General features: G+C 37.5%; 2 protein-coding genes across 14 annotated transcripts in view; both read right to left on the bottom strand.

The window, feature by feature from the left end:
* The window catches only part of ODAD2 (outer dynein arm docking complex subunit 2), a 97,013-nt gene extending 973 nt beyond the window's left edge, over window positions 1–96,040 (bottom strand). Inside the window, exons 1-20 of one of the 6 annotated variants that reach the window (XM_068934494.1) lie at window positions 95,983–96,040; window positions 94,996–95,246; window positions 91,920–92,077; window positions 90,326–90,521; window positions 89,638–89,744; window positions 89,032–89,168; window positions 87,855–87,971; window positions 83,575–83,795; window positions 81,763–81,897; window positions 81,413–81,557; window positions 59,176–59,322; window positions 58,671–58,880; window positions 58,271–58,507; window positions 56,666–56,776; window positions 55,985–56,139; window positions 52,291–52,533; window positions 40,956–41,070; window positions 27,617–27,805; window positions 26,817–27,038; window positions 1–193 (exon numbers count right to left, since the gene is read on the bottom strand). The exon at window positions 1–193 is cut by the window's left edge and continues 973 nt beyond it. In XM_068934494.1, the coding sequence (XP_068790595.1) occupies window positions 80–193; window positions 26,817–27,038; window positions 27,617–27,805; window positions 40,956–41,070; window positions 52,291–52,533; window positions 55,985–56,139; window positions 56,666–56,776; window positions 58,271–58,507; window positions 58,671–58,880; window positions 59,176–59,322; window positions 81,413–81,557; window positions 81,763–81,897; window positions 83,575–83,795; window positions 87,855–87,971; window positions 89,032–89,168; window positions 89,638–89,744; window positions 90,326–90,521; window positions 91,920–92,077; window positions 94,996–95,219 (3,183 nt within the window). In that variant the 5' untranslated portion in view covers window positions 95,220–95,246; window positions 95,983–96,040 and the 3' untranslated portion in view covers window positions 1–79. The remainder of the gene's footprint in view (window positions 194–26,816; window positions 27,039–27,616; window positions 27,806–40,955; window positions 41,071–52,290; window positions 52,534–55,984; window positions 56,140–56,665; window positions 56,777–58,270; window positions 58,508–58,670; window positions 58,881–59,175; window positions 59,323–81,412; window positions 81,558–81,762; window positions 81,898–83,574; window positions 83,796–87,854; window positions 87,972–89,031; window positions 89,169–89,637; window positions 89,745–90,325; window positions 90,522–91,919; window positions 92,078–94,995; window positions 95,247–95,982) is intronic. The other 5 variants (XM_068934500.1, XM_068934495.1, XM_068934496.1 and 2 more) reach the window with 5 other exon arrangements.
* A 21,650-nt stretch (window positions 96,041–117,690) lies between these two features.
* MPP7 (MAGUK p55 scaffold protein 7) lies at window positions 117,691–284,642 on the bottom strand. 8 transcript variants are annotated; one of them, XM_068934487.1, is made up of 22 exons: window positions 284,516–284,628; window positions 279,431–279,506; window positions 240,269–240,374; window positions 238,495–238,661; window positions 224,419–224,537; window positions 191,229–191,306; window positions 186,629–186,709; window positions 168,683–168,814; window positions 161,070–161,151; window positions 159,308–159,393; window positions 157,428–157,502; window positions 156,593–156,789; window positions 156,009–156,073; window positions 146,787–146,807; window positions 146,674–146,685; window positions 145,537–145,578; window positions 135,773–135,943; window positions 128,681–128,761; window positions 126,714–126,807; window positions 125,508–125,616; window positions 123,813–123,956; window positions 119,223–122,437 (listed from the first exon to the last, which is right to left on the bottom strand). In XM_068934487.1, the coding sequence occupies exons 4-22, from the start codon at window positions 238,529–238,531 to the stop codon at window positions 122,258–122,260; spliced, it is 1,806 nt and encodes a 601-aa protein (XP_068790588.1). In that variant the 5' UTR covers window positions 238,532–238,661; window positions 240,269–240,374; window positions 279,431–279,506; window positions 284,516–284,628; the 3' UTR covers window positions 119,223–122,257. The 8 variants fall into 8 exon arrangements, with proteins under 8 accessions (XP_068790594.1, XP_068790588.1, XP_068790587.1 ...); XM_068934486.1 differs by lacking the exon at window positions 240,269–240,374 and having other exon boundaries at window positions 284,516–284,637; XM_068934488.1 differs by lacking the exons at window positions 240,269–240,374; window positions 279,431–279,506 and having other exon boundaries at window positions 284,516–284,642.
* Window positions 284,643–288,358: the final 3,716 nt, after the last annotated feature.

The raw sequence follows: 288,358 nt of genomic DNA, 5'->3' as shown, positions 1-288,358 counted from the left end.
CAGATACTAGAGCAAGTAGTCACCTATTTAAGTGTAGCTGTATTGTAAAAGAAGTGTGTTGATAAAAGCTGTTAAAGCATCAGCCATACTTTGCTTTTTCTGTTGCCAGAGCCAATCTGCGAATGTTTGCTATGCAACCAGCTGCTGCCTCCTGTAGAGTTTCGTCTGTAGAGCCTACCATAGCCAGTAGGAGCTAGTAAAAATACAAAAGAAAAACTGCGTAAGAAAAACAAATAGGTATGCTATTATGCATATAATATTCAAATCTTATATACAACAATTGTACAAATTTACTCACACATATATAGAAAAATAAAATGCTAAAAATTATTTTAACCAAAAATCTTGTAAATTAAGATATACAGACACAATGCTTTAAGTTTTATCATATTTATACCTGCCACTTCATATTTTCATACCTGATTTTCTGATTATCTTATTATATCTGTCCATCAGTTCTTACTTGGATTTTTTTTCTTGTGAGTAGAAATTGCACATGCTTTAATTGAAATCATGATTTCCCCCTCAAGGCATACCAGTATCTTTGTACACGCTCAAGATTTTTAACAAACAAAGCCATGCACTTTTTTTTTTTGGCCTTGACCTTGAAACTGGATCCACGTGAATGGGCCCTCATGTCCCATTGACTGCAATAGGTTTCTTTATTGTCACAGAAAACCACACATGTTAAACTGCTTGAGGGATAACGGTCTGGGCATATCATTCTTAAATATTTGCATGTAAGAGTAAAAAACAACAAAGTTCAGCAAAGGCCCCAAACTTCTGGAGCTGATTCAGCTCTTCAGTCACGTGGAGCAGATCCTCTACTCTGGAAGCCATTCAACTTTTTCAGCGGAAGTTCCCTTGGAGTAAGGCACTGTTCAACACAAGTATGACATAAGAGAGAGCCTGATGATGAGAAAACGTTTTTACGTATCCGAAAATCATTAAAAACGGTTTTGGGGCTTGCTTTTTTGGTGTGTTGCAAGCTAGTGATGCAACTGCAACTGCAATATATGCTGGAAAACAGAAGACTTGCTTCGCTTAGATCAGCTCCGTGAAATCCTCAGACTTCTGAAAATCTGCCAAACTTAATGTGAGTTCAGGTATTGTGAAGCTCAGACAGCTCTAATTAAAACCTATATTTTCAGTCTGCAATACTTAGGATTCTGTGTTCACCCAAACAATGTTGAATCAAACCACAAAAAAATCTGTTATCACTCAACTCCAGTGCATATTTTTCATACGGCTAAAATATTACATAAAATTATGAACTGCTAAATATAAAAGCATAAATTGAAGGCAGACATCAAATTCATATGCTACCTTTTTCTAACCTTCTAGCAATCATGAGGCACGGGCCACAGCTGCACACATATGGCATTTGCTTATAGAGATCAAAGCATTTTATACTTGAGGAAGTATTTGTGTTAGCCAAATGTACAAAATAAGCATCTTGCCAGTCACCTTTTACTCTTTGACCCCTATGTGTAACTCGTAAGATTGCCTGTAATATGCCTGAATTATGTCAAAAAGAGCCTTATGTAAATTAAGCATTGATGATAAATTCTTCTAGCCATTCTTCTTCCTATAATTTCCGTTAATGTAATCAAACGTCTATGCACAAATAGCTAGATGAGAACTCTTAAAGTGTGAACGCTTGTGAAAGGACATATCACAGTCAAAATAGAGCGGTAAATGATATGAGAAAGCTTTCTATTTTTGTATTTTATTTGTATGCAAAATCTAGGTCGAGTTAAGCAGACAGCAAAGTCAGTGGAAGTTTCACCTCTGATTTCAACAGGGGACAAAACCAAGTTGTACATCTCTGTGTAACGATAAAGCTGCTTTACAGCGCACAAGAGCAAGAACGCAAGTCTTATCAGACTGTTCACTTTTTTTTGAAATAAATATTGCTGGATGAATATCCTTCTTCCTTTTTAAAAATTTCCACAGTTGATTTCTCATCACCTTAAACTGTAAAGCGTCTCTTTGGGTACCTCACAACGTTCTTGTAGAACTTACAGAGGAAAACTGATATAGAGCCTTCGTATCCCTGACTCAAAACCAAAAACATGTATGTACATACCATACATCCGGTATTTTGGTAAAGCCATAAGTTTCAAATTTTGGAGCAAGGAGACCATATGCCTTATGTGATTACTCACTGTATCTTCACAGACCTAGTGCAAGGCTTCTTCAGTGTAGTGAGTGTGGAACCCAAATCTTCATAATAACTTCAACACGATACTTGTTATTAATTCATAAGAGCAGAAGTTCATCATGAAGTTAATGTTCTGGAGATACGTTATGTAGTAGAAATATAGTAAAAAGCAAAAATAAATCTGCCTCTGCTATGTCTACATACGATATGCAGACCTCAGTTCAAGGTTATTTTTTCCTTCTTTTAGTCACCATTTGTTTCTAGGCTCAGAAGACTTTGGAAAACAGATACTTTTTTGACACTTTCCACGGCAAGTTCAATATTAAGCAACCACAGTGGTAGGAGGGGAATCTATGCAGTTTACTTTGGACTGCAGTAGGCATTTCAGGTGCATTTCAGAGAATCAAAGTTAGATATCCAAGAACAGCAGCTCTTACAGGCCAGTGATTCAAAACACCTAATTACATGTCTAAGGAATAGGTGATATGAATGCCACTAATGCAAACAGCAATTTTTATGAAGATATTAAAAACTAGGCTTTTTTCCATTCTGGGTTTGGTGGGGCAAGGAGCAGTCACTCTCTAATTGGTTTTTCTTTTAAGTCACTTGCCAGTGGTAACATCCAGAAGAACTGCCACATTGTACAATATCCCATATTACGTTGTGTCTCAGGATTTTCACAATATGACTTCAAAGAAATATTCTTGGAAGCACAGTCCAACACAGTAGCTGCCTCTGGGGATGGAGGATATAGAGCAACATTTGTCAGTCAACTTACTCCATGTGCTAACAATGAGGCAACTGAAGAGATGAATAGCAAAAATACAAAATGTTTCAATGTAAGTAGATAATTCCATATTTAGGAATTCCATCTCTGAAGATTTCGATATAAATGCTGTTACTATCTTTGTCTTAAATGACATAAAATTTTATCCTTTTCTTATATATCAACAAAGTTGTAATTCCTTCAGTTCCTGACTGCTACTCCTTGATCCTTTTGTGGGTTTAGTCCAATTCACTGGCAATTTGGGTTATCCAATTCAGATATGGAAATGCATTCATAGATGGTATACATGGATCATCTACCCATATTACATATATTTGACAAGTCCAAGAAATCTTTTTTTTTTTTTGATTCTGATGCATCAATGTAATATAACATGTCCTTTCTCTTGATGCAATGCCCTTGAACTTCATTTATCCCTTCCCTTTACTGTTCAGGTATTATTTTCTGACACATGTAAACGTTAACAGATGTGAGAAGCAGTAGAAAAGCATGTGGTATAAATGCTTATTTCTGGCATATAAAAGGCACTTTCCATAGACAGAGAAAGCATTTGCAGTACTATGTAGACTTCATTTTCAGTTGGCAGGTATCTATATTCTAAGGCAAGAGTCCAAAATTTTTTGCACAGTTAGCACGTCATACCAGCAAATAAGCACAAATACAAGCTGTTTGGAGAACATACAGAGCGTATGTAGCATTTATGGGTTCCAAAAGCAAAAGTAATGCACAGCCAAATCATCTAAATATTCACAACAATTAAGGAGATGTTGATATTGTTAGCATAGCTTTAGAATAGCACAGAACAGAGTGACTGTATTAGGACTGTACAATCATAGAATATGCAGAATACGCAGATTGGAAGGGATCTTAGGAGGTCTCTAGTCCAACATCCTGTTCAAATCAGAGTCAGCTATGAGGTCATACCAAATTCATCAGGGCTTTATCCAGTCTGATCCTGAAAACTTCCAAGGATGGAGACTGCACAGCCTCTCTGCACAACCTGTTCCAGTGCTGGACTGTCCACACGGAGGAAAAGCTTTTCCTTGTATTCAGTCTCTTTTGTTTTGATTTGTGTCTGTTGTCTCCTATCCTCCTGCCTTGCATGACTATGAAACTCTCGGCTCCATCTTCTTCACTTCCTTGTAGGTATTAGAAGGCTGCTATTAGGTCCCCTTGAAGCTGATGCTTCTCCAGGCAGAATAAGCCCAGTTTTTTCAGCTTCTCCTCACAGGGCAGGTGATCCAGCCCCCCAGCCATCTTGGTGGCCCTCCACTGAACTTGCTCTAGTTTATTCATGCCTTTCCTGTTTTGGGGGGGGGGGGGAGGCTTAAAACTCATTGTGCTAGTCTAGGTTCAGTCCCATGAGTACTGAGTAAAGGGCAAGACTCACTTCCCTCAATCTACTGACTCTTGTTTCTGCTGTATTAGCGGTATCCCGTTAGTCGTCTTTGCTGTCAGGACATACTGGTGGTTCATGTTCAGCTTGCTGTCCACCAAAATCTTCTTGTCCTTTTCAGCAAAGCTGCTCCCCAGCCAGTCAGTCCCCAGCCTGTGTCACTGCAAGGGGCTCTTCCCCTGTAGGTGCAAGACTGCATTGGTTCTTTTTGAATTTCATAATGGTATTGTCAGCCCATTCCAGCCCTGTCTGGGTATCCCTGAAAGGCAGCCCTGCCATCGAGCGTATCGACAGCTGCCCCTCTCCCCGCCCTGCCTTGCAATCTGATATCACTGCAAAGACTATAAGCACTCCATTGCCTTCCCCAAGTCACTGGTAAACACGGTAAATGGGACAGACAGGTATCAGTAGAGAGCCCTGTGATACCTTACTCCACTTGTTACTGGCAACAGGTAGAGCACGATTCATTAACCATTACCCTCTGAGCTGGATCCTCCTATCAGTTTTTTATACTTCTGGTTGTCCACCCATCTAGACTGTAAAACATCCTAACTTGGACAGAAGTACATTGTGGGAAACTGTTTTGAAAACCTTGCTAAAGTCAGGGTAAATGACACCCACTGCTCTCCCCTCATTCACACACCTAGTCACTTTATGATTGAAGATAATCAGGTTGCTCAGGCATGATTTACCTTTGATAAATCTATGGTGACTGTTCCCAGTCATCTGCTTCTCTTTCGTGAGCCCAGAAATGTGCTCCAAGAAAACTAACTCCATAATTTCCCCAGGGACCAAAGTGAGGCTGACCAGCCCGCAGTTTCCCAGACTGTTGGCAGGAACTGCTGCTCTGAAGACATGCTTAGCAAATTCTCATTGTTGGGTCTTATGCTCTCTGACAAACCAAAAGGATAATAAAAATGGAAAGTTCTTTGTTCCTCCAGGCAGCAGGAAGAGGTAAGGGTATAAGCCATGGCATTTACTTTCATATTGGTGTATCATGAATGATGCCACCACCTTCCATGGTCTGAAAAGTACAGCTTCCTTAAAGTGAAAGCTCTACAAACACAAAATAATTAACTGAAAAACTATTTCTTCAAATAGGGCAACGCAAGGATCAAGCTAAGCACTTGTAAAAGTCTCCTTCCAAAATCTGGGAATGGATCCGTAGTAAAATCAAACCAAATAAAAATGATATTTTCAGAGAAGGCTAGTAATTCCTTTTGCTATGAAGGTATCTTTCTAGGATTTTTCACTTCTACAAAAGAAGCAGCACAGGGAATTTCAAAGCAGAGAAAATGCACATATTTGAAGATTTACACCAATAAACCCTGAATCTGAGAAAATCTCAGATGGTACTGGTGCTCTGTGTATTGTGTACAATAATTTTTAAGTACTCACTTTCCTTTGCCACAGTTATTGCAGCTTCCAGGCTCACTAGTGGGAAGCAGGAGACATAGAAAATGATGTTTTCAGGCAGAACATATTTTTGCATATATTTGTCTTAAAATAAGGGGCTAGTCATGTGATATATCTACAGTATGTTTTCGAAAACAGTGGAAAGTGTAGATCAATACTGCTGGACAGAGATTTCTTTGCTCATGCAAAGCAGATAAAGATCAGCCTACTCAATACTCTGGAATCCTGTGAACAGGAAAGCAAATAATGAATGCAGAATAACTCTGAAAAGAATATTGAATGCCTTTTTTCTGGCTTTTTTTAGGTTTTTTTGCCCTGCAAAACAAATTTTATTTGATTTTTCTAATTAGAAGGAAATATGGACAAACACCGTCAACAAGATTCATATCCAGGCACAGACTGGGAAGCTAATCAGAGCTCACATAGAGCCTAAAATTCCTGGAACTAAAGACATTCACTTCAATATGACTGCTGCTTCTGTCTCTGATGCTGGTAATGACATCTTGTAGATCGACACAGCATTTCCAGTTAGTGGTAGGACTTGCCTTTTTTAAAAATTTAGATTTAATATCTGACTTCTTTTATATGTAACATTTCCTAAAGGATGCTGAATTTCTAACCCTGATCTTCTAATTGCATAACACTTCTTTTCCAAAAAAGACATTTTTCACATGCTTTTTATAAATCTAACTTAAAAGAAAAAAAATACTTTAAATAAAAGCATATGGTAGAAGCTTATCCAAGAAAGTATCAGTCTAGATCCAGCCAGCATTTTGCTAACTTTCAACACCATATTGCACAGTGGAAAATATTAAAGCACCTAGTTTGAGCGTTATGTTACACGTACTCCTACGAAAATGTTTCTCATACAGTTAAATTATAAATAATAAAACATACTGCACAATCAAAGCATAATGAAAGGTAAGCTAAGTTACTGCTTCTAAACTGAAAGTCAGGCTGATTTCCTGATTTCCTCTTTCAGCTGAGTGAAAAGATAAGACAATATGTACCACATAGCCTCCTAAGAAGACAATAGTCCAAGTTCTGCAGTGCTTGTTTTTCTCAGGTGGCACAAAGAGAATAGATTTCAGGTGTAAATTCATCTGTGTCAGGGAACACTCTGAGCAGAGTAGCAGAGGTAGAAAGTCCAGTCCTGAGCAATCCCAGGGACAGCAGAAGATGGGCAAGGTAGACACCCACTATGTTGATTCCCTCTCATCTATGTGCTCTTCTCTCTGCGATCCAAGTCAAAGCAGCCCCTGACGTAGCCTAGCCCAGTCACTCTGAATGTGAAGAGGTGGGCACAGACAGTCTCCTGCTGGGGTGGGAGAAATCCTAGAAAGAGTTCACCTAGCTTCTTTCCCTTTCCTCTCTCATTGCTGTCTCTCCTAGTCTTATTTCTCCCTTGAAACACATCTCTGTTCTTGCAGCAAAGAAAGGATAAATCAGTCAAACAGGGCTGGTGGGATGAGGAGGCCTAAAGGCTGCTGCTTGGGCTAAGGTGCTCTGTCTGAACGCGGTGGCGGCCAGCAGGCTGGGCAGCAGCTGCCTCTTCTTTCCCATCGTCCCGCAGGAAAGCAGCATCGGGGTACAGGGGCAAACCTGCTCCCTCTCTGCAAACAGGCGCAGGACTTGGGGGAGAGCGTCAGGATGAAAACAGACTTGTCTGCAGCTTGTGGTGTACTTCCAGGGGAGGATTCATCTCCCCGGTTTTGGGACTTAGAACAGATGACTTGTCCTCTGCAGGTGTTTTACCTTTTCACATATGACCACACGTGATGAAACTGGTGAACTTAGACATGGCTGCAGTTAGGTGAGCTGAATCTCAGCAAACAAAGCATTGGCAGGAAACAAGGGAGAAAGAACAGTATGACTTGATACATTCCGTGAAGTATTCTGATCATTTACTGATTTCTACCCTACCATGAGATGTTTACTGTTTCTTTAGAATACACAGTTTCAGTGAATTTCAACTGATTTCATGTCATGATAGATTTGCAATTTAAAATTCTTCCGTGTACAGCTTCATTTTTTCCTTTTCCTTCCTGTTATCTATCCATTTTGGTCTGTTTCTTTCGTCGTCTAGCAGCCTCCTTTATTACAGTTAAATTGAAAGGTGTTTGGGACAAGGACCAGCTTTCTCCACCTCATCTAATTGTGCCTACTACAATGGGGATAACACTTTGACGAGAAGTCCTCTCAGGTACACGTTAATAAAATACTAAATAGTAATGTAGTTCTCACACTCTTCAATTAAGGTTAAATAAGGTTAAATTGCTTCAGCTGCTGGAAAACACATACAACCCTGAATGTCTAAACAGAATTATAATACAAAATACGCAATTTAAATATACATCATTTTTGTCTGTTTGTGTATATGTACAAAAGATGAAAAAAATAACCTACAGCTCTTTCTACAGTTCATCTGTATTAAATGTCTGTTACTTCTAATCTTACAATTATTCAGGGGAGGATACACCACTTCTTGCAAGGCCATAACAAATGGACAGAGAATTCGGGAATATCAGTGACAAAGGAGAAAGTGAACAAAATGCTAAATGGTAAGATGTAAAATAGTTTTAAAACTTTGTAAACTTTCATAATACTTGAAAATATACTAAGTTTTAAGGTTTCCCATCTCAAGTTGTAATTCATAGAGCTCCAAATATTTCTAACAATTTCAGATGTGAATTTAACATACCTGCAAAGGTAATGTACCTAAATAAAACTAACATCAACAAATATTTTCTAATCTTTGTCTAAAAAGTATGATTACATGTACCTGAATGAGTCCTTAAAGGCAGCTATTTTAAACCTATACTCAGCTGTAAGAAGTTTGGTGCAGTATTTAGAAAGAATTCAATCATCATGAACATTCCGATGCACAGGGAGTCTTATGGGATATGAAATTCATCCCACAAAAAGCAATACGCAGATCTGATAATCCAGAAGTGATGAAGCCAAAGGTCTTACAGCATATTTTTATTTGAACCACTTTCTCTATTTTATTTTTATTTCATTGTAGTTTTCAAGAGAAGATTAACATATAAAAGGCTCTTGGAGGGATAGAGAGAATAAAGAACTTTTTCATAATATCAAAAGAATGACATTAAAGAAAAGCTTTTTTCAATTCACTGGAAATTCATTTTATCAAGATTGAAACAGGAGCCTGCTTACTTGCTATATGGACATTCAAAATAGTAGACTTACACCACGGACGTTCTTTTCCTTTTCATAATTTAGTTTGCCTTAGTGACATGCTGGCGACCATCCTTCCCTTATGTTGCTGCCAATCCGATCAATCTTTCTTATTATAATTTCCTATTTCTTTTCCATACTCTTCTGTTTTTTCACACTATACTTTTACATTGTGTGAACATCACTTTTACGTTGCCCTCTCTTCCCAAATATTACTGAGGGGATAGTATAGGAAACTGGAGAAAGAATTGCTAGTTTAGTCTTGATTTTCCAAATTTTTTTAAAATTACTGCTTCTGTGAATACTGTAATTCTGCTTCTGTCTGCCTTTCTGTGTCTAGCAGTCGTAAAAAGATTATACGGGAGCTAACAGAGGGCATTTGGAAAAAAACTATCAATCAGGGGCGAGTCAGAGAAACAAAAGGAGCCCTAAGCTGTCCATTAACACTCACATTCTGAAGGGTTATACCCTGAAAACATGGTGCCTTTCACTCTCTAGTTTATCCTATTTTCTTGAAGTGCACTATAACTAGACTGTCTCTGAACACAACATTGAACTGCAGCAATCAGAAAACAGAGTTTCCAGATTAATGACAATTTTTGCAATGTTAATCTCAAGATGCACCTTATCCTGAGAAAAAGGTACAAAATCTGACCATATTCATAATTTTAAAGGTATGCAACATCTACTGCAATGTCAATGTCTGAACTAACTTCAAATTCTCTTCTGTATGCAATTCCAAGTACTGATTTTGATCTTTAAAGTCAGTATATAGTTTTAGGTCTAATGATCTAAGTGTCTGTCTCTCTGCCTATATACGATCATAATAATCAAAACCAGCGGGGTACTTTTCCTAGTGAACTTACATATCAAAGTCTGGGGACAAAAGCAGGATGTTGTTATGGGAGACCCATATGACAGCATTTATTTCAAATAACGAGCCAGGAAATTTTAAAGCTGTTGTTTTTCTGGCACACTAGAAGACTAAGCTATAATTTCAGATTTTGAGGTGTGTGGGTGGCAGCAAAGTGTATATCGACCTAAGCGGGAAGATGACTGGCATTGTTTAACTCCTTGTCTATTTTTAAGCTAAGTGAATGTACTAGAGAATGCTTGATTGGAACACTTTATGAAACTAAGACAAACATGAATATATATATATATATACAGTATATACATGTATATACACAGTCACAGAATCAAAAAGTGACTTCTAGAACCTGCTCTGGGCATGTTCCAAGACAAGAATACTTAATTTAATAACAATAATTTAATTGGAATTTAATTCTCCACATTTGGATCTCCTTCCTGAGATAACTGAAGGTAACTTCCCAAAACAAATAACAGCTAACATACATGAGAATAAATACATATATAATTTCACTATTCTTTTGGATACAATTGGTACCTCTTCCAATCAAGAAAGCTAATAATTTGTGTCTGGCCAAAACATGAGAGATCTATTTGAACGGGTTATTTATTTGCTCTTCTTTCTGTATTAATTTCCTTCCTTTGGGGGCACTACTAAAGCTACTTAGCAGAGAGAATATATTAAACACTGAAAGAAAGGAAAAATGATACAGTATAAATAAATCTATAGATGGTATAAACACAGCTCAACTTTATTCATAACAATATGAAACTCTGAAAGTGAGCAAGTAAGAAATGAGCTGGGGGCTTTCATGAGAGAGGGTCCAGGTATAGTCAATATGTTCATTCACATGTGTGGATTTCATAAATTCTCTGTCCTTCCTTTCAGTCCACCTTGTGAGTTTCTCTGTAGGATTACAGGATGAGATGAACTAAGGGAATGCATTTTTCTTTATATTTCCCTATTTTTAAATTGTTTGAGATTTGCAGAACTGTGTGTTTACTGATTATTTTAACTTTTGTATTGTTTTTCTTTTTTGTCATTACTTTTGTAATGCTCTGGAAGACAAAAGGCAGAGAATTAAATGTATGATGTCAGGGAAAAGAAAAATAGAAGCAAGAATGAACACAAAGTGGAAGTTATTTTTTCAGGTTCTCAGATAGCTTCTTTATTTGTTATACAAGAAAAAAGTAAGGAATAAATTCATTTTTACTGAGGATTCAACTTCCTGTAATCATCCCGAATTTCTGAGTCATTTGAGCATTAGTTTATGAACAGAGCGTGATATAGTGATCATAAAATACATTTACTTGTGCTGGAAAATTCTATGCTTTCATAAAGTCTGTGCTGTAGAAAATCATTACCATACAGACTTATTGTAAAAGATACATATTTTTTTGTTAAAATATACCAGAGGGCTTGAACTAGCACTCCATTCAGGTCACATTCAGCCTAATTATTTGTGAATTGCATATAGTTCTCTAGTGTGGAGTTATACAGATGTTTTGTAAAAAAGAAACAAAAAATCACCCTAAAAACCAAAAAATCACCCTAAAAACCAAAACTGCTTCAGAGACTCATTCTGGCCACAAATTATTTGAGTGGCTGCTGATTTTTGGAAGTTTTGTGAGATCAGAGATTCAGAAAGACACTGTGTAGCCGGCAAGCAAGACTTATTACCTGCCTGCCTGCCTTGTACATGTCACCCAGGAAATATTAGGGGCCTCAGCCTGCTTCCTTTCATCTCTAATGCCATGACTATCCAGCAGAGAATAAAAAATTCACTGACAGAAGTTAAGTCTAAAACTTTTCTCTGATCAGAGCAGAGCTCTGTTCTTCAATTTTTTTTACTGAATGATTACTCAATTTTAATTCCAAGCTTCAGGTTTCGGGGATGTTTTTGGTTTATTTGTTCACTTGGGCTTTTTTAGTTTTACAAAATAAAGTTTTAGTTATGCTTACGCAAGTGAGGTTTGTAGCATGTATAAAGCTCCGCTAGAGCTTTTATGCCGGTAAAGCATAGTTTACGCTCGAGTTTATGCTTTTATGCTAGTTAAAGCATGTGAGGGAAGATATGAAAAGTAATTTTGTAAAACCATGCAACTTCACGCTTTAGAAGAAGAAAAAAGAAAAAAAATCATGGGGATTGTTGCAGAGAGCTAAAAAGAATTGGAATTAGTACTCTGAACTCAGTACAATGGCTACTTTGTCTCTCAGGTAGCATGAAATGGCTGGAAAGGTTGTTTAACTAGCTATTATAATTATCATTTCATAACACTAATGCTGGTATAAGACGACTTCTAACAGCATGTTGGACGTTCTTGGGTGAGTGTACTCAGGGCACACTGCAACCTGCTTATAACATTATCAGGAAGCTGGTGTAAGACAAAGCAGCATTTCTTTGTGGGGAATATAGTCTCTTTTTCATCCTTCACATCCCAACTCAAAGAGGTACCTTTCCAGGAAAATACTCCATCACATGCTTAAATCATGATCATATCAAGGCTACTTAATATTCTCTCCTAAATGGGATCCTCTTTATGCAGAATATTGGCATTTGTCAAAGAGTGGCTGCTCATAAATACAATTCTATCCATCTTATGTGTTTGTGATGCTGAAGAATTAGTTAGAATATCAATTTCTTCCACCCCAGGAAGTCAAGACAAATGTAAAGATAAATAACTCTTACAGGTAACTGAAAATTTTATAAGAATTCTTGGACAATGAGATGAAAAGTATAGAGATTAACAGAAACAGCTTGACCAATCAGAAGCAAAACCAAGATCAAATGTCAGGGATGTATGGCTTCAAGGTGTCCCTAGCTGTATTTTACACAGAAAAAAAAAATGCTCAAATCATTTGTGAGGACTTCATAGCTTTGCTCAAATATCAGGACAGCTTGTCAGTTCTAACAGATAGTTAGTTATTGGCAGCCCTTTTGGATCTGCTGCACATTTGTACTGTACCATATGGTCCAGTGCAGTAAAACCAATGCTTTCACAAACAGTAAAAACTTTGCATTGAGCTTCACAACTGTGGTATACTTGCACAGGTGATTTGACACCTCCAGAAACCATAAGACAGACTGACTAGCTGAGTTGCTACAGGCTGGCATGCCCACAGAACACAAGAATGGCCACACTGGGCCAGACCAGATATCCCTCTCGCTCAGTAACCTGTCTCAGACTAACAGGCAAAAGCAGATGCCTCAAGGAAAGTATAACAGTGGAGAAGCATATGGTGTTATTTCCTCTCTTAATCCCTCTCGGCTTCCAGCAACCTATAACCTAGGTATTTTGTCGGCCAAAATCAATGTCTTTATATTTCGTAACTCTTAATAGACCTATCTTCCATTCATTGGTCTAATTGCTTTATGAACCACTGCAATTTTTTTTTTTTTTAATCTATCTCCAATATCCAGTGGCAACGAGTTCTGCTTTGGCCTACTGCTGAACATTAAGCTGACCTTTTCATAAAACTTCTTAACCAAAAGACCATTCCTGAGAAACAACAGTCAAGTTAAAGCCCATTAGTGAATAAATAAAAAAATTGTCCTATTCATGCTTTATGTTAATCCATGCTGAATTTCATCTGCCATTTTATAACCTACACGACCAAGTATTGTGAACTGCAGTTTGCATTTGGCCCTTGTCTCTACTGCCCCGAAGAACTTAGTGCTGTCAACAAACTTTGCGGCCTCTCCTTTCACCACTTTTTCACTTATGAAATATTCAATGGCAAGATCCCTCGGCTGCAAAACCTAACCCTAATTCCTACTCTTTGATTCCCCATTTTTAACCAAGTATTTACCATTTTAGAACTTTGTCTCTGATAGCATAGCAATTTAATTTCTTAAAGAGCTTTTGGTGAAGAGTTCTGTTGAACGCTGTCTTAAAATCTAAGTAGTGTAAATCCAGCATTTCCAAATAGCAACAGGTTTATTGCACATGAATAGAACATAGAGCAACTGCTGAAAAGGTGTAACACTTTGAGAAGCAAAAGACTAATAAAATGTTCACTGTACAGCGAATGCCCAGGGGAGCCAGGACAGACAGGCCTCCTTGAGATATGTACGCACTCCATTTGCCAGCAGTGCCTCTGGACTACAGAAACTACCAGTCTTTGGACTCCTGCAAAGGTACTAATCCGATCTAATGGCTTTTTGATCCTGCAGATTGCAGAGTTGATAGAGATAAAAAAAGCAAATAAACCTGGAATCATCCCATATAGCTTTAGTCATGGTAGGAGATAGGGAAGAAGTGACAAAAGACAGCACTTCCACAGAGGGGTTCAGACTTTAGGTGTTCTGAACACCTTCTGAAGTTTTTTAATCTCTCTATATTGGCCACAGAGACCTAATATATGTATCTTAGCCTGAGAGTCCAGTATATGGAGCTGTACTAGCTGTAAGGCAATATGGAAGCACATCTGTGAGTGTCTGTTTTCTCAGTTTTATGCCATTGAGAGTTTTTTTTATTTTTATCTTTATCTTCAACATGGATGCAATGGGTAGACTGGATAAAACCTAAAATTACTTTCTCTGCAGCCTTCTCTTTTCTCCAGATCCAAAGATAAGGTATAATTTGCAGTATACCCAGCTCCTCTGGCAATGAACTAGCAATATGGACCAATGTTCTCTTACTTTAGCATTATTTTTTTCTCCAGAACTACAACAAATTAGAAATTACCATGAGCTGTTGCAAGAATTCTTATAATGATTACCAGCTGATAAATATAGCCACTTACCATCCTTGGAGATTAAAGCAAAATTAAATAAAATGAAATTTCAAATAAATTAAAATTGTACAGACTTTTACTAATTGTGTATAAGAAGATACACTTTAGTTTTTACATAAAGTTGATTGTTATATAATCACTATTGCGATCAGTGATGAATGAGTCTGATCCAGCCCTTAGTGAATCAATGACAAAATTCTCACCAACCTCCCGCCCCCTGGCAGTTTATCAGGCCTTTAGACTTTATGCCAAAATACAGAACGCTGAAAAGGAACGTTGAGACTAGAACTCATCTTATAATCTTCACTCTGTAGAAGGACTTTTCCTTAGCATCTGTACCTTCAAAGTGACGGCAATAAGATGTGCTACACTGCTAAAAGATACTGCAGTGTGGTGTTTGAAAAGGCAATGTTGAAAAGATTGCAATGACTAGGGCTTGAAGCCAATTTTAACAGGAAGAAGGAAAAAAAATTCATAGATGGCAATAAATGAATGCATATTTTGGTACATTAAGGACTCCCGAGTGATAATTTGGCTTCTATTGACACATATGTATGCATGCAAATATATATATGTGAGTATACAAGAACTGCTGTTTTTAAGGGCAAATGGATCATACTTTCACTGAATGTCAAAATAGACTTATTCACACAGTCCAAAATACCATTATTATTATTTCTTATGTTCAGCTTCTGTGAATAGCTCTGTATATACAAGGAAACTATTTTTGATCAGCTGGATGCCAAAAATAATTACCTGGCATTCTGCCGCTGTGCATTAAGTCCAGCATCTCTCAATTAAGAAAGTTAATTTTAATAATTGACAATTTAGCTAAGATATTATTGCATAAAAATAAAAAAAATTCTAATATTCTTCTTATTTCTTATTATTGTCAAATTAGATGGAAACATTTCACACAGTCAGAAGGATCAGACTTGGTGCAGGGAGCTAAACAATTGCAAGAAGCTGCTCTGTGTATTTCTGTGGTTTAGAAATAGTGCCAAGTCGGAAGGAAAAGACATTCCCTGCATTTTCTAAAGCAAGATAAATACAGAAAAGAAATATAGATGAAAGATGGAACTGCTGTCTATGGACTCTGCCAGATTCCTAGGCTTTTTGGCACACCTATTGAAGCTGGCAGACTTAGCCAGTAGCAATCTTTTCCATTAAAAGGAGCAGCATATATTTTGGTTTAACATACTTTGTTTGTGCATTTTTAAGCTTCAAAAATGTCTATTTAAATTTTTTTTAATGATTCCTTCTGCACAGTTGGCTGCAATTGCACTTATTTGAAACGGCTCATTTATCACTAAAAGAGCTGCAGGGCACAGCTACTGTTAAACAGCTCCAACAAACCTACAGCTTAGTGGGACAAGCTTCTTTTTATAAGACTAAAGGTGTTTAAAATGTGCCAAGAGTAGCTTTATGCCAGCCCCTAGGTTTGTTATCCAAATGTTACTAAATTAGAGATCTCCTGAAGCACAGAGTTTGGGCAAAGATAAGCTCATCTCCCTTGGGCTGCTGCTTTTTCCCATCTGGGATCAGCCAGACTTTACCAGAACACTTGCTACATATTATAAGCTTTAGCAATGTGAAATTTTGAAAAAACATCTAAAAACTGAGGCTTAAGCTACACTGAAGTCAAACTTTTATCACCACTGCCAACGGTGTAAAAGTGAAATGTTTGATATGTAAGCTCCCCTGATTTATAAATGGTGAAATTCTGCTTATTAGGAAGGATGAGGCTTTCTGGTTTCTGCTTCCTGGAGTTGTAATGGTAAAGAAAATGTTCACACCTGCTACTTGCTACCACAATAAAAATTGCAGTGATGTAACATTGTCAATTTTCACTAATCCTTCTGAAACAAAACGAAATATGCTAGCATGGGACTCAGTTTATGGAACTTCTTGTTTTTGAAATTTTAAAGTGACGTGATCAATATCTTTGCAGGCGAAGGAACTGGGCACACTTTCTATAGCTGACAGACGTGCAGCAATTTTGCCATCTAGTGCCCTCTTTCTTGATGTCCAAGAACTGTAATTAATTTATAAAAAGCAACAGGCATCAACTTGGAATATATGCCAAACACACTATACCTCCAGCCTAAACTGTGGAGCCAGAATGGAGCTGATCATGACCATTAAAAAGTGGGTTCTTCCAAATTGGAAATAAAAATGTAAAGATATAAATAAGAAAATACATGTGTACTGCACATATATATTATTATTACATAGATATCATATGAAATATTTTGAACTTATTTAAAACTTGATTGATAACGTAAAACTGTGTATCCTATACTCAATGTTCTCACCGAAGAACCACTCCTCCCAAAACAAACTACCCCTAAACCAAATACACCTAAAGAAGTAGGTGCTGGTGCTTTTGCATTTCAGTTTCTGAACTTCAAATTTATATGCTTTATGGCAGAAACTGTTTTTGGAACATTTTCAGCAGAAATTACTAGTAATTGTCATCCATATTTTGCAATTCACATATATTTATTTCACAAAGATTGTCTTATGAAAGCCTTTTCTCATAAAAAAGTTAGCCAAAACTTCTCGTAAGGATTTATGACTTCAGCAAATAATGGCCAATATTCTGAAAGCACTGCACAATAAAATACACAGAATGTGTTTTATAATGCAGTCATTATAACAAAGTATATCAGAACACTTCAAATATTAAATCTACATGTCACAGTAAATTTATAAATCATGGTAAAACCAGTAATTTTTATATCTTAGATTATTACACTGGAATGCAAGAATCTATGTGTGATTAACCTTCCTACAATTAAGAATAGTAATAGAATTTAAAAAACTACAATTATTTCTTATGTATTAAAATCATAGCAGCATTCAGAAAATACACTGTAGCCATTATATGGTCTTTGCCTCCTCCCTCAAAAAATTATCAAACTGAAAAAAATACCATGCATCTCTTGAGGTCACAGGCTGATGAGAAGATAGGAACAATTTTGATGGATTAATTAAAACATATATATATATACACACACATATGTGCATGCACATATACACATCAAGTCCCACTCTTAACAGCACAAGTCCTTCTTTGCCTGCCTTATTATACTAGGCAGTTTAAATTAAGTTTTCAGCATCCCTGGTAAAGTTCCTATATGCTACAACAATTGATATTCTGTAAGGGATCTATTAATATTTCTTCATAATAAGAAAATAGAGCACTTCCACGTTATGCAAATAATTCAAAGCAGCAGACCACAGAGTAAGGTTAAAGATCACTTCTATACAGTGGTAGGCAGGGTATGCACCTTCAATATTAAAAAATGTTAATACACTAACTGAAAGTCTGTTATATGCTATAGATATACAATGGAATAGGAACAGGAGACAATGGATTTGTTTACAGTGCAGCATAGCAATAGCTGTCTTTAAATGAATTTGTCTGGGTAATAAAAGCACCTCAGAACAATGCAGAACTCAACAGAGGCTAATTTACTCCAATTTTCTGTAGCCATCAGAGGAGACACACACACATGGAAAAAACCTACCAACAGGACTAGTTATGGTTCCCATATAAGTGCCTTAATGTCTAGGTGACTGGCTGCTCTTTAGTGGCCCCGTTTCCTTGTTTTTCAGAAAAACTCCCATAGACTCAGTATTTGATACTTATATTTTACTTCAGATAATTGAATTGCCATTATGAACTAGCAGTAGTTGTATCTTGGTTTTACTTGTATTATCAAAAATGATCAGCACAAATATTTTTACAGATTTTTTCTACCATTCCATCCCTAGCTGTTCGTTCACCTTCATCTTGTTCTGTCACACATTCAGATTGAAAGTTTTCTGGGGTCGTCTTCTTAGGTAGGCCTACAACACTGCCCAGCAAAATGAACTACTTAATTGTGATCTATGGCTTTAAACACCATCACATTACAAATAAATATATACATAAATTACAAATTAATAATGTTATTAATTAAATATTGTTATTTAATCAGTTAAGAATTCAAGTACAAACCTTATCCCAAGTCAAAACATCAGGAAATCCTCATATGGGATACTGGAAATTACCTTAATGGGAAGATACCCCTAAATGTTTTGGAATATTTATGTACTATCTGACCACGTGCTTGCAAATGTAGAATGTACACTCAAAAAGAAGAATATACTCTTTTTTTAGTTTCATACTTTACTATTTAAAGCCACAGGTATTCCTTTCACAGAGCCTAATCCATCTGTGTCTACATAACTAACAAGCCACTGAACTTCAGTTTTCTAATGTATCATACCTCCACCAAAACTGGAATCTCCTACTATGGAAATGCAGTACGTTGTTTTAAAAGGCACTATATGAAAAGTCAGTGTGTTGATCCCTTAAACTTCTCTTCTCTAAAACAACAAAATACTTGAATAAATTCTGTGGCTGCCATTAAACTGTGAATGATTCTTATGAAAAGAGAGCTATTTCATTTGAGGTTTACAGAGTGTACTGACAAGTATTCAACACTGATTTAATATTCTGAAAAAAGATATCAACTTATTTCACAAGGTCTAACTTCACTGGTGTTTTACATTAAAAATATTACCTTCCTTTAGTCCTGTGTATGCAGGCTAATATTACAGCATGGGAAGTTCTAACCTAGCAAACAGTTCCCAAAAAGACATTGAAGTCAAAGTAGAAAATCCACCAAACATAAACTTTGAGGGCAACATTGTGGCCAAACAGGCTAATGAAAATCTCTGATGTTCAAACCCAGCTTACATAGAAACAGGAAAGTTATTTCACCTGATTAAGTATTCATAAAGCTATTACTGGAATACTGAATCATGTTCTGAAGTAAGTTGAAATTCGGTCCAAAAAGGAAGTTCAAAAATAAAGGATTCAGAGATGACCCACAAAAATAATTAAAGAATTGAAAAGACAGAGTAGAGATTCCATCAGAAATTCCACTTATTTAGTTAATTAAAGAGATAACTATGGAGTGACTTGATCTTACTTGATCTTACACATAAAAATGTGCAAGAGAACAGAAGTCAGACAGGGCCTTTTGGTCTACCAAGCAATAGCTTCGTACATGTAACGACATAAGATAAAGCTAGACAAGTTTAGGCTACAAATAAGGTGCAAATGTTTTTATGGGGAAGGTATTTAGCTACTGGAACAAGTTATCATGGCTCTAGCGGATTTTCCATCGCTGGAATTTTTTAAGTAAATAGTCAGTGTTTTTCTAAAAGATATACTCTATTCCAAACAGAAACAAATTGAAGCAATGTCTCTGCTCTGTATGAGCCGGGCTGGTCAGACTAGAACACCACAATGATCCCTTGTAGTATTACAATGTATGTATCTGTGATTATCTAAGATGAGAATAGTGCCTGATTTACAGGACTATGGTCTTATTTAGGCTTTTTAAATACTGGCACAACATTACCTTTCTTCCAATGCTGCAACTTCCCCTGTACTGTAAGACTTGTTGAAAATCAACATTCAGAAGGACATCAATTTAAATTTAGCTGCCTAAAAGCTAGCTGTTGAATCTGAGCTAGTCACCTAGCTCCTTTCCATATTCAGTGGGGAAAGACAGGCACCTTCACAAGTCTATTCTATCCATATATCTTGGGCACTTATTTTCAGCTAGTGTAAGTCTGCAGGTGTCTCTCTCTCTCCTTTGCATGCCAAAGGTGCCTTAGTCTAGACTACTTTGAACTACACACCTAAAAGTAGCTAAAGTTAGAAAGGAATCCATCCTTAACGTTCCAAAGATTTTTTTCAAAACCGCTGGATCCAAGTTAATTAGATTCGCTAATTTAAAACATCTGTCTTTATTAGATCATGTTTAAAGTGTGCCTCTCACTGCTGGGCAGACAGTATTTCATCACCATCCTATCATATAAATACATCTCATCTGTTTTTTTTTTCCCAAATAGAGAATATAATATTTTTAATAGTTCTTTCTAATTGCACTATTATTCAGAATTCTATCCTTCCTATCTAATAACAGACGGGACTAAATAGGTATTTAAAGTTCTCTGCTGCCTTGGGGTGGGATTTACCCCTCTAAACATAAGATATCTACAGTGTAGATGTGTAGATCAGAACTGTGAGCCTGCACTCCCGTTATAACGAAAACAGACCAGGCAATACTATCAGTAGAGCATGAGGTGCCTTATCTTAGTGTAAGTTTCTAAATTAGGACAGATGAAGCACAATAAAGAATCTATTCCTCACTCCTGACTGCTACGGGAATTTGGGTTACTACTTCAGAGGGAGATATCTACAGTGTAGACATTAGAAGTTAAGATGAATGCTTGCTTTTATGAATTTTTTCTTTGATATCCTGATTTTGGGTGCTTATTTTTCCTTCTTTTCCTCTTACTTTTTTCACGACTTCAATAATCTCCTCAGAGGTCTCATTAGCCTCCTCACGAAAGACTGGCTCAACTCTACAGACAAGGAGACCATCCAAAACTCCTAGGCCTTCTCTACAAAAAATGATGATATTCCATAAAAATAAACAACTTATACCACTTACCAAGTCAGAAGTTAAAAGATAGTCTACTCTGGAAGTTATCTTCCTTCATTTGCAAATTAAGAAAGCCCAGGCATAATCACTTACATGTTGTTCACTTGCATATAGTATCTGGAGTCTTTTAGAAGGCAGTGTCATAAGCCCCTATAAATACCATCATCCTCACCTACCCACTTCAAAAGCATATCACATTTTACAGCTTGCCAACGTAGCCAAGAAAAGGTGCAACTGTAAGACAGAGAAGCACTGCATTACTTTGAGACCATGGTAGCATGGTCTCTACAACAAGCCAATGATTTAACTGTTCTTTCAGGACCTTCAGATGATGTGAATTCTTCTTTTAAAACAGGTTCAGACTCATCTTTTCCCTGCTAAAATATCTGTAGTCACATCTTGTACATCCTTACCTGACTGTGCTTTGCAGAACAGTCTTTCTATAATTCATCTTAAAAAAGCATCCACACAAAAAAATCTGTATTTTTTAGTTCGAGATCTTCACTTCTTTTCAATGTTCCATGTGTCATTACCTGGTCTTCCAAAATACAAATCTCTTTTCCAGCACAATCATGAATTTTTACTTCAGAAAGAGAAAATATTGTCTGGTACTGGATAGAAAGAAAGCATTGATTCATCCATCACAGGTTACAACCATTGTTCTATTTCTGGTCATCAGAATATTGAGCATGGAACTGAACATACAGTGAAAACTTCATAAGCTGCCTTTCTAAATCTACTCCTGAAGTGTCCTGTTTGTCTACTCAGAATTTCACATGGCAGCTGTCATACACCAGTATTTCCCAACCCCTTCTGCAGCATAGCCTTGTTTGAGAAAACTGACTGTGTTTTGTTTGCAGTTAAAAATAGCTAAGAATTTGGAATACTCATTTTCTCTCACATTTGTGTAGATACACCTGCTGTTTTGACATGAATGATTAGCAAATACTGTTTATAACAGTAGTGGCAAAATTTGAAATCTGGGATTTCGCCTGAAATTAATTTCCCTGTATATTTTTATTCCTGGTTTCATGGACAGAAATGTAGACACATGCATTGCATAGTGAATGGTTAGTAAGTCTGGTGCTTTGAGAAAGTCTCTGGCCAACTGTTCAAGCACTGAGCAACTGTGTCATTCATGCAGAACACATTTCCTAGAAGCTCCAGGCTTCCTGTGCACGTGAACATAGCGCACAGAACATCTGGAATTCTGCACGTATGGCAACCTAGTCAGAACTCCATCAGCTGCACCATCACTCCAACCTGGTACAATTATTGAAACACCAGAAATCTGGTAAAAGAATTTAAAAAAAAAAAAAAAGAAAAAAGAAAAAAATCCAGGAAAAAATTTCCAGACACAAAAGCGTAATGGGTCCTGCAAAAACCTGTACATACACAACCCCTACATAAATATAAAGGTATGCATTCAGTCAACTCTTCACTAGAGAGGCTAAGAATAATGAAAGCAGCCAGGCGATCTGTGATCACTGAGAAGCATGGTACAGATATCCAATAGCACATGGCATGCTCAGCTCTGGCAACACGGAACAAAAATATTTGGGTTAGCACTTCTACAGAAACTAGGATAGGCCCAGCAGAACATATTATGTTAGACTCTCCAGCACGCTTCACCTATTGTGCGGCCATCCTCACTGGATAGGAACCACTATGTCTTACTGGTCTGATCTATCCCTTGTAGCTATATCCTTCAAAAAGTCCAGTTTGCCGTTTCACTTTGCTTTGCTGCTCTTTTGCCATTCTAGGTTTTTAACATAATGTATAAGCTTTAGGAAGTGGTTGGAAATCTCATGGCACGTAACTGCTGATCAAAACGGTATTTTCTTAGCATTAGAAACTCCAGAAGATCATGGGTATCTTCCTCTTTTCTTGTGGCTAGGAGAACTCGAAAAATGGTGGTAAAAACAAACTACCCACTTTTGTCACACGCATATATCTATATTGCAGTCATAGTACTAAAATAAGGTAAATCATCTGACACTGAGCTCCATGCTATCAAAGCTAAACAGGCAAGAAAGCTCAAGATAGCTGGAGAAAGCTAGCTCTGATGACCTCACTGCATTTTAGTCACTTTAGGGCCCAGAGAGAACAGAACAGGGTCTAGTTTTTTCTCAGCTCATTAACATGAATCTCGGAGCCATGCTAGCTTCAATATGCACTGGCAGTGGATTATCTATGACTGTATCCTAGCTGAAAGGCAAATGCATTTTGCGATATGCCCTGCTGCCCTAATTTCCAGTTGTTTATACATGGTGTCGTTCCATTTCTGCTTCTGCTCCTGAGTTTTTGGCCAACACAAACCACAATGTAGGGGTCATGCTATATATCCAGGTCTGATCCCAATATGCGGTTAGTATCTGGCCAGCATATGCACCAGGACACAAGAGCTGGGAAGTGCTCCAGGGTCCCGCTGTTTAGACTTACCCATTTTATCAGTTTTCCTTGTGCTAATGGTTCCTTAGACTTTAATACTTAAAGGAATAAAGCTTTAATAACAGCTCTGTTTATAATTATTATGTTAGAACAAAGTTTCCATAAAATGCTATTTTAAACTACCTGGATAATTAAAAATACATAAATATTATTTGTGAAGAATGTTTTCATTTGTTTAGGCATATACAATTACATTCATATTCTCCAGAATGAATATCTGTAATGTCTGCAAATAAGCCCTTCCATGAATGCTCCCTTGAATATAACTGAAAACAAACACATGGAGAAGTGAAATATATACAGGTGTTCAATAAGAGTAAGTGAGTTATTTGCATCTCTTCGCACCATGGGATGCGTTTGAAGAGCTTCTTCAGCTACATGGGTTTCTTACAACAATTCATCTTCTTTAATTTTAAAAGCATCAAACTTGTTTTCAAGGTTTATTTTATAATTGTAAATTCCCACTGTTACAAACTTTCTGGGTGACCCTTGGGACTCAGATCTTACACTATGCACACCGATTTTAGTAGGAATCTGAATGGAATACAGTTGACTTGAAGAGCTGGACAGATCTCTTCTTACAGGTTTACAGTTATTTAGTAAATTTGATTGTGCTTTGGCTGACACTCCTTGGTATGGATGGCATGAACTAGCTGACTAGTTTAATTCAGTTTGTCTGAAAATACACTCTGCCAAATTTCCATTATTTTTGCTTTTTGGGGGACTGGCAAAGGTTAATCCTTCACATAAATTAATGGCTTCCAAGGATATTTCCTTTTTACTGCCTCTAAGTAAAATGTGCAATAAGGAATCTCAATGGTTCCCCTCCCAGCTATGTATTCAGTTCACAGTCACCTCCTGGCTATGAAAAGATTACAGTCTACCAACCCAAACAGCTTATGGCAGGAATCAACAGTGGGCCCTTTTTATGTTAGAGACGATTTCATTGCTATTCTGAACCACTTCCAAAAATCTTTGCCAAAACTTTTGCATATTGTGATATTTAGCAGGTATGAAGACTTATTGCAGGTCCTTCATGGCAAATTGTGCTCACAGGTGTCTTTATCTTCTTGCTCTTTTAATTCTTGATCAGGTTTGGTTGCATTTTAAACGTTTATTATGGAATCAGTCTTGTTTGCAGAGTCCACTTGCTTTCCCCCCCAAAACTGAGAACTTGTGAACTACAGAGGAGGATAACTTAAATCAATCCTCATAGAGTTTTGAAGTACTTAAAGATAAGCAGGGTTACATAGCATCTCTTAGTCACATACGTTTGCAGACAGACCCAAGAATTCAATTGAACTTCTGTTCATAGAATGAATATTCCATTTCCGAATGACACAGAACAGAATGCAGACATTTCATTCTACACATCACCATAACTGTCTAAACAAAAGAGAGATGAAATCTGTCTCTCTGACCCTGTTTCTTCTGAGAAATCCACTTAACTGAATATAGTGAAGTTTCTTCCACATTAGATGGGGACATGAATGGGAAAATCTGTTATCATAACTATGACTATTTTCCTTGATTGGATCTGTCATGGGTATGGATCAATAAAGTCCACTGCAAAGCTGGAGAATATTCCTCAATTATCAAAAGAGAGTAAAGAAGGGTTTTGCAAAGATAGATCATTATTTTCTGCTTTTGCTGGAAATCAGATGATCTGAATCACAGAATCATTCAGGTTGGAAGGGACCTCAGGAGGTTTTCTAGTCCAACCTCCTGCTCAAAGCAGGGTCAGCACTGAATTCAGACCAGGCTACTGATGGCTTTGCCAAGTCAGGTCTGGAAAACCCCCAAGGCTGGAGATCCTACAGCCTCTCTGGGAAACTGCTCCAGTGCTTCATTACCCTCTGAGTGGAAATTATTTCCTTATATCCAGTCGGAACCCATCAGTTTCAATTTATATTATATTGCCTCTTGTCCTCCCACCATGCTCCTCACTCAGTAAAGAGCCTGGCTCTGTCTCCTAGAAAACTTAATCTTAGATACTGTCAGGCTGCTACTAGCATCCTCAACCCTCCTACCCCCCTGACCACCACCTCCAGCCTCCTTTCCGCGAGCTAGACAAGCCCAGTTCCCTCAGACTCTCTGTGCTTCAGCCCCCAACCATCTTGGTGGTCTTCTGCTGGATTTGCTCAAGTTCATCCACATCTTTCTTGAAGTGGGGGCCCAAACTGGACACAGTAGTCCTGATGTGACTTAACGAGCACTGAGTAAAGGGGTAGAATCACTTACCCTGACCTCCTGGCTATGTTTCAATTAACACAGCCCAAGACCCTGTTAACCTTCATGGCTCCAGGGCATCCTACCTGCTCATGTTCAGCTCGCTGTCTATCAAGACTCCCAGGTCCTTTTCAGCACAACTGCTACTCAGGCAGTCAGACCATGGACCAAAATGCAGCTCCTCCATGTCTGTTACTAATGCATATCGGACCATATGATATGAATGCATACATGTGCTGGTTCACGTGATGAGAACTGGACATATATCCCCTCCTAAGTTCAGACAACCCATCAGTTATAAGATGGGAAGGAATTGCACAATTTGCAAATCTACAAACAGCAAATCTTTAAAGCAGCTTATGAAAACTGACAATACCTACAGTCTCCATCTCTAAGGCTGTAATCCTCATCTCTCCTATGCCAATGAAATAACTCCACTGGCTTCAATTTCTGAGATAAAACTTTCCTGGAAAAACCTTTCTGAGAGAAAATTCTTACTAGAGAAAAGGCCCTCGGGAATGCGCTCATACTTAACGCTTAAAATAAGAATTTTTATAAGTGAGTACAGAACTCATTGAAACAAGCCCAGGTGAACTAAGCTGTTGTATTACTCTACCTTAATTTGGTCCCAAAAGATTATCTTATAAATGGATCCAGTTGCACTCAGCTCCTAGGTGGCCTTCTGCCATACTGGGCAACTATCCATTAAGATGACCCAACTTATTTCACAAAAGCCACTTGAGAATGATAAAATGCTGATGTGATGCCACTACCAACCTAGGTACGACTCAGGTAGAAGATTCTAGAGGTGAACGTCCATATCATACGTCTGTATCCTAACAATCACCTAGCTGTGATATCTTTAGAACTGAAATATTCTTCCCTAATTCACTGTTTAACCAAATGTTTCAAGGATGAAGTTCAGAAAATTTGAGGTAGGCAGCAGTATTTAAAAACTATTTCAAAACCTATCTCAAATGATAGAGCTCTTCTTTTGAACATGCCAAACCCCCTCAATGATTTGAACTCCAAATAAGAAAAATCTTTCACCTCACCTTCACCACTCCATTTTCGTGCATGGTGATACAGTTGTTGGGATCCTCTGAAAGTTGATATAAAGCCTGAGCGGTAGCTCTATGAACTGATGGATCATTTGATTTCAAGTAACGTACTAAGGGAGCCACAGCCTTCGTCTCTCCGAAGGTAACTCTATTGCTTCCCCACATGCAACAGTGGGAAACGGCCTCCGCTAAGTGACGTCTTAATTTGTCATTGTTCTGGATAAGGTAAAAACATAATACATAAAAACCAACGATGTAATGCATTAAAAATTTCATAGGAAAGCAGAACTATATTCTCAAACATCTTTAAGGAATCCCAGTTTAATTGTAATAGAATTTAAAACCGGAGAAAACTATGAGGCATGGAGCTAGTAGTCTCTTATTAGTCTCTTTTCAAGAAGTCCTGTGAATTTTTATTTTATTTCAAAGGGGCTTTTAGACTGGCTGGAGATTAGCATTACAATGGAACATATAGCCACATCATTGAGATTCTCTGTGTGGTTCAGATTTATTGCTTGCTCATCCCTTTGTGCTTTTTCCATAGGGCAGCTGCACCTCTGAAAAGCAATATTCAGCAGTAGGGATAACGAAAATGAAGCTCATCCTCCAAAGCAACTTTAGTACCAGCCACAGAATAATTTCATGTCCAATGTGCATCTCATAGAGGAAGATTCTACAGCTTTTCCCTTTTTCCGCTGCAAAACCTACTGCTCATGTCATGACCTTTTAACTGGGTATAACGCAATTTGACCTAAGAAATTCAGATACCTAGTACATGTTTAGATGTTACTTACTGTGTTTGCTAGTTTTGACAAGAGAGGGACGACTCCATGGTCTGTTATAACAGCTAAATTTTCTTCATCTTTTGCTATATTTGTAATGGCTGCACAAACACTTGCCAGGACTTCTTTATTCTTAGATTTTAGCAAATTGACTATCAGTTCCAAGCCACCAACAAAGGACCGAACCATTTCCCCAGCATCCTAAATGAGAATCAAAAGAATCCTTATTTTAAAAATACAATCTCAATTTGATAAGCAAATGTTAGAAAAAGGGATTGACATGGCAATTATTCAAAACACTGCAGCTACTGATGTATGACCTTCAGGAAGAAACATGGCTAATTCAGAACTCAAAGCTCTCTTGATTGCCATGTATGAGTTAGATTATTTACCAGACCAAAATCTAGGGAGAAATTCAAAGGCTAAATAAAGGTATCTAGTGCCATTTTAGATGCCACAGGGTATTGTTTCCAAACTCAAGCTGTCGCTCCAGAAAGGTGCAAGTCTCCCTTATCTTCTGCATCATATTTGCCAGGCCCAGGTGGGTGTTTCATATGCCCTAGAGTATCTAAAACTGCAATACAACCCCCTTTTTTGGCTCACATAATTTCTTCTGTTTCTCATTAGATCTGAGAGTGAACAGAAAGGAGTGGTAATATTATTTTCTTATATCAATGTAAATGAGTATTCGAGAATACTTACAAACTCATTCAAAAGAAGGTCACAGGAGTTGTGACAGCAAATGTGAAACAATCATGGCGCATTTCAGAGTGTACATCTTAGAGCAGGTTCTATGGGTTTTTAATAGCATCAGAGTATGAATAATCAAGATAAAATATAACTAAAGGGCACAAACACAACTCTGGTACAGGGTAAGTATGCTTTTAGAACAGAAATATATAACAGACAGCAGCATTATGCTTCTGTATAAATCTGTAGCGCCTCAGTCTTGAATATAGCATGCAATTCTGCTTCCTCTTCCCCATCTTAAAAAAGGTATAGCAAACTTACTTACTTAGAAAAAATTTAGAGAAAGATAGCAGGGACAATCAAAGGTAGGGAACTATTCTGTAGAAGGAACGACTAACCAACCAGGACACTTTAGGTTATAAAAAAGACAGATGAGGAGGGATATCATAAAAGTATATAGAAACCTGAGTGTGATGGAAAGGCAGCACAGGCAATCTCTCTTCTAAGAGAAGAACTGGGGGCATTAGATGAAATTAGTAGGTGGCATGTTCAGAACAAAAGGAAATTATTCTCAAACAAAGCATAGGTAAGATGTTGAAGGCCTTGGAGCAGGATTGTAGTGGCTGTTAAAAAGTTACCTGCTGAGAAACAGATCAGGAAAATTCACAGAAAAAAATCCATTAAGGATTATTCAATATAAAGATAACCCCTCTAATTTAGAAAGTTCCTGAGCCACAGATTTCTTGAAGGTGGAGAGCATTCAGGGGAAACACTGCTACGAATTTCCCCTGTTCTTATACCTTTCCTTAGGCATCCCCTGCTGGCCAGCATCAGGGGGAGAACACGGGGTTAGTGAACCAGCAGTATTGGCACTGTGAGACTGGACTAATGGGCATGAAATTCATTTGGTTGCCTCAGGCAAAGAGGAACTGGCAGTTATCTGATAAAGTGACATGCAGCATGCAGTACTTAATGTACCTTTAAAAGAACACAGGATGTAAATCTAAGTCTGGTTTAAGAACAAATTCATAACTGCTTGAGTTATATAGTCACTTACCAATGCTGCACATCCCAGATTCATTGCACTCTAATGTTAAACTGAGATGTCTGAAAAGAAATGTATCTCTGTTTCTTTGGTAAGATGTTCCCCCATGTAAGATCATATCACATTAGACAATCTTCTTTTAGCTTTCTGGTGGTCAAAAACAACGCCAGAATAGAAAAGCATCCACTTCTTTAAATGATTATTTACATGTTTATTCAACATGTGAATGTTGATAATTTCCTTCCTATGGCAGCAGCTGTCAAAAATAGTAGGCTGCAAGGAAAGGAAAAAAGGAAAAGCCTGTGTCCCTTGCTGGGATGAGACACATCTTATTCAATCCCCTGTATCTAACTCTGCATGATGTTGGATTTTGCCAGATCAGATGGGAAGAGTCCAGAAAAACAGGGCTGAATGACAATGACGTTTTTGCTGTATAAGGCAAAGGTAAGACAGTAAAGGTACACAGCTCCAAAGACTGATCCAGAAGAATATTCTGATAATCTCTTCATCAGTTCTAAGAAAGATCTGTAGTCACCGTATGATTGGGCTGGGGTGATGTGGAATCTACTAGCGCCAAGGAATTGTTCTTTCAAAAAGAAATGCTAGAAGTTTTCAGGAGAGAAAATAGATCAGAGTAGATTCTTTCTGTTCTTTCATCAGATGGCCTCGTGTCATCTGATTACTGTTACTGCACTTGGAAGAGGGTTAAAGTGACTAGCCAAATGGTCAGCAGTAACTCTCAGAAGACATTTTAGCCTGTGTACCTCAGTGATAAAAATGCAGAAGCAGAAAGGTAGGTCTGCAACTGGAATTTCATTTGCATGCTCACCTCAACAGGCCACTAGGAAAATTTTGAATTAGATACTCTCTTGAAACCCTTTTGGACTGAAAGGTCTTAGGACTTCATGAAAGTGCAAACATGGAAAGCATGAACTTTCCTAAGGCTAGGGAGTGACCTTGAGACCAAGAATGGTTTTGATTGTATTTATTTTTTGGGGGGGCTGATCTACAAGCAGAGGAGTGCTCCAGTTGTATTGTGTTAGCTTTGCTGAGCAAATCCGTTAAATCTCTCATGGACTTGGTAAATAAAAATTCCAGAAGATGCTGCACTTTGTCTTTTTAGTTATGGGACTAAATGTCAAACAGACCACTTAGCTATAATGTTTCCTTCTCCCAGAAAGCAAAAGCAGTGGGTATGCTCATCAGGAATATAACAGTTTCTACCACAGACAGTACAATTCCCGAGACCGGAAGGGAGAGGTTAGTGCCATACAGTTTGAGGGTCAAAACCAGAAGCCACAGCCTGTGGAAAAAGGGTAGTGTCCAAGACCAAGCTTTGGGCCAAAGTCCTAAAAATAACAGAATGAGCAAACAACAGAAGTCCTTACAGACATTAAAAGAGGATCTATGTGTTTATGTGAAAGAGAGACAATATAGGCTTGTGACTCAAAAAAACAGCTCAGAGAAATAGAGAAGGAAGGGCAGCACTCGGCCACTTCTATTACCATGTGAACTGCATGTAAAGGGAGGCAGCCTTACAACATATTTCCCCATGGATACGCTGTGAAAAAGGCTTCTTTGACTGTCATTGCTAGTGTACGTACCACAGTGTAAAAGTATCAATAAACTATCACTTGAATAAAAGTCATACTTCTTAATAGGACTTTTTACCTCTTACTTGAAATTTTAAAACTGGACCAAAGGCACTAGAGGATGGGTCACAGAAGAAAACTTCTACAAAGGAATTTCTATGAATATTAGAAGGCTATACAGCTAAGAGGTTGGATACAGGAGAAGGAAAGAATATCTGGTATTAAAAATGACTTGAATTCCTTGAAACTTACTACAGAAGTGTGACTGATGTTGTATCTAAATTTTAGCTCAACAAATGTGAAAGGTTCTGTTCAACAGGTAAGCTCTACAATAACGTGTCTAAGATTTGAAAGGCGCCCAGGCAAATATGCAAGTGACTCTGCTTTTTTGGATGGTTCAAATACCCATGCAACTTTTCTTCATGCTCTTGAAAGCTGTTCCATGAAGAGACAAGATAACCTGTCTTCCATTTTATGAACTAATATATAAATTTTGTATTTTCCTATCTGTGGCGATTTTATATCTTCCTATAATCCCAGGTGATTAGAGCCCTACTTGTTACATTTCTCTTCTGACAAGCTTAGACTTTCCACCTTTTGTAAATAAATAGTCAAATTAAACTGATGGAATACTATATAAACAATCCAGCAGTAAGTAAAAGAAAGGAGTTTCAATAATCATCTGTGAAACCAACTATATACAAGGACAGAACCTTCTACCAGTGATGAAAAGCAGAGGGAAACTGCAGAAACCACATGTCAGGAAAGTTTCCCAAATATGATTGTGGGTGTAGTCTGGGGCTCTGTGCAAGACAAAGAGAAAAGTAAAGAAGCAAGAAATTTGAAGAACAATGAGCAGAAAAAAGACTGAAATTAGAGTTTTAAAATTTGTTATGTTACTTATGAGATCTTTTCATGAGTTTTTCTTTCAGAGAAATTTAAACAACAAATGTAATCTTTTCTGGTATCATTTAGCAAAACCACAAACTTGCTTTGTATAGTAAATTTCTACTTTAATTTTTTCATTGCAATGTATGTGTATTTGTTATATGCAATTGCCATACGTTAAAGATATTTTCACAAGAAGAAATTATATGAAGTCGTGCCTGTGACTGCAAAGGCCTGGATTCAATTCTTTCCATTCCATGTTCTCCGAGCACACTTGTATTAATGATCAGACACTTATTCATACTATCAAGTCTAAAGTAATTTCTGTATTCTTCGTTTCCAAATACACTTTTCCAGAATACTCTTTTACCCTTTTCCATTTACATCTATACTTAATTTTGTAACATAACTGAAGAAAAATCATATATATTATTTCTTTGGAAATCTTTGTACTTTTTGTTTCAAAAAGAAAAAAAGTGAAAGCTTTTAAATTAATTGACACACAACTTTTTTGTGAGACTGAACCCAAGCATTTGGCATTTCCAAATATTAGTGTGTGAAGCTTTAATATTTACTTGTAGTCCTTAAATCTTGCTGCAGAATTGCAAATGACATCATTGCTTCATGGTCTTGGCCATGCAGTCAATTTGCTATTAGGGTATAACAGAATTTTGATGTTGAATGTGGAGCGGTTAGTGTTGCATTTCAAGCTTAACACTAAAGCACTAAATTCTTACTGTAGCACCTGTATACTACAAAACTCTAATCTATTAATCTATTAATGTAGGTACAAAATTACACTTACTTTCTTTTCAGTTATAAAAGATATGCAAGAAACATAAACTTCGAATGTTTTGAAATGCTTAGAGAATATCTTAGGATACCGCTATACAAATACAACTAGAAAAATAAGAGAAACACATTAAAGTGAATTCAGCAAATTCACTCCCCTCTTTACTTGTCCTGATAAAACCTTACTTCTTTGTTGTCCTGACAAGGCTACTCAGTTCAAGTTAGGCAGAAAAGGAATATGGCATTGTAAGACTGAACTGTAAGAAACAGCCTTTATAGATAAAAATATTGATAAAATCGTTCCCACCGATAAGCAATAAAATAAAAAAAAGTTTTATTTTACACATCTGAATGTATATGTTAATGATAGGCTGAATGCTTCTAGTTAAACAAATACTCTTTCCTGAGCTGAACAAAGAGGCCAAATGCTGTAACATTTATAGAAGAAATGCAAAAAGGATCAGAGCAAGAAGGTTTTACTCAAAATATCTTCATGTTAAATATCCACCACTATTATAACTTTTAATGTAATATTTAATCTTAGGTGACAGATATGAAAACATATGGATTGTTAAAATATTTTTTAAATGGCTGAAGACTAGAAGAGGGAACAGGGTATTTCATGACTTCACATGATCACATACTTCTTCTAACAAGTGGGCAGCAAAGTTTTTATCCTCAGAAAATATGATAAATATTATTTCAAAACTGCTTCAAAGGGAGGAGTCTGCAATTTCAAACAGTAAAAATAAGTATCTGGCATGGATGCTGAGGACTGCAAGGTTACCTACTATGCTAATAAAAGTTGCATCCTGCTACTCTTTAATCACTATATTATATATGTTGCTGAATCTTCTAAGTATTAACAAAATCTAGTTAACTTTCCCTTCCTTTTTAAACTTTTTTTGCTTTCAGCTAATTCTTGGCTTCCCACAAGAGCAGAAATACTGTGAGATAGACCAGCTTTACACATTTTTTTTTAATTAGGAGCAGAAAACGTTACAATATTTGTAGAAAGGCAGATTTGGAAAAATCATTTGATCTTTGCAGTATTTACACAAGGAGAACATTTGGGATGTTTGAGTTCTCTTGTCATCATATTATATGTATTTTTGTGGTTATTTTCATTAAGTAAATAAAGTTCATCAGCCTTAAGTTGAGACATACAGTTCTTGTACAGGGACTATGGAATTCTTTTGTAACTGGATTCCTTTCCTATTCCTTCCAAAGTGAATACTGGTTTCTTTATTTGAAAGATTTAAAACTAAATACCGTATTATAAAAACACATTGTGTTTATCTTTAAAAATACTCTGTTCAAAGATAAAAGTTTCTCCACTAAAAACAAGTAGTATTTTACTCCTAGAACATCTTAAAAAGCTTAAGATGTCACAGCTAATTTGTCAAATTCAATTGCTTTTGCCCAAAAAAGTGATGGTATGGCTGTGCAAATAAACTCTAATTATCGAGAATCATCTTTAAGCTACCTTTTCTTTAATGAAGGAAGCTGTCCATTTCCATCCTCTACTGCCAATAGCATGACTTAGTGAATCATAATCCCATTTAAAACACAAAATAAAGAAATGCAGCAGGTAAAGTTCTATATTACAGCTGCTCAGTGTAAAAAAGGAAAAACTATTTATATATGGAAGTTTCTATTCATTTTTCATATCAAACAATTCAGTGCTACTATTCATTCAAATTATTTTACATTTAAAGGTAAATTTCATTCCTGTCTGTACAGCTGTGGAGATTTCCACTGCAGCAGAACTGATGAAGAACCACCTTTCAGGATGAGATTAGTTTACTACACCTCACATTTCTGCCTCTGTAAAGTATGTTGGGAAAACGATGGGCTGGAGAGTGGCAGATGATCAACATGGATTTTCTTGTCCTTTTCACCTCAGAGAAGCAGCTAGAGCAGGCTTAGTGTTATATTACTAGCTATAAAATGGCTCCAGGGCTACTCTGCAGTCTGGAAGAGTAGAATTGCTTTCTTCTGGCTCTTCAGCGAGTCAATCATCACACAGCTAAATACTTGCCAAGTGAATTGCTATTGATAGTCTCAAGAAACAAAAGCAAAGTCCATCATCCAAGTGTACAGCCCAAGAAAGCATGTGATGCATGTTCTCTAAAACATGGTATGGAAAAAAAAGCCTTCATAGTTGCTAGTGCAACTTCAAGTCATCCTTTTGGCTATCGTTCTCCTTTTTTTCTGTCTGGGGGATTACACCTACTCTTCCTTTCCTGCCCCCTATTCCTACTCGTAGCTCTCATTGAGGTTCACTCCTAGGTGAATGCCAAAGTCCTGTTTTTTTCACAGAAGCAGTGAAAATACTATATCAAGGTCCTTTGAGGCCACAGTAGAGAAAAGGTCATGATTTGCTTTATAGTATTTTGAAAAGCATTATAATAATGGAAATATGAAAAACAGATAACATTGAACATAAATCCAAACAAGTGTTTAAGCAAACTTCATCATAAAATTATAAACGTATTTATGAGATAGTTAACACTACTATGTAGTTTAATATTCAGAGTTGTAAGACAATAATATCAAAATTTTCTGAGGATAGCCTAGATAATAATAAACGCAGTGACAACACAAAATTGGTATTATAATTATTGTTTTTGTCTTTGCAACCCTGGCAAGGTTCCATAAATTAGAGAGCTCTGTTTGGGAAGGCAATCATATCAGATTGTACCAGTTATAATTGCAGACCACCGAGAATTTGAACAACAAGCATGAAGTATGAAATAAGTTATAGTTCAATCAAAAGCTTCTGGGCCAGATAAAATGATTGCTTGAAATTTTCTGGTTTATATTATGCAGCAGATCAGACACAATGATCTCAGTGCTCTTTTCTTGCCTTAAAATCTATAGAAGCCCCATGTGGTAAATAACAATGAATGGAGATGGACGAGCCAGAAGAACAAAGAAGAGATGAGAAAGTAAAAATGGGAGGAAGATGAGGTTTAAACTTTTTATAGATTTTTATATCCAATTAGCAAGTCTAATTTAAAAGTACAGAGCAACATGACAAGCTGTTGACTAGTACGTGTAGCTATTATAAATTAAGTTACAAGAAAAGCTTGTCAAATATTTTCCAGTGGAACAATATTCCATCAGAAAATGCTAATGGAATGGAACCAAAACCTTCCATAAGAACACAACAACTCCTTGAAAAATTTTGACAGAAACCAGGCAGAAAGGCAGGCTAAACTACCAACGTGCCTCTTCATCTTTTCTCTTGTCAGCCAGATGGCTGGTGAGTAACTTGCCAGGCTGCTTGGCTTCTGGTTTTTTCTGACTTCTTGCCTGATGGGCTGCCAAACAGCTGGAAGGCCAGGTCTCCAGAAGCTCCTAAGCTTTTTGGCTTCTTATGTTCTCCAAGCTCCCAGGCAGCTGCTTTGCATGGAGCTTAGGATCTCAGACTCCCCAATGAGTGAGACATGGGTTATGCTCTTAGTCTCTCTTTCCTTCCCTGCTTTCAGGCTATGTGTTTTTACGTGAACTGGGCGTCACTGATGGGCCTAAGGGACCTCTGGTAATTTATGGCAGTGCCCTCAGGATCTCTAGGGTAACAAGTCTGTAGGTTCCCAGACTCCCCAGGACAGCTGGTTCACTAAGCTTCTAGGAAGCCTATGTCAAGAATCATCAAACAGGCTGGTTCTTTCTGCCTGCTGGCAAGCATGGCAGGTAGCTATGGATTCACTGAGCCAGCTCTGACCGCCTGGGCTTCCTAACTCTCCAGAGAGTGTGATGCCCTGGAAGCCCTAAGGGGCAAGCCAAAAACTCCGTTTGGATCTCTTTTAGTAGATTTTGCAAAGATAAGTTTGTCAGAAAAACTTTAAAATTTGGAAAGTCTACATCCAGATATGAAGGATTCAGAACTGCATAAAAATGAGGTCAAATATAGAAAAGTGGGTATGAATGAAGTTAAAGAAAAAGGATTACGTTTAGAGAAAACAAGTAGGAAAATGGGAAGAGAGCAGTAAGAGCATTAAGTTTAAACTGCCAAGGTTTCTGTATATAAATGCAAGAAGCATAGCAAGGATAACAAAGAAATTGGAAAGTGCTGTACATACTCAAGCAGGGAATTTTGACATCATGGGCTTAACCAAAGAAGGGTACATAAACAAAAATGTATTGGTACTATTTAAGTATAATTTTTAAAATATAAAAACAAAATAAACAACAGTGTGCATTATGGGGAACCACTAATCTTTATATACCACATTTTTTATTAGTAAAATGTATAAACAAAGCATTTTAATTCATTTAAAACAGTAACTGGTTATAATTTTACTAGTTGTTAAATATCAGAAGATTTTCCAGGTTCAACAACCTTTATTTGTTAGTTTTAAATAGAAAGGTTCTCTGTGATTTTATGCATATGGTTATATTCAAATTTCCATAACAAGTAGAATCTATATAAAAAGTCTAAATAGTATGGGTCATCAGCAGCATATTTCCTCCCCACACAGGTTTACTCCAAACTGCTGGCTCCAGTAGGAATCACATCCTCATTATATAACGCTTTTGCAAGAGTGGAGGCTACCAGACCTTCACACATACTTATCTCATGGCCCTTGCCACTTAAACCTGGTTCAGTTTTGGTTTTGATTTTTTGGGGCCAACATTGACATTCTCTTTCCCCACACATAGGAAATACACAGGCATCTTTACATGGCTGACCATTCATCATGCCTATAAAATTCCACTCCAGGGCTGAAAGGGATGCAACAAACTTGGAAAAAAAAACACTTTATCACAAAAGTGTGAGATGTCATTTTACAAGCACATTTTAAGAGACCAGAATAAACACCTTTCTCTCTCTCTTCCCTCAAATCCCCAATCTCAGACTGTTAATACTTAAGTTAGTTTGACAGACTTCATACCTAATGAGCTCTCTCAAGATTTTTTAAGAAAGCTTTTATAGTTGTAGCAAAAATAAAAGTTAAAACTGAAACATCAAAAGCTGAAAGCTGATATGTAAGCACAGACAAAAGAAGCAGGCCTAATATTACCATTCCTATTCAAATGTTTGTCCCAAAACTCTACTAAACACAAGGAAGGAGAATAACCTCTACAATATTTATTTTAATTTCAAGACATGCTATTTAAAGGTTACTCTCTGAGGAAATAGGTATTTTAATACAAACTCAAGTTGGCAGCACCCCTCTTACTGGCATGATGCCTTCGGATGAAATTTATAATAGCCCAAATAACATCTTTGTAGAGTTTCTCTGAATTCTTGTTTGGATTGATGTATACTGGGAGAACACTAAAAATACTGTTTTTCAAAGTAGTATCATAACCAAATGTTGCTGTTCCAACATCAACAGAGTTGAGTAGACTTTTCTTAGCAATTTTTCATAATCATGTGTGTTTCCTGGACAGTCTACTACTACTTTGCCATTACCAACGTGCCTGCAGTAGTAACTTTTCCTTTTGGAAGTAAGGAATTAATTAATATAAATCTGCTTCTACTAAGATAATTATTTTCAATTAATGCTATTCTTGCCACTTTTGGTTGTATTTTTTAGATAAATGCATAAATTAATTTGTCCATGATCAGGTTTTATTGTCTAAGGCTCAGAAGTATCAGCGACCAGGTGCTATGTAAATTTTCTTAGGACGGTTCTGCCACTCAAATTACACCACTGCAAACCTGCAACACCACTGTTCTACAAACAGTCTTAAGGCAAAAAACGCTTGGAACTAACACTGGTAAACAGAAGTGATTACTGACATCAAACTGATATTGTGGCTGTCAGAGCTGAAACAGTCTATGTATGAGACTGTACAACTTACATGCTCTACTTTAAAAGTCTTAAATCTGCCGGGGACCAACTATCATCAACCTGAATCATACTGATGCACTAAACAGTACTTTCCAATCCAATTCTACAGCTCTGTTCTATGGGAAGTACTCCAAATCAGTTACCATAATGTAACTGCTGTCATATATAATCTAGGATTAAGGACACTTGGATTCTATTCCCTTCTTGCCATTAATTTCCTGTCTGACAGTGGCCAAATTAGTTAGATCCAAGTGTTCAGAAGTGGCTGGCACCTACCCTTGTGAACTGAGGCCTTGGCCTTTTGTGACTCTCTCCTCTCCCACTGTAAAACAGAAATGGTAGACTTCCCAATCTTAAGAAGTTATGGTGAGAGTAAGTACATGAGAGATACACGTGTACTCACATACAGTGACAGCGAGAGCCAGGTCAGTAATGATAGATTAGCTCCATCACAAATGTCTTGGAAAATAACCAGGAAATACCTTGTATGTACAAAAAGTGTTTGTGCAGGAAAACTGATGCCATACAACATCACTGTCATAAAAATTTGTTTCTAATCCTGGTAACAAGTTCTGTTTCATCTACCAAACTCTGCACTATCGAAGACAATCACTATACCTTCCCCAAAATAAAAACAAAAAGAAAACAAATGCAGAATCCAAGCTCAAAGCTGTTTTAAACACAGTTTACAGTCTGGATACAGGCCTGTATCCAGGCTTGTATCTGGATACATACAGGCTTGGAAAAGCCAGAATGCACATAATCCCTTATCATTGACTTCAAACCTAGTACTGCATAAATTGAATTGTGCTTCTTGGAAAATCATGTAAATAGTTAAATATTATTAACTGTGAATAAAAAAATCAAAATTTTGCTTACATAGATAGTTCCTTCACATCCACTACGTTTCATGCATATCTCTTTCAATTCAGCGTTGGAGGAAAGGGTATTGGTAGGTTTGTGTCGATGTGCCACTCTGCCTCAGTCTCATACAAAGAACTCTTTGTGGGGTCACAGATTAGCATTTGGGCAGGCAGCCATGAGAGATGAAAGGAGGACAGATACACTGAGGATGTACATAGCTTAAACTCTTTAAATACCCAAGGGGAAAAAACAAAGAAGAAAATTCATGTAGCCTATGACTTCAGTAGCTGTCCTCCACCCCAATAACTTCTGAAAAGGTGCTTAAAGTGGAAAGTGGAGCTCTACCACGGCACTACCGCTCATGAAGTCTTATACATAATGAGTATTGCCTCAGTACTGTGAGGTAAAATGATATTTTAACATTCACCCATAGAAATACTGTTGCTAGAAAGAGGCAGGTATAGCCGTATCTTGATAAACATGTACAAACCACATCAATACATAACGGAACTTTTATATAAGAGTCTATATTCAGAAAAAAAAGATGGAAAAATAATTCAGAATAACTGACATGTTTGAAAAATGACAGGGAAGCTGTCATTGTAGAAATCGATGTGAAGAAACAGAAAAGTAAAAAAGTAGCAAGTTTTAAAAATCAAGAGCAAATGTTCTTTCAATAACTTCATCAATATAGCTATACGTACATCTATCTATATAATTTACATCTATCTACTTCTATATCAATATAAATTAATAGCAACCATATAGTGCTCAATTCTAAGTAGGAAACACTGCTTGCAAAGGATGCTTAGGATATCTAGTACTTCCAAGGCACTCTCACTTTTTAGAGGGTCAGGTTCTCAAATGATATGTGGAAGGATATAGATCTGTGGTAGAGAGAAGAAATTAAAGTTGTACTAAATCTGGCTGTGAATTAGAAATGGAAGATGTTATTGCACAAGTGTTAAGGCTAAAAGCCTGCTTAGTAATTTAGAGAACTATTTTAAAGAACTTATAATGAAAAAAAAAGCCTTCCCCACTTATTCTTCCACAGGTCAGTGGCACCAATTCATTGAAGATAAGTTACAGATTATACTCACCATTTTATCTCTCTTTGGAAGCTGATGTGAAATAAATGAATAGCTCAGTCTTCTGTGCACAGCTGACCCACACAACAACCACTATTCACAATTGGCACTTTTTGTTGGCAGTCTGAGCAGAGAATCTAAGGATTACATTGGCACTGAGTCTAAAATACGATCTCAACCGAAAAGATTGTCTCTTGAGAACAGCTAAAGTACCTCAGAGTGGAGAACAACTACAACTACCTGTCCTGTTCATAGCCTGTCAATAGAAGATTTCTGTTTCCTGCATTGTCATATGGGCATTTTCAGCATGCTTTATTTGGGAACAGTATTTTTAGGTCCTGGTAAAATATTAAAATATGTTTTCCAAATAAAATAAGCACTGTAAAGGCAAAATAGAATGCTGTAATGAGCACTAGATGGAGGCTTACTGTTGTGTTAAAAAAAAAAACGTATCAATTATTTAAAGCAGTTCAAAGAATGAAGTAGAGTGAGTGTAAGCAGCAAATGCCACAGTATTGTTGAAAATCATTCAAACACAAAAATTATATACAGGTAACAAAAATATTATTTTTAATACTTTCTCACCTTAGCATTTTCAATGCAAGGGCAGATAGCCCAAGCTGCACTTGCTTGAACATCTGGATTAGGATTTTTCAGCAATGACCATAACAAACGAACTCCATCTAGACGGTCAATTATCCTATTGCAGGATAGACCAAAAAAAAAAGGATAGTAAATTATGGAGTAGATAATGTTAAATTTTAAAGTATATCTATTTGGAAGAGTTTTAAAAAATATTGGTATGATTTTCTTTAATATACTGTTTTGTTTCATGTAAGTGCTTGTGTTTTTCTGTCAGCTAATGCCATCAGCATTTTCTGTAAACATTGCTTACTATTACAGATGACTGTGAACAATTGATGTAAAAACAAAATATGTTTTCTAACTGAATCTCATGAATGCTGTTTACCTTTTTCTGAGTACTGTGATTTACAATGCTTATAAAAGATAAAGCAAACTGCATTATAAGAGGGACTCATGTAAGCCTAAAAACAAGCATTTAACTTTTTAACAAGCTGCATGCAAAGTGAAATCTAAATTCAAGCATACTGGCTTCTTTCATATAGTGACAAATACTTTCCAAAACAAATATTTATGCCAAAAACTACGTGCTTAACTTTTTACTCAGACTATGTTTAATGTATTTACCTTACTGTATGACATATTTTAAAGTCCTATGTTTCTAATCTTGCATTAGGAATTAAAATGGTTACACCACAGTGCATCCTTTGTTGGGCCTGAATAACGTGTAACTTGTTTCCCATGTGTTCCTTACCAACAAGACTAACATTGAATACTACGTTATAATTACTTAAACACACTGTAATCAAAGTATCTTCATGACTAGCTGAAAAATGAATTATCATCAGAATCATCTCTACACCATCTGCCTTATGTTTACATATCAATCAGCCTCGGGGATCACAACTTCACATTAGGGTCCAGTGAATACTTTGAATGGAAAGGAAGGCCAAACAAAACTTAATATGCTTTACAAACATTTTTTTTCCCAAAAAGATACGTTACACTCAAAGCAGATGACCTGAAGATAAAGAAAAGAAAGCATACCTCGATTTCTAAACTCAAAAGTTTAATTGTATACAGTTATTCTACATCTTTAATTATATATGAGAAATAAAATACAGATTACTCTCTAAAAAAAAATCACATAAAACATCTCATTTGTATTCACTACATACAAGTTTGCCAAGATCCTTTTAAACTAATTATAAAATCAGCTCTGTATGTAATCCTGCCATCATCTGAAGCAGAAAAAACTAAGAACATGAACTCTATCTAACACAGAGAAGGACTTCACTCACAACACTTTTATGCAAACTGGTTGAACAGTTGTGTTTTCAAAGCAGCAATACTTTTTTGCACAAAGCTACCGTTAAGCTGAAACGATATAATTTTTTAAAGACCTGCTAATTTTAATACAGCTTTTAATATAGTTTTATTTACTCAGCTCCAGATCTGATGCAAGAAGATTATCATTCAAAAGACAGATTCAGAAATCTTAACGTAACAAAACGTAATAGGACGATCACACACTACACAATTACATATATATGTCCATGTAGTAAGGATAAGTTAGGTAAAAGTTTCAAAATGAGCTTTTAAATCCCTCCAAGCCCCCAAAACTTTTGAGCAATTTCAATATTACTTTACTGCAATTTCAGAAAGCACAAGGAATTTTTTTTCATATACTGGACTTAATTAATAAAGCATCCATGAATCTTTCTTCTAGTCAAGCAGAGCACTGACTGTTTTGCAACATAAGGCACTCCCAAGGGGGGCTAAATATAAATGACCTAACTCTAGCCAGTACATAAAATCAAGAGATAGAAGCCAAACACTGAGCTCAGATTTTTCCAACATGCTAAAGAAAACAATCTCTAGGCTGATTCGCCTTCTCTTTTTTCAAGGCTTCCTTTCAGTTTAAAGTTTACTTTCATTTTCTTTTCTGTTTTCTTGTCTTCTCTTCAGCTTCTCTTCAAGGTATAGTTCACTTTCTAAATCAAAGTTTTACCTTTTGTTTCAAGACCAGAAGGAGGCTTAGACCCAACAGAATAGCTCAGAATATCTCAAAGTGTGGTCCTCAGTCCATTCAACATGTATAAAAACGAACACAAAACCTTCAGCTAAGCAAATAAATCTCTAAATCATGTTGTTCACCACCGATTACTTCTTTCTCTCAGTTATGCTAGATTAACCCAAGTGAAAAGAACTCTAAATACAAGAACACGCTCTTTAATTCTCATACTGGGAAGAGTTATGGCTATTTAATCACCATACAAGCACAAACCCATTCTTTTTCATCCTGCTGAGGATACACATTTGACAATTGTTAAAGAAAGTATTGGTAAACAGGTGACTAAATCCCTTCTCAGTTCATCTTTTTATCTTTCTCCGGTTTCACTACATAATGTAGGAGATGAAGAAGTTGGATGCCAGAGAGTTTTCTATTCAAACTAGCCTATCTGCAATAAAGCAAAAGGAACACTAAAATAAACGATCCTGAATAGTGTTTCCTGTAGAAAAGTACTTAGACCTTAGTTTCCTCTCTATACAAAAATTTGTGTTTGAAGTGGACAAAAATAGGCATTCTTTTAGGTTTCTTTACAAATAAACAAAGAAAGAGATGGAAAAACAGACCTGTAATCTTGAAAATTTCAGCTCTGATGGCATCTCTCTAAACAATATTTTGACTTGCTTGTATAGCTTTTGCATCTAATTTTCTTCTCAATATTTATTATAACATTATTAGCAGGATGCTGTAATAAAGCTACCTTCCACAATAAATACAAGCAAGCATACTTTAAAATTTACTTTGGTTGGCACTCAGTTCTGAATTGATTCATAGCTAGTACACTAGTTGCCCCATGTTTACAGTCACTTAAATGATACATTTTACAGTAATTTGTTGACATTATGAAGACAAAATTAAACTACAGTTAAACCCATACTAAGCAACTACTCATGGGATTGTTAAAGGACATGTCTTTCAATGAAGATGCAGAATATTTTTTTTGAAAGCTGAGGCAAATCTCATAAAAGCTGCAATACTACAATATTTAATTGATTTCAAAAATCTTACTATTTAATATTTTTAAAGTGCAAATATTTAACTACTTATGGAGTAATTGAACTGCATACATTTAATCTACTGAATCTAACATATGCAAGGCTATTAATAGTCCAAACCTTAACAGGGATGAAAGTTACCCAAAGTAAAAATTTAAATTTGAATTGCTGTCTGTTGCTTCACTCTAAGTGCTTAACAGTGTAAAAATATGCAGAACACAGAATCAACAGCCCAGATTTTGATCAGTTGTATAGATACACATTATAACAATGCCTCAGTATACATTAACATGGCTGATGTGTCTGGCAAAAGACACGGACCAAGATGGCTACAGGCCACATCTTCCGGCTCAAAGCTCTAGGCCTTGTGGCAGACTGTTCTTATTGCTCACGGTTATGATTTATAACATGTAAATTATTCTGCTCCAGAAGTAGTTGTACTGGCAATTAGAAATAGTTGGAGTGAAGTGGCATCATGCACGCCTATACTGGCCAGACATGATTAAGGGAGGTGGGAGGCTATGCCGCTATTACTACCTGATGTTCTGATATCATTCTAATGAAAAGGTAATGGCGAGGTGTCTGAGCAAAATACCTTCTGGTGCCCACACAAAACAGCTAGTGTATGGTGCATACAGAATACGTCTTACGGGTAAATAATTTCAATGCATTTAAATCCATTTTGAGATTACTGAAGTGTCTGAAACAGCAACTGGGCAGCCTCAGGTCACAGTAAATTGATATTTGCTATTTGCCAGAGCAGATAATTTAACATAATATTTTTCTGGAATAACTTTGGCTGTTTGTTTACGGTCAATAGTTGTCTAATAAGGACTTTTCATGTTACTTCCTTTAAGAATCTTTAAGGTTATTGTCATATGTCAGCGCAAGGTCAGGGTCGCAAATCTAGAAATACATGTTGATTTTTTTTTACATCTTAAACTAAGAAAAACGTTAATCTGAAATAGTACATCCCTTTCAAATTCAAATGATTTAATATTGAACATTTCCAGCAGAAACTTCAACATGAACTGCTTAAACACACACGCATACACATAGCCTAGACATCTGTTTGTCATAGCTATCATCTTTTTTGCTACTCTGTTACTTGCCAGAACTTTTGAGAAGTCTAGCTTTATTGCCTGCCAGTTTAGACCACAAATACAAATGTAAACAAACAAAGCTATACTGATTCTATACTGTGCTCACTGGTAAGATTACAGGGTTTAATCCTGGCAGAATGTAATCTTGTCTTTTTTGAAACCACAATTTAGCATGTTTCTTAAAACTTTCAGTAGCTGTTGCAGACTGCTTTGATAAGTAGTATTATATGCCAGTGACTCAAACTCCATCTGTTTGGCTAAAATAATTGCACATCTTAGTTTGTAAGATTTTAAAACCTCAGTTTTGAATGCTAGAGATGAATCCTATTGATTTTCGAATGAAAAGAGCAAATGAAGATCTAATGAACACCAAAGAATAAGCTCTAGTCTTTTGGATTTAGTAACAGAAAAAAGAATAAATGGGAAAAAGTTCCTCAGAAGGACAAGCATGCAAAAAGATATCTAGAAGCATTGCTGCCAAGGACCTTATAGCAGACTGAGCCTGAAGAATAGCTTCAGGCTCTCCTCATAATACTGAGGTAGTTCAGGCACATAGTTATGTTGCTTTAAAAAACATCAGCTTAGTTTTTGCTTGGCATTCTCTCACAGCTGTATGAGTCGCACTTTATTTTACATAGGTCAAGAGAGACATTAAGAATCACTTAATTTCTTGAAGTTGCCCTAAAGTAGAGGTTTGGTGCAGAAAAGTAATGCGGTTGACTTTCCACTCTGTAAAAGTTAGAATTAGCTCGAAACATCACAGAGATAAAATATATAAGACATGGAGATGTAGATTCACCTATGCCTATCAACTACTCTTCTCCCTTTGTCAATGCAGGCTTCATCTGAGCAACATATGACAAACATGCAATTTTTCTCTCAGGAGTTAGTTTCACTGCTTCGTAGACCCTCACTCTTCATTTTATTTTTCACAGTCTATAATAATGTGTTATTTCCTTTTTAATCCCATCCTCTACATTACATACCCTCGAATCATTCACAGTAACCACATGAGCTCCCCTCTCAAGCAGTCTGTAGAGTTTTAGGACTAGCAATAATGATTAAGTAGTGCACATACCTATTACTGCAAATATGAGCACGTTACAAAACAGAAAACAGCTCAACTAAATGGTTAGTCTGTAAACCACGCTTTGTTAAACACAACCAGCTAACGAAATGTGAAAGCATATTTGAAAATGCTCGACCCTTACTGAGTGCAAGTTACTGCCTTGCAATTCTCCTACGCTGTTCTGGGCTGCTATTGCATACCAAAGTCAGGGACAGCACAATCCAGAAGAATCACTAGTTTTTTAGAGTTTCTCTAGTGGTGCTAAACTGAAATAAAAACTCCTTAAATGTTGCTTGTTCCTAACAGATGGCAAATAAAAGAAGCAACAAGAACTGCCAGCCAAATTTGCCAGGACAAAAACTAAAAGTAGAGAACAACTGATCTCCTAGAACCTGTCTGAAACCATTCCATGGAGTAAAAGATTATAAAATAATGAAAGTGATAGGGATTCAGGGATTTCAAGACCAGAAACAAGAAAGTATCAAACAGTAATCAGCCTTACAGGCTACAAGTCATTTTGCTTTGCTTTTCTCTAGAAGACAAACCTGGCACATCTTCACATCCTTGTTAAGATTGGGAAAAGGCTGTAAGGAGCTGAGAGCCTTACAAGAGCTCAGATTGAGTTTCTCAGGTTTATTTCAGCACAGTTCATGATAGCTATTATCACAACTAAGCAGCTGATGCAATTCCAAGAAAAAAAAAAAGGAAGGTGTAAGGTATACAGGGGAATGAGATGACAGAGCCATGCATCACCTTCCCATGAAATTAAAGTTATTAATACAATGGGAAGACAAATGTTTTCAGGTACTTTTCTATAAACTGGGTCATTTAGAACTCTCTTAACACTTTGGAAAGGTTAAATAAGGTAAGGACGTGAATAGTAGAACCGCCGACAGGACAAATACCTGAGCTATTTAACATCATGTGACAGGAATACCTTGCACTGTGAGAGTTCACCAAAAAGATATGCATTAACCTGTACTTTTTAAGATGAGGACATAGGCACTGGAAGAATTTTTTTTTTTTTTGATATCACGAAGTTGTAACAATATTTTTTTAAGTAGAAACTTGTACATATTTTTATATGTGGAATATTAAAATAAGTTACCTTAATTATGGTCGATCATTCCCTTCTAGGGTGTAGCATGATAAAAAAACAATACACCAAACGCTCGGAACTTAAGCATCTTTATACACAGTTTTCAAATGCTTGAATTTTCATATCACTACTTATAAATTAAGCAGTGATACATCAACATTTCTTAATATTTAAAAAACAACCAAAAACTCAGAAACAAAAGACTTAGAGTAGAAAATGTAAAAAGACGAAAATACCTATCAGAAGAGCTGATTACTTCAAGAGCAAAAGTGATGCCCAGATCTTAACACAGCGTTCCACGTGTGTTCTCTTGCAGTAACGCCAAAAATTTCAGCTTTTAACCATTGAAGGGAATTCATTCACTGTTTTTTTTGCAAATTGTAAGCCATTAATATCCTCTTAAATTTTGTGATAGGCTTTTTAGCATACTACTGATCTCCCCCCTTAATATGTTAGTACCAGCAGTTTGATAAAATTGATCATTGCTTCTGGATTATTATAGCAACACCAAATTACTGACACTGCAGAGTTTCTAAAATGAGACCTATACAAATCCTAAACTTTGAATCAACCACAAATTCATTAAATATATGTTTTTGAGGCAAGACTGTCCATGCTTTCTTTTCAAACTTGCTGTTACAGTCAGAGAAACTGAATGGTTTCCCAAAACATACTGTACTCGCTTTCAGGTTATTAAAATATAAGCAAAATAAGAGCCAATTTTTATTTCTGAAAAGAGATGAGAAGTGCTCTACAAATCTTTCTCCTCATTCCTGCCTTCATGCAAGCCTGTTCTCACTGTGTTCTGAGGACTCAAGTTCCAAACAACTTACTGGGTCAGGACGAAGACTGAAATACAGCCTGTTCTTTGCAGTACCGTTCTTCACCTCTAAATCCATGTGCTCATACAGCACATTCCAATGCTGATCAAACAGTTTTAAGCGGCGTACATACTCTCTTTCCAATGTGGACAGCAGGAAATCCATATTCATAAGGATAGGGGAAAGTCAGCTTCTGCAAGTCCTCACCATGAGATATGCTATTTAGTTTTTCTTTGAAGGAACTGGTAAGGAACCAGGGGAACATCTGAATCCCAATTTAATTGAAATATGTTTTGCACATTACTTAAAACAACTGTGTTTGTTAACCAGTACTTAGTTCCGTTATTTTTGGTTCCTCTTCAGTTATCTGTGCAAAATGATTGTAAGCGGTAGATTTTTTCTCTGAGAAACTGCAAAATCCCCTTTCCATACTTAGCAACTGAACAGTAGAAATTTTGATAGATTTGAAATTCAACAAGATGCATCAAAACTACGGAAGGATAACTGTCCTGCAGTTTGACTTAAAGAATCAAAGATAGCGTATCGAAAGGAAGAACTATTACATTATCTAGCTATATAATCATCATTTGACTTTTGAAGCAGGTTCATTGATTTCCATTCCTCTCTCTACTTAAGGGATTTAAATACAATCTATGGCCGTTTTAATCAAATTCTAATATCCATCCAAGGACAAATTTCTCATACTTTTTCCCCTTTACTGTAAGGTAAGACATATAACCCATCTTTCATGATATATAGATACCTTGCGAAAAGAATAGAATTTAGAAAGTCTAATAGCCACACTAGTTCATTGAAGCTGCTAAACCCTGTCCACTAAAAAAAAACCCAAACATATTTTCAGGTCTTTGTAATTTTGCTTGACTATAACCATTCAGATCAACTCTTTTCTTAATAGCCTTACTGGGTAAAGATAAGGGAATCGTTCTTAGAGGGATCTAGGGTGTAGAAGCAGATATAAGAATCATCAGGCAAATAGACTGAGATAAAAAGCCAACACACACCCTTCAGAAAATGCAAAGAATTCAGACTTCCCATGTCTCACCATTCCTGATTTCAGCAAACATCTGTCAATGCCCACAGAAAAAGTATTAACCTACATCAAGAACGATAATGCACTGCTGGCAGAAACACCGTTGCTGCAGCTAACGGTCTTCTATTACTTAGAGACCGTAGGAAAAGGAACTAAATATTCCAGCCCCACTAAGGACTCTGGTAGGTGTCCACAGAAGACTTATTTTTCTACAGTTTGTATTTTTGTTAAAGTTAGAACACAGCACACATATCTACAAGATTGCTGCTAAGGTAGCAAATTATGCAACCAAAGGAAGGCATGCCAAAATAAGGTTGCCTATGCAATTTTGAGTCAGCCCACCTCTGCTTAAGTCTTGTAATACAGTTTTGTAATTGTATGATCATATCCCTGTTCCTTCTTCTCTAGAAGAACTCAGCTCAGTCAGAGTGCGGGATGGAAATACTATGGAGATAAGTCAGGACTGTCTTTTCTTTTACACAGCTATGATCTGCCCCATCTGATGGTATTTATTCATTGGGAGAAAGTTTTACAAATCAAAAAAAAAGACTTTGCCTGGGTAGCTGAATCCTGATTAGTTAACTGTATTTGATTCAGACTTTGCTACGGAGTCATCCTGTGCCAAAAAAGTCATTAAGCCCCAGGATAGCAGCCCTAAGACTGCTCTAAGTTACGCGAAGACAAGCAATGCTGGAGAAACAATGAAATCTTTGTATGCTTGGGATGTGGTCAAACCGCATAGCTGTGCAGTGGAAAACCAGTGAGTGCTAGAACCAACTGAAATCACAGTTGCTCTGAACAACGTCCCTCAGGTGTTCCATTTTGTAAAGAACGTCTGAGAGTTTAGTCGCATTACCTATTTTCCACACAAAATATGGGTTCACCTAACATTTTTGGTTAAAACCTCCAAAAAATGTTTACAGAAAGAACATAAACCCTCAAAGTACTTTCTAACAAGACTACATATTGTTTTAGTCCCAAATTCTGTATTTGGCACAAAGTGATACTTGTAGACTCTTTGCCCCCCGTTTCTTTGGAGACTTACTTATCCCAAAAAGGACAAGAGCAGTTTTGGATGAGGAACTACAGTTTCAGTGCCTGCTGTACTGGTCCGAGAATAAAGAGAAGGGAGATGAATGGATGGCTCAGGGTTGTTTTTTCTTTTTTTTTGGAAAATCAAATATCTTAACCCTGCAAGATGCAGAACACTCAACCAAGTAAATCATTTAAACATGTGAGTAGTTCCATTGACATGAATGTTTAAGCTAAGCATTATTTAAACATTTTGCTGGATCAGGATCAAAATTCTCCCCACCTGACTAAATCATGCCTTGGGAAAAGGTAGCACCATTATTTCTTCTAGTGCTACAACTCTGAACTTCCACTGACACAATGCTTCAGGTAAATGTCTCAGTCTTATTACTAATAATAATCTCTCTGTAATGGCTTTTTCATAGTCGTTAAAAGTACATTATTTCCCTGGACTAAAATCTTGCCTGCTTGTTTTTTCCTAAATGTTGAGAAGCTTCAATAGAGAATTTTTCCATACGAACCTAATTTGAGATTCGATTCCTTCGTCCACTCTTGGCAAACTCTTTAAAATTTCCTCCCAAACAACCTGTGCTCTCGCCTTCTTAAAAACAAGATGGACTTTGTTTGATCACGATTTTAGCAGCAACTCGTGTTATTTTTGGTGCTTATACTGACCACATTCCAGTATGAAGCTCTCCATACTGGATATTACAAGTGATAGTCATGCGTACTGGAGTATGTCTGAGGTTTCATAAATGTTAATTTATATTTATTGGCATTTAAATTTCTCAATTGATTATGATATTAATTCTCTTAGGCGAATACATTAGTGTAAAGGCTGATGTTTAGTATTCCTCACCTAAAATACGCGGTGAGGGTGATTTCATTTATGTATACTTTTATGTTACATGGCTAACTGTTCGTATAACCCATGTTTACAGTTGTGTACCATCCAGCCTTTTGCCACTGGGTGACAGCCAAAGCATGAAAACAAAAGCCCTATTCAGGAAGAGAATCCCCTGCACTGCTATATGAATATCAAGTGAATTATGCAAATAAGAACAGGAGGAGCTTAATGAAACTCTCTCTTTCTGACCTTCCTTACATATAAGGAAGGAAATATGCCCAAAATCTTGAGGTAAATATCCCTGTAAGAGAACAGCAAGCACAGTAAATGCTGACCTGAACATTTTACTGGAACACTTAATCATAAAAGTCAAAGTTTTTCTGTCCGCCATGCAAATCTACATCACAAAACCAAAGAGAGCAACACATCTCTCAGTAAAAAGACAGCCTTTTTCTTTGGTTTTGTGAAGGAATAGGAGGGGAAAAAAGGGTCAAAAAGAAAAAGTCTGACTTTATAAAATGAATCATGAAGAAAGACAAAAAAGACAAAATATTCTAATTTTAAAAAGTTTCAAAAGATTTTTCATGGTGCTAAACGCATATGTTTCTTTGGAATTATCTTCTGTAGTTTAGGCTACTACCTACGATTTGAGAACAGTAAAAAGAGAAGAAGGAAAAACAGATCCTCATCATACAGCGCTTTAAAATGGTGCACTGTAACTCTGAATCTTAGCTTTAATAAAAATCAATTTATTACAGGCTTATCTGATTTTCCAAAAAATGCCTAACTGTTGTGTTCTGTATATTTTCTTAGTTAATTATTTGTGTTGCTATGTAGCACATTTTACAGTAGGACATGACTAACCCACACAGCTTGTGGAAAACAAGAAGTAAAATATCTTTTATATCCACATTAGAATTGCTAAAAGTAAAACCTATTCATATATTTTACAGAAAATTAAGTCTATTATTAATTCTGATGAATTTATACCAGTATGGCACATAATCCATCAAAAGTCTGAACTAAAATACTACTAATTGGAAATTTCTTTTCAAACATGCCTGTTATATGAAGTAACTAATCTGTGAATTCAATGCCATATCTGATGGCAAATATATCTACTCATCATTTTTTGTAAGAAAATATCTTCACATTAGAACTTTGACTATTCTCCCCTCAGAATTATCTGCTGGAATTACTCAGACTATTTTCTTGCAATATTTCAAATGTAATGAGAATGAACAGCTTACATCATATTTTCAGGTTCCGTTGCACAAGCTCCCACTGCTTTGGTGACATTCACAAGAAGTGCCTGATCAGTTCCAGTAAGCAGCTTCACTAGAGGCGGTATTCCACCACATTTACGGATAATAGTTCGATTTATTGGCTCTTGGCAACATTCTCCCAGTGCTCCAACAACATTGACAAGGACTTCCTCAGGCTGATCAGTGAGCAGTCCTACCAAAGCCTCTATGGCTTTATATTCCTGAAACCTAAATGACAGCAATAAAAACAAAGTTGTTATTTTCCATATGTTACTGTTGTAATGTTTAATTTTGTAAGTAAATTATCTTGTTAGAGAAATCACAATACATGTAAACCATTCCAATCTGTTCTTGAAAGTGTTATGCACAACATAATTTCTTATTCTTTTTTTTTTTTTAAATATATTTCTCTAGGAATCTGAGGAGTAGTTTGAGGGCTGTTTCAAACTAAATATATGGAGGCAATAACTATAAAAGATGAAAATATACTGGAAGACTGGCAAATACAATGACCTCCTAATTTCCACTACTTTTTTCTGCCATGTTAACAATGGGCTGGAGTAGTAGTATATCAGCATCTCTTTCAGCTCCCTGCAGCCAAAGGATCACTCTTACTTTTCACTGAATGTCAGCCTTTAGCGGGTTTGTCCTGACAACTCCTATAGCTAGCTCAGGCCTAATATTTACATTTTCTTGAGGTCAGACAGACAGTTCTAGTACATTTCTATTTTATTATGTTATATTCCATTTTGAAGTGAAGAAATAAGTTGACAGAAATGTGTAATGTGTGCAATCTGAGTTGACTGCAACATTAGTACTTCCCTCACTCTTCACAGCAATTTGCTTTGAAAATCAAGCACGTTATTTTAAAACTCCAGGAGGCCTGTTTGTTTCTGCAGGCCTCATCCTACAAACAGACGCATGCTAACCCTCAAAGGTTCATTTTTCAGATCAGGACTTTAGTCCTCAGTACTGGGGTCATCTTACTTCACATTTTGTTCAGAACTCAGAGGATTCTTAACACTTGTTATCAAGTACATACCGTATCGTCCTTCCATATATTTTCTGTGATATACCTTGACAACTCAACTTGGTATATCAACCAGTATATTATCCAACAATTATGCTTTGATTTACACCTTTGTGTAAATACAAATATTTCCTCCCCTACAGAGATCATTTCTCTGAGGGTAGAGTTCTCACTTGTGCTTCCCTCATGGCCCCTAGCTTCTGTTAATGTGAATATGAGCTACAATTACTCTGTATTTTCCAGGAATCAGCTGTACCTATGATTTTTCTTTCATACAAAAAAAAAATTCATATTTTGAGATTTAGATAGCCAAATAAGAAATATTTTAATAAGAGATAATCTTTCTGAGTTTCTTCACCAGGATAACAATGCAACTAATGTAACTAAAAAATAGGAAACCTTTTTCATAATTTAGGGTTTTATCTTGCAAAAACCATCTCTCTCTCTGTTCCTCACAATCTTGAAGCGTCCCTAAAAATTTTATTCAAGAGAAAACATTAACAGCATGAAAAAATGTTAACACAGCAATTTCAAAAGTGTCAATAAAAAGTAGAGTAGAGATTTTCTCTGGGAGCTTTATCTGTGTTGCAGATGGAGTGTTTCACAGATGGAGTAACACGGGCTAGCTCTGCGATAGGCAGGCTACTCTCTGACAGAGTTGTTGGCTCAGGCCATCTTGTGTCCAGAAGCAGTACGGCTGCTTGCACACAAAGAGGAATCTGAGCTAGTCAGGCCCAGGCACCTATATCAGCTCAATGCTGAGTCAGCACTGCATCTCAGCAATGTGCTTCAGGTCTAGGAAGCCCTGCAGAATACAGCTTGAAGATAATGCAGTGGCTCTGAGGAACCAGCAGGGTTTGTTAGTTCTAGCTCCATGCTAGCTTCAAGCTCATCCCTCCAGATCTACTTATGTGTTTTTGTGTAATCCTTCCTCCCCTTGCTGTAGCTTCCTCCCATTCCAAGTTTGGATAGGGTTTACTCCTTCAGACTCTGCACTAGAATATACATGAATTCAGCTGGAGTCTGGAGCTGCGCCTGGCTAGTAACCTTCGTGGAGCTTCAAGCACTTGCCAAAGATATCTGAATAGCCCAGGAAAATTCTGTTTGCATTTGGCCAGAATTATTGGCTACAGCTATACTAATAAATAAAACAGGCAAGGGCTCATTCTCCAGCCTTGAGGACAAGAGGCACAACATAGCATCCATATGGCTAAAATCTCTTATCCTCACAATGCAGGGTGGCCTCACCCATTCTGCCTAATGGGAACAATCTGTTGCCTTGTGCTGTTCGCAAGCAGTGTCTGGGCACTGTCTGGGAGACTGCTAGCCAAACTGTGTAAGGGATTGTGCTAACAGTTAAACAGTATGGATGATCGTGACATAGTGCCTGAACCCAAGTTTTGGCCTTATTTAGTTTACTAGCATAGACAGAGCCATTCCCTCCATCTCACCACTGATGATTGTTCCAGAATCATAATGCCTCTGTGCAGATACCAAAGCTCATAGAAAAGGGAGATACACACTTCTGAAAAGCCAGGTTACCGTACAGCCAGGAATGCAAAAAGCAGAGGTCCAGAAGTAGAGTATGTAAAGACCATGGATCTGTCTGTATACCAACAGTTTGGGAACCCATTTAGCAATGTAAAAAGCCAGACTCAAAACCCTGATTCTTGGAATTTTTTCTGATTTTTATCCAGTGGCTATCTAACATATCTCTGTTTGTCCAGCAACTTACGCTAAAACTAGGGCTGCAAGAAGAGTTTACCTCTTGCTGGTTTTCCTTCCAGCCCATGAATCTTGCATTCCTCTGTACACAGCTGCGTAAGTTCCGCAGGAAGCCTAACACATACCCGAGTAATGCAGGCGTTTTCTTGAAAGAGAGTGCATAAATCTGATGAGCGAGCTTGAGTTGAGGGAGCCTAGAGCTCTTAATTGTTAAGTGATTCCATGAAAGGTAGACACTGATAACTCCTGCTGTCACATCCTCTGACAATGACTCTAGGCTCTGATACCAAGTGGATGTAGCTACCTATGGTAGGAGTCACTCATTTAGAAGCTGCGTGTCCAGACTAAGCTGTTTGTCTGAGCCCCTTCTATAGTCAGAGAGAGGTATCTCCAGAAGCTAATTATCCTAGCCTCCAAGATATTTCTAAAATAGGTGGACCTAACATATTTTAGGTATCTACCCTAGAATGAGACAATTTGCTCTATCTATTTAACTATAAAGAGTACTTCAATATGTACCTAAAGTGTTAAAGTTAAGTGTGCTGAATATTTTCTCTACTGTGGAGCCATGATTCAGGTTTCTAAGCTACAGAGAGTGAATGGGGATATCAGATACGTCCACACGTCTAACATTTTCTATGTGCTAGTACACCTCCCGGCTCATTGTCCTATAGCTTAACAATTCTTTATAGGCACCGATTCTCACCCTTGACTTTTAAGATCCTAGGAACTTAACACTGCCTCCACTGTACCCTGACAAGGTCAGGTGGCAATCTTTAGGCACTATAACACCTAAGTTGAAGGCCCAAATGATTATATGGCATGGTTTTGCAGAATCATAACAGAAAAAAAATTGAAAACCAAATAGGCCCATAAAATCAAAACATAATAGCATAACAAATATTTGCAAAATTAAATTGTTACTTTGACACATTTTCTCCACTGATTGCACATTTCCAGATTGCTCCTGTCACAGCTGCTAAAAGTTGCTTATTTTGAGAGTTACCAAGCAAAACAGACAGTGGTTGTAGGCCTCCATGCTGTCTGACCAGGTCACGTGTTTCTTTATCTTCTGCACACTATGCAACAAATTAAATACACATATTATTCAAAATGTAGAAGAGAGTGTCTTCAAAAGCCAGGTGTATTATGTTGCAACTATTCAAAACTAATACAGAAGAAAACACAAATAGCATATTAAAATACCCCCAAAATGTTAGCTACCCACTAAGAGACTTCTGACAGTAAAGAGCTACTGCACATGTAGCAACGTTTATACTGTCACTTTGTTCACCATGTGCGCAAATTAACAGAAAACAAAATGTGCAGCTCCTTGCACAGCATGCCCCCACCCTTCTCCACTGGTTACCTGTGCAATTTTGGACTCGCACACAAGAGAGTAATTCAGGTAGGAACTGAGTTGCAATATTAAATGCACAGCTAAAACACCCTCATAAAAATTCAGCCACAGACCATCAACATTTTCTGCAAAGTAATTTTTCCCACATTAGAGAAATAGCAAAACTGAGATATATTAAGTGACAGCTATCTGAAAACAAAGTATTAATCCCCCCTCTGATCTACTGATTAAAATAATACAATTACCTTAAATATAGCACTTGCACAATGCATCTGTAGCTCCTCATGTTCACTGCTCAGATTTTTCACAAGGTCCTCAATCATTCCTTCTGTCCTTATTGCAATTCTGTAACTTTGCTAAAAAGACAAGCTCCATCTTTTTAAGTCCTGTATATTAGCATTTAATAACACTAGTCACAATAACAGTGAAGTACTACAATTTTAGGCTCTGATCTTGTCAAGCCTTGAGCTTAATTTTAAGCAAAAGTAGCCTAGACTGCCTTGAATATACTACTGATGTTCTCAGAGTTAATCATATGCATAAAATCTCTGCAGGGCTGTGATCTTAAAATCAGCAGTACAATCAGGTGCTGGCATGTTTACTTTGTAGGAACCTGGCTTAAACAATTTAGAACACTCTGAAAGGTGCTCAGATGCTCACGTTTCTTTAGTTTCTGCACAGTATACAATAAATTAAATACGTAAGTTATTCAAAATGTATAAAACACTATTTCCATGCTCAGAATCAGAGAAGAAACAGATGCTTCAGAATGGGGTCAACAAGTACCCCTTCATTTCACTTAGAGCCAGTAGCCAAAACAATAGATCAATTCCCAGAACAAGGTCAGAAAAGCATGTTCTTAGCATTCAAATTTGTCAGTGACCTTCCCTTTCAAATTTTAACCCACAGGCATTGTAGCTGGAACCATTACTTAAGACAGGGGAAACTTCTGTGTAAGAGGTTCATTTAGCCTTCCCCAAAAAACATGTCCAAATCTGGCCAAATAAGAACCTCACTGAAAATGGAAAACCCTTCTGAACTCCCTGTTTGTTCAATAGAGACTACTGAAGCTAAAATTTCTCATGTGTCTGTCTTCAGGGGACATGCATAAGCCTGTGTATTTCAAGAAGATATTTTTGAACATACCACAAAAACATGTCTTGCATGCCTCAAATTAGTCATAAAATTAATGCATCTTTTTGAGCTCAGGCGAAATGTGCCTGAGGTTGAAATATGTTTCCCAAAATGCGGAAATATCTACTTTTCTTAGACGGCTAAGGTAAAAAAAAATTGTGTTCATATTTAAAATCTGGATATTCTCAAGGTTGCAAAACCTGTCACAGAAATCTGTAGAGAAATCACATATATTCCTTCTTTTTGAAACTGATCAGATACCGTCTTCCCCAGTTCACAAGGACAATGTAATCTGCCCTGCCTTGCACTGCATTGGATCATCTCAGCCTGCTCACTAGGTTAGCTTCGTACAATTTAAACATACTAGCTAACCAGAAAATGGTATCTGAAGTTGCCAAATATAATTTCTCAGGAATGATGAAAAAAACAACAGAAATTGAACTGATTAAATCTTTTCACTTTTACATATTTTCTTCCACAAAGTACTCCTGGCCTTTAGACTAAAAAATTAAGTGGGCTTTATTTTATCACAAGCTGTGACTGTCTTAAAAACACTTCAACCACATCTAGCTTCAACACTTCTGAGTTCAAACTTCCTGACTGGGTCCCTGTCCTGGACAAAGTTTGTTTTTAAATGGTAGTCAAAGATAACACTTCATTTTATTAGCCAATTATTTTTATGATTGGAAATAACTTAGCTGTATGTGTTTACTTACCTCTGAGGCGCATTCTTGTAGCGTCCCCACCACTGGGGTTAAGATGTTTACGTGTGAACACTTGAGCCACTTAGCCAATAATGGAATGCCACCAGCCTTAAGAATTGCTTCTTTATTTTTGGTGCTTTTACTGCAACTCCAGAGTGCCAAAGCCCCACAGCGTGCTATTTCAAAATCTTTTGCTCGGTGTGGTGTTACAGTAGTTGATCCCTCTGAAATACATTCCAACAGCCCAACCTAACAAAATAAATTTTTTTTTTAACTATATACAGGGAAGCCTGATACTGCACTGCTTTTAATGATAGCAAACACTATCTGAAGAGTCAGGTATACGACAAATGACCTATTGTAAGGAAAAAATATGCCTTTGGAAAAGGTACTGATTTTAATGTCTTCTTACCAATCTCTTGATCCCTCCATGTTGCCTTACAGTCCGTCGGGCTCGTTTAAACCTGGCAACATTTGCAATTGTTTCAGCTGCCAAACATTTTAGATCTTTATCTGGAGTGTCTAGTATTTTCACCATGATCTGTAATCCTCCAAGATCTGCAATTGCATGTCTGATCAGTGAATTCTGACTGATTTCCTTCAGGATTTTTAAAGAACCAATCTAAATCATGGAAAATAATAGACATTAAATATTATTTAAGAATACAGAAATAGTAAAATTATTTAAAATGCCAGGTTATCTAGAGCATTTTATCTTTTAAATTGAATCAGAAGGAAAGAAGAAAACTGAAAATCAGAAATTGACTTTTTACGTGACATAGTCCTTCAAACTAAGAAAACACAGAAATCAAATGAGAAAACAAATCAATTTTCTTTATTCTATATAATACTGAAAATTGAGAAAATATTTTAACAGCAACAGCATATTCGCTGCTCTATTTGACAAAGCTACTTGCCTGACATTTAATTTCTTCTGTATCAAGTAAATTAATTAACACTTCAAGACCTCCGACATCTCGGATGGCCAGCTGACAAGTTTCTTGAGCCAGATTGAAATCTTTCATTGAACACAATGCAATTACAGTAGCTGTTGGATTACCTCCCTAAAATAAAGCAAATAATTAACATATGTTAAATACATTTAATATAAAACTTAATCTCTTCTCCCAGTACTAATAAAACTACTACTAAAGGCGAAACCTGCTAGAATATTTTTGATTCTATGGTATTGAATAACATAGACTTAATAAGAAATTGAATTATTGATAAAGTCTGCAAATGGCATAAAGATTGAGGCAAAAGTAAATACTGCAGATGACAAATCACTAATATGGCGTGCTGTAAACGGACTGTTAAATTAGGCAGCGTTCAGTACTGTGAGTTTTGGTATAAACACTTGTAGATAGCAAGAGAACACATGCAGAAGATAAAGACATTTCAGACACGCTATCTATCTCTATTCTTTGCACTGACATTCACTCTGGAAGAAAAGAGAGAGTCAAAACTGGAATCCTCCTTTGTCAAGGACGTTTCAGAGGAATTGCCCAAAACTGAAATGACTGCAGAACAGCTTATGGAAAAAAGTGACAAAATGAGTCATAACAAATTACCATTACTAGACGGTATTCACTCAAGAGTTACACAGCAAATTGAGGCTAAAATAGTTGATTCAGTACAAGTGGCCTGTATCCTCTGACTTCAAACTACTCTGCAGCCTAAGTACTGGGAAAATGACAAATGTCATGTCAACTTGGAAAAGAATTCCAGGGATGATCCAAGGCCTGTTAGATGCCTGTGCTTGACAAATTAGTAGATTGTAATAAAGGACAGAACTAGCAGATATCTGGCTAAAGATGATATTTGGAATAATATGATATGCTTATAGAGTCAGCATGGATCTGTTAAAAGAAGCATCACACAACCTGCCAAGCTTGTGGACAATGGTGATATAGTTGATGAAATCTAATGGGACCCATTAAGGCTTTTGACAATGTCCCTCACTGATAGTTTTGAAAGAAACTAAGCCGCTATGTTATAAGAGGGAAGGTCGTGGCATGGATTGAAAAAAATGACTAAAGGAGAGGAAACTCGGGATAAAAACTAATGTCAGTTCTGCCAATGAAGACTGGTGATTAGTGAAGTTTCACAGACCTGTGTTGAAGGCTGTGGTATTCAACATACTTATAAACGCAATGGAAATGGAAAAACTAGTTAAGCGACAAAATTTGACAAACAAAGCAACAAAAACTTGTTCACTCACAGCCAGTTGGGACAAACTGCTGAAGAACCTTCTAAGACTACGAGATAGGGCAATAGAGTAGCAAATGAGAAGTGATGCACAGCAGAGGGAATAAAAAAAAGACCTAACTCTGTACATGAAATGATAGGTTTTCAGCTGCTCATTAACAATTAAGAATGGTATACTGGGGTTAGCATACATAGCAGTCAAAAAACTAAATGGCATACTAGGAGGTATTTGGAAAAAAAATTGTGAACAGAGAGTGACATTACACCACTGTATAAATCCACGGTTCACACACACCTTAAAAACTTTATGCAGTTCTGGACCCTCAATTTCAAAAGGATATTGTAGCACTGGAAAAGTTTCAGAGAAGAGCAGCAAAAATAATCAAGGCTTCTTCAGTCTAGAAGAGAGATAACTGAAGGAATAAAATAGAGGTCTACAATGTTAGGGATGGCACAAAGGGGAGAGATAGGGATTGACTGTTCATTGTCTCTTTTAACATAGATACAACCTTTTTTAATAATGAGCATAAAAGGTGCCAGGTTCAAAATAAGTAGGAGGATCTGGTTCTTCAAACAAGGGATAATATACTAGTAGAACTCCTTGTGAAAGGATTATGTGAAAGCTAAAAATTTATACAGGTTTAAGAAGAGACTGAATCAGTTCATGAAGAGGAATCCTCTGAAGGTTCTTAAAAATATAAATATGTCATTCAGTTTTCAGCTCCCTGAGCTAAAAACAGGTGAGGGCCGGGAGAGTGTTAAGGAGAATTATGTTTACCCTGATTTCACTTTTCCCTGGGCATTCAGTTAAGGTCCTGGGTTTCTTCTGCCTTGGTAAAATATGAATAGAGTCTTCTGCTCCCAGAAATCATGCAGTCAAGTTTCCCCCATCTGTGGAAATCAGAAGTCAGGAAATGCAGAGTGCAGGAGATGAGCCTCAACCACAGAAAACTTCTCTCCCGATCATCATGGCTCTCCTCCTGTTGCAGTTGGGATACTGGGCTACACTTTTGATCTGGACCAGTATGTTTTCTTTTATTTTCAAATTTAAGGTCATACATTGACAAATAAAGAAAATAGGACAGACCTCAATGTAGGAGTTCTGTCCTCGGAACCAGAGCACATGAAATGACTTGGAATCTTGAATATGAATTTGAGATTACAGTGTAACATTTGACTGGAAGAATGAGTTTTTGGGTGCGTAAGTGAAAGTACTGAAGAGGAACACAGATGTCATCTCTTCTTAGGCGCTTGTGCAATTCCTACTAAAATTCTGTGTCCAATTTTCCTTTTCACAGTGAAAAAATGGAGAGGGTTCAGAGAAGAGAAATAAGACTGGAAAATAGCTACATGAAGAAAAACATGTGAAGCGCTATTTAGTTTATCAAAAAGTAAGTTAAGGTATGATTTATTCACAGCGAATAAATACTGCTATGAGGAATAGGAATGTGATCACAAGCGAGGTCTACAATCTAGCATAGAAAAGATTTGATTGCTTGAATGAAGATGAGGAGTAAATCATAAGTTTTCCTTTGGGTGGTTAGTTATCCTTTGGAACAAATTACCTAGACAGACAACAGCAATGGAAAGTTTTCCCTCAAGATTGGATGTTTTCTAAAAGATAAGCCGTATTTCAGTCACAGCTACTAGATAAAGAGCGAGAAAATGATCAAAGATTTTACCCTGTGTTAGGCAGGAAGTTAAACTGTAGGATAATAATGATTTTTTTTTTTTAAATCTATAATGTAGATTTACAGCTAATCAAATCAAGGAAGAACCCAGCTGCACAGAAATAAGGGAGTCTGAGCTACCATGTAGCTGCAATAGAAGCTGGAGTGCACAAACAATGCCAACTGGTGCTAATGAGTAAGCTACGATTTAGTGTACCTAGTAAATCAAATTACAGTCTCTACCTCCCATATGTCTTTGAATTCCAGGGAAGCTTGGGCTCACATCCAGATCTGAACTGTGCTCCAGCTTCTTTCTTTTAAATGACACTTTTGAAACTGTAACGAACTTTGAGCCAATCCTTCCCAGAGAAAAATAATTTGCTAATCTGCGGACATCATACTGAAATATAGAGCACTGAAAAACTGAGTACTGTATGCAAATACGAAGCAAGTAGATCTATCAAAAACATTTAAATTTTGCATCATATCCCTTAAATGCAAAGGAATCAGAAACAGTAAGACAAATACAGAGCAAAAAAGTCTTCAGATTTAACATACCCTTCAATAGATACCACAAAACTAGTAGAGAACTGCAAGTGGGAAAATGCATTCAGTACAACTGTGAGAAAAATACCTCATAAAGTTTCAGATCAGTAACTTACATCAACCAAAACAGTTCACATAATCAATGAAGTATAAGTGGATGGTACTGTGAAGCTAATTTTTCACTTTAATTTCTTATAACTACACAAACAACCACAGAATTTCCTCAAAGAAAACCGCTTACAGACAAAGGTATTCGCTAACATGTATAATATACATTGTCCTAAAGGAAGAATTCTACAATTTTGTCATGCTATCTTTTTTTGCTCATCACTGTGTTCTTGACTCTAGAAGAAACTGGAGCATGTGTTCAGCTTTAAGAACATATTTAGATCTATTTGGCAAAATATGTCCTAGGGAATAAAATATTGCAGCAATTTCTCAAACGTTTTCCTAGGGAAATCAGTTTATCCATACATATCAGAAAATCAAAACGGTGTAAAAAAATCCACCGAGTATGATTGCCAAACTACAGAGAATATTCTGTAGCTTGAAAAGACTAACAGTTGTCCTTTTATGAAGTCTGTGATCTTCTCATATAGCTTAGACTTTGAGATTTATTCTAACTTTGCTTTGTATTACAAACATTTTGCAACAGGTGTTTAAAGAGAAAACTTTTTATTATTTTATATAAATGTAAGAAGTATATGGCTAACTTGACAAACAGCGTCTCTTCTTTTGAGGAGTGCTTCTCCTAAAGTGAGACTACATTTATAGGTAATGTAATAATTCATACTTCTCTTATCTATTACATATATAATGGTGTTGGCATATGATATTCAACATAGTCCAAGTTCTAAAAAAAAAAAAAAAAACAACTTTTTATTCAGTTACACCAAAACAAAAATAGAACAGTATATGAAAAATATATGTTCTCTATTTCTTCTGCTGCAAAACTGCAAACACAGCTTAAAATGTTTTTCTGAAGTAAAACCACATTAAAATATTTTTCATATTTTCTGAATCATTTGTTATACAAAATGAGGAATACTACTGATGATCTCCACAATTATTTTTTATTTCTTGTAGTTATTATTACAGTAAGTCTTCCAGTACTTACAGCATAGATTTTAACAGGCATGGAAATAGCTACCTCTCCACTGAGTCGACATAAAATCTGCATTATGCTGTATTGCCATTTGAAATCTGATCTGCTGGATGCAAAATAAACTCTACTGGCAGATAAACAACCAATTTTAAGGCTTCAAATTAAACACAGATTTAGTTTAAAATGTTCACCTCTTTCTATATAATGCTACAATAAAAATATCCACAAACAAAATGAAAATAACAGGATCAGCGCTGCACTGATCAGTAAAACTTCTTCTAACCAATGTGTACGTCTCAATTATGACACTCAGCTCACAGAGCTCACAATTCAGAATTACAGAACTATAAAGATGGCTATATAAAATTAAAGTAGAATGTCCAGAAATCTTTTGCTTCTATTTTTGAAATGTTTAACTGAACATTTTTATAATACACAGACTAACATATAATAATACACTTAAAACTTTTAGTATATGTATACAAAAATCAGCTATATTAGACAACGAAAAGATTGTATGCCAATTTGGTATCTATGAGTCTGATCTCACTTTCCATGATGGGAGGAAGATAAGAAAAAGAACTCTGTGAGATCTTCCTTAGATAAAATTTCTCCATAATTATTATAGTAGGGCCTGCCTAGATATTCTTTCCCCAACTTAAAAAGGCATTTCAGTAATGGTGAAAGCTACAGAAGTGTCATACAGAGGTTGCTGAACTACCTTTTCATTCTTTAACCTAGATGAAAAGGTAAATCAAGATTTAATGTCAAAAGGAATATTAGTCCCCCTAGTTTGAGTGCCTCTATAATATAGGTCCTTAAATTTGATCCATTTATTTTTGTATAATGCAAAATAACGAGCATTTGACTCACACACTTTACATCTGGCTGGGGCTTGCCTTCAGTCTTGATTCTTGAACATCAAGAAACGCAGAATCTAAAGGTTAACCATCTTCACTATTAACATTATGAGCTTCTCCAACTTCAGTTTTAGCCACTGATTCTTTAAAGAGCTCTTTGGTAATTGGTCATCTTTCTTCATGAGATAACTCTACTATACCAAGAGCCCCTTTGATTTGTTTTTTGGTAAGCTAACAAGCTTGACCTCTTAAGCCTTACAGCATTCACTGTCTAGCATTTTCTCCAGCCTTTGAATAAACATATAATTCTTTCCTGAACGCCATTTTTTCCAATAGTTTTTGAAAATCTGCATACCAGAACAAGTCTCACTAGCTCAAAATCAGTCTTACTGGCACTGTGCACTAATGCAACCGTACCTCCCTGAGCCTACTCACTACCGCTGTTTATGCACCAGAACGCTCATTATCTTTGCCGTATAAGTACTGTGGGAGTCCCTGTTCAGTTGCTTGCATGCTAACTCCTAGAAGTTTTTAGAGTAGCTGTGTCCAGATTATAGACCTCCACTGTACAGGTATGTTCTGAATTCTATGCTCTTATCCACATTTGCATCTCGGCTCACTGAAGTACATTTCATCTGAATGGAGACATACTACCTAGCAATTCAGATCTGCCTTTGAGTGCCTGCTCCATTATTTCACATTCTTTGCCATTTCTGGTTTTCAGAAGTGACTTTATATTTACATCCAGAACGTTGACGAAAACGTTGAACAGTGCAAGGTCTGCCACTACACATCCTTATTTGGTGCTTTTTCCCCAGTGATGACTCTACAAGCCAGTTAGTCCATTCTGAACCAATTTAATGTCACTTGAATTTTTTTTTTTTTTTAACTCTTTGCAATTCAGAAAAGGACAAGATGTATAGATTGTTGGCTGCATCTAGGCCACCCCTTCCACTCTCTTGTTTAGAGTCCTCTCTTTCTCCATTTAAAAATCCTCAGGCTTTCAGAAATTGTTCCTTGGCTTCTTCCTTTGGATCTCAGGGAATGCTGAACAGTGCTTCTGAAGTACCCAAGTACTTTCCGGCACCTTCTAGCAGAAACACATTCAAATACAGCATGCCCCTCCACTGCTCAAAGACCTCAAGTTACTATGCAAAGACCTTATGATGCAAAGACCTTATGATGCCTTCTCAGGAACAACAATGGTAGAAAATAGCTACCCCCTTAGCTGCTGGTACTAATATTTGGTACAATTAGTATTTAACCTCATTGTAAATTTTCTTAAGTCACGCAAGAGAGTTCTAATGGGGGAAGAAAAACAAAATCAGCTGTAGGGACATGTCTTAAGACTCTTAAGCATTTAATCTTTTTCTTTGCGAGTTTGTTAAACAGATTTTACAATGAATAGAATAGCCAAAGATAGCTTCATGCTTATTTTGCAGCCTTTACATCCTAAAGCAGCCAAAATCATCCTGATTTCCAAGACAAGTCGAGGCAGTTTGAAGATTCTCTACACTTTGTTACCCAAGGATGCTGCACAGACACAACAATGTTTTTAAATGGCAGTATACTAAATAGCATGTAAATAAAAAAGGTAGCTAGTAGGAGGCTAGTAGGAATCTCATCCATTGCTGTCAGGTAAATTCAGGAAATCAGAAGGTATGACTTAGTGGGAAAGAAGTCTAAGGAAAAAAGAAGCTTAGAAGAGTCATTAGTTCCTTAAAGAAATTACATTAAGGGCACAAAAGCAAATATCCCACTGAGGATGGAGAACATGAAGCACAGAAAGAGATTAATCAAGCAATATTATGAGCTTTTCAGGTCTCTGAAGTTCAGGAAGCATACAGACAGTGAAGACAAGAACAAATGACTAAGAATGAAAATAAAAGAATAGCTCAAATATGTAAGGGCACAAACCAAGATACAACTACCAAAGGACATACAGTTGAAAAACATAATTTTGTTTGGTATATCAGTAATCACCGAGACCAAGAAAATTGTTAGTTGAGGGCAAGCTTTCAATAAATGAATGCAAGAAGGCTAAAGCATTAACAGGGTACTTTCATGCGTTACTCTTTACTATGCACTAAGGATTGTATACTTAGTGTCAATGATGAAGAAGCAACCACTCTGCTTATGCTAAGGAGATAATTACTCAGTGAGTACTTAGAGCCATGGCTTAGAGCCATTGGCAATTTTATCTGAAAAATCACTGAGGATAAATGATGTTTCAGAAAATTCGGAAAGGTCAAACACAGTAGCTGTCTTTAAGGTGGCATACAAGATGAGTCAACAAATTTAAGACTAGCCTACTTAAACTGATTCCTGAATGGAATTGTCATGCACAAGCCGTATCAAACAGCTCTAATTTCTCATTATGGTGATGTAGAAAGACTTGTCGATATGGAAGAAGTAGCAAATGACATATATATTGGCTTTACTTAAAGCTTCTGTCTCATGTAAAATTCTCATATGTTAAGTATGGAAACAAGGCTAGCTGGAGCTGATTGGAAAATTATATTCAGATAGTAACTGTTAAACTGAATAGATACATCAAGTGAGTTCCTCATCTGCACCCTGGTTCAGATCATGTGTTTCTTATTAATAGTCAAAATGGTATAAATGATTCCAATCCAGGAGTATAGGATTAGGCTCCAAAATCATCTAAACAAATAAAAGAAATTATCTGGAAAAGAAGGCAAAATCAAAGTTTTAAACTTACTCAGGAAATACTTAGAAATACAGGCTGTAGACCATGGTTAGTTTGCAATACTCCAGAAAAAAAGGGCTGGTGTTAACAGCGGACCATAATATAAATATTAGCCATTAATAGCACAATGTTAAACAAAGAAACAAACAAATAAACAAACACCTGACAGTGAGACTTATAAACAGGTTTGTAACCTGTAAGTCACAAGCAATCATCCTTTTGTTCGGCACTGATAACGCCACAGTTCCGGTTCCAGGCACTGTACTTCAGAAGAGCTGTTGGCTAACTCAGCAGAGACCAGAGGAGAACAGTAAAATACCTCAAAAGTATGCTCTACTGAAGGAACTGAAGCTGCTTACTCTAGAGATGGAGAGAGTAAAGAGGTGAAAAGAACAGCTATGAAGTCAGTCATCTGTTCTCCATGTCCGTTGCGGATAAGACAAGAAATCAAGGTATCAAGGCTGTTTTACGATAGACATTAGAAAAATTGTCTAATTGCAAGGATATTTAAATTCTAATTTAATATTTTAATCATATTAAAAAATTAAAGAATTTAATTATTGTTTAGATGAATAATGAAATCACCATCACAGGAAAGAAAATACAGACAGAAATATCTGTCAAGAAGACACACAAAAAGTTCATCCTGTTCTGGAGGCAAATAGGAGTAAATGACATCCTGCTTTCTGCTCTAGCTCCGTTTTCTAGTATTTATTTCCATGAAGTTGTATTATCTTTTTTTAATATTAAACGTTTTTGATTAGATGTTTCCTTCTCTTCTTTAAAAAATGAAAATGATTGATTCGCAATAGTGCTGAAGTAAAAAGATAATAGATATCCTAATAAAATATACAGCTTTAAGATTTGAACATCGCATATCCCATCTTAAGTAAAAGCCACACTAGTCAATACAAGGCTTTAAAATTGAAACCTTGATCTCAGTTCAGTAAGACTAGGGAAGAAAGATGTAAAATTCCCTCTAGAGTCACCTCTGTAAAGGGTAAACTGCATTAAACCTTTTGCAGATGTTCTGCCAGCAGGCGGAAACATTAGCTTTTCAGGCAGCTGAAGCTGTAAAGGGGCTGCACAGGAGACCTATAGACTATCTAACCTTAATTTTTTCATCTAGTACAGTCCACATTATGGCATGCATTGTCCTCTTCCTTCTGTTTGAACCCTCCAGTACGTATGTGGTATAACTACAGCATTTGACCGATAAAATAGGGTTTTATATAGATCATTCTCTAGTAGAGACCAATATCAAAGTTTAGAATTGTCGTAACTGACACTAGAGGAAAGACAGTTTCAAGGGAAAGGCACTACACCTGGACTCAGGATATCAGAAGTCCTTTTAGTCCTTCGACAGAATTCCTGTGTGCTACTGGCCAAGTTACTCCTCCCAGTATTTTTGTTCCCCACTTTCAACTAATACTTAAGGCATTATTGTAGTAAAAATAAAAGTATTACTAAGACTATAAACAAACTGATTCTGAATGTGTTGCCCAGTTCATAGAAAAATGTACATATATGCATGGAAAATACAGACATAACAATTAATTCACAGTGATTTTCAGTTTCCTGAGAGACACCAAGATTAAATAAAATGAAAATTATACAATTTTTAGGTTACAATCATCTCCATAAATATTCAGTTATTTTATTAATTTACATAATTTGTATGTGCATTAGAGTGCATATGACTGAATGCAATCAGAAAACGAAACATTATTTCATACTGCAAGGGCAACGCCAAAGTATTTTTTTTTATTTAGATCTCTGGCTGAAGTTTAATTTATCACAGTAAAAGTGCATTTTATTTGCACTGTGAAGTACTGTATAGATACCATAAAAGGTATGTCTATCAGAGCGTGCCTATTTGTGGCCAGTATTGTCATTCTTACGCATTATTAAACTGTAGTTTTGACCATTATTATATATATCTGAATGGCAGTTATAATATACTTGAAAAAAATAGGACTGAATATATCATGTCAATATACTTTTAGCAAGTGCTGAACAGACAAAATTGTATGCGATATCTGAAAAAAGGTCAGTCACATTGACCCTTACTGTTATATCAGAAATGATTTAATTAAAATTCATTAATATTGTTTAAATGGAACCTAAGCCCAAAGTATTATTAAAATATTTGCTATTTCTATAAAGCAACAAAGCTGAAATGAGTAGTAAAATATAAAATGGAATTTTTAATTTACACAATTGTAACTTTTTAATTTTTCTTTTGAACTTGACCCTCTCAAATCACAGATCATGCATTTTGTAATTTAGTGCAGGAAAATATTTCTAAATTTAAATTTTGATAAAGTTTAATGAAAGACTGAGTATTGCAGTAGGTATTAATATGCTTCAGCAGTGCAATTTTTCTGTGCTAGTAAACCCCTAAACACTCTGGGTTTTGTTTTGGTTTAAGTACTAGTTCCAATTTTTCATTTTGGTTTGTAAAACATGCAAGCTGCAATTTGTTAGGGATGAGTTACGGACAAGTATAACTGAGTTACGGAATCACTCCCTGCCCCATTTCCTGAATCTTCTGGAGTTCTTGGGCTACAGCCTGGCAGTATGCAAACCATATAGATTAATATAAAGCCGGAGGAAAAATCACAGGCATCACAAAGTCAAAGAATCCAAAACATCCACATTGGACTACAAGTTTTAGCACACAGGAGTTGCAGGCTTTTAGTTGCAGGTTAATCACCTGACCCTGACCCTATATCTCAGTGGCAGAAGTGAGATATATGTTAGGGCACAATGAGTTCAAATTGCTATCGTATTTTATTAAATTGAAAAGAAATGTGTTTTCAAAGAAAAGAATGGTTCTATTATTTTCTGAGTGGACCAGAAGATTGTGTTAGGCAACTGCTGATCTCCTCTTGAAAACTCTTCCAAGATCGGTATCTATTTTATTAGCTATCCTGACATATTGGATTCTATTATAAAGAAGATAAAAGCCAATGCAGCTCATGCGCAAACAGCTGAGCTTTTACTTAATTGGACTAAGACTTGCTGAAAGTTTTCCTCAGTTACTTCTTGAATCTGAGTTTGAGCTGGACCAAAAAAACCAGAAAACCTGGCAAAGGTCATATATGATATTACAATGCAGGTTCATCCCCTTCTCATTTCTGCAATTTTCAGTTCAGGAGTGTACTTGTTACACAGCTGCATCTGGACAATTTTATGAAGACAATGTATCACAGTGTTTTCAAATCTAGATAAATTTGGAGAGGAAAAATAAAATAGACTGTAACGTGGACAACAAGCCCTTAATCCCACTGTGATTTCTAGATCACATTACTGTAACACGTTAATTTGGGATTTAATCTAATTGATCAATCAGAAACTACTGTTACTTCAAAATGTCACCATACAAGAGAATGGGCAAGCATTTGGTCATTCTGAGTTTTAGCTATAGTTTAGGTTTTAGTTACTGCAGGCCTCTTGTATTACCTTTGGTAACCATAGCACAGTTCAGACCTCAGCTCACCTTGACAAATGGCTTGAGGCAATTTCATTCACAATATACCTCTCAGCAATTGCTTCTGACTCACACTGTAGGCTCCCAAAGACACTTCATCATGAATGAACTCAGGTTCACCAGCTGTCCTAGGTCTCCTCTGCCCATCATGATAGGCCCTTTTAGCATATGCACATTGCTTGACTTGTTGCACACACCACCATCTTCCATCATTCTCTGTAAGAGAAGTCACCTTCTTTGGTACCACCTAATCTCTCCAGCAGTAACTGCCTCCAGCTGCCCCTACCACCAACACAACTGGAATCCCCAAACAAGAGATTTACCACGGCATGCCCTATGATAGCACCAGGTTTACTGTGACATGACAGGCCAATAGGAGTCCTCCAGCAGCCTTCAAAGTGCCTCTTTCATATGAATAGTAAATGTTTAGGGCTGGTGTCCTTGTACAACACTTTCCTCCCATTCAAGATGCCATTTATGTTGCCTATACAATCTCCCTCCTGCAGACCTTGTTTTTTTGTAGCTATCCTCCTTTGGAGTGAAGAGGGGTGAAAAAAAGACTCAGACATGCTGAAATGAAGCTGATCACCAAGCAAAATAACAGTGCTATCAAATAAGCTTAGAAAGGTAAAAAAATATCAAACAAATAAACAAGCTCTCAGATGTATTATGTGCCAGTACAAATAAGCGACAACAGTTAGTTGGGCTAATACAGATAAAACTAACTCCCTCAGAAGGCCAAGAAACAAAGTTAAAAGTGATTCTTGGGCAAAAGGAACAAACATACTCTCTCCTACAGAACAGTGAGTTAGGAACCTAGATTCATATGATTCCTCAAAGAAATGACATATGTGCCTTTTAGTGATCAGAAGACAGATTGGGTGCTTTACGTATGAGTAGAAATGATTGGGTTTTTTATTTTGTTTTTCTCATTGGACAGATAACATCAGTCCCAACCAGGTACCACAAAATCTCTGCACATTGCTGTTTGTTTGGTCAAATAATTATTGCAAATTCCTTCCAGATGTTCAGTAACCACCCCTGCTATCTGTTATTCGCCAGAATCCAGATAGCCTCCCTCTTTATTCATCAACATGGTGTCAAAAAAACCATCACAGAAATGAGAGGATACCTTACAGCCCACTCCCTGAGGCACTCCAAGGACAGTGCAGCATGAGGTGATGAAAAAATAAAGAGCTGTGCTGGTAGTCTGCCGAAAGCCTTTGGAAGAACTGGAAGCAAGACAAACCTATAAGATGCTGATTGCATGCATATTATCTACGTGAACAAAGCTCAAGCACAGTAACTCAGTCAGCTAGGCCAAAGCTAGAGCGTAGGTATCTAGTAGAGCAGGTAAGGTTGATGAGGCAACTCTCCTATCAGTCGAGGACTGCCAATTAGTTTATAAGGCTGTTACCATAAAGGCTGATTTTGAAAAAGACCTCCAAGGAAAAAAGGCAAAATAAGGCAAAAAGCATGCAAACCCTGAATTTCCAAACACTTAAAGAATCTGGAGTATGAGTAGACCTTCAAAAGACTACTTCAAATGCACAAGACTTGGAGATGGGAGTCATTTAACTAAATTCACATGTTTATAGCCATCCTACATTCCTGTTAATTGAGATCAAGTCAGCAGATAATGAAGTTGTGAACATGATCCATCTCACTCTGCATTAAATGCTTAAAATGTCAGATGAATCACACCTTGAAAGTGCCATTCTTTCCACTCATGATACAAGTAGCCTAGGACACCCAGCTCAGCTACAAACGTCTACATTGTTTACATTCAGAGCTAAGTGAGATGAATCCCAACCTAGGTACCTTTTGGCACTTGAACAAGAAAGGTATAGCCCTCTCCTTACTTCTGGTCACTTCATCTGAGGAAAGAAATATGAATATATATTTTTTACAAAGAACAAGCAGAAATTATCACAAAGTGAGAATTGAATGAGAAAGACAAAAGGGGTTAGGAGGAAGTTAGAAAAAAGAAGCAGCCCACACAAACAGCAGTACTGTTTTTTCACTTAGTGTTGATGCTTGTATATCCTGACTGCAGACTTGGAGATGTGATATACGCTGCCTATACTATACATGTACTAGTGGCCTGGTGTGATAAAACGTCAGATCTGCCCAAGCAATTCTGATTTTGCATAGCACTTGGCTCACAAAGGCGATAGAAGCCTTAATGTTATTACAGCTATTTCATTTTACTTTTACGGATCCAAGTTGTTTGGGACACAGGTGGAATTGAATCTGTGGAGAAAATTTAATGAGGCTGAACTAGGAAGGACCTGTGCTTGTACAGACTACTGGAAAACTAGCAAGCAGTTGAGCCTGCACAAGCACTGGGCAGCCAAAAAAGACAATATGATTTGAAACCAGCCAAAAAAGTTTTTGAAAGTAAAACTAAGCGATACAAATAGCATATGAAAATATAAGAGAAAAATGCTCTCTGGAGAAAGAAAAAAAAACCTTAACAATTGAGCTTAGTGAGCGCATAGGAAAAAGAGAGATACAGATGAAGACATGGCTGAAGCATCTCTTACAGGCATGCTTTTGAAACAACTGTATATATAGTAAGCTGTGACTTGTGATTAAATTGAGCCTAGATCCAATATGGAACCCTTAAAACCAATGAAAATGCCTTTATCACTTCTTAAAAGTCTTAGTAGCTTTCTGAAACAATGATGTTCTAATTCTTTAGCAAAATCAACAATTCTACTTCATGATTATAAAGCTGAAAGTCAGATTGAGACAGTTGTAGCAATTATAATTTATTAAGGCAAGTATGTTAGAAATATGGTAGTTACGGTGTCAGAACAATAGCACATTTATCTACACAGTATAATTGTTTTTACAATATAATACAATCCCACAGAAAGGGAAGAATCAGACTTCATTTATCTTATATTCTCTCCCTTGTGTCCTTGTATGATGACAGATCATCTCTTTCTCAGTTGTTGTTGAATTGTACCTTTTTGCTGTTTTTTTACTTTATTGCCCTTCCTCTCATCAGCTATGAAACAATTATGAGTGGGTGACCTTCAGAGCAGTAAGTAAATCTCCACCAGACAGAAATTCATCAGAGTTAGTGTTAATGGTCAAAAGGCAACTGGCAGTTATTTGCTTCGCATGTTTCTTGTGATGAGGAAGGATTGTTTGTACAGTATTTTGAGGAGAGAGCTATGCAAGTTCTTTACAGTTGCCAATTACAATAATAATTTGAGAGTTCAACATTTGCCAGCATGTCCTACCCAGTAAATTTATCACAGAATGATTCTTTTTCATGATCAGCACTGGCTAGGTTGTTAAAAAATACATATCTTAACTATAATAAAATATAGATTTTCCATATTTTTATCCCACTCTTTCATTTGTCAGCAATCACATTCTTTACAGGAATTAAAAAAAAAATCTTCTCTGATATTGGAAGATGAGAAAAAAAGAATTATGCAAACAACGGAGAAGAGAATAACATAAAGAGGTTACCTGCCAAGGCTGCCAGGTTAGCCAAACATGTACCTAGAAATACTAGCAGGTGGCACATGATTATGTCTCATATATTCATTATTTTCAACAAAATAATAGCTTATCACTTAGCCAGCAAAATTAATTTTTCATCTTGATCTTTCAGTTTCACTTGAACTACCTCCTTCCTATTCCCCCAACATATACTTTCATAAGGGAAGAGGAAAGATTTATTGTTAGATACTGTACTAATTAAAGGTCAGCTAAATTATCTGCAAGGCTGGTCAGTCTTCAAAAAATGCACACTGCACTACTGATATTATTTTATATACTAAATTTTATTATATACATTTGTTTTGTATTTAATAGCTATTCCACTAAAATATTATCATATCCAAGTCTTGCTAATGTGATATAAAGAAAATAGTTAATTTTGTTTTCCACAGATTGTGGGAAAATTCGTATTATGTACAATGTATCTCCTGTACAGATAAGATCTTTTTTCCTAACATTTGCCTGTATTACACATATAGGGCCAAATTTCAAGATCACAGATCAATTGCATTTATAATTTTGCACAAAAAATAATTTCTAATTTGGTTACACATCTGTCCAAATCCATACCTTCTATATTGATCACTGAAGTATCGAATTATAGTTGTAAAGTTCTATCCACCAGTAGCTCTTCCTAGTCAAGGGCTAAGAAGCCAAGTCAAGGGCTACAGAGTTAGTCCTTCACAATTTGTATTTTCAGTTCTTCACGCAGTTAGTTATTCAGGGATATACTAAAACACTACAGATTTTAGATTTTTCTATGGCCATCACAAGGCTTTTAAGCAGCATTACAATGTGTAATATAAGCAAACAAACAATTGTACTTCATTTTTTCTTGTCTTACAAATATTAAAATATCTTTTTATATGATTTCACTTTAACTGTATTAGTATTTAAATATTCTCTTTATTCCTTAGGCTAACATGTTCATGTCTCTTTTGAAGTTCTGTTTGGAGTTTTAAAATAAAAAAAAAAAAATTAAATTAAAAAAAAGATTTTCTGCTAATCCCAAAGTACAAATGATTTCTTAATCCATACACAGTTTATGAAGCTAATTTAAAATTTTATAATGAGTATTAACGTAACCTTAATAATTTGGAACATTTCTGGGACCACTGTACCTGTAAAAACCTATACTTTTCCATTATGCAGTTAAAAAAAATACTCAGTTTGTCCTCTATTTCACACAAATCTTGAAAAAAATCTATAAACCACATCATTGTCTTCCTCAATACTGTAAATTTATCATCGGTTCATATAAAAGAGTTGCTGGATACACCACCTGTTAAACCTCACGGGGCTGAGACTGCTATATAACAAACATTCTTCAGCTAATCTTTCATGTGTATAAGAAAATAAGCATCTGTTTTAAAGAGCTGGATGTTTTCTATAGAGCAAATTTCATGAGGAAATTTCAGATATCTAAAACCTTAGACCTCAGATATGACAAGCCTCATCTTAAAGTTAAACTGTGACTGATTTTATACTAATGCATTCCAGGGTAGTGTGCAGGTAGTTGTTCACTGTTGCTTGCTCCTTCCCCTCTGAGTAGAGAACTGTCACATCTCAAATCCTGTACATAAGGTGCAAAAGAACTTCACCCCACACACACCACTGACATTCAGATCGCGGCCTTTGAATGTTCTGAAAAGTACCTCTTCTTTTCTGCAATAATCTGAACCTTCCTTTCCCCACACTCCTATCTTTCATCCATACATGTGTTTCCTGCCCTCTGTTTTGCCTCAAGCCCCTGAATTTCAACCTCCAGATGTTTCCCCAACCTTTTCTGGGGAATATAGCTACTCCATACTGTCTATCAACAATATCTAGGCGAACCTCTCATCTCAAATTCTGCATCTTAGCTCCTGGCAGAGCCTCCCTGCATCTTTTCACTGTCTACGCTTCTTCCCCAAGAGTCCTGTATTTAGGACTTAGAGAGTACAAATGCTCTATGTACAAAGAGCTCAGCCAGAGGAACCACTATTCCCTCCTGCAGGTCAGCCCACAGCTGCATTTCCCTAACTAATAAACCTGGGCTCCTTGAGATGAGAAAATAAGCTCTGCCTTCGGTGCAGCAGCAACAGTACGTCCTGTTGCCTCAGCTTCTCCCCCCCCGCAATGCTCCCCAGCACCAGGGTATGTGGGCAGCGAGGAGCCTATGTTCAAGGTCATACGGGGGCACTTCCTCCCTAGCTCTTGTGTAGCACCACAGCCTCTCTCCAGCTCCTGCACCTGGCACAGCTGGGGAGAGTCACCAGGTTTGTCCAACACCTGAGATCCTGGAGTAGAAAAGAAATACAGTTCTGTTGGGAATGAATGGAGTAGGGCTGGAGCAGTTTTAAATAGACACCAAATTAATGGATAATGCTGTGACACTTGACTGGTTTAACTAATGTACTCCCGAAACGTAGCCAAAAGTAGAATGACTTTCCAGGTGAGAAACTGAAGGAGGAACACTGTAACTAACATGGTCCCGCAGAACTCCACGCAGAGCTCGCCCTGGCATAGGATAATACATAAATCACACCCATACGCAGAACCGAAACTGAGCAGCACAAGGGCTTAAAGGATTAAAAACTTACCCTGGAGACTGGAGTTATTTCTCGTGCAGTCACCAGCCTCAAATTACCTCTTAACATCTTACAACTGGCAATAATCAGTGCTCAAAAGAAGGACGAAGCATTGCGCTCAGCTCTAACCATTTTTTTCCCTTTTTTTCTCTCAGTGAACAGCCTCAGAACCCCAGTTCTTTAGACAAAGCTTTACTTTCTGAAGGCAAAAGGAACTCGGTGGGACTTGTTGCCTAGTGCAGAAGATAAATACAATCAACCACCTGTTGTGAAGCAGTGGATCCTGACAGAGCCTCTGTCTCTGACAGATATAGAATGCTTCCTGTTACTGCTGCTATGATAAATAAGAAGTAGGTGAGTAAATTCATCTGTATGTGGCTCAGGGCTAGCACTATAACGTCAATTTGCTGGTGCAATGGTCTCCTGCGGCCCAAGTCTCCTGACCATTCACACCGCAGGCAAGATAGCTTGTTCCACAGCAACAATCTTGCCCATTTTAGAAGCTGGCAAAATCAGCTTAGTTGTCTTTAACTTTGCCTAAAATCAGCTTATCCAACAATGCTGAAGAAACTCAGCTGACACTGGAAAACGCTTCCTGCATCTTGCTGTAGCACTAGCAGAATCATTCCTGCCTGCAGAAAGAAACTAGGAGCTCATGATCAGAGGCTGATAAGGATGACCGGCTGTACCTTCCTTCTGTGGGAAGCGACAACCCAAGACTTTCAGAAAGCTCACACCTCTCACATCCCACTCCCTACATACATACTTCAAGTAGGAGCCAGATCACCTTTGGTAAAGTGGTCTCCTACTTGCATACAATTATTTTAATTAGTATTGCTCAAAACAACCAGATCAGTCTATCCTAGCCATTTCATGGTTTAAAAAGAATTAACTTAAAATATAACATAACATGAGTGGTCTTTCACTCAAAATCAGAGGGCATTCAACTCTCTGATGGACTCCTGACCTAAATCTCACTGAAATTAACTCCCCTTGACACACCACATTGTGTAAAACTGGGTATTAAATGTAGTTTACACCTATTTTCACACCATTGTAACGCTGTAAAGGAGCTCAGTATAGCACATTATTGTAATGCTGTAAAGGAGCTCAGTAAATACAAAATGTAATTCAGTGCTGCTGTAGCATTGTCAGATCCCAATCAATGAACTGCACTGTTTCTAACTTTAAGGACCTCATTGGTGTTTTCAAAGCCCATATCACAAGTTTCATTAGACTTACATTTCTAAATACAGCTATCACATTAAGCTTGTAAGGCATGTAGGTTTTTTTTTTTTAATTCTGCCTTTATTCTTGCTAGAATTTCTGACCATTATAGGAAGTAACAGAATTGGAGGAAGATCATGTCAAACCATAGCAAATGAGCGCCAGAGTTCTGTCTGTCTCAGCTCTGCAGCAAAGAAGATTCTGCGCTACCTGATGTTCCCTACTTCTAGTAAAAAAGATCATTTTAGGATGTGCTCCCCTCACCCTATTCCTAAATTTTTTCATGTGTAAAATGCGCTCCTTCCCCCAGAAATCTAATATTTAAGAGGCACTATTTTAATAAATACCATTAAATCTGCAACAGGCTCCCCTGAGTGAATCTCATTGTTAAAAACATCAACACAGCACTTCATTTTAATTCCATCTACTCCAGCCCCAAAAGATGCCTAACACAACACCTACACCAGTAACACTGATCTCTCCTCTGTGCCCATTCTTAAGCCTGCGGGGAGACATGGCAACAGCACACATGCTCTATCTTCTGTTTCACAGGCCTGGGAAGTTTAAAGGCAGGATGAGGAGCCAGACCACAGAAGCAGCTGCTTCCCAGTGGAGCAATTCCAACATGGCTGCTCCTTCCCATGAAGGAGGGGAAACAGAGAAGGGCAAGCAGTCAGAAGGGAATTTCCCCAGGCACTCGAGTTTTCTTTGGAAACGCATGAAGAGGTATACAAATACAGAGTCTACAGGCACAATTCACAGGACCTGGCAAGTTTGCTTTATACAGGAAGCAACTGTCTCCTAAATTTTAGTGACAATCTAACAGTGGCATAAAACATATGCATCTTTCAGGTTTTATGGAAGTTTTGTGTTTGTAGGTTGATCTTTCATACAGTCTTGCTGAACTGTGATTCACATTTACTTTAGCAGGCATTTAAAAACATTTGCACCTGTGTAGTATTATATTTTCTAACTTCGTAACTCAAACAGCTATTATTTAAGGCATTTTATTCAATTTTTTAAGATGTTCATACAATGTATTCAACCTTTGAAGACACTCAAGCCCCCTAAAATTTGTGCTTCTATAGAAACACATTTGTAGATACTTCAGTATCAGTCGTACATATATCTTCTCTTATGTTGGATGTGTCATGAACACTTGCCTACATGAACAACAAGAATGCCAAAAAATCTCCTAAGTCTGGCCAGAATTGCAATATTTATACTTGAATTAAAATTAATTCCATGTGCAAGTTAAAGTAGCACTCCATCAATAATGCATTTCAACCACTGTCTGTGGTATGGCACTGAGGCATCTCTTTTCAGTTTCATCTGACGCTAGGGATTTCTTGCTTTATGTAGCTAAGAATCACTAGAGAATTATTATAAATATATCTTTAAGCACTCCTTTGTTTACTTGCATCTAATTTAGAGAACCATTGGAAGACTTGGGTGTACATGTATACATAAACAAACGTTCATTTGAATTTTCATAACAAAACTATTTTTGCAAGATGGACTTTTGTATTATAAACACTTCCTTCCAGGTGCTCACAATCTCATCAAAAATGCTCCTCTTTCTCATTCTAGTTCTAAGCTCTTAAGTAATTTCGATTGTTGACAGCCTGAACAAAATATATTACTTCCTAAAATAGAGAAGCATGAAAAATGCATTTTTCTATTCACCATTCTCACACTTTACTCCAAATACTTTCATGCAAGTGTAGACAAGTTTCCATATTGAAGCAAGTCCCATACTAAAATCTAAATATGACTATATTCAAGATCTAAATAGGAGATAAGATTTGAGAATTACATAACCGGGAGCAAAGAGCCTTAGCTGTAAAGAGTTTGTCCACAGATGGGCCATTGAAAAGATTTCTGGGAGTTCATCAGCAGTAATCCTCTCTAGGAGACCTCAGGTCTTTCCTAAAAAGCAGCATGGTTATTTCTCTCAGCTCTCAGGAAAGTGCAAAGGAAGAGGCAGTCCATAAAACAGACAGAGTCAAGCCATCAGCAGATTGAAAACTTTGAAAACAACACCTTGAACTGTAATGACACGCAACAGAAACAAGCGTATCATGTAAAGCGTATAGGTAATGTGCTTAGCATTAGGGGAACAGCTAAGCAAATAACAGGTTGAACGTTACACCAGATTAACTTGCAAACTTTCAGAATTAATTAATAAATTTAAACTTTCAGCACAGCCTAAATGAATGGAATATAAAGCTCCTACCTAAAAATGCCAAGGTATAAAGAACCATAGAGAGATTCATATTATTCATGCATTTTTATGTCTCTTTGGCTACAGTCACTGCCATAGGTCCCACATACGCTAACTGAGAAACAGCAGTGAGAGTGGATTAAATACTGTTTGTTTAACAGACAGAAGGAGTTATTCTACTGCAATGGCTAAAGGATGGGAAGGAGCCAAAGCTTTGCTCACTAGTATTCCTGCTGCACCTAATGCCAGCACGTTCATTGTATCAGTAAGATGTATATACTATATAGCTGTACTCAAAAAAACAAATATTCCAGTGCTTTATTAGTAACTTATGTTACTTAAATTCCAGTACAAACTTGTAAAGGAATTTTTCCTGAGGGAAAAATATAATTAGTTTTAAGGTTTTCCAGAATATTAGAGGTTTTTTTTTTTTTTTAAGTATGTCAGACATACAGAATTGTAAACATCTATATTTATGTGCTCCAAGAGATTTTCAACAAGTCCATATAAAAAACCCTTTTTTTGTTTTAGAGGATGCCTATTTATCATACATTTTCTTGTCCACTAACAGCATCTATCCAGACGCAAGACCATGTTAGAATTATTTCAGTAACGCATTAATCATAGTTGATGAAAGACTTTAGGCAAGTATTCAGTTTTAATAAAAACTCTTGAAAGTTATTATCCACATAAAGAAATATCTTGGAAAGTTTCACCCCAAAACCAAAACAGAAACCCAATAATTAATAAAGAAATTATACTGTTTTAAGTTTTAAGTAACACTGAACAGATGGCTTAATCTAAGAGTCTCCATAGGCCAAAAAGAGCAGATAAAAAACTTAGGAGAAAAGGGTGGGTGATAGGAAAGTCCACAGTACCAGGATTTGAACATATTACTTAGCAGGGCTACTGTAAAATAAATTGAATGGTGGAAAGGATGAGGAGTTTGTTTCTTGTCCTGGGATACAAGAGGGGTAAGAGTGGCATTTTTATAACATTTATCAAAGCATCTAATTTACCTTTAAATACTTTACAAGTTTCTGAATTTGCCAATATTCTGATGGTAAATCAGTGTTTCCTTCCTGGCGACGTTGAGGCTGTTCTTCATCGTCCTCAGTCTCTGAGGAACTTTCACTAACTTCTTCATACTTTTCCAATGTTTTGCTAAAAATAAATAAAGAGCATCACTCCCTTTACCAAATATAAACTAGTAGGAACAAGTAAATCTAAAACTGATACGATATCATCTCCTAATAACAGCATTAGAAAAAAACTGGTAATTATCATTACTAAATACTGTGTATGGTGACAATTACTGTAAGTATTGAAAATGAAAGAAATTGAAGCAAAAATTAAAAAAAAAGCATACCATTTTGAAGCTGGTTGAATTTTAGCAGATTCAGGAGAAATGGTAGTTGTTTTCTTTTTGATTTTTTGAGATACAATACCTCTCCTCCTTTCTTCTTCAGTATCTTTTTTTGTAGCTTTGTCACTAAAATATTTGCTAAAAAAAAAAAAAGTTATTCTATATATATAGTCAAACTGTTATGGTTGGACACACATTGTATCAGTATGTAAGAGCTTATGAACCCGAACAATGAACTTCATTAAAAAGAAACTATGCTGTGTCTTAAGTGACTGATTTTGCTATACTAAAATTAGTGAGATATTAGAAAATATATATTATGCTGACCCGTATGTAATACAAGAACAAAGAATGAATACATGAGGTCAGATTGTCACAGGTCCATCTATCCTTGGATACCATTTCCAATCATGACCAATAGCAGCTATCTAGGGAAGAGTATAAGAACAATGGAAGAATACAATAATTTTTCTTCCAGAATATTCTTCAAGAAATTTTGGTCCAGAGAATTCCTGAGTGTCCTTGCATTACCAGTTTTAGATGGATTTTTCTTCCCTGAATTTGTACAGTTGTTTTTTGAACTCACATAAGCTAGTGACCTTTGCCATCCTGTGATAAAGAATTTTAGAACTTAATTATGTGTTGTGTGAAGAAGTATGTCCCTTTTTTCTGAACTTTCCTCATCCGCTCTTTTCATTTGATTCACCTTGTTCTTGTATTACAAGAGACAGTGAACAACTGCTCCCTATTCAGCTTCTCCACTCATTGTCTCAGTCTCTGTTTTATCTTCCCCTAGTCATCTTTTTCCAAGCAAAAGAGTTCGAGTCTGTCCACTGAGCTGCTCCATAGTTTTCACCTTGCTCTCTTCAAATTCCAAGAGGACTCCCAGGCCTAGCTGGGCACAATCTCTGGTGCTGTCTTGTCCCTAAGTTACAATGTTGTGAAAATTAAATGTTGTTTTGAGCCTGGGCTGGTCATACTAATCCCAGCCACAACAGTAAAAGAGAAGAATACTCATGATTTGTGTGAGAGTATGGTTAGACCCAATTTCACTACATCTAGGCTCTAACAACGTCCTGGAAGAAGAAAGGCTCTTGTCCCTGGGTAACCACATTTTCGTATCTGATGACTCTAGGTTACATCCAAAAACTCCTAAAATATCTCTTGCAATGTGCCGAAATCCTAAGCTTGAGAGGATACTGACTTCTTTCTTCTGTTGGATGACCACCAAAACCTTTCTCCTTCTTCCTCCATTGACAATTGAAACTGAACAAGATTTGGATTTCAGAAGAGAAATCCATTAATATCTAATACGTGTAAACTCTATTTTTGGTGTCAAAGGTTGAGATAGCCTCATTAGTGAACACTGTTGCTGGGCAGAGCTAGAAAAGTGGCTCACAAGACTCGGAAATACTAACAATTGGTGTAATAAGAGTCACCCTGCTTTTCCAATCATGGATCTCTTTTGCCTTCCTCAGAAAGTGTTGTTTAGATATGATTGTCTACCTTCTGTTACTTTAAAGGCCACTTTATTTTAAAAATATGATACTAAGACTGTCCTGGGGGATCAAGTACTGCAGATTGTTGCAAAATATTGCCCTGCCTTGTCTTCCTGCTGAAATGACACAGCATGAGCTGCTACATGACAGAAGAAAACTGTGAGAAATTAATTTGCTAGGCAATACTCTTTCTTTAAAACCTGTATAGAGTAGACTTTGTTTTATTGCTCTTAAGGTAATCATGCAAACTTATAACACGCAGACCAATCATTAGCACAGATTAGCTAGGTCCTTGGGAAAATTCAATTACAGAGACCTGTGGGTAGCAGAAGGCACGATGTTCTTCCACTTCAGAGATGGTTCTAATTTTTTGCTGTCAACGGACTTGCTTTTTGCGGAAGAACTTTTCATCTTCTCATATACATTCTTTTCTGTATAATCATAAGGCTTCTGGGATTGGCCAGAGTCCTCAGCATCAACTATTTCCATATGCTGATAATACTTTTCAGACGCTGGTTCTTTAAAAAAGCTATATTCCTAATAAAGGAAGAGACATGGTTTGTCAATCATAGTGCTATATGAATAATACATATTAAAATAATAAGTTATACAAAAATTTCCAGGATTTAGTGCTGAAAAACTGTATGTATTAGATGTAGAATTAGATTTTTATGCCTAAAATCATGTTGCCTTTAAAAGAACGAAACATTCAGATTAATCTGAAAATTCCTCTGGTGAAAAACAGCTGTTGCCATAAGCAAATTAAAATGTTTTTAGAAATAAATGAACAAGTTAAATTTGGAATTTTCTGAACATACTCGAATATTGGGTGCTCAATTTCTAGTAAGTGGAATAATCTGTGACACAAGCAATTTCATAAAACCTAATTCCAAACGAGTTCTAAGATTTAGTATTGCAAACTCATTCTGCTTTCAATGGACTATTTATATAAAAGGTATTTCCCTGCACAAAGGATATATAGTTTTCACACAGATATTCACACAGAAATTAACAAACATAAAATTGAAAACAGGTTATGATAAACTGCTAGACTTTATTTCCAAGTAATTTAATTTGATATAGTTTAGAATTAACATATTCCATTTCTCTTTTTCATCTTCTGTCTCTCAGAAGACATTGGTGACCCACTCAAGTACAAGAACAGCTTTGAGTAGCACCTACCAAACCTTCTACTGTCTCTCTCTTGTGCCATGACCGATCAAAAATATCCAGAACAGAAAATACTCTTGTCAACTTTAATTTTCCATTAGAATATATTTAATTTCTATAGGAAATATCATTACTTATGATCACTACTTCTTATTGTTACTGCAGCTGTCACTACCAGGTAGGTGAAGAAATTGTTTTACATAGCTGATGCAAGGCAATTTTAAGGAGACTGTTACAGTACAGTCTGTCTTTCATTAGTCTGTGCTGAGAATCATCTGTACTGGGCTTGTTGATCCAGTTGTCTAATTGTAAACTAACTCACGTTAATTCTCTCAATCTAAAAAATGTAGTCTAGACAAGACAATTTAACACATGCTAAACTAGTCACACTGCTGGGGAATTGATGCTGTAGCTTGACCAGGTTAGCACATGTTAAAGCGTATGTGTATCCTACAGCTACTATACAGCAACATAGCAATTCTAAATGTTAGCTTAAACAAGGTCAATAAGATATTATAAAAGTTAATTAATTATGCAATATATGCCAATAAGATATTGTAAAAGTTAACTAGTTATGTCATATACATGTACAGTAACGAGCATGTTGAAGCTATTCCTCTCCCCAGAAAATAAATCAAAACCATCTCCAGCCACAATTCATTTCATAGAGGCAAACTTGGAAATATGGTTAAAAAAACAAATCAATACTTTTGGTATTTCTGAATTAGATGTTATTTATCACACTGCTGAGATGACGGGAATATTCACTTATTCAGGCAATAGCAATGGCAAATTTATTTGTATATGTAAATATAATAGCTTTCCATTAATTAACACACTTTATAAAAACATGAAATTCTGAGAACCTGCCTCTATACATCAGCAACAATTACTATCTTCTTACATCCTCTATTATCTCTGCTTCTCAGAGTTCCAGCACAGAGCTGATTTTCCTTTACATACAAACACGCTACAGCTCCACAGTATCATCTTGTTTAAATTCTATACTTAGAATATAAAATCTACTAAATAAGCTCTTAAAAAGGGCAATATGATATGATATTCGGAATCCATTAAAATAGTATAATTTAAACTCTTCAGTAAAAACTTTATCTGCAGTCAAGGAATCCAGAACAAGTGATTTATGAGACAGTTGAAGGAAAATGGGGTAAGTTCTATTTATTTACTCATTTAGTAAGTATAAACAATAAAGGCAAACACTTTAACATCTGCATTAACTTTTAGAATTAGAACTGGCAAATTATAAAAATATTACCACATTTTACCTTCCATGACCATCAAATGAAGCCAAACCACTTTGAAAACATATTTACATAGTAATTATGGCTAAAAGCTTTCATATATTGTCATATTTATGACATGTTTATGAAATGTAAACCAATATGTAGATATAACTTTAAAGAAATATTTGTGCATGGGATAAGTAAAATACATTTTAGAACTTATTACATCATGGCATTTTCAAATAGAACAATCTGGAAGGTTAATTCCACTGTACTTAATGTCAGCTACTGTATTTATGTGTACAACTTGAAATGCTTTATTCTTTCAGAACTGTCAAACATCTGCAAGTCCAAAAAAGTAAATATCAGCCCTATATTCCAGAATATCAGACCAAAAGCATACGAAAACGTCTCTGTTATTTACTTCCTCTTTGCAATAATTAATATTGCATATAAATAATCACAATTAAAACTTCTGACAGGTTTCAGCCTGTAACGAATATTACTACCAAGTTATAAACATGTTATAATCATGTTACATATCTGAACAAAGAATTTTTAACAGGAATGATGAAACAACTTTAATTATAGTGACAGTACAAGATTCTGTTGTAATAGACAAAATATGATGCTCCTTACTCTAAATAATGTAGAGTTCTAAATAAAAGTCAAAGACGCTTGCATTTTAGCCTAACTGAAGCCTGGTGGCAACATATGCTATGTGAGTCGGAAGCATACCTCTCAGCTCGGACACTTAAATCAGACAGTTCTCATTAAAAAGTAGAGCTTTCATTTACATTTGGGTCACAAAGAAAGAAGATAAAAATGTAAGTGGTTTTGATTACAGAAAAATATTATCATAGAAAGTTGACCTTTTCTATAAGAATATCATATTTTCCTGCTTTAACATTTCTAGCGCTCCATGAAGAATAATACCAGGTGAGGAGAACTTTTTATGCAAAATTAGAAGCTGATCTCACAGACTGGATCAAGCCTCATATTACTTTATGACAGAATGATAACTGAAATGGTGTATTATTTGCATTCAAACGCAATAAATATTTAAAAACCCTGTGTTTTATGATTCCAAAATTTAAACATTAAAATTCTTAAGTATTATGGAGCTCAGTTTTAATAGTGTATGTCGTCACATTCCATAAAAGCATTCTAACCTTGCTCATCCTTTGCTTTCTATTTTACCTAGAAAACTTTTATGTACCTATGATACCAGCTCATCCCTATATTCCTTTTCATTTTTCTTTTTGTCTTTGGACTGGATCCTGCAAAAACAGGCTAAGCTTAGGTCCAACTGAACCCAAATCACCAGTATTCAGCTATATAAGGCTCTGGGATACACTGCTTTCCAGTGGAGCTCTACCCTGCAGTAGTGTGCATTCAGGACAATTCCTGGGGGCAGGTATGTTTGTAAAGTTCCAGTGCAGCTATGCTACCAAAAAGCAGACCATACAGTTGTGGATCAGGGTTACAAGACCCCTCCATGAATAACTTCAACCTCTTAGAGAGATCCAGCGATCTCTAGGCTTTTCTAAGCAGACACTAGGACTCACACGATGGGCTTTCTTTTCTCCTACCCATACACTGATGTGTTTTGTGATACAAAACAGAAATCCAGCTTGTTATTTCCAGAGAAACCAAAGCTGGGAAAAGTTCTGTTTTTTCAGAGCACTGAACACAGATGAATGTGCTATCAAGGAATACACGGTAGAATATTATAACATATTAACAGCTGTTACTTAGCAAGGCTTGTATCTCCGGTCTCACTAGAGTGGGGTAAGCCTCACTGAAGCCCAAACTAACCTCACAAAAGGTTTAGACACGCCACAAAATAAAGTCTATGAAGCGCTTCTCATTATGCAACTACCTGAACACAAACTGGCCACTATTGCACTTGTAATTACAATTCCATTGCAATTATCAGAAAGTATTAAATAAACTGAAAGAACAATAATAAAGTTATTTCAAGTTCCTAAAAATTCTTCATTTAATCATAGATTTAATTTTGATAAAGAACAAAAAATATTCAGCCATGTTTTACTACCTTTTATACTAACAGAATTCTAATATTTCTGCAAATAACTTACTTACATAATGTAATCCTTACCAACTTGCAATGTACATTGGTACAAAATAGAAAGTATACCCGGTATCAGTAAATACATACCTGTTTAGACATATTTTCTACAAATCTAGGTGATCTTTCCCTTAAAAATGTGACAATATCTTTATATATGTCACTTTTTCTTTCATAGTCAATATCATCTTTCTCCTTTAGCTTACCCTTAAAAAAAGAATACATTTAAAATTATTAATAATATTGCCTTATACAAGATATTTAATTTGCATGATTAAATACTGCTAAGGAGCACAGGGGGCATACTGTAATCAGTTATGTGCAGAAGCCTCACGCTCAGCACAGAAACCATCGAACTTCAATACTGGTTAGTGAAGATGCATGGATCATCTCCACAGATTTCAATGGCTAATCAAGATCTAAAACACAATTCTGCAAGTAATTACTACCAGTTAAAGTGCATCATACCACGGGTAGTTCCGCTAAGAGGCATTTACGACACATGGCAAATAACCAACGAAACATGAGCTTCTAGTGTAGTGTGGCGGGTGTCCAAAAGGATCAGAAAATAATGTGACCCCATTGAGCCTAAGCTTTACGAACCTCATCCACAAAAAACATCCTAAGTCAAAATTTCCCTGGATTTTCTAACTCTTAGGAAAAGCAATTTGTGGAGCTACACTTTAAGGGACATCTGTCTCTTCAAAATAAGTTTAAGTGCTTTAGTCACTGCTTAAACTACATAGGGAGACTATTACACCTAAATAAAACCTATCTGTAAAGAAAGAGGTAAGCAGAATGAAAAGCAGAAGAAAAGAGATAAGTAGTATCTAACAAGCTTCCAGTGACAGGAGAAATAATTTCTTATGATGTATAAGAAGATAAAAAAGCTATATTAGCCATAGATAATAATAATATACCTCAGATAAGAGCAATGAGGAACTACAGAACAGACACCTATCTGTACAGACACCACAGTGCCTTTCACAGAGGAACAGCACTAAGGACTGTTAGGGCACCTGCAAAAACTAAACAAACACTGCTAGTAAGATGTGCAGAATACATCCTCCATATAACACTTAAAGAACAAGCACTCAACAAATATAGGAAAATTCTTTACAGTTATTATTGTGTCTTTTTCTTCAGTACCTATAAACCAACTCTGCAGCTCTAACAGGCTCAATACCACTACTGTAAACCTGTTGGAGTTTTGATTTTAACACATAAAAATGTTTGTTATTTCAGGATGCCCTTCGTTATTACTTACTCCATTTAAGAACACTCCTGATGTGCTGCAAGTGATATACAAAGGATCAGTGTCATGTGGTTTGATGATTAAATAACAAATTTCTCCATGCATTTGTCTCCAGGGAGGAGCTCGGCATCCATTAGAGAATGTGTAATCTGTAACCAATTAGCAATAGCGTTTCAGTTTTAAAGGAATATTTTTAATAGCTATGCCTGATGATTAATTTAACACATATACAAATCAAGGTCCCAAAACAATATCTTACTCTTGAGAATTTATACTCATTTTGGAATTAATCATGCGAAGTGCAGAGAACTGTGGTCTGATCCAACAAAGAACTGCAGCACATGCTCAACACTTTTTAGGATCAGGCACTCAGTAGACTTCTGCTTCCCATGAAGTCATTCATATGATTGCAGATTATTTCTACAAGTAAAGGCTGAAGAATAGCATTCCATATCTGAAGATACATTTCAATCTACTTCATAACTTGAAAGTGGAAATAGACAGTGTAAATTAGTGAATTTATTTTAGCAAATTCATACAGAAGTCAAGCACTTTAATAAGGGTATGCGAGATATGATAAAACAAAAGGAAAACAAAAGTAAAATATAAAATTTGAACCTGATGTATATTCCAGTGATTCCAGAACCGTATCTTCTCCTTTCCCAGAGAAATGCTTGAGAAGATTCACCTCATTATTTACAGCAGCTGGATTTAGTCTTACCTCTCTGCAATTAATAGAAAACAATCTAAAAATCTATTTCTCAAAAGCATGTACTCAGAGAAATCAAAATAGAATATAATAGGATTTTTGTTTTGCAAATTGAGTCTTGGTAGTGGCAACAAAAATCCAGAAATGGGCCAATTTCCATTTTTTTTCTTATTTGTTAGTTTAGTGAAATTTTAGTTTCAAAGCTAATATGAAATCCTTGAGAACAAACCTTCACAACAAATTGAATGTAATACTTAACAGGCTTCCATGAAGAAATAAACATCTCCCTGAAAATAATTTTACTGTGAGTGTGTTATTTGTAAGAATTATTCAATTTGCTACCAAAACACAAAACACATGCAATAAAAACAAATATGCTCATGGGCACACATTCACGTATGTGCATCCATGGCAAGATCTCTAGAAAAAACATGCTTTTTCGGTAACATAGCAAATGGTGAAAGTTGTTTCAAAAACTTTAAGTTTCTTTATATCACAGCAAAAGCACATGCTGTGGATTGAAACAAATCTAATTTAACAAAAAACAAAAAAATGCACTTGGAGACATGCCTAGGTTTCCATTGGAAAGGCACTTACTGTGAAATGTGTTTTAAAGAACTATTAAGCAGTTGCATATCCAGCTGATTAAGAAGGATAAAGATTTTCATTTTAAGCTCTGTTTCAGGGTCATCATCTTTTTTCACTTTGTCAAGTAAATGCAATATGGACATATCTTCTCCTTCCACAGTCCCATATTCAGGGCCAAGAATTTTCACTATAGGATCTCTGTTAGCTGTGAACAGGAAATAACATCAATATAATGTGAAAAATGATTAGGAATGATTACTCTTCTTATTTCAACTGCCAAATAATTTCAACACAGTTAATTTATAATAAGAATTTTAACAATGTGCCTAAGTATTCATTAAATATGATCAAATATTACTGTTTGATGAAATTCTTTCATGCCCCTGTTATAGTCTGAAATACACTTGTGTAGTACTAACTTTTAAAAAGATTGAAACATTAAGATTTAATAACTCCTTTCTATAATAAACAAAATTGCTTTTTACAACAAAGATTAAGATCCATTCAGCCAAGAGGTGAATATTAAATACTTCCCTTTATCAACACTGCTCTTCCCAGAAAATATCTGTATCATCAGCCAATCAGAAAATCAATGGGCTTAACTCACTGAAAATGGATCACTGTGGAAACATGATCTAGTGTTAAAATGACATCTTAAAAGCTGTCTAGCAACATTCCCAATGGTCCCTTAACTTCCTAAGCTATGCCAGCTGTCCCTTTTGGTAAACAGTGACATAACGGCATGTCAGTTGGTTTTATAAATACATTTTGCCCTCCTCTTGCAAATGAAGTCCCATACCTCTGTGCTTGTTTCACTGTGATTACGCTGTTCATATATTTTCTCCTATTATTCATGGTTGATCAGTGCCAGTGACAGGGCATTGGGCTAGATGAACCTTACGTCTGATGCAGTATAAGCCTTTATGTTCTAGTATTGCTGATGTATTACTTTCTACTAACGTTACCAAAGAATATTACCTATCTCTTTCACCTCCGATGCAAAGTGGATATTCAATTTAGCATATTAAAGTTATTTTTGTCAGTTTGATAAGTTGGACTTGAATATGACCCAGCAGAAGTACCAGTACATATATTCTAAAAGCATTTATGAGAAGGACCTGGAAATGTTTGCTATGAACCTCGCATAAGTGAGAATATTTTATGTATAGGTTTTGAAGGTTTTTTTTTTTTTTTAAAAGGAATTAACATTTTAAAAGGGAGATTTAATTACAAACATAGGAAAAACTGCTAACAGGTTCCCATGAGACATCCTTTTTCTGAAATATAAACCTACTGTCTTTTGCAATAGCTGGGGCACTGATCAGTATAGAGGAATTTGCACATGTTAACTTTAAAAGTTAACTTTAAAAGTTAATTTTATTCCAGACTTCTCTGTTACTGATTTCTGTGAAAACAAAAGAAGAAACAGAAACTTAAGGAAATTCTGGATCAGCACTTTTAGCCATCTTCATGAATCAACGTCTTCTCATATATTTAAAATGAATGCATGCATTTCTTTCTTCTTCACATTTCATAAACACATATTCAAGGAGACGTTATATTTGTAAAGAGAGAGAAAAGGGGAGGAAAAAAAAAAGAAAACCTTCAAGGCATGCCTGTGTTTCCTTTAACTTTTTTTCCACAGCAATAGACAGTAAATGGGACAGCTGGTCAAAGCTGCGAACTTTGAGAGTTGATCCCGTGAGGAGCAGCAATGGTTGTCCATCTCTACCTTTGGCTTCAGACTGAACAGTTGTTCCACTAGAAAAATGAAATTATATGGTTTTCAATAAGAACTTTAATAAACAGTAAATTTTAGGGAAGAATCTGTCACTAAGAAATTTACTCAAGTTTTACATGATAAAGCAATTTTTTTTTTAAATGTAGTTCAGAAAACTTATGAGGTAAACGCATTTATTCACTGCAAACCAGGCATCGGTAACTCATTTGTCCTACCTTGGTGTCTCCCCTTTTAAAGGGAATTTTGAGAGTCTGAATTCAGGAAAAATTAGTCATACAGGACAGGTCACACCTGCTGTATTGTCTCACAAAATGTCTGTTCCTCTTCTGCAAGTGCTTTCTACAAGACTGTTAACTGATTTTCTAACCACTGAGTTCACAAATAGTCAATTCAAAATGATCTGAATCATTTACCAAAACACCCATATTGCTGGTACAGTGACTACACAATCTTTGGTTCACATTTTCTACTTTCCCATCTTTCATATCCAATTCCGGGACCGTCTGAGACATTATCTCTATCTGAGACCAGACGAGCGCCCAGACTCAAACAAGACCTGAGGGACTCATTCTTCTATGTCCAAGCATTCCTCTTCCAGGATGATAAAGGCATTTTTGAATGGAGGGAGTAACTCCCTTGTGCCTTGTGGTGCTTCACTCTAATTAATTTTCCCAGAGATATTGCCGCACCCTTTGAATGTATATGAACTGTTTTTTTATATATATATAAAATAAATAAATATACTTTTATAAATGTATGTGTATTTATGGCTCCTACATACTATTTTTCAATTCCCCTTCCCACTGCAAACATGAAACCCTGTGGTGTGTGACCACAGCCTGAAGAGCTGAGTATTTAGCTTTTCAGTTTCTTTTCTCCAGTAACCTGTCTGCGATAGTAAGTGCCTACTTGCTTAAACTCGCTTTCTGTCCTCTCCCTAAAGAGAAAGCTTCCTGTCTAGGATGCTGAAGCTGCCGGTTGCCTCACTGATCTATTCCACATCTGAGACTTTCTTTCACGTTCTTTTCTGAGAAACTTCAGACACTACTCTAAATCCTTTTGTAAAGCCTCCAACTCCTATTTTAGTTTGTTTTAGTCTTTTTGTGAGTTTTTACTGTCAAAATTTATTTGGAAACGCCTCAAACTTGTTTCTCCTCTTGCTTCAATACCCTTCAACCATCCTTGCTATAAACCTGTTTTAATCTATTCTGTAGCTAGACTGAACTCTGGAACAGACAAAAATAATCCTGTAGGTAGTTTCAGTTAGGAGAAGGGATGGTGTCAGTTATTTGTTTGGTGGAATCTTTTTTCATCTACAAGGTATCAAATTCCATTTTCTTGACCACTGGAGGAATCAAAGCAAACAGCAACAGCTTGCCTGTTCATTATACCAGATTTTTTTTTGAGATAGCATCCATTGGAATCTCTCTCTAAAATATTTTCCTGGGGTTAAGTTTCCATCTTGTTCAGGTCCTGGCAAAGCTTGCTACTTCTCCTTATTTCTGTGTCCTGATTCTGATTCTCTTCTTCATACACAATAATAAAACTACAGTCAACCAAGTTCCCCCCTCCGTACACTGTTTGAATCTTTCTTGTGGGCAATAATTATGCCTGTATATTTTTATTTTGGTAGCCTTCTTTCTACGAGACAATTAATGAATTCTTAGAAATATTATGTAAATGAAAAGTGGATATCAAACTTAACAATTTAAATAAGTTTTAGACAGATCATAGCTCAAGATTTTACGCCTTTCTGGAAGATAATGCTTCATGCAAACTTTAATTATGTTGTCCACATTCGTGCAACTGGACAATATTTACTGGTTTGTAACACATTGGATGTCAGGCAAGATGAATTAACAGTTCCTTCTGCGATCAAGCTCTATGAATCTATAGAAAAAAACAAATAAGCTATACAGAATTTTATTTGTGGGACTATTCTTTAAGCATTATGACTATAACAGCAGACTCGCTGTATGGAAGGGTGAACTTTCTCGTTGGATTTCTACAAACAAAATTAAAGTGTCTAAAAAAACCTAAAATTGCAAAGGATTACATAAGGTAGCTCTTCAGGGAATTTATACGTTTAGGTGCTTGAAAATAACTGACTGGTAGAAGGAAAAAATATATATATTTTTTTCAAAATTGGGCTATTACGACAGTGTTATTGAAACCAAGCCTGAATTTGTCTACTTGTCAAGCAAAGTTCAGAGAACTCTCCAGTAGCTTTGTGATTTAGTTAAGAAAAATGATTTTGCTTATCTACAGCACCTTAATATGACATAGTTCAAAGAATTACAAAAATACATGGCGTTACTGCAGCATAAGTCTTAAGCATCAATGCAAAGCCAGTTAGATTGAAAAATAAACATAAGCCTTGTAATTATCATTATTTTTTCAGTACTAATTGGTAAATATTCAGAGAACTCTTAGAATATTTGGTGAGTAAGCTATAGCGGTATAACCAAATCTTACGACTGAAACCATATGAATATATTAACACAATCTATTTTTAAATAATATTTGGAGACTGCTGCTCACAAAGAAACTGTAATTCAAACCTATGTTTGTTAATCCACCTCAGTAACAGCAGAAAAACACTTCTGCTCAATCAGAATCAGAACAGTAATGGAAAAGAGAGGGTTAATCACTGTTAGACACAGGTAGAAAGTCCTGGGAATAGACAGTGCAAGCCTGTCCCCCTTGTTTCTGCAATAAATGGCTGTCTAAACAGGTTTATGTCACAATCAAGATATGATAGTCTCAAACTCTCCAAGAAACCTATGGATTTTAACTCAAAATTTTCAATGTAAAACAGTTGAAAATCCACCTGCTTCAACCTTCAAAATACAAGAAGGCTTTCTTTATGTTAAATAAGCACAGTTCTGTTTCACAGTTCTCCTTCAACGTTTCCAAACAGACTGCCCTGCAGACTTACTCAATCTCATAACCCACTCCGAACACCGAGCAGTCCAGCTGCGTTTTCCACTCAAGGGGCTCTTTGAAGACGAACGCCGCTTCCTGGGGATGTCTCGTGCTGAAGTTCTCCGCAAACTTAATCGTTTCATTTAGAAGAGATTCATTCAAAGGGGTGATTTCAAGCGTGCCGTGTCCAGACCCAGCAGAGGTCCACTGAGCCGCTCTTGCTAACGCCGCTCCCATGCTCCCTGCTCACGCAAAGGTGCGCACCTTAGCAAATAAGCACGGTTAGGGAATGACCAACCTGAACTCCCACGTGATAAATAAAACACACAGGTGGATTTTATAATTAGGAATGATTTTTTTTTTTTTAAACTAGGATAAATCTCCGAAATGGGGAAGGGGGAACTGAAGAAGAAAATTCACAAATATGTCTAAAGAAATAGGGACAGCTGGTGAAAACACCGTTTATTGATCTTGCTTAATTAATTCTTGGTACTGCTGGGAAGTGGGGGAGGTGGCAGCGCAGGGGCTCTGCCGGCGCGGAAAGGGCCGCCTTCTCCTCCCGCGAAGCTGAGGCCGCTGTCTGAACCCCTCAGCCGGGGGGCGCCCGCACGCAGCGCCCACGGAATAACCCCCTACGCTATTTAAATAGCGGCAAAGATTTGGGGGGGGGGGGGGGAGAGAGCGCGTGAGTGTCGGGCCTTGGGGTTGCGGCACCGCCACCCTGCAGGAGCCGACAGCCGCCGCCGAAGCGAGGAGGGAGCCGGGCGGCCTCCCGGCCTGCCCGCCCGCCCCGCCGCGCAGAGGCCGGGGGCGCCCGGTGCCCGCGCCGCGCCCCTGCAAGAAGGCGACGGCGGCGGCCCAGCCCCCCCGGCCCCCCCGGCCGCTCCCCCCTCCCTCCCCCGCTGCCGCAGCGGGCGGCGGTGGCAGGCGCCCGCCGGGGGCAGCGGGACCCTCCGCGCAGGGAGCCCGGCGGAAGGCAGCCGCCCGCCCCCGTACCTACCCCGGCGCAGCCGGGCCGCGCGCCGCCGTCGCTATGGGGACGGGGCCCGGCAGCAGCCGTTACTAGGGGAAGCGGGTAAACACGAGCGGCGCCACGAGCGGCTGTGGTGGGCGGGGCGGGGGCGGGGGCGGGGAGGGGCCTGGCGGGAGGACCGCGGGCATGGCGGCGGCCAAGGCATGGAGAGGACAGGGCAGCCCCCTCATGTCTTCGGACCTCTGCTTCTTTGCTGACCTTGCAAACAGAAACTGCTACTGGCGTTTGCAGACTTTCGGGGGCTTTTTTGTTTGTTTGTTTGTTGGCTGTGTTTTTGACAGGGATCTCTGACCAGCTGAGGACTGGGCTGAGAGCGCGCGTTCAGTCTCCCAAGTGGCAGATGGCTGGGTGAAGCAGCTACCCCACCGCTGCTGCGCTGCCGCCTCTCTCGCCGTGCGTGGCAGGGGGCCGTTAGGGCCCTTTCTTCCCCTCTCCACCAGTAAAACCAGCCCTAGTTCTGTTTCCTGGGCCCATCAAAGTACCTGCCGGATGATAACAATCCGATCTAGGAAAGAATAGTACCTGTTGCGTGGTACCGGAGGGCAGCGAACTGAAATAATGAACATTAAAAAGTTGAACTTGATGGGCAGAGAGTGCAAAATGCCAAGGAGAATAAAAATATGATCTGTCACTGGTGGGGAGAGGGGAATAAAGAGAGTGAGTATTCACACAAAGTGGAGCATTTTAAGCAGGAAGTCGGTGGGGCAGCAAAATGAGATCACTGCCCCACTGAACAGAAGAAAGAAAGGAATTTCAGTGGTTAAGATAAGTGGAATCATTTGCCTTCAGGGAGTGTCCACCTCTACTGACTGCAAAGGAACCTTGATAATTAGCTTAGGCTTCGTTACCCGTGGAGCTTCCCGTGGGCACAGCTACCGCAAAGGGCGAAGATACAGAACGTGTCCTGCAAGCCAAGAGCTAGGAACCTGGTTTTGGAAGTCAGAGGGTTATGGATGCTGCTGGAAGTTCTCTTCCCTGTTTTTCTTTATGGCAAGCAAATACGGAGTCTGTAGCTCAGCTCTTCTCACAGGAATACTGTTTCAGAACCTAACTTCTCTGAAGATTACAAATCATGTAATTTAATTTCCAACCTAGATTTGTATGACTCATTTGTGGCTATTTTTTGCTACACCAACACTGGTCCTTTACATTATACTCAGTGGTTGTTTTTCCTCCTTAATTTTTATACCCCGTTTCTGAGTTAAATATTTTCTCTTAGACTTCATTTTGCTAGGCTAAACAAGTTAAGCTCCTCTAGTCCCCTGTTACGTGTTCTTCATTTCTCTCGTCATCCTTGTATCCATTATTTGCCTGTGTTTCAGTCAGAGCTTGTTTTTCTTAGACAGATGTGACAGTATTTCTAAAGAGATTTCAGCAGTGCCCTTTACAATGGCATTAATATTCTTCATCTCTTTTGGAAGCTCCTCAGCTGCTACATTCTAGGATTGCATTTGTTTCTCGGATCATATTAGGGACTCTGTCTCCTTGCAATTCAATAATACAATCATTTTTTTCTCTATTACTTTTATTTTCAGCTGATGACTTTGTAGCTTTCTACAGGCTTTCAGTACAGTGTTGCAGTTTGACCTTATAAAATTTATTTTGATTTTCTTAAGGAAAAAAGAAGATTTATCTCACACTGTCTCTATCTTTTGATCCCTGTCCTCCTTCCAAAGTAATTTTTAAACCCAATAGCAAATTTGAACCATATTTCACCGAGGGTTGTTAGTGTCTTGGAAATAATTAAGCTCCTACAAGTTTTATAAAACCTGAGGTATTTGAATAGAGGAGAAAGCAAAATTTATGTATTTTCTGAGGTAAAGGCAGTCATACGAAACACAGATAATGTGCTGCAGCAGCCAGCTAGCCAACTGTCGTGTTCGTACCGTGCTGGCTTGTTAGAATGTGAGTAACTGCAGCTTTATCCACTGGATGCTTTATGGAAAAGGAGGGAAGGAGAAGGTTAAGGGATGAAGCACAAATCCATAAGAAACCAGATCTCATTAGTTCTGCTGCTCATGGAATAATTAGTTTTCACTGTCAATATCAGTTTACTCCTATCTTCTTTATATTACAGTGCCCCCTGAATGTATTTCTTCTACCACAAAGAACATTATGGCCAAATCTGTGGCAAGGTATAGGATCCCCTTAATGCTGAATTGTGTCTAGAGCTTTAACTGCATTCTTGCCTTACCCAGTGCTGGGATAGAAGCTGGATCTGATGTAAGCAGCATCCTACTGGTGTTTTTTACTCAGCCAAATAGAGTCACCCGCATCTGACCAGGTAAACTTTCCCTGAGGTTCAAGTCAGGTGAGAAGGTGAGAAAGCCTATGGTAGAATTTGTGGGTGCAGGGGCCTCCATATGGTGACCATTCATGCACCATTACAGGTCTTTGACCACTCTGCTATGTCTGCACTATCCCTTGCTGGGTTCTGCGCATTCTTCAGTGCCAGAACTCTCTACTCATTCCTTTATATAATATGAACTATTTCTGTTCCTGCTGTCAGATTACTTTCTCCATGCTCTGTAGTCTTTCGTACATTTTCAGAAGCAAATTGGCTGTAGCAAATCATTGCCACAGTTACTACATTGGTAGTTAAACCCGAGGTGATTCTTTTGATTTCGTTCAGGCTTGTGTTGCTGGATGACAAGAAGTCATGCCTTCTTATTTCAGCCATCACTTAAAAATAGGCATTTAGGACCTCCTTCACAAGGCCATATCAAAGAATATTTAATACCACTTTTCACTTTTACAAGATTTGATTTATCAGTACTATTAATAACTCCAAGCACAAGGAGTTATTAATAGTACTGTTACTAAGAGTTATCCTTCTTCAAGGATACCCTAGATAACTTTGTCTGATAGCTAAAGTGTTAAGTAATCACTTAAGGAATTATGAAAGTATTTTCTTATTGATTTAAAATCAGTGTGCAAGAACTTCCAGGCAATGAAGTCATAATCAACTCTCAAAAGCAGCCTACACAGGAATTTGGTACACTATGAGATGGCATTTGCACCATGTGGCTAGGTCTGTAAATTAACAGTAGTACATTTATGTACTGAAGATTTCTCACTGTAAGTGATTTTTACATTTTTTTATTGAAATTACATTTTATAAAACAGTAGGTGAAATCTTTCCCTGTGCTTAGTCAAAGATGAGATCATTAGTTACTGGCACAAAGAAATGGGAAACATAAAGTTTTTTTTAAATGGAGAGAAAGGCAGTTGGATTTTTTTTTTAAGAACCTCAAAGTTGCAGCCAGAATATGTAAGAAATTCTTCTTCTATGTTTTTCCTCACATTATAGTAGAATAGGGTTTAGAACATGACTTTTAAAGTAGAACAGTAATGTGATTTCTTAAAAAAATAAGTAAATAAAAAGGCCATTAAAGGCAAATAATACAGCTGTGGCTTCTGTTAAGTAGCAGTTTGAATGATGAATTTCACAGGCAGTTTATAAGAAAAGTTAACAATCAGGAGAAAACTAGATCTGAATATTTGTCATTTATTTCTTTTTATTGGTCATTAGGTGGCTTTTGTTGGAAATATTTGCGTATTTTAGCATTCACAGAACAAACATAAATCCTACCATTTTGGTGAAAAGGCCTTAGCTAGGGAAGAAAAATCCAGTTGTACTGCATTAAATTCATTTTGTATGTCTATAAATGCAATATACATATAATAGAGTTGTTAACCTAACTTTTTTTAATATTTTCTTTGTAATCCATTGTTACTGCTTTTTAACTAGGGTGTAGTGTTTTAGGAAAGGCAGAATTTCAGTTCAATTGCAGACCCGCATGAGATGGTGAAAAGAGACAGGACAGAATGTTGATGTCTTCTTTATTTTTTAAGCCATTTTTTAATGGAAAACAATGTGCAAAACCTATCCTTTGAAAGCAAATGACTACTCGTTCTTCACTGAATCTCTGACTTCTGTTCTGTGAGTTCCTACTTACCTCCTTTTTCTGAGTAATTGCATGCTTCAAAAAAATATTGAATGATCTGAAACGAGACTGAACGTCGTGCAACATACTATCTTGGTCCTAGAATTACAAAGAAAAAAAAAAAAGGACCATTTTTGGTGTGGGAGTCAATGCAAGGCAGGGAAAAAATATGTGGTTTTGTGAAAGGGTGTCTGGCCAAGAGACAGTTTTTTCAAAAATGTTCAAGGAAAATTAATGATTTCATATTTGGCTAATAAGTTAAAGCTTAACAATATCTGGAGAGGGCTGGAGCACCTCTCCTATGAAGAAAGGCTGCAAGAGCTGGGCCTGTTCAGCCTGGAGAAGAGAAGATTGAGAGGGGATCTCATCAACGTGTACAAGTATCTGAAGGGGGAGTGTCAAGAGGATGAGGGCAGCCTCTTCTCCGTGGTGCCCAGCAACAGGACAAGAGGCAACGGGCAGAAACTGAACCACAGGAAGTTCTGTCTGAACATGAGGAAAAACTTCTTTCCTGTGAGGGTGACAAAGCGTTGGAACAGGTTGCCCAGAGAGGTGGTGGAGTCTCCTTCCCTGGAGATATTCAAAACCTGTCTGGATGTGATCCTGGGCAACATGCTCTAGAGGACCCTGCTTGAGCAGGGAGGTTGGACTAGATGATCTCCAGAGGTCCCTTCCAACCTAAACCATTCTGTGATTCTGTGATTGTGTAATATCTAGATTGTTATTTTCCCAGTAACGACAGTAAAGGAGATTCTACTGTTCATTTTTAGAAATAGTTTCCAGATGGGAATCATGGTCTACAATCCCAGGCAGAATGTGATTTAATAAGTTTTTTATCAGTAAAGAAAAGAATAAAATATTTCAGAACATGAATTGTTGTACAAGACTGTGCTTTCCACTGTTTTTGGACAGTTGTTTATTCTCTTTTGTCCACTCCTGTTCACTACTGCAAAAGCTTTTTCAATGTTTGAGTATTCTTTGGAAGAAAAAAACCTGTAGCATGTAATAACTGCATGACTGTGATTATGTCATATTATTATTTGTAGTACCAGGTTAGAGGACTATGATTGTTAAAGATGTAGTAAATGTTTTCATATGTTTTCTTTGCAGCATCACTAAAAGATATAGCTGAGGTTACCAGGAGCCTTAACATGGTGGGATATCTTTTCAAAGACACTTGGTCTGTTTTCCTGAGTTGGTAATGCTTTAATGGTGAATAATGACATTCTAGGATTTTCCCTTTTAATTCTTACATCATTTTTCTATGTCCTCAACTACCTCAACTACCTCTTCATATAATATTTTGTTGTGAAATTGCTCTCATTAAAATGTATATATAATAACAATGATAGACCGAGCTTCAGAGAAAGATTATAGAGTATAGTTTAGAGTATAGTTATTTGATTATATACACCTCAATTTTGAATTGCTTTAAAATCCTGTCTCAGAAGAGGAGTCACCAAGTATTACAAAGCAGTAGAGCCCAGGCAGCACAACAGTGATCCTGTTTTCCAGACTAGTGTAAAGCAGTGTAGTCCATTAGGTTATAGCTGGACCAACTGACCTGGCAGGGATAACCTCATGAGTCCAATTGCTCTCATTAAGTGCTTGATTTTTTAGGATTACAGAATGCTTGTAGAACATGATAATAGTGTGTTAGACACTGTACATGAAATGGAGTTAATCCCTGTCCTAAGAGTTTGCAATCTGAATTATTACAGTTAGTAATCAGTTTTTGCATGCTAGTAAGAATGGCAGTTATTTTACTTACTGTTATGTTGGAATAGGTCCACTCACCAATTTTCCACGCTGTTGATCTGAATCCTTCTCTGGCTTATATAACTACTATAATTAGAGGGAAGAATTAACATAATCATAACTTGCAATTATGACCCACGTGTAAAATTAAAGTAAATCTTAGTAGCATAACAACTTGAAGCTTCTACAATATTAATAATTCTTGGACAAAACGGGGTGGGCAAAATGCTAAGTTTCTCTTAAGTTTTAAGTAACATTTGTTATCGTTAATGGGTTACTTGTTAATTTTTCAGCCAATTGTTTCTGTTTGTAAAAGAATAAACATTCCAGTTCACTTCATGTTTTAGAGCAAAACATACCTCAGTTACAGAGTGATAACCAATGACTCCAGACGCCACCCCAAGTTGTTCATATAACAGTACAACCCTTTGCACACATGAAAGATTAATGACTGTTTCTGTTAACATTTCTGATGTTTCTTCCCTGCATCAAATGTTTAATTTTTTCTTATGCTTATATTGTCCCAAGGAAAAATAATATCTTTGCATTTTTGTGTTTGTATACACTGTTTTTTCTAGATTTAGTCAATTATTCTGACTTTAGCAGTATAGCAACTCAGTATTCTTATAAGCTACCTAATTTTTTTCAAAACTTGCCCATTAGCTATTTGAATTAGTTTTGTTAGTGGATTATAACGAAAAAGTTAATGCGGTTCTGTACAGCCATCAAAAAGAAACAGAAGCCTTTGAACAACTCATTAATGTAAATCACACTTTCTAATTCATATCATAAAAAATAATGGAACTTCAGCAGTGATAATTTCTCTAAAAGTAGCAGAGATTCATTTAAATACAAAACAAATAGGATATTTACTCAAACTAGTCTGTGCCAAGTGGTACAAAGTGCTAACCCTCTAAGTAAGAGGCAGTTTTCTCTAAGTAAGTGGCATCCATGACAACTCCTTGCCTCTATCATTTAGAAAAGTTTTTGATTTTCTGACTGGAAAAAGAAAAATGGGAAATTACTTTGAAATGTAAGGAAAAAACTGTAGTGTAGTACTGAACACTTGAAAGGATTTGATACTGAAATATTATTGCAGACCAATTTGTCTCATGCTGTGACTGAAGACAGTGTTTTCTGCTTTCGGATATAAACCTTTGCAAGTGAAATGCTACTTACAAGTGCCTTTTGTTTTCCTATTGGTTTCTAAAAAATTCCTCCTTTTTGAAGGGGAGGATGAGAGGATTGGGCTAGTTGTTTTGCGGTAGGAGTGAGAGGGGGACTGTTCTTTTAAATTAGAAATAGAATGTCATTTATAGTCTCCATTTATGGATTTACATTTTTTCCCTATAGGAAAAATGGGAGGTATTGGTGGAAAGTATTTTGGACTGTAATTTGGTAATATTAATCAGGAAAGAGTCTGGCTGTTCTGTGAAGACTGGCTGACTGGGTACTAACACAAACAGGTAGAAGAAACTACATAGTTAAAAAGAAGAATTTAAAACCCTTCTTCCTTTCAGGCATTCCGCTTCCAGTTATCACTGTGATAGCCCCATTTCATTACTTAGGCAATCAGCAATAGCAATTTTTGGTAACTCTCTGCATAGTTTGTATGAAAAGTAAGAAAAAATAAAAAAATTTTCCAAACCATTTTTCCCCCTTATATAATCGGAAAGAAGGCCAAGAAGAGACATCAGCATGTTTTTTTCTTCTCTGTAGGTCATTTTAAGGCAGAAATTCAAGCACCTTGGAGCAATCACTGGTTTTGAAGAGACTGCTTCTATCATTTACAGTGGTATGGTAACATTATATGGGAAAATATGAAATCCTGAGGGGAGTGGTGATCAGAATAAAGCCAAATTGCTACAGGGTTTGAATGGCAATTCGCTGTAAAGTTAATACGGAGCAAGAGTTGGATGTTGCAAGGTTGAGCGTTAATCCAGTGCCTGGTAGAAAAATAATTTATTCATCTAATTTTCTGCTTGATAATAATCATATTACGTGAATTCTTAAACAAAACAAAATAAAGAAGTGACTTTTCTTCAAGTCCATAGAATATATTTCATGATGCTGACATCTTCAGTCTACTTGCATGACAAATACATGCTGTATGGAGGAGAGTGGGGATTATAGATACATTCCAAATCCATTTACATTAGGACTTCAAATTGGGGAGGAAAGTTGCCTTTTTATCAAAATTTTATTTTTATTGTTTGAGAAAAGCAGAGCTGCATGCTACATATACGTGTCCTCCTGCATAGTACATTCTGATACAGTTAATTCAGCCAATTTTCTGGTATTATTCTCAAGATCTGTGCCATGGATATTAGAGTCTTCCATATGGGTAGATTTATTCCTCTGATTTTTTTCCATTTCTTCTTCTAGTAATAACTGTATAAATATAATCAAGCATTTTAGTTGAAATTTAGAGTCATTAAGGTTGTTCTAGAGGATCTGAGGCTCTCCCACATTGTGGTAGTTAGTTATTTTACTGTAGAAACAGTTGAATCTATTTGTTAGGTACTGAGTTTTTTTCTTTTTTTTTTTCTTTAGTTTTGGCAGAGCTGGAGATTAAAACTATCCATTTGTTTAATTACATCCAGTTTGTGCATAAATTGATATTCCAGTTTATTACCAGAGCTGTGGGTTTCAGGCAGCAGGCCTTCAACTCTAAATGTAAAGTTCTGGGGATGAAGCAGGCCATGCTTTCAAAATGCATTCACATATACTTTATTTAGATTTGGGAAGCATAGCACTGAATAGATTGAATGCAATTTTTCTTGGGATATCAAGCTTACTGTCTATTGCTTTTGTACTGAAAAGCATGCTGATTATGATTGCAAAAGACCGCTTTATTGCGTAGTTGGAAATGATTTCTCAGAGATGGAAGGCAATTCTGTCCCTACCAGAAAATCATATATGGCGGGGCTTTAGCATCTGCTTGCATTGCCATTGGCATCAATAGATTTCTGTTGTTGATTTTATGGGAAGAAAAAATTGGTCCAGGAACAATACTGTTGGGACAGGAAATGGATTAACTTGATTTTACCAGATTATTTCAAAAAAACTAGTATCGTTAACATTTGAAACTGTAGTTTAGTTACGTGAATGAAACATTTCTGCTGAGATTGCAATGTAAAATATTTGTGATTCATTATGATTTTGGTAAAGCCCTTCACTCTGGGAAGAGGACTAGTCTTTGTGCGATAGGAGTCAGAAGCAATGAGGCTCCAGGTTCTGAAGGAATGTACTACCAGTTAGCAGTTTGCTACAGCTGTCAATTAAATATAAGCATATTTAAGCATGATAAACACAGAAAAGATGTGCTTTAGTGATTCATTTATAACAATGTTTTGTTCTTTTGATATTTTGGTTCAGTAACTCCACTGCCTTTGAGGCAGTGACATTTAAGAGTTAACAGAAGTTTTGTGCCATTTAAATGCGTAAGTACAGAATAGAATGTGAGTGCCCAAATTGGCAAATTTTTATGCAAGCAGTCCTGTCCATATCCTAGTGGATATGCTATACTGCACAATAAGTATGATGTAGAAATTTGTGCCAAAGCTAGCTCATGTATTGGAAGCAGGCTAGCCTATTCGTGCAGTGCTTTGCCAAAGCTAATTTACTTTGCTAAGAAACAGGGTAAATTAGACAGTATGCAGCATTAAGCAATGTGGTTATACCGCTTTCAGTAACCCAAGCTGGCTCCCTTTGAGCTACTTTGGCTATCTCTGCACAGCACTGTGTTGTGTAGTGCAGACATTCCCTGAATATAATTGATGTGTGTGAAATGTATTCATGTAAGGAAGGACTGACGAATCATACCCATCCTTTCTCCTCCAAAAATTCTGTCCTCTGACACATGCAGAATGTGTAACTAAGCATGTCTTCATATAACTACAGTATAACTGTCATTGCATTTGACCTCAGAAATGTGATTCACTCTGAGTAAACACAGAAAATGGAGGCACCACAACTGATTATAATTAAATATAAGTGGTTAAGCAGAGATCTGTGGTATAAATAGGATGTGTTACAGCTGACACTTGAAGTTTGAGTTCAGCTTACATGTGTGCATTTGGATTACTCATGTAAATCAATGTTCTCACTTACAAGAGAAACCTCATAATTTACCACTACCCATAAAGTATCCTCTCTGTAATCAATAGTGATTCCTATATGGAATTATTGTGCAGAGCAACCTTTCTTCCATCCATATCCTCAGCCTGATTACTGTATGGTTTGGCAACATGACAGAAGAATATCCAGTGAGCTCAGTAGTTTTCTGTGTGGAAGGACTTAGCTGTCCTAATATGGTACAAAAATTCCATTCAGTTTAAAGTAAGCAAAACTTGGAATTAAATACCCCAAATGGTGAAAGACTGAGTAGAACCTTCAGGTAAAAACACTGTATCCAGTATTTGCAATTAAGTTCATTTTAGTTTTATTCTATATGTAAGTAGAATATGCTGATTAAAAATATTCAGTGCTGTCTGCCATACTGATAAAAGTAAAGGATGATCTGGTGATGTTTCCACTTGGTTATAATTATATGCTTGCACTGTAAACTGAGAGCAGACCCTATTCAAATGAATCTTGAGACATTTTACTGCTTTCTGATTATGTGAGCACATCTCAATACATGCGTGCTGTGTTCAGCTTATCCATTTGCTGAACAGGAATGCTGAGCGCAGGGGTGTTTCTGGACCCGCAGCCCTCTTGGGAGCCTGAGGGTTGCCCGTGGGGGTGCAGGGCTTGGAGCTCCCTTCCAACACACCTGACAGAGCTACGTGCCCTGTCCGAGGGGATCCCACACTATGTAACACACTAAAGCTTAAAGCAGTAAGGCAGTGACTGTGATGCGCGCAGGAACCTGAACGTTCAGTAACTCACTGCTTAATTAGATGTTGCCACATGTTCACAGGCTGTCATCAAACAGCCGTGTGTGCAGGAAGTGAGCAAGATCCTTCCTAGAAGAGGCCAATTATGTCAGTAAGAGCTAGGTGTGCTCAGCATGTGTGGATCAGAGTAAATCCCTCTGGGAAGCGACTGCAGACTTAACTTTTAATGGGATTAAAACAGGCAGGAGCTAGAAGTTCAGTGTTCGGTGTACTCACAGAAACTTATACTTTGGCCCATAGGAGGCTGACAGGATCAAGACAGTGGTGCCAAATGCGTTCGGATTTTACAGTCAGGAAAGCTGAATCACTTCTGTGGATTTGGATTCCCTAAATTCCACCTTGGGGTCCTTGTGTGCATCTTGAGAATATGACTGTGTGTTCCAAAGAAAATACAGGCAACACCTGAAATAAACAAAATGAATAAAATAATTGTTTTTCCATTTTAGTATGTGATTGCAATTACTAAAGGAAAAAATCCTATAATTTTCTAGTCACCTATGTAACTAAAAACTTCTAGTGGAACTGAATGTACCTCTTGTAGTTACATAAAACAGACTCTTCCAAATGTAATGCTTTATAAAGCTATGATTAACTACTGGAGGTAGAAGAGTTTCATAATAAAACATGGAAAACATGCTAAATAAATGTCACTTTCTTTACAAATCGTCATTCTGCTTGGCATTTGATTACAGCATTTAAGATCAAGGCATGACAGATACAGTATATTTAAGCTGACAAAGCTATTTATATTACAGAAATCTGCAAAAGTAATTGCTTTCCTATTCTTATTGTCCTATTTCTCATGTGAAAGCTACTTTATTTTTTGCTATGCTCATCTTGGTATAAGCTACCTGAGTATGCATAGGCTATACATTTTTCATGTTATCTGTGATTTATAAGATACACCATGTAATGTAAACCATCATATCTTACTTTGAGAGAAAATAGTTGAGTAACTCTTCACTTCAGGAGGTGTCTTCCAGTGAAGAGTTGCGTGTGTCGTCTTCAGCTTTTACCTAAGGAGCAGTGGTATATTTTGAGTGCTACCAGCACAACATTAAAGCTATGGGGAAGATACACAGAGGTTGTTGAATCCCCAACAATTGCTTTGCATACGCTCACTAAAACCATACCTGTACTCACAGTGTTGCTGTGTCAGTAGGTTCTTCAGTGACTGCTTGGGCGATGATATGGTAATGGCTCCATTTAAAAAACCAAGGCAGATCAAGGACAGACAAGACTGACCAAGTCTAGATTAGCAGAAGTATCTTAAACTCAGCAATTGTTCACAACTTGTGCTTAGCTTGAAATTTGCCTTTCTTGTTTTAGACACAGGGAAGATCAATCCTAAGACGGGCAAGCCCCTGAAAGCTATTTTCCAGCCATATAAACTGAAATCGTGAAGATTTATCTTTGCAATCTCTGCCTCTGCTACTCCTGACTGCCCCACTGAGGTGCATGGAGCCTGATTTTTCACTGTCTGTAGCACAGCAGTTCTTATATTCAAAGCCCAGCTCCCACTGCCTACAGCTTGCAGTTGCAAGTGCTCAGCACTTCTACAAGTTACACTCCGCAGTATCAAGCACCAAGAAAAACACAATTAGCAACCACATGTGAAAAGTGACTAGTATCACACAGGAAAACTGTGGCAAAGGCACGGATACGCTTCAGCTCCCCAGGGCTGCGCTCATGCCTTAATCATGAAAACATGTTCTCTTCTCTAGTTGTCTGCTTCGTTCACTACGTGCTTTCCGACTCCTGCAGCAAACAAAGCACAGATTCGACAGATCACATTCTCTTTTACTATGCAATGATTCATCCTCCAGAGCAGGTCTCTTTTATGCACTAAATGATACAGAAAACTCTCCTCAGCCTCAAGTGAGTCGCACGCTGTTCCCTCTCCCTCCCGACTCGCACAAGCTGTCAGACTCTGCGCCCCTTTGTCTGCCTCCTCTGCCCCCAAGAGGGTCTGGGGCGCAGGAGTGACAGGAGCCCGACCCAGTTCCTGCGCTTCATCACGCCCCAGATTGCAGCAGCAATGAGCAAGTGTTAGGAAAGACCCTTTTGAATGCCAGTAGCCCCAGGGCTGGAGCGTGCCCAGATGTTTCATAGGAATGGCTCTGGCAGTCCAGTCACACACAGGTGTTTATTGGCTTGAAGTAAAAATCAGGAATAGCAAGAATAATTCATCCAGCACTTGGTTTCAAACATAACAAGAACGAGCACAATATACAAAGCTAGATGGCAGATAGCAGTAGCTATTAGCTAACAAGTGTGCTTTATTTGCAGATTTGCTCAAATAATTGACTTACTTCTTTTTCTTTTCCTGGAATGAATTCCTCTTAACATAAAAACTGATTATGCATGTAGCCAAGAAACCATACAACTCCTTTTTTTTCCACTAATATCTGTCATTTGTAGGAACAAAAGGTGCTGCTTCTCACTGTAATGAGTACAAATGTACTTCTTGGAAATGTGATTTGCAGTTTACTTTCACTTTGCATTTAAAAGCTATTTAAAAGCAAAACAGGTCTAACTGAATCAAAAGTAGTACTGTGCACTTACATTAAATATATTCATTTTCACACTAGAATTACTTTAAAGAGCAAAGAATTGCCATATGTAGGAAATCAGGGGGAAAAAAATGAAAATATTCCAAAGAAGTTTGCTGCTAAGAACAACAAAAGCTCAGCACAGCCTCTCCATGACCTAGAGCACAGCCAGGCTCCACACGATTTATTGGTTAACTTTAATAAAGTGAAATCCAAGCACCTTTTCTGTTTTGTTACTTCCATTTTAACACTAGTAGTAGTAGACCGACAGACAAAGTTTAGTTTTAGCCTAGGAGCTAAAAGAAATACTTATAACATACATATGTACTGTTAAATCTGACTTATAAACACTCACTAGTAAAGTCGGTGGGAACTGAGCACTAAAGCTGGAGAAGAGCAAATGGGAAGAGACCCTGCCATATTAGCAAGCTAATGGCGATAAGGAAAGCACTCCTGCTTTTTCTGGGAAACTTGTCACATGAGTGAGTGTCTCTGAGCAAGGGGAGAGGTTGGAGAGTGACAGAATAGTCTTCCAGTTCGAAACGATGAGTTGCACCAAATCTAAAAACTGAAAAAACTGTGAAATACACATTTTACTAAGAAATGAAAGTTATTAAAATAAATCATACCAGTAATTTATAAATGTAATCTGAAAGCACTGTAACTCCTGGCTTCCATTCAAATGATGTCTGGCAGCATGCTGTGCATCAGCCACAAAGTATCTTCCAGCATTCCCAGCAACCTGGCTTCAGAAAACTCTCTAAATCTCACTAAATTCTGATGACTCTGATGTCATTTTCTAAGCTAAAAGTGTTCTTTCAAGTGACATCAATCGTGACTCAACTTTGCCTCTCATGCCACATAGGACAAAGGCTCCTATTTTTAAACTTTCAGACAAATACAGCTTGTATGACTTTTTTTGCCAAAAATATGTCAGTTCAAATCTCATTATTCTGAGCCTATTCCACTCTTTTGGGATACTTGTCAGCTTGCCTATTTATATCAGATTTGTAAGAAATCAGACGTTTTTCTAGAAGGAAAATAACAGACTTGGAGAACAGAGCTTCCACGTTGCATTATTAATAGAATTCGTGATAATCTGTGGTTATATTGTCAAGGAGCACAGAGATTAATTGCGCAGAGCCAACAATTCACTCAACATGGTGGTTAAAATGGATAAATGGATAAAAATGATTTGTATTAGTGCCTGCAGTCTCTTGTAAATGTCACACAGTTTCCTGACATTCTAAAACCCATGCTGTATAGCAAAAGTCGGAGAACAGCAGCGTATTAATTTAAAAATGCATAAAACTGATATTATCCTCTTCTAGCACTCAGTATTTCACTATTTCATGAAGACCCTAGATGCTGCTGATAACTGGTGAGATTGCTATACTCTTTCAACTCATCATGTCTCTCATTGTCTTTCAGCAGAGCAGTGAATGCTTTACTTTAGAGAAATAAAGAGAATTTTACTTGTTGTGTAAGAAGATATTTACAGAGATTCCCACAACCAGCTCTCCCACTTGCAAAAAGCTGTAAAATAGTCAAGCCCTATATTTTCCATGCATGGCAGTATTGTTTTTCCTATGAACCTTTTGTGTAAAGCCCAATTACATGCATGCATCTTCATCATGTATTTCAGTACTGTCACTTTAGCTTTTTACTATTGACTTAATCACCTACCAGGATTTGAAGAACACCTGTATATATTCTTATCTGCTAGACTTTGAAGCAGACACAAAATGTTCTAGTATAAAGGATTTATGATATTTCCTTGGTTCTCCCCATTTGTGTACTTACTGTACATCTGGTACTCTATTTTTCTCCACTACAGCAGACTGATTCACAGGTGTAATTGAAGTGACAAAACTGTTAATATTTTTCTAAAACAGATCACTTATATTTAGTACAACTAGCATTTTATTCATTGTTCTTGTTAATACCTGCATTTATTCCAAAAAAATTGTGAAATGAAATCATCAGAAAGCTACCAGCTGCACAAGTCTTCTGAAATCTCTGTCGTTGGAGTCTGTCTTACACATTACAAAAACATGCAAAACGGCTTAGAGATAGTTTTTTTAAAAAAAAAAAGGATAGAAAAGGAATATCCAGGTGGCTTTTTAACTGTGGAATACAATAAAACAGAGTTTGGAAAGTATTACGCAGAAATATAATAACGAAAAAACAAGATACGCAATTTACAAGTTGAGATATATAGTGCAGTGCCTTTGCTTGAGCTCAGATCAGTAAAGCAGACAGAACACAAAGTTTATAAGGGTTGACTAGCTACGTGAGCTCTGACAAATGCATGGCCAGTGGCTTGCAAGTTTGCTGATCAACACTAGAAAGCCTTCCAAGGCTTAAGGTTAGTCAAGGTTAATTATTCTGAAACACCATATAAGAGATTTCAATTGTAATTTACTAAAGTAATAGAGATTCATTGCTGCTTCCAGTTTGAGAGCACTTGAGAAATTACTTAAAAGTATATGAGAAGATTTAGCAGGAACACATTGTAGGTGTTTCAAAAGAAATGAACAGCAAATTGGATGAACAGCAGAGCAGCAAAGGGCATGCCAGTATATTTAACACAGTCCTACAATTTGCATTATATAATTTGACAGAGAGTCAATAGATTTATCAGCAATACATAGCTGCAATCACTAATGTATGTGCTTGTCAGGACTTAGATGTATTTGCATTGAAATTCAGTTCCAGATACTAATCTCAGATATTAATGCAATGATATTAACTAAACAGCTCATAGCTGGTTGGTAGCTCACCAAAACATTTATCAGCTTTGCTAATCACATCTTATCTCCATGCGAGACCCTAAGCCCAGCAAAGTCATCAACTTCTTTCCAGGGTAAGAGCTGCCAATGCCATTGTGAGCAGTGGTACTGAAGTCAAAGGGACCACACAGGCAATGAAGCGCTGGAGCTCAACGTTAAATGTTAGCAAGACCTCGCTATTAGATTACGAGGTCTTCTAAGCAAAGACATTCTTAATTTCCCAGGCACAAAAAGACAAGAGGTAAAATCCTGATAGTGCTGAAATCAAAAGGAAACTTTTTAACTAATTTAAGTAGTACCAATTTTTAATCTACTGTCAACTCATCTGCGTCACGTAGTCTAACTAAATAAACAATCCCTTGTTTTTAAGTGAGAGTACATGGTACAGATGAAAGTCATTTGAGGCTAGCTATAGGTAAAGTTCCTACTATCACTCAGTTAGAGGTTGAAGTGGTGTCAGGTATCTACTGATATTTCATACTTGTCCCATACACGTAATACAGAAAGCAGCAGCAGAAGATGTTAGATTCTAATAGTGAAGCAATCCAGACTAAGCACTTTCCAATAGCACAAAATGAGGCAATTACCGGGAAGAGAGGGAGTCACATTAGCATGAAAAAACTCTAAGTTATTCACAAGATGCTAAAGGAAAAGGAAGAACCATCAGTCCTGAATACTGCAGTCATGAGGATCCATAAAGATTTAACACAACGCTAGTGAACTCAAGCCAAGTAACCACTGCTACAACTGGAGCTGTGCAAGGAGCAGAGAAGTAGAAGTGCCTCCATTTACTCAGGATAGCAGGTCTCAGATTTAGAGAGATTCTGGCCTCTTGTGTTTTCCACTTAGATTTTGTGATAGACAAATCACTGTAGCTGAGATGGGGAACACAGGCATTCCTGCATAAAATCTGACCATGAAGGTATCCCTGGAGCTACTTAATGTGGTTGCAAGGATGACAGCAAACATGAAGTGCATAAATGCATCACTGTTTGCCAGTGACAGCAGAATTAATACTAGCCACCATCACCTCTGTGGTACAAACTAGAGGAACATGAAGGAGGCTCAGGATTAAGAATGCACCCACTTTATCAGTGATACAGGGACACTTCAACACACGCTTCCCACGACGTATTGGACTTGAACAGACTTCAAGACTAGGCAGGTTTTAATATCACTTTCCTGAAGATGACTTCTGGAGACCACAAAGTCAAGAGCTATGTGCAGACCATGACAATGTGAAAGGGACCAAGTGGAAATTCTGCTGTGATGGGGTTCAGAACTGCACATGGGAAGTGCTTACCCTGGCACAGAAGGGATGTCCTGGATCAAGTCACAGCCTCTCTCCCAGAAAGTGGTGTGGGCTGAGGGAAGAAACCTGCATGTGTGTGTGTGTCTGTATAGACACATCAGCATCTGGGCCCTCCATAAGCCTCAGACCTCAGCACTCCTTGACATAGAGGACAAGATATGCTCTTCTGCTGCATACTTGCCAGCTGCATGAGAAATAAAGGAGTCATCTGAAGTCCTTTCTTCCTTAAAGGCTTCCTGAAGCTTTTGAGGGCTCCTGCTTGACTTCTGACTTAGGATACTGAGCCGTGATTTGAGCATGTGCTGGATGTACCTGAGTACCTAGTTTGGGCATCAAGCAGGAATTTTTTCCTGCAGCCAAAACAGCAGAGAACAGTTGGGCTTTTCACTTTCTGCAGAAGCCTGGAGGCACTTTAGGTAAAAGGAGCAGATGTAGGAAGCCTCACAATAGGAGACAAGTTAGCCATGAATTACAGCCAGGATGCAATGCAGATAAAATATAGAGGCTGGGCTGGCAGATGTGAATGATCCTCTCAACTTTCTTGTAGTCTGAGCCTTTATAAGAGAAGGGAAGTGTGAGGTCACCAGTCCCTTTCACAGTGGGAAAGGCAGGAGATTCAGCCGTTAGTCTGGTCCTACAGTTGAGCTGCAAAAGTCAGTCCCCATAACTGGTCTCTGCTAAATGCCTGTGAGCAAAGGGTGCAGGGGTGGACACTAGTCCTTCTCATAGTTAAGAGGGAGTGAATGACAGCCTGCTATTTAAATCATCTTCCCATGCTGTTTTCATTCTCAGGTTGCTCAGCTCTGCACGAGACTTGCAGACTTCCCAGGGCCCCTGAGCCCTACAGTGCCATGGCCTCTCCCTTCGAGCATTCCCTGGCCAGTATCTCCCTTCTGCTCCGCATCTGCCCTTGTTAAACTACTGGCCTCTGGCATGGAGAAGCTTTTTGAGAATAGTGAGAGAAGAAAGGAAATGAGATTAAATAAAATAAGTCACTGGAGAGCAGCTGAAGAAATTCTGTATCGTTATTTGCTTGCTCTGGTAACTTTGGAAGACAGGAACTTCACACCTTTTACTCTTATATTTATAATTTAAAAAAAGGTTTTAATTACAACCACTCTTATTTTCATGCAAGCAGTAGGGAAGACAAAAGAAAACTAGAAGTGTCTGCAGTCTTATTAATAGTGGCTGAAAATCAGCGTCAAACAAACTACTGGAGATTAGAAATAGAAGCAAATTAAGTATTTTTCTCTCAGTACTAAGTTCTTGTATAATCTTAGATGAATATCATCTCTAGTTTCAAACACTGTAGCGCTACCTATGGCAGTCTCTACTGCGGTGAAGAATGGTACAACCTTCATTTTTTGGAAAAGCTTCTCTGTAGCCTCCCTACTATGCCACTGCATTTCCCCAAACCATCGGGCTGGCCGACAGTAATGGGGATGCAGTTTCAGAAGTGGGATACATCTGTAGCTGGATTGAAGCTCAGTGCATATGTTGCAGGGAAAACAGAACCTGATACTTCAGTTCCCACAGGATGCCACCACAGTGACTATTTTATGTAAAAGGAAACCAGTGGAGCTGTGTTTTACGCCACAGTATCACATAAAAGGCAAAACAGTTGGCCCAGCAATACTCCTACACAGACAAATTCCTATGTCTCCTGACAGGTTCACATTTCTTTATCTGGCAAGCAGAAAATTATAGTCTATGTACAAAGCAGTCTTTTTATTTACAGAACAATTAAGCTAATCCCAGCAAGATTTCATATTTAACTAAGTTTGTAGTGAACAAGTTTGTAGTCTGCATTCAATCAAGGTCTCGCTTGACTTTCACAACATAGTGGAAAAATAGCATATTTGAAATGTAAAATTCTAAGCTCCCTGAGATGTACGAGTGTTCTGCCCGAGTCAGACTACTTAGCTATTTAGTAAATCTTCAGTATTATGCCAGGTAGACTTTTTTCTTTAATCTTTTGTTAATCTTTCTATTTTCTCAGTAAAATAAAATAGATTGGTATATAGTACAGCATTTGAAAAGTATGTATATGTATGTATACACACATGCACAATAAAATGAAGTTGATATTAGCATAAAAGTAACATTAGCTGCACTCCTTACAAGATGCAGTCTTGGCTTTCAAAGTATCACCTCTTCAAAAGTGGGGTTTCAATCTGTGCATTTTCAGTTTGGATTGAGTTTGTTTTGGATCCAGGTGTAGCCAATGGTGATCTGAATTCAATGAAGTCAGAAGAAGATAATAATTCAAGTTCAGTTCTGGTTTTTCACAAAACAATGGTTCAAATTACTCTTCAGTTTTGGTTCTACTTCCTGCTTAACAGCCATGTAAAGAAAAATGTTGGGAAAAATACCTCAGTAGGACTAATAACTGAGGCTACTCTTTCATACTATCCAAATAGCACCAATAATAAAAAAGCTTTCATGTCCGTCTTCAACAGTAACAACAAAACTGTTTGTCCCTTACTACCAGTAGTAGCCAGAACTGTGAATGTGACTTCCAAACTTACAGGCTGCATCTGTGCCAGTAAGTAAAATGAGCCAAGACCTGTTGTTCTGGCTCTGAAGGAAAGAGGTATAGCACAGCACAGCTGATACGTACACAGCTAAATTGTCTCCCCCAACCGAGCTGGCCTCACCTCTGGGAGAACCAATCTGTTGCTACTCCTGAACTGTGTTTAAGCACTATCTATCTAGCACAGGTTAAACCATGCCAGGAAGCAAGCTAACAACCTCATCCTGCTCTGGGACATTGAATCCCAGTTCTGGACGGCCTGTTAGGCCTGCACAGCTGCTGATGCCACTCTGGTAAGAGTTGGGCTCACTACAACCTTTTGCACCTTCTTGCGGGTTTGCATCAGTCTGCCACCTCTGACTTCTATAGTGACCTTCCTTGAACCAGGGACTATGTTTTTGTTCCATGTTCATACAGCGCCTAACACAGGCCAGCTTCTATCTGGGAATAGAGGTCCAGAAGCTGCATTGAAATAGATTTAATGGGGAAGCACAACCTATATACAGTGTGCAAAACTCTCAGGCAGGGTAAAATATGAGAGGCTCTATATGCACTATGGTGGGTTCTTGATCCACACTTCAGCTTGTGCAGTTTCCGGATCATAAATGCGTGCCGCCATCATGTACCCTGGTGACTACTCTCACCACCTGAAGCCTAGTGTGATTTCAGGGGACCATCATTTCTCATGAATAGGCCATTAACACATAGGTAGGGAAAAAAGGTGACTGTGAAATATCCTAAAGTCAAATACAAAACTAAAAAAAAAGGTGACTGTGAAATATCCTGAAGTCAAATACAGAACTAACAGAACTGCCCCAAACTGCCGTTTTCTTAATCAAGAACCCCTAAAGCCAATGTTGGCTGTATAAAACTAAAATTGCTTCTGGCCTGTTTTATCATGTGCTGCTCTTGTATACTGGACAGGCATAAGAACCTCCTTCAGAGCTGTTTCTGTGGGCCAGAACGCTGCTCTCATGTGTCTCCATCTGGATCGAATTCTAGCTCTTCGCCTCTTCGTTCCAGAAGCACACCACCCCTAGCGTCCATGGGGAGGGAAGAAAAAACGTCCTCATGTCAAATATTTGGTGTCTCACTGTTTTTCAAGACAAGTCAATTATCCCTTTTCCCCTGGTTCAGCTGAGGTTACCACACTAAATCTGTACAACGGCCAAGAGGAAAAAGAGAGTGATATTGCTAGTGATTAAACACAGTTTGGTGAGTTAATATTAAAACTGTGATCCACGTCCTTTCTCTGTGAATGATAACAAAATCAGGAGAAAACGAAGCAACAGCTTTGCCAGCATCAAGAGGATCAGTAGTACTCCTTCCCTCCTTCCAGGTACCTAAACTATTACATTTCAACTCTTCCAATAATTCCAACAATTTCAGTTTTGCTTACCAATAAAGATTTACTGGTCCTTATTTATATTTACCAAAGAAAGAACAGAAACCATAGAATATGCTAACTTGCTGAACTCCCTTGTTCAGAGACTTACAATAAGGATACATTTCCAGGACAGTACCCTCCCTTGTAAAAAACTCAGTTGCTCTCTCTGCCATACCCACAGACCCACTTTCTTTAAAACATGCACCTAATCCCTTAAAACTAAGTTTCCATAGGCCTATATATGATACTATAGAAAGCTTGTAACATCTTTGTTATACCACAAATCTAAAATTCACTTAAGGAAAATTACAGCATGTCCTCTGTTTTTTTTTAAGCACATTCAAGTCTTGAATATCAATATATGACTACTCAAAAGAAGAAACATGAATGCAAAAAAAATTGTGACCTATTTTTCTCTATTTATTTTTTATCAAGAAGTTTTCAAATACTATTTGTGTCATTTGAACCCTTCTGGGAATCCTGAAGATATTTTCTCCATTTAGGTATTGAACTGTGCAGTTGCCAAGTTTGTGCCACTAAGTCTTCGAAAATTTGTTTAAGCAGACATAGGTGTACCACTAAAATAGGCCCAACCCTAAATAAAGTATCAACAATCACAAGTGTTTACCCTCTTTGTTGAAATGTTGGATGTCAGCTGCACAAAATACTATAGTATTTTATTTTAGAAATGTAAATTCATTCCATACAGTCTTCCAAATATGCAACTTGTATTTCAGACACAGATACCATGGGGGAAAAAGTATCCAGCTGTCTAGAACTCCAAATTCTCTCATTTGTACTGTCATTTAACATAAGACAAAATTTAAGACCAGACCTTAACTGTTTCCAAATGTTGTTTTTGCATAGTGTTTCTGCAGAAACCTTTAACCATTGTCAAACATCGGACCTCTGAAACAACAAACACATGCATTGTATTCCTTCAATTTTGGTTTCAGACATTTTTCTTTTGACTGCTTGGTATCATACATAAATCATGGTAATATATGATAAATACTTAATAACATTGAGAGCAAAAGGAGGCAAATTGCAAGTACAAATGATTTTAAGCATCAGTACAGACACAGAAAAGTCTTGATCCTGTGGGAAAATGACTGTAGGCATTGCAGTAGTAAAAATACATTCAGATTATAATTTTACCTGTAAATCTCTGAAGAAACTATCTGTCCTTTGAAACAATCTCACAAAAACTAAATACCAGCTTTAGCAAAGAAAAAAGTCTACATGCACTGTAGAAACTTGAACCCGAATACATGTGGGAAATGCAGAATACTGCATTGAAACAAAACGGAAGGGGTTTAAAAGTCTTCTCTCTAATCCTAGTATGTGTTAGGTTTTTTTTTCTGGAAAAAATATAACACAATGCTAAATGTTACTCAATATAAATATGACTTCCTTGAGTCTTATGAATAACCACAACCTCCCTTATGCCTCGCGAGTTGACTAGGAGCCTAAGTGGCCTGCAGCATGCTCCAATGTGATAAAAGCACTTTTGGAAGCGCAGCCGTGTTATCTAGTGACATGTACAAGGATTTCTAATGACATGACAATAAATGGCCGTAAGCTTCTTCACAGGCCAGAGGAAGGTGCGAGATCTATACTGAAGAAGGCAGCAGCAATATTTAACGTAGCTGACATCATCTTCGTTCCTTCCTGAATAATCATCTCTTTACACAAACCTCGACAGAAGCGTAGTAGCTTTGTAGCTTAGGGTCTCAGTCTGTGACATCGTCTTGACCTTCCCCTATCAGGAAGAAAACAGATAATTTGGCTGCAGGAAAGGGTAAACATCTGTGTTGAAGGAGAATTAAACAACAAAAATGATAAATTAAGAATTTTAGTCCTTGTTCTATGTTGACTTATTTTTCCATTTAAAAATAATCGTTTTGGAGAGTTATAGTTATGAGAATGACGTATGAAATAACTTACTTCTTAGGCATTTTATCTTTAAAAGTCATTAGATCTATATTCTATAGTGTAACTTACAATAAAAAAAAAAGTACGACCTTTAGTGATTTACCAATAATTTATTGTTTTGTATAATAAGGTAAGATCAGATTTCAGGTAAGACATCAACTAGTGACCTGATGGCAACTTCAAGTATAGAGCTTGGTACAATATTAAAAAAAAAAAAACATTTGCTTGACTATGGCAAACAGCTAAAACACAATAAAATGTCTGGACTTGACTGTCAGAACATACAATTCTCTAGAAACCCACACAGCACAACTTGAATATGCGTAGCATTAGAAACATCTTTAGTCATCTTCATTCACAAGTTCTTAGAAGTCAAAAGGAACAAACACCACCTCATTGGTATCGCCGAAGAAGTGAGTAAGCGGGTCCAGACTTCATTGCACCACGCAGGCTTCTGTCCTGTCAAAACTGTTGGGCTAAGACATTTTGTGCCTTGACCTGGTATTCATCTACGCCTGCCTCATGGACGCCAGTGGCTTCTGTTTTTGTTGGTAAGCAAACACTGCAGCAATGCTGGCTTTGAAAAGCACTCTAGAAATTTTATTAAAATTATTTCTCACTCCTTAAAGACTCCAGGCACATTTTACTCTGGTTGTTTGCTGGATGCATGTTTTTGTGGTTCCCTTTCTTTTGCAGGTGTTACAAGTCAGGAATTAACTTCTGGCTTGGAGACAGGGGCAAGCAGCCATCTGTCTAGGAAATTATTGCCAGGGCTGCGCTGGGGATCAGAGAGTCGGTGTCTCTGTGAAAGGAACAAAGCACCGTGCAGCTCTGCTGCCCGACACAGCAAACCCGCTGCAGAAAGTCCTCCGAGAACACACCGACTCAGGAATGGGATTTAAAATCAGTTCAAAAGGACAGGAAAAAAGCCTGCTAGACAGCCAGAACTGGTCCTAACAGAGAGTTTTCAGAATATTCTAGCATCTATTTCTTAAAGAGAAAAGCAGGTCCCTTACGTGAAAGTTATTTTACACTAATGCTCTGAGACACCCCAGGTTAGAAGCAGTGCTAGTAGAGTGTTTCATTAAAAACTAAAGCTCCTCTTGTCAAAAATGGCCAGATCCTGAGAGTTGCGCAGTGCCCTCACAGTTCCTGTTAGTGCACTCAGCACCTTGCAGGCAAAGGCAAACAGACATGTTGAATACCAGATCCCCTGAAAAATAGTTTGCTTTTCAGCAATAAAAAAAATAGAAAACATCTTTCTCAATTCACATTGCAACCTGCATGCAATTAATTTAATCAGCAAATTTCTATTTAAGTAACAAAGAAGTTTAAGTCCACCAGAAAAATGGTGAAATTTGACAAAAGTTACATTATAGCTGTTCAAACAGAGCATGTATCCGCACTGAGATTCAGTGCATGTGTAACTCTCGCATAAACATTTCCAGACTCCTAGGCATTTCACTGTTGTTGCTTACATTTCATTAGTTTTATACAACTTTAAGCCAAATGCAATGACCTACACATTAAATATGCCTAAATTCGCATTTAGAATAAAACTGCAAAATCTGATGGCTTTATATCAGCATAAAAAGTGAAACAGAGTATTTACATGGAATGCTGAGCTCAATTTACAAAGACGGCGTTTCAAATTACAGGGACCTAGTAATTTGTTCAATAAATGATCACATTGACAAGAAATTTGAAAACTTAACATCCCTTTTCAACCCTTTCATAAATATATAAAGTTTCACTAAATTCTTTTTTCTTTAAACAAGACAGCTCTACGCTCTTTACAGATTAACATGAAATAACTCCGTTTCCTGTTTGAATGCCACAGATGTGATGATCTGAAGTTAGCAAGTTCATATACACATTCTGTACTTACAAGACATATTCACAACACAATTAACACACAGGTGTTACTTGGTCTTTAGAGATGTACTCATTTCCTGCATATCAGTAGTAAATAAAGAAAATTACCAGATTATCTATACTATAATCTATTACACATTTGCTTACATTGCCACATCAAATTTAATATGAGGTTTCTAACTGTGTCTGACTAGTGTCAAGGATATTTTTTATACTGAGGTTTACAGCTTTTTTTATTTTTTTCAAATGGAGACAAAATGCCTGTTACACTATTAAAGAAGTATCACTACATTCTAAGCAATGGAAAGAGTTAATTTATTGCAACCGCTTCCCAGATCTCAAAGGTTTCCTCAATAATTATTTGAAAGTTTCTGATGGGAAAACTATTCTAAAGGGTGCTAAAAATGTTTGAAATCAATTTAAAGAAAAAAAGATTATTCTCCACTTTTTGCTATTCATACTAATATACCACTGATGTTACAGAAGATTAATCCCAAAGAAAGATTTTGAAGTTATATACATAGTAACTTTACCCTATTTAAATAAATATTCCCATGAGTTTTTTTATTGTGCCAAAAAGCATGCGTGAAAATATTTTCAATCCATGCATGCTCACAGCAGAGTATTTCACAATTAAGCCACTGAATACATCTTGCTTTTCACGACTATGTAAGTGCAAAGGAATACTAAAATCGCTCTGTACATGTAAGACAAGGTTCACATCTAAAAAAGTAAAAAGACTTATATTGATACTTAGTTTAATTAAAAGATGATGTCTGCCTCATAAAAATGTTGGTCATTTGCCTGTTTCAGTTCTCTCAAGCACTTAAAGGAAAATTTCCAAGTGCTGATGTGCTTTTTATGAGAGTAGTTATGTTTAAAACCACCACAAGTGCTGATCTCCAGTATTACTTAGTATCTTCTGCTAACTCTCCATTAAAAAAACTTACCTTGGAGATAGACTTACGAATGACAAAGAGGTGTTTGGCAGTTGTGTTACACTAGTATTAGCTCACTTTATTGAGCGTAGTAAGACCTGGGTTAAATCTGACTGTACTGTCCCAAAATTCTGAACAGAAGGATCGAAGACAGAAAAACAAGACCAATGTTTCAAGCACAAGGAAGACCGTACCTGTTCTTCAGTTAGAGTTATAAAGCCTTCCTACCAAGAAAACGGCCATTAAGTAATGCCTAAAAATGCACCATACGTGGATTCTGAGACATCAGCAGATGTTTTGCACATTTAAACGTTACGAATGCAGCCAGCTGACAGGAACCCAGAAGGTCTCAGTCTCCAATCTGTCAAAAGTTGTTTTGAGCTCACTGTAAGCTGTAGCAAGGTCATCGTTGACTATCACCTTATCAAAAAGATGGCCATACTGGCTTTCCATCACCTGAGCAGACTTAATCATTTCTTGAAAATCTTCTTCCTAATCAGATCAATGAAAGGAGTAGTCAGTCCACTGAAACATTAAATAAACTAATTCTGTAGTAAATCTAAAGTTATTTGCTTATTTCTCATGTCATCAGGAAACGGAAACTGTACTTTTTATTTAAAATTTTTTTTTAGAATTTACCATTTCCAATGATCACAGAGAACATTCTCACACGTAGACTTTGCTCAACAGGCAATTTTGTCATCTTTTCCCTTGCAGCAACACAATTAGTCACTAAATGGTAATTATAGAAGACTTTGTGTTAGGAATACCAGTGGAAAATGTTTCTAACTGCTTACTTTGATGATACGCTGAAAGCTTTGTTAATTTAAGTCTTAGCCTGCTATTATCAGGGGATATATTACAATACAGGCTTTATTTTTTTTAAGAGCTTGGTGGATGACCAAAAGATCAGTGGATTTCTATCCATGGTTCGGGGAGGGAACACATCTTAGGAATTTAATTGGTTACATAACTACGAGAGATGAAAACTGTCCCAAATAAACAATGTCCTGAGGAAAGATTACTCTTAAGAATGAGCTGCTTTTACATTTCATATACTATACAAAATATTCCAATAGTGCAAGAGTTCCAAACTATTCCAAAAGCACACTTTAGTGAGATACAGTCTGCATCAGTGACTCAGCTCGAAACACAGTCTTGAAGTTCTAAAGAATATCTGAATGAGGGGAAAAGATACACAAAGTAAATGTAGATAACAAAGTAACTGTGATCAGCTTTGCTTTAGCTTCAGTTAAGCTATTTCAAGGAAGCAAATAGTTTACTGTTGGATAACCTGACTAATATTTTTTTCTGATTATCGACAGAGAGTAGCATTTGCTACTTGCTTAGATTTTTATCTTTCTTTTTCATAGTGTTAATTTACCTGTAATACTTATTTTTAAAAAATCTCTTACCAATGGATATAAGTTTTTAATTAAAGCAGCGTTTACTTTTTAAATTAATGCTTTATATTTGAGGTTTGCTCTAAATTTTGCTTCAATAATATACCTGACAAAACAATAAAGTTCTTATACTTAGAGACATCTGAGCTCACATGCAGCAGTTTTAAAGAAAATCCACAGCATTATTTCCCATAAAAACGTACTTCTTGCATTTTTGAGTTCAGAGACGACATAAAATCCAACAGAGCACCATGGAAATGTAAGTATGCGTGAGCATATCAAACAACGAAAATGCCACAGCAAGCTTAGGATACGAGGGAAATTGGTTACACTATGTATAAAGCCTAACAAGTACTGTGGGCAGGACCCAGTGAGGACCAGTAACAATCAGTAATTCCAAGGTAAACCACCACAAATAACTCTGAACAAGTTCTCATGTTTTTCTCAAGTCTAAATATACTTACTGTAAAGGGTTTTGCAGTTCCCCTGTCATCTTTGCTTGAAATAATCTTTGCATTTTTTCTGGTCTCTCTCAAACGGTCAAGTGATGGAGGCTTTATAAATATAACAAAAGGTTTAAATTCATATGTCCGTAAGTGTTTCACTGTCTGGGAAGAGGAAAGATTACAATTAGTTTATTTCTCATAGTGGAATTCTCTGTAATAAAAGAAAACTCTCCACTAACCCCCCAAAACCATAAAGCATTTCTAAAAGACTATTTTTCATTTAATGCCATCCCACTTTGTTGACCAGCATCAATTCATATAACAAGAATTTTTATGTGAATGGTAAGAAAATTCTTAATTTGCACATGGCCTGCTGGTAAATCCCATTAATCTGGCAAAAGTCAGGCTGACCTCAGTGTTGCCACCAGCAGCTGCAGAAGGGAGGAGAGCAACAGGAAGTTCAGCAGGGGAGGAACAGTTACAAGATTTTAGAAGGAAAAGAAAACTTTCTATACCCATGAAAAGAAATGGGAAAAGGTGTTTGTGACACTCAGTCGCAACAAGTCAGTCATTTGCTCTCTTCAGTACCATCTATCCACTAAATAATTCCCTGCTGTTTATTCTTCCTGAGATAATCAGGTGACTCTACCTATGAAATGAGAGTTAAGTCTATAATTCCCACTGCAGCACTGCACAAAGCAGGGACGACCAGCTTTCTACGGTCTTGACGCTGCCAACGCTCACAGGAAAACGTCCTGTCAGAGAGCGGGATCCCAGAGCAGTTCACAAGCGGGAGGTCCCCAGGAGACTGAGCGCTTCGGGGGAAACCGAGCTGTGCCGGACACGCTGGGGGCTCACAGAGCGGCCTGGCAATACCGGCCGCACGAGCCCCCGCCTCGGTCCCTCCCTGCCACAGCGCGAGGTCTGGCTCGCCCGGACGCCCCTATGTCAGCCCAGCCCGGGGCCGGCCCCATGGCAAAGCCCCACAGCGGAAACCGCGCGTGCAAGTGTTCGCGGGCTGCCAGGGGTTCGAAGGCCACCGGCTTGGAGAGCCGCACAGAAGTCACACACCCTCAGAGAAGAAATAGCTTGGCTAGATTTAAACAAACTAGTCCAGCTCCTGGAAGCCCTGTAGTTATTAGTAGCATAAAATTCCCAGTGGGGCTGTTCAGCTGGGCTGAAAGACAAGGCCAACACAAGAACAAGTGGTTGAGACTGGAACGCTCTTAACAATGACCCGCCAGCGCTGCAGCTAGTGTGTGTTCCCTGCCTTACGCCCATCCTGCGGGGGAACCCTTTACGTGACCAGTCCTGTTGGAATCAAGTAGTTAAATGTGTGAGAGAGAGCTGCTGGACTGGAGAGCAGCTCCAGGATATTCTGAAATTAAAGCTGATTTTTGAGAGAAGCTCTAACCCAAAACAGCGAAAAGACGAATGAAAATACTGGAGCATTTTACAATTAAATCTTCAGCGTTATGCTGCAGGCTTTCAATTCAGTTAGTCACTGAGCTGAACGTTTGCCAATGCGTATTGAAGTTTCCTTCTCCTCCTCCTTCAGGAAGTCTTGCTATGATAAAGGTACCCAGCAGGCTTGGGCAATAGATATTCAGTGTGGCATGAAATATACTTTTCTACAGACAGAGTTTTTTCCTGGAATCTCAGTATGTAGCACAGGGAACTAACTACAAGACGCCAAAAGAAGTGCTTACTTACATGAGGCTGCACATCCAACAAACAAACTTTGTTTTTAGCTAGAACTGATCGAACAGAGTCTAAACTTGTACCATAGTAGTTGTTCTTGTATTCGCCATACTCAATAAACCTGTGGCAGAAGGGGAAAACAACTGGAATCATTTCTATTTTCTCCAGCAAAAACTTATCAGTTTGGTTTATAAGATCTAATTCAGGAGCAGATATATTTTACTTTACATGTGAGTTTTACCATGTTTTATAAAGGAAATGCTGTCAAGTACTTCAGCATGTCAATTTTAAGAAATCTTCTATTTTACCACTTTCAAATCAGTAACACCTGCTTGTATTACAGTTAAAGTGAAAAAAGTACTATAGTCCAACAGCCCACTAATGTTTTCCATCACCTCTTTTTCTGAACTAATGCAACGCAATAAAACAGTGGATAAGCTAAACAATAGAAACTACTGAAATTTCATTGCACACTGCAGAATATCCAAATGCTCTGTCTCAGAAGAGGAGGAGGAGCTATGATGGTGCTAATGGAACCAAGGCGGCTGGTTATGTGCTATAAAAGTACAAGCACTACTTGCCAAAAAAGCAAAGCACAGTTTGAAGTTTCAATAAAACCCACAGCTTTGTGTCTAATACACTTTTGCCCTCTGAAACACTGGGGCAGAATTTCAAGCTACAGTATTTTACAGGCTGCTAGGGAGCATGATGCTATCATTGTCTTCGTTTTGGTTTAATTTCTGGAGGGTTTAGGGTGAGGGGCTTCACTGTAGGTCTCTAAATTCAAAAGAACAGGAAGTGCCTGTCCTGCAAGAGAGCATAACTACACAAACACCGATTTAAACATGTTTGCAGCACTTCCAGACCCCCCTCCTGGGGCTGCAACACTATACTGCCATGACAGATAATGCCCTATTAAAAGAGCGCTCCCCCATCTTGAACACCAACAGTTTCAGTGTCGTACTGACGAGCTGCAATACTGAAACTACTTGGAAACTCAGAAACATTTCTGTTTTGCACGTAGTAGTTTTTTGTTCTGTGTTTTTTGCAGCTGTTCTGAGCTGCTTAGATATTAAAATGTAATTTTTACACATCTTCAAATCACTGCAACTTACATCCACTTTGAAGTATTACCTAAAATTACAACCAGCCCCATTTTAATAATAAAGCCATTGTTTTAACTGTGGTTCAGTTTCAGGTAAAATCTTTTCAACATACTTGTTGTTCTGTACATCTGTCTCAAACAAGTGCTTGGAAATGAAAACGTATTCAACACCATCACTTTCTTGGCCTCTTCTTGCTCGGGTAGTGTCTGCCGTTTCATTAAAAGAAAAAAAAAGGATAAGATGCACAAAACAATGTAATGTAAACCTGTTCAGGAAGCATTAAAAAGTGTACAGGCCTTTTGTGACACTAAACACAGCAGTTCCCTAACTTCCGATGGACTTAAGGCTGCTCTGGATCTGGTAGGCGGCGCTTGAGTTTAAAAGCATGCAAAGGAAAAAATTTACTGGACAAGTGTCAGATTATCATTTTTATTAACTAGTGGAAAAATCCCAATAAAATGAGAACAGACAGCTGAACAATAAAATGAACAGCAGTCCGTAACAATTACCCCAACCTTGCCACTTGTTAAACTTATTAGCATATGAGACCATAAAGGGAAACAAAGTTCACTAACCTGATTTATAAAATGTTATGTTCATTAACAATGCTTGTAGCTATGGTATGTGAAGCATGAAAATAGAAAAATGGGGTGTGAATTTTATGTTTTAGTGCTTTCCTTTTTCTGGTGATCAAAAAGGCATTCCTTTTTCTTTCAGTAGTCTTGTATTATTATTTACGTCATATATATTTCCTTTTTACTTCCCCTCAAGTACAAGACAAAAAGGGGGATATGCAGAATGCCACAGTACAATGTATGCCAAAGTACAAAGGCTTTGCTTTTGAATAAAACTTTGTTGTGGGGTTGCAACTTATGAATAACGAGTCCACTCCAAATTCATATTCATTACAATTTGCACTTGACAGCATCATGTATTCTCCACCACATATGAACATACCTGCCCTGCTGGCAGAAACACAGCCTGAAATGACACTTGATGTCATGTTTTTCTTAGGTTGACATGAAAAGAAACATTTCCAAGACAAGAACACCTGGTCTCCTTGAAAGTCCTGACTTGCTGAGTTTCAGAGAGGGATTTCTTTATTTGTTTTTTTTTTTTCTTTTTTTAATTATAGTCACAAATTTTGAGGAGAGAAGAGAAAAGGCAGTTTGATGAACACTCGCCATTTTTAGTGAAATACTTTTGGGCAAGGGATTGCATATGCTTCAGTATGTTAAATATTTGGGAACATTTTGCTTTTTTGTTGTTGTTTTCAATAGCCAGCTGAGGCAAATACTTGCAAATCAAATGAACTGCTGAAAACAAATGTAGGCATTTTTCCACCTAGCAAACATGTTCATATATACACTTTATAGAATACCCCTATTTGCAAAAAAACTGGGACAGAATCTCCCAAACTCAGAATGCTGGACCCATATTTTTAAAGGATCCTTCTGGGAGGTAAAATTACAGGTAGAGAAAGCAGACCACTGAATAAAAGTTTAACTAAAGCCGTCAAGTCCCCCACAGTAAAGAAAAATCCAGTAATGTTCCTACAGAACAATGTTATACAAATTACACAACTTGATCAGATATGGGGAAAGAGGAAAAAAAAACAAATAAACTTTTCTAAGGCTAATCAAATGGATTTAAATCATTTATTCATAGGATGAAACTGTTTATCATCGGTCTTAATTTGTCAGCCTGTCTAAGGTTATCTAACATATAAAGGCCATTTGGCTGCACAGAAAGGAAGCGTTGGTAATGAAGTATGCTTCACTACTTTGCAGCCAAATCCAGGGTGATGGTCAGACGAGTTTAATTTACTAAACTCTGTTGACATGAAGCATGTCACACTTGCACTAAATATCTACGGCAACGCCTCTGAGCCAAAATGTCTTATCAGTTTAATCAACGCTATATACAATACAACTGCAGCAGCACTTTCAAAGATTAGAAAAGTGATTTGGATGCCAAGTTTAGACTTAGATGCCCAAATCTGAAAATGCTTTCTGTTAATGTAATAATAAAAGAAACTAAGTAGAGCAGTAATAGAGTAGAAATGTATTTTTTACTTACGTGGCACTGTTACCCCATAATGCTGGGTGTCACTGATCAGTAATTTCCGTTTAAGCTCGTTCAGTCCAACCCCTACAGGACCTGAAAGAAAAGTATCATGCTTTTTCCCAACAGATAGTTTTCTCTACTCTTAAGGCATAAATACTTTCTGAGATGAGACTACAAACTATACAGCTACAATATATATTGGCTTTTTAATCAGAGTCATTCAGAAATGCCCACGGATGTAGCCTCTCCTAGAATATACAGAACTGATGAATTTCAGCAGATTAGAGCTGGAAGTTACTCTGTTCTAACGTTACTGCTCTTGAGGAAAAATCAATGAAAAAGTTGACAGCAAAGACAACTTTCTTCTCTTCTGTAGCAACTTGCGCTCCCCTCATTCCCTTCCTTCAATATACACATATTGCTGTCCTCAGGCCTGCTACAGACCCCTGCACCTTAACCAGCAGCTTTCCAGCCTAACACCTTGATTTGGCTATTCATTCTGCAGGAAGATCCCAAACTGTCGTAGACTAGACCTCACACGTGGTGTGCTTAGCTCTCCGCTCCCTGCAAAGCTTCTGCGCTCCATGTGTCAGCACGGCCTTTTCCTCACAGCCTCTAGTTTCTGCATTCCTTCCCCAGGAGAAGAATCGCTCCCACTTTGTCCTCCTGGCCTGTGCATACTGCTCCTTCCAGCCCTGGCAGCAAACTTCAGACAGAAACAGAAAGCACGGTCTGGACCATGGCAGGATGCAGCTCTTCCCACCCGTCTCTCGAGGAGGTCAGCACAGGGTTGCACAGGGACAGCAGCTTCCCTCCATGCACAGAGCGTTTTCCGGGCCACAACCTATTTGCGTGGTTTTGTTTCTTCCTTTGTGTTTTTTTTTTTCTTTTAAATGCTGCTTGTCTTCTGCCTGCTGTCTGAACTGGTCCAAAATAAATGTTTCCTTCTTCGTGTGGCTGCCAAAGAGAGACCCCTCTTGGAAAGAGGATGGCAGAAGAAACAAAGCCCACATGGCTAAGCCTCAGGGCTTCTTTTACCCCTCTCCTCCAGCTTCATCTGAGTCCTGCTGTCCTGGAAGTGGATGAGGAGACAGTCCACGTGCCCTCCTGGCTATCCCCAACTCTGGCCGTTTGGCTGTGGTGCCTTCTGTGGAAGGGGAAGTTTCAGGGAGGTCATGCAATCCCCAGCGAGGGCTCACAGGCTACGCGGGGCAGTGGCTCACCGCTCCCAGACCCCCTTCCTGCGAGCTCTGGCCGGTCTGCCCGGCAGGTGGAGGGGCCCTCGGCTTCAGGGGGGCCACGGTGTCATCAGAGTGTGGAGGCAGCATGGCTTGGTGTGCTCGTGTGTGTCTGACAGTGCTCTGTGTCCTCAGAGCCAGGTCAAGAGCAGAGCTTAGAGGACGGTGAGTCATCTGAAGCATAACCCAAATAATACAGGGACAATACATGTGCTTTTAAGGAAGAATCTTGCTATTCTCATAGAAGCAATGCACATATGCACTGAATGCTTTTTAATAGAGACATTTTATAAACTAGACATAAAATCCTATAAACATTTGAATGAAATAGTGATATATTGGCTAATTACTATTGAAAGCCTGGCATCAGGAAGCAAAGACTGATGCTTCAGCACCTTCAGGTGCCAATTTGCAGAAATGACTACCCAACCTGTCTGAAGTCAGAAACACATAATGATGAAAAGCAAATGCTTTCTACTGTCCCTAGACTGTGGTCTCTCTGTAAAATCTTAGTGTTTCTGCATTTATAATTTTATATGTTTACATAAGTTAAACATACAACTACATTTCAAGTTCCATCTCTGACCTGCCTGTAAATTAATCTATCAGTATGTATAAATGTTTATTTAATATGGTGTACAGCAGCCTCTACTGGTGCATGTCTGCAGAGGAAAGCAATGTGTCATGCAGCTAATGGCATTAATTTTCTTCTCAGTCCTTTTCCTTTTCTAATTGTACAGTTATTTAAACAAATAAGGATTTTTGCAGGGAAAGTAATTAAAATTCTCAATATATCTTAGCAAAACAGAATGAAACAATAAGTGCAATTCATGTCAAAAATCACTGTATTTCTTTCAAGCAAAAAAATATTTCCCACCAAAATTACACAAATATTATTTCCTTAGGCTACTTTTAGCTCTATTTACATATAAAGAACCCAGACTTCGCGTACTGTGATGATGCTTTTGAAACGTAGATCAAGTCTTTTTGCAGATCAAAACCTCACTACTACTCTGTCTCCCCTTACAGATAATCACTTAAAAATCACCTTTGAATTTAACTACTGAAAGGCATAGTCTTCTGTTTCAGTGCTGTCTTTGTAGAACTCTCGTAATATGCTATATTGACACTGAAGGCTGATACCTAATTAGCAGTGCCATTAATTATGCTTTTTTTATACTACGTTTCCTGAGTGTAATGTATGCTTCTACTCTGAATATTCACTTTCATGTACCAAGAAAGATATGGGTTTCTAATAAATATGAATCTGAACACATGATTTGAACTCAAGAAGAGAACAATGCATCAGGATTAAAAAAGACAATCCCAGTTCTAACAGTAAAATGCCAGGGATGTGAGACCCATGACTGCAGGAAGGTTTAGCTTTACTACAGATCAACCCATGCAGCAATATTTAGTGTAATGGCAAGAGACTTAGGGATATTTTGTTTATTTTTAGGGGAATATTTATGTCAACTGCTGTTCCTTCTTGAGCCATGTAAACTAAGTTATGGTTGAATCCTGCAAAAACAAACTGTAGTGCCTGCCTTGCCTTATTGACAGACTCTTGCAGACTTATACCACAAATCATTAAAACTTGCCTCAAGTTTTGCATCATATAGACATGTCTGAAGAAAACGGGAAATGACATTTTATGAAAGTTCATGACTCAGGAGGGTTAGCCTGACAAGCCATTCTTCACAAATAGATACATACTGAGCTACTAGAATGTATTTATTTGAGAGATAAGAAAGAAAGTTGTCTTTCAGAAAAGATTTTGAAAGCTGGGTAAGAGACTGATTTCTGTACCTAAATTATTCCTTCTCTCCAGTACAATTGATTGCTACAATGCAATGACTGCACATGCATGTCCAACTGTAGCACTTGTGGAAACAATGAGATATGAGGTAGGAAAGTAGAACCTCATTATTCTGTGTTTCAGTAAATTATAACTAGCAGTGCTGTTCACTGAAGCAGGAACAGGGAGGTTATACTGCTGTTCCTACAGGCAAGGCTAGCCTATATAAATATTGCATTCTATGTAAATCAGACATTACTGAATCATGCTGACCTATCCATGCCTTCAGCCAGGAAGGTTTAATGGAGACACTAATGCTAAGTCTCTTTCTTCACTGTCCAGATGGTTTGCTTGAAGTAGCATGGGCTTAGTACGCCATTTTCCTACAGTATTGCTGTAGATCTATTAAGCCTCTGCAAGCTACTCTTCAACAGCCTTTGCAGATGTTAAAGGAAAGCCTGGAGAAGTGGAAAGCTAGGAGCTGCTTGCATCTCATCCTCCCTGTGCTGAGACAGATCTGGCTCTCTGCATAGCTTCTTCATGATAAAACTAAAAGTGATTGATTTTTTTTTAAAAATATAAGCAGTATAACAATATAGAGCTTTTCCAGAATGTCCTCCTTCCAAGGCTGAATTACAGATGCCTTTTATTTGCACCGTTGACCAGAGGGCACCACTGTGGGGAGTACTGACAGCCTAGCTCTGGGATAGAACACATTTTTTGATTTATGTCACATACCAATAATCACTGCTCCTTCACACTTCCACACCTCTAATCCTTGCTGCCACCGCTGTCCACTTAGGGCCCGATGCATCACCATGGATGGCCATAGCATCTGAAATGGACTACTCAGGCTCTATGTGCCTCTGGTAATCACACTATATGCACATAACTATATGTGTTCTGGGACACATGCTAATAGTTTGTTATCACCGAGCTTGCTTTATCCTAGCACTGGCCCTTTAAAAACCTGTCTTAGCTGATACTATGCCACGTAAAGTCATGGTATATGGCACATCCGTTCTGATGTTTAGGAAATACAATCTGTGCTAATCTGGCTCACACAATCACTGAAGAAAAAGCCTTTGTGAGCAGGACTTTTCCTCATTAACATAAATAAAAAATTTTTAAAAATGAATTTAATATTAAAATATTCTGCCTTTCCTTAACAGGGCTGCAAGATATCACTCTTAGAACGCATGCAACATTTCTGAAGGGAAGACTTCAAGGATGTGTAGGTAGCCTGGGAAAAGTAAGTCACCAGAAAAGGACTAGCTATATGATATTGGATAATTCTGTTTTCAGCAGACTCATCACATTCATAACAATTAAAAGACAGCACAGGAGAAGAACCTGCATTATTATTGCTACAGATGATCCATTACTTTAGCCCCAATGATATGTTGACTTTATTCATGGATGTACACTTGCAAACAAGGTAAAATCTTGACAAACTATTATGGCTGGTTGAACCCGAACCTAATGTATCTCACAGTAGAAGGGACTAAAAATTACCATACGTGTAACTTGCATTCTGTCAATTGGACTAGAACAATTTAAAATGAAGCCAAAAGAAATTTCCACTTCAAAGTTGTCAGCCTCCCCGTCCTCCCCTCAAAAAGAACAAAGCGAAAACCTAAAAAACCTTCCAACAGTAAATCATGTGTTTAGTCCTAGCATAAGACATTGCATATGTCATGCCTCCACCAACTACAATTATAAGTTAATTATCTGTCCTTTTTTTCCTAGTACTAAAATCCAAATTATATTTGACAGACTATATTGAATGCTGCTACTGGCACACAAAAAGCTTTTTAAATGTGTTCCCTTCTGCTATACCTGTGTTGCTTAGCTCTGCTAGTTTTTCCACATTTTACCCAAGACATTTTTATGGTATTGGCCAGACTTAAGCTGCTCTTAATATCCAGAGAAAAAACATTAGAATTACTGAAGTCTGCAATAAATTTCTGAACTGCTTTTGTTACTGAAAAAGCACACTTTCTTCATTTGATTTATTACAACAAAAATCAAATGAAATCTCTAGGTATTCCTTAGATCAGAAATATGCAATTTGTTATAAAAAGTCTACTTATCACACTTTTGCACTGCACTCTGTTGATGTAAGTGTAAAATCAACTCAACCATGTTATTACTTGTTGTACATAGCCCACAATCTCACAGTGATCACACTAGTAGGTGGCTGAATTTTAGTGCTGGAGAGTGACAAAACTGTTTATTAAAAACTAAATTTAATGTTCCCTTGGATATGAGTGATATAAAAACACAGCCACTCAACAGTTCTTAACAGTCCCTGATAGAGGGTCATATTTCTCCTGCTCTGCTGCTTTCAGAATACAGGAGACTTTACTAATGAAGCATCAACCTATGTGCTACTGCAAAAGAAAGAAAAAATAATGAGACAGACATTCTGGTTCCTTCTGAAAAATTTAAGATAAGATATTTTCTTTTTTTAGGTGACTGAAGCAATGCATTTTGATTAGACACTAACTGCTATGACGGACCAATGGCAGTGACAAACTACAGAAGAACAGAAAGCTGACTAGGGATGACATCTTGATGTCTGCCTTCTGCAGCTATGTTTACATCGGCTCTTGGCACTCAGAAGTCCACCTCCCATCTACCTTTCTCTCAACTTGTCTGCTTACTTATTCTAACATAGGTCATAGCGTTGTTGCTTTCTATCTATACATTTTGTCTTGGCTGAGGAAAGAAATTTATTCTGTTTTTTTTTTTTTCTTTTCTTTTTCCACATAGCTATATTGATTGATCTGTAAGAGTAGAAGGACGTGTTCACACTGACTTAATTCTTACGCGTTTTAGAGGGTTTGACTGCCAGGTTCAGAGTAGTCAGTTTGGTAACTACATTTTAATGCCATCTTCTCCTTTTGTTTTAGCAAGGCTTTCAACATGGTCTCCTGCAGCACCATGGTATCCAAGTTGTGACATTTTGTCTGGATGGGTGGACTACTGGATGGGTGAAAAACTCGATGGATCGTACCACGCAAATGATAGGGGTTAATGGTCTACACTCTACCTGCAGACTGCTCACAAATGTAGCTCCTCAGGGGGCTACCCTGAGACATATCCTATTTCATACCTGTATCAATCACCTGGAGGAGGAGACAGAACGTGCCCTCATCAGGTCTGCAGACAACACCAAACTGGGGGATGCAAGTGACTAGCTCAAAGGCAGGGCTATTCAGAGGGACCCAGGCAGGCCACAGGAATAGGCTGACAGGAGCCTCATGAAATTCAACAAGGACAAATGCAAAGTCTTGCACTGGAACAGAAGAACCCCCACAACAGCACTGGCTGGGAACTGACTGATTGGGAAGTAGCTCTGCTGAAAAGGACCTGGGCGTCCTGGTGGGCAGTGAGCTAAGTGCGAGTCTGCAGGGCACGCTGGCAGCAAGGAATGCTAACAGCACCCTGGGAGGCATCAATAGCAGCGTAGCCGGTAGGTCCAAGGAACCCTTTACTCGACACTCAATACACCACATCAGGAAACCTCTGCCAGGCTGGGCCCCCACTACATGAAAGGTGCTGATAAACAGAAGTAAGTCCTGCAGAAGGCTGCCAAGGTGGTCAGGGGCTGAAGCACACGGCCCGTGAGGCGAGGCTGAGGGAACTGGGCTTGTTCAGCTTGGAGAAGAGAGGGTGTCAGGGGGACCTACCTAATTCCTGTTGAGAAGACGGAGCCAGGATTTTACTGAGGAGCATGGTGGGAGGACAAGAGACAATGGCCATAAATTGAAACTGATGGGTTCCAACTGGATATAAGGCAAAAAATTGCACTCTGAGGGTAATGAAGCACTGGAGCAGTTTCCCAGAGAGGCTGTAGGATCTCCAGCCTTGGGGATTTTCCAGACCTGACTTGGCAAAGCCATCAGTAGCCTGGTCTGAATTCAGTGTTGACCCTGCTTTGAGCAGGAGGTTGGACTAGACAACCTCCTGAAGTCCCTTCCAACCTGACTGATTCTGTGATAAGGACTATGCTAGCTAGCTGTTCTCTGTTTTATCAGTTTAAAAATAAAGAAAACTACTTACCAACCAAAACTACAAGCCTGTACTTTTCATTAGGTTGTCGTCTATATTTTGCAACTTCTTCATATGTTGGGATATCTGCTGTATCATACTGATCACTCTTCTTGCACTCATACATAGATTTGTTTGTTTTTTTATCTTTTCTGCTAAGACGAAAGCTTCTTCTAAAACCAGCTGCAATAAGAATAGGATTTTTTCGAAGTAAGAAATAAGTCTCCTCAAAATATCTGAAAATAATCTCTTCCAAACATTTGAGGATTGGTGCATGAAAAAAAAAAAAAGTATTGTATTTTCATAAGTGAACTACATATTTAATAGTTATATATAAGTATTATAGAATTATATAGAAGTATTAGACATTCAATAAACTAATAATAATGCATTATCTCTTATAATATAGCCAGGGCATTACAACAATATTATCCCACAATTTTAAACTTTATCAGATGCCTAGTTAAAGTGCAAATACTAGACTACTAATAAAATCATAATTGCAACAACAGACAGTATGTAAACATGTAAAATATTATTACAATAATTTGTTAATGTATTTAGACAATTTGAGTATCTTACTTAATACATACATACAAATATGTATGTGTGTATGTATACACACACATACACACACAGATATATACACACACATACAAAGAAAACATTCATGTAATCTGGACTGCGATGCCATACTTAATATATTTCTAGTAAATCACCATGGCACTCAGATATTAAATACAACTTACGGTGGAAGTACACCCCATGGTTGAAAGAGTGAATAAAAATTAATTCCTTGAATATTTTTTTGTGCTTGGCTCCATGCTGACAGCATAAAAAACTGCATACAACCTTTCCCGAAGACATTAAAAATAAAAACCAGATACTGCTAGTCAAATTCCAAAACACCATGAAACACCTTAGACAACATGGTACCCATATAATGGATATGATAGCATGAAACTAAAAATGAATATTCTTATTAGACTGGCATTTACAATTGCATCAATAGTATTACATGACCAGTGCCCATCTGCAAGAGTGAAAACGTCACACAGCTTTTAAATGTTTTCAAAAGAGATAATCATAGGCAGTTTCAAGCAGAACAGTACAATAACACTTTCTACGCTATATGTTAAAAACAAATTTACTCAATCAATAACGATTACCTTATATTTTTTCAAATAAATACTTTACATGCATTTTACTGGTATCCCTATGACATACCTTTTTTTCTAGAAGGCACTAGGTGACCAGACCACAAAGCTGCTTTCATTATTTTGGAGTAATAAAGTAAAATACAAACTACGCTTTAATATTACTGAACAAACTCAACACCTTTTTTCCCCCCAGGATATTTTACAGGACAGTAAATATATGTAAACTTTTGATGACCCTAGAATTTTCAGCAATATGTTTTAATAAACTTGTAAAAGCACTTATTTTTAGGTGTTTGAAAAGTAATCATATTACAATTTTTTGTTCAAAGGTAATATCTGGCAAATTCAAGACTCAGCTCTGCAAATACTTAGAACCAGACTTGGAGCAAGATCTGCGAGTCTTAGATATCAAAGCGTAGCATTTCGCACACACGTAGTTCCATTTAGCACGAAATCTTTGCAGAACCTGGATCACGAAGCACGTTAAACAAGTTATGTCACTGATATGAGTCCCTATACTTGCGGGTGTTTATGACATATCCATACACACAAACGAGGAAAGACAATTTCTCTGAGAATACAGTGATATTGACCCATTAGTATTAAAGATATGAGTAAGTAAACTGAAAATTAATGAAAAAAGGAAAAGAGTTAACATTCCCAGAAAAGGACGATGACATCTGAAATTAGAGTGTTGCCTAGGCTAGGAAGGAGGTAGGCTGAAATAGCAGAAGATGACCCAAAATATACGGTATGTAAACATAGTGAAATAAAGACTGAAATAAAGTAATTTGTTATTTAAAAAGAACACTAACACTGTAGTGACTCCAAGCCTTGTTGGAGCCCTGAAAACTGCAAACATAGACCCCCAGCACAGGGCCTGGGTGATCTTGTCAATACCAGTGCGAAGGGCAGCCAGAACACAGATAGTTTCTTGCCCCATAGCCACACCTAACAACGTACACCTAACTATAGGAAGAATGGTTAAAAAATAATATTAGCAATACAGACACATGAAACGGATTAGAAATTTCCTGAGGCTTAATCTAAAAGGCTCCAGATTAGAAAAAAAAAGATCCTTACAACCAGCTGAAAATTGTTCTGTTTCATTATTTTATGAAAAAAGAAGAAAAAAGAATTCTTCACCATTTACTAAATGTTTGACAGAACAGCGAGCTTTGTCCCAAAACTCAGAATCCACATGTGTGAAGAAGGTTCAGTTCTGTGTTAAAAGGCAATCATTTCCGAACTCTCTTTTACTACAGAAGGGTAGAAGTCAAATGAAGCCAAACCAATCTTCTCTGCTCCAGTTTGACTTTGACCTTACAAATACCAAAAGTTCCCTGTCTCATAGTGCCTTTACCAACAGGTTCCTTAATCTCAACTTAAATGTCGAAGTGCGGAATCTTAAGGAGAAGTATCCTTCGGGCAAAATCTTAATCACCAATTCAATCTCTGATGTTAGATTTTAATAAGACTTTTCGTCATTTTTTCCTCTTTTCTCCATTCACTTTATTTGTTCAGGTTTCACTTATCAAACTGTCAGATGGTGGGTTATTTAATAAATTTAATTCCTTATTCTCTTAAAAGAGAGAAAATCTGATTTCTTTTTGTATAAACGAGAGAAGAAGAAGAAAATCCTTCATTGCCGTCTTTAGGCTAATTCCTCTCTGATCACTTTTACAGACTACATATAAAGCATCACAAAAACTCTGGTCATACGTTTCCACTACTAACACGTTTCCTGGATTAAAATATTTAATATTTCTGTGAATCCAACTCACTTGTAATGTGAAAATACCAGTGTTTCCTTGTTTCTTAAGAAAGTTCAACAGCAAGTTCATCTAGAATTTTGATGTTACACAAAAGCCATTATACTAAATAAAAAATAAACATGGGAGTCAAAGATAACTAAGCACATTTCCAGCACGACTGATTTATCTGCAGTGTTCTAGTGAAGCTCTGTAAAATTATAGAATATTACAAACCTACCATAGGTTAAGCGCTTTGCCACTTAAACATGATTGTCAATTTTAAAATTTTTTTTCCTGCAAAGCACATCTGAATAGCTCTGTACAGAATCCTAAAAAAGCTTGCTTAAAGCAGTTTTCAAAAGCAAGGAAAACATACAGTAATGAGAGAAAGGATGAGACTGTTTCAAATATATACAACATTTTTATAATACTGCTACTGCATTCCTGGAAACACGATTCTCCCTCTCTCACATCTGCAATTATATAGCCTCACACATGTGGCTGAGCTTTACATTGACCTTCAGAAGCTATTCTATAAAGAACCATTAATAAATATTTTCTATTGAATTCTGATTGCATTTTATAAGCAATATATTCATCAAGACACTTTAAGATATATGACCAAGAATAAATAGCACATAAAGAGGTCTTATTCAGTGCAGAGCAGGGGTACTCTTACAAGTTGATTAAGATTTATTTACTGTTATATTTTAGGGCTACAACAAATATTGTACTCTTCAGACGATCTATCTGACCACAAAGTAAGAATACATGTGCTTAATACAAAAAGAAAATGAACAAGTTCCTAAATAGTAAATTTTTCACAACCCCTTCCAAGAATTCTTTCCTGGTATGGCACTAAAGATTTCCACTCTGCTTAAGGCAGGTCTGCCAAAGTAAAACTGAAATGCCACCTAAGCAGTATTTCTTAATTGCAAAAAGCATGCTTTTGCTGGTTTTGTTCACCTATTTAACAAAATATATAGCATCTGAGACTAACTTTGGGTTATCACAAAAGTCTGCAGATATTTCTCTCCAGATACAGCTCTCTATAGCAGAATGTCAGCTATAACATATATTGGGTAGCTATGACTGTGCAAAAAGATTAAGCTGTACTGAAAAAGCATGATACTTGCAAGGCATGGATACATTTATGAACAAGCAGCAAAATATCCCTCTTATGTTTGCATATTTTACAGTTTAGGAGAAATGAAAAACTGAAACCTCACATATTTAAATTAACAAAAGAGCATTGTTAAAGATACGGTGAAAATCTCTATGGAAAACCAAAGCATTGTTTCTATAAAACGATCAAGCTTAAAAATAGACTTCTGAAAAAGAACAGAGCAGAAAAGCCGTGCTTGGCCAGAATATTCGATAATAAGAAAGTGAATAAATATGAAAGGAACTGCAAGCTACACTGTCTGTGGAATATGGATATCAGCAAAGATTAACCTTAGCAGCCAAGTATGCAGACTGTAAAATAAAGAGGGAAAATTCTGTCACCAAAGCAACATAAAATTCTGAACATTAAGAACTTTGCACCAGCTCACTGATTTCAACTATATATGACTAGAAGCCTCCTGAACATGGTAACCTATAAAATACTCCTGGAATGTAACAGGTTTGGTGAAATAAAGAACAGCCGCCGGGAAGAAAATACGCAGAACAAACGTTCTTAAACCACAAACGTCTCCAAACCCTATAATACTTACGTCTCCAAACCCTATAATACTTACGTCTCCAAACCCTATAATACTTCTCGACATGAAACAAAAATCATAAAGTATGACTAATAAACTTCATTAAGACCCAACAACAGTAGAAAAGAAACAACTTATATCTCTAAGAATAAAAAAAAAGAAAAAACCTAGATGAAAAGTCTGATTATTCTTTTACTAACGAGCAATATACATTTGGTCATCTCTGAACAACATCCTTACATTTATACAGAGAAACCAACACGGACCTCACACAGAAATCCAAACTGAAAACTGGCAATGAATGAATGTATCCTGTCTCCCCTAAGATATTTTTAAAAGGTGCCAATGTAAAAATCTGTATTTATTTAGATTTAGTAATACAATTCTAAAGAATAAATGAACCAAGCCTTGCAACTTTGTTGTGTCAATTTAAATCTAAATACGTTTGTGAAAGTAAAAAGCTCATTTCTCAAATTCAGAGAAACTATGCTAATAGGGAATACCACATTTTAAATTCACCTATGCTTCTTCAACTCACCAGAAATAGAGTAAGGCTCTAGAACGTGACAAAGTACTAACATGTGCTTTTGTTGATTTTCATTCACTACAATTGCGTAAGTATTCATTTAATTTAAATGTATCCTTCACAGATTTGGGATAATCTAACATAACTTCTATATACAGTGCATAAATTCAGTTTATTTTTAAGTGCATTTATGAATACTTTTTTGTATTCACACTACTGACAAAAATAAGTTTGGTACGACGGCCATTATTGCCGTTTAAAAAAATACAGCATTTGCACTAGATATTTCTGGATATTTTTTCCCTAAAATACTGGGATGTTTTTTTCCTGCCCTTCCTGTATGGGAGGGCTCACATAGTGAGTATTCCTATTGTTACACAGGAACTGCACAAACACAGAGCGGACTTCTTACCCTGCTTGCTTCTGGACTGATTCCCAGCTTGCACACTTAGACAGGGTTAATAAAAATTCAGATTATGTCTGGATTTTTAAGACAAATTAGAGAATAGTAAACAGATGATATTCATCTATATTTACTGTACGTTCATAAAGGTTCAAGTAACGTAACTAGAATTTAAGTTTGGCAAAGACAAACTCCTAATGTTCTCCACAGCAATTCCTCAGGAAATTACTGCAGAAACATACATTATTATACTGTAACTTACATATTAGAATTTGGTGAAAAATCATGAAATATGTCTGAGTCACTTTAGAGGAGAGGGCTAAAAATTAATAATAGTGTAACTGTGAGCATAAAAGATCTGACTCCAAATGGTACAGACATTCTGCTTTCCGAAAACTACCTCTTCCATTGCTCTTTGTGACCATCTCATGCACGTCTAAAGTATACATCCTTTCAGAGAAGGCCAGATGATTCACAGAATATCCTGATTCATACATTGAAATAAAAAGCCCTAAAGCTAAAATGAGCCATAAAAATCTAGTGAAAACTCAAAAATTAAAAACAGAATTGTTGTAGTTCACTTGATATGTTCACACATCTATACTTTGAAGACTGTTTCTGGAATTCAGAGGCACAAACACTACTTCAGCTTACCCAATACTAACTGTCCCTATTTGTGACTATAACCTGCTGTAAATGCAAGGTAATACAACTCAAATCATTCATCAAAGGTTAAGCTAACTCAGACTACCTTGTTCTTGTAACAGGTTACATGTGCCCAGGCAGTTACTCAGGTGTTGCTACAACTTGTTGGTGTGATCTAAGTCCTTCCAGTGACAACATTTTAGGTTTCACTTTCAGCTTAGTACGTTTAATCTAGACTTTATGTTATAATAAGGAGAGTCTTGTCGAGAAATTCTTATTTACTAAATAAGCAAGGAGTGCCATAAATATCTATGACCTTGCAAGGTCATAGACGCTCAGAAAAAATGTGATGCTAAGAATTCACTCAAAACAGTACTGAAAAAACACTGGCGGCCATTCAGAATACGCTGTTTTCAAAATCAGACATTTGTTTTCCCACTCCCAAAATAGCCATTGGCCTCCCTACCAGTGAATTTTAACTTACGTTTTTTCTTTACAAACATAAAACTTTTACAGGTGAAGATATCCAACAGTAACTTAACAGAACCCAGAATTCCTAACTTTCCCCATATGACAAATAGACCAAATAATTCTAATTTTTTGTCACTCAAATTTAGGGCAAAAATTCTCCTCCTCAGACTATATGAAGTTGTATCTCTCTCTCTTTTTAATCTGAATTATAAACTGTTTGAAACATAATACAGAGGGAAACTGATGGGAATAAGTGTTATTCTTATAGTATGCAGATAAAATAATTGATGAACTAGAACAGATCAAAAAAAGGTAATACAGCAGAAAAATTGTTATATAGTATTGCATATGAAAGTCTGTTAGATGAAGAGCACTAAAGGAAGTTTTGAAATTTCAGAATGCTCTGTATATTATATGTGAATAGATGTAACCTTCTTTAGTTTATATGACGCAGCATGCTTAAGCAGTATTAGCTGCCAGTTTTAAAATGTTCAGTGTGCCAATACAACCTGAAGAAACAAATCTGAGGATGAAAATGTTGTCCTATATTCTTATTCTCTTTGCATGTTTTCTTTTTCATGTAAGATGATGAATCTTTCAGGTTATAGTTAATCTGATCTATCTGATGAAAACTATGATAGTACAAATTCAGGAGACTAATATAAACTCCCTCACTGAAACCTGATATAAACAGTATTCAATGGGTGCAGTCACTGGGTTTGTTATCTCTCATCCAGCATCCAGGTATGTCACAGCTTGCCTTTGAGTTAAGAACACACACACAAACTTTTAGCCACAAAGCAGTGCTGATCTGAGAGAGGTTATGAAAGGTGTCCAGTCTAGTTCCTAAGCTGCTGAAAGTCAGGTAGGATTGGAGAGAAAGGAGACAGGATGGGAAACAAGGACAAATTAAGTGGTAGAGGAGGAGGAATGGGAAAAGAAAAATCTTGAGGAAAGAACTCAAGAAATACAGACAAAATGCAAAAAGCCAGAAAGAAAAAAACAAAAATAACAATAAATAAACATCTTATAATCAGCAGAGTGTTTACTCTATATAAAAATGAGACCCTAACATCTTCAAAAGATGGAGCAAGGGGCAGAAAGAAGTTCTCTGAAGGCCTCGAGTACCTGTGGGACTGAAAGAATATATGCTCAGGCCAGTGGAAAATAAGCAAATGAAGAGGGCCCTACTAAGCAAGAAGGTGGATTGCAGGAGTTAGGTATGTTATGGGCTCCCATGTATCTAACTGGGGTTTTACAAAATGTCTTTGCCTTAGACCCCATTATACTGTAGGTTAGTGTACTATCAGATTTCTAAATTTCACACACGACACAGGTAAGAATTTTCTGTCCTCCCTGCAGCAGGTCAGCAGGTTTTGTTCAAATTATTGCAATTTAACCAGCGGTAAATGCCCCGCACAGAAAGTTATTCCACAGTGAAACTGTGTCCCCCGAGAAAATACAATTGAAAGAGAATTTAGGGTAGGAGCAACCCTAAGTGTAGGTGAATAGGACTGGGCTCCTAATGTTTTGTGAAACAAGGAGATACAGAAGAGCATGAGGCATTCTGAGTTACAAATCACAGTGCCCTGTTACTATGTGCAAAAGAATGATAACATCAGCTTTCACAAACCTACCTGCTTGATCTTACAAAAGGCTAATGTTTAAATGACTTATTTTTGGTGAACCTCTAATTTCTGAAGTAAATATTTAATTATTCGCAAACAATGAACATACTTTCCCCTTATGCCAAAATTGGCCTTAACCTCAGACATAGTCCCTTCTCTCCCTGTCACATCTTCCAACTCTCCTCCTCCTCCTCTCTCTGCCAACTCACTGACAACAGCATAGACCTCTCCTTGACTTAGTCTTTGCCTCCAGGGAACACGAAAAGACGAGGACCTCCTGCGGAGGACTGGTGGCAGCACTCCACCGGGAAGAAGCTCTCAAGAGAGAAAACATTACTTGCGCTTTACGAGCACTGCTTGTAGTTCTCAGATAATTTTTGTAAAGTTCTTGTCCAAGTACACTAAACCTCACGTTGATCTTTTGTCTCTGCATCTGGGACAGCAGTAGCTTCTTCCCCAAGACATCTCCTCCCTAGATGACTCAGCCTTGTTAATAATGGCAGACAGCAACGTTTCAGTGAAAAGACAATAGTGCTAAGAGCACGTGGGCTCTATCTCGCTACTTTCATTCTCAAATAAAGCACCTGCCCGCTAGGATCCAACTGCAAGTTTCAGTGAACCCAGCGGTTTGGCTGTGGTAAAGCACTTTGACATGTCTCTTCCCATTCCTCCCACAGTGGGAGGACGAAGGCCTTGGGAAAAGGGCTGGTTGCTGCAAGATCCACTCCAGCTCGTCTTCCGCTGGCAGAACTTCTGGCCAGTTTCAACGAAAACATTTTAAAATAGCTTTTAAAATGGCACACATTCAAAGCTGAAACATATCATGGAACAATCATCTTTTTTAAATGTTATGTTTGTTTAAAATTTGGAATCCTTAAACTGAAGCCAAAGGACTCTTTCCCCTCCTCTATTCTGCCTTCCCCCATTGATACATTGGGCTCAGACCACCTTTAAAGTTAAATTTAAGCTATTGTGCCATTATGACTCATTTTATTTTGTAATGTGGAAAAAGAAGCAATGCATACACATTTGCTTGGTACTCTCACTATATCCTGCCCAAAATGATTAGCTAGACACATAGAAAAGGTAGGCAAAAAGTGGATAAAAATTTGAAAGTGTCTCTTTACAGTCTCACTCAAATTGTTCATGAAATAGTAACCTTTTTGTTTGATTAAACACATTGCTTACTTAATATACTAAAAGTCACTAATTTTCCCAAATTTACAAGTATTTTTTAAATTTTGATTTAAAAAGCAAAGCAGTATTTTAGTAGCTTGTGATTAGCCAGATAAAGGCATACTGCACTATGCAAATCCTTTATGTCAAATCCAATGAGCCATTTTTTAAATTTTAGTATTCATGCCTTTAACATGCACAGTAAGGACATTTGTATGCAAATTACCCCCAAAAGCAAAGTGACACAGTAGTTCCAGGGAACAGAAGCTGAAAGAAGGGAAGAAATTGTCTTTCTTAACCAATTGCTCACCTAGATGGGATCCACTGTTGTGACCAGCACATTCAGCATCTTCTGGACGAAGGGTAAAAGCATACAGAATAAGAGCCAAGAAATAAAGCAGAACAGTTAGAAGCCCCGCAACAAATACAGAAGAAATTACTTAAAAAATGACAACTGTTCAAAGCATAGCGTTAAAAAGCCTTCAATAAGCCATGTTCTTAAAAACATAAAACAATATTTATTGTTTTATATTTTAGCTGAAGCTATTGTGGAATTTTGCAGCATGCACACTGATCTTTTTACCTTTTCAAACAATACTTTTTGATTAGAGCAAACAAATAGTCTAAAAAGAATTCTAACACTGTATTATTCATACTTTATCAGTTAATAGAAAATATGATGCCACTTAAAAGAAAGCAAAATGTATTTGACATAAATCAAGCTTTTTTTGTAAATTATACATTATCAGATTTTGCTTTAAATTTTGGCTCACTGGATTAGACAGAAAGGTTTTTGATCAAAAACACATCCTTTCGTTCGATATAAAATAGCTATAATGTATATTTTTACATGCCAGAGGCCCTTAGATCAAAAATACGAGCTACAACTTCTAATGCCTTTATAAACAAAGGCCTCTTAAGTTAAAAAAAAAAAAAAATACAGGAGATCAGCTGCTATTGCTTTAACATATGCTGCAAGCATAACAGTAACCGGCTAGACTCGGAAGGAAAACAGTAAAGATGATACTACATGGATGAACTTTCTACTGTCTCAGAGAAATACTTCGTCAGTATTAATTAGAAATGCAAGACCTCTCAAGGCCATGTAATTCAGACTCATCTCTTCCCAACCCAGCCCACCCAAGTTTTCCAAATATTATGATACTCCTTTTCTTTTCTACACATATCTTTACCTCCAACAGTTCGAGAGAAAGAGAAAACAGCTTATAGCAATAGTCCAAAGTACTGATCTGTACGTGAAATAAGCAGGAATATTTCAATATTTTTAGCTACTTTAAAAAAAATGATCCAACGTATTTGGTGGCAATATGGAAGCATTATATGTATAACATCTCTTATAAATGTTGGATTATATTCAATTTGATTCTAAACACTTGTTTTCAAAAAATAATTATTGGGCTATGCAGGGAAACTTTTGTACATGTACCTTCAATTTCCTCTGAGAAGCACAAAGGAAAAATAGGAAAGGAAATCATTAAATGAATTGCAAACATAATTTAAGAAAGAAAAGTTAAATCTAAGAAGAAAAAATGCACCTACCACACTCAACCGCTTCCTCATCTTAGAACAGCCAAAAAAGCAAAATATTATTGTTTAATACTTCATAAATAGGAAAAAAATGTAGCTACGTAAGCTACTCTAAAATCCTCCAGATAGCACCTAGTATATTGAGACATATACCAACGTACCTGCACTGAATTTAACTTAAATGTTTAACTACACTCAAAAGTAGAAGAGGACATAAAAAGACGTTGAAATGTTATGGATATCTTAAATTTCCTGTCTGAGAATCTTCCACTATTTATTTGGTAGCAAGGACCTTAACCTGTTGTGATAAATCATCTTTTTGAAATTAAACACACAGTTTGCCAATTCTGTTAATTAAAATCAGGTGTAATCTAGGATTTTTATGAATCACTGTCATGAATGTCATGAATGTGGTCTCTGTAATTTTCTACACCTGCAGAACTAGCTTCTACTGCCTTTATGGCTAGGCTTTTGGGGGCTGTGATCTTTCCAATGTTTATAATCATAACTGAAAAATGCTGAAAGAAGTTAAATAAGCCATCATGTTTTCTCTGACATTATCCTAATATAATAGACCTAGCTAAGATATTCGGCTTACCTGTAGTAAGCCAGTAAGCTTTTGCCTCCTTCATAGGGGAAAATATACATTTTCATACTCATCTTTGGGCTAGTACAGAAAAGCAACATAAATGCTATGAATTTGTGTTCAAAAGATATGATACTCTAATGTCTAGATTCATATAGAGATTTTACAATCTACATCTCATTCAAATTTCCTTTGGAATCTGGACATAAATATATGAAATTATATACAGATTTCAAAGAGTTTCTACAAAGCATATCTTCCCATAAAATGTGATGAATTTATTTAGGAGAGATTTTAAACTCTTTTAATGGTAACTGATGTATCAAACAAAGGCTGGGTCAAAACTCTCCTGCCTCTTTGGGTAATGAAAAGAGCTTTTCCCATTTCATCCTATGAAACAGATACAAAAGTACTTTCTGCTGGGAAGAATGCTGTTTGGCAGAATCACTGCTGGATACTTCTTTTCTTGAGGATACTTTTGAAAAAGACTAATTTGAAAGATTTCTCTAAAATATATTTGAAGTTATTCCTACACTTGAGGCAGCTGCATGGTTTTAGCATGCTGGAAAGTCCTTTAAAGTGAGCATTGTTTGGTTGACCACATCTGATGCCTTAAAAGAGTGCAGACAATTTTGTGAGATGAAAGTAAAGGACACTGCATCCTTTTTCCTCTCCTGGCTATAAAAATTCCCAGTTCTTGAAGTGACAGATGCTCTGAAGCTGGTCATAGATCAGCTTCCTCAGGGTACTACTATTTCTTTCTCCCTCTCTGTGCTGAGAGATTGCTTACACTTCTGACATGTATGACAAGTTCTGTGAGCTTTTTCTATATTTCTAGTTGACTTTCAATGGGCCGCAAATACGTCTCCGGAAAAAAAGTCACTAATGTTCAAAACCAGCTCATATCAATACCTCTAGATCGTTTCCTGAATTCAGCAAAATTATTTCATTGACCTAGTGGTTGTGCATCTTTAAGTGTTCTATGTGGTATTTTAGCAATGAAAATGAACAACTCCGACTATGAACGTGAAAGACTGGACCAGGAGAAAGAGAGGCCTCTGTGTACACAGAGGTACACACTGACACAACGCTGACCAGTTCAGACACTCAGAGGTGGCCTAGGAGCATGGCAGATGGTAGAGCTGCAGTCACAGAGCTGAGAATAGCTGAAAGCAACCCAGGCATTTAGCCTGCCCTTCCTAGGAAAGGGAATGGGCTTCACCTTACATGCTATAAATTGCAGATGTTTGGATTTCCAAGCGAGGCAGCAGATGCCAGAGAGCAGAAGGCAAAATGTGTATAAGCTGAGGTTTCATGCTATGATAAAGTGAAAGAGTTTTGAGCTTTTTGCGTTTTGCGAAGCCTTATTTAACTTCTCTTGTGAATTTTGCTCTCCGCTTTCTTGGGCTACTGCTAAGTTTGAACGTAACAGGCTGTAATGAAAAGATCTAGTAAACAGTGCCTCACAGCCTAACGCAGCTATGAGACAGTCATCAACATGTGGCTCCCAATTTGAATTATACTAGGGCAATTGTCTGTCCCTATTAAAGCCAGAGGTTTTCTTGCCAGGAAATTTCATTTTAGGATTTATGACTAACTAACACAGCCCTGTGGGTTTGCAGCAGTTGTATGCATGCAGCAGGTACTTGTAGATATATGCCTAATGTTCCAAATTTTGGAGACATGAAAAATCAGGGTATATCTTCTCAGGCCAGTAAAATTTTACTAAATTGAAGCAGGGGAAAGAAAGGAAACAGAGATGTTCAGAAGGAAGGAACAACTAAGAGACTAAATGAGGATAGAGAATAAAGAGGAGGAAATCTGCTGGAAAGGAAGATAATAAAAGTAGTGACAAACTGTAAAAAAAAGCACCAGCAACATAGAGCAAATAAAATACTGAGAAAAAGAGAAAAACTATCAATTAAACGTAGTGTGATAAGAAGGGAGAGGAAGTTACAGAGAAAGAAACAGCCATGGGACAGGTTCCTGAAAAAACAGTGAAGTTTTATCAAGATATAAACGGGAAAAAAGAAATAGGAAACATGAGTGCAATGGAAACTTAGGAAGTATGTGTGTTTATTCATTTTAGAAAGATACCGATGTAGCAGTATGCTATACTAAAACAATGCAAAACGCTATTACATACACTGTATTTTTAATGCATTTTAACTGAAATATATTTAGATTTGATTTTGTGGGCCTCGACTAAATTGTATTACTTACAAAGCTCAAAAACAGAGCCACTCCAGGAACTGTCTGAACTCTTTAGAACAACCCAGCACCAGATTAAAATTTTTAACTCTTGCTGACTTTCTTTCAACAATGCTTCCATCAAAGAACTTTTGTTTAATGTTTCTCAATCTAAAATTAGATCCAGCAGTTCTGTTCCAGCTTCTGAACATAAGCATGTTACATTATCCCTTAAATTCTATTTCATTCTAGTAAGTAAGAAATTGGGATGTACAAGGATCAAAATTACAATGAGTACATTAAACAAACGAAACACTCCTGATTTGTTAGTGATGAACAATGCCACATAGCAATCAACGTTCATACTATTTTGCAGTTTTTATCCTACAGGATTTTTTTAGATCAAAGGATACATATGTGTTCATGTAATAGAAATTTTAAGGTGATCTAAATTAGTCCTCTCATAATATCATCAGACATCAGTCTCTCTACTAAGACAATTTGGAAAATGAAGAAGGAAGGTCCTGTGGTGAAGGACAGACCAAGAGTTTGTAGGATCCATTTCCGCTTCTCTCTCATGTGAATCAAATGTCATCCAGCTTCAGGTTTCCTTCATTTCTCTCTGGTAGCAGGAAGTTAGTATTTTTAAAGCACAGAAACTTTTGGGCAAAGCCGCTAATTTGCTAATTTAACCCTAAAGCTCTGGTTTATTTTTTGCTTTTACCCTTAACTCCCTGCAGGTGGGCAATCAGGAATCAAACATGAACACAGATAAGTACTGAGAAGGAAGGCAGAGTTACACACGTGCAGTAATTATAACAAGCAGAAGAGTCCTATAATAATACATTTATGCAACTGTTTCATCTTCAGAAACAACTGGTAAAAAACATTCTTTCTCTTATTCTGTTTAAATTCTTCCGTTGGCAAAATATGATCTTCAATTCACAAGATACTCATCTTTGGATAAACTGGGTTACATCTTGTTTGAATGAACACCATTTGGACGCAGTTAAATACTTCTTCTTGCTCATACAATGCCAATCACATATGGTAAATCAAAGTGGAAAGTAAAATAGGTTTTAATCCCTAGAAAAACTATCTAAGGATGACTTTGCCACAATAAGTACATACATTCAGTATTGAATATACTGAACAAATCTATTTTCAAGGAAAAGACATACCTGAACAGCTCTGTCTTATATGCTACGTATCTATATTTATTTATAAATAAATATACACACAGAGTACGGATACACATATACGTGCACTGTGTAAGTTAAGAGAAGTTACAGGCTACATAGCTAGTGTAAAATATAATTTTACCAGTAGTTTTCATACCAGAGACAACAGATATGTACTATGAGAGTAAACACAATAATTGCTATGAAAGCAAAACTATGCTGAAGGGATGTATCTTGGCCAATATATTTATAGCTCATATTAACTGCAGAACAGTAACTAAATTATTCGTTTGTTATTCAAATAAATTTACTTTTTCTTTTCAAAACAATAGGTTATTGATGCTTCATCGACAAATGAAAGTAAGCTATGAATGCAAGAACCACTGCGTTTGCTGGCAGAGACTCTTAGAGTTAGTGCATGACTGTTCTTTGTACTCAAGTTCACAGACTCAGAACTGTTACACAAATGAATTCTTCCCTGAACTGAGGCTCATAGCGCTCCTAATTAGCTTGGGTGCAGTGACAGGAGAACTCACAGAGCTAGTTCTGGGTACAAAGTTGCGTCCACGCTAAGATGACCTCCTTAAGCCAGCAGTGCTGCTCGTTATTATTCAGGAATATCAGGTAAGCAGGTTTCTGCAGAGCTGGCTTTCCGTCACTGAAAACAATCTCAGACAAACGTAAGCTGACATCATGCAGTCAGACACCTCCGTTCTGGATGTCCCACCACGTCCCACAAGCTCCATTAATCCTCCCTGTCAGGTATATTGCAGGCTTCACTGTCCCAGTCTGTGGAGGGTTAACCTCGTTAACACAGTCTCATGAATCTCTCTATTCCTTTACTTTCATTCCATTTTTCTTTTCCACATTGTCTTCTCTCATCATTTTTTCCCAGTGTAATTTTCCCATAGTATTAACGTACAAGCAACAGTGCTTTTAGCTGTAAAGTCGCTGGTATTACGTATTGAGAAAAATGATGAAAATGCTTGAGAGGTTTGTTATCCTTCCATCCTTTCTAACTCTGAGCCTCTGAAATAACACTATCAGTCTTAGCACCAGGTCAGCACATCTAAACTGCTACTTGTCTCACGCATTTAAATCTTATTAAATCTTAATGGTGTTGAACTTATTGAGAAGGTTTTCCACCAATAATGAAAGAGTGAAACAGGTCAATGTTCATATCAGCAATTTTTGCATTCATCATTTTAAAAACTTTACCAAAACAAATGTCGTAGTTTTTTTTTTTTTTGAACAGAACCCTTTAAAAAAAAAAAGAACTACACTGCAAATACTGACTACTGTAATACTCTTGGGTAATACTGTTAATAGCACTAATTTAATCACTTCAAAGACTGTTCTCTCTGGGGTCCTGCCTAACCACGTTTAAAGACAGCTTTTGTTCATCAGTTCTTCCACTGCCTTTGTTGCAGTAATTTCTCCCTTTCTTTATCCCCAATACCAAAATTCACTTTCCTGCTTTTCTGCTCATTTCTTTTTTTCCTACTTTTTCCTGGACTTCCTCTCAACTTAAAATTATCTTTGTTCCATGTAGCCTCCAGCTATGTTATCAATTTCCTGCCACCTTACTCCCAAGCGTCCCTTACTCCCTTACTATCAAGCTATGTGCCCCCTCTCCCTTTTCTAATAAAAAAGTGTGATTTTGCTCACCTTTCAATATTGAATGTATATTATTTTGCTTCCTCTTCCGACTTTACACATTAAAGGTTTTTCACTTTGACTGGTGCAACGTGAGAATGTCTCTTTCAAGACAACGGCCACATTCTGAGAGAAATGTGTGTGTCTGGATATTAATCTCTTCTATAAAGTATTTACTTTTACTTATGTTCACTCTACACATAGAAACAGTGAAACTAAGTATTGTTATTTCCATTATAAGCTGAGCCTTCAAATAATTTACGATTAGGTTGGGTGTATGTTCTCTTCAGTTCAAAACAGTTACTGGTGAAAAGTGCCACGGAAAATTTCCTCTTTTCCCTCTCCTCAAGATGTGTAATCATGGTCAGTGTCACCTCTTTTTGGGCTTCTGAGTTTATGGTAATATGTGTACACATTAACTGCTTCACATGATATGCATTGCTATGCTGAAAAGTATAAAAAAATTCAAAATTGGAAATAGAAAGAAAGCTTTTCAAAAGTCATTCAGTGTCTTCTTGCAGGCTTTGAAATATATTTAATTATCTAAGAAAATCCTGATGGATGTTAATGTTGCTGTGAATACAGTTCTTGACTATGTTTCAGATAGCTCTTTTTCTAGTTATACACAGCTAAGCCCTTCCCAGTTCCAGATATTGGCACGAGACAAAAAGCAGCTGTAGGACACTTCTTGTACGTTATAGGATTTTGACTAATTTTTACATTAATTTGCAGTAAAAGGACACTACTACCCTAGAAGCCCACCTCAGAAATCCGAGCTGATCCACATTTTCTTGGTATTCAAGAAAAATAGAATATTTTATTTCTCCTCAGTTCTCCCTATCAAAACCAAAGAAATCTAACTAGGTTTTTTCCTCATTACAAAACATGGGATCTATGGAATGAGCTGACTGAACAGAGTAGACTGACATCCAGTGGCACTTACCATGTCTCAAGAAAGCTTCCTAGTGCAACTCCCAGCCCTCTCAGGAAAGGGGCTTTTATTAGATCTCTGTTGAAGTTCAACAGGTTTTCATCTTTTGGCAGCTGTAAGGAATATCAGCTGGCAAATTGCCCTTTCCATCCCAACTGCTAAGGAAATTCAGGTCACAGGATTGGATGGGATCAAATACAACAGCAAGCAACCTTTCAATACACAGCTTGTTCAGATCTACAGAACGCTGTTTCCCCCACAAAACTACCCCTCCAAACACTGAAGAACTCTACAGCAAGCTGAAGGCCTGTAGTACAGGACCAAAAAACAATCAGAGGAAATCAAGCATTAACAGTTTCCTACTTCTTTATATGGAAAATTGTTAAATAAAACTTTAGAGGACAATAATCAGTGAACCATGCCCCACAATACAGAAAATGGCAAAAACATCAGACCCAGCAGTTCTTTCCCATTTTCTCTTCTCCATGTCACCTTCCTTACACGTTTCTGACCCTGGAAATATGCTGTTATTCAGCTCTGCAATGCAGGATTTTCCAGCACCTCTCATTTTGGCAAGATGGCTGCTGTGCACAAATGCAGGCAAGAACCCCACATCTCAGTTTCAGTGCCATGCTTCATAACACAAAGAAGCTGCCCAGCTTTAAAAAGATCACAAGGTTGCAGAGCTTCTCCCACATCACCTGGAATCCTTTTGAGGAGACAAACAAGTAGAAGGTTTTCCTGAGAGCAACTTGAGCAACAATCTAGTCACGACATTCTTCTGTAGGTGAATTCTTGTCTGTAAAATATATCACCTGCGAGGGAGCTGAAATCTCTCCCAACATCAAAAACATATTTAGTCTTTGAATAAAAGGGTGGACCCCCACTCAGAACAGCACTCTCTCTCTTCCCATGGAAATCTGGCTGCTTTAGCAGCAGATCGTCCTAACACACCAGGAAGACAGAAAATGGCAAATCTATTTTACTCTTCCCTCCTTCCTCTTTCAAGAGGCATCACTGCCTTCTACATGATACTAAGCTGGACCTTACTTTGTTTCAAGAAAGTCTAAAAGAGATTAATAACAGGTATACTGCTCCACCCCAAGGCCCTGTAGTGTTTTAAAGAAAAGTAGAGGAAGAGAGTGCTTCTCACTTGTTTAATTTTGTTAAGACAAGGTAAATGGAGACAATAGAGACAAAAATAGTAGGCATCATACTGTGGGCCTTCTTTGGATTACAAATTTGACAATTCCCAATCAAGTACAGGCTGCTTACTTGGAAGGGTGAGATGCATCTTGTAAAAACTTTCAGTTAAAGGTAATCATGCAATGTGGCTGCAGCAGCTGATTTACCTCCTTAATAGCACCAGTGCCACCTTATTTGAAGGCTCTTGTTCAGGGATTATCCATACTCAAGAACAGTGGACAGAAATAGCTATACACTGGGATCAGAAACTTTTCCAAAACTGGGGCAGAGCAACTTCACCTAGAACCTAGAGAAACAACGTATTTACTGCAAGCTGAAGGACCTCCCCATTGTTTCTGTGAGCTACAAAAAAAATGGAAATGCTATAGTATAACCATGCAGTTTCCGGTTAATGTAATTAGAAGGCTAATCAAGGCTTCCGGAGTTAACAATATCATTAGGACATATAATCAAACAGTGAAATGGAATGAAAGTTACTAAAATATACTAGAATACTAGAAAACTAACAGTAATTGTCAAACTTTGGAACACAAAAGCCATGGCAAGGAGTTAAGGAAAATTGCAAAAGAAACCTCAGTGAAAAGTTTTAAAGTTAAATGCATTTACTTTTGTACTTAGTGTGCCATAATCCACTGTTTTCCATAGTATCCATACTTTTTGTTTTAATGATAGAGAAGGAAAGATGTTTTGAAATTTTAGACTAGTTTCTGAATATTTCTAGTTGAACTCACAAACATGCTTGTATTTAAGATTTAGATCCTACTGAAGCGTGATAGTTTCTTACATTGTACTCACTTTGTTATAAGTCTGTATAACTGAAAGAAATAACAGGTCAAGTAAAATATGCAATAATACTTAAAACAGATGTTGATGTAAATTCCAGGGGAAAGAAAATATTTGTTTCAATGTATGTGCTTGCTTAGAGCTTATTTTTCTTATGTTGTGCAACTACTGTATTTAAAAGTAGAGACTATTAAAAACGAATTTGTTTAGAAAACAGTAAGAAATGGTACCAAGATAGCCTATAAAAGAACTAAGCGTCCCGACTTTTTGAAAAATTCACACTGCTTCACAGGACATCAACCTTATGGGGGAGGGAAGGAAGAACATCAGACCTTTTATCTTTCTCGGTATAACTTTCCCTGTATTGATGCAGTCCAAATTATATAAACTTGAGAGCCAATTCTGTAATATTTCTACAGGAAAAGAACACTCCTTGACTCCTGAAATATTATATATCAAAACATTAACTGGGCTCAGTGCTTCAAAAACAGTTAGAAGGTTGGGAATAATTGTTAGATGGTTCTTGAAGTTCTAAATTTTAATTTCAGATGTTATATTTATTTTTCCTACTGATACAATGTGATCAATGAGCTATTGTGCCCTGGAGAAATGCATCTTCTGTTCACAGGGCTGAAACAAATCGCTATTTTATAGGGTAAGAGATTAAGACTATGATTTCTATTCCAGGTTAACAGACTTACATGATTTTCTGTTGGAAATTTTCAGTGGCTGGATCTGCACTTCTGGTCTTCTTAGTGCAAATCTCCTATAAAATGGGAGGTGGTAGGGGAAAGACACAAAATCCTCAGTTTTTATTGCAAGTTTGGGATTAATAAACACTTAACATCATGAGACTATTGCAAAATATCCAAAAGATTTTGTAAGAAATTAACCTAAAACAATCTATTCGCATTCTAAAACATTAAATCCTGAGCCTCAAATTTTTGTAAGGTCTCCAAAACCTGCTGCAGCTCTTATTCCTGCATAGTACATCAGTGTGAATACAGATACTGATGTGCTATTTTCCATATGGTTTCTCCTTCAATCTGGATCAGTGTTATCCTATCAGTTTTTGTCATTATTAATTCTAGCCAGACAAATAAGGAAATCCAAAGTATTTCAGCAACGGGTTTCCAAGTTCAGTTGTCTTACTGCAAATGCAGGTTTATCATATCCTTGTAATCTATGAGCATATATATGACAACTGTGCTGACTGAACGACTCTACAAATAAGTGTCGTTTCTTACCACAAAAAATAATGAAACCACGCTTTTCGATAGCTTACCTCTCCTGGAAATGCTTTGAAGGGATCAAGCCTGCTCTGGGATTGGCATCGCCTTCGTGTTTGGCCTGCCACCAGGTTGCATCATCCTGGCTCATGATCTGAAGGATATCTCCTTTTCTGAAAGCAAGTCCAGCTTCTTTACAAGGAATTGCTTTATCCTCATTAGGATCATAGTCAAATAGGGCTCTTATAAACATCTGAAACAAACAGTGTTTTTGCTTTAGAATTCAAACATTAAATGTAATCCAAAGGTATCTTGCTTTTTCCTTTTACTATTCAAGAGCATTGAGCTAAATAATGTAATGCAATAAATAATTACTGCTGTAAAACATCCTTATGGAAGTCTAACATTAGAAAATAATAGAGCAATGATCAATTCTTTGCTCCTGCAACCAGAATCTGTACGTAGTAAAGGTTGTAAGATCCAGCTCCCAAAGGTAAACAGAACTTTGGATTTTGCAAGTAAACAGTGTGCCAATAAGGGGAACAGGAGAGAAGATATTTTTGAACGTAGGTGCTCTAAAGCGCCATCTGCCCAGTGTATGATGGGAGAAAAGGGGTATTTGGAAGGAAGGCAGGTCCTAACTGAGGACTGAAGATCACCTATTTCAAGCTGATGGCTGCAGAGTTAGAGCCTTAAGAACCACGCTAGGCCCACTTGTAAATCTAGCATGTGAGTATGCAAGGGTACAGCGCCCTAAACATTGTCACATCAGAAAATCTGAGGCCGAGGTATAAATGACAATCTTGGTTCTGTCATTAAAGTAAACAATATGTATCTCCAGCATAACACTTACTGCAACAGCTTCTGAAATACTATTAAGTAGTTACGTACCTTGCCTTCCTTCGCTGGTGTTTCTTCCTTCACACTAGGTATAATTTTAAATGTAATTGCTCCTTGAGACTGAGCCTGTTGAATATTTTAAAAGAAAATGCACTGAGAATTAAATTGTACATTTTAAACAATATAATAAATCTGAAGAGGAATGGAAATTCAAATTAATCTTAAAATATTCAAAATATAATGAATTTATCCTCTCCTAAGCATGACTCATGGAGTTTGACTGCTTCACAACACGGAACTGTGAAATGCAAAGAGCACATGTACCTGTCTGGTTGTCACTGTCACTGGCAGGTAGAGAAGTTATGTTAAAAACATGAGACCTGCATGTTTCAGAGGTTCCAGCTCTAAACTGAAGGTAAGAGCAAATGCGATAGCTAAAATGTATGCATATTAGAAGCAACTGCAGGATCCCTGGCAAAGTTTGGACATCCCTGGAAAAATCCAGTTAACATTTCATTTTTCAAAAAAAACTGATAGAAAAACTCAAATAAGCTTGTGCCATATTTATTATATAAAACTATTGGGGGGATTTATTCTTTTGGCAAGTTAAAGAAACTAGACAAGAAAAACATTTTTGAATAGGCTACGTGTACTAAATGGAAAAAAAGCCCTCCACTATAAATCTTAAAACAAGTTAGCCATCATCAACCACCTCATCCATTCATCTTTCCCTATATCCCACTTAAAGTGTGTCTGGCTGCATTTTACTTACTAACCACAATATATTCCCACTGCCTCAGTGACATTTTGCTATTGAAGGAAGTGCTAATCAGCTGGAGACTCTGCTACTATTGCATGCAGCCGACAAGTTTCATAAAACTAGCAGAGTGCAACAGACAGCCAACGATTTAAGCAAAATGGAAACAGGCCTGTCCACTACCAAGTGAGACATACTTCTGCCTGCGTGTCTGTGATCCAAAAGCTCACTGTTTGACAAGCAGCAGCCAAGTTCTTATTTCACCAGCCGTAGGACTGGAATCAATAATTCTGCTACTTTTGAAACAAACTCTAACTAGCTTTTGATGTTTATATTGTACCTTAAGGAGGTAAATGGGGAAATTGTTCACACCTTTTCTAGCGCTATTGTGTTTCTAGAGATTTTTAAATATTAATTTTTGCAGGAAAATATGTTTCTTTAGGGAACACAAAACCATAAAGCAAGTATGAATATCACTGGGCTAACACTTGAAATGAATCATTTTGGCTATTGAACCAAAACCGTAAGACAATCACTCACTTCAGCAGGACAACCATATATTTATGCATCTAAAAATTACTGAACCATGAATATAAAGAACTGTTGTCATCATCATTAGTTTCTTTGCTGCAAAAATACTAAATATTTCTGAAAAAAATGAAATTATTTAATTTGAAATAGTGCTCCATAAGTGAATCACTAGGTTGGCTTTAGCAACTGCGTAGCTCAAAGGAGAGCAAACATAAACATAGATATCACTATAAACTGTAAATCAATATAAAGTGTCCTACTAATATACCCTATTTTTGATTACAGCAAGTATATATATTATGAATTCACATGGAGTTAATGGATTAATAACGACTAAGATTAAAATGGTTTATATTCAACAGATCAGTGCATGCCTTAAACTGTAGGTTATACAGTGACGTCTGCAACATTTTCATAGCCATATCATTATCATTAACTCCTAACCAGTCATCTGTAATTGCATACATGCAATGTGTGGCTGATCACTCTTTAAGAGAAAGGAAGTAGAGGCGTATAGATGATGGTACTAAAGGAAAAGGCAATATTGTAGAACACACTTTTTCTAAGAAATACACCAGAAACAGTAAGTCGTATTATTTTTCCTTGACTCTGTTAAATTCATTTAAAAATGTTCAATACTTACCAAAATGTGTATTATTTCTTCAGGTTTTTTATCATCTACAGGAATCCCATTGACTTCCCTGAGTTCATCACCAACGTGAATAAGACCTACAGAAAGAAAGGAGGAGCTGTTAAATGAAAACTCTGCATAATACAAAAGACGCCACCAGCAATCAACATTTTTCCTCTTATTCATCTACCTTAAGGTCAGGAATATATGTTGAACACAACAATAGGTACTGTACTCCCAGATAACCTTGAGATAGTTGGTGTACTCACCCCCTTCCCTTCCTCCTGAAAAGTAGCACCATTGCTGTATGACTTTTCCAGACTGTCTTGTATGCAGATGTTTGAAAAATGTCTGTGCCAATTCTCTTTCCACTCACACTACTTTCTTATCGCTACACAGCTGGCAAGTACTGCAAAGACGACCTAAGCTGTGAGTGCTAATTTGGTGGCACAAATGCTTCCTAATTTAACAATATATATCTAGATTCACTCCATACAGCTATTATTGATTCTCTTCAATGAAAAGGGACAGGCACCTTTAGAGTATAATTCAGAACCCCTTGCTTAAGTTCTTGTAGATTTTAAGCATCCCAAACAATGGGAGTCAGGGATGCGCTGATATTTTGAGAGTTACCAGCTGAAACTCAAAATGGATATACTAAAATCTCCAAATGTTCTTAAATGATTCTGATTACTTCAGCAAGAACAGCCAATGGAAACATGAGAAGTAAAAGTCACTCTCCCCAAAAAAGTAAAAACTAAATTTAACTGTAGTGCTTCAGAGGAAAAAAGGAAAGAATACAATGATGTCAGTATGAGTTCTTTGTGATAACAGCCACCCATGTAGGTAATTCAGGTTATTATTTTTGCATTAGTCAGAAACCACAGAGCACTCAAAAAAGACACCTTGATTCAACAGCTCTTAGAAGTGATTTCCACAGGTAATCTTTCTACTGAATTTCAACAAATCTGAGGGCTCCCCTAGGCAGAGGGAGTGCCACAAAGTACTTCACTTTCTGAGCCCCGTGTGTTGTGCTTTTGATAAATATTCCCCATGCATTATATTGCCTCATTTACTCAGCTCCTTTAATCATAACTTTGTAAAGGTCATTATTTGTCTGTTTAAAATCTCGACCAAAATAGAGAAAACAATCAGTCAATAACAAAGTAAAACTACAAGGTAGTTTACTCTTTTTTTGAAGACACCCTTAAAAATGTAGTGCTGCACTAAATGGCAGCACTATAAATGAGCAAAATAGTTTGAATAAAATTGGAACTGAACACAATTGTTCTCAAGAATGAAACCTCTCAGGCTTGTCAGGAAATTACATAAAAAAATCACTCCCTAGCTTAATCTAAGATGTACAATGACAAATTTTTGCCATCGTTTTATTTCCACCCACAAAGAAAATATAAAGAATCTTCTCAAAGGGACATCCAAAATCTCATACAAAATAATGCAGCAAATTATAATTTGGCTTAGCCCATTTCTTAGTGGATGTCTTCAACTGTAAACAAACCATGTTATATAAAAACCTCAACAAAAAGCTGTATTTACCAACTGAAAGATACTCTGTTGCAAGTGAATTGGGGAAACAATTAAGCATGAAATACTTTTACCAGTATTGAAACATCACTTTGGAAAACTTTCCAAACCTGAAAAATTTTTGTTTGTGATACTGTTGTATTTCAGGCATACAGAATGTTTCCATTTCAATTCATTTTCTTCTGGGTTATGTAACTTGAATGGCCAGTGCCAAGAAGCAACACCTTACCACTTCTATCTGCAGCTCCTCCACGCATTATCCTGGCCACCACAATTGCACCAGTATGTTCATCCCTTTTAATAGTAGCTCCCTTTAAAAAAAAAAAAAAAGATTTTTGATTAGTCTTAATGTAATTTTAATTCACTACCCTAACTCGCAACTACATTTACTATGTAAAACTGCAAAATGCTGATGTAGTAGTGATGTGTGAATAAGCCAGAAATGACACTTGTTCATAAAAAGGATATACAAAATACGTCCCACTATGATGATCTTAAGGTCTGTGACTTGGGGTTTTTTCCTACTCAGTAGTGACTCACCCATTTTGCATGTACACAGCTTTAAAAAGAAGTACAAGCGACGGAAAAAGTGTACTTTTCAACTTAATGTTACCAACTGCAGAGCACATTACTTGCGTCTGTTGCTAAAACTGTGTTAAACTATTACTGAAAATTGATAAAATGTTGTTCCCATATTACAAGGGCCATTTTGCATACTACGGGTACAAAAAGTTTATCCGTATTTGTAAAAGTTGCACTTTGCATTCAGAACTGCCTGTGCACTCACTAACAATTATTGTGCTTTTTTGACAACAGAGGTTTACAGCGTTACCAAGAAATAAACATAGATTTAAGAAATCCTCCTGTACTTCAGTGCTTACCTGGAGTACATGAGGGGCAACGCACAGAAGGCAGCAAAGTGGAACGTTTCCTATATTAGTCACGGCTGTTTTCACACATTACATAAATACAGTGGAAGACATGTAGGTAAAATGACATCATGTAGTTAAATTTCTAGTGCATAGCTGTGTAGATCATAAAAATGCCTTTGCAACCAGAACTGCGAGCGTGTTCTGAAAAGAGGCGCAAAGTGAGGAGCGAGAGTCCTGCAGACCAGCAGGAACAAGTGAGACAAGACAGGAAGCCAGAGGCACTGAACCCCCGCTTAAGTCCTAGCGACAGTTCCTTCAAGCAGACCAGAAGCAATGAGGTGGGGAAATTCCTGCCTTATCCTGGAAGACAGAACCCACAAAGCAATGAGGGGCGTTACGACTATGCAGGAATTTCTTATGGTACTTACAGTAATACTTATGTTATAGTAATACCTAGGTAGCCATATACGGTTATATATTATATATGGTTATATATAATTATATGGTTATATATTATATATGATTTTTATATATACACACACATATATACGGGCACTATGCAAACTGTATTTACTACAAATAGAGAAAACTGCCTCCAAAAAATTAATACAATCACCACACAAAATCCTCTTCAGCAGAAACTTTAATAAAAGCCAGCACTCCACAGTAAAATCTTAGAGTTGTGTATTCTGTTTTACTGATCTTAGATTTATTTGTATGAAATTCAATCTGCAAACAATGGGATTCTGCCTTTTGCTAAACTTATATATTGCTTCTTATGCAATTATATTCATAGATATTTGTTTGAATTCCTTATTATGACCTCGTTTCAGTTTCAAATAAGTCTAAGAGTTGAGAAGGAATTACAGATTTAGCTCCAGTTAATCTCACTTTAAAAATTCATGACTTTAGACTTCCGTATAAAAAGCATCGAGTACCATTATGAATAGATCAAATCAAGCGTTAACATACCTAGCCTACACCTCAATATTAAGTTCTGAGCTTCCAGCAAGAGCTATTATTTTGAAATTTATTATTAATACCTGAACAGTAACATCTGTTTAAAAGTACTACGCATTTTTTCTTAATACATTCATCAAAAAACCAAAAAGCAACATTATGACGCTAGAGCCAAATACAAATACAGGGTATTTCCACTGTATTGTCCGTACATAACAGAGGCTCCCATTCTGCAGTAAAGGAACCTTGAAAGGAAGAGGCTTCATGCCTGTTACCTAGAAGTCAACACTGTTGTATTTCACTGAATGCAAAGTGCAAACCGTGACTGTCAGCCTTCCACTGAGATCATCCAACCACCCCCCCGCCAACGCTGATGTCTGAAAATGGTTACTTAACTTCACCTTGTTTTTAGACAGGCCCTAGAAAAGACTGGTCTGGAATCAAAGAACGTAGTATTGACCAATACTGACATCTGGAAGTAACGATAAGGCACTTGGCAAAGCGGAATGGTTATTTTATGCTTTATGCAATTGCCACTACCAATATATTGGCACAAAATGAATTCTAAGCACAGATCAGCCGCCGAGAGAGAAGTCACAGAAAGTCACAGTGATCTGGAATCTTCGCACAAAGCACAAAATCAAGTTAAAGTTTACACAAAAATTATTGACCCCAGGTTAGCTAATTGAAAACAATTCCTTCACGGTAAACTCAAATATCAAGTGAACGGCAGCCCCATAAGAAGCAGCAGCTGAGTTTTGTGATGTTTGCTGTACCTATAGCAAACACAGAAAAAGGGAGTTCTTCAAATTTCCCTCCCCTCCAAAGTTAGAATACTCAAAAAGAAATCATCAAACACAAATGGATTTCTTTTTGAGTGCATGGAGACTTGATTTTCTGAAAAAGCAGTTTCTCTTGCACTGCTGCCAGCTCTGCTTAAACTATGAGGTATATATAATCTGGCAAGAATTTCTTATTATGAGATGTTCAGCTCCAATACTTTCAGTTACATGTGCAGTGCAGCTCCTCATTTAGAGCTTTAAAAATGGAAGAAGGTTAGGCTGGACCTTGAGAGTTGGAAAATATTTTCAGTGTTGCTTGCCAAAAGTGTAAGTTACCCTAAATGAGACATACACAGATGTAATAGCATAGCTCAGTTTAAAATACTTTTAAAGGGAAAAATAAGGAGTTTGGGATCCATATGGCGATGAGACTGAGACAAAGTTTAAAGGTATACCATGCAAAAGCACTAAAAATAATACAAGCTCCTTCAGTGAGGCTGCCTCTTCATTTTTTTCATTTCTAATGTAATAACACGGATCGGTGAGCACCACTCACAGTTTCACAGTTGTGAGCTTTGTTATTTATCTGCTTGTTCCAGAATATAAACATCACAAGCCTTTATATTTCAAAGACAGACAGACTAGCCTGTAAAATGAATTACTAATAAGGGAGTTCGAAACATCAGTAATATTTTCGCATACCTTTCTGTTAAACACAAGCACATGCAGGCATTGAATGCAAATGAGAGCTTCAGCAAACCTTATTTTAATGAATTTGGTATTGAAAGTACAAACACAAATATCAGTTACCTACCTTATAGTGAACAGTTATTTAAAAGGCGATGACTAAATTCCGTTCTTGGTGCACACAGTAGACTATGCACACAAAAGCAGACCTATTGACAGTACCCACTGAGGTTGTCCCTATACCCAGGTTAATCCCACCTATAAAACAGATTTATTTTATTTGGTTCATTCACTAATAAGAGCCCAGCTATCAGGACTGTGATTAAGAGGCACAGAGGGAGAGCTGTGGACTCTATGCGGGCAGAACATGAAAGAGAACATTCGTAATCACAGCAATTCATTTCACCCACGTTTAGCTCTGGAAATCAGGTATCTAGTTCAAACCAGGTGTCCAGGCTCCTCCTGTAGTTAATGACAAGAAATAGGCAGCTCTGGAGAATGAATCACCCCTTTGTTAAGACAGGCATTTCAAAGAGATGGAATGATTCAATCTTGGGAGCTGCCTACATTTTCTTGACTACAGGCACAGCACAGAAGTTAGTTTTCAAATAGCTAAATTTGTGTGAAATGAATCCGTGTGACTAAAAAGCAATCATCTTAACCTGAAGAGGAATCCTGTTCAAAATAACTGCAGCCAATTCTACCAAACTTGGAATCTGATTTGGAAGCTAGGGCTGGAAGCTGTCAGAGGCCAGTAGCTGCACCGAATGCCTGGGAGCACAGTTGTACATTGCAGATATCAGGAATGTTAACCAGGAAGACTCAAATAGCTGGAAAAAAACCTAGACTGTGGCACAAGCAAAACCCTTCCAAGCTATCTGATAAAAAGCCTGGCCAGGTGAATTTTGGACTACCTCCAAAAAAAGGATGTCTCTAGTCGTCTACGTAAGGCTCAGAGAAGTTCCAAATCACCTTGTTGAGATGAAGCCTCCTAATATGTAATTTCACCTCACATGAGTAAGACCGTTAACGGCATTTGCCAATAGAGCAGTAAGGAAAAAAAAAAAGCTGTAGAAGGATGAACTGAAAGTTTAAATCACCTTTTGCAAAAGAACTGGGGGGAACTTAAGCAATGATTTCAAACTGTATGAAATCTGGCAAACAGAAGGCCCTCCCTCCACAAACCCTGTGCTTTCTTCTCACAGTCTTCTTTAATATGTGAGTAAGGTCTCAGAGCAACAGTGAGTTCCTTAATTCAGAGAAAAACATAAACAGCGCAAGAGGAAATGTGGTGGAGTTTGATACAGAAACGGGCACAAGATACATTCCAAAGGAGTTTAGAGAGTGTCTAGTTTGCTTCACAGAGAATACTGGTCAAAATAACCCAAAGGAGACACAGGCAAGAACCTCTAGCACGGGCAGCTGATGTAAAGCTTATCACTTTGCAGAATGAAACCCCTCTCGCTACTGCTTGCTTGCAAATAAAGAGTTTACAGATAGAAGATTAATATAAAAAGAAGCTGAGCTACTGGACAGTGAGGATGATACTCAGAATCACAAACCGAGTAAAGGTTTGTCCTAGTTTGTCCTAAAAACAATGACATCACACATGCAGGTAAAGGCAAACCATAATAATACAGAATAAGCATGTATCATATTTGAGGTGAAAGAAAACTTCAAAGAGCTCAATATACTCAAGTCAAGAAACTAGGGAATTTCCATCTGAGAAAGCCATTGCGTGGTACCGCCAACCTTAAGTTCAGTGGCAAAAATTCTGATTTATCTATGTGAGAGTCAGACTTTATGGCTGGAAAATAGTGAATAGAACTGATCAAGCCGGACAATCTTTGATCTAAACTCAGCTAAGAGTATACAAGACTTTATAATAAATTCTGAAGGAAAAATCATTAAAGAGACATAAAAATAAATAAAAAATAAAATTTAAATGGTTTAGTAAAGGTTGACCATGGCATATCTTTCTTTTACTAGTAAGACATCTTCAGGAAACAGAAATGTGATAGATTTAACATACACAGCATAAACCTGTTATTTCTACTTCACTGTGCCTTACTCTGGTGAGAATTTATCTGAATTATTATCCATCTTTATTCTCATCACTCTTTAAGAAAAAAAAATCTGGGGAAAACGCAGACAAAGACAATAGGTTTGTTATCTACTGTATAGAGATAGCATCTAAGAATCAAGAACTATAAATCAGCCACAAAGAAATTAATGTTTGACATTAAAACGGAATGAGGGAGGGTTGTGGAAGAGGAGGAAGAACACTGCACAGCATTCTTGGCAGTCTTCTTGGAGAACAAGCAACATGCAAACCAGAACTCATCATAAGATCTTCTCCAACAAAAATAAAACACGCAGATAGCCTGGAGATTCGGAGAGACCACAGATACTCCTTTCCTATGCAGGTACGATACAATAGTAGACAGGCAGGTTGAAGGGCTCTCAAAGTTATTTTGGTCAGCCTCCTGCTCAGAATAGGACTACTCTTCATGCCAGATCAGGTCACCCTTTGCCCTATGGCATAGGCTGGAACATAGGATGGAGATTTTGCAGCCTCTCTGGTCAGTCTTGTCCAATGCTCTACTCCCGACCTCAAGAAAAAGTTTCCTTAATGTCCAGTCTAAACCTCCAAGGCTGCAACATGTGACCATTGCCCCTCGTTTTACCGTCTTTTAACCACTGAGAAGAGTTTGACTCTACTGTCTTTGTAAGCTTGCCCCCCACCACCCACCAAGTAGTCGTAGACTATGATTAGATCTCCCCTCAGCCTCCTCCTACAGATATAATGTAGTATTAACTCTATCTCAGATACATTACAACGCTGTTTCAGCCTAGGTAATAAAACGAAACAGTATTAGTGATACCCTGAAAAACTGAGCTCTGTCATATTCTGATACTATCCACTGCTAGTGTTCTGTCTGGTAGCAGAAAGTCCTAATAAAAGCACAACCGTTATGATGAATGTAGATATTCCTGTAAGAGACACAGTTATTCAGAAGAATCTAGTATTGCACTGGAGCGAATGGGCAAGAGTCGAACCTGACAGACAAAGGATCACCTTTATCTTAGGCAACTCTATCTGTTCTTTTAAGAGGATTTAAAATCTCAAAAGCCATTATACATTGATATAATTTTTCAGAAGTTTTTCTCACAGTTTTGTTTTGAAAGTTGCTATTTATTCCAAAATATTTTGAGATGATGTTACAGTATTCAACTTGCAAAACGTTTTAGGAGCAAATCATGTTTCAAATGTGAAATGATGTAAATTAAGATTTTGCATCATTAAGATTTTCTCACATAAATTCTAGCAAAACAACAATAAGGGTATTTTCATTTACACTAAAAAAAGTTGTTTAATTAGAACTTATTCCATATGGTATGTTCAAATTTCTTCACCTGTTGCAGAATTAATCCTGTTTCTGATACTAAATTGTAATGCAAGTTTGTTTTCTTCCTTAAAGAATATCCTTGATACAAAATAAAGAAGAAAAGCTTAGTAAATAGGCCCACAATTTAAATATTTGAGAAAAAACACTGAATATGTTAAGATCAAGTAAACACTTTCCATATGGTCAAACTTTTAATGGAGCCCATGGGCACCTACAGCCAGTCAATACTAAAACTCATTTCTTGTTTACTGACACCAGACATCCATCCAGAATGAGGGCTGGTACTAAGATATCTACGGTTAGACAAGCTGCCGCTGTGTATCTAACATAGGCATCACTCTCTCCCTGTCACCTCAAGTACAGAATTGCAGCTTTCTCAAAGTAACTTTGCAGATATTTCTTCAGGATTCCTATCTTAAAACAAATATCCAGTATTACATTAAACAAAGTTTTTGTTGGTTTGCACGAGAGCAGGAATATAGTTAAATTTTATACAAGATGACTCCCACTCTACAGCAAATAAAAATAACTAAATCAGTAAAACATTTTAATATTCTTGTAATACAGCCTAGGTTTAGCCCTTTCATTTTTCCAGATATCCCCATGAAGATATTAACTTTCTAGTATTCATAATCCAAAGTACAACAACAGACATCTTAAATTTGTCCAGATTTCAACTGAAGTATTTTAAAATATGTTTTCATGCTCTCTTTTCAGTGTATCAAAAGGTCACCTTTTTTTTTTTTTACACAAAAACTAACAGGCATGGTTCATGACAAAGGTCAAGATTTCTTTGGGGATTCATTCTCCTTCTCTCTTTTTAAAACAAGTTCCTGATTTAAATTCAAGATAAATGATGACTATATTATTGATATAACCACTCAGTGCAGCCCGCATATATAATGCTCAAACACCATAAATGAACAAATTCCCATTATTCATTTGACATACTTTATTAATAATAATTGAAAATGGAATTCATAAGTGCATTACTTAAAATTGTGGATAAACATGCATAATGCCTATCTATTCACATTTCTAGTTAATGCTACCCATTCATGTTCATAATCTGAACACTCTCCATTTTGTGCACACGCACAAAAATCCCAAACAAAAGGCAGGATTACTTACCAACGGTTCCCTGTTTTTGACAAGTCTGATTATTTTAACCGAATCTTCTTCCTCATCAATATCGTCAGGCATGGGGGGCAATACAGGATCATAGTTCTTCTGAGCAACAGTGTCATGCACAGAAAGCAAAGCCTGGAAATGTTAAAGGTCCATATATTATTTGTCATCTGAAAATTTATGAAAGACAAAACAGAGGAAGTTTTTATAGCCTTACTCTAATAGTGTCATGCACGTAGACAATGTAATTCTTGAATATAACTTTAACATAGGTCAAACTGGGATGAAAGAATTCCATAGAGTAAATATTTTCATATACACAATGTATGCATCGATAATAAATTGTGGATACAGAACATTGTCTGCACCCACATGACAACGTTGAGAAAATGCCTTGCACATTAGCTTGAAATTACAAAAACTCTGCTCACGAGAAAAATCAAGTCTCTTCAAGCGAGCAAGAATATCATTCTACTAGTTCTACATAAAAGTTTCTTCAATACACTATGCGGTCCTATGAATCAAATAAGCAAAGTAAGTGTCTTCCAGGACTTCTGTTCAAGCGTCAGGTACATGAAATCTGGCTGTTGCCCAACGATTCCCTTCAAAGGAACTCTGTAAGCTTCCTTGGTGAGTGGCTCCCTTTCATACTAGCTCCCTTTCATATCGGCTCCAATTTATTTTAGGAATTTTTAATTTAACATGGAATTCATTACTGAGACTGAACAACATACTGCTGAAACTATTTGGCTTAGGCAGGTGCTTATCAGCCACCTGTCACATGTCCTGCTTCCTTCCTTTCTCTTTCTTCGTTGTTTCTCCAGCTCATGCATGGCTGGAATAATAGATTTTTCAAAGAAGAAAAACTTTGTCCTAACAGAAGTGCTCAGTCTTAAAAATTAAAGAAAATAAGTTGTGAATTTGCAGAAGTTCAGGAATCTTGAAAGTCAAAGGAAGTTGGAAAGCTAGTTCTTTTAATTCTCTCAATGCTCTAAAAAAATCTCAGCTATAATCCAAAATTCACAGCTTTTTCTAGTTACAGAACTCTAAAAGAGCTTCTTCTTTATTTTGAGAAGTCTTCATTGCTTGTAATATCTTTTAAACTGGTGGAAAAAATAATGCATTTACTTTTTGAATTGAAACTATATATTATAGTTGGCAAAACAGTAAGCACCAAATTATAATTATAATGGTTTCCGTTGCTTTCAGTTGCTTCTGTTTTCAAATAGCTGCTCTTGACTATTTCACATTTTGACTCGATATTTTTGCACAAGTTTTTGCTAATATTTTAAAAAGCCACAGTTTGAAAAACAAAATTAACTTGCAAATTGATAACCTTCCTTACCATAAAAATGAAACCAAAAAAAGTGTTTTGTAAAATGTTGAGATGTTTAGGATCAGGCAGCAGATATCATCCTTGTTGACATGGATAATATCAGAAGGCATTAGATCACTGATTGTTAGAATGAAGCTATTATAACAGTTATTATAATGATCAAGAAGAAACTCCTTAAATCAAGAAGAACAGCATTTGGCTCTATTTCTCTGATGACAGTTTATTTGCTACTTAATAAAAGGCAGATAATATTAGACAGGGTATATAATCAATCAGAAACTGTATGTTGTCAAAGGTAATGTAAATGTTTTTAAAAAACATGGCATTTCCATTATGCTATTCTGTGATTCTTTTCCCGAAATGGAGGAGAGAGTAAAAAGCTGCAACCAATTTCCAAGCAATGCTACAAGCTATCATAATAAAAGTAGGAGACAAAGGGCGTAGGGTAAAGTTGAAAGTCTGAGGGTTAATTTTTACACAAGGTCTTCAACGGCATGAGTACACCGGAATACCATGCCTGCTGCATGAGAACTTGCAATTGCCTTGCTGATTGCTATGCATATTTTACATGCTGATGATAATGTCTTAAAATTCTGTAACTAACTATTCTAGTTTTTGCTTGCCAAGACACTATTGTGAATATATACTGTTTACAGTCATAACTTACCAGCTCACTTCCACCAAAGATTAGTTTTACTTTATATCTGAGCTAACAACCTCAGACTAACAATTATGATTCTTGCTGGAAACACGTATTATGAGGAATTACATAGGAAAAAACACATGCAATTGCACGTAATCCTCTAAAATGTATGTGAAATATCAAGAAACGCTAAAAGAAAATTAGTGTTTGCTTTTACTTTAAGCTACTTATAGTTCAGATGTCTAAAACTAGTATTCTGCAATTACGTTTTTCCACATAAAGCTCGGGCATGCTCATGGACTGGTTCAATTTAATGAGGTTCTACATTTCAGTTTAAAAACAATCAGGCAGACAGAAAAAACAGATGAAAATAATCTGAGGTACCCTTTCCACAGTAAAAAGCAGCAACTTAAAACAGGTTCAAAAGCAAATACCCTTGTCAATGTAACTTGCAAAACAGGTTCTGTCCAACACTAAACTGAATTATGCCATCAGCGTCAGCGCGATACTTCCCCGCTACCGCTGCCAGACCAGGCTCCTGGACACAGCGTGCAGAAGAATCACGCAGCACAAGTATTATAAATCCATGCCAGTCAACGTCTGCTATGTACGAAGCTTTTTTTCGCTCAGAACAACTGGAACTTATCATCCCCTTCCCTCCTCCTCCCCCAAAACACAGTAAACCACAGCGTACTGAGGTTTTCAACATAAGACCTTTTCCCAAAACTCTGGTGTTATTTTATCTAACAGCAAAGATGCATGCTTTGGTTAAGAGTATCAAAGGCAGAAACGATGTGTGTTTGCTCAGTCAGGTTTCCAGGAGAGCTGCTGTCATCCCAGCCCGCTTATGCTGCGCACCGAACATACTAAGCTTTCTTTCCTGCTTGTCTTCTGTCATTGCTTCCTTTAACACACTGTTCTCTGTCCACTACAGCTGCTCTTGAAATAAGTCAGTGGCACAGATACGGGGCAATAAATAATCTGCAGGCAAAACTTAGAAGTTATTTTGCTTTTACTTAAACAATTCAACTAAAGACGATCGATCAGAACATGTCCTCAGGAGAACCTTCATGTGCTTCAGGCACATGGGAAAAGGACTATATTCACAGACTCAACGGACGTTTCTTCAGCAGCTTCTTTGGACTGTGTGTTTAATTTAACGTATGCTTAGTCCAAATAACCGTGTATCTGACTAGATGGTATATGAAAGTTTCAGATTTTTTAAAAAACAAACTAATTGCAAGTGCCAAGGGACAAAACTGAAACTCTCATGAACAAAATTCCCAAAGAATAATTGTGCAAAGGCAGTAATGTTCTCTTTTCATACATAAAAAGTGATTGACTGATTCATTGCAGTTTTGCATTCGGGGATACTAACTTTTGCCCACCAGAGCAAACTGCAAGAAGTACAGATACCTTTTTGGTTTTTTGTTCTTGTTTTCAAATACACAGCTCGTCAGACCTAAGCATATATGATCGAAGATTAGGGTCAGGAATATCTAAGCGCCTCTGGAGAAAAGGATTTTATTTCAGCTCTAAGGTCTACGCTTACGATTCACTAATGTAAACAGGGTCCATATTTAGAACTTAGAAGACGGTATGATTCAAACTCCTGCACTACCCAAGTATAAATATTGATGTTCAGCTAAATTCTTAGACACGATCTAGCTGGAAATGAATACTTTCATCAGGCCCCCGAAACGTCTAATAACTAGTACTGTATTTTTCATATTAAAGCTATCACTGATCATTTCACAGTTTATAAATTGAAATTTTTGCACTATCAACTCACACAAAGAAAATCTGGCACTGAAAAGATTTGAAGTTCTTAAGTTAGCTCTGAAATATTAAATGCTTATTTAAATTGAGAATGTAATTAATGAAAACAGTTCTCTATTTTGATAAATGTGCATCATTTAACTACACTACATTTTTCTTCCTCTAAAACAATGACAAATTTTACATTATTTCTGCTTCTGTTTATATTTTCGAATCTGCAAGAAAAAAAATCCTCAAGTAGCCACTGACTTGTGATCGCAGCTCCTTATAAGTTTTTTTTCACTCTCTCACTATTTTTAAAAAACGTATGTTTAAGCTTGACTTCTCAGAGCTATTTTACATTTACGACTCTAGAGAAACATTTCAGAAAACAGAGCAATTAAAAAAAAAAGGCAAAACAGAATGGAGAAAGAAGCAGAAGGACCCTCTCTCATGACCGTACTCCAAAAGCCAAGATTAGAAAATTAAATACCTAATAGTCAAGATTATAGAAATAAAATTCGTAAGGACTCAAACTAACCTTCACGAAAGCAAACAGCTGCAGCAGTTTAAAGCGCTGCCAGCGCAGCTGCTTGTTACCGTGCCTGTTGTGTGCATTACTGTCCCGCGAGCCGAGCCAGCAAAAGGGAACAAAGTGGCCCGTGACTTTGCTGCACCAGCCCCCTGTTTGGATCATTAGCCGAGGCCGCTTTCACTGGCAGTTTAAGTTGATAACGTGAGCTTTGAGCTGTATCAGGTGAGACATCCTCCGATCTCTCAGCTTTGCTATAGTGATAGGAACTGCCACTGAGGCTGCAGCGGTTAAAGCTGTGCAGCAGGAAAAAAGTAACTTCAACAGCAGCCGCAGCAACATGCCCCTCCACTCACCTGGCAGAGCTCTTATTCTGGAGAGCTTCAGCCATCTTAATTCCTTTGTGTCCTATTTTCCTTTGTGATAGGGTTACAGAAGAAATACAGACAGACAAGCCGAAAATGGAGGCGGAAAAAATTATTCAACACTGGAAAGATTGATTTATGAGTAACTTGCATATAGGTAAAACGAAGGCAGTGAAGTCACGCAGAGACAGGTGTCAAAGTAGAAAAACTCAAAGACAAAGCTAAAATTGCTCGGAGGAGACTGGATCCACTGAAAGAAAGGCTGACAGAGCATCAAAGTGGAAGGAGAAGCCTAAGAATCATAAAAGCCAAGTATGCACAAGAATTTAGGAAGCAGTCGAGTAAAAACAGCAGAAAGAGCTGAAGCATCATGGTGAAGGCACACACGCTCTGGAATTTGGCACGTAAAAGTGATTGCATTTGAGCACAGTTTGGAGAAGAAAGGAATAAAAATAGAAGGTATTCAGAATGAAGCTATACATTTAAGAATAACTGGTAAACAGCACAAAATTAACAGGAGAAAAGGGAAGTAAGAATTTAGGAAAGAAGGAAAGAAAAAAAAAAAAGAGCCATCATTCTTCCTCTACAGGAAAATCAGTCTTTAAATGTACTCTCTTGAGTACATATGGTGGACTTTACACTGATGTAGAATAAGCGCGTATGAATTCCACTTCACTGATCCCACTCTCAGTAACGGGTGATAAAGCAGCCTTCCGAAAAGGGCAGCATATGGCAGTCGCTTAACCATCAACACGGCTTGCTGAATAAGTGCAACCCCACCCCATGTGCAAGGTCAGCACAGTTAAGTGTGAGCAACAAGAGGACAGGCAAAAAAAAAAAAAAAAAAGGCCTTTCTCAGCGGGCAGATAAGAACAACTGCGCGAGCTGAATTTCTGAGCTTGCCTAAAGCCTGAAGTATAATCTAGAAGTGGGAGCAAGCTAAAAAACAAGAGAAACTGGAAGTGCTGCTGAAGAGACCAGAGGATGGCTGTGTAACAATGGACTAAAAACTCTTAGGAAGTAAAACCAGTGAGTATGCAGGTTACAGTAACCATTTATCAAGCAGAAAAGGGATAAAATTCCTTCTGAAGCTAGGATATTCTAATCCCTTCTCAGCAGAAATCTAAGATTTTCTGTTCTGACTAGAATCCCCAAGTCGGACATGCACAGCACGTAATGTTAAAGAAATCCGTTAACTTCAAAGAAATGGACGCGTTTTACTTTGGCTACGGAAGAACATTTACGCTACTCGGTAAACGTAAGCACAAATCTCTTGACAGTGATGGGAAGAAAACTGAAAGCATGATTCTCAATTTGTGATCACAAAACCAACGGATGTAATAATTCATAGAAAAAAACAGTTAATTTGCTTCTTTCTGTCCTTCGAATACTTTTTTCTATATGTTGTCTGTGAGTTCCTCAAAAATTATATATTATGTGAGATGGTAGCAGCTAGGTACGTACAAAAGAGAAAAAACATTCCCTGCTTGGGGAATGTTAGCATCCGCACTTCAAACAGAGTGGCCTTCAAGTTCAAGCTTGTTCAATTAGCAATTCAATTCCTTTTTTCTCCCTAGCTGACTTTGACGCAGTTGGGTCACTGTAGTGACTCAAAGTATTTTAAATACATACCATACATGTGTGTTTTTGTGTTTTTAATATCTACCACATATTAATGTTTTTAGCATGGTAACATCTCAGTTAGATCAATATTAAGTATATATTACTTCTTCCTCTTGACTATGGTGGATTTTTATTCCTGAATATATGAACTTCCTTTCACAAAAGGGTAATTTCCCTGCCTGAAAATGCAGTTTCTTGATTTCAGATCCACCAATCTGAACTGATGCGTTTACCTGCAGCTGTTAGTCAGACAGCAGTAGCCAATAGCAAACTGGACTTTCTGCATCCTCAGACTCCCACTTCCTTTTGCTCATTGCCTGGAGCCCCTGGAGACGCTTCCAAAGTCTAACTACTCTCAGTGTCCATAGAAACTCACAGCCCGTCCATGTCATCTGGTAAAGGTGTTAATATTCTTCCAGATGGTAGCCCTATGTTTTCCTCAGTTGTGGCCTCTCCCTCTTCTACTCGCACATGGCTCTTAGCATGGCAGAATGAGCTCTGATTTTAAACCAACAATGAAGAATCTGACCGAAGCATCTCTTAAACTCACAATGTGATTCATTTAGCCCAAGTGTTCTTGAAATTGCAAGTCCTTGGAGTACCTTCCAAGAGCACAAACAGATGATTTTCAGGCTGCAAAATGACTAGAAATGCGCACCCTCCCAATATCCTGGCAATCCTTGATCAGTTCCTATTTTGAAGAAGTGGTAGCATCCTGATAATATCAAATGTCTGCAGCAGTAACATGCACCTGTTCTTGGTCTCAAACCACCTGAAGACCCTGCCTGCCCCCAAAAAGCAAAAATATCTACCAAAGTAAGAGCTGAAGTTGCAGTTACTGTTTCCAAACCCATATCTTTTAGAATCTGCCTAGCCTTTACGAATCTGCCTAGCCCTTACTTTGATAATAGCATGATGCTTATGGTCTTAAAATGAAAAAAACCCTACTGATCTGTAAACTTAAATGAATCTGGACCTATTTCATTCCTCCAAAAAAGGAAAACATATATTATTCTAGGAAGAGGAGGTCGTAAATTCAGCTACAAGTAGAGGACTCATACTATGCGAACACCTAACTAAGAACACCTAACCAGTTTAGTTTTTAAGTAGTTCTACTTGCTTTGCACTTTTCCCATAGTGAAGACTAGAAGAACTGTTTCCATACATCAGTTTAACTAAATTCAGAAATCATTCTGGAGAACTGAAAAGTTGCAGTGAGTATGATCTTCACTATTATATGTAAGTGAATTTGCTATAAGTACGTAATAAAATTGTCACAGAAGAATTATAAATTATTAAAATAGGCATGGTGCAATAGAACAAATTTACCTTTTAAATACTAATGTTCTTTTAAAAAAAGGCCAACAAAATAGTGGATACAGGCAAAAAGCTGACAAATTCTGGTGGATTTCCAAAATATTTGTCCTAAAGAGCCTTCCAGAATTACATGCTCCGTAATCATGGGAAGAGATGCAGTCTTGATGCTGACTAGAAACCCAGGAAAGGAGGGAAAACAAACAAACAAACAAACAAACAAACAACAATTAGGAATCCATACTAGACAGCTACTGAACAGATTCAGCAATGAACTAGAAAAGAGGAGACTTGAATCTCAGATAGTTCAGACAAAATATGGCCTGATAACTGCAAGGGAAAAGCAGCATAAAAAGAGGATAACCAATTTTCACTGAGAAAAGGGCCTACTTGCTTCATACAATGCAATTTTTCCATTTTCATTAGCTGAACAGAGTTGCGATTTGAAAAGGAGGTGATCTTATCCACACTGACTTTTTCCTCCTCCTAAATTACTAGTTTTAGTATTGTTTCCAATCTTTATGTGCTATATGTGAATGCTACGGTTAAATGCACGCAAATCAAAATTTTTACATGGGATTCATGTTGGTTATTTCATGTGTAAAGTCTGTATATGTAACTACAGAATTTCTTTGATTTGCTTTTCAAATCTTTTATTTTCTCCAGCCAACCTGCCTGACTTTGTTTTTGTTTATTATAGCTATCACTTTTTTATTATATATGTTAGCTGCTAGTGAGTATTAGCATTTCTATACATCTAAGATGATTGCAACACAGGCTGCTCATTTTAACATCAGTTCAGCTATCACATGAAACAGACTCGAGAGCATGACCAGGGTAATATGATGATTGTTACTTAAACATATGTACACAGTATTATTTGATCTCCTTTATATTGTTATACGTATGCTCTGTCAGCTTCTTCCACATTAAGAGTGTGCTGCAACTGCTTCCTGATTTTCTCTGGCTGCCAGAAGTGAAAGTCAAGGTGTTTCTTGCTGTTTTTCAAAAGGATTGTTTTGCTATTACATCTTCATTTTACTTCTTCCATTCCAGTACTAAGTACATGCTAAAATAAAGAGAGGAACATATTCCCCCAGCATTCCCCACCTAAAAAAGTTTTCCAAAACAAAACTCCTTAAAATGGGCATAAATGGAAATAGAAACAGGAAGTCAAGCTGAAAAGGTGCAAGTTTAGATTCAATTTTTTCTCAGACAAGGATGCCAAACGGTGTGGGGGAGGGCTTCCCAAATTGGCAACCTGCTGGAAAAAGTAAAGAAAATCTGTTGAATAACCCACCTTTCACTGATTCACAGTTACAGACCTAACAGGGAGTATTCTCTAAAAGGGAGCAATCATTTTATTTGAGTGGCATACACTCATCATAAAATTTCACTTCATTTCTGCATCAAATCCACAGGAATTACTTCCTTCAAAACAGCTGGAGGGTTCAACTTGCAGCACACATACACCAGGACTCAACAAGAACTAGATCCAGCTTCAAAAAACATAGAAAAATAGCCTTCGATCTGTCTATTCAAGTGAACAAGGGAGACATGTATTTTAAGAAAAGTACATAAAATCACCTCAATCTCCTCCTCTGCCTTCTTTCTTTTTGACTATCTCTTTGGCAAATAAAAGGCAGGAAACACTGGGCAGGAGCATCTCAATCAGTTGCTAATAAAAGTCTCCACATCACTGTCCACTCTCCCTTGGCTTCGTGGCTGGTACGCTCAGGTCATCTACAGGCTATCCATCAAATAGTGATATCAAACCATCAGTGCTGTGTTCCTTGCTTCCTTCTGAGATAATCTGCATGTATTACTTGGAAAATAACTATTTCTCTGTTACTGTCGATGTTTCACATCATACCATCCCAAATCAAGCTGGCTCTTGCAGGCTTACCAGTTAATGGCCTCTGATTTTGCAAAAGAGCATTAGCTAACTTTTCTGTCAACATATTAAGTACAATGTAGTGTACCCCATCATATTAATAAAGTTAAACTAGATTACATAGTAAAAAAATTCAATATAACAGCATAAGCCCTGTTACCAGCCCTGCCAGCAAACCTGGAAGATCACTGATGAGTAAATGGTTATAAAAGTATGCTTCCTAAACAGGAATTGGAGTTTCTGCTACCATGTGCCAGCACAAATACTTCATAAAGAGGAGGAGAACAGTCTCCCAGGACATATCCAACACATGAGCAAAAACAGGAAATGGTGGTACACTCAGGAGGAGACACCTTAAAAGAACAGGGCCACAACGTCTTCTAAGCACTCAAGATACTGTTAAACAGTGCAAATGCAGCTCAGATGTTAACTGACCTGAAATTCGTATTTGGCTTTTCCAGATGCAAACATTGAACAGTTTCAGGCAAATCCCAACAATTTCCAGCAGAAAATGTTGATTTTGCAGAAACCATGTTTTGTAATGAAAAAGCCCTGATGGAAAATCCTCAACAAGCTCTAGTTACAAAGGAAATGGAGGAAAGAGGACAAAGTTTAGGTTAAGATTTTTTTTAATTACATGTTCTAAGAAATGTTTCATAAAATTTTCAAAGCAAAACCAGATTTGCTTTTATATTATTATAGCCCAGTATTTTCTGTGAGTACTTTGTATATTAAAGTTCTGCAGAAAAATGTGTGCTGTTTCCTGCACAGTAAACTATATTGTCAATTTTGCCAGTGACTGTAAGGCAGCTTTACAAGGCTCTCCTGATAAAGGCTTAACATGTTTATTTTTTTAACAGAACAAGTAGCACTTTGATCAGAACAGTCTATTAGGACACTATGCAAATCTAATAAGCCTCAAATAGCACAGATGATGGTATCAGCAGCTGTGTATCAAATAAAGGCTAGAGTTTACGAACTTCCCATTAAATATAAGAAAACCAGAACAGGGTAGGACAACTAATAACGTATGCTTCAAGCTAAAAAGGAGGAAATATTATATGAAGAATATAAACTGCTCTGGTTTCACTATCTGCAATTTTAGTTTTGTTTAACTCATGGTTGTATTCTGAAGGAAAGCTGAGGAGGTACTTATGAGATGAAAATGTTTACAAATGAAAACCGTTTATGCTTTGTGAAATGAAAAGACATGAATAAGTTTAAAGATATGTCAAATGAAGTGCAAGCAAAACAGCAAGTGTAATCCTATTTGCAGTTTTCTGGTGTATGCACCTTTCCCATTCCAGAGCAAATGAAAAAAACTAAAACAATTTAGTTTAAAGAATCTATATTTTCTTTGAACAGCACATTGAAGTTGTCCATGGACAAGTTAATCTGAAAACATTCCCAGTGGTATGAGAGCGCTTTTCCCTTCGCTCTGCAAGTTATCTTAAAATGACTTCCAAAATTCTACTCGTTCTAGGGTAATAAAAGAGAAGCCAAGAAAAATACTTTAAGAATGTCCACTGCTTGTTCCCTGCCCAGCTACAGGTACAGCTCCTCAAGCGCTCCAAATAATTTACATTCTCTTGTACCATGATGCATTGAACTCATTCACAGTTGCGCCTTGTGCCCTTGTTTATGTACCCGTTTTATGGTTCAAACTAGTGGCTGGAAATCCTTTCAGAGCACATAAACACAAGATAAAATACCGTGCTGAAATAGGCAGAACCACCACTGGCATTCTTAAGAGGTTAAAGAAGTTTAATTTCCTTCAGGTCGTAAGAGGTATAATCATCCTTCAGAACAGTTTTAGCACATTAAAATAATTATTGTTCTGCCTAGCACATCAGGACCACAAAGCACATATCTTCTACGGCTTTTAAAAAATGGTACATTTGCCCTGATAGGGATACATTGCAAATGACAAATCTCTCATATGTAAAGAATTAGGAATGCATCTGCTGCTATAGGCACAAACTTAAGAGCAAATGAGATCTGAATAACATATCTCACGTTTGTCTCAAAGTGAACATAATTGGGATAAAATTGTTAAAGGGTCTAAAAGATCATCCATTCTTTCTACAGTCGTCTTGGTTTTCAGCCACACCAACAAAGAGCTTAAAATGTTAAACGCTACAGTTTATTGTTTTAGTTTTTCAGATTTCAAACGTTTTATAAAATAAATGCCAATTATGCTCTGGTGCTATGGCTCTGTCCCCCAAAGAACACAGCTTTCCCAGCTTGTGAGAAAAGGAATTGAGAGTTGGCAATCATGAAGGCTTTTTAATTAAAAGCCGAACAGAATTTTAAACCTTTAAAGTATGATACAGAACATACAAATTAAACCAATGCTTATCTTTATTCCCTGCTGTCTTAGTCAGACATTGATTTTTGTGTTTATAAGAAAAATATTAATATTAATATATAAAAGTAATTGTAAAGATTTTGGAGCAAAGAATAAGAATGTAGAGGAACAAGGCAAACATCTCCTACTCAGTTGTAAAATACTCTGTAAATATCTCAGCTGGAAAGAAAAATCTAGGAATACTGGAATATACTCAGTTCTTTCCTTATTCAGTTTAAACGCAGCTACTTATTAGAAGTTTTGCCCTCCTGTATCACAGGTGATGCAAAATCAGCTCTAAAGGGAGAAAGTACTGACTACTTGTGCATATTCACCTTTATGGTTCAAACTATTATTTGCACAACTTATAAAATTTGTAAAGGTTTTCCTGAATAACAAAAAAAAAGTACACAAATATGTAATTTTTCCTAGTTCTAAAGCAAAGTAAAGTTTGTGGATAAATAAAGATGCCATTCTAGGGCTGTTTCTCTTTTGGCATTTTATTAAAAACTGCAGAAAGTATCATACTGAAAAAAAGATGTAAATATCGACAACAGAAATACTTTAGGGAAAAATAAAATTTCACTGCACTCTATTCAGTAAGTTAGAATTGTATGCAGAGCTAAGATCTAAGTCTTGATAGTATAATTTCCTTGATATTTGAAGTGAAGTCCATAGGAGCTATTTCAAGCTGAGAAATGGAATCCACATAATTTTGTTCCGTCCAGTTTTCTCAGATCTTACAGTTTTATATAAAGTAGCGTACCAGCTCTCAACAGCAAGTCAATACTCAACATATGCACCTCATCTCCTCTTGTCAGAGTCTAGTCCATGCAGTCTTGTTTAAGTGATGGAAGGGCACAAAACATCAATTTTTAAAACTCATCTATGGTTAAAAAGTGTAGTAGATTGAAATGTGAGCATTACTCCTGAAATTTTTAGATAATTTTTCTGCTAATGAATAATCAGATACTAACATAGGTTAATTCAGCCAGCTGTAAGCTGAAGAAAACAAATGTCTGTCCTATCAGAATGCCACGTGATATTCTTGCCAAGAGCTCATTTCAAGACTCTTCTACTACCTTCGTTTCTTTCATCAAACTACATAGCTAGGGTTCCCCTCCTCTTCTATCAGTTTTCTCCCTTTTCTAATGCTTCCCGAACTCTTCCAATCTCAGTTTGATCATCTTTCATATTTATTACATCTCCTCTCTTGCAGTTGGCTACCACTGGGATTCTGCTACAAGGGACGGAGTAACTCCAGTATCCACTTTTGTTCCTACATGTGGCCATACTGCAAGAGAAGACAACTTTGCTAACCTGATTGTGACAAGTCCATAAAAATAATGAATTAAATTCATTTTTAAACTTTTTGCCCTAATTTCCAAAATTCTGTACAACTACTCTCTTCACCTACATTTCTTTTCCTATCACCTAAGACCCTTAAATCTCTCCACACTATAAAGCATTAAAGCTGCGAATATTTCTCTCTTTATCCTATTATTCAAATTTTTTGGAAAAGCACATATAGGAGCACCCTCCCTGAAATCAGAAATGCCATTTCCTCCTGTATATCTGCACTATATAATTTCATTTTCTTAAATGCTTAATGCATGTCATGAATGTTTAATGGTGTGTCAAACTTCACATGCTGGGCATTTACAGCATACACTATGTAACATTAATGTTGTTATCAGACAAGATAATAGATATCTGTTTCTTCCTTTTAAACACTGGAAAGAGTCCATTATGGAAATTCCTGGTGGCGCTTCACTCAAATGTGTACAGAATCATACAACCTCATGTAAATGCCTACCAACAGAACTGGAATTTAAAATGCAGATCTTGAAAACACAAACTATATTTTAAACGCTTCTTTCAAAGAATAAGCAAGGTAAGCTTGAAATAGGGTTAAAATATCTAATTCATGGTTACACCTCAGGAATTACGAAACTCTCAGAAAGTCACTACAGGAACTGAAAGAAATCTCAGCAGCTAATTGCACGATTCCATTTCCAAACTCTCTAACGCTTATAACGAAAACAGTGGCAGCTGTTTAGCAGAACACTACACACATTACCAAACAGGCAATTAATTTAAAGTGCCAGCTCATGATGTTGAACAAGTGAAAAGCGTTAAAACGGTCTACACGTCAGTCGTAAGGAAGTCCATAACAGTCAGAACCAGGCGACAGGGTCTGCCCTCAGCAAAGTTTGTACTGAAGCCCCAGGCGCTCTGCGTCCACCTCGTGAGGCCTCAGCAAGGCCTGCAGAGGCTGCTTGGGCACGGGAGCTCCGCGCCCTGCTTTACTGCAAGGCACAAGTGGTCTGTGAGTGCTACTGTTGCCATAGCCAGTAGAAATAGACAGCTGTGGAAGAGAAAAATCTCACTTTCAGAAGTCTAAGATTCGTTTACAGGGACCCACAGCAGGTAGACCCAAGTCTGATCTGCCTGCGCTTCAAGTCACCCAGACACGACCCAGCTCTGGCCCAAAAGCTATTCAGGCTAGAGCTGCACAGCACTGTGCCCGAGCTGGCATGCTCTGCTGACAACTCTCTGACAATTAATTTACCTACAGCTGACCAGATAGATAGACACAACCTTAAGGTTTGTATTTTACTGCAGTTGAGTAAAACAAACGAAATCCCAGGGATGCCCCCATAGCTTAGAGCTTTGAAACACAGAAGCACAATATATAAGCTTGAATACATCTAGTTCTGGTTATTTACCATCATTCTAACTTTGATATATTAAATTATTCTAGCTGTTTTTTTAACAATCAACTCAGCTGGTGTTTTAAACTGGCATAACAATGCACTGGAAGTGTAAACATCCATTAACAATTACCTTCTTCATTTGATTGTAAATATTTAATTGTAAATTGTACATTTGCAGTTATGACACAAAAGACTTGATATATGTTGCTGTACTTATGATTTCTGAATGAGAGATAATGAGATGCATTTCAAAGTGCTAACTCCTGGCCTGCTTTAAAAAAAAAAATCAAACACTGCACCCAGCTGGATTCAGGTTCTAAGGTATGGAAATACTGTTCTACCTGTTGCTGTCTTTACAAAGTATAACAAGATTACAGAATGAAAATCATGAATCTTTACTCAATATTGGAAGTGAAAAACAATAGTTGTTGCTGGCCTGTGTTCACAGGACTCCACAGCTATATTTTTAATCTGTAACGCAAATGCAATACCTTACACACAGATAAACAAATGCACTTGATTTCCTGGAGCTAAGTGTTCTGTTCTAATTCCAGGATCTGGTTTAATCAGATGAGATAAAACACGAGGAAAGTGCACCTGACAAAAGCTTGGAATAAGTTCTAGCACTTTTTGAAAATCTCGGTTCTGTTAAATGTAACCGCCTGAGAAAAATATTTTCTTGTTTAAAACATTCTTCTGCAGATGAAAATTATGGAATAGCATGAACTTGTCAAAGCTTTATATATACAGATGCAAATAGATATATGCAACAAATTGGCAAAGCTTTATGTATCAGATGCAAACAGCTACATATGTAACAAAATAATTTTGTAACACAAAAGAAAAATATGTAAATATTCCTCTAATACTGCTGTTGCTGGAAACCTCTCTCAGTCACTCATTCCTTTTTTGCACGTCAACCAAGTCCATGAAGTTATTATTGCATTACAGCACCTGTCCCTTTACACAACCGTAATGCAGTAAACACATCCTAGCTATCCTTGATCTCAGCATGAATGTAGCACAGTAGAGCTGGAAGAAGATGGAAGTACGCCTGCTGTCTCCAGCTGACACCCCAGTTATAAGCCAGGTCAGGGGAGTAAAGTTTCCCTAGCAGAATAACATGCAGCTAGGATGTATGTACTGCATTACGGTTGTAAAGATATAAATGTTAAGTCATATAAAAATTTGTAGAAAAAGCCTACACAATATTATGGGAAAGGCTATCAGTTATCCTAAGTAATTTCATAGTGTGAGCAAGAGTTGTTTTAGACATCATTTTGCCCCAGCAATGTAGACAGAAGGACAAAACAAAGAAACCTTTTCCAGGCATCGGTATAATACAGAAGGGCTAAGAAATCTTAGGCAATGCACTGCAGAAGCTCAGACACAACTCAGACCCAAGAAATCTCTGGGAGGGAACGGGAGAAACTGAGTCCCCACTCCTTCCTTCCTTTCCCTTTCTGCCCTGGAGAGGATGGGAGAAAGCGCTAAAAGAATTCAAAGTCAACAGCCGACGACTGAATGCAGCACACCTGCCTCGCCGACATGATGGGGGGAGAAGTGATGTTTAGCATCTCTCCCAGCCATGCTTGCTCTGAGATGGTGGGTGGAGAAGATACTGAATGGGCAAAAATATCAGGCATTACAGGTGGTTCTGTCCCCCATCATACACAAACTCTAACAAGCAATACAGGGAGGGGAAACGTGTGCCTCACACAGGCTTAGCCAGTCTGGCCATGCAAAGGGCTCAGCATGCTACAGCTTGCCGTTTCCTTCTCCTGTAGCCAAGAAAGATACTCAGCTAAGTTAATGCACGTGTTCAAGCACATTAACCACATCAAGGGTAATGCACTTCCTTTCCTGAAATCCCACTATGACTGCCACAATGCATTTAACTCATTAAAAGAGAAAGAGAAAGACAGTGAGAAACAGCAGCCAAGAGTAAAACAGCGAGATGGGGAGACACCGAGCGACAGCGAGACAGACGGTGAGAAAGTGAAAGAGACAGCAAGGGGAGAGAGAGAGACAGTATGAAACAGAAGGAGATGAAAGAGAATGAAAGAGAGTCAGAAGAGAAAAGGACAGAGAGAGAAAGGCAGAGAAAGAGAGAAAAAGGAGGAGAGGGAAAGGTAGGCAGAGGCAGCTGTAGTAAATGCGCTGTCTTCTAACTCAATCCACTACTGCTTATAATTGTAAAATACACATAGACAGGCAGCAAGGAAATATCTACAGTGAAGCTTAGGATCTCTGCAATTTGATGAATCAACATTTTCTCTTGTAACGGAGTATGGCTAAAAAGCGATGAAATTCTCGCTTATCTCGCTGCTTATCACTTCAGAGAAAAACAGCATTTTACTTTAGTAACTGTGCAATAACCAAATGTGTGAAAACCTTTACAATAAGGGACATCATTGCTCCAAGTTTTAAAATTTGGAAGGCTTTGAAGATATCATATATCTCGGGTTCTGAATCACTGTTAGGAGGAATATAAGGAAGCAACTGTCTCAAAAAGTGCTATTTCTCCTCTTCCCAGCACCAAAGCTTTTCTCTAAACCTATCAGCTGCTGCATTTAGTTATTGTTGCAACGTGCAGCTAAAGCACTCAGCGCTGCAATTCCCTGTCCGAGTGCAGAAATAATGCGATAGTATGCTTTAATAACAATACACAGGGGAGGTTCTGGCTGCGTATCAGGAAACAATTTTCACTATGAGGATAACGAGGAACTGGAACGGGCTGCCCCGAGAGGGTGTGGAATGCCTGTTCTTGGATATTTTCAAGACCTGACTGGACAAAGCCCTGAGCAACCTGGCCTGCTCACCCTGCTTGGAGCAGGATGTTGGACTAGACGCCCTCCCAAGCTCCCTTCCGACCTGACTGAGTCTATGGTCCTTGTATTCTACTGTCAAATAAAAGGTGTCAGGTTCTCAAAATGCACTACAGAGAACCCCTGGAGTTTTGCAGAACAGTTTTCAAAATGAGAATTTTTTGAAAATTATGTTAAGAGCATTGTTCCAAGTATAAGGTCATGGTATTTATGCACAAGGTACGTAATTTGCAATTAAATCAAAGTTAGTTAAAGATTGAAGTCTTTTTAGTAAAAAGACATTTTTAATAAATTTATGAAGAGTATGCAATAAAAATTAGCAAAAGAAAAAAGTCTAATATCTACTTTTTGGAATATCCATTGTAAAGAAACAGCAGCTTTCTATGGAATTGCTTTTACAAATATCAGTAACAGTGTAATAACTTACTGGCAACATTTGATGTATTTCTTTGTAGCAGGTATTTCCTATTAATCTTGTGTCCCTTGTTAAAAACACACGTACTCATCAAAGCAGACAAAAACCGGTGAAGGCTCAGAAAGCAGACGCGCACACCCGTGCGGTAAGCACTTTGCAGGTGCAACGCATGCTCACCTTGAGATTGGGCTTTGCCAGTAGCTTCAGCAGCTCTCTGATCTCACTGTTCAGTGGCTTGCTCTGCAGCTCCTCAGCCAGCTGTGCGGGAGATTGAATTGACACAAAGACCATTAGGAAAGCATTGTTGTATCCAGCGCATCAGTGACAACCGAGAATCTATCTTGTTCAAGGTTATTACTTTCCAGTGTGTTAAAACAGAAGCCAGCGTGAAGAAAAACACCATCAATCACTGTGCTTCTTTTTCTGGCCCTCCGTGGACCAGATTTAAGCCAGGCCTTTCGGCTCAGTTTAACACAAGTAATCATTTCTGGCAACAGTGGAGCCAGATCACATTCTGATTTATAGCAATGAGGGCAAATCCCAGCACTTCATTTAAGTGAATGGTCCTTTGCGTGCAGACAAAGGACTGCTTGTAAAAATGACTGGATCAAACTTTGACACTGTCTATAAAAAACAGCTTCTGAATGAGGTGGTGAAATCCACACTGCTTCCAAAAACCGACAGTAGCTGTGCTGTTTAGGACTGGGATAAGAAAGCAAAGTGCCCCTGCAGTGCAAGCAACCTGAACCTTTTATTATGTTTACACATACACTGGAAGCAGCTTGTTAAATGTAAAGCAGGTTAATCATAATATCATTTATAACAGGTCATCAGCTAGTCAAAATGCACAAAGTATGTCCTAACAACAAGATCAGTAACTTATGTTTGGTTACCCTACAAAACTGTGGTTTGGTGAACAATAAAGCAGCAGTCTAGCATTTAATCCCACGGCTAGTTGGCTCACGTCTTGAGTTTTTCTTATCACTAAATTCTCAGCTAATTTGGACTCAAGAGGCATATTTTACTACACAGTTTCAGACTTCAACTATTTTTCCAGAAGAAGGAAAAGCTAAAACATATTTCATGACATTGAACTATAGTTTAAAATTCTGAGGCGACCGAGTTCACAATCCAAATTTTCATTTCAGATAATCACTTATTTTCTTTGCTTTACATCAATACCATGACAATTTCTCAGGGAAAGACTGGCGATTTGAAGTAAGCAATTTAATTCATCTAGTTTAACTTTACATTCTTACTTTCCGTTTTTTTATAAATTAAGATTTCAAAAAATAAATTGGCATATAAGCATATTTTGCATAAATTATGCATAATACAAGCAAATACAGCATAATATAGAAGCAACTAAACTAACACCAAACACAGTTTGAATACGTTTTGTTTTAACCTTCAAACTAACACAGTTAACAGAACTGAAAATAAAAATTTATCACCTACATTCCCTATAATTCATAAGGCAAAATTGTTCATCAGACACATCAATGCTAATCTTAACAATCTTCTTACATTAATACAGTAGGATTAGAAAAAATCTCTGTAGGAAAGGTCCCAATAACATATCTGATGCACATAAAACCAGGGATCAAGGTAATCTGACTGAAATCTACTCTGCCGGTTCTGTGGAGGAGCTTTGCAAAGCTGAAAATAATCTGTGACAGAAATGACAGCAGTTCAACAACACAGATTCCCCTTTGTTCTCCTTTCCTTCTTTAGCTTGTACGACGCGTTACTGCAGAACAAAGTCTAGGCATTTGTAGTTTCATTGATCAAGACTACTAATCAGGCGACAAGAATGACCGCTTCGGTGTTTGTCAGACGGCCTGCGTACACGCAGAGCTGCCGCTGCTTTGATGCTGCACATGCAGATACTGGTACGTAAGATTTGGAAGAGTCAGAAAGAGGAAAGAACATTTTGTCGTTATTTTAGCAGGCTGTTTTCTAGTCTCATTGTAACTTAGAAAGTATTTGTTCAGAGATGAAACAATTACAAACTTGTTTCATATCACTCACTTAATTTAAAAGACTTTTGCGACTCTTCCTGTGAAAGTCTCAAAGGTAGACACCACAAGGGTCACGTGTAATCTAAAGAAACAGGAACACAAGGCGGTGCTTCCCGATTAGCAAACGCATGTCAGCAGAGCTGCTGGCGGTGCTTCCAGCAGTTTTGGACTGGATTTTTGTTTGGTTTTTTGTTGTTGTCGAAGCGCAACGACTTGCGACTGCTCTAAGCAGGAGCTGGACGGAACACTTTGGGAACAAACATTGTTACCGTAGCTGATCACCGTATACGGCAAGACTGCCAGAAAAGCTGCCAGAGAAACTTCCAAAATCCACTACTGAGGGAACCAAACATTTCACCAAGTTCTTTATGAAAAGCTGCCACTATAGAGAGGGGGAAACAAAGCAACGCAGAGCCGTGGATTTGGAGTGAGTTTGGCTAAAGAAGGAATCCTAGGGCCTGAGGGTTTAAAGTTTCTTGGGAAAGTTATGAAACTTCTTTGGGTATTACAGTACCCCTAATAACTTCAAGGCCTAGTTTGCAGTATACAACTGTACTTCAGGCAACGTTTGCACGGTTTGCATCAAACCAAGAGCTCTACATCAGACACTGCTGCTCCAAAATAAGAGGCAAACAGAATCTGCGATGGAAAACTCAGCATAAAAGTTACTGGGGGCCAGGGGAGAGGAGAGAAGGCAGCGAGGAACATGAAAATGTTCCAATTGTTACCTCTAAAATTGCTATATAAAGTAATACTAAACATAAGGCTAAAAAAAGCACTCTTAAAACAGTTTTTAGTCATGTTAGCAGCACCCCAAATTTAGGTTTTAAATCAAACAGGAAACATGCACTTGTTAATAAGAATATTTCCTTGTTTGTTTAACTATAGAACAGTTAATATCACTAGGAAAAGAACATTAAAGCATATTGAAATAAAAGCGTGTGCTATATCACTAACATGCTCTCAAATCCCTGAATTTGACAACTAGTCAGACAAATGTGCCAAACATTGAATAGCACTTTAATCCTCAACTCCATGTGTCTTAGAGTTACCAAAAACACGGCACATAAATTAACTTGCAAGCTTGAATTTTGCTGATAACCACTGAAATATACAAAATCCCCCCATAACACGTAGCCCGACTGCAGCTGCCAGAGGACACTGCACTTTCATAGGATGCTGCCCATAAAACCAGCTATTCCACTATACCTACACAAAAACGAAGTACTAGCAAGAGGATCTTTAAAAAGAAGCTGTGCGTATAAAGCAGGCAGGTGTCTACAGACATTCACGTCTCGACACAAATCCATTCTAAAAATACTACCATATATACATAATAATATATTCACTGGGTAAAAAAACCCAACCTCTCATAACTGAAGAGTGACAGAGTACTTTATTTTGGGAGTTTCCAACACCGTACATTTTAAATGGGGCAGAACAAAGAACGAAGTTGCTCAGCATTTCTGAAAATATCAAAAACTAAGGTTTGCATCCAAAAATAAGAAACTGATTCTTATTAGGAATTTTAGCCCAGAGATCAGTAACACAAATGTTAACAAGGATTATTAATATGTCATCAGGAACTTAATGAAGAGAATTTCAACTAGCTTTCTAGTTTTCGAAATTACTATTAACATTATTCAAAGCTACATGAAGGTTATAAAAATATTACTAATATATGCCTAATGTCAAAGCTAATGCATTATTATATTTGGTATGTCATAGGATATAGATTTCCTCCCACTGAAACATTATTAAATGACAATATATCCTTTTTCACATAGACTTCAAATATATTTAATTTAGTGTTTCTCTTAGATGCTGCCATCCTCAGTTCACAACATTTAACCAATTGTCTAATTTAAAAATCAAAGGGTATTAATTATGCAAAAAAACAGGTAAGCTTTTAAAACATCTATAAAATACGACAAGTTTCAAACATGCCATATTTGAAACAGATCCCAATACATATTGCCTTTTCCAAAAAACAACCTGAGATCATCAATTGCAACAAGACTTCTGGATTTCACCTAAACCACAGTTTATTAAACATTTCTCTGTCCTGGCCTACCTCAAGTTCAGTCATAGTTTATACAGGTGTGTGCACAATTCATCTGAATCCTAGAATTAACCAAACAGCAAGAAATGGCAGGTTGGATTTTTTTCTTTAAAATAAAAATTATAGTAACAGGAAATTAACTACTCCATCAATGCCGACCACTTCTACAATTTATTTTTTGGTTATGAAGGTAATTTGGAAAGCTCCAATATCCATAAATCACTACTGTACTTTTTCTTAAATATTTTTTTTTCAACAGCCCTTCTTCCTAGCCATTTCATATGCCTCATTTCTGTAGTATTATCTGTCATTTTTCATGTTCTGTCAGCAGTACAGCTATCTCATTTGTCTTTATTTTTCCAAAGCATTCCTCTTGTCTGTGACTTTCTCCAAACACTAATAGCTGACAGCTTTTTCCCTCCCAGTAGAGTTCCAACCTGTAATTTCTATTACGTAGTTACCAAAGCAGAACAAGAGGCTATCTAGATGCAATGTTTTTATAACAGGCAAGTGAATAAATATCAAAGTAATATCAGCAACAAGCCCAGTGATGACAGCACCTTTGGAAACATTTGCAGCTTCTTATGATTTCAGCTCAGAGGATTACATTCATATGTTTGCACTACGAGGAGTTCTGCTTGCAGACAGTTTTTTGGGAGACTGGGTACCAGTGATCTCAGCAGGGGACACTTACATCATCTGCCAAGGCTGCTGCACCGTGGAGTATGGGCACAGGGTTCTGTTTTTCATAATAATGCAGTTTTTCATGAATCTAGAAGACAATAGCACAAAACAGTAAGTTTATTTAGCAGCAAGAGAAACATGACAAATAACCCTGTTGAGTTAACTGATCTGCTGAGTGTCTGTAACTAAAGAAACATCCTTATAGTAACCTACAGGCAGCAATCATGTAAATGTAATTCATCATCATCCTCTGTTGAAGTGCTAAGAATATGAAATCAGATGGAAAAAATGCTCAGTATGTAGACCAACCCACAGAAAATCTAAACATTTGTGATTTTTCTCCCCTGGCTTTCTATGTCCATATTTCTAACATATTGCTTTAAGTATCAATTACATTTTATATTGCTGCTGAAAACACAAAGCATAAAGTGTTTATCCCCAAGATGGATATAAAAAAACCCTGTAAATTATGATTTATGAAGTGAAATAATAGCCTGCCACCCACATCTTGACAGACAGTTTGGTGGAGCGGCTGCCGTCATTAAAATAATTCAGAAATAAGGGCACAGTAGTGCTAATATGAATTCTAACACATCTAAGAGAAAAAGGCAGTACTCCAGCAAATTAAAGTCATGTAGGAGCATGTAAAGTTTTTAATGTAGACTCATCAAAATTAAGAATGCAGGTGCTTTAGTTCTGTCAAAAGGAGACAGGATACACCATCACTTAGATTGCCAACCTCTTTCCTCTCCACAAATCATGCATTGCAAATTTGAGATTTTTCCAACGTTAAAGCTTAAAACATCCAAAATATTTCAAAGCGTCTAACAAGTTTCTTTAAAGTTATTGCAGAATGGCATAAAGTAATTGATTAAACATTCCATTTTATTTACACTATTTGCCTCAAGATACAAGCATACACAAATATTAATTAAAAATCAATAAATAAAAAATCTAGCAACTCTATCTGAATCGACGTAAATACACTTCACTCTCAGATTGCTGCCTCAGTCCCTCTCCTCCGAAACGGGCCTGGACTCCAGAGGGTTGGAGGAGCTGCAGCAGCCGCCGAAACAGGCGCTGCGGCTCCTGGCAAGCAGGGGAGCGCACGGGCTGCCAGAGGGCCCTGGGCTGGCAGCTCTGCTGGGAGCCCCTCGCGCGCAGCCCGCCTGCGGGAGCCCGGGGCCACCCGGTCCCTCCCTGGCGCGCCGCTGGGGGAAAACTGTCCCGAGGAACGGGGCAGACTCCAGGCAGCAAGCACAGCTGGAAAGAGCAACCAGAGCAGTGATCTTCCCGCATTCAGGAAATATTGTGAACGGCTGGATCGTCTCTGTTTCGCGCTGACTGACTTGCGCCCTCCAGCCTTCCCTCCTCTTTCACATTTGCTTTTCCTCGGCGTCCTTTTACTCGCTGTTCTCACTTCCCAGGGCTCCCCACCCCTTTCTTCTGAATTCACACTGAACTCCTAACAACTACGCATACAGAAGAAAATAATGTTATGTAAATGACACTTGCCATTTTTATTGTTCTTTCTGCTATGTCTCATAACACTTTCTCAATCGCTGTCTGGTTTTATTCATTTAAACTGTAGTTCTCTGAAGTAAAGGCCATACGATACTCTGTTAATGCAACGCGGCATAACAAGATCTAAGTCTTAGCAAATTTATAGAGATGATGAAGGAATCAACTACGATTATTTCTATAAGTGGCTTGTTAAAGGATATTACAGTTCTGAAGTGTCAAGATGAAGACGAAACAGTTGCTCAAATACTAAGAGATCACTTCATAAAATGATTTCTTCTGAACTGTATTTGTACTCAGAACATGAGTTTGAATTCTGTTTGTGAACATAGCTTATGTAGACATCGTTTACTCAGAAAAACTAAGAGTAATCCAAATTGGATGTGACCAAAAACACAAATGACTGGAAAAGTTCATATTTCTAGCTTATAAAGCACAGAAATTAAACAAAACAAGGAGCTACAGCTTCCTGAGTTTAGCTGAAATTCATAGTTTACTTAGACTGCGAACTTGAATATCTAAAAGGCTTAATAAATCAAAAAGCCTCAACTCCATCATTTTTTTATTGCTTCAGCCAACATCTTGACTCTATCCAGGCTGAACTTCAGTCAGCTCTGAGCTTAAAAGCAGTTGCCTGTGGCTGTCTCCTATGTTCTCTAGCAAGTAAAAGAGCCACTTCTGACAGAGCTGTTTTTACCCCGGATACCCAGCAGGTGCCTTCACCACTGAAACTAGAAAAAGGAAAAAGGAAAAAGAAAGCCAAGATATTCTTCCATAACTCACCCATCTTGCAAAAAATGTTACAGAACGCTAAATTCATGTAACACAAATACAGTTTTAAAAGGAGGTATTATGCAACTTTAACAACTGGCTATTGGCACTGCCTATAACAAGGAGATGGCTGAAAATATTATATTTTCCTAGCAGTGGATATCAGAATTCAGCAAAGCATTTCAGGAAAATCATTAAGATTTTATTAGATTATGGATGGTAACCGACAAAACAAATCTTAAGCATACAATGGAAGCCAATCAAATAAGCAAGAAAATGTAATTATTATTACTAGACAGCGCTGGGCATTAGGCTTTGCTACCTCAGGGTGGAAGTTTCATTCCTTTACTGTAGTGGCACTATGGCTGATATTAGTGATAAACAGCACCTGTTCTGTGGCAACCGACACTGCAACTTCAGCACACCTCCACTCAATCTGCAATAGCAGTTTTGTTCAAAAAAAATCTGATTTGATTCAGTGGGTAGTATTTTGCCTTGTCTGTTAAATGACTTCAGGGTTTTCTTTCTTTTTAATTAGATATTTATACTGCAATATCTATCTTTCATCTCCTTATACTTTAAGGGAGTTACATGAGCAAATTAAAAAGCACTGGTCAACGCGCAAAGCTGCAATAAACTCACAATACAAGGATTATCCTTCCTGTCAAGTACAAAATTATCATACATATCATAAAAATACTACTTCCTACTACTCTCCTACAGATATTGCCCACCTCTAACTTCTGGATAATTGATGTACTTATATTGTATGCAGCACTTATATATAATAGGTTCCTGAATTCAGTAAGATAGGACATTTTGTGCAACTTAACGGAGAAAACAAAAAACTGCAGTGAGGCAAAAATATGTTCATGTTTTTTCAGGCAGCTAACAAATTCCTATAAGTAAATCTTGAAGTAGTATTTAGACATAGCATTCAAGTGGGCCCTGTTCAAATCAAATACATTTTTAAAATACTTCAGAATGACAGTCTGTATTTTAATATCTTAAGAAGTATCTTTGGCTAGTTACAAAGAGCTAGTTAAAATGTGTAATATTTACTATTCAGATGCTTTCTTAAGTAAATGTCCAGTTCAAACAACTCCATGGTTAAAAAGCTGTAAGTTGAGGCTGTAACTTACACATGCTGTTTTAATTTGATTTTTGAAATTCTTCAGGCTTGATCCCTGCTTATTGTGAAATTTTTGAAGGAAATGACAAGGATGGCACAGGCTGCATTCCTTGCTTATTTTTTGAGGAAAAAAATTCATGTACTGAATACACTGGGAAGGTGGAGAGGTAACAAAGAGAAGACAGGATAACCCACATTTCCTTGTGTTTAAAAATTATATTCCCTTTTAAATGCAGCCCCACAAGTGACTGCAATAAGAAGGGCAAGTCATTTATACAACAACCCTAATTACTTTAAGCCCTTTACAGGTAACAATTAGAATTGTTCTAACTCTTTTTCCACTAATATCACACTTATGCAAACTCAAGGGCTATGAAACGTGAAACCCTATTCTGATGGCAGGCTCAATAAACACTGGTTAGCTTTCCTCGGTGTTGCTCTGCAATAGTTCCTGCAAGTTTTATGAACTTCTTCCTTTTCTTCATTTCAGGGATCTCAGGCCTAGCCTCAGTCTAAAAAAAACAGGTCCATTCCTACAGCCAAATCAGACCAAGAGCTAGCTGGTAGGGACCGCTCATATTCAAGAGCACTCACAGACCCAAGCTCTTTAACCTAAGCAAATGGTACTTTTACCAGATTGGGGGGGGGGGGGGGGCCAGAAACTGGACAAATATGGCAATTTGCACATGACTTAGGATCCTGAAAACATTAGCATAAATAAGGACCAAGGAAGTGACTAAAATCAAGCCAAGCATTAACAAATGACCTATCAATATAAAAACCTCTTCCCTATACCTTTATGGGCTCTTAAGGTGCGAGCCAATCAGTGGACCTGCCATACTTTCAGACAGAGAAAACAAGACAGACAGACTCAAGATTAAAACCACCCTAAAACCAAAGTGAAAGAAGTGAAGAGACTCTGGAAAGACTGCATATCCTCACTTCACCCAACATAATGATCTGTGAGTACTGATATAATCAATAGCCAAACATTTTTACTTCTCTTCACTCTTTTTCCTTTTCTGTATCTTCAGAAAACTGGTATTATTACACCATCTGTAAGCGTAACCACACTCTGCAGTGAGATGCAATATGGAGAAACCTGAACTTCCTTGGCTATTGGAAACGGTTTAGTCACAGTAACAGCTGGCAGATCCAGTAAGGCTCATATACCTTAGCTAAATGTTGTCACTTTGTGAGGAACCTTGTAAAATAAACATACATCAGAAAACGGTCTAAAACAAATCATTCCTGAAAAGAAATGTCTAGTCACAGCGATCAGTTTCACAGTAAAAAGGGATCAGAGTGAAGGATTATTTCCCTAAATCCTCCTCCCCTTCTACAACTATTAGTCTTATGCACTCTTCATGCAGACTTTTCATTTTCCTAATGTAGAGGCAAACCTTTACAAGGCAGCTCAATTTATCCAACAGGCGCTTAAAATCTTGAGTGAAGAACTGATTACAGGCAACAGGTTTGGCTCTGACAAGACTTTACTTTGTACCTCCTGAGATAGTCAGTTTTGGTCCAAAGCTATCTTCCAATAGTTACACTTAATTTCCAAGAGGACTACCGCATTTTCTTGCTTTTTAACCACAAACATGAAACACACACCAGTAGTGTTACTAGTCCGAAATAGCAAAGATTCTAAACTCTTTCTCAAAGGTCTGAATACTAAAGGGAAAAATACTAATTTTGCTATACATTCTAGAGTTTAATGCCTGCTTAAATAATCCATTTCTCTGCTGGATAATACGCTGCAGGGAATGATCATGCTACCATACCTTATCAGAAGACAGAATATTTTCTATTGAATATGTAGTGTATCGGTAGCGTACAATTCAATAACCACTAACTCTGAGCCTGACCATCCAAACAATATTTTACCCATCCAGACTGTAATACTCCAACTTGCATACAAGATTAATAAGGCAGAGTCTCAAAAGCCTTGCTAAAGTAAAGGTACATGGCATCCACTGCTCTTATCTTATCCACATATCCCATCACTTTATCACAGAAGGCAATCATGCCTTCAGGTTGATCCGGCACTGTTGATCCTTGTTCTCAATCACCTCCATCTTTCCATGTGCCCAGAAATGTGTTCCAAGACAATTTGCTCCATGATTTTCCCAGACACCAAAGTAAGACTCGCTGGCCTCTAGTACCCCAGATCATCCTTTTGGTCTTTTTGAACACGTGTATAGCATTTGTCTTTCCATGGCGACTGGGGTCCTCCTCCGATCTCTCTGACCTTTCAATGATAATACACAGCACTTGCAAATTCACATGGTTGCTTTGCCTTTGAATTTCCCAGACTTCAATGTGATGAACGATCACAGTTATGACTACTACCTTTAGAAAAACTGCTGTGAACACAGTCAAACATTTTGGTAACTTCTCCACATGCTGCCTTTCAGCAGTATCACCTGGGTAGCTAATTATTTTCTCACATCCGAAATGTGTAACTCATACTTACATATTCACAACTAATATTTTATTTCCAAAATCGGATTCTTATAAAACGAGTATTTTGAATTTAAACATCTGGATTTAGTGACAGCATGAAGACAATGGGAACTATACAAAGGCAAAGAGTTGAAAAGAGAAACAAAGTAAGGTGGTACAAGTACTTTACACCTTTGTAAATCTCAATCTATGAGCTTAAACTGTAATAGAGGTTAAAATCATCCTGAAACACTTTGAGAGAAGTATGACAGTAGATTCAAAATGGTAGGAGAGCGAGCATTGACCTGTTTAAGATAAAACATTTCATGTTTTCAACCATTTATGTGAGATTCATTTTAAAGAACTCCATTTAATGAGAAAGGTTTAGGTTATATTTTGTGGCTATACTGGAAGTCCAGTAACATTGATACCATCGCCATCTCTTCAGTAGAAACCTGTGGGGTGCCTAGGACTGTGTAGCATGCTTAAAAAGCCTAGAAAATACAGCACATCTGTTTTAAGTTCCTCCGGCATTTAAGTATAAAGCTGGAACCCTGGAAGCCTCTTCACAGATGATACGCAGTCTGTTAAAGCAAGAGTTATGTATTACACATAAAACACATAAAGCTGTTCTGTGGAATAGATGGCTAAGTTACTGGGGTTTTGGCTTTTGATTTTTTTTTAATGACTGCCTATCTTTTTCACTGTAGGGTTCTTTGGGTAGACTTACCAGGCTCTGCGAAAACTGACAATCTACTTTTGAGAAGGGCCGCAAGAGGGAAAAATAATCATTTGCAAATTTATATAATTTTGGCACATTTGTAGGCAAGGGAAATTGTGTCTGGATTTTCCCAGAGAGATTGAATTAAGTTTTCTAAAGAAAAAGTGTAGCAGAAATACATTTTCCTCAGTGTACCCAGCCTGGACTATTTAAAAACCCACAAGGAGCCTTTTTGTGTCAGACAAACTAACATCTTGAGCAAAGACTCTTACCAAAAAACCTACTTTCTCCTTTCAGATTTCATAACCTCCAGCTTATGAAACAGTTCCAATATCACTTGGCTGAAAACAACACAGGGGAGGGGGATAAGTATGTACACAGAATAATATCAGTTTCTAGTACCCCAGCTCAATTCTGGGAAGGAACCCCTTTAATATAAGAGTAATTTTGCTAGTATTTAATAGGTTCCAATATGGTTGTACGAGCATAGCTTTTCCGAAAGGCTCTAAAGAACAACGCAACAAATTCAAAGAAGTCATGAACTACATACTTAGCTCTGGAAAGGGTTATCTGAATATTACAGCTGAAGATTTTTTAGCAACCTGATAGGAAGTTTTCACCTACAAAGTTTCTGGACAACTTAAGATCCAAAGAGGAGCTCCAAAAAGGACCATTTTCCCATAAGCTGATTCCACACAAGAAATGCAGCATGCCAGGCAGGTTCTCTCCTTTTTCTGATTTTGAAGAAACATATTATTTAACTGTTGCTGTATCTACTACTCCATGCATAAGAACATAATGTTTTGAAAGGAGATACCAAAAGTAATTGTCAGCAGTTTGAAAGTAAAGTTTCATGTAGCTGCTCTGAAAAAAATGGTTTCCCCTCAATGCCTGTGAGCTGTAATAAAGATGCAGAAAACTCCAAGGATTAAGAGGTTTTAAATGTTCAGTATATGAAGACAAAAAAAATCCCACAGAGATGTAAACCTTTTTTTGCAGAATAATTTTATGGGATGCAAACAGAACATTAATATTTGTCTTTCATTCTTTACCTCCTTTTCATTCTCACCCCTGCTTCTCTATAGCACGACATAAGCTTTGTCGTTATGTCCTGTCTTCCCCTCTTTTCCAGCTCGAAAGTATTTTTTCAGCTTCCTTGCTTCCTCTTCCTTGTTTCTGCTTTCTTGATTCTACTTTCTAAACACAAATTACTGACAAGTCAAACATTTAAAGCAACTGGAATTACCCTGCGCATACGCTTATATTGATATCAGTACTCTACTCTGCGGCTACACACGCACGCGCACGCACACACATCAATCCAAGGCACACTAATTCTGGAACAGAGTGCATCACCTTTTGAGAAGTATCAGAGGCTTATATCCTCTTACTGGTTATATAAATATTCCCTTATCTGGGAGTGAGTTACCTCTCATTACAGAGACAGAGTAGCTGTAACATTTGGCTATTTACGTGAATGTGTGAAAACATGCAACATTGACTACGTCTAAATTAGCAAGCAACAGAGCAGAATGACTGGCGCTGAGGGCCCAATCACCACACACTGTGCATTTCTGAGGTTTTGCTCCGGACTAGTCTAGTCCAGTCTGCTGAACACCCCTTAGCAGATCATCTCCTGAAGTACTTTTACCAGAAAGGAATCCAGCTCATGCTTTCTGAGACTTCTTGCTGATGCAAACTAAAGCACCTTAAAATGAGATGATGGGAGATTTCTGTCAAAAGTACACTTCTCACTTGAACTAGAATGCCAATATAAACACACCCACTAAATGCCAAGACCAGTCCAGAAGACAGGCATTAAATAAATTGTTGTAGACAGAACATCTCCCCCAGCTGCTCTCTTTGGTATACGCTGCACAGTATGTTGGTTATCAGAGCACCTGAAATCAAAGCATTGGAAAAAAAACATGCAACTTCTTGACCAACTGGCTTGGTCACTTGCATGGATGCATAATCAAAGACTTTCTTATAAAGAGAACGTAATGGTTCACCAAAGTTTCAGGTTCATATACGTTTTGCATAAAAGTCTTTAAATCCAATATTTGCACCACAAACTGGGAAGATGCTACTATCAAGAGGACCATGCTTATACCGAGAAACCACAAAGGATGAGGAGAACAGGAAAAGAAAGCAAGAGAGGAACTGATCAGGCCTCATGTGCTGGTGTCAGCTTCATCTGTAATTTTGTGTCCAGAATTTGTAATACCTGGAGCAAGAGAAATCATTCCAGAATGGACATGAAGACACTCATGACTACATAGGACACGTTTTATCAATAGTGCCAGTGCTTACACAGTGAGATTTCATGATGAGAACTGGGTGTTCGTTTGATCAGTAATGCCACTAGTGTAACTCTGGGATTTAGACACTGAGTTTATGACCTAAATTGAGTAATAACTGTAGGTCAAGGTGAAGTGAATTATTCAGAAGGACAAAAAGAAATGGTGGACTATAATCTAAAAAGTGAAAACAACCATAAAAATTCTCAAAGCATAATTGCATAGCAGTATCTATGCTGAAAGAGCATACATATATCGCTTGAGGTAAATTTTAATTAAAAGATCATTTACTTCCCTCTCCTTTTCTCCTTCCGGAAGTCTACCATATGAAAGAAACAGGAACAATTACTCTTTTTTTTTTTTGCTTTATTTTCATCATTTAGTGGGTGTCTGCAAGCCTATTTACATAGCACAGAAATATGGACTGAATGCAAAGCTTTTGTAAAAGTTTCTTCCTGAACTTTCCTATAGTATTTATCATTGCAGCATTGGCAGGTTAATGAACTCAAATAAACAAACAACTCTGCCATCATACGCATGATGAACACAGGAGGTGTAGGAGAACTGAGTTGCAAATCAAATGCCAACCCATATCAGACGCTCATTGCAACATCTTGAAAAATGGCTTTTTCAAAACACCTACAGCTTTTAGATCACATTCAGTGCAGGCCAATTGACTTGAATTGCAGTTAGTGGCATAGAATATTGCTAAAAATTTAGCACTCTATTTCAAAAAAGACTAACCAAATAAAAAAGCATAAATCATAGCTACCTACTCAAAGTTTGCTTTAAATTTCACATCACAAAGGCAAAGAGAATTTCATTCCCCACAGTAATATTCAATTGCCTCAAACATAAATAAAACGCTTGGCACAATGCAGGCAGGCTTTTGAGAGAATAATGTTACAGGTATCAAAGCAAGCCTCTGAAGACATAAAAACAGATATTCAGAAGTCTATTTTGGCCCAATTTTCCACAGCAAAATGATTCATCTTAACAGGTGAGCAACACTCTCAAGTCCTTGCTCCACAGAGCAGATGTATTAAGTTCTTAAGAATTCATAAGCAGGTAAATGGCAGGGAATATTTCTGCCTAAACAGTTAGGTGTCAATAAAGTCACAAGTCATTCAAAACAATAATGTTTGGCAACTTTAGCAAACAAAACTAAAAATTCAGATTATAATAAAAGAATCAGAAGTTTCTTTATCACTACAGCATGAAATCACTTACAAAAATCAGAAAGACTGCAGACTCTCTGGTATACATCGTACGATAATTCAAAACCAAAACAGACTGCAGAAATTGAAGGCTGAGGCTGCAAGAAAAAACAGTACCAATGAGATTATATAGAATATTTTCAGATTCCAGGAACCAGGAAACACTGAAAAGCCTGAACACGGGAATGACCAACAAGCTATCTAAAGTCTTTGATGCAAACACAAAAATCCAGACTCCTAAGCTTTGGCAGTATCTCAACAGCTGCTATAAGAGCGTTTTTGTTTGTTTTTCTTGGGGCAGGGGGCAAGGTTTATAACAGGAAAAGCTAGCACAGCTTCAAAAAAGATGTTCTTAGTCCCGAGGAAACTCAGTAACTAGTTCAACGCTTTTTTAAACCAGTTCACTCATACAAACGGAACGACACCCAACACTGAACCTGATGGGATTTTTCTGTCAGCTTAAAACATTATGTCCATTGAGGGTTAAACGCAGCCATGACAACGCTGCAGGGAGCCTTCCAGGCCTCAGTGGAAAGAAGCCCGTAAACAAGGTGTGAAAGCTCTAGTCAGGCAAATGGATGTGATCCCTGCTCGGTTCCTCTTCTGCGTTACAGCAGAACCCAGGGAACAAAGGAAACGGCCCACACACTTTTCCAAGACAGATGAGTGCATTATTTGAAATATGCCAACAAATAAATCTGCATATCATGACTGTACTGCTTTGAGATTACCAAAAAGGATGCGGTGATACTGGTTGTTTCAAGTTTAGGGCAACATTAACATTGTCCGTGTCGTAAGAAAGCTACTAACTTTTCCTTGCCAGGATGCTTCAGAGAAGTCAAGGCCGTTTTATTTCCCACGCTTGCAGCACCAGTTAACACCGTCACATCAGAACCACCAGCGCAACCAACAAGATCAGGGCTTCAGGTTACAGGTACTGACAAGAACATATTATTTGCCAAATGACCCGACACGTCCCGCAGCTGGTAGCAGAGGGTCCGCTGCCTGCGGCACCACGTGACTGCAGAGGGGAAGTTGCGACGTGGCCGGGACAGGGCTCTGCGGAAACATGGTGGGTCAGAGCCGCTCACCAAACGCAAGTCAACAACAAGGGCTTCACGAAATGGCACTGGGTGCCTGGGTAAAACCTGCCCATCTGCCCCTCCCACCACCTCTTGCCTACGGTCAATAGAATTCAACTAGTGGGTCACATACTTTATTACCTGTAAAGTAAGCTAAACGGTTCCTATTATCAATAGATCTGAGAGTGCAACTTCCCATTTAAAGACCTTACCAAAAAAACATCTGTCTCATATTTCCAATTTTGTAAAGCTTCTTTTCTACATTTCCTCTAGACAGTGAGGTAAGTTGTACCAGAATATGGTTTTGGAAATTATAACTGTACATAGTTTCATTAAAAATTTAGTATATACTTACAGTGCTATGTGACTATTTTTTTTTTTTAATTGGTACCAAATTTACTCAGGAATAGTAATTGTTTGTTTGTCCAAGCATCTCTATCTTGATATTGCAGTAAAAACAAGTTCCCCTGAACAACACCCACACAGATAGGTAACAACCCAGTGATGACCTCCAGAGCTCGTCATGGATTTTCCTTCAAATAACCTTCTGATGGGAGATACCCTTTCAAGGACAAACAACAAACAACAACAGCCTCAACAAAGCTTTTCTGTGATGTCTGTATTTACCTGTTCATTAGTAAATCTAACTTTGCAACACACCTCTTGTGTTAAGAGAAGGTAGACTAGCATCTGAGCATCCATCCAGTCCTCAAAGATAAGGTTGCAAAGTATCCAGGATGCATCCCCTTTATTAGCAGACACAGAAGAAAAGGACAGAGGCCCCATATAATGGCAACGCCCCATCCAGTCTTTCCTCCCCAAAGTTAAGTAATCAGAGATAAGTTCTATAGATTTTTAAAAGAATACGAAACACTTCAGCTAAGGCTTTGTGAAACCATAATCTGTCAACAGCCCTTTGTGGCACCTCCTCAGGTGTGTGAGCAGAGCGAGCCAGCCCTGCGCATGGTGTGGGCAGGGCACTGAACCCAGCAGGAGCTTGGAGTCACTGCAATGCCCAGATCAGACTATTGCTAAACAACAGACCAACAGTTTGGTCCAGCTTCTGCAAAGGAGCACCTTCGAACCTGCCCCTCAGCCCTCTTGGAGATCCTACAGCTACAGGGGCAGCAGCCTTGCACTGGACAAATTGATTTCCACATCTTGGTATGCTGTTCAGAGGCTCCTCTTGAATTCCTAAGGGTACTGTCTCTAGTACTGTTTTTCCTTTGCAATGCTATTCCTAGCCAAGAAAATTTAAAATGGAGAGAAAACACACGGGCACACAGTAGCACATATGAAGCTCTAGTTACATACCCTATAAGCTGATCTGCAATGCAATTCATTTATGCAGTTAATCACAAGCTTGATTTACAAGTCTGAGGATAGGTATTGACATTTGCTTATCCTACAATAGGAGCACTCTAACAGAAAATAGGGCCAGAGGGAACCGCAAGGTGTCATAAAAATTCATCCAACTACTTCAAGGCAGGATCAGTTCTACCTAACAACTTCATGTTTGCTAACATCTGCTCTGAAAGTTCTTAATTATATTTACCACTAGAAAATTTTTCCTAATAGCTAACTTTTTCTTTTGCTCTATATTGATGTTCTCGTCCTATCCTGGAGAACAAATTATTCCCTTTGTCTTTGTGGTACCCTCTTCAGTATGAAATCTTAGGTATTTCCCCAGTTCTCCGTAAGCTAAACTCAAGTGCTTTCAATCTTCCTTCACAGATCATGTTTTCCAGACCTCTGACTATTCCAGCTGCCCCCTTCTGGAATTTCTGTGTTCTACTTCTATGTAAGTAGTGAACTTACTTAATCTAGAACGAAGGAGAAGGAATGACTCATGTCTCTCCCGTTTATACATCCCTGGGTGGCATCTGTCTTTTTCTCACTGCTGCCTCACATTTTGTTTGCAACCCACTGATATTCAGTACAGTAGCAGAACTACTGCTACTGATGATGATATCGCATCCAGGTTTTATGCAGCTGATTATTATTACTCAGGTAGGATCCTAAACCACTAGAAGGTTAAAGGTTAAAATAGCAAGTAAGCGCATTTTTCATTTCTTTATTTGTTTCCATTTACAAAGAGAGTACTCTAACCTATTTCTTCATTTGTGACTTTAATCCTTTAATAGTTTATCTTGTGAGATGCTGCTCTTTTTCTTCCTTCATTTTTAAAAGTTAGATTTTTATATTTTAATACCTAAGTTTATTTTTTCAGCCTCTATCACAGAAAAAGGACTCAAGAATAAGAAAATCATAGTCTTAATGAATATGAAAGCACATGGTAAAATGACTGAGACTAATATATTTTATTTTTGCAAGGTTAGGCAGAACAGATTAAATACTGGCTACAACCCCACTTACTCCTTGCAGAGTTTCTTAAAATGTTTATTTTTCTATAAGAAACACTTTTCACTTTGAATTCATTGTTCCTTGCACAATAAAATAAAGCTGCTATTATGAGATTTCACAGACTTCATTCAAATGCACTTTTTTTTGTTAGTAGTAAGAAAAAGTTTTGATGACTTTGCTAATAGGAAGAGGGTCCCTAGGTAGACAGAGGAAGTTCAGACTAAAGCCAAACAAGTTGCTATTGCTCCAAAATAAATTTTCCTGCTCCTTTAGAGCCAAACAACTTACATGGCTACTGTATACAGTATTTCTAAAATTGTTTTTCTGTACTTTTAACCCTATTTCTGAAGGAGGGAGGATCGGAAAAACTGCAAATTTGAATGAAGCCATCCTCTTGTTTGAGCTAAGGACATGAAGTTCTTGAAACAGAAATCTATTTTTATCATTAAAAAAAAGGAACACAACACCATCAACCCTTTTCTCCTTTGAAAACAACAGTCTTCAAATTGGAATCTACGGATGCTGAAAGATCCCTGCAATCTTAACGCTCTGCCATTCATAAATACATTTTCAAGTGGAACAAAATTTGAATGGTAAACCTATTAAGTACCAGTGTGAAATTGCTAAAGTAAAAGTACAACCAATCATCTTCTCCAAAAGCACCAGACCTCTCTAAAAACAAAAGAAAAAACAAAAGAAAAAACAAAATTGATTTTGGTAATAATTTGAGGAAAAAAATTCAAAAAAGCAGTACTGCAACTTTGAGCTCAGTTAGGATTCTAACTCATAAACTGCTCTTTCAAATTTGTTACTTTTCACCCTCCTGCCTATATAATCCCATTCAGTGGTAATCCTTTCCCCCACCCTCAGTATCTACTATTATTTTAATAATCACCACTTTTCAAATGAAGGATTCAGATTTAAATGGAAATGGGATTTTAGGTGAGCTCACGTAAGCGTCTTTATTCTCTCTCTTACCTTCATTAAGGCAATGACTAGGATTTGACATTCACAAAGGAATAGATCAAATCTTTTATTAAAGACAAATTACATGTCTCTTTCTCTACATAATTTAAGCTTAATGGTGCGTGAATGATCTGAGGAGATACTTCTGCACAGTACTGCAAAATTAGCAAATTGATCCCATGTATAATAAATCTATCAAAGTCATATACAAAGATTACAAATTAAAATGGTAATAACACCTAAGATTATGATATCATTTTTATCCAAAAGATTGCAGAGCACATTACCAAAAAAATAAGCATCCGTTTCCTCATCAGATCTAAAAGGAAGATAAGGACTAATTATGGCCACAAAATGACTAGCTTAATTTTCAAACCACAACTACTGAACTGAATGCTAATTAGAAATTATTATAATCTTAATTTTTTGGCCTTTTAACTACTGATAGTGAGATACATATAGCAATATTTCCTGTAAGCGATTCTGACATTTCCATCAGCTGATGGCTGCTTTTCTTTACACAGCATTAATCCAACCATCAGCTGAAATTTTGTCTAGCTTCTCCGGAACCTGGAGTTACGATGCTAGTTAACGTTCTCTTTACACTTCTGCCTCGCTTTGACAGCTAGCCCTATAGCTTTTTCAGGAATGGACAGACTGCAGAAATGATACCATTATTTTTCAAGTATGCAAATAGGACAAGAAAATAAGAGGAAACAACATCAGCTCCCCAAGCCTAATTCTGGAAGTCACTTCCTCCTTGTTTAAGATTTAAGAAGCCCAGGAAATATATTTGTAGACAGCCCAGGGCAGAAAAATATGGGCTCAATATCTGAAGATCTGATCTCCTTACAGGAAAGCGCCCAGCGGCAATACCACTTAAAAGTACTTTCTGATAGCCTGAAGTACCCCTCATTTCGCTTCTGAATAGAGGTTGCCTATTTTAGGCTAAGAAGGGAAGCCTGCCTTCAAGAGGTGACCAAAAAAGCAGGAGTGTTTCCACTTCTTCCCAAGTTCATGGTGCTCCCTGAGAGGAAGGTGCTAGCTGAGTAGTCGGGCAGCAAGGGACTACGATCAGGCAGAGATCGGGAAGCCTATGCACCCCCCATCTCCCAGCCCAGTACTAACTGTTCTTTGACTGGTCACAGTAGGCATATCTGTTAAATTACCACACATACTTAGAGTTACTCCCCGCTTCCTGAAAATATCAGAGTATAAACCAGCTAGCAACCAGAACGAGACTTCTCAACACATACTCCCTTTTACTGAGATTCTCATAAGTGTCTGCACAGAAAACTTACTTCTTCCAAGATTTCTAATTCATACCTCACCTCCTTTCTTCTGTATGAGTACCTTGCCCATGCTGCCATCTTTCTATGCTCATTTGTTTTTCCTCAGTGGACTTTTTAACTCCTGTTTAGAGTTTTTCCATTATGCTCCCTGACATAATTCTCATATAAACAACGTGTCTTTTCAAGTTACTTTTAATATATACTTTTACTTAAGGAATTCTTCATGCAAGCAAGCAAGACATCGCAACTGAAGCCCTTCAGTTTTAAGAAGCAGTACTCAGTAAAATTGCACAGAGAATAACTTAATACAAACGGAAATAATCCCTACTGCAACCACCAAACAGCTAATGTTTTCACAATGATTCTAAACACAAAACTAGAGAAAAACTATGATGTCATTCAAGAAACCAACGAACTTACATTGATCAGAAAAAAGAAACACATATATGTCTGCAGTATTTCAATCCCACATTCCAACAAAAAACATTTTTTCCTTTTATTTTCTTTTTTTAAGGAAATCTTTCATTTTTTCCCCTTAACTACTGTCTTAATACTTCCTTTTAGTATGACCCCATTTTATATGTTAGTAGTGCAACAAAGGCAAGTCATTTGCAGACTATGTGCCTAACTAATTTAAATTACTACTAAGATCTAACACAGCAAAACTGAAAATTTCCTTTGAGCCTTGATATTTGCTAGATCTTAAGAAATGTAAAGGCTTCCTTAGACTTATCACAATCTTTTAGGTAATAGCACAAGTATAATATTACTGTTCTTCTATGTTCCAAGGTAAGAAATACTCTTGCTATCTCTTTAAAATTAAAGCCTGTAATGAATTTGAGGGGAATGGGGGTTTCTTTTAGAAGGAATTTGAGGGGAAAGGGGGTTTCTTTCAGAAAGGTCAACTTTCTTTAATACAGAACCATTCTCAAACTTAAAATAAAAAAGGATTTGAATATTTCAAAGGAAACTTTTGATCTCTTTTTAAAGAGGAAAAATAATGACACTCCTTATCGTAAACTAAAAAAGGAAAGAAACACATTGAACGCCGCTAAAATGGAAAGAACAAAAAGGGCTTGTCAACAGGGAAGCTATCATGGGAAGCTATTATTATCTGAAGTCCTTCTAAGTACAAAATATCCCAGGAACAAATGTCATCTTATTTCTGGGAGAGAAGAAAAACAGCAATCCTGAACATTTAATGATTTGCTTTCAGATTTGATTATCTAATTCAGAAAATTAAAAAAAAAAATCCATTATTTCCTACTGTTTTGTGCTGATATGTTGATTACCAAAGAAAGAGCCATACAGTGGATTCAAACACAAATTTACAATACTTTCTGTGCCAATGCTAATACCAATTCGTGTTAAATTATTCCCAGAGTCAGAGTTAGAGGACGGAAGAGGTAACTTGCCAAGAATATGGAGATAGCATTTTAAAAAAAACTCATTCCAGAAAATCAAAAGAAGTGTGTTCTTCCAAGTAAAGAAGCTATCATGACATATTTTAAATGAACTGCTGTATGGTCCTCCTTTGTCAAATAATTACACTTGAAGAAGAAACTATAAAGTGAGTTATCTTTGGAAACCCACAAAGAACGGGAAGAAGCACCGTATGGCAAGAGCAGGTCGTTTCAAATTCACTGCTAACAGCCTTCTTTCAAGGCTAAATTCAAGGTTTCACTGAGACGCTAGAGGCAAAACAAATATGCGTCTGTATTTAATATCTTTTTCATGAAGGCCTCGTCCGTTCCTTCAGAAAACACTGAAAGTTATACAAACATGAAAAGGTTTTCTTTTGCCTAAAAGTACGTTTTACTTGTAAAAATTGGCTTTGTAATTTTCATTTCTCCTACTAGTATTTTTAAACACTCATCACAAGTTTGAATTGAGATCTTTACTTTCATGTCATTATACAGAACCTAATTTCCAGTCATTTTACCCGATGTAAATAACTTCCATTGTTCTCTTAACAAAATAAATCTAAAAGAAAGAACTTTCCTAACTCTGCTCAGTATGCAAACAGTCTAATGTGAATGGCTGCTAAGCTGTTCTTCCAGTTGTAAGACAGATTTGCACCAAACTCCACTCTCTACAGAGCTAAGATTTTACAGAAATCCTGATTAAAACATTAATCAAAGAAAACAGACAAAAAACTAGGACTCTCTGCACAGAGACTGTGAAACCTTGACATTGCCTTGTGCCTTTTCACTTTCTCTAGCCAGGTAGAGCCGCTAAATTCAAATATCAGAGAGTTTGGCTTATTCCTGCTTAGTATAGTAAACACCATTCTTAAAGTCCTCTACTCAGTGCCAGTTAGTCCTAGTTCCAAATCAATTCAGCTTCACTGAGTGCCTTATATGGACGAGAGCTTTTCTGGACAGTTCAGTGACGCAGAATTAACCCACCTGACATCCAGAAAACTTTAATCACAGACAGGGACATATATTCTTTGACTGAGTTAGAATTTATATATACATATATGTATTTATAATATTTATATATTTATTTATCAATTAGCACCATCTAGTGGGGTCTGTACAATGTATGCAATATGAGAAATAAGTAGCTCTCGGGGCAGACTTTTCTTTAAATTCCTGTGCGGTATGTTACGATAACAGCACAGGTCCAGTAATTAATAAAATTCAAATAAAAAAAAAAAAGCCATGTTTTCTCCTTTTACTTCATAACTTTAAGGTTATGTTAAAAATTATAAACTACATTTTAAGAAAAAATGCTGGCAGTAAAAGCTGCATGTATGTACACATGAAAATTCACTAAAAAGAAGAAAAAAACGTTTATGCATTCATACACAGGAAAAACTCAATTACAATTTAGTTACTATTTTGACTCCTACGTTCCCCTACTATAAAGCATAAGAAAAATCCTCCAATCTCTAAAAGAAGTTACTTTGAAACATGCAAACAATTAAAAAAAATGTTTAAGGAATGCTAAGGCCTCCATTTTCAGAGCTTATAACTATTTTATACTACAATAATTTATGCTGCAGACACAATTTTTGCTAAGTGGATCAAAATGTCACAAACACTGGATCACAACCCAAAATACTAATAAAATTACAGATAAAATACTTTTGAAATTCTCAAATAAATTCATTTAAAAGAGGTCACCTACATTAAAAACAGATACTAAAAACTATCACACTTACTTTTCCCACTGCTCAAATATAAAATCTACAAACTGATTTTCTAGCCAGTTTTGTACTGAAAGCTGTGAGGACTCAAGTGCTGTTATAAGTAATGCTGGAAGAATTTAAGTGCAAAAGCTAACAGTAGTAGTCTCACTACTCATCCACTGCCAGCAAGAAAGCCTTACAAATAAAAAGCAGCAGCACATAAGGGTACTTAAACAGACTACTGAAAAAGGACAGGCAGACTCTCTAACAGCCTCTGCCAATAGGTAAGCTAAAAAATTGCTCTTCCCTTCCCTCTGTGCCTGCTTACAGTCCAGGTTAAAAACAAAGCACAAAGAATTTATCATGAAAATTAAAAGGACGTGCTTAAGAGTACTAGGACAAGTCATAAGTGTGAAATTAAGTACTTGCTGAAATGGCTCTTAAGAAATCTGCTGCAAAACTACAAGGTAGTTTATAAGGGGTAGTGAAGGATGATCTTCTGCTCTTCCCTACTGCACTTGGCACTAGGTGAAAGTAAATTTTGGTTTTGTTCCTGGGAAAAAATGTTAAATGTAGTAAAAATTCAGAACAATGAAGAAACGTAGAGAAAATATGTAGATATGGGGAAAAATTAAGAGCAATAAAAAACAGCAATGGAAGACTTGTAATGAGTATTTTATAAGTCATAGAATATAAGAAGCTGAGGTCTGCACAGCATGCACCAGTGTCAGGGTATAAACAATTTATTCAAGCTAAATGGAAATGAACATAAAGAGATTCTAATAAATGAGCTAATATGAACAAGTAAGATTTATAATAAAAATAAAGATGAAGATAGCATCTGAGTTTTATTTAAACAGACAGAATTGTGTTAGGAGTAAAATGTCCCACAGAAGTACAACAAGATACTTACCATAGTTTTAATGGCTACAAATAATTTTCAACCTTCCCTGCAGAGGATGGAGAAACGTCAATACTGAAGTGGAATGTGTGTTGTGGTATAAAGAGAAATATGAAAAATAATGACACGATACAAAAAAAATTGCAATAGTTCAGGAGAGATTCAATATTCTCCCTCTACTTGAAAAATCTCTGCTATATCCCTGCATCGAGGCTATAAGACTTAAGCTAATAAAATATGAATTTATTTTCCCGAGAAAAGCTTTTCCTTTCCCCATTTATATTCTCACTACTTCCTCCATCATTTGTTGGATGACACCTATGACACTTCTCCATTCCTTTTCTGATCACTGCAACACAGCGCTATTTTCTTTTTTCCTAAAAATAATAACTGCACGTCAGGCTTTTGTGCTAAACCATCCAAACACACAAAGGCATTTTACATTCAGCTTCAAATCAAAACAAACATATTAACTTATTTTTATACTGGAGCCAGTAACACAACACCTTTCTGTAGAGGTGTACAAAATTACAGCTATGTCATATCTTTAAGTTATGGAAAGCAAGCAGATAACAGTAGAAATGGCCTGATGACAGAGGAGATGACAGAAACAAAGATAGCAGAAGTCTATTGACACTACTACTATTTTAAAATAGAATATAGAGACAAGGTTAGCAATTATATTTTTCAAGAAGTAAGGATCTATGAAAATACAGACCACTGATACAAAAAGTATCAAGTGTTGGGATACCATGAGATTTCTCGATAGTTTTCAATCAGGAACTCTCTCCCTTCCCCATTTCCCCCACCTTTTTTTTTTTTTTTAAAGTAGGATACAATCAAAGCATTAGTGAGCATGATCTAGCCTACTTCACATTGCATATAAATGCTGAAAATCAGTAAGAATTGAAATAGCATCAGAAAGTAGCACTAAAACAGTTAATCGTTTACAATATTATACCATAGATACTTCAAGGGTAAAGCAAGTTTAAACATTAACAAAAACAAAAGGCACAACATTTCCATCTATATTATATGAAGATGTTAATTTACACACGACAGCAAAAGAAAGTTCAACTGTTGATCCAGCTTAACTCAGCTGAGTTCCCTCAGCTCAACCGAAATACACTGAAGTGCTCTCTTAACTATTTCCATCATTGGATCATTCATTTCTGTGTATGAGACATTATTCTTACCTATATTTTTAAAAAGGTTTGAAAAGTCAGTGGATAAACTGAAATAAGTAAAAACCGGCATGGTATTCCCACAGAAAAGCCACGATAGAATAGTTACGAAAGAGTTAACAGAAATAATAAAAGCAGAACAAATGCTCATAAAACAAAGGGAATTAAAGATCTGGCATAGATTACTAATTCATTTAGCAATATAAAAATAAATATAAAATGATGTGATCCAGTTCTAATAGGTTAAAAGGCTAATGCACACACTCAGGAAGACCAGGGACAGAGCAGAAGCAGGGAAGATGTGATCAAGCTATATAACTTACTCAGGGGTTCTCTGATAAGTGAGAAGGAAAGAGGAAAACATCACTTCACCGTTGGGAGAGGACAGCAATAAAACTTGGGCAGATTTTTAGTTAGAATTAGTTAGACATTGGTAAAAATAGGATGCTTTAGGATGAAAGAGCATAGGCACACAACTATAAATACCTTTTTGCTTGGCATGTGCTATGGTATGATCGGTAATTAGCCATTAATGACATACGAACCTTCAACATGAACAGTTTAGTATTTCAGATACCAGATTAACATGATTACAACCATGGGTTACTGTTTTCCTAGAATGTTTGAAACACTTGGAAATTCAAAATTGTACCATGATTTATGGTTTGATCCTGATTAAAGCCGTGTATGTCTGTAGTGTCATTACTGGGTTATTTAATCATTAAATCTCAACAACAATTGCTCCTTTCCATGAAACCCAATCTACAAAGGATGTTAAAATTCAAGATACTTTATGACAGTATATCCATATTAAATGTAAAGCAGTAGTGAAGCTATCCACTACATAAACATTAGCATTTACAGCTGGCAGGTTTTTTTTGTTTTTTAACTCTTAAACGTCAATGTAATGGAGCTAAAGTCATGTCTGTGAATTAAGTGACATCACTGGCATGTATGCTGTGCGGGTTGTGATTTCTTGCAAAAGTCAATAGGAAAAGTTAGGGTAGACAATATGGATTTATTCTCCAGTGGACGAAATAAGTCCTCGTGTCCCGTCCCTCCCTCCATCTCCACCACTTAGTAAATATAATGCCCTTCATGGGAAGGGTCATACTGTACCTGAGCCACTGGAGGAGAAAAGAGTCAGTGGCTGCAAAGCTCAAAAGCTCCTCCTCTTGGGAACAAGGCTGCCACTTTAGAGTTCAATGAGTCAGGACGCAGCAGGAAGGGAAAAGGAGGGAAATAAGAGGAAAAACAACCTCGGCTTGAAGGGGAGAGCAGGAAGTGTCTACTTGGCTTCGCATTCTCTGGAAGGAACAGTTCTGAAGCAAAAATATCTCCTTGCTGACAAGTAGATGCATCAAAACAGGCATACTGATGAAAGTGCAGATAATGAAATTAAAATAAGACTAAGAACTAGAATTCAGCAGTCAAAATGGATTACCGTTTTATTCCTTTGCATCAACAATAACGGTAGGATCCAATCAGTGGGTACATGTGTATGTGTGAGATCTAAGTGCCAGCAACTGAAGAGACTAGGGTGTGTTTATGTTTCCCTAGTACATTTAATTGTGTGTGTGTGTGAGGGGGGGGTGTGGGGGTGTGTGTAATTTGCTAGCAAATCTTAAACGGGACTAGCCAGTAAGTAAGAGGAGACCTGCATCTGGAAGGACTCAAGGTATGAGCCAGTGGCTGAGTAAAGGGCCCTGGGTCCAGGCATGGATATTAGATGGATTTATAGTCCGTGCTGATATTGGAGGGATCTGTGAAAGCGGTTGTGCTTGTGACTTGAAAGAGCGCGCGTGTGCTGGGGCGGGGGGTTCACTACTGAACTTCAATCCTGATGAGCTGGAGAGGAGGAACACGATCAGGCTTGTCTGTATTTCTGTTTACATGAGAGCTGTTAGTGTGTACGTGGGTGCTGGTAAAGGCACTGCTCTGTCTGTGGTAGCCTTTGAGGCCAGTGGAACGGGCGCTCAGCCTCACCGCTGGCTGGACCTGCAAGCGCAATCTGCAGCAGCTGCATCTGTTAGACAGGGACTGAGAGACCTCCTAGATCTCAGAGCGCGCCGGACTGGGCTCCTGCACCGGGAAAGAGGAATCCGCATGCCCTGGAGCGTGTTGGATTTGGCAGCTCCCTTGAACTCCAGTGCTGAGGAGCTGCTTAGAACTTTGTTCAGTCATTTACACTGAGTTATTCTATTTTGTTACGTGTAAACTATATGACAGAGATCTTTTGCCCTAGAAACTTTTATGGCCCATATTAACACAGCATACAAACATATCATCTTTTATACACTTACTGTCTTAATGCCTCTAAGAGGCCATGAATTAATACCATTCTCATTTAGTAGATGAGAAATGGAAGCCTGCAGACAAGACCCCGTGGCACAGTAAGTGAATGAACCCAAAGTGTCTGTGTCAACGCTGAAGCCATAAAATGAACAAAGATCTACCATCTGAAGGCACTGAAAAAGTACTTGTAAAACTACTCACTTTTGCAGATGAAGTCTGCACTCTAAAAACTGTCCCAAAACTTGCTTTGTCACCTTGAGTGAAATCTTTCAATCATCATGTCATGGGAACTGAAAATACGTCATCTTAATCCCCCTTTAAAAAAATGACATTGTGAAAAATACTAGTATAACAGATCAGAAGAGGACGTGTGAAAAAAAAATGTAGTAGAATAGCATGGCCCTTATCCCCCAAATAAGAAATACGGCTGAGGAAAAACTGGGTCTGAGCTGAGAGAAATGAGGAGAGGAATAAGATAACTGTAAAGTATACGAACATAATACAGGCATGCGCACTCTAAATAGACCACTCTGAAGCGCTAGTGTTTTTTAAAAACAACTTCAAGACAGCTCTAACTTTAGACAATTGAGTGTTTTTGAAACTGTCACTATAGGACATGTATAGCAAAGATAGCTAGGACAGCACAAGAAAGATATGGCCCAGCAGTCAGATTCTTCCATCATACATTCCTTGGGGCAGCTGAGCTGCAGCAAGAAAGCATGAAACATTTCTCTCTGCAGCATGGAAATGGAAGGTGTCACCACAGCGAAGACTGCTATGTCAAAGTGAATCCATACGTTATGGTTTTGCTATCGCATTGAAGACACAGTCAAGTTACAGTAACTGTAAATTACTCATCCTTGATTTGCACAGACAACTAAGCCTTTTTTTTTTTTTTAATTTCATTCCTTCAGCACCTCGTTGGATAGTCTGCAGTGACTGGGCACCACATGGATAGAACAAATACGTTAAGTGCTCACATGTTGTAGTCTTCAACTCAACACGACTTATGTTTGAAGTGAACTTCCACTGACATCACCACACCTGCAAAATGAACATTGGCTTCTACAAAAGGTACACAGAAACGACTACTAGAAAAACAAACTGTGGTTAAGAAAACTGTGCTATTATTAACAGTGCTATCTGTAAACTTAAAGAAGAGGTGCACATATGGCATACTACTCTGCTCTCTTCTTCCCATGCTCCAAAAGGAGAAAAAGAATTACAGTACAGAAATACAGAAGACTGAAAAATGTATATATAAAAAAAAAAAAGTGCTGAAGAGGTCACAGAAGAAAGAAAAGCCACGGGGAACAGAAAAAGGAGACTATGCATATTACTGAACATTATAAATTGACTGCAAGAGGATTAGCTGGAGAAAGGATATAACCAAGATCTGTAAAGTAAGAATAAGCAGTAACAAAACATGCTGGTAGGAAACACAGGGATGGCATTGCTTTAACAGGCGTTCTTATTCAACCATCGTATCAATTTTCATGTTTCAAAATGATCTTATAGCTATGATGTCCCCTCCTTCTTAGCTGTTATAATGGTTTTGCTCTGCAGAGGCTTGTTTCGGTAGTTAAGACTTTCTGTTCTTAAAATGAAAATAGTCCAAGACAGTAATAAAACTACTTTTTAAAACACTCCCTCACATGTTCTCCTATAGAATATAATTTTCCTTGTCCACCACAAAAATGACTTCTGGTCCAGAGAAAAAGAACACTGTAGAAAAACAGTTTAAAATGACATTATCCTTGCATGTCTTGGATTTATCAAACTGTTATTATCGAGCAGCTTAAGAGGCCTTTGTTTGGCCTCAGTATCATACGCAAAAAATGTATCACTTTGGTTAAATACATACCGTACAACCTTCATAAGACCAAAAAAAAAAAAATCAGGTATGAGCACAGAGTTGGGTTTTAAAATTTCTCTTCTAACTGCTGCACAAGTTTTGTCATCAGGTTGGTATACTGTCCCCTCTGTAACACTGAAATTACAAACTATTTTATCTCAGAAGGATTCAGATGTACTTCTTAATGCCCACTTTTGGCTGGATTTCTGCTACTCTTTGGAGGTTTCCCAGCAGAAACTTTAAATCCATTACTACCGATCCAAAAAAAAAAAAAAAGCCTCTGTCTGGATTTTAAGCTAAATGAAAGCTTTTTCACATTCCAAAGCACTGATTAATTCACTAGTTTCAAGCAATAGTCATAGACCAACATTTCACACCTCTTATTTAATAAGCTTATCTATTTTATTTTTCTTTTCAAGAGATTGTTGGTATACCATACCTGTAGAGACTCTGCTATTTAACCCAACCTCTACAGCTTTATGAGATTAAACTGTCAACAAACCAACTTAATTGCTACTTTGGAAACTGATCTTGAATTTTTTTTTTTTATTATTATTATTTTTTAAAAAACTGAGCTGAAAGAAAGAGATGATGACAGAATAGGACTTCCTTATAAAAACCTAGATGGAAATTAGTAAGTCTTTACTGTTAAACATGTTAGCAACTCTGATGTAGAAACTGCAAGATGCTGGAGATAGCAAGCTTCAGAACTTTGGACGAAAAAGCTAACAGTAGATATCTAGCCCAAACTTCTCCCAAGAAGCACAAAATGAAAACATATTAAAAAAATGCAAACAAGAATTTATCATAGCAGTACCCATTTAATAAACTTCAGGACAAACTGGGATTTATGCAGCCCACCAGCTGTTTGTTTGCTAGTAAACCACCTACTAGGTACAAATATAGCACAAATACTTCTAGTTGCAGCATCACATATGATCTGTTTTTTACAAGTGCACTTATACATCCATTTGGCAATTACTTGATGTGCATTTTATTACAAACAAGATTACATCCTATGCCTGACCACTTTTTCAATAAATTAGAGATACTGTTTTTCACTTTGAAGGCAAAAATGAACATGGGTAGGTATGTGCAAACATACACCACAAAACAACTTTGTCTTTAGTTAGGGAAGAAACATATTGTTACATGTTACAATATCTGAAAAGCCTGAGGTTTTATCTATGATTTAAAACAATAATCTATTTTTATTTAGGTTATTTTTGCTCAGCTTTCACCTGACGTGCTACACTTCTATATAACGAGCGTGCAAACACGCGAAAGGGTTCAACATACACATCGCTCCCAAAACTCAACTTTAGAGGCAAGCTTCTGCTCGATGCCTGGCCGCTAGCTACCTTTCCTTTTCCCTAAAGTTTCCATGGAAACAATATCAGTCTGAGTGAAGTAAAGATCCTGTAGTGTTTTCTATAAAACTTCAAATACGTTATTTTGACGAATCTCATCGCTGTTCCTATGGAAATTAAATTTAAAGGCTGCTAATTCCCACCAGCTAAGAGTGATCTCTTTACTCGCAGATTTCATTTGCTGGCTATTCAATAAGCCTCAAAAAAAAATCACTTTGGCCTCAGAAGTAATACTTCACATTTACGTGACATTTAATAAGGAATAACACCTTACATGTCACTTCTCTGGAATGCTATCGTCCTTATAGAAGCAAAACGAGTCAACCTTTCAGTAGTAATTATTCCAAATATAAACGCAAACTGTTGTCAGTCACTAAGTTTTTTTTTTTTTTACAACCCAAAAAGAAAGTTTCAAAAATTAGCCTGATATCAAGCTTCCTCTTAGAAGCACGAGAAAAACAATAAGAAAGGCCTTGAATTTTTTCCACGCAGCTTTAGTATTTCTTTGTAGATTCAGTATCCTAATACTGTCCACTGATAGATACTTCTCTAGGGCTGAAGACATCAAATATTATGTATTTTTCCAAAGGATCCGAGGCAAGGCTGTATCGCACCTCTTTCAACAAGACCCTTAACAGTTCACAGCACAACAAATACATCCTTACAAAGTTAAGGTTTCCTAAATCTATGATGATCTAGATTTTAAGGAATAACTTTTCATGACAAATAACTGTCGTCTGTTATCTATTACATCAATATTACTGAATTAAACTACAGTAAACTCCTTATCCACTTGCCAAAAATGGTAAAACTTTTTAAAACTGTACAACTGACCTTATCTGTGTATTGTTTGGACGGTCTGCAGTGTGAGGGTGGTAATTTTATTCAAAAATTCTTGCCTTCAGTAGCTTTGCATACTCTCCCTGATTGAAAGATGTAAACCATAACGTATGAAGTGATCTTGCCTGATCCTCCTCTAAGCTTACTGAACAATTATTTTTCACTGGCCAAGAACTGTTACTAGCTGCCAGCCACCATACTCACACCTCCTCCTCCAGACAGCCACATGGTAAACGCTTACTCACATGGCTTTTTTCTTTATTTTTTCCCATCTCCAAAGCAAACAGCACTTCAGACAGGCACGTGAATTTACAGAGCTGCAGCCTATTCCCTTTACCTGAGAGAGACAGCTTTTTAAAAATAAACATAGTTGAGAATCCAGCAGTAAAGAACCACAAGCGCTCTGAGTACCAAAGCAACATTTTAGTGAATGAGCTATCAGTTTCAATAATCCTCCCACTCCAAGATGGACTATACATCTCTCCAAGTCTCTAACCCTTTCCCTCAAATCAAAATCCACTCACTTGATCTGAGCTTAGGTGCGACCTCTAGCCCACCAATTCCCAATCCCACATACTGACCCACACTTTCTCTCTTCTGTTGCGTTTTCCAGGCTTGCTGCTCTCGGACAAGAGCCCTCTAAGCGCCTTCTAGGGTAGCTGTTTATGGCTGCCCTAAGATCAGAAACCCTTCTTTCACCATCCTCTTAACAGATACAAACATACCAGCACTCAAAGTCCCTCATGAACACACCTTGCGCTCTCCACCTTCTGTGTAACATAGTGCTTAACAGAAAAAGAATATTTGTGACCTGCAGAAACAGACAGTTCCAACAATAAATTATGAAGACTGTATAAATATTGGCTCTACAGAAAGTATACATGAAGAACATAGTAATCATAAAGTAGACAACTTCTGTGTGTTCACTAAAAATATTTCATTAATAGTTTCCAACTTGAAGTGCAGAAGCAGTGATCATCATCATCATCATCATCATCTGGTTCAGCACAATGAGTTGTCACACATGATTCATCAGAACAATTCACATAATCTTAAGTCTGTTTCCACTACGTTATTTCGTGAGGGACATCCAAATGCAGGGATGCTCGAGTACAGGCCCAGGCAAGATCATTCCTCAGCTGGTGCACGATGTGGGAGGCGACTGCCCATTACCCGAGCAGCACCCACCTGGATGGTGGTTGCAGAATGCCTGACACACTGCAGGACAGATGATGCTACATCATAAGACCCCTCCACGTGTCCCAGAATAAGCTGCATAACTCTTCCCGGAGGAAAGGTTGGACAGTTACAAATTAGTCTAACCTCTAATATAAAACAGGCCATGGAAACTTATTGAGAATGCCTGAATCCTCTGCTGTAGGTGCAGACTCATTCATTGTACAGATTAACAGACGGGGTTTTTTTGGATGGTGTTTGTGCATAAAGCTCTGAGTAAAAAAACTGAAAGACTATATGTAAACCTGCCTATAAACTAGGCTTGTACCAGTCTAGACTAAAGGTTTAGCACAAGATCTGCAGACTGCTGATTTTATCATTGTACGTATGTGTCCAGTCAATCCCTTTTGCTTTGCTATAGTCAACTCAGTTTTTGTAAATGTTATCGTTATTATTCTCGTTACCAACATTAGGCAGGAAGCATCTACATTCATATCTTGAGTCTTCACACCAAAAATTTCCAATATTTCTACACAACAATGACTGCAAAATTTGGGCTAAGTGATCATAAATTACATGAAGATGCCAAAGCATATACATGAGGATTCACCCTATTATTTTTGAAGATTAGATTACTTAGAAAAAGTTGTTAGTCATTTGCATGGACAAACAGCATATATAGAATAGCGTTCTCAAAACTCCAAGCCTAGCCATATCTAGGTGAAACTAATAGAAAAATTAGCACAAATTAAGGTCTGCAGGGCCAGGTATTAAGCAATTATAATGAAATCAGACTAGATTCACTACATATTACTTACTTTTTGCACTAAGTACTTTATTTTCCAGCGCCACACGTTGCTTCTTGGAAGCACAGTCTGTGGCTCTTCCCTATCAAGAGGAACAGCAATAGAACTTGCTGCCACTTTTTTTTCATAAGGAGATGTGGAGTACTGATGGAAGAACTGTGCATTTTCTAGGCTGGCCAAAACGAATCAGTAAACTGTAACTGGTTATGAAATAACTAGATAGGAGCCCAACAGATAAGCTTATGCAATGCTTGAGTATTATATACATAACCAGACTTGTTTAAGGCTATAGAGCAAGAAAAACTTTGTCTTGGAGCAAAGTAGACAAACAGTCAAACGTGTATCCAGGGCACTAACAGCAAGCAGGCACGCATGGAAATTTTTGAAGCTCCTCTAAAAGTAAGCTAAAAGAATAATTAGAACAGATCTGTATTTATCCCTTTTGTTCCTCTAAAAAATGTCCAACCAATGTGCATGTGTACTATTTCAGGCTTCAGCTACGTTAGTATTCATAATTATCCTGAGGATCATCTCTTCATGGTCCTCTTCTAAAAATTCCTGCACAATTACTAGGATCTCTACCATATAAAAAGAAATAGAAGGCTGAGGATTTTTGGTAGAACTTAAGAGAGTCATGTAATAAGACAAGGAAGTAACAAATTGAGTGAAGCAGAGACAAACTTTAAACATTCACTGTTCAGAGCCAGTTTTCTCTTCCAAATTGTCAACAATGGTTGTGGGTTCCCTCTTCTCCATACTTTGCAAACTAAAAGCTAATCAACAGATTCCTATACTGAGAAAAAGGAAAGCAAAAACAGTTGCATCAGTTTTTGCTGGTTTTACTTACTACAATAGGAATGCACCATAGGGAACAATCCAGTATTTGCAGGGGAATGGACTGGATGATCTAATACGACTTTTCCATTTCTGACTTCTTAGAATAGCTCATGCTGATCCAAGTTCACGAAGAGATTTCTATCCAACAATACTGAATGAACAGAACTCCAAGACAAGTTTTTTGGCTTTTTTTTTTTTTTTAATATTAACAGAGTCAGAGCAGCAAACGATACGCCATAGCATACAACTATAAAGAAAACGCTACAATTATAAAATATCTGTAAAAACATACAGCATCTGTACAAAACCTGGAAATTTCATTTTATAATTAAAATGTTCATACAATTTGGGACATTTTATCCCTTTTACAATTTAGAAAAACAGTACTCGTTGAAAGTGCCTTTTTTAATATTTGCAACTATGAATCAGCTAAGGTAAGAAGATCAGTTTAGAAATTCTTATTAAGCAGTGTGTCTACCTTAAATGGAGAATTACTAATACCTAATTAGTAGCACACCAAGTTTCCCTTTCTAGCAATCTATGAAGTTTCAAACCCACACATACCAGAATTAAAACATGTTTGGCTCTATGCTAGTGCCTCTTTTTATTACAAAATATCTGTCACCATTCTCTGCCTGAGGAATTAAAAACATTTGTCTTTGAAAGTACAGCTGATTGTAAGAAACTATTGCTATAAAAACCAGTCTTTTAAGTAAGTTACCAAAAACTAGAAGGAAAGACTTGACACTTCTGAAGCCTTATAACAGGGAAAAGTTGTGGCAGATAGGATTCTTACTTCTGCTCTTACAGTTGTCCTCAAAAAAAGCTATGGACTGCCTTCGCTGAAACTTGAGAGGATACTGAATAATCTTTCTAAAAATGTGTTAAAGGTCAAGCAAATACCGTGAGCTTCAGATACAGTTAAGCCTGTCTTGGGGCAGGGACATGAACCAGATGACCTTTTGAAAGCCCTTCATGTTCCATCTTCTGCACCCGAATAACAGAGAAATCCAAGGGTGAGGTTCTAGAGCCTGCGTATGCTTTGGGACAGACTAGATGCTCACAATAGACTTGATTCTGATCTGACAACTCAAAGACACTGTCTTCTGAATGAAATTAGTATGGTGTAGTGAAGTAAAAGTGCAACTAGCGAACACTAAAGATAGCATTTCAAGAATTAAGTCTATTTTAGAATAGGCTGAGACTCAATAGGACCTTAACAGAACCGCTCACAAGTTCAAAGTTATGTACATGCTTAAAACTTGTACCTAAAATCTACAAGATAAATAATAAAGATGGCTGGAATATTTCAATGAGTTCTTGTTGCACTTGCAACAAAGTGCCTATTCAACGAACTTAAAAACTTTCTGTCTGTCTCAAGAAATCTTTTTCATGAAATTTCTTGTCAAAATCAGAAAAAACAATCCACCTTGCCTGCAGTAACCACCAGCAGGAAAACAAGGGCACACAACTGCGAGAGCCAGTAGGAACGCCTGCTCTGTCAAAGTGAGAATATATTCAAGGTGAGAAAACTACTTACTGGCCTGTTACCTTTTTTTCTTTTGGGGGATGGGGAAAAGGGAGCAGGTAAATGAGTTTGTAAAGGTTTAGTTTTTGTCTCAGTGTAAGAACAAATGTTGAAAACTCAGTGTTTCAAAGATCGCTACTCTTATTCTAGACAGCTTTCTTCTTTAATTCCTAATTCAGAAAGGAAACTAGTTTAGCTGTGGGCATAATATCTCACTTAGATTCACACTAATGTCAGCCTATGTTAGAAATGCCAACTGGTATTCACCTTCTTGTGGTCTTAGCAGCAGCCTGAACAGACAGCTAAAGCAAAGCAGTAAGGAGTCTGGGAATCACTGCACTTCAGAAACTTTGATGAGTTTCTTCAGGCAAGTGAGTACTGACAAGCACTGTGCCTCCTGTTTTTTATGCTTTTGTAACTGCTACCAGAGAGTACTTGTGTTTATTTCTGTATATAAATTCTCAGCTAATTTGAAAATAATTTTGGCCACATATCAACAAAATTATGTTTTCCCAGAAAAAGGTGGTTGAAAGAAGGAGAAAAGGTGACTTAAGATCTACATCAAAATAATCTCGACTGCTTAAGTTCTAAGCCCCCTCTAGATCAATGACTGACAACGGCAACAAATTCTGCTGAATTCTGTGCAAGTCTGGATATATTCGTGGCATGGGCTACTACCACCTACTGACTCATCCGAGACCTCAGAATTTCCTTACAGCTTGAATTAGCTCTGCGCTAGAGACTCAAGGCCTACGTACCATCTTGTAGGAGTGGAACATTTTTAACCAGATGATTGGTCCCATTTTTCTGCTATTAGCAATTTTAACATTATTGGGGTTGCTCTGCATACTCCCATGGCATGCTTTGATATCTTGTTGCTGATTACTTTCATAGCAGGACACGCTACTCAAGTATTCTTCCAAACTTATTTTAGGTCACACTTTAGTCCAATATATTTATGTGCAAAACACAATTTTCAATGGAGGCAAGCCAGTAAGAGAAACAGCTTACTAGAATTTCAGTTGACTTTGTTAAAGGAAATTATTTTAAATTAATGTGGCTACTGAACTGCTGCCATATTTGACCTCAGAAAATATATTCCTTCTAATTTTTGCTGTGAACATTTATTTATTTAAGCTAAACTCCAGGTCTTGAATGTTGACCATAAAGAAGTCTCAGATTTCCTGCTACTATTTCGTACTCTATTTTTCTAAACAAGGGCAAACAACATATGTTTGCTGCATTAGCATTATACTGCCAAAACATCACTCTTAAATGAAATCATCTATGTATTTTTGGTAGAATCTTATTTAACAATTTCCACCCCTGACAGAAACAGAGCTAAAACAAGGCTGTTTTGTTTTCACTGAGCAACAGTTTGATCACTGGTTTACTAGATGGCGCTCAAAACATTTTTCCATATGCTCTTCTCAAAGCAAATCTGACTTAAATGTGGTTTACCTTCACCAGTGAATGAAGGCTTTTTTCACCAAACATATCCCAGAGGAAGGTCAGGTCTTCCTGGCTGTCCACATGTGGCTGCAGCTGGGCTGGCAATGCAGCCAGCAGCTCATACAGACCTATAAAATGAAAATAAAACACAAAGTGTAATCTAGGGGTGATCTCATTAATTTCACTTAACAGTTCTGTGTAATTGGCTGCCTGGAGCATGTCATTTTAACTGAACAGGGAGTCTGGAGTATCCAGCATAATATTAGTTTGTAGAACCAAAAGGAACATTTTTTAAAAATTACTAAGAAGCAAGTATCAGTGGTACACTTTTTACCTTGTCACAGTTGTCAAGCTTCTATATCCATATATATTTATGCAAGGTTATGCAAAAAATTCATAAAGGTTCTGAAAAAAAAGACAAAACTAGGGAAAAAAACATACATTCCTTTGCTTAATCGTTATTCCATTTCCCTTGATGTTAGCCAAAGAGTGAAATGAGTCATGAATAGGAAAAACTTCCTTAAAAGAACAGAAACTGGATAGGGTGGTCCATTAAAAAAGGGTTCGTGGTTTCTCTAAATATTTCTTGCTAATATATTGCTTAACATTTTTTTCTCCCATGTCCAGCAGGAATCTATAGCAAGACAAAGGAAGCTGCCCTGTCACACAGTATTAAATCTTAAAAAACAAAACCAACAGAGTTTTCCCAGACACACACGCACGTACACACAGACGTTATTTAAGCAGTATTTTTAATTTGCAGGCATTCAAGATTCTCCATAGGGTTAAAGCAATTGCTGTTCCCAATTATTTGTGGCACACCTCACGAGCAGTCTCCGAGGGGCAGACAGTAGCTCAGTGTTCCACAGTAGCATACAGCATAAAATATCCATCATGCACACAGGCCATCGCGCTGCTGTCCAAGAAATGTAGCAACAGTGTTTGCAGCAGCTCTCTTTAGGGAGGTAACCTGGCATGAGTTGATATCAATTCATAGCACATGTTTAATTTTCCACTGGGATTACTTGGGGTAAAAAGGACAAAATGCCTTTTTCTCCTGTCTGCTGTCTACAAAAACACCAATAGTCTCCCGGGATCCAAAATACATGGTCCTGCTATTATTTTTAGCCTGAGTAAGTGCTGCTGTTCATCACAAGGACAGATTTACAAGATACTCTACTAGTAAACCACATCATTGTCAGTTATAGTTTACCTATCGTTATTATGCCTGTTATCTCCCTAAAACTTATGATTTAAAATATTTATTAGTAAACATAATTTCACAGCTTTTCCAGGCATCATATACCTCTTTCAAAATTAAATACTGCACCTTCGGGATCTGATTATTTAACATTTTTGTCTCTTTATTGGCTTTCAGTACAGTATTCTGGAAAAAAATGTTCCTTCCAGATACATTCTTTCTGTGGTCCAAGTGTTTTTGGTGGTTGACATTCATTTCTCTCCGAATCTTGCTTTTATTTAAATCTGCTCTTGTTTATGCTTCAGAAATACTGTAAAAAGGGGATATAATTCAAACCACTACAATTTTGTATGGATAGGAAAAGAGCAGTGAGTCTTGCCTAATATTGATGATTGAACTCCAAAGAACATAGGTTCAAAGGGGACCCTTGGCTCTTTCTTTCTGGATTATTAGAATTTAAGCATCTGGCAAAAACGGTTATTTGTATCATGCAATTTATGACTCGAAACTGGTAACTTTTTGAAAAGTTTCTCTGGATGTCACAGTAGTTACTAGCTGCAAGATGACATGACCAGTACTGTGGTTGAGGAAATAAGTATGCAGGAAGAGCAAATTTTAAAACTGCCAAAAGCAAGCATCTAATTCGATTTACTTCATTTTTAAGAAATTGATATGAAAAATCAGTATTTCTTTACACTCTGCTTTATATTGCTGCACTTTTACCACTCCAACCACTTTTATAACTGGAAATACATCTACCTCAGAATAACCTGAAAACTATTTAAAAAAACCAAAAAACAAAATAGTTCAGTGTAAGCTTACACTGTGGCATAACTGTTTCGGAACAATTCATGTGTACCGCTCAGAGGAAAGAAAATATTACCTTTAGCCACTCCCTCTGAATGACAGAGGGAGAACAGAGAAAGTATTTTTTTTTTTGATTCATAAGACCTGCTTCAATTTTACATAAGATCTGCTACATAACACTTCTACTCCAGTAATTATTGCTCCTCAAACCTTTGCTCAATTAAATCTTCAGTGAATATAAATGAAAGTCCAGGTTTTCTGATGGATTAACTATTACAGTAGTGACACAGCGTGAGACTGACCCTGCCTAGAATGAGACTTAGGTTTGGTGCACAAAGCTCCCCAGGAAAAATCTCGCCTGCCTGCATCCCAGCACTGACTAACCTGTAGGTACCTAAATACATTAAGCTCTCCACATCCAACTCAAACATTTCTGGGGGCTTCATTTATTCATATCTTCCTGAATTGCCCCTTCTAGAGAAATGGGTGTCTCTTGCAGCTCTCTTGCTCATTTAGGAAGAAATGGATCCATTTATGCAACTCTCCTGGGGAAATGGGGAAAATCAGACACAGATGCTGACTGATTTCACCCAATACTATGGCATGCTTTTAGCGCTGCCTGACTTTTGGTCTACAGGTCAGCATGTACAGATTTCACCGAGAATGTAAGAAAATCAGAAGTAAGGCTCTCCATAGCCTGGAGGATATTGAATCCACCTCTTCTATGCAGCAGAAGCAGCCTGGCCACTAGGCCATGCGGTAAAACAGAGAAAAATATTCTCGTCTTGAAGCTGAGCACTGTGCAACCAGAAACAAAGTCAAGGAGCAAAACGAAAATAAGAAAGAGGGACTTAGGATATTTAGTAGGGGAGAACAGAGGAAAAAAACCCTAGAATATATCTAAACTTAAAACTTCACAGTTACGTCCTCTTTCTGAAACAGAAGGTAACAACAGCAAAAGGTGCTACCTTAATACCTCAAAAGGTGCTACCTTAATACCTATACAGACAAAGCTGAATTTGTTCTTATTCCTTCTGCAGTGCCAAGTATCATGGAATTAAAAATTTTCAGATGGGCATTAAGTTTTTATGCATATGAAGAAAAGATGCTGTTCTTCATCTGCCATCTCCCCTGGCTCCTGAAGAGCTAAAATGTGTGCACACTGGCATTTTATTTATGTCTCAACCATACAAAATGTATTGTTGATATTTCTTGTAGTGTGAACACTCGGTGAAAAGCATGGCTTGTTACATGACTTTTTTGGCAAATGAGACCTATTAGAAAGTGTTTTTGTGATAGGGACAGGGACCAATTAACTGGTCAAATTATTGCAAACTGGTAATGACTTCCAGCCCCTGCAGAAACATTGGCCTAATTTGAATTACCAGATCTAATAACTTGTCAAATCCATCTTTTCCTACACCTGAAGGTGATTAGCTCAAATCTCTGCAGCCCTGTAGGTGTCACTAAACAGAGCTATGCTGATTCCATGCTGCCCAATAACACCATAAATTAAAGGTACAGACTGCGCTTTAGGCCAACCTCAAACGCTGACCTCCTGCAGAATTATTAAAAAGCTTCTCAAATGCTTTTATAGGCCAGAGCCAAAGGCCGCTGAAATCAATGGAAGTTTCCCACTGATTTTAGTACTGCCACTCTGCTGAAAACATTTATTTTAATCTTTTCAGTAGCAATTATAAGCATTGAAATGATGTTATACTGAACAGTTTGGATCACTTTTAAAAACAAGAGTTAACTGTTAAGAAAGGTCATTGGTACACCCCCTATATTCAGGGGAACAGTTTCCTACAACAAAAATACCTTTTCACTGCATAAGCCATGGAAGGAGATATACCTCAGCAACTAAGACCCTAAATACTGCTATTCTAAGCCTATGGCTGCCAAGTCTCAGTTTTATTATTAGTCTCAACTTGATGTTTCTCTTAAAGATCCACCTCCCTGAGTCATACGACATGCATGGACGTCCAATTAAAAAAAGAAGTATTTTGCACGCATTTTTGGGAACATGCCTGCAATTTAAACAACATCCCAAAGAGTTTTTAAAAGTCTCTAGAAGTAATGTTAAAAAAAAAAAAAAGTAAAGTCTAAACAAACCAGGGTTTTTTTGAATGTCTGATGTTGGCAGTATTGCAAAGAACCTTGCAAGAAATTCCTGCTTTTTTTATACACTGTAGCTATTCTAGTCAGGTTCTCGTAATATTTTTTAGTCGAGTTTACTTGGAATTTAACCAGCTTCTACATTTAAAAGCAATAATATGCCCATCGGGATTTTCTGGTATCAAAACATTTCAGGTGTCAAAACTGAGTATAATAAACATGGCTTACATACGCAAAACATATTTATTTCCATTTTTAAAAGTAGATCATTTATTCAAATGTCCCCAGTGCCATGAGCATACATTAAAAAAATAACAAGCTTAAACATGGAGATGTAAACACAAGTATTTTGCAATTGTAAAAGGGGAAATAAGTGAATTCGGTCCCACAACTTGGAAAACAAAATCAAGTTATAATGTAATCATCCCTGCATTTCCCCAGATCATTGGAAGAGAGGAAGGACTTTATAAATTAAACAAAGTCACATTAACTACAGAAATAATCTAGTAGCAGTAATAAATAAATAAGTGGCAGTATAAATAAATAAGGAAGTCCTAGTTTTAGATACTAGTAGGCTGATATTTACTATCATGTATATAAAGTAGGTATGGTATCTAACATTGTATGTGAACTGCATGAAAGCCTGTAGCCTGGAAATGTTAATAAAAAGGAGGCAAGCATTGCATACAGTAATCCTATTTGACTCTTGTAGAGTATGTGTGGGGGTTATTTGAAGATGTTTATATAGTACGTTAAATCTGAATACCTGATTCAAAAATGAAGAAATTTAAATGTAGTAAATTTCTGTACCGGATTCTTGGGTATAAAATACTTTCCATAAAATCCAGTTCATTTGATAAAGTGACATAGGCAATTAAAACCAATGACTAGATAATCTTGCCTACAAAAATAATCCATACAATCTATATGCATATGGATAATCTAAATATACATACATAATCTGAAACTAAAATTGTTATCAACTTGACCCTAATAGAGAACTTCTCTCTGAAGATTTTGGACTTGTTGCAAGATCAAGCCAGATAAAATAGTTGCAAAGTAAGGTTTGTAGTGTTCTGCCAGCTTGCACGAAGGAAACAACTTCAAGGGGAAATCTAGCCGTGTTTGAAAAACTCAGCATTGTCCCAGCTTAAAAAGTCAATAGATAAATTTCACTTCATTCTATTAGCATACTCGTGCAGTTCCTGTCTTCAGGCTATCTTCAGTTTATCCTATGCTTCATTAATACAATTTGTTTTATTACATCTGAGGAACAGAATGTATCATAACGGCAATTCCAGTTTTAAAAAGTGCAAGCTAACCTTGCACATGCAATAAGATTTAAGACTCAGAAGCAATGGAAAGCTTTTAAATCAGAAACAATGGGAGACAAAGAATTTTTCCAGTTCTAGAAAACTGCTACCTTCATAGTGCTATATTCTATAGAAGACTGCTTGTTCCTAGGAGGAGAATAAAGGGCTAAGAAATTGATGAAAGTGTTCCCGTACTGAACCACTCACACTGCAGATTCCAGATGCTCAACATTCTTGACATCAGAATGGAAAAATTTACTGTTAGTCTAGAGAAATTTAATATCACCATTCTTGTCATATCCTTCATAGCTTCATTATTAGGACAAGTCTGTGGAAGCTATAAACTAGTGCTAAATGATAAAAAAATATGGTCTCTGCGTTCCATCACTCTTACATATTACAAGAAAACACCAGCTTTGTTTTGGTTAGTGTAAGGAAATAACTGGACACAAATGGATGTGCATTTGCTTTCATATGTTAATTAATTTCCTGAATTAGCATTCTGAATAATGATGCCAGACTTCAAACCAAAAATTTTTTACTGTAACTGAGGGGTAATAAACACTAAAGAACATATATCTAAGCCCAGAACAACACTGTAAAATTTTATTGTATTAATAAAATGGGACACACCAACCTTTAAATTTTCCACTTTGTCAAAGGTAAAATAATCAGCACCACTTGCTGCCATTTATAACAAGCTTATATTTTTTCACATTTAAACTGTACTTTACAGTTCTATAAAGGATCAGACAACACTTTCCTTACACAAAACCAAATAACATTGCAATACAAACACTCATTCTGACATCATTGCTGCTATATAATAAAACCGAAATCGTGAACACTGAATATCTGAAAATTATTTCATTAAAAAGTTTATCTTTGAAACAGTATTCATGCACAGATTCAAATAAAAACATACATGGTACACGTATACAGCAGGGCAAACATACTGCACTGTCCCATCAGACTCCAGTAGTAAAAAGATAAATATATGTTCAACTTTATGTACTACAAATAGGTTTTATGTTCTGTGAGTAATTCCACTGAATATATAGGCTTCCTGACACTGCAAAAAGTTAGTCTTAAAGAATTTTTTTGCAGAATCAAAGTCAGAGCGATTAACTCATTCCACCATGTACACTCTTAAAATGCTGTTTTCTGTTATTAAAAAAAAAAAAGATCAATCTGATTGTAAAAGGTACAGAACACTGAGTTACTAGATAATCATGACATGGAGGGGATCAGCATCTTTTAAGAAAATGCCTGCTTTGTTTTCTTTACTAATTCCCAAAGAAAAGTTAAATGCTGAAATGTTTGTGGACAGCACATCAATTGGAACGTCAACGTTCTATTCTTTCCTGATGAAAACAAGACTTTTGGCATACGTATCCTCAAAGAACAAGATTCCATACTTACTAAGTGCAATTTTAACTCAACATTTGTACCTAATTTTTATTCCTCCAAGCTACAGTAATTTGTTAACCCACCTTAAAACAACGTTATGACAGAAAATGTTGAAAGTGAGCAATCATTTAAGCCCACCACTTTCAAAAATATTATTTCCTTCAAAATGGAAAAGTCTTTAGTTTTGGAACTTGGCTGCAAGAGCTAAAGAATCCGCAGTTGTTTGAAACAGTTATTGGTCTTTTAGGATTTGTCTCAACATGTGTATTTCAGATTTAGCGTACCGCATGCCGTTACATTCTGATTTGAGTTAAAGAGTCGACCCCTATTTGCATTCAGACAGCGGAAGGCAGAACGCTGCAGAGTTCTTGCTTGCGTTCACCTCATCAAAGCTGTTTCAAAATTGAAAACCCTCAAAGTGTAGTAGCTACAGGGATACTTTGAGAATTCATAAAACATATTTTCATGAGTACTTAAAAGCATTCCCATTATCTACAAGAATAACACAAACTGAAAAGCACTGGTTTCAAGTGACCTATTAAGTACGAATCAATAAGAAACTCGTGGAAAGCTCATACAAAAATCTCACGTTTATATTTTTAGAAACCCGTGGCTCCTCCAGAGAAGCTTGCATACTGTGACACCTTGAATACCCTTGACTAATCGACTGGTCATGTGTATAGACATCAGCTTGATGAGTCATTCATCAAGTATTTACACATCTAGATCTTCATCAACATTAGAGAAGGCAATGGCAAGTATCTGGCACGCAGTCAGGAAAGAATTCATTCCAGCATTAGGATGTCTGAAAGAGAACCACTGGGCATGCTCCGCATGTTTAACTCTTTATTCATAGTCTACAAGGTTAAGTGAGAGACTCGGCACGGAGGAGGAGTGGCAAGGAATACTAAATGTGGCATTCTACATCTGCAAAAGGAGGACACAATATCTCATTAAGAGACTGAAGAAAGACTTCCAGCAACGGAAGCCAAGACTATTTTTAACTCAATTGTGGCTAAAGCTACTGGAAACTCCAACCGATTACCGTGAATCTCCAGCTTTCATATTGTCTCTCTCAAGAGTGGAAGAAAGAGTCCTGCAACCCATATGATTTCATGCATTAGACAAGGGAGTGCTGATGCCCCAAATCATACTTTAAAGTCAGTAGATCCCTTCAGTATATCCTTTCACTGTATGACTTAGTTTAAAGTTTAACACTGAAAACAAGTTATGCCATCACATCAACCAGTGATATATGCATACGTACACACATTTGAGACAAATTTCATGGAGTTATACAGGAATATATGTTTAAAGAGTTAAGTATAGCATGCGTGTTATCTCAAAGTTAGAAGATATTACTATTTGAGTGGCCAAATTTCATATTTTATCTCTAAAAATCACATCATTAGGGGATTTTTAAAATTGATTGTAACAGCAAAAACATATCTGAATCCTCTCTGTTCCATGACAAGCAACTAAAAATTAGCAGGGAAGCTTCTCACTACCTCAGAATAGTCCTAAATTTCCTTCAGATTAACAGCTTTAGTTTTATTCAAACAGCCAATACTTGACCTGATGTTGGGCTGAGAAGCCACAGAACCTTTCATCTGATGGTAAATGTACACAATGTGCTCTCCTAGCTGATCTGGAGTCTCGATTCTGGCACGGTCAGACCTGCGCAGTACGGCCTCACCGCCTGCTCTGCAGTACGGCCTCACCGCCTGCTCTTGTCAAAGGACATCCGCCGTAACTAAGAATCGTCAGCCATTTGGGTAATCACGGCTTTTGGCCCAACAAAAGTAGCTATACATTAAACCTTTGGTTAGAAAACAATACAGGCTGCCATACTTTCAAATTTACCACAAGACTTTACGGATCTCACTACTGCCAGACATTTGAATTTAAAGTTAAATTTCTGTCCAAGAACCGTAACAGTTGTAAAGAGTTTACCACCAGTAAATATAACTGCACACATTTTCTGATTCCACACTGCTGAATCAGTCTAGCGTAATATAAAGTATTAACCTGAAACAGAAGCGTTTAGAAAGATTTCATCCTACTTTGAACAAGTTTTCCAGCAGTCACCATAAATATGTTGATACCAAAACAAATATCCTTTCCCCAACACCAGCAAGCGGTATTTTCTAAAATTAAACCTGATAGCAATTAAAGCTAGCCACTCGCCTCATAGTTTCCCACATCTTTCATATCCACGTTAGCCTACAAGCCATTTAATGCCTCTGGCAGCTGGAGATGGGGAGAATTCCAGAGCGCACGGTAAAATGTTGGCTCTATTTATTAATTCAGTGTAAGTTTTGCCTCAACTAGCGTATCGGTTTTCATGACAATCTAGCCATATCTGTGCGTTTTGACGCGGGGAGAAATTTAAGCAGCCTCGCAATCATGGTGCGGCCAAAGACGCTTACATAGATGACGCTTGCTGTGGCACACCTATGCGTAAGTCATAAGCAACAGTTTATAAGAGGCAAGTCGATGCTTTGCAAGCGGAGGCTTTCCTGCTCCGCCTGCTCGGTGGCTGTCAGCGGCAGAGCAGGGGCAGCGCGGAGCAGCATCGCACCGCCCGCGAGCTGCTGCCCTGGCGGCCCCCTGCCAGAGAGCCTTCCCTCAGCCTTCCCTTGCAGTCCCTTTCTCTCCATGTCATAACAATGAACCTAGATCTTTGGCCACTATTTTTATTTAATTTTATTTTAAGCAGCCTGTAAAAATAGAGCTCTCTGATTTCTACCTCCCTCCTCCTTCCGAAAAAAGTTGCTTTAAAAGGCTAAAATCTTCAGCCACCTCAGTTTAATCTGTCCTGCTGCCCCTACAACTTCTCATGTTCCCTTCTCAGCTCTGCCAGCTATTCAGCTTTCTCTTCGAGCTGTTACCTTTTCTTTTTTTCTTTCCACCATTTTATCCTTTTCATTATCAAGCACTCTTAGAAAATAGTATGTTAAAAATGGCAAAAAGATTAAAAATGAACAAGCAGTTAATAATGGGAGCACATTCATATCAAAACACTAAAAGAATGGATAACTTCTTTCAGTGTTGAGGTGGCTGCAAAGACATCTTTGAGCTTTGCATTGCCTGCAGCTCTCTCACTCCACTGGGAAATAATCCACAGTTTATTATTTATAAGGCTATCGTATCAGCACAGTAGTCTAGCAAAATATTTCTGCAAGTATTCAGGACGGCCACATTAACAGCACGCAGCTTTATAGGACTGATAATTCTAAAAGCACCATAGAATATGCTATTAGAAACGTAGTTTGGAAAAAATACCCAACATTTAAAACAAATTTCACAGCTTTATTTTGTATTATTACAAAATACAGAAGAAACACCAAAAAAGATGAGTATTTTAAAGGCCATCTGAATGTACAATTTGTTTATTAACAAATGTGGTTTCTCATTTAAAAAAAATTAACCTTGTGCATTCAATTTTATATGCTTGCAGTACTGAAAAAATTTCAATTGTCTGATACAGCATTAGCTCCTACATGTACTGATGAAGGAACTAATGTCAGCCTTGCACATTTTTACTTTTTACAATTTAAAATATTCAAATTCAAGCACTGCCTCTGATTTCCATTATATTTTAGCAATCTCATACAGTTTCACTCGAGGGCCAAACTCGGCCATTAAATACGGTTTTCCTGCTGAGAACACATGAGGCAAAAACAAAAAGTCTGCTTTGCACATCCTCGTCATTTTTTAGGACAAACAGGAAAGCATTTTCAAACTCGTCGACTGAGCAAACTCAATAGAGAATTGAGAGGAAAGAAATCCGTAACAATTTTACAATGTTTTTCACACTGAAACAACGCTTCTCAAAGCATAATGATGTCATCTTGGCTCCAACGAAGTCAGTAATCAAACTGCCATCAACCACTGTAAAGCCAGCATTGCAAACTTAAATCTTCCTAAATATATCAGATAAGAGAATGCTAGATGTCATAGACTCGCCTTACCGGCAAAAGCGCAAGTTTCTTTCTCAGGCAGTGAAGTCTAGCCGATGGGCTCGCACACAGAGTTCAAGCACGCTTTTGCAAAACACAGACAATATTTAAAGCTTCAGACACAGCCTCAGGCAGGAGCTCAGGCTACCATTCAAGATGGTTGTTTTAAAACAACTTTGACCTGACACTGAGGGGTTTATAAATCTTAAGGGAGGAGTAAGACACATGCAGGCAATTATCAACAACAAGTAAAATAGCAAATTTTATATATTTTATACATAGATATATATATTCACACACACACATGCCTGTAATTCATATAAGTGTTAAATGAAAAACACTCTTAAGATTTTCAGATGGAAACAAGTTGCACAATGTTGGTTTAAAAGGCATCTGAACAGAAGTTAAATGCAGAACGATATCAAAAATGTTGCTTAGTCGGTAATGTGAAATTTTCAAGAGGAATACCCTAGTGTTATCACGGAGATACTGGACACAGGTTTCTATATGGCTAGTGGAGGAAACAGTGGAAGAGACATAAGCATATACACACTAGGGTCTTTCACTTCTGCCTTAAAATTAAGATGACAGATCAGGGTAATAACATATAAGATTAAGGAAGCAGTTGAAATGACACAGTGACATCCCTGAAGTATGTTGACAAGATAAAAGCAGGCAAAATCTACAGAAGGTCGACATTTAGTCTGACAAAACGTGGCCCATCGAGAACAGTATCCTGCTTTTGACAGCGGTCTGCTGGCTAAGAATATAAAAATATCATAAATGCTTCCATAATACTGTCCTAGTTTCCAGAAGTCCGTGACTTGGGAACTTTCCGATATTCACAGATGATGTATTTGTATTTAGTAGCCCTCAAAGAATTTTTCTTCAATTAATTTGTTCAGTCTTTTTTTAAGTAACATCCAGGTTTACTTTTACTTCATCAGTATATAACACAAAAATAAGTAAACTTGGGGTTCTATTTGAACATTTTAATAAAACAGACTCTTAGCAGATAGACTAAATGAAATTGCCTTCCCTACCCTAAAGGTAAATTTTTGTTTAGGTCACTGCTAAGCAATTTGCTAACTCCACAGCACTCCAGGAGGAATCCTCTCATGAATTAGCCAGTTCCAGTCCATTACACTTCCCAACATCCACAACACCTGTTTATGCAGGCAGGACGGAAGAGAAGGAGGAAAGATGGTCTATCCACCAGAGAACAACAGAGGTAAGAAAATCCAATTTTTTTTTTTTTTTTTTTTTGGTAATCTAACAGTGGGAGTAATAGCAGGAAAACCGGGCTCTGGGGTAGATCTGGCTGCAGATTAGAAACCGTCTGTATTATAACCAGGACAGAGACCACCATTTGATGTAATCATTCAAAAATACTTAAATACCCACCATCCCCTTCAGAAGCTGGGGTAAAGTAATGGGAAGGAAAGAAAAAATTCTCTTTTCCTTCCAAATCCAAGTTTCTGCTGAAAGAAATAATATGCACTTTGCAGTGCGAAGCAAATTGGATTTAATAAACAGATGACACTAGTTAAGTAACAAGGTATGAATGGTGCATGTCATATCTTACTATAGCTATCCTAGGAGTGTAGGGATAGTTGAGCTTTATCATATACCGTAATTGTTAAATGAGTACTTTGAGCATTACATGCATCAAATAGTGCAAGAAAATGTGTTTCTAGAGACACTTAACACTTTCAATTTTAAACTTAAGATTTTTTTCAATGTGTTCAAGCCATTTTATTTCTTTACTTGGAGATTGTATGCCCATTGCAATTACTTATGAGCATATTAACATTTAATAAAACAAGCGTTGCTGTGTGCATCAGGCACCAATCATCACACATCCCCCTGCTATACATCTTAATATGTTCTTGGGACTTCTGAAACGTCAGAAAGCATTTGGCCAAATAGTATTTAAAAAGTTTGCAGCAGGGTTTTGGGAGGACATAAAAGGCTGTGTTATGAAGGAAGCAAAGGTCCACAGTGGAAGATCATCCCAGGATAGACGCTGACAAGTTTTCCAAAACTCAACATGAGTGTACTAAACAGCTTCAACCACCACAGAAGTAAAACATTTATTTGCATGGAAGAAGGAGAAAAAGAAAGGGAGACAGGTTGAGGTAGGGTTTGGGGAGATGATAAGGTCAAATCCCTTAAACACAGTAATAGGCAGAGAAAAAAAGCAAATAAAACCCACCCACCCACCTAAACCTGCCCCGACACAGATAAAAATCCTGAAGATTAATCTTTTCATCTAGAGAGATTTTGTCTGGATCTCAGGTGTTTAAAAAAAAAAAAAAAATCACTGCACTATCCAGTCCATTTAAAACAATAATCAAATGCAGTTCCTTATGTACGGTGTTTTTTTTTTTTTTTTTTTTGATTCCTGACTTGAAATCTCTCTCTTCCTATTCATAATCTTAGTTTTATACTCAGTGAGTAATAGCATGTGATCTAGAACAACAAGCACAGGGGTGGAAAGCAGTGATCTTGGTATTGTAATCTTAGCTGGAACACCTATTTACGAGGTCTCCTTGTATAAAGATACTAACTTTAGTTGTTCCCCCTCTAAAATAGGGGCAAAAATATCACCATACAGAGAGGCTGTATACATAACAGCAAAACGAAACTAAACCTTTGAATATAGACTACCATGGCCACAAAACAAAAATTTAAACTTTCGAAAGCTACATAAAATGTTCATATCTGCGCTCCCACTGCCTGCACTCAATGATAGGAACTGGACTCTGACGTGGAAGGCGGGGGAAGGAAGAGAACTTGAGACGGTATTTTTTTTCTCATAATTTTTTAAAGAAGTGTCAAAACTAAATAGTCTGTGTTCAGAAATAACTTCACTGATAACTGTAACTCACAGAGGGGATAGTCTAGACTGCTGCAAATATTAAGGCATGTATGATATCACCTTTTTTTCCCCTTTTTTCAAGTTAACATTGTAGGAACCACGCTCAGATGTGGATCCAAATTCTTCAGATCCATATATAATCTGGAGTTTTCCTTTTAGGGCTTTGGGGGTTGGGGGGAAGATGGTGGGACTTTTTAGAATTAATTTGTTTTACCTGTGGTGTTTAGTAAACTTATAGAAACTTCAGGAAGAAAAGGTTACGTTTAAAGTGTTAATTTAAGCATCTGTTGAGATTACAATTAATTATCTTATTTGATGATTCCTCAAGACAGAGACTGTAGACTTAACAAATAAGATCTGGAGGAAAAACGCAGTCTTCGTTGGCTTGCGTACCTGTGTCACTTCCAGATCCAGCTGATAACGCTGGCATGATTTAGTCTGCAGAGTATCACACAGGAACGTCAGACTAGTGCTCTGCAGCCAGAAGGCAGCAGTTAATTTCAGTTTAACTGCTTGCAGCCAAGCTGTCTACGAAGATTTATGCAATCTCCCAGTTTCTCCTAGAAAGAACAGAAACAGAATTTTACAATTAAGAACATTGTTAAGCTGTAAATTACTGTAGCTAACCAAATCCAATCATTATCACTAGATAAACTTCTGATTTAATTTTAATCTCTCAATTACAACAACAAAGGACTTCGCATTTATATGACTGTTAAGACTTTTTCCCCAGATAAAACAAGTTTTGCTTTTTTCAGTCTAGTTTATAATCCCATTCTACTGTAAAAATCATTTAATACATTTCTCTCATATAAATTATACTCTCTAGCATGTCAGGTATTTTGGAAATAAAAAGCAGTTTCATTAAAATAGTGAACAATTCAAGTGACTGAAAATTTGTTAATACTTTTATCACCAAAAAATTGCTTACTAGCATGTTAATTTATTCAAGGCCTCTACTTAACCTTTCAATCCTTTTCTGTTTGTTTAAGAACTGACATACATTTTTTGTTTCCTGGAAACATAATCAAAATTTTAAGTGAAATTGTAAAAAGCAGAATGGGGGCAGACACTCATCTGGAGTGCATGGCAGTAGAGTCATGGAGTTGATGGAGCCATTATCACGCACACCACGTAAGGAGCATTTCTGTAATCTGTTACTTACAAAGTGACAGTAATTTCTCTAAGAGATATTTTTTAATTATTGCACAGGCCTACTGATACCGAATTTGGGTCTTTCTTTTAGCCAGTTCCTGAGCAGAATTCAAAACAAATGGAATGAAAGCACAAACCAAATTCAAATATAAATTAATGTATTTAAAGTCAGGTATGTTAAGATAGGAAACTGTAAAACAAACACGTGAAAAGAAAATGAGAGTTAAGAAAGGGGGAAGGGGAAGCTTAAAGAAAACAAGATATTTTCTCCAGATTCAAGAAAACAAAATGTATCCTTTAAGAAAGAAACCAGCATGGTTCTGCTTTAGCATAGGAAAATAAACAAATAGGAGGTAATTTTGCTGATGCTGTAGCTTCTGTTGTTGTTGTTGTTTTCTTTTTAAACACATTTATATTAATCAGAATGACTTTTCAAGTCATCTCGGCCCTGAAAGTGAATATTTTGGACCCATTTGTACTTGGCAACATTCTTGTGGAAGAGTAATATACAGGTGCCGTAAACACTGTACGCTGTTCAAAATTCTGTTTTCCACCAAAAAAAAAAAAAAACCCTAGATTTCTAGAACTATTGCAAAACACTAAAGGCCATTTACAAGATTTTGTTTAGTAAAGAGTACATTTATATTTGATAGAAGATTCTTGCTAACACACCCCAAGGTGTAAGCCCTGTATAATCACTTTAATAGTCTGGCAACATTTAAAGTATTTTTAAGCGTTTACCAGAAGAAAGATTTTGTGTGTCAGCTTTCAAACCCCAGTGAATCTGGATTTTTTAAAAAAGGCAAAACCAGCAAAAGCTACAGCCCTGAATAACTTCTTTTATGATGAAAAGGTCTGAATAAAACTTGAAAACATACATATCTGTTAAGATTTTTTTTTCAGTTATGAGGGGCAGCTGTGAAGAAAAAAAACTAACCTTTCACTTACATGCATGAGTTTCAAAAAACATATTTTGATATTTATCAAATCAGTACAAACGCCATTAATTTACATTTAAACAAAATCTAATGCAGAGATAAGGAAGTTAAGTACTTCAGAGCGAAAGATCTCCTTATGATGAAAAAGTTGTAAAACATCTATATGCAAAGCAAGCCAGGCTGCAGTTGAAAGAAAAAGAAAAATAAACAAAAAAACCCCTCGTAGCCAGGGACACACTGTACAAATTAACAAAGAACACATTCACTTTGCACTCTTTCTGTTTGTTTTCTTTTCAACGCATACGAGTTCCATAAGGAAAACTCACGTCCTCGGCTCACTCACCGTCCCCACGGTGAGCACACAACTATAACCCGAGGAAGGACGGATGCACTTCTAGTTTTCTTATGTGCAAGACGAGTTAAAACACAGTGGTTTACTATTAATGGCACACTTTTGATTCATATGCAGCTCGAAGTACTTTTGTGCACTCAAAAAGCCCCCCTCAAGCATGCAAGGCATTCTCACTAATAACGCAGTGCACTACTACTCATTAGAAATGCAGGTTCCTCAAAAATATTCAGCACAAAGTGTGGAAAGTCTTGTTGATCTACATATGTGCCATGTATTTAGTATTCGATGTTATTCTTTGTTTTTCTTTATTTCACGGTAAATCGTTCAATATTAAAAAAAAATCAAAACTCCTTATTGTTTAAGAAACCTATATATGGCATTAAGTTATTCCCCCCAGATCCTAAATATACATTAATGAAAAATAAATGACCTGATGAAATCCTTACCAGTAAAATGCTTAATATTTTGTTGGAATGGAGCAGGGCTTTTTTTTTCTTTTTTTTTCTCTAACTTGCAAATTAAGCTACATTTTTGCAGTGATGATGTTATTTTCTTTGGCTCGTTTTATTTAAAATGCTTTGGAAGTTTTTGTCAGAGCCCGGCCATAAGTATTGCTGACTGCTGTATGGAATCGATTTACTGCAACACAGAAATACCAGCTGTTACAGTATGTCCTGAGAGGGATTACCGAATATTCTTAAATTGAAGTTCAATCCATCTTTCCATAAAAATTAGAACCAAAAGCCAGGAACGTAACAGCAGTATCAAGTGCACCTGAGGCATTTACAATGCCCAACAGGACTGTTACAACGAGCCTTTAAAAAGGGCTTATTTTTGAAATTTCATTATTCCAGTTGTACCTTGCTTCTATATATCACACTGTATCAGATTTTTCTGGCATCCACCATGTGGAAACAGTGAAATATGTGAAGTGCCGCGATACGCGGCTGAATTTCCACCCGGCCCTTAGTCACCTCGGAGGCTCCTGCAGCGCTTGTGACACCTAGCGGCCGCAGGGCGCCCGCGCTCCCGCCCGCGCTCCCGCCCGCGCTCCCGCCCGCCTCGCCGCCGCCGCCGCGGAACCAGCGCGAGCAGGTCCCGCTCCGCAAGGAACGTGTCGCCAGCTGCTACTGCGACGTTGCAAAGCCCTTGCAAACGCCAGAAGGGAACTTCTTAAAACTTGCTCCAACATTTTAACTGTTTCTGCTTTTGTGCATGCTCGCTCGAACATTGAAAGACGTACTCCTATTTCTAGGGCTTTTTTCCAGTTAACTACAGATATTCAAAGACAAGCACGCTGGATGTCTACAGAGGGAAGAGAAATGTTTTCCTCCCTTTAGACAACTCCCGCACGCTATTCAAGCACGTTCACCAATTCAGACGGAGTTCTTAGCGGGCTTCACCCGCCAAGTTCATAAAGGTAACCTAACTTATCGCGGTGCCAAATCCGCTGCTTATAAATAGCCAGGAATGTGGCAGAAGTCTCTTGAGAACAATTTTCAAAACTGCAAAATCCTAGAATTACAGCTCTCCGAGGGACAAATATAGAGCTATTTTTCTGCAAATCAGACAAATAAAGGAGCCCCCTTAGCATCCGACAAAGGGGAAAAGGCATGAACGCTGCTCCCCATCGCCCATGATGTCAGCACAGGAGCACTAATAACTATGGAGAGCGGTAGAGAAATTAAAAAAAAAAAGGATGAAAAACTATGGTGAAAAGCCTTCTGCATAATTTTAGCTGAAGTAGCTTCTTTCTATCATCATCTATTGTTTTCGATTGAAAGTGATCCCATTAGTCTGCCATATATTCTATTTATTCAAGTTCAATTTTCTGCAAAAGAGGAAGGAGGAAGACTGGTCCAAATATGCCCTTATAGCAAGTGCTACACATTAGAAGACAGTACGTGTCAAGACTTTGTTCTATCCTCGATTCCCCATCCACACCTCAATAAACAGCTAACATTTATTTCTGAAAGGTTATTTCACAAGCTACTTAGTATCTTTGGAACTTTAATAAGGATAAATAGATTTCCTTCACGTTTAAAAGGCAGACTGAAGACATATCTCAACTGAATTAAAACTAGTACAAATATAAAAAGTAAAAATCTACTGATGTTACGAATCGGGGAAGAAAAAGTAAAAAACAGGTTGTTTCAAACAAGAAACACACTCGACTTGTTCTTCTAAAGGATGTTACAGTTATGAAGACTAAAACCTCGATCCCCAGAAACTAAAACTGCATGCCTGCAAATGGTATTTGAACTACCAGATAGAGATTTCACGTGGAGACAGGAAATTTGACAGCCATTCAGCCGTGTGTTCACTGTGGGGCCTCGAATAATTGAATGACTGGGGACGTGTATACAAGCCTCCGAAATCGAGTCAGCACAGGAAATTGCCAAAGGAGGTTTCCTAGACTGGGCAAAGTAAATCTGCTTTGGTAGACGAAATCTGAATTGAAAATGGTGGCCCACTCTTGTTGGAAGTTGTAATGTAAGACGACCTACAGATTCCTTGATCTGCACAGCGGAAGCTTCCACCCGCTCCCACTCAGGCTCTCGGACAGGCTACTGGAACCCATTTACAGCTCTCAGCTGGCCTCCAAAGCTGACCTGCGGCCCTGACAGGCAGCATTCGCACGTTGTCGAGAGGAGCACACAAAAAATCTTTAACTAGAATCACTACACAGAAGGCATAGTACACGAAGGTGATGTGTTTTCAGAGTCATTGCAGCCATCAGAAGCTGCCTCTGACTCATGCAGCTGTGGGCATAATGGAAATGAAAAAAAAAAAGTTTTAGACAGATCCTTGCTACCTTTAAAAACAGCTAAGCTACAAGTGAAATACATTCAATAAGCAGCATTACATAAAACTGCAAAAGATGCAAGACTGTTTGCAACCTGCACCTTCCCCACCTTTAACATAAAAAACCCCTGCATGAGTTCTCTTCAGAATTCATGTAATTTTAAATGTCAGCGTGGCAGCTGAGCACATTCCTTTAAATACAAGAAAACATTCCTTTAAATACATACATTAAAGCTAAAAGTTTAATTTAAAACAGCATCACTGTAGTGCATGTCAGATACCCTTAGACAGATCCAATTTTCTGCAAATAAAATGTACTAACTGACAGAATAATATCAGTTTAATAAACTAGTTTAATAAAGCTATTCATTAAAATATGACCTAAGTTGTGTTTTGGATCAAAGGTTGCTCTTTTGGTTTGAATTACTGGTTTGGGTACACTTTAACACTTTTCCTCTAGCTGCAAACTATTTCTTTCCTTGGAAAATACCTGTCAGCAGGTACCACCACCTCTCCATTAATTCCCTGCACAAACCATTTTGTTCTGACGTGCTTTCTTGACAGTCTGCTTGATAAATGCGAGAAGTAATTAAACCTTATCTGCCCCCAAAATACTGAAAAGAAAAAATCAACAACTTAAACAATTTCTATAAAGGAGAAAGTTCAGCAAAACCTGCTGCATTTACCTGAAGACCTCAGCCCTAACAGACAATTGCACAAACTTTGCAACAAAGGGCTCTGTGACTCCAGTTTTAGCAGTATGGTTCACATTGTAACATTATTATAAAGCTGTTTGATCCCACATCCACAAAAGCTCATGGCAAATCTCCAACTGATAGAAATTAAAAGCAGGATTAAGATCTCGCTTAATAAAATACTACATATTTCATTCCTTTAGGTACAGTTTATCTAGGTATTTGTGTCAACAGCATGCTTAACTTCATAGCTCTGTGGCTTGAAAAAAAAACGCAACAATTTTGAGGTCTGTTAAACAGCTGTGTCCAAAAACCATCCTCACAGATACATAAATATTCAAATGTTATTAACCCAAAGTCAGAAACATCCCCTACAATGTTAGAATGTTATTTTTCAAAGTCAAAATTTTATACATCTCTAGAGCCAAATAAGGGGGGAGGGTGTAAAATACTTTCATATTTTATTACAGAAGATAGTTTTTAACCTTCTTTTCCAGGTTACCTAATTTTCCAAGCATTTATCCTTCCTTCAGCTTAACTTTCCATAAACCACTTCTGCCTAAATATGATATGCTTTAATGGAGGGAGAAGACTGGGGGAGGGAGAACAAGAAATGAATAATTAAACAAAATGTATTTGTTATTAGAGAGCAAAAGCAGAATAAACTTCTCTTTCTTAACTTATATTTTTATTTAAAAAACACTTGCTATAATAATTTTCACTGTAACCAGTTCTAAGCTGTTCCTTTAATGCGAGGCTTTCAAACTTAGCATCAGCAACCTGAAAAGTATAGTCCCTTCTGGAAAAAGTTTTGATTTACTAAGTGATAATTTATTAGTTGCATCTTGAGTATACGTAACAAAAAACTTCCTTACAGGTACAGGTGCACAGTAAAAGATGTACTGCACTTGGACGGACAGCTAGTCAGAAGTAGTATGTACATTTAATTTCCAGAAGTTTACAAGCTTTGCAAGCCAAATTGCTCTGGGTGGTTAAGTTTTGTAAAAGAAAACAAAGTTGAAGCTGAATAACTTGGCAATTACACCATCCGCAGCCCCTGCACAGTTCATACATCAAGCATACCAGACGCTCTTTGCAGTCTTCTGCTCTTCCCTATAAGCTCCCGTGAACACCCTTCTTCCCGGTACCCTTGAATTTGCCAATTGTGCCCAACTCCCAGCCCCTGTTCAAAGCTCTCCCCCTGCCTCGCACCCTTCTCTACTGCTCTCCCTTGGCAAGCTCCAGCAGCACCACTCCATCAAGCCTATTGTGTGACTTCTCACGCCAGATACTCTTCCTTCCAGTTATGTTTTCATTGCCTTCATTTTTTTTCATTTCCCTCCTTCCTGGAGTGAAGGTCCCTCCTTTCAGAGCTAGCCAACCCAATTCCACCTTCCAGTTCCTTCCTTCACACCTATACCCACCTTACCTTTTCCTTGGGTGACTTGCTCTTTACTCACTATTCTTGTCAGGAATCCATGATCCTCCACTAACAATACTTGCCTTGATCTCCTTCCTTGCAAACATCCCTGCTTCCTCACACGACCATTTGCTTCTATTTCCCCTTTGGTTTCTGCTTTGTCCGATTTTCACTTCCATTCTAGAGTCCCTCTCCATTTTTCACAGCGTTGCTTTCCAAACCTAGATTCACTTTCTTGATCTGTTCTTGATCAGCAAGTCCTTGCTTTGCTGCTCTCCAAACATCTCGTTTAAGGCTCTCCCCTTTGTTTTAGAATATGGATTAGTTTCTTCATACAGGCAAGGCACCTTACGTTTATGACATATGTAAACAGCAGATAGAAATAGGAGATTCTTTTGCCTGCAGCCCTGTACTGCCTGATTTACACTCCCACTCCCATAAGAGTACTAGCCTCTGAGATTCAAGACATATATTCAAGTTTCAAGACTATATAATGTAAATCTGAGATTCTGGTGGATGAAGAGTTAGATTCAAGGCAAGAGATAAACTATACGTCAAGTCAACACCGCAGTGAAGACAAGCTCCCAGATTTCACTTCATTTGGCCAAAAAACCCATATTCAATCGTCATAAAGAAAACAATTTAAAATGATAAAAGGTCAATAAACGCAAATAGTAACAGTATTCCACTTGGCAGTGTTACCTACATGAAGAATTTTCTCTGTTTTTCTTGTTCTGCTCACAGCTTAATACATTACTTTATGTCTTAATGTATACCAGGAAAACACAGGATATGCAAAGAGTCCAAGTTAATGTTGCTGTTGGAAACTTAATGTTTGCATTTCCTGGATTTTGCAATTTTAACTAGGTGAACAATACTGCATTGATTCTGTTTTGGCTTTTGCTACAAATACCAAAGTATTTTTCCTTATTTTGTCTGAAACTGTATAAATCACAGCTAGGCAGTTTGATAGCGAACCTTTGGCACTCTTAATTATTCATACTGGTCTCTCCAACTTATAAATCTTGCACAGGTTATTAGGCATTCATGAGGGTAGTGCTATACAAATCAGTAAGCATACCTGCCCTAGCAATTATAACTAAATAGAAGGGTAGAAATATTTTTAAAATCTGATGCTTTGAAAACTAAAACATAGAAGCGCAGAAGTCTTGAAGATGAAGCAACGGAAAACATATTCCGGTAAAAAATGTTTCTTTAAATTGGTGTCATTGAAGATTGCACAATGGCACTGAAAAAGTTAAAACAGCAATGCACACTGTTACTGCAGCTGTCATATGCCTCCCTATGCTCCTATGAGAGGGTGTAACAAGGGGCAGTTCTATCTTCCCTCTAAATTCAAAACCTAAGACAGCTAGAAACTCTGAATCCAACTTAAGTGCAGCTTCTTGAGGAACTACATAGGCTGGACAAAAATTACAATTTCTGTGAAGTGACTGGTCTCTCATTTTCAAGTATGTCTTAGCGCGAGTTCCTTGCATTAATACCCTCAACATGGTAAGATAAGGAAGTGAACAGTCACTAGTGTTGATCTGGCACTCTTGGCTTCCACTTTGACAGATAATTTAAAGGCATAACATTGATAATGTCAGTTGAATACTTACTTACTTACTTTTAATACTTACTTACTTACTTATCATCCTGCATTCTCAGAATTAGGAAAACGTGCAAAATCGTTTACGTTCTTGGGATCAGTTTAACAGGAAGGAATCTCATCTCTGGTACTTGCTCTGTTCTCCCCATTCGTTCCTCCCAAAGACGTCTCAGAGAATTCATGCTGACAGCTTACGCCGAACACCTCCTTGACCACTGGTCCCTCATACAGGAATATCTACAATTTATAAGGGACTGTCATAGTAACCATTCATGACCAGTAACTGACTCCTCAGCATCATAATAAGTTCTGAGTCATAGGTTTTCCTTATTTGTAGAGTTAATCTCACTGGTAACTGATGTTTGTCCCTCTTGTGCCCATCAGTGTGGATGGCTTTTACAGATTATATTAAATAAGAGACAGATACTGAGAACTTTGCTACAGACTGACTACAGTAGTGTCCAGCCAAAAAAGTATGAAACAGATGCTTGTATTAATACAAACTTACTGAAAAGGTAAGCACAGAGCCTTACATTGCTGCCTTGCATACAATAGAGCTGAAAGCTACACAGACCCTAGTTGAATGTGCCTTCATATTTCTAATGTCGATGCTTCAGTAAGATCATAAAAGTAAATACAAACAGAAACCCAATGCATCAACAACTGTCTCAGCAAGAACAGAGTTGCTAAAGTTCCCTGAGACTGCAGGTTTCATTGCAAGTTTCTGCAAAAACCAGCAAGCCATTTACTTTAGGGGTGGGGTCAAGGAATTGAACAGGAAAATACCAGGCAAAATACAGCAACCTATGTTCCTAAACATTTCACTGAGGAGATCAGACAGGTGCGACCTTACTACAACTGGTGAAGATGATGAAGACTATGACATTTCTGAATCCAGTGCATATGATTAGGATACAGGGAAAAAGAACAGAATTAATTGGTTCATGAATACCAGAAGCGGATGTAGCGCATCCTAGACAGCAGTGGCAATTCAGACTGACTAATATCTATTAAGATGGCATATTTAACACACTTGAGGCAGTACCAAGGAGGGGTATATAACAGCAGTGATTTCTTTGTGGGTCCAAACGACACTTCATCATGAGTATATGCCTGGCAAACTACCCAGCAGATGCTAACTAAAAAGGTATCACGGAATATTCTGCCCCAAGAGCTATTACCATGCATGCAGTGGAAAGGCTTGATTTTGGCAGTAAAATGCCAGTGCCAGCTTCTTCTAGATCCCAGCTGCAGATCTGCTGACATTTGAAACAGGACAAGAAATAGATTTCTTTGCCAAGGATGAAGGAGGTGCTTTGGCTTCTTTTCGAACATTTTGCTTTCTGTTAAGGCCTTAATGCCTTGCATTTAGGGAGAGATCTAAGTTAGCAAACCAGCTATGAAGGTGGTTTGGGGGGGGATTTTTTGAGGGGGACAGGGGTAATTTTTGAGGTTCTGTGTAGGGTCCAAAGGCATTCTTGGAGCTTATCAGATCAAATTTTTGTTTTGCAACTCTTGAGTTATAAAGCAATGTGCATATATAACACTTCTACAGCATATGATATTCTGGGAGATCGAGCCTTTCATCACAGGATATACTGTGTACAATTTACTCAACATTTGGATCAATGAAGCCTGCCTTACACCAAAGGCTGTACTAACAGCTAACAATTTTGAAGCCTTGTCAATAGCCCGTTGCTTTCAGCAGGAATCTTGCTACCATGTCCTACTCTTGATTACATAATTCTCAAAATTAGTCTAAAAGGAAGAAGCAAAATTTATTGATGCAAAGTTATCGTTTTGAATAAAACTTTATGGTTCACCAAAGTTCTAACTAAATTCATGAAGAGAACTTTAAGCAGTTAAACCCGTGTTCATGAAAAGGTCCCTGGCTTTAGGTGAACTTTACTTCTTACATCATGGACACACACCTCTAGGGTGATCTTACGCAGAAGGATACCCTTCTTCTTCTATCCCTCCTCAGAAAGATAGTTTCTTACACTATCTTTTGATCTCATTCTGAACAGATAAGCTAAAATAGGGTTTGCCAAATTTCTTCACATGCTCTTAAGATCTCCTTATTGAGACGCTAACACCTGTCAATACTGAGTCCACAAAATCAGTGCATCTGAAGCTCTTTTTTTTTCATATGAACAAAGGTTCAATACCCATAGTCCTGACAATTTGGAATAGGAAGTCCTAAAAGTGAAGTTGTCTATTTCTGGAATCCCTCTGCCATTAAGGGCTTTTTCCAAATATGAGAGTGGGAATCATTTGCACTCCTCCCTCCTATTCCTACAGGCCTGCTCCCCGGTCCAGTGCAGATGACCTCACCAATGAAATCACTGAAGTCAGATAATCTTGTTTACGCATGATCCACTCCTTGGCACGTAGGAGGGCAGTTCCCAATACCGGAGTAAGACTGCTGTTTCACTCCTACATAAATTCCCTCTGATAAAACGCTGTCTATGGATTCTTTTTTTACAGCTAAGGAAGCAGACCTCTTCTCTGTGCCACTATTTCAAGTCAGTCATCTACCTTCAAGAACAAGGCAGCATGAAAAATTCAGATGCTGCCCTACCAAATTTAAACATCTACAGAACTGGAACGTTTCTCTGAAGTTCTGCAGAACTGAAGGGGCTATGAAAGGAGAATGACTGAAAAAACACAAAGAGCCAGGAAGCCTCCTCTTTCCTACTGCTCCCTACATGGAGGGGAGGGCAGAAGTGACAATGTATACACGAGACCCTTTCAACTCCTACTTCTTCCTTTCTAAACCCATGGTGATTTTCAGGGTTATGTACCAAATCCCCATCAAGGACTTACATTACTATTAACGGTTGTGGAAAGTTCAGGTGGGACTTAAATGAACAGATCCCACCGGATTACAATTTACAGCTATCATGGCCATAATTGCAATACAACACTGATAGGAAGGAAATCTGCTATCTATAATGTACAGATCAAGGTGATAGGACCATCAATACTAAACATTTTGAAAGTTGCTGCTTGTTACGGAGAGTTCCATAAAACAATTTAGCAATAAAATAAGTAACAGCTGTCAATTTACACAAGATCAAAGGATTTTGGTCTGCACAAAATTAGACCAAGTTTTCTACATTGCTCTTGAACTGCTGCCCCCTGTTTAGATGGTATTACACATTCTGTACGTCTAGAAAGGGAATCACTTGGCTAACGCCTTTAAGAAAGAGTTAGTTTGCTCTGTTTATATTTGCATTCGTGAAGCATGCTTGCACTCTGAGCAGAACCCAAATGCACATCAAAGGACCAAATCAAATTTTACCAAGACCTCCCAGATACCAGAGAAACGTTTCTGCATGTGAATATTAAAAAATATGATAACCTTTAAATGTCATAAATCCAGAAAGTTTCCACAAACTTTCAATTTAAACAGTTCTAAGCCAGGAGAGGGAGCTCTTGCACTTTTCAAATAAACATAAGCCAACAGGTTTTCATCTTGTCTGTGGTAACAAGAAGGGAGTTCTCCTCTCATGCCACATACATATGTTTGCATCTGGTTGTTTGAAGAGTAAATATACAACAAGAATCTAATATGAAACTTTAAGATATACAATGTTTTAATTATGCATGACTGATACACATTCAAAAACTTGGTTCACCCTTCCTCTTGTAAAATCGATCATACTCATATTATGCAAAAGCATTGCAAAGCTAAAATCACAATGTCCGCAGACTGTTTAAGAAATCACATCACATCACATACTACATAAACAGTGACATACAATAGGTCTGAAAACCCACTGAATTTCAAAACAGTGAAGGAATGTTCCTCCTTATCTCTTCTCTTAAATGGAGTGAGACGACTATAAGTCTTGTCAGGAATTATAAGAAAAAAGGAACCGGAGTTTGCTAATTTTAAGAAAGGAAACTGAAGAAGAACAAATTAAAATAAATAACCATAGTTTATTGCTGCGAAATACATAAGTGTTGTATTCTGTTAATCTATTTTTTATGAAAGTATTCCTTTTAAAATGACTCAATCAGGAAGATGTATAACTAAAGCACTCATTTTTTTTCTGCTAATGAAGATAAACAACAAGTATTTCACAGATTCCGAGAACTGGTTCCTTACTATAAAGGTGATATTTACCTCAAAAAATAGTAAACCACAAAAAAAAAAAATCAGAGGATCATATGCAAGATTTAATTCCCTGTTTCATCAAAATACATTCCTCAGACTTCACCAGATTCATCACTCTGATACAAATCACATTTCCTAGCTTGAGTGAAAATTCACGGAATAGAATGGATTGGATAGTTAAAAATATCTTGTTACAGTGAATTTTTGAGTCATTTCTATTCAAAGTACATATACAGACTGAATTGCCTGGTCTGAAATTGAACTAACACATCTTAAACCCGGAGATAACTTGTGTTGTATTTCTGTAAAAATAAACTCACCCATGCAGGACTCTTCCAAGCTCCTTGTGTTTATTAAGGAGAACTGTTTATTGAAAATGCAGTAGAATTGTCCAAGATTGAGCCAGTCTTTATTTTTATCTGTAACAGTTTATTAAAAAAAGTGTCCAACAAATGTCTTCCCATTGAAAAAAGTCAATTTGTGACAAACTCTCACTAGAAAGTCTCTGCCAGTTTGAAGAGGAATGATGTTTAAGATCTAAAATGCAATTCATGGTGAATATAGGAAGCCATATATTTCAATCTTCCAGCAGTTTGAGATCCAGGTCTCCCAGGTCAAGACCTGCTCTTCTGATCAAGAACTTGATCCTTAGCCTTCCAGGTTCTAGGTCAGCGTTTTGACCCTGAAGCTGCTGGATACCTAGTTTCATTTTTCCACGGAAAAAGTGGCAACATTCTGGATTTCTTCCCAAAGCAAATGAAGAAAATTTTTTTCTGTTCCTTACTGAAGTCTGAACTTCCCACACAACTCTAAGTTTAATCAGTCATCTAAAGCTTAGCATCATCATATTCCAGCAGCCAGTTAGCCATTCAGTCTATCTAACTTATAAATTGAAGAGCTTAATATCCTTGAAAAAATGCTTTGTGCTTAAAAGCAGAACTGGTGAACAGTAGAACTACTTATCAATGACAAAGACAGTCTAACTGCAAGTCTTCTACAAAATCTGGAAATTTCACTTCATGATAGAAAACTGATGCTTAGCATTTTCCCAGTGCATCTGCTTAAGACCTTTATCTAGGGCAATGGAGGAGGAGAGGAAGGAAAGCAGTAAAGATAAAAAGCAAGACAAAACAAGCAGTAATATTTGCTGCCAAATTTCACATCATTGGCAGGGTTTTCAGTATTGTAACACAATTATGAAGTCTAAATTTCATACAGACTAATCTTGTCTCACCCATTAGCTTCTGTGGAAAACATTACAAAGCATAACTATTTTTTACGGTACAGTATGTGCCGATATATCACTCCCACAGCTCATGTCAGGTAGAGCAGTATGATTACAGCTTGCTAACAGGGTCTTGATGTATAATTTACTTTTCACAAATATTGCAGTCTTTACTTATAACATTATAAGCCAATTCAAACAAACATTTGGAGCTAGAGTTAATTGCCTAAAAGTTATTAAGTGGATACCAAAAAATATTTCCTCATTTTGCATCCCACCAGTCTGAAACAAAACAAATGCCACCTTTCAACTGAAAGTAATATAGCCATCATCAGCAAGGAATTAGGAAGGAAACAGAAATACGAAAGCACCCTAAGCACTCTGAAAGGGTTTTTCAGTGCACTGTGAAATCTTGCACCCAGGATCCTAATGGAAAAATCATTCAAACACCTAGAACACAGTGACAATACCATCCTGGTAGTCTTTGCTGTTAAACAATTGGGCTACTGAGTTTGATTAGAGATGGTCAGAAGACAATGTATGTAGAATTTTTACTGGATAAAGTTTTGACCCGAACTTTAGAGATCCAAATTATTTTTTTCAAAATGAAATTTCTCTTCATTCAAATGTTCAAGCATAGGGAAAAATAAATACTACTTTCTTTTGAAATAACTCAGTTTAAAACTTCTTACTACCTAAGATACTCTTGAAAACCAAAATTTGGTTTCTCCGTGGTCAGTTTATCCGATTTTCAGTGTCTTCTCTGCTACTATGTCTTTCTTTCCTTCCTTCCTGTTCCTAGCTGGGAAAGTAAGGGGTCAGGAAGGAGGAACACAGAAAATTTTATTTTCCCAGCATTTTCTTGTGTTCTCCAAAGAAGAAGAAAAGAGATTCTTCATTTGTCAACCTGTAGGTCCCAGCTTACTGGTGTAATAACTTTTAAAAAATGCAATTTCACACCTAAACCAAGACAAGCAGAGAGTGTACACAAAATGAACAGATAAATGATAAACATAAAAAAACCCTCAAAGGTTAATGGCACATTAAATGTACAGGCAAAACATGTAAATAATCAAAGAGTGTATTTTAAAGATCAGCGGAGACTGCCATTGTGTTTAATATATATCATACACATTGGCACAAGAGAGGATGCACAAGAGTTGTTAATCTCTTTCTCCTCTTCTGATTGCATACCACTAGCAGTCCAGAACTAGGACTTTTTTCTTAGCAAACAATGCAATATTCACAGTACTGACAGGTGTTTTTTATAAAAACTTTTTTGCACTGATGTGCTTGAGTAAGCTAGAACAACCACACTGGACATGGCCTAGCCTCTAATCCCTCCCCTGTCGCTGGCAACTCTAACAACAGGGTGTACAGAATACTTAACTCCATGCCCTTGTGACACTATCACACTTAGTACAAAAGACTAAAAGCCATAAAAACTGTAATACGTCAAAGGATAAGAGCAAGATCAAAGATATTAGCAATCTCATGGATGCTTGCACAATAGCTGTCAATGTGAAAATGCACTGATATTTGAAAAATATACTCCTGTTGCTTGAGGTGCAACTAGTAAAAAGAAAAAAAGAGCAAAGAGTAAAGCCTCAAAAAAATGGCAGTTTGGCTTGGGACTACATTTCTTCTCAACTGCAGATCTGGTTATAAATTTAAACCTGAGTAAAAGAATAAAAATTACCACTGAAAGCACCAGAACAGCCTGGAGGAAGACAGAGACCGGTTGGGTTTGAGCAGGCCACCATTCTCCCCTTCCCTTTGCTGTTTGAGACCTGAGGAGTTTAAAATTGGCCACCAGCAGTGAGTCAGTCTGGCTCCTGAAGCCAAACAGTGAGCAGTGACCGGCCTAACCAGCTTCTTGTGCCCCACAGCAGCAGAAAGTGACAGGTAACCAGTCACTTCTTCACAGTGGCTTTTCAGGGATGGAAATCAAATCTGTGAAGGCCAATGAAGTTTTTCACCTTCTTCACTGAATCAAGAAAAGGAAAAACTGTCTATGAGAAGCAGTTGCTTTATTATGATACAGCTCAGCAAGTCAGGCACTAGGATCTACTGCGGTCACAAGGCTGAGGAACAGCCCTCAGAGCTAGCGATAAGGTTACAAACGAATGGCTTTGCGCCTTCACAGTAAAGATTTTTAAACCCCACAGACTAGACCTTCTGCCCAATGCTTCCCTCAATAGCTAAATGGATTTTGACATCACTGGATTGTAGGTTAAAGGCCATAAGGCTTGGTTAATTCCTCTCTATGACTACTTCCTAAGCATATTTAATTTATTTTGTCTTTTCTTTCAACCCAAAATAAACCCACCTTTACCTGTGGGTTTGAGCCAATGTGCAGAATCTAGTCTGTACAGGGGAAAGGGGAAACAAAAAAGTATGAAGGTAATGGAAAAAAATTGCCCTGGCCCTCACTGAGAGCTAAAGGAAGCCCTGAAAACATGGGGAACATGAAACAACTATGATCACTCAATTTGCAAACGAGTTTCTTTGCAAACTTTGCTAAGAACCCCTGCAGTATCCAATAGCCTCATCATAAAATCTAGCTTGTGAGTGGAACGTAGCTCCTCCTATAAATCTGGCAAGTACATCTTGAAACAATCTCGGCTCTCTGCCCCCACCATTACTTTGGAAGGCTGCTCCAGAACTGTGCCCCATGGATGCCTAGGAAGTCTCCATTTCCCATCCTAACACAGTAAATGGCCAGCTGGTGCTCGTTTGATCTTAAATCTGTATTATTCTTTAGTTTATACAGTTCCTCACTCAATTCTGATATATGCCACACTTCAAGTTTGTTTATACACGTTTTTATCACCTTTCGGTCCTTGATTTGCTGAGCTAAATAAGCCAACCTCTTAGCCTCCCATCCCAATAATTTTCCATTCACACCTAATCTTTCCTGTAGTCTTACTTGCACCTCTTCTAGTTACAAGAGTTTCTCCTGAGCGTCGGTTACCCGAACTGTCCATATCCGAGGTTCTGCCAAAGCTTTGTACAACAGCACCTTACTTCTGCTGACACCTTGCTCTATGCACCTTGACAGATCACAGGAGGCACAGTCACTTTTCTGTAGTTGCAATATGCTGGCAATTCATCAGTTTTCTTTTATCAATTAACCCACACCAGTTATATTTTGTCCTCTATCTCCTCCAATTCCCCATTCTCCTTTTTTAAGCAAAAATGCTTCCAAATAGTCTCCAAATACATGATTTTCTGTATTGTTACTTCAGTCTATAAGGCCGTCTCATTTTTACTACACAACATTGGAGTCTTTCGTATAAGCAGTACCGCCAAACTTTGTGTCATCCAGAAAGTTCACAAGTACACAGACATGTGCATTTGAAGACACTGTGATGATTTTGTCAACTTTAAATTAGATGTCAAAATCAGCCCTGGAGACCAGTACAGGCAATGCCTCACCAGCTTAGGAGAAATTTGTAGTATTTGTCTGTACAAATGATTGTCTATCCCATTCTGATTATTGTACTGACAACCTAAGCAACAGAGTGGTGGAATATTTCCTAAAGACTTGGTGCTAAACCAGCTAGGTATAGGTTTAACATTATACCTACCGTCATGAATGCTAGGCAAATGTTTAATAACAACACTATCATACCTTACTTTAAGCAACAGCAACTATATAAGATTAAGGTGACAAAATGAAGCATACAAGTTAGGAGATGTTAATATTGAAGTCATCCCACATCCAAGCCCATATTTAACAGTTATAAGCAATCGTTCTCCCTCCCTCGTCATCCCCCATCTCAAGCACTGACCAAGACAAGGCACGCTCACTGAGCGGTGTGCTTTGTCCTTGCTGTCTGCTACAAGCACCTAGGCCCTAGTTGCTGCACACCACCCAAACTGCCGTGAAACCATAACGATCTTCTTCCCTCTCCGTGTTTCTTCAACGCTTGCTCAATTTAGCACAAGGTATCAAAACATTTTAAAAATTAATTCTCACTTTTAAAAACTTTCTAAAAATAAATGCATTTCAAATTATGCCTGTAATTACAAATACCTAGCCATGGCCCAAACTGACTAACACTAAGAAACCATAAAAATAAACTGTCCAATATAATTGCCTAAATTTCAAAGCCCAGCACTAGAATGAAGTAAGAGTAAGTGTGCATGCACATAGAGTTTTCTGGAGTGTCACATTAGATTATTAACAGCCTTTTTGCATATGCAGAGCATATTTCCTTGATTTCAATTTGTTCAAAAAGCCTTAAATCTGAGTAACAGATTGGGAACTGTAACGCAGGAATGCTTTTTTTATTCTCCTGTATACAAATAAGAAAGTAAGCATGAGAGTGAGATCTGCTTAACCTATATTCTCAAAAGACAATATATTGAATAGATTTTTAAAAAATAATTATAGAGAAAATATTCCATTTGTTTAATGAAACTATTTGAATATATGCTAGATTGCAGGTTCCTACAGCAATGCACTCGAATTTTAAATGACATTTAAGACATTCTCTATGCTTTCAGTTCAGCATCACCTGACTCACTAATTACATGGAAATTAAGAGCAAAAATGATATTACATAAAAAACATAACAGCACCCGCTTATTTTTTTAGCATTAAAAGTGCAAAATTAAGAAAATGAAATGTTAAGCTATCCAACTGCTTAAATAAAAACACATGAAAGTACACTGTATAGTCCTCTTAGCAAAAAAAATGCTGTGAACTAATGAGAATGAATCTTTCCAGAAAAATCCAAGTTGTGCTGGTGCAAACACAATCAAAATTTCCTTGAAACGCTTTTCAAGATTCTTACATAAATGGTTGTCAAATCAGATTATTAGAAGACAATTTGATCTAAATAAGTTCTATTATTTTTTAATAGTTTTCATACATTTTCAAAATATTCATACAAGAGAACAATCATTACCCTTAATTCCCAAATTCAAAGTGAAGGCACAGGGGGGTTTAGGCCAGGAGTACTAATTAATCCGTACTTCCCTTTCTGAGATTCTCTAATATTTAAGGGCACTTTAAATGGAGTCCTGTACGCGCAAAAGTACAGCTACCGCCAACTGAAACACCCGCTGCACACACAGTACTTTTGCAAGTTCACTTCCAAAATCTCAGATCAGGAACTCAAACTTAAGTATTTAGCAATATCTCATGCAAAGTCTCATTTAAATTAACTAGACCTAGAGCCTCTAGGTAAAGTCAGCTAGAACAACGGCGAGGCAGAACACAGTTCAGCTCTCCGTTCCAGCAATTCACTGCCTTAACTACACACCTAACGTCTCCTTTCTTGCAACAATCTGTTGCAATAACTGCAAGTCTTCCAACTCGGACCACAAATGAAATTGAGGCATCTGTTGAAATAGCATATGGTGTCATTTAAGACCATCAAGACATTTATACAAAAAAGAATTAAACTCTAAGCGTAAATCTTAAAACTGCCCAATTTGATAGGTATTTTAATAGTATTCCTTTAAATTTGGTTGTGAAGAAACAGTGTTTGCTACAGTTCTCACACCAAAAAAATGCATACTTTATCACAACACACTACTAACACCTACATCGTTCATTAGCAAAACCAGTGCTTTCTGATACATTGCAGAGATCCTTGCCATCTGAGCTAACAGTAACCAACAGCAGCAGCTATGTGCTATGGCCACCTTTGACAGCAGGAAAACTGGCATTACCAGCTCCGCTGTATATCCTTAAAGACCTTCTGAGCTCACTGATATTTGGCAGGCCACGAACACGAAATTGGCTTAGCAGAAAGAATGGAAATATAGTGCAATTTGAAACATCAAAAGACAAAATTTCCTTGGCCTGCTGCCAAACAGTACAGCGATATTCCAAAACTTGTCCAGAATACATCTCGCTGTCTCTACAGCTCTCCTTGTACTGGAAAGGTGAATCTCTGCAAACTGAAACTTACAGGGAAAAAATGGTATCTTCTTTCCATTTCCAATTTTCAGTAAGACTATTCAGCCCAATCATCAAAAGAAGAACAGAGAATACACAGATCAGTCTAACCCTGGTGGCAAGGGAAGAACCGTATCGAGGTTTCTGTATATGCTATAAATGTGCTGTCTTACCTGTTAGTACACAACGTTCTCTCGACTTTCAAAAAATTGCATGTTTCCTTTAAAAGACCAGGTCAGAAAAGGAAGTCATGAACAACTAGCAAAAAGAAAGTCACATGTAAAGTTATGAAAGGACCAAAAAAGCAAGGTGAAACTTGCTATCCTATTAATCTGTAGTAGGGCACTGGGAAGAAGCCAAGTTAGCTAATCCAAATACACAAACAAGTTAATGATGGCCTGAGGGAGCAACACTGGATTTACACATCGAAGGAAACACCATGTAGGAAAATATTAAAGAACCTGCATGTATTTCAGAGCTCTATGCTATTATTTCAAAAGCTATTTAACGCAAAAAAAGAAAAAGAAAAAGAAAAAAAAGGAACCTTGTACAAAATCACACATTTAAGACTAAGAAGCTGAACCTTCCTTGAACAACCCTACTGTAAACCCCTTCATATAACAGGACGCGAAATTCACAGCAGAAACTTTAAAGAAGTAAAATGATGAAGTATCCTGGTTTAAGTGATTTTGGAATACCCTACTATATACCTTCTGATGACCAAAACAGCTCACGATGCTCAGCAAGTTCACATGCTCTAAACGTGAAATGCTTAATTTTATTTTTAAAATTATCAGAGTTCATTGGAGAGACAAGGCCGTGCCTTGGTCTGACTTTCTGTCCATTCAACCTAGAATTCTGTCGCCTGAAATTGTTGCACTTTTAATTTCAGCTGTTGCACAACTGAAATTGTTACACAAATTGAAAAACTTCGAGGAAACCCAAAAAAGATCACACTCAGTTTCCAAATATAGATACCCGACAGCAGAACCCTAGATTCTGTAAAAATGGAACATACTTGTTCACTCCTGGCTTGAAAGATGCACATGACAACACTTTGGTTCCCACTCATTTGCTCACATGAAGTAAAAAACTTTGTCAGCCTCTCTAAAAGAGGGGAATTATCCACCTTCTGAAAATGTTTTCAGAGAAGACAATGAAAAAATAAGCATTACTTCTGGTTTCCTAAGTACATAGATCAGATCACCCAAGGATGGGATCAGACTACCTATATAAACATGGGATAGAGAACTTTGCAAATCCACTGACAACAAATTCCTAAAATAACTGTATTACTACTGTGTATTGCATTTTTTCCTACACACTCTGCTTTTTCTTTTTACGATGGAACAAATGAACACGTCCTCTAAAATCATTGTGAAAAAGGACAAATCTCTTGGTACTTTGCCCAAGAAATATTCAAATATTATATTTGCCAGTCACCAGAAAACATTTGAGACAAAAAAAATCACTACAAGCCTTTTTTGCTTTCTGCTACTTCCTACAAGCTTATTCATATACTCCACTGCATTTTTTCTTTCAGTTTGAAGACACAGTAGAATGCAAGCAGAACCGAATCCAGTATGTATGGCTGAATTATTCTGAATCACTCATCTCCCGACTAAGCCAACCTCTCTGCAGAAACAGGACATTCACAATCCAGCTGCAAAAAGGATTCCTATGTTGCATTGAGGATAGGCTACTCAAACCAAAAACAAAAATAAAAAAAATGGACTTTCTGTCAACACCATGTTTTGTTGTAGGACAATCTCAAGTACCCTCAAAACAGATATTCTTTTCACACTGAACAATCACCTGTATAAAATAGATCTAAATACTCATTACCTAAAAAGCGAGAGTACAGAGAGACCTTTTGCTTCCCTCTGTTATGTCAAGCATTAAAAAATGACTTAGCTTGGTGTGTCCTTAATACACAGGAACATTCCAATATTTTGGAGTCTATTTCTATTTTCTTTACTATCCTAGGAATAGCTGTTCCGGTTGTTTATGTAATTAATTACTTGAATTATATGAAATACATAAGGGTTTTTAACAGCTTATAGAAGCATGACAAAATGATGGGCTGCTCAGACCTCAGAAGGCACACCTTACCCACGTACTGCACCAAACTCCTCCACACTTTCTGAATGTGTTCATCTGCACAGTTGCATTTGGTTGTATGAAAACACGCAGCTGTCATTCACAAGTTCACTTGTCACAAATCAGTAGTGGTGTAATTGTCCTGGAGAAATGAGATCTTCCTATAACGAGAAATATTCTAGGTACCGCTTTATTGAATGCGAAATGCCCACACTGTCAGTTTAGACAACGCTCATTAGTCACCACCAAGCCTGAAACAGGACTAATGAAAAAACAGTTAATAGCCTTTCCTCAGAGCTTTCCTGTTAAAATCCACAACACAGGACGCGTAAAGGAGGAAGGCCAGTCAAAACCTCTTAACTGCCCTGCGTGTAGAGTGCCGCTTCTTAGGTTTCATGAGGAAAAATTAGTACCCAGAGTTAAGACAAGTCTGTTTCACGTTACACTATACTCAACTGTAAAAACGTTCTTGATCTCAATTGTTCTTACAAGACTTTCTCATGACAACTTTATGGAATAGAAGGTTAAGAGAAGTAAAATACCTAGGAAGGTATCTGACTTCTAATTTAATATAAATTTAAAGACATTTAGAACTTACTTTAGGCCACTAGTTTCTATCAGTTTAGAATGTATTTTTAATGCTACCACTATTCTGTTTCTGTGTTTTGCTGTTTTGTGATCCACCTGTGAATCACATACAACCTGAAAGATAGCTTTGTGTCCTCAATATAAAATGAAGATATTGTCACTCTAAAAACTTGTCGATGACCCAGACCACTAACCCATGGTCTTCCACTGCTAGCAAAGGCCTGACACTACCTTCCTACTCTCCTGCTACCTCACATAGGTACACAAAAATAATAATTAAAAAAAAAACCCACAAGCCTTTAGTATGTAGTCAGACTAAAGGTCCAGCTGGTGCAGAATCCTGCCTTTAGGAGCAGGATGCCTAACTGCAGGGGGAAATGCCTAAGACATTTTAACAATAAAGAAAGGAAAAATCTATTTGCTCTCCGTTACGCCTCAACTTCCAGCAACCAGCAGCACAGTATCTGTCTGAGACAAAAACTGACTCTGGACTATCCCATGTAAGAGCTGTAGATTTGTCAAATTATTTCTTGAGCCCATTTTTGGTCTTGACTCTTCACAATAACTTGTGAAAATAAGTTCTAAAATTCATGCCATGTATAAAGCCCTTATTTTTGTTTCACACTCGCAATCCCACGCCAATCATTTTGTCTGGTGCCTTCAAATTCTCAAAAAAAGTGAATAAACAATTTCCTGTTAATTGTCTCCCATCATTTATAATTCTCTTTGTGTCTTCCTTCAAACACCTCTTTTCCAAACAAGAATTAGTTTATTTACTTTTTTTTTTTTTAAATAAGGAAGCTATTCCATCTCTCTGATGTTCCCTATTACAGCTCTCCACTACACCTACTACATCCTACTTGAACTGGCTTAATACCCCAGAAGAGTTCCTTTAGTCTCAGAAAAGGATCAAACCTTTCACAAAACTGGGGTGGAGAATGTTATTTTGCTCTAGATTTTAGAAACAGCCTATGGGTTTTTCCCTGTACCTTTCTCTCTATATAGAAGCCTAGGAACTTCCCAGCATTCCAGCAAGTAAGTAGGAGTCAGGAGTCACCTTGCCCCTACAAAATAACTGGGTCGCAAAATTCAGCACACATCACATCATATGACTTGCACCGGGTGAGAGAACAGGGACACATGCTCCAGTTTTGATCACAAGATGCTGCATCTCATTCGTCTTTCTTGATTGGTAAAAGAAAAGAATCCACAACCTCATCACCCTACTGTAGTTACTCCTCATGGTCCCTAATTCTTCTTTTTTTTTTTTTTTTTTTTTTTTTTTTTTTTTTTTTTTAAAGGAACAAAGCTACTTCTTGTCACAGAAGCAGCAAAAGGAGGTCAGGTTTACCTTTTTATTCATAGTGCAATTCAAACATATGCTTTGACGTTAACATAAGTTAAATGAAATCAGTGTTTGGAAAGCTAAATGCACATGCATATAGACAAAATTCTCCTATGCTTATCCCAGAAAAGTGAAACAAAACCATTTACAGCAAGATGAGAAATGATATAATGGTGCCAAGAGCAATAACTTCAACCTGCATGTGAAAGTAATCACTAGAAACACAACTCCATCATGTGAATAATAACATACAGGTTGTCACAATCAGTCGTCAGCTGTGAAAGAAACATATAATAAAATAATATTTTGATATAACGTTTAAACACATATGTAGAAGTTGTGTTTTCCCTGGCATATCTCCTGTCTAATACAGCAAACGATGTTAGAGCTTCACCTACAGCTTGTGAACACTCTAGATGGCAACATCCAAGATCGTTTATTACGACAAGCCATCTTTCTAGACTACTTTTTATTCATTTCATATCAAGCAAATCATTATTTAGAAACAAATTAAGTTTTGACCAACGTAATATCTTTCTAAGTAACCTGAAGCAGTACAGTTACCACTTGATATGTTCTGTGAGACGTTTCTGACTGAGAACATTTTTTCCTTTGAGCAAAAAACATGCTAATAAGCTCATACACAAAAAACAGCTCTCCATCACAAAACAAAGTTCTCCAAATTCAATACCTCCTTAAGGAGTCATTACAAAAAGTTACAGATTACAAACACATCTTAATTGATCAAGAAATAAATGCAATACTGATGAAGGTACTAACAAACACATTTAAGTCAGTAAACGTCTAATGGAAAGAGAAAAAAAACGAGAGAGAAAGGATTACTCTGAAGAGTGCTCATTAAAGCAAAGAATGCCATATGCAATTACTTCATAGGAAGTTGAATACAACTATTCACTGGAACTTAGCAAATTAAGTTTGCCTTGTTTGCTCTGAATTCTATTAACACACTGACATCACGATGCAAAGAACAGTCTGCATATGCGCTTGCATCCATTTTTTTGTGTTGGACTGGAATGTCTCGTCATTGCAAGTATATTTATAGAGGCACAGAAATGTGACATTTTCACCTTTCTCTAGATACAACTTCTTTCATCTATCCTACACATTTACCTATGTTAAATTTGTGATCAGTTCCTCTGTATGTTGATATAAGTTTATGCACATTAAAAAGAATTAAGAATCAGCTAATTACTTACATAACAGAAAACTGATGGGAAAATTCCTCGTTTAGGTTTATACTATGTTTCTTGGACCTTATATAAACCTTACTTCCTAGTAAGGTGTTACCTTCACTCATTTTCTCCATACCTGACCAACTAGACTCTTTGAAAACAGCAGTTTAATATAGATTTGGGACAACAGATTTGTATGGCTGAGTTGATTATTTTCCACCTAAGAACACATTCAGATTCTTAATCACTTAGCACCTGCAACTATGACAGTGCAGGCTGTAACTGCAGATCCTTCTTCAACAATGAAAGACTAGGACTGGGCCTAGTTTGGATAGCGTACTTAATGGACCTACTGACATACTGTAAAAAAACTGTACATTTGGTCAGCAGTTTGAAGACAGCTCCTTCAGAGTTTTATCTATGATAAAGATCAAACTCCAGGCTAATAAACTATGTTCTGCCCACCTTTGAAAGACAGGTTTAACTGGAACTGCCAACATAAGGTACCTACCCTAAAAATTATTGTGCAACATTACTTGCAATTCAAAATACCTTCGTGCTCTCAGCGTGCTTATAGAGCAACCAGCCACCTATGCAAGACGCTTTTGGGATTGCCATACAAAACAGATGCTTTGCAAAGACACAGAGACCACTTCTCTGTGCCACACACGCACACTGCTGTTGGTCAGAATCATGCCTGCCTCTTGGTCTCTGAACACCAGCTGCCTTGCCTTCACTAAGTTATTTACATGTAGAAAGGGAAAAAAGTTTTAAGAAGCATTATCTCATTTTACTTATTTTTGGGAGCATTTTCCTCAGGGCAGCTTGAGAAAAAATTTGAAAATATTCACCTGAAGATTTAAAGGCAGGCATTCAGGGCTGATTGGAGCTGGTTTACAACATATTAATACCGAGTTAATGATAGGCAGAATAGGAGTAGACAAAGGACCTCAAAGGGAGGTCAGGTACCTGTATATTATAATAAAAAAAAAAAAAAAAAAAAGAAGAATCCTGCAGAAGAAAAGAGAGAGAAGAACAACACAGTCAAAGCAACAGACTAGGAAAATCTTTGCAGCAAAATTATGTTGCAGAGATAAGAATGACTAGGTGCCATTATTATGAGAAGAGAGATGAATGCTACAGTAACGGACAAATGAGATTATGGGATCCAAAATATTTTCAGTATTCAGATTCATAAGACGACGTTTATCTTATAGCTATTATTAAGAGATTTGAAATGGCTAAGACAAATATAGCATTGACATGATGCTGAATTTGGAAAATATCTTCCTGTTTACAGCTCAAGTCAGAGACAGAATAATGGCATCATTCACAGCAAATCAAAAAAGGATACAGAGGAATTTCAGAACAGTGACATAATTACAGCATGAGTTATATTATTCAAGAAAACAAGTAACATGCTTTGTAACAAACATAAGCTAACAGTTTCCAATAATTTATTTGAAAATGAATAAGTCAGTCACATAAATGACAGAAAACAACATACAACTTCTTCTCATACTCAGTGGGTCTCCCCAGAACCTAGATGACATTTCCATTTCATTATTTCCTGTACAGATAAGAATACAGCTTAAATAAAGGAGATAAAATGTATTAAACAGAAGATGTTCTTAAAATTCACTTTCCATTGAAATTTGACAATAATATAATTCTTTTAAACCTTTGCAATACACGTTCAGACATTGCAGGCAACGAAAATTTACTTGTATGTTCTTGTAACTGACATAATCACAGTTTTGATTAGTGACTGTACATTAGAAAAATTAATTTTAAGCAAGATGGCAATGCAGCAAAAGTGGTCTTGAGCAAATCTACTTCCAAAATCTGAATCCAAAAGCTACAGAAAAAAGGTGCAAGTGTTAGTGATAATCGAAAAAAGCAGGGCATAAATCATCCAGACTTTTGAAATCAAATTGATTTTTGTGCACAAGATTTAATAAAAGAAGATTATTAATATTCTTTTTTAGCTTTTCACTGAACTCAAAGAAAGGCTAAGAGAAAGCAAGGCTTTCTACTTCCTTCCCTCAGATTAAATTAGAATGCATTACCTTCTTATTCTTTTTGTACTCCAGCAGATCAACTAATCTAATACATTTATTTGCTATGTCTGTAGTGACTGAATAACTGAAAAAAATAGGAAGAGGAAGCCTTCCCTTTAAAATAGCCTTAAAATAGTATCTTTATAATGACCCATTTCAATTTTCCAAAAAATTCCAGGGCGGTGTTACTTTCAGCTGATTTACTGAGGAGGATACCTCTGTAGCTTCTAAGTTAGGACTGACATTTGAACAGCATACCAGGCACAAGTAACTCAAACTGAAGACAGACTACTTTTCTATAGAGACAAGAAGGGTACTTGTACTCTCAAATGAAATTTAGGATACATAGGTTTCCCCTACTCCATTAATTTCAATGAAAGCAACACATTCACAGGAACTTCTAAAACAGTGTCCTTCAACTAAAATCACTGATTCTCCCAATCCTTTTCCGACAGCTTCAAGTGATTTTCAGTATGGTTATTAAGAAATGAAGGTATTGGGACTGCCATATTAAGGAACACAATCAACTCTTTCCCGATGTGTCAGTTCTCCCTAGACAGCTCCCTCCACGTTTTTACTGTTTGAAAATCTGTCCTGTTAAATCTCTCAGTGCAAGGTAAACACTGCCCAACTTCTTTACGATCTCTTTGCATCTCTTGGTTCTTGACAACCAGCTACCGCTCCTTTTCCATCAAAGGGTTGCACACTGTTCATTCTCCCTTCCACGTATTTTATAAGCAGCAATATAGAGTATTCCTCTTCCCAGTCATTTCCTTGCTTACATCCTAATAAGGGTACTATCATCATCCCCTTCAATTACCACCTCTTTCTTTCTATTAGACATGGAGCAGTGCTCAGATAAGGAACCATAATCATTTTTTTCTTCTCATATTTTCTCTTCAGAGAAATCCAGTTGCTTTTCAGCTCTATACAGTTCATTTGTCCAGAATAGAAGCTTCTTCCAGATTTTCCTAGATCTCCAAGAAAATAATTTGAAACTGTACTCTGAAGAGACAGCTAAGATGTTGGATGGGAAAACAATTATGCATACATATCAAATTACCCTACATTACTCATAGCAATAACATCCTCAGAACAGAGATGTTCACTGCTTTCAGTTGTTTCAAAAGCAATAATGAACTCAGTAAACTCCACTGGTTGAAGCAGCAAGAAGTCATTACCTTTCTACTGTATCGTAATGGAACAAATGATTATTGACCATGCAATGTAAGCCCTAACCTAACATTCACACTAACGGCTGCTCTCCTTCTGCTGTCAAACTGAAGAATACCAATGAGCCACAAAACTCTGTAAACGCTGATCTAAATGCAAAGGAACATCGGTCAGCATACAGAGGAATTACAAGCTTCCAGAAAAAGCACTTGTCTCCCAGTGAAACGGTGGCATCCCGATTTGTTTCAGGTTGTTACCTACCAGGCCTTGAACTAAATGTCAGTAAACATCAGCTCATGGAAGAAGATTTTAGGAAAACGGCAAGTGTTAACATTATAATAATGCTTTTTGATTTCTAAATAAAATTGAAGTAGAACACCCACTTGAAATATTTAATTAGGCAGGAAATCTAAACCTCAAATCCAATTTGCTTTCACCAAAACCTCTTTATCTTCAACATTACAGTAACTTCATTCACCCTTAACATTAACAGGTGGTGTCAAGAGTTCAGAGCCAAAGAAAGGATAGGACATAAGCATAATATTACATTTGGAAACATGAGTGAAAATTGGCAGAAGCTAATGTGTTGAGGTATCTAAGATACTGAACATGTGCTCCTTGCAGTGAACTGTGCCAACTATGAAAACTAAACCATTTTAAGGTAAGAAGTCCTGCAGATCAGACATATGGACTGCACTTACTTCACACTCTAGACAATATATGGTACAAAAAACAATCAAACAATGGCCCTCCACGCACACATTTTTCTTCAACTTCAGAGTCAGTCTCACAAGGGTAAAATCAAACAAGTATTCAAAATATTTTTCCTCATCGTACTATACTTCACTTCTTCTCTTAATGGCAGTCTATAAAGGAATACCTCCTATTGTACCATACTAAATACAAATTCTAAGAATCAGGTTAACTAAAAAGATGCCACTCCCTCTCAGACCTACAAAATTTGTAATGACTTCGGCACACATCAAATCCACGTATTTTGCCTCTTTCAATTTATGTTCTTGTGTTATCATCTGACCCATATGAACCATTTAAGACATGACACGCTATCTTTTTCCAACAAGAAAGGACGATCCAATTATCTTTCTGTGCACACTTCATGTCATAGAAAGCCAATGCATATTTTCCTCACATCACAATACTCATTTCACAGCATGCAGGAATTGCATATCTAAAGAAGTCATTCACGTGTTATGAAAAAAAGAATACGTTTCACACTGAGAAGTCCAGAAGATTTAGCAGACCACAGTTAACAATATTTAACAAGATTATTTGCATGGCTTTACTGAATAAAATTGTTCACAACTTTTATCATTTTCAAGGTAAGTTAAGATTTAAGAACCAAAGCCGACTAAATTTCATCCTTTTACAACTCTGCCCAGAGGGCAGCACAACTTTTGAAGGTTATCACACAGATAGACAGTGACACGGAGATACATGTATGTGAAAACACATCTAGCAAGCTTATTTTTGGAGGTCAATGCTTTGGAAGTTTGGAAGTTCAACAACCAGCAAGTTTCCAAGTGAGGTTAGCCCCTTCTAAGATCACTCCTCTTCTGTAATCCTGCCTTCTTTATTTGTACAGAGAAGGAATTTTTCACAAAAGTATTATGCCACCACTTAGGAACAGAAAACAAAACATTCCTTTAACTTTGGAAGTAACTTCACAGTTGGGTTTCCCATTACAGCCTGCCATAAAGAAAACTTTTTTTAAAAAAAAAAAAATCAAAATCCCTAATGAATTCCTTTTTGTTTTCCTGTATCAGGAAACATTTAAAATCTTCAGGTGGTGTTCAGATCTACACAACCTTCAAGTGCCAAGGAACAGAAAGAGAAGGATTGAATACATATTCCCAAGGAATTCCAAAATTGCCAGGATATGGGGTACTTTGCACAGGACTGCCCCATCCTTCCTGAAGTTGATCATAGTGCAGCCACAAAGCAAGTTCATGGATCCAAGGCAGCAAGAAGTCTGAATCTACAGTCTAGTGGTTAGGTCACTTAGGTAAGCATGAAAGACTGGGTGATAGCACTCTTGTGTAAGGGCAGGAAAATGCAGGAATGAGCTCCCTGAGGTTAAGGATGTAGAATCAAGGCCACTCACTTCGTGGACAAATAAGCTAATTAACTGCTAATTTAGTATATAAAAGGTATTACAAGCACCTTCTTAAAAGAAAACTGCAGAAAGTGGTTCAGAATTTAGCTCCCAATTAACATAAGGGTTACATGAACGTTTAAAATATATCCTTGTTTCTTACTGACTGGCTTCATTGAACTAGCACTCCACTTTAATGGTTTCAAATCCCAGCTGAGAAATCTAAATCTCACCAGCATATGGCCCTTAGATGCCTTACTCCATTCTTTCTTAGCCAGGGGCCTAATCTTTATGAGCTGCAGTGTTTAACATTATAAGGCTTAAGTTCTTTGTTAAACCTGGGATATAAACCATTCCACAGCAGTTTAAATAGTGTTAATTGTTTGTTTTATTTTTTCCCAACATATCAGTGTTTAAGATTCTAAAGGGGAGGACAGCAGGTCAGGTTTTCCTCCTGAAGCTTTGGCAAATTCATTTTCTATTTTTTTAATGTAGTTCAATCCTGCAAAACGTATTCTCATTTTACATCTTTCATTAATATCTAAAGAACATAAATCTAGACACACACTTCAATTTATCAAAAGCCTTAAAAATATCAAGCATCTAATAAATATTAGTCAGAAAAATATTTAAACATAACTCCAGTTTTTGGTTCTTATGTACGAGGTCTGACTTATCTTTGACCACAGGTTTTTGCAGTAGCTCATTAAAAATGCATAAAGAATTTGGGCACAGATCAGCCACAGAATACTGATCTGAACACAGCCTGGGGGGGGGGGGGGGGGGAATAAAAAACAAAAAAGTGAAACTCGTGCACTTGAGGCAACCAAACACCTGCCTGCTTAAACAGTCTCATAGGATTGTCTGCATTCCTAAATTAGCTCAGTATATACACTGAGTCCCTGCTGTTTGAACTTCTCTTTCTCCACTTTAAGGCAATGTCCAGAGAATAAATTTTAAAATATAAAATTTTCTATCTTCATGTTTATATTAGTACACTGCAATAACAGGGAAGCTACTATTCACTTCTTTTATCAGCAGTAGTACAAAGAATAAGACACACCCTTCCCAAGGAACTGGAAAAACCTGCTAAGTGAAAGCTGAAAAGCTACGGAGTACCCATACCTCCATTTTGCTCCACATTTCAACAACAGTACTGAACGAAGACTACAAGGAGTTGGCTTTAGCCTAGTGAAAACAAAGCTGAGTAAGAAAGCAAGGGCTGTGTATAAACACCCAGAGATAATCGTCAAAGAAGAAGAGCTACCTAAAAGGACAATCTTGGCACAAGGACTGGTTATTACCAACTGATGATGCATAAATTTAGGCTGAATATTACCAGAAGGTCCCTAATGTTTAGGACAACTTAGTTTTGCCACAGGCTTCTAATTGAAATAGTGGGGTGAAAAGGCCCAACTGCTTTCAAGACAGAGCTTCCTATGTCTATGACTGCATTACATAAAACCTGCAAGTGCATGAAAATAAACTTGATGAACACAGAGGTCCTCTCCTGTTCTACATTCAAACAAATAACATCATTCTGATACAACTCTAAGATATAACCATTCGTCAGGCAATACAAAAAAAATAATTATACCAGAGAAAGAAGAAACAGGTATTAAAATCACAGCAGAACATACTTTGCCATGAATAAACCTTACAGAGTATCTTTTCAAAAATTCTCTCTGACTTACAAGCTAATTTTCCACAATTTCGTAGTAGAAACTTGCTCCCTCTGCAAAGAGGAGATGCACAAAGCACACCTCTCATTCAGTATCCACTGCGGAATCTGAAAAGAGCTCAGCTTATCTGGTCTCCATGCAGCTAAGCAGTCCTATCATCTGCACCCTGGCATACTGCATGCATGCAGCTGACCATCTTACCTCAAACAATATTACACCCAGCACGTTCAACAGTGCTTTTATTCACTGCAGTCATAACTATGTTCAGCTCAAGCACAATGATTAAAAACTAGCTGTCAACTGCTTTGCTATTGAAAGCTTCAAATAGCCACTTTTCCCACTTAACCAAGCGGGCAAATTAACCAAGATTAAGAGATTAACCAATAAAATTGCTGCAGCCACAATGGTCTAAAACAACTGGTAAGACAAGTAGAGATAATACATTCTATTATACTAAACAGTAGAGTTGAAGGAGCAGTCTTTCAGATATGTACACAATGAAGTATTGCCTCCACCTGCAAGTCTTTCAGGCTAGGAGACTCTGTTTTTGCCTATCCGTTACAGGCCTTGCCATGGGGGTCTTCATATCTTTGTTTTATTACTGCCATCTATTTGAGATTGAAGACAAACTGGAAAATATTTTTGGCTGATATACTCCATTTGTTTACTCACAAAGTTGCTCATCACATCATCTCTCCTACTGTTCTCCTTCCAAATGCTACTTACTAAAAAGCAACAATTGAGTATGAGAGAGATTTATCACATCAGGAATCACCCACAGAAGGCACACCAAATACAAATGTTCACTATTTCTCATAAATACAAGATACAAGAGCAGATACAAGAGCAAACTATAGGAAATATGTTTCTATACAATACCTGGCAAAGTTGCAAAAGCCAAAATCAAAGGGTTCAGAAAAGTACTTAAGGCACGTCTGAGGAACAGGTTCTTTGGTGGCTACTGAACAGAACGTCCAGATACAGCCTTTCTGAGACATAGTTTTGACATCAGTCATTATCAACAGCCAGACTGCTGTACCAGGGCAAAAGCTGCTTTTCAGCAATTTCTTATTCTCTTTTCCTAAGCATCTTCCACTGGCCACTTCAGAAGAGAGTATGACAACTCCTATATTCTCAGCAGGAGACCTACAGTATAGGATTTTTTCTTAATTAGCACACAATTTGACTTGAATTTTATAATTCAAAGGCAAGATCCTTTTCACAGTTGATTTCCCCTCTCCCTATTCCTTGCTAAATCATTGTGTTTAGATACATAGAAAAGTTTTGCAGAACAAGAATAAAACTTGCACCCGAGCAGTAAGTTAACATAAAATAATCGCAAACTGTATTTTCTCAGGCATATTGTCTTAGTGAGGCACACAAGGTGGTAGCTGCAAGACAGCATTACAATCTATTCTGAGTTAGTTTATATCACAGTACAGCATTCTTATACCATTTTAGTATGTCTGCTTATATTAGAATACCATTGCTTTTTTAAACTTGCCATCAAAATAGCATACATTACTATTCACTATAAGAGCCTGGAGATCTGATTTAAAGTTTATTCCAGACACATGACTGTATAATTCAGACAAGTTTAAAAAAAGTATTCTGAAAGAAGATACTGCCAAGGTCTCCCCACCAGGTCTGCTCAGCATAAGAGGGCATATTTTACTTGACCTACTCTACTAATCTCAGCAAGCTGGTCCTTAGCAACAGATGCAAAGCTCAAATGACTACTTTCAAATCCTTCCTGCAGCTCCACCTCCAGCCTCTCATCATTTTTCTTCTGAAAGTGACAAATGGATTTATGCTCCTTGGCCTAAGTAACAGTCTCCTCTTAATCCACGAGCTGATCTCTCTAGGACCAGGCAGTGGGATTACTGATCCCAACTTTAGCTGTATTTCTGTCACATGCAGAGAAGGGATATATCAGATACTAGTAAGACAAATTTGAGATCTACCTAGTTCATAGGCTGTTTCGACTATTTAGCTATCTGATTACATAACAAGCGACAAAACTACAGTGACAGAATATGCATGCATTCTGACAATCACACTTTGACATTCAGCAGTCTGGCCCAATAATACCTAAAATGCAAGATGAAATCTGCTTGAGCCAGGAGTTTTGATTCCTCGACATATTATAAAACTGCAAGTGCAGAGATCATTCGAAATACAACTCACTTTTGCAAAAACTTATGTTAAACTGGAGTAAAGTGAGAAAGAATATTTTATACCACAAAGGTCTTTAGCTTAAGATAAGCATTAAAAAACAAGCAAATTGAATTCTTCAGAAACACGTAAGCACTGCAAAGCATGCAATAGGAAAAGCTGTCTGTATAAAACTAATTTATACCACCCTGAAAACATCCAGACAGTAAGAGTACCATCTCAAAAACACTCACTTTCTTCTCTTCTGCTTCTTCCAAGCTGCACCCACAGATAATCTACAGAATTCCCTACCAGACATTCGTATTGCGATCCCATGCTTACTCCTGGCCAGTTTCCAGATAGCCTGAATGATTTCTCTATGCCAGTTCAACTACAGCAAAGGAATCCTGTGTCTAAAGTGGCAAGGTTTTTTTTTTAGTATATTATTGTCCCTTTTTGAAATACTATCTCTGAAACATGTCTCGGGTGATTCATGTAAACAAATCATAGATTTCAAGTGTAGTTGTTTATCCCAAGTCTCAGGCTGATAAAGTGAGTCACAGAAACTTAGTTTTTATTAGCAAGTTTATTTTTCCCTTCTTCATTTATATTTAATTCCAAGTTCACAGACCTACACAGGTCATTTCGGCAGCTGGTTCAATCACATGCCAAGTCATAAACCGAAAACTCCCACCACAAAACGTCAAATCAGTGACACTCCGATGAGACATAAGCAACAAAGAGAGAAATCTGCCTGATTTTGACTGCCAGAATACAGCTTCACTGAACTGCATGGAGACAAGATCTCAGCATCAAGCTGGAACTACTGTAAGAAATCCAAGCCAGCCTGGCCATTCTAGTGTCTCTTCAGCACTGTCCGGCAAAGAAAAGAAAAAGCAGAACACAATGCCCAAGACAACACACCTGACTGGAAACTACTGAACTAGACAGTGACATTGTGACATTAATTCATAACCGAATTCAAATGCCGGGGCCGCAGCCAGTTTCTTACTTGGGGACCAGAATATTTCACCCGTTGACCCTTTAGAAAAAAAGGTATTTATTTAATGTTTTTAGCACACACTTCTAGCTACAAGATTCCTGTAAGATCCAGTAGATTAGATTAGCTGTACTACTTTTTCCAAGAGTACAATACCACTTACTATCCCCTTCCAGTAGAAGTTCAGGAAGAATCTTCCCTGAAACATGTTGATTCTATTAAAAGAAAAGTGAGCACCTGGCATTTCCTTTCTTCACCTCATCATTCTTTTTGTTTGTTTTTTTCCATTGGCCTAAGAAAGGTTTCACTGTCAGAGGGATGGAAGACTCTTTAGTAAGAGAAGGTTGCTGCAGCAACTATCTAATATTCAAGGTCAATTTTTTCTCCTCTTAGAAGCCGTTGTATACACACACACACACACACACTCTAGTTTCCTTACAGTGAGGGCTGTCTTGTATGTGAATACATACACTATAAAATAATTTTATATATAATAATTACATGTGCCCATAAGAGAGCCAGCTTATAAATAGAGAAATACAACCCTTCAAAAAAACATTCTAATTACAAAGAAGAGGAAATTTGTAGATTCCCACGTATTTGTAACTTTTAGTTTCTAACATTGTACGTGGCTTTGCAACAATGCAAACACTGGGTTTTGCATTAGCTTTTACATTACTGCCTATATCCAGCAGAGAAAGTACACCACCGAAACAGCAGCGCAACATATGGCAAAGGGTAACCAGACATGAGGCTTTCACTCTGGCAGTGGCGTATTCTCACCTCTCCATTGGTGAGCAAGCCTATCAAGTGTGCCTGTTATGAATGCCCATCTCAACACTCATCTCTTTATTCAAGTGCAGGGATATCGTACTACTCAAGAATGAGTTTTGGAGAAGAAAACATCATGTCATTATCTGCTAATTCGGAATAGCATCATATTACATACAAGGTCTCTAAAAAGTGTCCTGAGAACTTGCTAGAGATCTGTTTCTTTTTTTTGAAGCCAGCAAAAGAGAAGCAGAGGAAGAAGATACAATTTCCATTATCCGGAAGACAAAGGCAGCAGTTAACAGTGAGATAGTATTATTAGTTAGGGCAGAATCAAAAACAAACTCTTTTTGAAAGAGTAAGGTGGTAATGGTATACTTTAAATCCATATGTGATGGAGTAGTGTACATACGGCACGGCCAGCACTAACTGGAGGGCACAAACAGAAAGTTTAGCTCTTTCCTTACTGCCCTCTCAATTCTACACCTAAATAAAGGTAAAATCAGCATTTTTATTTGACCAGCCAGCAAATTAAGAAGTCCTCTGCAAGAAAAGGGACAAACACATCCAGCCTCCTCAGAGAGGGCATATCCCTTGTTGACTGGGAGCCAGTAGCAGCGGAAGCATACTGGAATCATGCGGATAGACACCACAAGCTCCAACCACATCCTGCGCAGATGCTGGAATTAGTACACTCATTTTCACACCCCAGGGATGATGAACTGTAAGAGCTACCAGCTAGACCCAACAAATATTTAGCTTCAAATTAAAAAAAAAAAAAAGGGGGGGGGATCTACTTCTTGAGCAACTGTTTGGGGTAACTTCATTTACTATTTAGATCTTTACAATGTGGGCAAATACAAGAAATCTCAATTGAGCACACGTAACTGTTCTGGCAGTCTGGGAACTTTTAATACAAAACACATTGAGCAGCAATAGAAGGTCCAATTAGTTAAATGGATACTTCCTGTTCCTGTAGTCTGCCCTTAAACTTCTTAGCCATAGACTAGTATTAGACAATATTAATATGCATGGTACACTTTCCTTTCAAGAATCTGGAGATACTTCATTTATAACTCAAGAAATTTTTTATTTTTGAAGAAATATCAACGTTCTAGTTGACTAACTCGTGAAAATATACAAAGCACCTGCTGGCACTGCATGTTACTCATGACTTTTACCTGTGATGACAGCAGGTTTATTTTAATAAACTGCAGTGCTTCAATAAGTAATGGATGTGTCTACTGAACTAACAGATACATATATTTTAAATATTAATGCTGCATCCAAGCTAGATGAAAGCATTAAAGAAGATAGAATAAGGGGTTTATTAAGCTGGGCATTTAATGCCCTGAAGTCAGCTAACGGCATGCAAAGTAGCAAATCCAGTACTTGGATAAAGCAACCAGAATGTCTCCTGCTTTCCTTCAAATTTAATTGCTATCACCTATTGGAAGCTAAAACCATTAGCTGGGACTTGTTAAAAAAAGTTTGATAAAACTGAAAGTTGCAGGAGCAAATTAACAACATGGCATTTGCTCAACTGTCGTTATTGATTATGCTTGTCCACCTACATAGCAAATGTATAGAATTAAGTGTTTGATGTGTTACAGATGCCGTCTGACTTTCATCATATTGAGCAGGGGAGGAAAAACAAAACAAGACAAGACAAAAAAAATGCTATTACTGCCTTTGGTTTGCTGAATCAGGAGCTAACCACTGGTAAAGAGCTACTGGGTTCAAGTTTGAGACTACCTGTCTTCAAATTACAGACACCGATTCTTATGTTTCTCTCTGATTTTTCCAGTTCATTGAGGTGATACTAACCAACCAGTAATGATTTGCCTCATCTCCACTAACCTTTTTCTAAATATGAAAAGAAAATAAGCATTTTGCAAGGCTTCTGAAGTTTCCTTAGCAGTCTAAAGCTTATTAAATATGATTAGTAGATTACCAAGATCCCAGAAGGAGGAAAGGTTACTGAGTCTGGAAACCTTTCCTAATAGGCATCACCTAAGCCCCCTGAACTGTATGGAATGTGGTGGCCTGTTTCTTTCCAAAATACAAATATTCATTGGTTACCTCTTCACATTTTTTTTCCTACATATCTGAATGAAAAATAAAGTCCTACAACTGTTACAATATCCTTCTGCACCTAAAACATTTGAACTCTTCCTCCTTAACCATACCAGCAACAGATTCCTCCTGGCCCTCAAATTTCCATATTGGTTTCTAATACCCTTCTGTTCCTACCCACCTCCACCACCTTTTTTCCTTTTGAAGTAAAGGTATCTATTATCTTAATGGACAAGTTTAGTAAAAAGCCCCAGTGAGAGTGAATCTAAGTAGTCTTTATTAAGGAAAAAATGCAATTTATCATGAAATCAGCAGTTAAAAATATCATTTTGAATACAGTACACAGAAGCTATGAAAACTTTCTAGCACTAGGAAACCAAAGCTGTTTGCAGTTGATGTAATGGCATTTTCAACTCCTCTCCCACTGTCAAACTGCTTCTTTGACTCCTGTTTCCTCCAGTTACTGTCTCACCAGTCCTTTCCTTCATGGCACGCATTGCACAAATTTCCAGATCTAGTTGCCCAGGAAGACATTTTCCTCAGTTGTTGCAGTGCTGAAATTTGCTATTTTCAGCCACAGTTTCTCCTTTGGTCTGGCAGTTGCTAGCACGCACACCACACACCAAAAGCGGTCATCTTTCAGCGAAAATGAAAAGAGGGAAATAACGGTAATTTTCACTTTCTATATTTGTCTAGAGCCATGGCTACAACTAGCAAAGGATAACATACATCTTCCCTAAACTCCTTCTAAAAATTTGCCTGCCTGACGACTGACGTCTATCTTAGCCTCACTACTCAGCTACTGCACATTACTTTTCCTTTCCTTTTTAAGCATTAAGATTTCTGGAAGCTGGATAGCCTTCCCTAAGCAGCAACAGGCTTGTCTTGCCTGACCTGTTCTGGTCTCACAGTCCAGCCACATGATTCTCATACAAGTCAAATGATGGACCAAACGCACCACTCAGCATTTACTTCAGAGAACTGACATTCAAAGTTTTATCCCCTGAAGTTTGCCGTCCGTTTTGATGCCCTTGCTCAAACTGGTCATGGCTGCTGGAAAGTGGTCCAAATCACTATTTGTATCCTATTTTAAACGCAAAACAAGCTTTCAAAACAGGGAGCCACACGCTGCAGCTGCATCAGGGCAGTTCCAGGTTTGCTGGGCTATGGCAATGCAGGGCCTTGTGAGTGAAAACGACCAGCAAAATCAGTCAAAACTCAGTTTCTTACTTTTCAACACAAGAACAAATATATTATAATAGCATCAAAAATAAATATGTTAGAGGAAACCTTTGGAAAAGTAACCAAACTCTGAATAAGGAACCTACTTCAGCTCTGTGCTACAGACAGGATGTTTCTTTTCCCCATATGAAAATAAGCCCCAGAACTGAGGTTAACCTGGTAAAAGTAACATGGTTCCTAGATGCGTACTGGAGATAGCTAGGGCTTATTGAACCAGAGAACCTCAGAGATTAAGCAAAAGGCTCCTCTCACGGTTCCTAGGAACTACAGACGGCGAGGGAGAGCAGCGATGAAGCCAGGGCCCGCTGCAGACGATGCTGCTAACAAAGAGCTGCTGTTTGCCCTAGCGGGAGCAGCGATAACTACGCCTTGGGCCGGCCAGAGGGACATAAGGGGCGGAGCAAGCATTTTACATATGACCTACAAGAGCAGTAATTTCACATCCCTGGAAGACTTTAACCTCCTTTCACCTTAGGTACTCCTAAAAAGGAGAGCAAACTGCTCACTCAGAAGTTTGTTTCAGTCACTTCTCCAGCACTGTTAGCCTCAGGAAGATGCAACTTCGGCTTGCCCCCTTTGTACACACACATTTCACTTACAATGCAATCATAATACAGAAGTTAACTGTGTTTCCCAAATGACCCAGACTACAATGAGATAATTAACTGCTCATGAACAGCTATTCATTGAAAACCTCTCAGTGTATTTGTTAAACCACTGAAAACCTTTATTACCATGAAGTAATTTAGAGACTGTTTTATTAGATTAGTTCTTTTGCAGCTCTTCTGCACCGTGACTAAAAAAACGTTAAGGTTTTCTATCAGCTGAACTTGCAAGTTCAGCGGCTTTAAAAAAAGAAAACAAGAGAAAAATCTTTCCATCTGCTGCTTCCGACTTGGCCACATGTAATCTGTGAAATATTTATATTCTGCTCTTCTTTGTTTATAACTAGCAATGTCAAACCTATTTCTTTAGTGTTCATGGCATATCGTCTATAAAATAGCAGCTCTGCCTTTCATACATGCAGCTACATTGTTCCTTCTGGAATAGCTTCATTTGCTGAAGCCAAGCTCAGTCCACCAAATAATATATTATGAATGCAATAAAGATTTTTCTAGGCTCCCTACATAAATGAATGTAGACATTTCCAAATTCTGAAGCAGTTGTACTCTATTCTTAAACTTGTTACATAAGTAATTTACAGTACAATTTCTTTTGTAGTCAGTCATCGTTAATACAGTTGGCTGTATCAGCAATATGATTTTCTATTTTCCCAAAATTTATATCATCATATATAATGACATAACATGAGAAAATTTAATTATTCTGGACTCTTAAAAAACAATGGCTGTCTTTATCAGACAACAAAACAGTATAAAATTAAGAAAAATACTTAAACCACATATTGGCATAACAGTTTTTCACAGTTTTATTAAATAAATAATTAAATTCTTAAATACTAAGAATAATATAAAATTATTCTCGGTCTCTCATACAAATCCGCATGCTGTTCAGGACTTTAGAAAAACAGATGACACACTAGTCCAGTATCAGAAAACCGTGGGCAAGAAAGTAATCATGAGGTAATCCTACCTGAATGACTGTCTTTACTTCAACATGGACTTAAGATATGCATTTTCCAGACTGTAGAGCTGAGAATCTATCAAACCTGATGGAAATAAAGGAAAGGCTAATAGTATTATGACATCTGCTCTATTCAGAGTTTGAATACTAAGTATTTTCTTGTTTTTGTATTAAATATTAAGAGCATAAAATTAATGCAGTTAACATAGCAGCAACCTTTCTTCTTTGAAGTCCTGCAAAAATAAGAAAAGTCAGAAAAAGAAACTCTTAACGGTGGGGGGAGCAGGGAAGAAATTTCAGTTTGCAAATTTGTTCTAACTTCATGTATGTCCTAGGTAAAGTGTTAAAGTTGTAATCAACCAAAATGACTGCAAAATGTGGTACAGGTCAGTTTTATCTTTACCAGCATCCATAAAACTTCTTGTATGTACAACCGTATGTGAACAAGATGTAGATTCTGGTCCAAAATATCATATGAAAGCTTCTCATTACACTTAAAGCCCATACTAGAAAAAACCTCTTCAAGCACTTTCGATTTCAACCTGATAGAAAAAATGTTTTTTTCATTGCTTCATTATAGTTAATCATTCTGCTTTGGAAAGTCATCAGAGCCGCCAAATCACCACTAGCCGAGTATACCGACATTTCGCAGATGTCTTTTTTCAGTATTCCACCCGGTATTACGCACTGCCTATTTTGTATACAACTTAAAAGACCTGCTGTCTGCATTGGCAGTAAACCGCAGGGGCAGAAATGGAGTAACAGAGGACAGAATGCGCTCCGGGAACAGAACCAAGGCAACCCTGCTACATGTACTGCAAACATGTAACAGTCAAAACAGAGTTGAAAAGGTCAAATCACGGCTATTCTTTCAGTGTTCGTATTTCACCTCATCTTCTGCACTCCACCTGTGACAACGTCCAACTTATCCAGTGTTCAAATGATCACTTTACTGATTACCTTCAAATACTGATGTCACTGCAAATGTAAATGTAACTAGTTTACTTCAGAAACAACTCATTGCAAGATAGAATTTTTATGTCATTAACTGTACTGCATAGGGCTAAAAATTAAGCTAAAGCTTTAAGTTCTGTTCTTTTAGACTAGCAAAAAAATCCAAGGATAATTCTTTGTCTTCTTTTATGATATCCTTTAGCAAAGCACTGTCCAACTCTTCATCTAGACTAGATTTTTAGCTTGACCTGTGATTTCATGTAGGTTACTAACAACTACAATATTGGAATCATATTTAACATATTAAAAAAAAAAAAAAAAACCCACACACATATTAGCTTTCAGAGCTAAAGAGAAAGGTGACAAAAAGAAGAGGCTGGCCACAAAAAGAAGATGTGATCTCAAGAGACTGAAGATACCTAAACCCTTTTACATTAGCAATTCATCTTTTCTCGAGGGCCAACAACTGGAAGATGCAGTCGATTCCATAGATGATTCATAAAGGTATCGTAATGGAGACCCCTAAACCAGTTTCAGGACAAAACTTCAGAGTCCCCAGAACTAGTCTGCTGAATGCTATCAGTCAAGAAGGCATAGATTTTGTTATCCTCACAAAGTGGGGGGGAAAATTCAAGTTGGGTTGTTTGGTAGCTAAGCATTTAGATACATAAAATATAGGTACACTTCAAGAACATCAAAGTAAAGTTTTGTGCATCTTTAGACATGAGCTATTTTTGCTCTCTGCTGTTTTTCCCCTACATGCAAGATTGCTAGCTGAAGTAAAGAACACGTCAAAGAAACGTCTCTATCATTTCTTTGCTTATCAAGTGGTTTCCAAGGACAGCGAGAAGTTGACCGAGTGCTTCATAGTAATTGTCCAAAGGGCCCTGTAAAATACACAACTGCACAGAGTCGGAGCTGTTCTCAGTCCCGCCATGCAACCAACATGACATGGGACAGAGATAGTGGTTTTGATTGCCAAGGGATGTCAGGGATGCTGCATTATAAAAGTCACTTGAAACATGTTAATTAGTGTCTGCTCCTTACATCTGAACTTCACTACTAAAGGGCAAGGCAAATCTTAGATGAAGTGTGCTATTGCTCGTGATTGCAAACGCTTATGTTCCACTGAAAACAAGTATAAATGAATCATTATATTTATAAAATTAAAATTAGGAAGGAACAAGTTAGTGTGCTACATCTTTTTATTAATGCAGAAGGAGCAGGAGCAAATAGGAAGAAAACTTTCCAGGAGACAGAAAAAGTATATACGCTGTAGGCTAGAATTAAGCTGTACTGGCGTAACTGCGTGGGAAGTTTTTATGACTCCTACATATAACACATCAAGTTCTAGCTAGTAAAACTTGCTTAATTCACCGCCACAACTTTTTAAAAGAGATACTCTAAAAGACAACTAACAGACATTTTGTAAACAGCAAGAACGGCATTTTTCCTAGTTTTACTTATTATCACAGTAGCTTCTACAGTAAACCTTGCTGCAGATGAACCTGTTTAGAGGGCAGATGCTACTGAACTACTTTTCATAGCTCCCTTTTGCTCCCTTCCATATGCTAGAGAGAACTTAGAGGCTCGAGGATGCCTGGGTGCTTGACATACAAAAAAGGAGAGATTTAACACAGGAAAATAGAATCAAGGCTTGAGTTTCAGCAATAGGCAAAGTTGCAACACCATAAGGACAGATGGGAGTTCCTGCAGATTCCAACAACGTCTTCACGAGAAGCACAGTACTCCCACAAGGCTTTAAGGAAAGTACTGAAACTACCACTTAGAAAATATGCTTGTGATTGTTTCCTATCAGGAGTTGAGACATCCTATAAATATTTTAAGAGAAATGCAAATAAGCATCAAAATTAATAGTACATTTATTATCCTTCTTTACCGACTCCTGGTATCAATTTTTGTATCATGCTCTTACAAAATTACAGCTCTGACACTGTCTAATCTAAAAATTACATTCCAAATTGAATGTTACTACACAGAAGACAATTTGTTATGAACATAACATCATACTAGCTGTGGTGTGAGGCCCATCTAACCTAGTATCACATCACTGATAAGGATGGCTAGTGGCAGCCTACTAGAACAGGAACAGAGTAAACATACAACATTTCCTTAATATACTCTGCCACTTTACAGCAATCTGCAGCTCTGGGACTTTCTCTGTCTACTTTTAAGCACATGCACATAAATGAAGATGTGTACATTAGAGTTCAAAGCTATTCCAAGTCCACCATCATTTAAATTAACTTTTCACCTTTCCAGCTCCTTTATTTACTCCTTTTTATTCTAATGAAAAAACAGGCACAGTTGACATTGATTAATTCCTTTCACTCATTCCCTAGCGTTACCTCACAGTTTAAAGCCCAAAACCTAAATTAACTTTTGCTTCAAGGCGGCTTTTAGAACCTACATACAATCTCCCATTCTGAATGCAAAAAGACTTACTCAATCCTAATATTGTTATTTAGCCAAATCCTAAAGTTAATTAAGTGACAGATTAGAGAGTTGACCATCCATATCAATTAGAGTCAACAAAGCAAGCCAACAGCTTTTGTAAGTGAATAATGTAGTTGAAAATTCAGTAAGATCTTTCTGTAAATATGGCCAAGTTTTACACATCACATCACTGCATTAAAAGGCAGCTGAAGGATAAAGAGAATATTTCATATCAAAGTTAATTACTGTATTTTAAAACGAACAACTACAAAACATACCTGTTTAACAAAACAAAAAACCCAACTATGCCTATGAGCAGCTCTCATTAAAACGGGATTATTGATCGAAGTACACTTAAAATAAGGACTCTAAACCTCATCAAAAAATCCAACTATAACCAAATGCTTAACTTAAGTATTTAAGATCTTCATGAGGTCAAAGGTGCTGGTCACTGCCATCCAGGCTATTCAGTCTTCATAAGAAAAAAATAAAATCACTGAGAACTATTGTCACTGAAGTTATTCTGTATTTTATTTAGAGGTAAGGAGAGGAAAAGATGAGACGAGCTGTTTAAGAAGTCAAAACAAAAAAAACCTCTGGAAATGCAAACAAGTGTTTTGTTATAAATACAGACTACATAAAAAACAAAGCTAACAATTCAGAGTAGAGTATTCAAGACCAGAATGCAATTGGGTCTGCTGCTCTTCAGGGCTTCTGCATGAAGTGATCATAATTTACACTCTTTACATGAATTCACAAAATTAATAATGCTATTTAGAAGCCTCTTTGAGACTTGCCCGATATGGAGTAAATGTAGGCATTAACAAAAATCAGGAAGGAGTGAGTTTCACACAGGAACTAAGTTATTCTTAGCCCATTCATAAAAATACCTCATGGTACTGACGACCTATAAATTAAAGTTTATAAGTCTCTTGAGTCCAGCTGCACGGTCTGATGTCACTTCATGGTTTAGTTACATCCATGACTTTTTATAAATCGGCTCGCTTCAACTATTCCCAATAGTCCCTTAGGGTTTGGGGTTTTTTTTCCAAAGCAAGAACTCGCTGAAGCACGCGTGCTAACTCAGCTCGCCTCAGCCCACGCCTCCCGACCTGTCCGGCTGCGCTCACAGGTGGCACCCACGGAGAGGGAGCGCAGTCCGGCCCGCACCTCGCGGGGCCCCCGCGTCTCCCCAGCCCGCCCGCGCCCACGCGGGTCAGTCGCTCCGAGGGCTACGAGGCGCCGGCAGCGCTAAGGGAGCGGCGAGCGCGGCCGAGCGGGGGGCGCCGGCCGCCGCAGGGGCGGCCCGCGGCCGCGGCCGGCTCCGCGGGGCAGGTGCCATCTTGGAGCGCGCCCCAGCGGCGGGGGCGGGGGCGCCGCAGCCCCCCGCAGCCCGGCTGCGCTCCGCCCCGGGGGCCGCCGGCACCTGCCCCGCGGCGCGGCGCGGCGCTCCCCTCATCACGCACCCCGCCGCGGCCGGAGCAGCGCCCCCCGCCCCGCGCACCCTCCCCTCGGCGGCGCTCCGCGGCCCGCCCCGGCCTCAGCCCCGGCCCGCGGCGGAGGAGGAGGAGGAAGGCGCGGGGCCGCCGCTCCCCGCAGACCCCCGCGCGCCGACCCTCCCGCCGGGAGGCGCCTGCCTGCCTGCGGCGCGGCCCCAGCCCCGGCCTCAGCCCCAGCCCGTACCTGCTGCCAGCGCGGCGAGGCCTCGCAGGCGGCGGCGGCTCCAGCCTGCCTCTAGGCGCGGAGCGCGGCGCTCCGGCTCCCCATCGCCGCCGCCGCCGCCGCCGCCGCCGCCGCCGGGCCGGGCCGGGCCCGCCGCGCCCCTCCCCCCGGGGCGGGGCTCCGCGGGTGGGGCGGGGAGCCCAACCCCCCGCTTCTCAGCCCCGCCCCCTGATTGGCTGTTCGCGGGCGCGGACCGACTTCAGCCCCGCCTTCTCCCCGTCCAATACACAGACAGGCGCCGAGGAAAGACCCGCGCTCTATTGGCTACAAGGAGGGCGGACGGCGCGAAGCGGACCGCTGATTGGCCGTGGGAGAACGCTGCGTCGCGCCCACCTGCGGTCGCGTGACGCCAGGTGGGCGGGGCCGTGTCGCGAGCGGGGGGGCGGGGCGGGGCGAGGCGCGGTGGCCGGCCCGTGAGGCGGCGGAGCCCCGCGCGCGTGTGCGTGGGCCTTGCCCTCGCTCTTCGGTGGCGGGGACGAGGTCCGGCAGCGGGACGGAAACTGAGGCTGTCGCGATCTCTGAGGATTTGGTCAAGTCCGGGGGCGGTGCGCAGCCGGCCGCCCGGGTAACGGAGCGCAGGGGCTCGGCTCAGCAGCGGCCTCCTGCGTTTACGGCGCCCGGAGCGTTGTGCCAGAGGGCGTTGGGCCCGCTGCGCTGGTGGAGAAAAGCGTTTTTTGAAGTTTCTGGAGCCTCAGCTTAGGAGGGAGACAGTGCGGAAGAGCAGGATGAGCGAGGCCGAGTGGGTGGTGGTTCAGGCGTGGGCTGAGAGGTGGACAGGGAAACACTAGCTGGCAGGAGCAGGTGGCTTCACCAGAAAAATAGACTCCAGTCCCACCTGTGCATAAAAGGAGACAAGAAGACTCTCTGTTCATTAGATGAGACTGTTCTTAGTGGGATGGTTTTTCTTTTCATGTGCAAATGATACCTCCAGTCTTTCCCAAGTAATACCCGTATATTCCAAGGAATACGCTGGTATTACAAATACGCAAGTGTGTTTCCAACTGCACTGCAATCTAATCCCATAAAAAACAGCATTTGGTGCACTGGACAGTCAACTTGCAGAAGTGCAACCCTAGTCTACACCTGGCTTCACTGATAGATTTATTTCATGTCTAATCCCAAAATATGTCAGTACAGGTGGTTTTGGACAGCTTTAATTCTCCAGTACTTACTGCATTGTCTGTGAGTACCATTTTAAGTGAAGCGCTTAATTGTGACAAGAGTCAATTGAGATATATTAACAGCTCCACAGGACTATTAGTTTCTTTCAATTTCCTTTCATTTCTTGGGGCAGGTCTTCCATCACTAGACATAGTATATAGGTGCATAGTATATTATGCTACTCATCTCATTCAACCTACTCTCACATTTGTTACTGTTCAATTTAAAATTATGTTTTTTGGCACACTAGAGAACATTACACAATCTCATTATATTGTCTATCATTTTTGTTTTAGATCAGCAGATCGTTAACAATTACTTCCTTCTCATCTATATGTTCAAAGACTTGGGATGTGATCCTTTTGTGATCCTTCAGCAGCTGAGGCATTCCTGAAAGGAAACTGGTTAAACATATGTGGTTAATTTTTGAATGAATTATTCTCGAAGACAGTGGAGTAATTGCATTTTCACAAAGCCTAGAGGTGCTAGACACCTCAAAGAGTAGCCCAGTTTCTGGATAAATACATATCTTTGCAATTTTCAAAATCATACTTTAAATAGTCGACTCACTTTCATTTTAAATAAATCTTTCACAAGATTAAATACATGCCAAGCTAATCAGTTTCTTTCTTTTTTTCTTTTAAATTGAAAATGCTGAGTCCCCCCCTAGTACTTTTTCATATCTTAAGACTTAACCTCATTTGGAAAATGAATTAAAAAACAGTTATGAGACTTTATGTACGACTTATAGCTGAGGCTAAGTTGTTGTAGGAGAAAGTTAAATTCCCCAGAATGAAAGTGCTGACAGACACTAAGCAACAAAACTCCAAAACAAGGCTGCCAGCCAGAAAGATGAATTACCACCATATCCCTCCAAATATTACCCTCCTTTTCCAATTGTAGGTTTTGGCAACAGGGAACTGAGCCCTCCCATCAGTTTTGAAAAAGGGCGTATTCTCCACAAACCCAAAACAAAGCAACTCCTGTGAGCTGAACACTCCCATTTGATATGAAAGGAGGTGAAGCTAAGGAGAACGTGAAGCGCTTTCCACAGGTCAGTGCTTGTTCCAAACCCAGGGAGACAACTGTCTCCAGTGGATGCTCTCCAGCACAACTTCAGTCAAGAACTAAGCATTCCAACATCACCAAAACAGCTGAAGGACCAAGAGCTAGACTGGCAAAAGATAATTAAGGATTTAAATTTGGGCACGTCACATACCCTTCTCCCATTGATTTCTACCCAGGGGTTTCTCTGGTGGAAAAAAACAGGAAGATATAAGGCACTTCAAGAAGCTGTTGTGCCATACTAGTTCCCAAAGACATTTAAATATGACTGATATGGCTGGAGGATTTTCTTCTCTTTCGCTGACAAGGCTGGAAACCTGCAAAACCAGCATTCTGCATCTGTCTCTGGGAAACACAGCAGCAGAGAGAAGATGTTCCAGACCACGTCCGCAGAGTGCTGCTGGCCCACAGGTTCCTACTGGTGGCCTCTAAAGAGCTAGCCCATCTCGAGGTGCTGGCCCCTCTCTTCCCAGCTGCTAAGTTGTTACAAGGCAGCTAAAGCCTATTAAATACTTTCTTAAAATTGTTTTTCCATGCACGCACATCTGGCACAGAGATATTATATGATCATTAATGGGCAGTGAAACTGAGACAGTTCCTCTACAAAATGTGGTCAGCACTATGAGAGGATTTGAGAACTGCTGCCTTACACGTATTTAGTTATGTCTTCGTAGAGAATGCTTTGGTGTTCTTCACCTCCTGGTGCTGACACTTTTGCTGTGTCTAGCTGAGCTTCTTGCATAATTTAACAGAGAGCCATCTCAGGTATCTCCCACTCTGTTTCAAAGCATTCAAGCTGCATTCTTTTCCAGATTTTGGCACACAACTTGTATCACATTATGTTCGCAGAAAGGTTTACCAGCCTTACTTATTTAGGGAATTTCCTAGAAAACAGAGAAAATTTTGTCAAACGTATATTTGAATGGCCTCCAAAATGTTAATATATGAGAACTGCTTTCAGCTCAGTTTTTTATTTCCTTGATTTTAGTCTGATACAGTTATAATCAATATTATTTATTCCTCTGTCTCAAATTCCAGCATTGTTGGTCCAAACCTAATAAACAAAGTCTTAGACATCCTTTTTTCCGATACATTGAAAATGCTTGCAGGCCTTTTGTGTTGCTGTATCTTCACAGTATTCAAGCATACAGACAGGCTTGTGGCTAGCATGAAAAACTGGCTGAATGGAACTGTAACCAGCAAAAAATCTGTTTCAGTCATTGCAAATTGAGGATACTGGAAAAATATGTAAAAATAGATGATTTTATTAAAAACATATTTTGTTTTCTCACACTTTCTCCTTCCATAATTGCAAAACCTTCTGAAATTCTTTGTCCAGGAAACTCCAAAGTATATCTAAGTACACCAAAGGAATTGTGCAAATAATTTTATCAAAAGAACATGTACATTCATGTGTACACATTATTTGCCTAGTTTTTCCATTACAGATGCAACTTACAGTTAAATCTCAGTTTGTAAAAAAAGTAAGGGAGAGCTCTAGAGACTCCGGCTTTCTGACAGATATTGTAGAAAACTGTCATGTTTGTGTAGGGCATATGGAGCTTGAATACTTTAATA

Source organism: Struthio camelus, chromosome 2 (assembly GCF_040807025.1).
Source record: "Struthio camelus isolate bStrCam1 chromosome 2, bStrCam1.hap1, whole genome shotgun sequence".
Taxonomy (NCBI): Eukaryota; Metazoa; Chordata; class Aves; order Struthioniformes; family Struthionidae; genus Struthio; species Struthio camelus.
This window is presented reverse-complemented; position numbering and strand designations above follow the sequence as displayed.

Bases quoted from the DNA above. Each gene is read 5' to 3' on its own strand.
- MPP7 (XM_068934488.1), bottom strand. From the start codon at position 238,531: ATGCCAGCGTTATCAGCTGGATCTGGAAGTGACACAG. The intron at 159,394-161,069 runs GTAAGGTGTTGC...TTCTTTCTGTAG, and splicing joins AGGAGCTGCAGATAGAAGTG to GTCTTATTCACGTTGGTGAT. The intron at 126,808-128,680 runs GTAAGTAAAAAA...ATGAAACGGCAG, and splicing joins TTATGGGGTAACAGTGCCAC to ACACTACCCGAGCAAGAAGA.